This window comes from Letharia columbiana, assembly GCF_014066305.1.
Source record: "Letharia columbiana isolate WasteWater2 chromosome Unknown Sc0000065_s0, whole genome shotgun sequence".
NCBI classification, from domain to species: domain Eukaryota; kingdom Fungi; phylum Ascomycota; class Lecanoromycetes; order Lecanorales; family Parmeliaceae; genus Letharia; species Letharia columbiana.
This window is the reverse complement of record NW_023501109.1, coordinates 1-244,534: the sequence shown is the minus strand read 5'-3', so window position 1 is coordinate 244,534 and position 244,534 is coordinate 1. Positions and strand designations below refer to the sequence as shown.

General features: G+C 49.0%; 83 protein-coding genes and 1 non-coding gene across 84 annotated transcripts; 39 read left to right on the top strand and 45 right to left on the bottom strand.

The window, feature by feature from the left end:
* Positions 1-10,674: 10,674 nt before the first annotated feature.
* On the top strand, positions 10,675-11,566 carry HO173_011673 (uncharacterized protein; the record flags this gene model as incomplete). The annotated part of the gene is made up of 2 exons (XM_037313552.1): positions 10,675-10,840; positions 10,905-11,566. 2 exons carry the CDS (start codon positions 10,675-10,677, stop codon positions 11,564-11,566), a joined length of 828 nt encoding a protein of 275 aa, XP_037159640.1.
* A 305-nt stretch (positions 11,567-11,871) lies between these two features.
* Positions 11,872-12,744, bottom strand: HO173_011672 (uncharacterized protein; the record flags this gene model as incomplete). The annotated part of the gene is made up of 1 exon (XM_037313551.1): positions 11,872-12,744. One exon carries the CDS (start codon positions 12,742-12,744, stop codon positions 11,872-11,874), a length of 873 nt encoding a protein of 290 aa, XP_037159639.1.
* Positions 12,745-12,816: 72 nt separating this feature from the next.
* HO173_011671 (uncharacterized protein) lies at positions 12,817-13,282 on the bottom strand (the record flags this gene model as incomplete). The annotated part of the gene is made up of 2 exons (XM_037313550.1): positions 12,817-13,024; positions 13,092-13,282. 2 exons carry the CDS (start codon positions 13,280-13,282, stop codon positions 12,817-12,819), a joined length of 399 nt encoding a protein of 132 aa, XP_037159638.1.
* Positions 13,283-13,659: 377 nt separating this feature from the next.
* HO173_011670 (uncharacterized protein) lies at positions 13,660-15,229 on the top strand (the record flags this gene model as incomplete). The annotated part of the gene is made up of 2 exons (XM_037313549.1): positions 13,660-14,011; positions 14,088-15,229. The coding sequence occupies 2 exons, from the start codon at positions 13,660-13,662 to the stop codon at positions 15,227-15,229; spliced, it is 1,494 nt and encodes a 497-aa protein (XP_037159637.1).
* Positions 15,230-15,271: 42 nt separating this feature from the next.
* Positions 15,272-16,886, bottom strand: HO173_011669 (uncharacterized protein; the record flags this gene model as incomplete). The annotated part of the gene is made up of 2 exons (XM_037313548.1): positions 15,272-16,507; positions 16,644-16,886. 2 exons carry the CDS (start codon positions 16,884-16,886, stop codon positions 15,272-15,274), a joined length of 1,479 nt encoding a protein of 492 aa, XP_037159636.1.
* A 774-nt stretch (positions 16,887-17,660) lies between these two features.
* Positions 17,661-18,740, bottom strand: HO173_011668 (uncharacterized protein; the record flags this gene model as incomplete). The annotated part of the gene is made up of 1 exon (XM_037313547.1): positions 17,661-18,740. The coding sequence occupies one exon, from the start codon at positions 18,738-18,740 to the stop codon at positions 17,661-17,663; it is 1,080 nt and encodes a 359-aa protein (XP_037159635.1).
* A 919-nt stretch (positions 18,741-19,659) lies between these two features.
* Positions 19,660-21,281, top strand: HO173_011667 (uncharacterized protein; the record flags this gene model as incomplete). Its single annotated transcript, XM_037313546.1, has 6 exons — positions 19,660-19,848; positions 19,906-19,942; positions 20,003-20,088; positions 20,139-20,545; positions 20,603-20,670; positions 20,809-21,281. 6 exons carry the CDS (start codon positions 19,660-19,662, stop codon positions 21,279-21,281), a joined length of 1,260 nt encoding a protein of 419 aa, XP_037159634.1.
* Positions 21,282-21,565: 284 nt separating this feature from the next.
* HO173_011666 (uncharacterized protein) lies at positions 21,566-22,673 on the top strand (the record flags this gene model as incomplete). The annotated part of the gene is made up of 3 exons (XM_037313545.1): positions 21,566-21,730; positions 21,875-21,900; positions 22,004-22,673. The coding sequence occupies 3 exons, from the start codon at positions 21,566-21,568 to the stop codon at positions 22,671-22,673; spliced, it is 861 nt and encodes a 286-aa protein (XP_037159633.1).
* Positions 22,674-23,374: 701 nt separating this feature from the next.
* HO173_011665 (uncharacterized protein) lies at positions 23,375-23,884 on the top strand (the record flags this gene model as incomplete). Its single annotated transcript, XM_037313544.1, has 1 exon — positions 23,375-23,884. One exon carries the CDS (start codon positions 23,375-23,377, stop codon positions 23,882-23,884), a length of 510 nt encoding a protein of 169 aa, XP_037159632.1.
* A 2,292-nt stretch (positions 23,885-26,176) lies between these two features.
* Positions 26,177-29,994, bottom strand: HO173_011664 (uncharacterized protein; the record flags this gene model as incomplete). Its single annotated transcript, XM_037313543.1, has 4 exons — positions 26,177-27,737; positions 27,788-27,917; positions 28,079-29,049; positions 29,732-29,994. The coding sequence occupies 4 exons, from the start codon at positions 29,992-29,994 to the stop codon at positions 26,177-26,179; spliced, it is 2,925 nt and encodes a 974-aa protein (XP_037159631.1).
* Positions 29,995-30,447: 453 nt separating this feature from the next.
* HO173_011663 (uncharacterized protein) lies at positions 30,448-31,415 on the top strand (the record flags this gene model as incomplete). The annotated part of the gene is made up of 4 exons (XM_037313542.1): positions 30,448-30,672; positions 30,734-31,012; positions 31,065-31,196; positions 31,254-31,415. The coding sequence occupies 4 exons, from the start codon at positions 30,448-30,450 to the stop codon at positions 31,413-31,415; spliced, it is 798 nt and encodes a 265-aa protein (XP_037159630.1).
* A 526-nt stretch (positions 31,416-31,941) lies between these two features.
* On the bottom strand, positions 31,942-33,355 carry HO173_011662 (uncharacterized protein; the record flags this gene model as incomplete). Its single annotated transcript, XM_037313541.1, has 5 exons — positions 31,942-32,152; positions 32,229-32,514; positions 32,606-32,672; positions 32,780-32,962; positions 33,275-33,355. The coding sequence occupies 5 exons, from the start codon at positions 33,353-33,355 to the stop codon at positions 31,942-31,944; spliced, it is 828 nt and encodes a 275-aa protein (XP_037159629.1).
* Positions 33,356-35,142: 1,787 nt separating this feature from the next.
* On the top strand, positions 35,143-35,845 carry HO173_011661 (uncharacterized protein; the record flags this gene model as incomplete). Its single annotated transcript, XM_037313540.1, has 2 exons — positions 35,143-35,164; positions 35,382-35,845. 2 exons carry the CDS (start codon positions 35,143-35,145, stop codon positions 35,843-35,845), a joined length of 486 nt encoding a protein of 161 aa, XP_037159628.1.
* Positions 35,846-36,225: 380 nt separating this feature from the next.
* On the top strand, positions 36,226-37,385 carry HO173_011660 (uncharacterized protein; the record flags this gene model as incomplete). The annotated part of the gene is made up of 2 exons (XM_037313539.1): positions 36,226-36,477; positions 36,831-37,385. The coding sequence occupies 2 exons, from the start codon at positions 36,226-36,228 to the stop codon at positions 37,383-37,385; spliced, it is 807 nt and encodes a 268-aa protein (XP_037159627.1).
* A 259-nt stretch (positions 37,386-37,644) lies between these two features.
* HO173_011659 (uncharacterized protein) lies at positions 37,645-40,473 on the bottom strand (the record flags this gene model as incomplete). Its single annotated transcript, XM_037313538.1, has 3 exons — positions 37,645-40,260; positions 40,311-40,418; positions 40,465-40,473. The coding sequence occupies 3 exons, from the start codon at positions 40,471-40,473 to the stop codon at positions 37,645-37,647; spliced, it is 2,733 nt and encodes a 910-aa protein (XP_037159626.1).
* Positions 40,474-41,002: 529 nt separating this feature from the next.
* HO173_011658 (uncharacterized protein) lies at positions 41,003-41,840 on the bottom strand (the record flags this gene model as incomplete). Its single annotated transcript, XM_037313537.1, has 2 exons — positions 41,003-41,277; positions 41,354-41,840. 2 exons carry the CDS (start codon positions 41,838-41,840, stop codon positions 41,003-41,005), a joined length of 762 nt encoding a protein of 253 aa, XP_037159625.1.
* A 683-nt stretch (positions 41,841-42,523) lies between these two features.
* On the bottom strand, positions 42,524-43,669 carry HO173_011657 (uncharacterized protein; the record flags this gene model as incomplete). Its single annotated transcript, XM_037313536.1, has 2 exons — positions 42,524-42,760; positions 42,821-43,669. 2 exons carry the CDS (start codon positions 43,667-43,669, stop codon positions 42,524-42,526), a joined length of 1,086 nt encoding a protein of 361 aa, XP_037159624.1.
* Positions 43,670-44,304: 635 nt separating this feature from the next.
* On the bottom strand, positions 44,305-45,048 carry HO173_011656 (uncharacterized protein; the record flags this gene model as incomplete). The annotated part of the gene is made up of 2 exons (XM_037313535.1): positions 44,305-44,328; positions 44,386-45,048. The coding sequence occupies 2 exons, from the start codon at positions 45,046-45,048 to the stop codon at positions 44,305-44,307; spliced, it is 687 nt and encodes a 228-aa protein (XP_037159623.1).
* A 269-nt stretch (positions 45,049-45,317) lies between these two features.
* HO173_011655 (uncharacterized protein) lies at positions 45,318-50,665 on the top strand (the record flags this gene model as incomplete). The annotated part of the gene is made up of 9 exons (XM_037313534.1): positions 45,318-45,472; positions 45,521-47,509; positions 47,565-47,798; positions 47,853-48,084; positions 48,135-48,433; positions 48,490-49,004; positions 49,055-49,189; positions 49,237-49,712; positions 49,763-50,665. 9 exons carry the CDS (start codon positions 45,318-45,320, stop codon positions 50,663-50,665), a joined length of 4,938 nt encoding a protein of 1,645 aa, XP_037159622.1.
* Positions 50,666-51,158: 493 nt separating this feature from the next.
* On the top strand, positions 51,159-51,326 carry HO173_011654 (uncharacterized protein; the record flags this gene model as incomplete). The annotated part of the gene is made up of 1 exon (XM_037313533.1): positions 51,159-51,326. One exon carries the CDS (start codon positions 51,159-51,161, stop codon positions 51,324-51,326), a length of 168 nt encoding a protein of 55 aa, XP_037159621.1.
* Positions 51,327-53,050: 1,724 nt separating this feature from the next.
* On the bottom strand, positions 53,051-57,784 carry HO173_011653 (uncharacterized protein; the record flags this gene model as incomplete). The annotated part of the gene is made up of 5 exons (XM_037313532.1): positions 53,051-53,823; positions 53,875-54,504; positions 54,565-56,087; positions 56,160-56,250; positions 56,335-57,784. The coding sequence occupies 5 exons, from the start codon at positions 57,782-57,784 to the stop codon at positions 53,051-53,053; spliced, it is 4,467 nt and encodes a 1,488-aa protein (XP_037159620.1).
* A 930-nt stretch (positions 57,785-58,714) lies between these two features.
* On the bottom strand, positions 58,715-60,365 carry HO173_011652 (uncharacterized protein; the record flags this gene model as incomplete). Its single annotated transcript, XM_037313531.1, has 4 exons — positions 58,715-59,305; positions 59,374-59,823; positions 59,919-60,172; positions 60,266-60,365. 4 exons carry the CDS (start codon positions 60,363-60,365, stop codon positions 58,715-58,717), a joined length of 1,395 nt encoding a protein of 464 aa, XP_037159619.1.
* A 1,298-nt stretch (positions 60,366-61,663) lies between these two features.
* On the bottom strand, positions 61,664-63,832 carry HO173_011651 (uncharacterized protein; the record flags this gene model as incomplete). Its single annotated transcript, XM_037313530.1, has 6 exons — positions 61,664-61,759; positions 61,812-61,925; positions 61,975-63,036; positions 63,089-63,355; positions 63,404-63,663; positions 63,742-63,832. The coding sequence occupies 6 exons, from the start codon at positions 63,830-63,832 to the stop codon at positions 61,664-61,666; spliced, it is 1,890 nt and encodes a 629-aa protein (XP_037159618.1).
* Positions 63,833-64,400: 568 nt separating this feature from the next.
* HO173_011650 (uncharacterized protein) lies at positions 64,401-65,315 on the top strand (the record flags this gene model as incomplete). The annotated part of the gene is made up of 3 exons (XM_037313529.1): positions 64,401-64,490; positions 64,532-64,932; positions 64,976-65,315. The coding sequence occupies 3 exons, from the start codon at positions 64,401-64,403 to the stop codon at positions 65,313-65,315; spliced, it is 831 nt and encodes a 276-aa protein (XP_037159617.1).
* A 710-nt stretch (positions 65,316-66,025) lies between these two features.
* Positions 66,026-67,312, top strand: HO173_011649 (uncharacterized protein; the record flags this gene model as incomplete). The annotated part of the gene is made up of 1 exon (XM_037313528.1): positions 66,026-67,312. The coding sequence occupies one exon, from the start codon at positions 66,026-66,028 to the stop codon at positions 67,310-67,312; it is 1,287 nt and encodes a 428-aa protein (XP_037159616.1).
* A 510-nt stretch (positions 67,313-67,822) lies between these two features.
* On the top strand, positions 67,823-70,173 carry HO173_011648 (uncharacterized protein; the record flags this gene model as incomplete). The annotated part of the gene is made up of 3 exons (XM_037313527.1): positions 67,823-67,850; positions 67,921-69,714; positions 69,776-70,173. 3 exons carry the CDS (start codon positions 67,823-67,825, stop codon positions 70,171-70,173), a joined length of 2,220 nt encoding a protein of 739 aa, XP_037159615.1.
* A 1,414-nt stretch (positions 70,174-71,587) lies between these two features.
* Positions 71,588-72,253, bottom strand: HO173_011647 (uncharacterized protein; the record flags this gene model as incomplete). Its single annotated transcript, XM_037313526.1, has 2 exons — positions 71,588-71,859; positions 72,250-72,253. 2 exons carry the CDS (start codon positions 72,251-72,253, stop codon positions 71,588-71,590), a joined length of 276 nt encoding a protein of 91 aa, XP_037159614.1.
* Positions 72,254-75,345: 3,092 nt separating this feature from the next.
* On the top strand, positions 75,346-77,050 carry HO173_011646 (uncharacterized protein; the record flags this gene model as incomplete). Its single annotated transcript, XM_037313525.1, has 6 exons — positions 75,346-75,377; positions 75,514-75,920; positions 75,974-76,263; positions 76,309-76,608; positions 76,671-76,790; positions 76,937-77,050. 6 exons carry the CDS (start codon positions 75,346-75,348, stop codon positions 77,048-77,050), a joined length of 1,263 nt encoding a protein of 420 aa, XP_037159613.1.
* A 1,492-nt stretch (positions 77,051-78,542) lies between these two features.
* HO173_011645 (uncharacterized protein) lies at positions 78,543-78,764 on the top strand (the record flags this gene model as incomplete). The annotated part of the gene is made up of 1 exon (XM_037313524.1): positions 78,543-78,764. The coding sequence occupies one exon, from the start codon at positions 78,543-78,545 to the stop codon at positions 78,762-78,764; it is 222 nt and encodes a 73-aa protein (XP_037159612.1).
* Positions 78,765-79,100: 336 nt separating this feature from the next.
* On the bottom strand, positions 79,101-79,548 carry HO173_011644 (uncharacterized protein; the record flags this gene model as incomplete). The annotated part of the gene is made up of 2 exons (XM_037313523.1): positions 79,101-79,195; positions 79,251-79,548. 2 exons carry the CDS (start codon positions 79,546-79,548, stop codon positions 79,101-79,103), a joined length of 393 nt encoding a protein of 130 aa, XP_037159611.1.
* A 102-nt stretch (positions 79,549-79,650) lies between these two features.
* HO173_011643 (uncharacterized protein) lies at positions 79,651-80,190 on the bottom strand (the record flags this gene model as incomplete). Its single annotated transcript, XM_037313522.1, has 1 exon — positions 79,651-80,190. One exon carries the CDS (start codon positions 80,188-80,190, stop codon positions 79,651-79,653), a length of 540 nt encoding a protein of 179 aa, XP_037159610.1.
* A 4,014-nt stretch (positions 80,191-84,204) lies between these two features.
* Positions 84,205-85,786, top strand: HO173_011642 (uncharacterized protein; the record flags this gene model as incomplete). Its single annotated transcript, XM_037313521.1, has 4 exons — positions 84,205-84,707; positions 84,759-85,241; positions 85,290-85,481; positions 85,531-85,786. The coding sequence occupies 4 exons, from the start codon at positions 84,205-84,207 to the stop codon at positions 85,784-85,786; spliced, it is 1,434 nt and encodes a 477-aa protein (XP_037159609.1).
* Positions 85,787-86,411: 625 nt separating this feature from the next.
* HO173_011641 (uncharacterized protein) lies at positions 86,412-87,344 on the bottom strand (the record flags this gene model as incomplete). Its single annotated transcript, XM_037313520.1, has 1 exon — positions 86,412-87,344. The coding sequence occupies one exon, from the start codon at positions 87,342-87,344 to the stop codon at positions 86,412-86,414; it is 933 nt and encodes a 310-aa protein (XP_037159608.1).
* A 723-nt stretch (positions 87,345-88,067) lies between these two features.
* HO173_011640 lies at positions 88,068-88,153 on the bottom strand. The gene has a single exon. It is a non-coding gene; the product is annotated as a tRNA-Val (tRNA).
* Positions 88,154-89,092: 939 nt separating this feature from the next.
* HO173_011639 (uncharacterized protein) lies at positions 89,093-90,694 on the top strand (the record flags this gene model as incomplete). Its single annotated transcript, XM_037313519.1, has 1 exon — positions 89,093-90,694. One exon carries the CDS (start codon positions 89,093-89,095, stop codon positions 90,692-90,694), a length of 1,602 nt encoding a protein of 533 aa, XP_037159607.1.
* Positions 90,695-91,013: 319 nt separating this feature from the next.
* On the bottom strand, positions 91,014-93,312 carry HO173_011638 (uncharacterized protein; the record flags this gene model as incomplete). The annotated part of the gene is made up of 8 exons (XM_037313518.1): positions 91,014-92,064; positions 92,118-92,579; positions 92,633-92,733; positions 92,782-92,830; positions 92,882-93,024; positions 93,074-93,133; positions 93,191-93,219; positions 93,279-93,312. 8 exons carry the CDS (start codon positions 93,310-93,312, stop codon positions 91,014-91,016), a joined length of 1,929 nt encoding a protein of 642 aa, XP_037159606.1.
* Positions 93,313-95,826: 2,514 nt separating this feature from the next.
* On the bottom strand, positions 95,827-96,348 carry HO173_011637 (uncharacterized protein; the record flags this gene model as incomplete). Its single annotated transcript, XM_037313517.1, has 1 exon — positions 95,827-96,348. The coding sequence occupies one exon, from the start codon at positions 96,346-96,348 to the stop codon at positions 95,827-95,829; it is 522 nt and encodes a 173-aa protein (XP_037159605.1).
* A 289-nt stretch (positions 96,349-96,637) lies between these two features.
* Positions 96,638-97,181, top strand: HO173_011636 (uncharacterized protein; the record flags this gene model as incomplete). Its single annotated transcript, XM_037313516.1, has 2 exons — positions 96,638-96,829; positions 96,966-97,181. 2 exons carry the CDS (start codon positions 96,638-96,640, stop codon positions 97,179-97,181), a joined length of 408 nt encoding a protein of 135 aa, XP_037159604.1.
* A 265-nt stretch (positions 97,182-97,446) lies between these two features.
* HO173_011635 (uncharacterized protein) lies at positions 97,447-97,614 on the bottom strand (the record flags this gene model as incomplete). The annotated part of the gene is made up of 1 exon (XM_037313515.1): positions 97,447-97,614. One exon carries the CDS (start codon positions 97,612-97,614, stop codon positions 97,447-97,449), a length of 168 nt encoding a protein of 55 aa, XP_037159603.1.
* Positions 97,615-103,136: 5,522 nt separating this feature from the next.
* On the bottom strand, positions 103,137-105,011 carry HO173_011634 (uncharacterized protein; the record flags this gene model as incomplete). Its single annotated transcript, XM_037313514.1, has 2 exons — positions 103,137-104,571; positions 104,620-105,011. The coding sequence occupies 2 exons, from the start codon at positions 105,009-105,011 to the stop codon at positions 103,137-103,139; spliced, it is 1,827 nt and encodes a 608-aa protein (XP_037159602.1).
* A 474-nt stretch (positions 105,012-105,485) lies between these two features.
* Positions 105,486-109,766, bottom strand: HO173_011633 (uncharacterized protein; the record flags this gene model as incomplete). Its single annotated transcript, XM_037313513.1, has 5 exons — positions 105,486-106,193; positions 106,249-106,458; positions 106,508-107,755; positions 107,810-109,539; positions 109,598-109,766. The coding sequence occupies 5 exons, from the start codon at positions 109,764-109,766 to the stop codon at positions 105,486-105,488; spliced, it is 4,065 nt and encodes a 1,354-aa protein (XP_037159601.1).
* Positions 109,767-109,853: 87 nt separating this feature from the next.
* On the bottom strand, positions 109,854-111,173 carry HO173_011632 (uncharacterized protein; the record flags this gene model as incomplete). Its single annotated transcript, XM_037313512.1, has 4 exons — positions 109,854-109,980; positions 110,041-110,349; positions 110,405-110,876; positions 110,951-111,173. 4 exons carry the CDS (start codon positions 111,171-111,173, stop codon positions 109,854-109,856), a joined length of 1,131 nt encoding a protein of 376 aa, XP_037159600.1.
* A 1,093-nt stretch (positions 111,174-112,266) lies between these two features.
* HO173_011631 (uncharacterized protein) lies at positions 112,267-114,052 on the top strand (the record flags this gene model as incomplete). Its single annotated transcript, XM_037313511.1, has 11 exons — positions 112,267-112,385; positions 112,437-112,489; positions 112,622-112,790; positions 112,880-112,887; positions 112,953-113,126; positions 113,201-113,273; positions 113,324-113,339; positions 113,446-113,509; positions 113,585-113,641; positions 113,722-113,858; positions 113,975-114,052. 11 exons carry the CDS (start codon positions 112,267-112,269, stop codon positions 114,050-114,052), a joined length of 948 nt encoding a protein of 315 aa, XP_037159599.1.
* A 407-nt stretch (positions 114,053-114,459) lies between these two features.
* Positions 114,460-115,116, bottom strand: HO173_011630 (uncharacterized protein; the record flags this gene model as incomplete). The annotated part of the gene is made up of 2 exons (XM_037313510.1): positions 114,460-114,804; positions 114,874-115,116. The coding sequence occupies 2 exons, from the start codon at positions 115,114-115,116 to the stop codon at positions 114,460-114,462; spliced, it is 588 nt and encodes a 195-aa protein (XP_037159598.1).
* Positions 115,117-115,760: 644 nt separating this feature from the next.
* HO173_011629 (uncharacterized protein) lies at positions 115,761-116,947 on the bottom strand (the record flags this gene model as incomplete). Its single annotated transcript, XM_037313509.1, has 4 exons — positions 115,761-116,017; positions 116,154-116,433; positions 116,590-116,837; positions 116,911-116,947. The coding sequence occupies 4 exons, from the start codon at positions 116,945-116,947 to the stop codon at positions 115,761-115,763; spliced, it is 822 nt and encodes a 273-aa protein (XP_037159597.1).
* Positions 116,948-117,544: 597 nt separating this feature from the next.
* Positions 117,545-118,840, bottom strand: HO173_011628 (uncharacterized protein; the record flags this gene model as incomplete). The annotated part of the gene is made up of 2 exons (XM_037313508.1): positions 117,545-118,659; positions 118,726-118,840. 2 exons carry the CDS (start codon positions 118,838-118,840, stop codon positions 117,545-117,547), a joined length of 1,230 nt encoding a protein of 409 aa, XP_037159596.1.
* A 3,000-nt stretch (positions 118,841-121,840) lies between these two features.
* Positions 121,841-123,543, bottom strand: HO173_011627 (uncharacterized protein; the record flags this gene model as incomplete). Its single annotated transcript, XM_037313507.1, has 4 exons — positions 121,841-122,482; positions 122,549-122,937; positions 122,990-123,206; positions 123,280-123,543. 4 exons carry the CDS (start codon positions 123,541-123,543, stop codon positions 121,841-121,843), a joined length of 1,512 nt encoding a protein of 503 aa, XP_037159595.1.
* Positions 123,544-125,156: 1,613 nt separating this feature from the next.
* HO173_011626 (uncharacterized protein) lies at positions 125,157-126,967 on the bottom strand (the record flags this gene model as incomplete). Its single annotated transcript, XM_037313506.1, has 4 exons — positions 125,157-125,987; positions 126,049-126,280; positions 126,334-126,458; positions 126,548-126,967. The coding sequence occupies 4 exons, from the start codon at positions 126,965-126,967 to the stop codon at positions 125,157-125,159; spliced, it is 1,608 nt and encodes a 535-aa protein (XP_037159594.1).
* A 1,237-nt stretch (positions 126,968-128,204) lies between these two features.
* Positions 128,205-129,302, top strand: HO173_011625 (uncharacterized protein; the record flags this gene model as incomplete). The annotated part of the gene is made up of 2 exons (XM_037313505.1): positions 128,205-129,091; positions 129,143-129,302. The coding sequence occupies 2 exons, from the start codon at positions 128,205-128,207 to the stop codon at positions 129,300-129,302; spliced, it is 1,047 nt and encodes a 348-aa protein (XP_037159593.1).
* A 2,180-nt stretch (positions 129,303-131,482) lies between these two features.
* HO173_011624 (uncharacterized protein) lies at positions 131,483-132,598 on the bottom strand (the record flags this gene model as incomplete). The annotated part of the gene is made up of 3 exons (XM_037313504.1): positions 131,483-131,600; positions 131,655-131,930; positions 132,003-132,598. The coding sequence occupies 3 exons, from the start codon at positions 132,596-132,598 to the stop codon at positions 131,483-131,485; spliced, it is 990 nt and encodes a 329-aa protein (XP_037159592.1).
* Positions 132,599-133,560: 962 nt separating this feature from the next.
* HO173_011623 (uncharacterized protein) lies at positions 133,561-134,790 on the bottom strand (the record flags this gene model as incomplete). The annotated part of the gene is made up of 1 exon (XM_037313503.1): positions 133,561-134,790. One exon carries the CDS (start codon positions 134,788-134,790, stop codon positions 133,561-133,563), a length of 1,230 nt encoding a protein of 409 aa, XP_037159591.1.
* A 1,368-nt stretch (positions 134,791-136,158) lies between these two features.
* HO173_011622 (uncharacterized protein) lies at positions 136,159-138,523 on the bottom strand (the record flags this gene model as incomplete). Its single annotated transcript, XM_037313502.1, has 11 exons — positions 136,159-136,560; positions 136,640-136,741; positions 136,802-136,850; positions 136,909-137,038; positions 137,090-137,126; positions 137,185-137,552; positions 137,618-137,764; positions 137,828-137,917; positions 137,975-138,177; positions 138,262-138,297; positions 138,363-138,523. 11 exons carry the CDS (start codon positions 138,521-138,523, stop codon positions 136,159-136,161), a joined length of 1,725 nt encoding a protein of 574 aa, XP_037159590.1.
* Positions 138,524-139,442: 919 nt separating this feature from the next.
* HO173_011621 (uncharacterized protein) lies at positions 139,443-141,684 on the top strand (the record flags this gene model as incomplete). Its single annotated transcript, XM_037313501.1, has 3 exons — positions 139,443-139,685; positions 139,800-140,273; positions 140,338-141,684. 3 exons carry the CDS (start codon positions 139,443-139,445, stop codon positions 141,682-141,684), a joined length of 2,064 nt encoding a protein of 687 aa, XP_037159589.1.
* Positions 141,685-142,472: 788 nt separating this feature from the next.
* HO173_011620 (uncharacterized protein) lies at positions 142,473-143,583 on the bottom strand (the record flags this gene model as incomplete). The annotated part of the gene is made up of 3 exons (XM_037313500.1): positions 142,473-143,214; positions 143,268-143,505; positions 143,553-143,583. The coding sequence occupies 3 exons, from the start codon at positions 143,581-143,583 to the stop codon at positions 142,473-142,475; spliced, it is 1,011 nt and encodes a 336-aa protein (XP_037159588.1).
* Positions 143,584-144,000: 417 nt separating this feature from the next.
* On the top strand, positions 144,001-147,008 carry HO173_011619 (uncharacterized protein; the record flags this gene model as incomplete). Its single annotated transcript, XM_037313499.1, has 7 exons — positions 144,001-144,024; positions 144,079-144,571; positions 144,899-145,024; positions 145,080-145,200; positions 145,266-146,709; positions 146,775-146,894; positions 146,952-147,008. 7 exons carry the CDS (start codon positions 144,001-144,003, stop codon positions 147,006-147,008), a joined length of 2,385 nt encoding a protein of 794 aa, XP_037159587.1.
* A 543-nt stretch (positions 147,009-147,551) lies between these two features.
* HO173_011618 (uncharacterized protein) lies at positions 147,552-148,815 on the top strand (the record flags this gene model as incomplete). The annotated part of the gene is made up of 2 exons (XM_037313498.1): positions 147,552-148,164; positions 148,232-148,815. 2 exons carry the CDS (start codon positions 147,552-147,554, stop codon positions 148,813-148,815), a joined length of 1,197 nt encoding a protein of 398 aa, XP_037159586.1.
* A 2,621-nt stretch (positions 148,816-151,436) lies between these two features.
* HO173_011617 (uncharacterized protein) lies at positions 151,437-153,306 on the top strand (the record flags this gene model as incomplete). Its single annotated transcript, XM_037313497.1, has 4 exons — positions 151,437-152,113; positions 152,176-152,425; positions 152,476-152,698; positions 152,765-153,306. 4 exons carry the CDS (start codon positions 151,437-151,439, stop codon positions 153,304-153,306), a joined length of 1,692 nt encoding a protein of 563 aa, XP_037159585.1.
* Positions 153,307-157,964: 4,658 nt separating this feature from the next.
* Positions 157,965-159,898, top strand: HO173_011616 (uncharacterized protein; the record flags this gene model as incomplete). The annotated part of the gene is made up of 3 exons (XM_037313496.1): positions 157,965-158,035; positions 158,091-159,785; positions 159,856-159,898. 3 exons carry the CDS (start codon positions 157,965-157,967, stop codon positions 159,896-159,898), a joined length of 1,809 nt encoding a protein of 602 aa, XP_037159584.1.
* A 4,850-nt stretch (positions 159,899-164,748) lies between these two features.
* HO173_011615 (uncharacterized protein) lies at positions 164,749-165,345 on the bottom strand (the record flags this gene model as incomplete). Its single annotated transcript, XM_037313495.1, has 1 exon — positions 164,749-165,345. The coding sequence occupies one exon, from the start codon at positions 165,343-165,345 to the stop codon at positions 164,749-164,751; it is 597 nt and encodes a 198-aa protein (XP_037159583.1).
* Positions 165,346-169,177: 3,832 nt separating this feature from the next.
* Positions 169,178-176,941, top strand: HO173_011614 (uncharacterized protein; the record flags this gene model as incomplete). The annotated part of the gene is made up of 7 exons (XM_037313494.1): positions 169,178-169,537; positions 169,597-169,772; positions 169,835-170,536; positions 170,588-171,411; positions 171,599-172,038; positions 172,091-176,254; positions 176,312-176,941. The coding sequence occupies 7 exons, from the start codon at positions 169,178-169,180 to the stop codon at positions 176,939-176,941; spliced, it is 7,296 nt and encodes a 2,431-aa protein (XP_037159582.1).
* Positions 176,942-181,307: 4,366 nt separating this feature from the next.
* On the bottom strand, positions 181,308-182,108 carry HO173_011613 (uncharacterized protein; the record flags this gene model as incomplete). Its single annotated transcript, XM_037313493.1, has 1 exon — positions 181,308-182,108. One exon carries the CDS (start codon positions 182,106-182,108, stop codon positions 181,308-181,310), a length of 801 nt encoding a protein of 266 aa, XP_037159581.1.
* Positions 182,109-182,559: 451 nt separating this feature from the next.
* HO173_011612 (uncharacterized protein) lies at positions 182,560-183,999 on the bottom strand (the record flags this gene model as incomplete). Its single annotated transcript, XM_037313492.1, has 3 exons — positions 182,560-182,705; positions 182,765-183,823; positions 183,936-183,999. 3 exons carry the CDS (start codon positions 183,997-183,999, stop codon positions 182,560-182,562), a joined length of 1,269 nt encoding a protein of 422 aa, XP_037159580.1.
* A 3,307-nt stretch (positions 184,000-187,306) lies between these two features.
* HO173_011611 (uncharacterized protein) lies at positions 187,307-189,072 on the bottom strand (the record flags this gene model as incomplete). The annotated part of the gene is made up of 4 exons (XM_037313491.1): positions 187,307-188,119; positions 188,175-188,321; positions 188,389-188,961; positions 189,013-189,072. 4 exons carry the CDS (start codon positions 189,070-189,072, stop codon positions 187,307-187,309), a joined length of 1,593 nt encoding a protein of 530 aa, XP_037159579.1.
* Positions 189,073-189,771: 699 nt separating this feature from the next.
* Positions 189,772-191,033, top strand: HO173_011610 (uncharacterized protein; the record flags this gene model as incomplete). The annotated part of the gene is made up of 2 exons (XM_037313490.1): positions 189,772-190,258; positions 190,411-191,033. 2 exons carry the CDS (start codon positions 189,772-189,774, stop codon positions 191,031-191,033), a joined length of 1,110 nt encoding a protein of 369 aa, XP_037159578.1.
* Positions 191,034-191,508: 475 nt separating this feature from the next.
* Positions 191,509-192,168, top strand: HO173_011609 (uncharacterized protein; the record flags this gene model as incomplete). The annotated part of the gene is made up of 1 exon (XM_037313489.1): positions 191,509-192,168. One exon carries the CDS (start codon positions 191,509-191,511, stop codon positions 192,166-192,168), a length of 660 nt encoding a protein of 219 aa, XP_037159577.1.
* A 328-nt stretch (positions 192,169-192,496) lies between these two features.
* HO173_011608 (uncharacterized protein) lies at positions 192,497-193,214 on the bottom strand (the record flags this gene model as incomplete). The annotated part of the gene is made up of 4 exons (XM_037313488.1): positions 192,497-192,567; positions 192,619-192,771; positions 192,830-193,018; positions 193,109-193,214. 4 exons carry the CDS (start codon positions 193,212-193,214, stop codon positions 192,497-192,499), a joined length of 519 nt encoding a protein of 172 aa, XP_037159576.1.
* Positions 193,215-193,894: 680 nt separating this feature from the next.
* On the top strand, positions 193,895-195,175 carry HO173_011607 (uncharacterized protein; the record flags this gene model as incomplete). The annotated part of the gene is made up of 3 exons (XM_037313487.1): positions 193,895-194,024; positions 194,080-194,142; positions 194,265-195,175. The coding sequence occupies 3 exons, from the start codon at positions 193,895-193,897 to the stop codon at positions 195,173-195,175; spliced, it is 1,104 nt and encodes a 367-aa protein (XP_037159575.1).
* A 22-nt stretch (positions 195,176-195,197) lies between these two features.
* On the bottom strand, positions 195,198-195,688 carry HO173_011606 (uncharacterized protein; the record flags this gene model as incomplete). Its single annotated transcript, XM_037313486.1, has 2 exons — positions 195,198-195,620; positions 195,680-195,688. The coding sequence occupies 2 exons, from the start codon at positions 195,686-195,688 to the stop codon at positions 195,198-195,200; spliced, it is 432 nt and encodes a 143-aa protein (XP_037159574.1).
* Positions 195,689-196,477: 789 nt separating this feature from the next.
* Positions 196,478-198,158, bottom strand: HO173_011605 (uncharacterized protein; the record flags this gene model as incomplete). The annotated part of the gene is made up of 2 exons (XM_037313485.1): positions 196,478-197,996; positions 198,073-198,158. The coding sequence occupies 2 exons, from the start codon at positions 198,156-198,158 to the stop codon at positions 196,478-196,480; spliced, it is 1,605 nt and encodes a 534-aa protein (XP_037159573.1).
* Positions 198,159-198,902: 744 nt separating this feature from the next.
* HO173_011604 (uncharacterized protein) lies at positions 198,903-199,339 on the top strand (the record flags this gene model as incomplete). The annotated part of the gene is made up of 2 exons (XM_037313484.1): positions 198,903-198,949; positions 199,000-199,339. The coding sequence occupies 2 exons, from the start codon at positions 198,903-198,905 to the stop codon at positions 199,337-199,339; spliced, it is 387 nt and encodes a 128-aa protein (XP_037159572.1).
* Positions 199,340-199,838: 499 nt separating this feature from the next.
* On the top strand, positions 199,839-202,798 carry HO173_011603 (uncharacterized protein; the record flags this gene model as incomplete). The annotated part of the gene is made up of 3 exons (XM_037313483.1): positions 199,839-199,956; positions 200,004-202,662; positions 202,789-202,798. The coding sequence occupies 3 exons, from the start codon at positions 199,839-199,841 to the stop codon at positions 202,796-202,798; spliced, it is 2,787 nt and encodes a 928-aa protein (XP_037159571.1).
* Positions 202,799-203,530: 732 nt separating this feature from the next.
* HO173_011602 (uncharacterized protein) lies at positions 203,531-204,067 on the top strand (the record flags this gene model as incomplete). Its single annotated transcript, XM_037313482.1, has 2 exons — positions 203,531-203,777; positions 203,817-204,067. The coding sequence occupies 2 exons, from the start codon at positions 203,531-203,533 to the stop codon at positions 204,065-204,067; spliced, it is 498 nt and encodes a 165-aa protein (XP_037159570.1).
* Positions 204,068-207,032: 2,965 nt separating this feature from the next.
* Positions 207,033-209,535, top strand: HO173_011601 (uncharacterized protein; the record flags this gene model as incomplete). Its single annotated transcript, XM_037313481.1, has 2 exons — positions 207,033-207,148; positions 208,305-209,535. The coding sequence occupies 2 exons, from the start codon at positions 207,033-207,035 to the stop codon at positions 209,533-209,535; spliced, it is 1,347 nt and encodes a 448-aa protein (XP_037159569.1).
* An 11,338-nt stretch (positions 209,536-220,873) lies between these two features.
* Positions 220,874-222,395, top strand: HO173_011600 (uncharacterized protein; the record flags this gene model as incomplete). The annotated part of the gene is made up of 2 exons (XM_037313480.1): positions 220,874-221,476; positions 221,532-222,395. The coding sequence occupies 2 exons, from the start codon at positions 220,874-220,876 to the stop codon at positions 222,393-222,395; spliced, it is 1,467 nt and encodes a 488-aa protein (XP_037159568.1).
* A 466-nt stretch (positions 222,396-222,861) lies between these two features.
* On the bottom strand, positions 222,862-224,921 carry HO173_011599 (uncharacterized protein; the record flags this gene model as incomplete). Its single annotated transcript, XM_037313479.1, has 2 exons — positions 222,862-223,403; positions 223,460-224,921. 2 exons carry the CDS (start codon positions 224,919-224,921, stop codon positions 222,862-222,864), a joined length of 2,004 nt encoding a protein of 667 aa, XP_037159567.1.
* Positions 224,922-225,420: 499 nt separating this feature from the next.
* HO173_011598 (uncharacterized protein) lies at positions 225,421-226,349 on the bottom strand (the record flags this gene model as incomplete). The annotated part of the gene is made up of 3 exons (XM_037313478.1): positions 225,421-225,582; positions 225,690-226,139; positions 226,212-226,349. 3 exons carry the CDS (start codon positions 226,347-226,349, stop codon positions 225,421-225,423), a joined length of 750 nt encoding a protein of 249 aa, XP_037159566.1.
* Positions 226,350-227,735: 1,386 nt separating this feature from the next.
* HO173_011597 (uncharacterized protein) lies at positions 227,736-229,387 on the top strand (the record flags this gene model as incomplete). The annotated part of the gene is made up of 6 exons (XM_037313477.1): positions 227,736-227,758; positions 227,810-227,974; positions 228,102-228,192; positions 228,352-228,437; positions 228,775-229,022; positions 229,134-229,387. 6 exons carry the CDS (start codon positions 227,736-227,738, stop codon positions 229,385-229,387), a joined length of 867 nt encoding a protein of 288 aa, XP_037159565.1.
* A 2,189-nt stretch (positions 229,388-231,576) lies between these two features.
* HO173_011596 (uncharacterized protein) lies at positions 231,577-233,360 on the top strand (the record flags this gene model as incomplete). The annotated part of the gene is made up of 3 exons (XM_037313476.1): positions 231,577-231,756; positions 231,808-231,832; positions 231,922-233,360. The coding sequence occupies 3 exons, from the start codon at positions 231,577-231,579 to the stop codon at positions 233,358-233,360; spliced, it is 1,644 nt and encodes a 547-aa protein (XP_037159564.1).
* A 2,039-nt stretch (positions 233,361-235,399) lies between these two features.
* On the bottom strand, positions 235,400-236,059 carry HO173_011595 (uncharacterized protein; the record flags this gene model as incomplete). Its single annotated transcript, XM_037313475.1, has 2 exons — positions 235,400-235,723; positions 235,820-236,059. The coding sequence occupies 2 exons, from the start codon at positions 236,057-236,059 to the stop codon at positions 235,400-235,402; spliced, it is 564 nt and encodes a 187-aa protein (XP_037159563.1).
* Positions 236,060-236,393: 334 nt separating this feature from the next.
* Positions 236,394-238,016, top strand: HO173_011594 (uncharacterized protein; the record flags this gene model as incomplete). The annotated part of the gene is made up of 1 exon (XM_037313474.1): positions 236,394-238,016. One exon carries the CDS (start codon positions 236,394-236,396, stop codon positions 238,014-238,016), a length of 1,623 nt encoding a protein of 540 aa, XP_037159562.1.
* A 417-nt stretch (positions 238,017-238,433) lies between these two features.
* On the top strand, positions 238,434-239,208 carry HO173_011593 (uncharacterized protein; the record flags this gene model as incomplete). Its single annotated transcript, XM_037313473.1, has 3 exons — positions 238,434-238,549; positions 238,623-238,903; positions 238,991-239,208. The coding sequence occupies 3 exons, from the start codon at positions 238,434-238,436 to the stop codon at positions 239,206-239,208; spliced, it is 615 nt and encodes a 204-aa protein (XP_037159561.1).
* Positions 239,209-239,246: 38 nt separating this feature from the next.
* HO173_011592 (uncharacterized protein) lies at positions 239,247-239,495 on the bottom strand (the record flags this gene model as incomplete). The annotated part of the gene is made up of 2 exons (XM_037313472.1): positions 239,247-239,384; positions 239,448-239,495. 2 exons carry the CDS (start codon positions 239,493-239,495, stop codon positions 239,247-239,249), a joined length of 186 nt encoding a protein of 61 aa, XP_037159560.1.
* A 34-nt stretch (positions 239,496-239,529) lies between these two features.
* HO173_011591 (uncharacterized protein) lies at positions 239,530-241,919 on the bottom strand (the record flags this gene model as incomplete). Its single annotated transcript, XM_037313471.1, has 3 exons — positions 239,530-241,309; positions 241,364-241,762; positions 241,897-241,919. The coding sequence occupies 3 exons, from the start codon at positions 241,917-241,919 to the stop codon at positions 239,530-239,532; spliced, it is 2,202 nt and encodes a 733-aa protein (XP_037159559.1).
* Positions 241,920-241,958: 39 nt separating this feature from the next.
* On the top strand, positions 241,959-243,395 carry HO173_011590 (uncharacterized protein; the record flags this gene model as incomplete). The annotated part of the gene is made up of 2 exons (XM_037313470.1): positions 241,959-242,080; positions 242,207-243,395. 2 exons carry the CDS (start codon positions 241,959-241,961, stop codon positions 243,393-243,395), a joined length of 1,311 nt encoding a protein of 436 aa, XP_037159558.1.
* Positions 243,396-244,534: the final 1,139 nt, after the last annotated feature.

Sequence of the window (244,534 nt, the reverse complement as noted above, 5' to 3'; positions counted from 1 at the left end):
AATCGCTATATAGACCGTTAATTTATATAGGCCTATCGTAATAATCACCCCGTTATCGGGAAATCGCGACTTCCTCCATTTTTCTAGCTATTACTATATAATCTTTTAATATTAATTAAGAGGTTAATAGACCTTTCGAGATCTCTAAATAAGTATATAAACTTTTTATTATAATCGAATAGCTCGTTATTATCGTATAAGCTTATTCGAATATATATTCTCCGCTAACGATTATAGTATCTACCTCTAGCTAATTATCTCTCGATAATTAAATTCTAGATAATAACGTATCGTATTTAGTATTATTAAAAGATTATATAACGAGTCGGGTGTAATAATCGAATTATAAGTTTAATCGTATTATTATTTAATGAAAATCGAGTATTAAAGTTATCCCCTCTATATATATATCTATTAACTCGAAGGTATATTACTTAGAAGTTGAAGAGAGTATAAAATATATATCTTAAATGGTTTTAACGCGCTTAACGCGTTTAAAACGGACTAAAGCGAATGAGAAAACTGTAAGGGGCGCTTAGATACGCGATTTTCTCTTCGACGACGATAGCGAGGTATTTTTAAATTATATATACTAACCTCTTTATAGCTTATAAATATATCCTTTCTTCTAACGAATACGAAGTTTTAAAATATTTGGCGGACCAGTTCTAGAGAAAAGAAAAAAAGTCATATATTTAATACCCGGGCATGAAAGTAGAGAGGAGAATATTTTGACGTTCACATATAATCTCAAATCATGAATAACGATATAGGCCCTTCTTCGCTTACGGATAAGTAAAATTTTAAATATTATATAAGCGCGGAAGAGCTAAGTGATTATAATAGTTCTAATAACGACTTATATATCGTTAGTAATATTAATATCCTCTCTTATACTACTTTAAATCTTAATATTTATTATTTTATCTCTAATATAATAGTAGAGATTAGTTATATTATAGCTTACGCCTTAAAGCATATAGTTAATATAGAGGGCGAGTAGTATTATACTTTAATCGCCTTATAAAGTTAGTAATAATAAATAAATCTTAATAAGGCTAAAAATAGGCTTAAAAAGGAATAGATATATACGATTCGCTATTTATTTAACGGTAAAGACGCTATTCTAATAGCGAAAATGGGCTTTAAAAAGAGTCTTATTTTTTACTCTTTACCCCTATTAAAACCGGGTAGCACAGCGATTCTCGTATACCTACTTAATATATTAAAGTTAAATTAGTAATTAAAGATTAACATATTATTTAATACTAGCGCCTTTATCCTAAATACTTAGATTAATAAGAATAAAAACCTGTGTGATATCGCCAGCGATATCTATATATATGTTCTTATTAATTTCGAGATCTTTATGGGTAATAAGAACTTCCGCATGATTATTATAAAGAATATGAGGTTTATCTCGCAACTCAGTCTTATTGCTATTGACGAGATATATATAATATAATAATAAGACGATAGCTTTCGTTTTAACTATAGTAAACTTTATAAAATAAGAATATTAACTCTTAACGTATTATAGTTTAAAATCTCGGCTACGTTAGATTATTAGATATTAAATATCTATCGACCGCGTGCTAATTTCGCGGATAATACGCTTATCGAGGTTATAAAGATTTTTATTAATCGCGAGAATATTATACTTAATATTAAGCCTCTATAATATAAATCGAGCTCGTTTAAAGACTTTCGTTTTTTAATATAGTCATCGAGTTACGTATCTGCTAAGATAATTTTATACGTTAACTATATTATACTCGGTTATAATATTATTAACTAGTTAACTTGGTAGTATCTTAATGTAGATTAAATAAAAAGGGAGGCGAAAAGACTCTTTTATACTTATAATAGTGAAATGGATAAAGAGAAGTTAAAAATCATAGCTATCGAATTTGAGAGATCAAATTCGATAGTCAGGCTTCTTATTACTATAGACGCTTTCGGTATAGATATTAATAACCCCGATATACGCCTTATTATACAGTGATTATTACCTTAAAGATATCTATTCTCTCTTAAGTGTGTAATAGCGAGCTGGTTATACAGCCCGAGCATTAAATCTATATAGCAACTTCGTGTAGTTTATCGAGAATAATCTAATTAATTTACTATTCGAGGATTTAGCTACTTTCGTAATAGAGGCAGAAAGGATATAAGCTAGAAAGCGAGTGGATATGCTAAAAGAATAGTATACTATTCTTAATCGATCTTAGAGTAATTATATTCGAGAATTCTTTCTAAAGTATTTCGATGAGACTAAATCGACTATAGCGGTCTATCCTACCGGATACTATAATTACTGTGAGAAAATTACATTTACGAGGACCTTAAATATATAATTTAAAGACTCGATAAGCGTAAAAAACTATACGTCGAACGCGAGGATAACTGATATACGTAAGAGATTACTTAAGTGGGGCTAAGAGAAATATAAACAAAAATATAGGGGGACTGATATTGCTGATATTGCCGAGTTAAATGTTTTTCTAGACGCGAATACCGTATAGAAATGGGCTAGATAAGCCGATGCTATTATTATTATTAACGACTTCTTAGCGTTAATAACGAAATAAGATTTATACTAGATAAATAAGTATAAATTTAAGCTTTATTCTCTTATTAGACGTTAATTTAAGAGAGCGACTATAGTTAATAAGAGGCTAAATATTAAGTAAGCGAAGAAGAAGAAATAGATTAAGATCGATAAGAGAAAGGTAGAAGCCTTAATAGCTAAAGAAGTAATTAAATAAGTAAAGATTCGTATAATAAACGAGATGAAAGAGGCGAAGATAAGAGACGCGAAAATTATAGCGAAGGTAAATAGATAAAAGGCTATAAAAATAAAAGTATAAGAGAATAGAATTAAGGAGATCGACTTAATTACGAAGATTATGATAACGCTTTATAAGCGAAAGGGTTTTAATGCTAGAATCGTATTTAATATAAAGAAATAGAAGTAAGTAGATAGTAGATCTCTATTAGCCGATATATCAACAACGGCGAATGAATAGAGAGTTAGTGTAAGGGTAGGTAGGGGTAATATATATAAATAACTTCAGAAGTTAGGTAGACGGCTAGTTGAAGAAATAATATAGTCCAATGTAATTTTTTTGATATATCTCTAGGAGTGTCTTTCTTCGACGGCGATAGCGACGGCGATATTATACTCTAAGCGTCTCGCTAATATATCGTCGATAGTATATATCTATAGATATTAGAGGTTTTAAAAATAAAGAGAATTAATAAAGAAATAACTAAATAGTAATAATGTGGCTCAATTAGTGCAGTTATAAGACTAAAAAAGGGTCGAATCTAAAGTCGACAAAGAATCAAATAAAGCCCTCTAATTAGTCGAGGCCTCTCGACCCGCAAGCGCAGAAACCTTATTTCGATATTAAATGGCTTAATGTAAGGTGCGTAGTGGTTTTCTCTATAATAATATCATATAGCCAAATTTGATAGGCCTATTAACGACGATAGCGAGGTTCGCTAATAGCGCTATATAGCTTCGGACGTAGCTATAGTATAGGACGATTAGCCATATACGCTTAAAGTATTTAATTTAAGATTATTATTAAGTATTAATGCCCTGAGTAATCGATTAATAGATATTAAAAAACGAGGTCTTTGAAGTCAAATTCGAGTACTTATAGTGAGTCTTTAAACCTTCAAAGAGGCCTCGAAAAGTATTTATTCGCTATTCGTCTACTATATCCTTATAGAAATCCCGCGCATCGTCGATCTCATTTATAGTTATATCGTCTAATTCTTAATTTAGCTACCTTCTTTCCTTCGGCGAGGTTTTGTCCTTAAGAGGATCACCGGGTAACTATTTATTATACTTATTAACGGCCTTATTTATCTTATTCGCCCTATTAAAAAGTAGATATAGAGCTAGTTTAATATGTGATCGATTGGGATCTCGCTATATAGAGCTCTCTTATAACGCACTAGCGTATTTATATAAGTCTTTTACGAAATACTTAATCGAGTGATAATCGTTTTAATAGATATTAAGTAATAAGTGGAAAAGGCCTCCTTAATATCCTTAAAAAATCGAGTATTAAGAGAAATGTACCTAAAGAGGTAATTAAAGTTGAATGTAGAATTACATCGCTCCTAAAACATGATTTTCATTTCGCCATTAAGGTACTCGCCGAATAAATCAGTCTCTTTCTATTTATCTAGCCGACCAGTGGTATTAATAAGAGAGTTAAAAAGAATAGCTCGAGGCTAGCTTACTATCGACAGCACTATCTTCGCTATTAGAATTAATATAATATTTTTACTAGAGCATTAATTTCGCGTAATTATAGAAACTAGATCCGTGGAAATATAGGTATATTCGATTTAAAGCATGAGAAATCAAGTCGATATCACTCTACTTAATTCTATACTTTAAAATAAGATAAAGCTCTATATTTTATAAGAACTTTATATGATTTTAACGAGTAATATTCTCTTTATTCTCGAGTATTTTAATAAATAAATCGTTTCGTATAGAAATTACGATCTTATTTATCTTCTCGATTATATAAGTAGCGAGCTATTTCTTTATTATAATATAATTCTATTTATTATTATAAGGCGAGATATATACTTAAAGTACTATAATTATACGGGCCTAAAACGAGTATATAAAAAACTTATTAAGTACTTAAAAGTTATTCTTTTTAAACGATCTTATATTCTTACGGTCTTAGAAATCTTACGTATACCGTAGATACGAGGGATTATTAAATATATATATATCCTTTAATTTTCGGCCACGTTTATTACTCGCTATTAATTTTAAGCTAAAGTTAATATTATTAATTTTTTCTAGATTAGATAATAAAGTACTCGCTTAATACGCCTTATAAATAATCGTAAGATAGATTATTTTGGTGTGAAATAAGGCTGATATAGATATTAACCAAGTTATTCGACTGTAACTAGAAGTCTCTTACTTCGTACGACGTCGTTTAATACTCTATAGACGAGAGAATATAAGCTAATTATCGTATATAAGACGTAAATTAATACCCCAACGAGGATTATCTCATTCGAGTCTAATTTATTCAAAATGGATGTTTTTAAGTACCTCAATATTACCTTTTATAGTACTCTCGTTAGTATCGATAGGATTAAGCGAGTAACTAACGATTTCCTATAGAGCTAGTCTATTAATATAAGGTATAGAACTAACTAACGGTGGCTCGATCTTTATATAGCTATTTCTATTATATAGGAAAAGCGTTATAAATAGCGATATTTATAAGATAATCGATATATTACCGCTATTAGCCTATAACTTTTTTATTATTATAAATCGTTAAAGAGGCTAATCTATCTCCTTAGCGAACTTCGTTCTTATATAGTTTAAATATCTTTAATATATAGAGATACACGTAGGGGCTTAAAATAGTTTATTATTAAGGCTTTAAGCCTATAGAAAGATATATTGCCTCCTTAAATTATATAACCGATGACCATCGACTTTAGCTTTCTATTACTATTTATCCTCTATTTCTTAACTTCTTATATTTATTTTAGATTATTATATTAAATATAATAGTTATTAGAATAATTAATATACTTAATTACTTTATTATTTAAATCGCTACTTTTCTTAATATATCGTAGAATTTCTTAATAGCGAATAATTAGTCTAAGTTGATTATAAAGCTTAAGAATTAATCGTTTAACTTTACGCGAATATATAAGAATATTTAATTAGATAGAAATCGAATTAGTCTTAATCTTCTATTATTAAAAATATATAATACTAAAAACTATTATAATAGAATTAAGTTGAGGCCATAGAAGGGATTTTTTATTCTTCTTTATATATTAAGACTATATTATAATCGATAAAAATCGATAAATATATAATACTTCCTTTTTAATAGCCTTTAATAGCCCTTTTAGTTTTATATTATAGAGCCCCTTTAAGTTAATATCCTTATTTTATCTCTTAAAAAGATCTAAGTTATTAATAGCGAGAACCTCTTTTTATAATAACTTCGAAATCTACTCTATTTTTTCTAGCGAGGCCTTTTAACGATTTAATAAAGTACGTTCGATAGACTTATTAGTCGAACTATTCTTCAGTATAGCATTAAGTAGAAGATCGGCTTCAATATAAAGTTTTACGAGAAAGTTACGCTATAGAGATCTACTCTATAAAGGGTTTTTTTGATAATAGTCTTATATGTCTTTTACTAAGTCGTAGAGACTTAATTCTAACTCTTTTATTATACTTATCATATCCTAAACCTTTCTAATCTTTATCTTCCTTATCTTCCTCTTCTTAGTTGTACTAGTTATCTTCGACGAAGTATTACTTTTACTTCTTTTTTAAGATAAAACGTAAATGTAAAGGGCTAAGAGACTATTAGCGAATATTTAGTAATAGATAAAGTAGACTTTATAGCGATAATAGATAGATTAGATATTAATTAATAATATAGAAAATAATTAAAGGTGAGATCTACTTAATAAAATCTGGAAATTCTTATTAAGACCTCGCTAAGACCTCTTCTTAATAAGATCTCTTTCACATTTAAACTAATTATTCTTTATTAATTTATCTTCTTACCTTATCAATCTTCTAACTAATTATAGCCTCCTTTCTCTTCTTATTTAATATTATTCGAATTAAAGTTATTATATATAATAGACTTATTATACTCTATCTTATCGTATTACTCTTCTAAATAAGTCTCGCGCGTAAAGATCTATTAATAAATTGTTTAACGACGTATTTCTAATATAGTTTAATCGTCTAATACGCTATATATAAAGAGTATAATTATAAAACTCTATTATCGCCCTAATTTTTTTTATATAACTCTATATAAGAAGATTCTATTAAAAATTCTTAAAGTAAAGAGAAATATTACTTAACTTTTAACCTTCTTTAATAAAGAATATACTAACTACTAATAGACCTAGAGCCTAATATCCCTTACTATTTTCTTAAAATCATAGTATTAAGATAACTAAGCGATATTTAATTAAGTCATTTATAACGATAACATAAACCTTTCTATATTTAAAGACGTCTTTTTCTATATTCTATATACCCATTAGAGACTTCGATATCATATGAGATATTCTTATTTATCGATATCGTCGCTATTAATATCTAACTGATGATGGGAGCAGGCCTACGCCTACTGTGTTTCTGGGCGAGTACGTGTGTCCATTTCAGGTGGATGTGGTGATCGGACGCTAGAGGATAACTTCTGCTGACATGTCAACAACCAATGCTACTAATGCGGCATGTTTGTCAGTATGATATCTAAAGATGCTTCTACGGGTGTACCCCCGACTGCTTGACCCCGGCAGGTGCGAAGCGCAATGCAATCCCGTTTCCTACGAATTTCCATGGTAGAATGCCTTTTCGATCGTAGGCTTTTTTTTTGTTTATACACTTTCGCTAGGCTTGGGCCTTTGTCGCTGCCTAACCGGTATCTTTTCAGGTACTTTCGTGTTATATCCGCTGGCACGTTTTCCCTGTCCTCCCTACTTACCCTTCCCTTTTGCATCGCTCTGCCCTGCTACCTAATGCATCGGCACTATTTGACACTCTGATGGCTTCGTACCATCGTGATTGGCAATGCTGGAGGAATGCTTCGTGACAAGGATACCGCCCGCGTGCTTCCTACATCCTCATCACTGTTCTGGCGCGAGCGCAAAACCGAACGTACGTACGTACGCTTCACTCAATTCTGTATCCGGTCGTGCGTCGTTCCGGCATCTCCTCCAAAACCCCGGCAACGCTGATGATGATGCCCCATGTAGCGCAAAGCCGCCGGGATGGGAAAGCGTTGCGATTTTCGTCTTTGGTTTGAACTGCGCAATTGGCGGCAAATGCAACCCACTCGCCTCTGTCTTACGCCAGACAATCGGACGAAGGTCGTGTTATTATCCGTTTGCGTTTGATGAACCCATCCGGGGCTGGCCTGTAATGCGTTCATTCACTGCGGGTCTCGGGTGGGTCGGTCTGAACAATGTCGTCCCACCTCCCGAGGCTGCTTGGATATCGATGGTTGAGATACCGTTGCACCGTGATGCACTAGGCAGCCAGGTAAAAATTGCATTGATGTCGGGTACGGAGTATGGTAAGGCACCGGTTGCGCTACAGCTTCTCATTGCATTGGCTCATGAGCACCCTGCTCGCTCCTTCGGGCCAAGGCGACAAGGACTTGTAGGTCTTACGCATGGTTTACTACTCCGCAGAACGTCGGGCCTGGGGGGGGGTCTCTTCTTCTTCTTTATTCTTTCTTTGTATGACCAAGGATATTTACTCCCCTTGTATTCTTATACGAGTTTCATTCCTTCAAAGCAGTGAATTATCCCAAGAGCGCTTGAAAACCCTTTCCGTTCTCCTCCTCCTCCTCCTCCTCCACCACTGTGTGCAACATGGAAGCTTCAGAGTCTGCTTGCCATCAGTCTCTATTTTACGTGGGCGGCAATTTTGTGGACGATAAGAACCGTCACGAAAAGCTTCATGGAAAGCGTGTGATGCAAAGGCAGATGTATGTCGAGCGGTTGCTCCTCTTCGAAATGTTAGGCACGTGTTGCCATTGGGGTTTATTCATGGCGGTGGACAAACTGCATCGGTTCGTTTCGCACCGGGTCTCAAGTCTCCTTGCAAACGTGTGCTTTCCGGGATGGTATCCTTATCTTCCCTTCACCAGTGAAAATACATTTCATGATGAGAGTTACCATTTCCTATCCATCACCTCTGCTTTTTCAAGTCGATTGACGACTAGAATTGGCTCAACACCTCTGACGGCCGCAGAGAACGGGCTTCCTACTTGATTGATCACAGCTACGTAGGCTATCTTTTCGATCCGCCCACCCGTCGTCGTTCAGCGTGGCAGCTTTCCTCCAACCCTCTTGGCACCGTGCCAGCCGGCTTCGTTGAAAAAATATTGAGAGCTGTGATCCGAGCTGGGTCTTCGAATGAGAACAAGCATCCTCCCCGAAGACATGGACAGGAAGCACTGGACTTCCCAAAACCTCTCTTTCTCCCGGGACCTCCACGGCTGAATCCAAACTCTGACCTCAAACTCAAATCCATACGCAGTGGCTCATTTCCGGCCGAGCAGGTGATCCAATTTTCGATGCCTGCTACGCCATCACAGTACAATCCTTAGAAGACAAGGACATCGAACAAAGTGGTTTAGAAGTGGCTGATAGCGCATTGCTCGACTGTATTGGTCCGGCAATCTGCGCGGTTTCCCAAAAAGGCGGGCGCCGACGTTGAGTGGCTTCGACTGACCGATCGTGGGGATTCGGGGAAATAAGTATATGATGTTCATGGAGTTGAACAACCTAGAGATTGCACAATTGCTCGAGAGTCGGATGGCCAAAGTGGTTTGATAAGCTACTCCAGGAGTAAGATCTTCTCTTGCTTTCAAAGCTGTAATTTCAAGCAACAAATCTTAATCCAGACAGTTTTTGGTGGCCACAGAACACAAGTCAAATCTGATGTTCCACGGTAAAGCCTCATCCAGACGCAGGGACACTGCCCCTTCAGTGGGTGTTTCCCTCATACAGGTGGTGAACCAGCTTCCTTTTCCAGGCTCCCGAGAGAGGGTGCTCGGGAGGATAAGAAACAGTGTCGATATTCCGCACGCCGCCCTTTCCTTTGAAGCTCACCATCGCATACAGAGATTTCGAAGTTGAAATAGAAGAGGTGCACAAAGACACCCCATTCGATATAGCGTGAGGTCGCGACATTTGCTGCAAGCATAAAGGCGGGAAACTCAAATTCGAGGGGCAACGCCTGAGCAAATTTTCACGGATTCCAGGTACTGCAGAGCTCGCTGGAATCTACGAAGTGAGAGGAGAGCTGCTCACAGAGCCCATGATGAGCAGTGACGGTGGTTGAAGAGGCACACTATTCTCCTCACCTTGAGTTGGCAGCCATACCTACTCGTACTGTTCCAGATGGGCTCGGCATCGAACTTCTTCACGTGCTCGGCTACCATATAACCTGACTTGTGACTCCGCAAACATGGACTCAGCTCTCTTAAGATATCTCTGTTCGTAGATACTTGGATCTCAAATCGATCTGAAAAGTGGTCAGTACCTATTGATAGCTTTCAAAATCTATTGAACGATGTTGTACAGAGTAGGTTCCCAGATGCATTCTAATTCGCGACATGCGATTCGCGATTTGCGCTAGCCGAGAGGGTTGGCATCTCATCGTACCTATTTCGCCTTAAAATAGCGTGGGCGAAGGCCAAAGAAAGAGTGCTCGCCTCATCCTTGGTTCTCATGCACTGGCTCGGTTTTTGTGTGCTAGACTGCTTTAGGAAGTGAGATCAACACGACAGTTTCAGCCTGCAACATCACATCTGGAGTCTGGCTGCATCTTGGCGTCATCATCTATCTGTGGCCCAGCATCAATCGCTCCTCTCTCTGACAAAATCCTTCTCTCTGATAACACAGCAATCATGGGTCTTTGAATTGACCGGCCCCCAACCCCCCCTTCACACTCAACCAGGTTCTCAGTGTCGTTCTAAGAACGGGACTGAGAGAACACTGTCGCTACCCATCCATGGTACCTTGAACACTCATCATTTATCTCTTCGAAACAATCAATCCTTCGCCCATCACAGGCGCACATCACGCCTCCAATTCACCCAGTGATCAATCATGCAACTTAACCCATTCGTCACCCTCTCCCTCCTCCTCATCACCCTCCTCCAACCCTCCCTCGCCCAAACGCCCTCCAACTTCGCCTTCCGCACCACGAACCCGCTAATTTTGCAATTTAACACCACAATCGTTTCTCCCCAAGGGGAACTGTTGCCCGAAGCCGGTACGTCTCCGTCCTCTCCTCTGCCCTCAACCCCCCATTCCTCCCTACCGCTGACGGGCCCCAGCCGTCGCCAGCCCCCCAACCCTCGGCACCACCGCCGCCCTCCCCGGCACCTACCTGGCCGTCATGGTCGACCCCGGCGCCGGCACCGCGACCGACGTCTTCGAAGTCCTGCACTACCTGCTCCCGGGCCTGACCTCCCCCGACACCCCCACGACGCGCAACGGCACGGCCTTCTACCCCCTCACGACCGCCGCCCAGCCGCTCGCGCCCTATCTCGTCCCCGCACCCACGCCGGGCGACGCGCACTCGTACACCCTCACGCTGTGGAAGCAGCCAGATGGCTTCGCGGTTCCCGGCGCTTTTCTCCGCTACTTGCCGCTCAATGCGTCGAACCCGACGAATCGGTATCCGTTCAATCTGACGGGCTTGGTGGCGGCCACGGGGTTGGGACAGCCGCTCGCGGCGGGATATTTTGATGTGCAGAACACTACTGCTAGTGCTACGACGACGGCGGGGCATACGACTACGAGTGGGGGAGCGAGTAGTACGACATCGTCGTCGGGGCATAGTACGAGTGAGGGGAGCAGTACGGCGACGGGAAAGACGGTGGCGGAGAGTAGTTCGGCCGCCTTGATAGGTGCCGAAGGTTGTGTGAGTGTTTGGTCTGTGGGCTGTTTTGCATGGGCGCCCTTGGCGTTGGCCGGCGTTGCGGCTTGGATGTGAGCAGGCCGGAGAGGAGTATAGTGTGGGCATGGGAGGAAGGTCAGATGCTAGGCTCACTCTTTGCTTTCAATGGAATATTATGGTATGTTAATGGAAGCGGCGTTGATCTAGAGCTTAGAGCTTAGAGCTACGTGTAGCTACTGGACCAGTGTAGATCTGCTGCGGCCGCCATATAGGCGGCGAGTTCACTGCAGGTCAGCCGTCAACACCCCACCTATGATTCAGTCTGTATTTAAAGGGGTTGATCGACTTACTATTGAATTCCCTCCACCGGGCCATGTACCCCTGCGCCCTCGCAATCGCCGTCAACGGGAAGATGATCTCGGGCGGCAAACCACTAACACAAATCCATGAGTCCCTCCAATGCTAACGCCAAGTAACGATACCCCAATGCACTCGATCCACTGTAGGCGCTTCCAACGGAGGAAAGGGTGGAAGAGATGGAGTGCAACGTACAGCGCAGTATAGACAAAGCACCCAAAAAGATCAACATTCATCCTGATGTTCCTGCTCCGGAACCACTCATCCTCGCTCACGCATCGCTCAATCTCCTCCGCGACCTCCACAATCTCGAACTTGCGGCGCTCAAACCCGCCCAAGATCTCCTTCACAAAGCCGGCGCGCGGATCCACAGTCTCGTACACGCGATGGCCGAACCCATAGAGCTTCCCCCTCCCGCTCTTCACCTCCGCGATCAGTGCCGGCACCTGTGCTGTTGAGCCCACGCGCGCCAGCATGTGGTAGACCATGTCGATGGCGCCGCCATGCAGGGGCCCGTAGCCGGCGCTCAGGGCGGCGATGAGGCAGCTGACGGGGTCGGCGCGCGTGGAGGCCGTGTGCAGGAAGGCGGCTGTGGCGTTGGCGAGGCCGTGATCGGCGTATAGCAGCCAAAGTTTCTCGATGGCGGTATGCTCGTGTGTCGAGAGGGGGCGGCCGAGCATGCGGAAGACGTTGGCGGCGAAAGGGAGAGTGGGGAGAGGCGGCGTGAAGGGCGTGGAGGTGCGGTGGCAGTAGGTTACTGCGACGACGAGGGCGAGGGCGGAGAGGGTGGGGGTGATTTGGGCTTCGATTGTTAAAGGGGGGTTGGCGTATTCGTAGAGGTTGGCGCCTATGAAGGCGGGAATTGTAGTGGGGCGGGAGGAGAGGTGGGCCGATAGGCCGGCGAGGATCATGGTCATTGGGGGGGCGGTGGTGCTGGTATTGAGGAGCGTAAGTTGGACGCTTGAGCTGGGTACGGTGCAAGGGCGTGCTCACGGGAAGGCGTGGATGACGCTGAAGATTGTGTCTGCGGGCGTCGACAGTGCGGCTGCAAGCTCTGTTCGCAGCTGGGCTTTCTGCGTTTGGGACGGCAGATAGCCCCAGGTGAGGAGGTGGAGGACATCCTCATATTGTAGGTCTTTGTGGTAGAGTTCGCCGACGGAGTAGCTTCTGTAATGCAGGGTTCCAGTGCTGCCATTCCTAGATTCAACGCGTGGGTGTCAGCCCGGGCTGGGAAGCTTGCTGGTGCTTGTCAAGTTGTTCATACAGGTATGCAACTTCTGACTCGACGACGGCGGTGTTTCGAAGTCCTGGGTCAGAGATGAGCAGACCGGTATCGGCATCAGGCGCTGTTATTTGCTTGAAATGGGGTGCGTGAATTGCGTTGTGGGATATTGGGATCTCGTAAGTCTTTCTTGTACGGTTGTCAGTAATACTGAGCGAAGCCTTCTGGGTCATAGTGTTGAAGATTCAATTGAACATCGCGTCGTACGTGTTGCTCGCCGATTGTGGCTGTCGATGTCAGGTACCTCATCTGCACGTAATTTCTGAAATTAACTTGAATTTTCTATGCCGTGGCATCAGAATCGGTGGCCTTGTTCGGAGTAGCGAACGGTAAGATCGTAGCGCGGTAATTTGTCATGTCCATCAATGGGGCCATGAGGGGCACGTGCATTAGCGGTGACCTTTAGTTACAGCTTCGCAGCCACTTACCTTCGGCGTCTCCGTGATAATTGTGTAGTTGTGCAGACGGGTCAGGTAACGAATTTGAAAGCGATAGCGCAGAGAAGCCTGAAACTTCAGAGCACTTGTTTACCTGATTGATACTTATAGCAATGGCAACGAGGACGCCAAACGACAATACCCGCCAAGCTTACGATCAAATCATTATCGACATCACCACCTACGTCTATCACCACAAGCCATCGAGTCCCAAAGCATGGCTCCACGCTCGCACGGCGCTTCTGGACGCCCTTGGCTGCGCCATCGAGACCCTGACGACAAGTCCTGAATGTGTGCGCATGCTAGGCCCCGTTGTTCCGGGCACAGTAGTTCCCAATGGCTTCAGGTTGCCTGGTACCTCGTATCAATTAGATCCCGTCAAAGGAGCCTTCGATATGGCTATACTGATTCGCTATCTTGACCATAGTGATGGGTTTTATGGCGCTGAATGGGGACATCCGTCGGGTAAGTTGTCTCCCCGTGGTAGAGAACACCCCAGCGTATTCAATGGCTCGAACGTGAATTGATATTGATAATGGAGACAACCTCGGTGCCATTCTCGCCGTCAGCGACTGGCTCAATCGTACCTCCCCCAAAGTCCGCGGCAGTAATCCTATGGCTCCGCCCCTCACAGTATCAACCCTTCTCACCGCTCTCATCAAAGCCTATGAGATCCAAGGGATATTTCAAATCCTTAATTCCTTTAACGCCCTTGGTCTTGATCATGTCATTCTCGTCAAAGTATCCGCGACAGCGGTCACCTGCTGGCTCCTAGGCTTGAGCGAGCCGCAGACCCACGCAGCGTTGTCCCAGGTCTGGATGGATGGTCACCCTCTGCGAACGTACCGCCATGCGCCGAATACTGGCCCACGTAAGGGTTGGGCTGGTGGAGACGCCTGTATGCGGGCAGTACACCTATCGCTTCTCACCAAAGCTGGGCAGCCAGGAGCTCCTACTGTGCTGACGGCTCCGAGATGGGGTTTCTATGCGGCGACTTTCAAGAACCGAGTCTTCTCATTCCACCGCCCGTTTGGAACGTGGGTCATGGAAAACATCTTCTTCAAACTTATACCAGCTGAAGGCCATGCGATCTCTGCTCTCGAAGCTGTGCTGCAAATTAGTCGCACGATAGCAGACCTAGGGCTAGATGTTGATCAGGACATATCAAAAATCAGAGTCCGGACGCATGCTGGTGCCATTCTTATCATAAGCAAATCAGGCGAGTTATACAACGCAGCAGATCGAGACCATTGTATGCAATATATGATGGCGGTGACTTTTCTGAAAGGTTCGCTGGTTGAGTACAGTGATTACAGCGACACCAGTCTATGGGCAAAAGATCCCCGGGTGGACCGGCTGAGAGCGAAGATTGAGCTGGTGGAAGAGGAACGGTTTTCCAGAGAATACCTCGATGTTGATAAGAGGAGCGCCGCGAATGGAGTAAAAGTTATGCTGCGTGATGGCCGGCAGCTTGATGAGATCGTGATAGAGTACCCACTCGGTCATGCCTTGAGGCCAGAAACTGTTGGCGCTGTTGAGACGAAGATTCGGAAGAACTTAGAGCGAGCGTTCTCTCCGCGGGAGGTGGAAAAAATATTCCGATCGTCCGAGACTGAAGATATGCCTATCAAGGACTTTGTGGATCTTTTTGCTAGAGATAAAGAAGCACATGCAAAATTATAACACAGTTCATAGCAAACCCACAAGCGTCAACGATAAAGTTGCTTAGATTTTGGGTCGTACCGAGTGATCAAGCTTGAATGGCTGTGAAAGGAGACTAGTCAACGTGATAACGTTGTCGAGCTTCTCCAAATTTAACACTGTCTTCTCAATCGCAATCTGCCTATCTCTGGGTAGGAGATTAGCTGTGAGTCTCCTGTACTTCTCCACGATTTCTTCATTTGCAATGGGAGGATCTATTCCTCTCGGTTTTTCGACCACCTTCTGCAAACTTAGTCTGTCATCTTTGAACTCGATCGTAACGACCGCCCCCATCTCATAACTCAGTCGATCAAACCTCTCATTGTGCACGCATACAGTCTTCTCAACCAATTCCCATACCTCATCTCGGTCGAGCTTGCTCTCTTCGAATTGTTCCAAGAGAACCTCTTGGTCCACAAGTTGAACCGCCGCAATGTAGTTGGCGTTCATCTGCGCGCCGGTGGCAGTCATAGGTCTTGTGGCGGTCCAACCACAGTGCCCTATCAGCGGCTTCGATAGCTCGAGTCTGATTCCTTTAATAGCTTGCAAGTCTTTGAGCTCTTCCGGTTTCTCTTTCTGCATCTTCTCAATACATTCGACAAGACCATAAGCTCCGCCAACACAAGCATGAGTCTTGATCCGCACCTCAGCTGTATCCCACGTCGTGCCCAATCCCTTCGTGACCTCCTCAACCATGTACGCAGGCGTCCTACTATTTCCCTTGCTGAACATTGTCAAGAACCCACCATACGGCCTCTCAAATACCTTCCTGATTCCTTCGTAGCCGCCTTTGGCTAAGAATGCCCCGAGAAGTCCATTACGCGCCGCGAATCCATGCTGCATGCGCTTAATCATACCTTCATACTGCGCAGACATCAGCCCACACGCCTGCGTGCACGCGATGCCAACCGCATCCTCAGTTTGCCTGGCGCTCAGAGCAAACAATTTCGACGCTGCGGCCGCAGAGGCTGGGTGCCCGAATACTGTACCGCAGTGCCAGCCCATGGAAAGAAGTTCCGTACCGTAAAGGGCGCGGCCGGCGCGCGGCCCGACTTCGAAACCGACAATACTCGCAAGGAGGAACGTGCTGCCAGTTACGGGTGCTGGAGGCCGGGCATGACTTTGAGATTCTGAGGCGGCGAAAAGAGTGGGGAGGATGACGGATGCTGAATGGAGGGGGGCTTCATGGTGGTAGTCGTCCAGTTCGCAGGCTTGAATGAAGGCGCCGTTAAGGAGGGCGGCGGCCAGGGGGCCCAATTTCTAGATGGGCTGTTAAGAAATGGAGCACGAGTGAAGCAATGAGAATTTTATAAAACGCTAGCCTTCCATGCAAGTTTGTGCGATCAATATGCAGGGGAATGACTTCCGCTATACCAGTAAAGAATCGGAATCGTACATATGGATGTCCAAATATGGTAGCATTACCATTTGGCTCAAAAGCCTGCATACTACTAGCAGCGTGTTCAGACCATGGCATATACGCGCCAACTATGGCGCAGGCGAGACCGTCAAGGATGAGATGTTTGGCACGGGTCCGGATGTCTTCTGGGACGTCGTCAAATTGCAGATGATGTATCCATCTGCAAAGATGCTCAGTCGTTCCAGGAGCTTCAGGCCTCTCATCACTGATGGTGCCCATCTTGAGAAGATGTTATGCAAATCTCACAGAATGCACAGCGTAGTTGCTATGAGAAGGACTAAGTGCGTGAGGTATGGTAGATGTAGAGCAACAAGCGGAAGTTGATATGATCAGCCCTACGGCGCTAGCAATATCTACGGCTAGAGTTACCTTAGGTAGAATACTAAGGTACCTAAGAACGGCAGACAAGCCTAGGAGGGTGTTCAGAAAATGATGTCGGTTCTTGGCATGGACGGCTGTAGCACCCAATACAGAGTGGACAGTAGCCAAAGCTACTTCTGATTCATCAACCCACATCGCTACGACAATCAATGTATATCTCGAAGAGGCAAGAGCGAAGCTTGCTTACCAGCTATATACCTAGTCATCGTGGGCCGTATCATTCGTGAGGCATCGAAGGCTGAAGCTACCCGCCTTCTTCAATCTCATCGAAGCCTGCAGCTATTTGCTCAGGTCCGTTGCCATACTCGTACCGTCCAGAGGCGGGTAATGTGGGTCCGGTACTAACTTGCACCTTACCGCTCTTGTCAGAATTGGCACCTCATACTTAGTTCCCAGTGTACCTATATAGAACGGGATCCAGAGAGCTCAGGATAAAATCAAATCATCCTTTTTGAACAGTGTCAACATTTACCTGAGTAGGAGGTCCTGTGGTGCATTACCACCAATTATCCTGGTATGACCTACTGTCCATGGCTGACCAATTTCTATATACCCATAGCCTACTTGCTTGCAAATCGGCAAACATTGCTTTCCGGCCTTCAATCGACAGGATTAACACCAATTTCGAACACCACTTGCGACAGTGCTAAAGATGTCCTCCCACACGGGTAACAAGTACAATGTCATCATCCATATGTTCCAAGCCCTCCAATTATCCTTGTCTGCCTGGACATTCCGCATCGTGAGGGTTCTCCCAGCGATTGTCAATCCCACTGCCCCTGGCAACACATACCCCAAAGCATTTAGACCCCAATAAGCAGGGCATACGAAGCTCCATGCCGAGACCAGCAGCGCAATGCTATGTCTTGCCGTTACATCTCCTAGAAACAGAGGAATAGTCACCCGTCCCCTCGCGCGATCCCCTTCCTGATCTTCCATGTCTTGCACCTGGATCGTGGTGGTGACAATGGCAGCAATTATTGCCAGCCATCGGTAAGCGTCGACGTTCAGCGCGACTTGTTCGCCAATTGCAACTTGAGCTGCACCGGCGCCAAAACATGTAATGGCGGCAGCGTTCATCAGATTGCGTACGAGGAAGCTTTCGTCTGCACCACCGAGGTCATTGTACATGTAAGAGCCAATGATAGCGATGATGGTAACGGGGAGGCCTTGAGGAAGGAAGAACTTGGTGATTGCGAGAACAGATGGGATAGCGATGAGCAGTAGTCGGCGGGCTCCGAACGTTGAAATGCGACCGGAAGGAAGTGGCCGCCATGGTTTGTTGAGGCTGTCTTCAAGGACGGAGCCAGGATGGCGTTGATTGGCGATGTCAACGAGGAGGAGGGTGAGCCATGTCCAGGAGAGGACGAGGGGCAAGCGGGGATACAGGTCGGACAAAGACGGTACGGAAGAATTGGTAGTTAGGGAGGGACCAGATACGGCTGTCAGGATGGCGAAGGCCGTGGATGGAACGACGATGGTTTTAAAATCGCTGAATGTAAAGAGCCAGAGGGTTTTGAGGCAGTATTGGACCAGAGTTTCATCTTTGCTATCATCTCTGTTGTTTTTTATCTGCTGGGAAGATTCGCTGAAAATGAAACTTGTCCGTTTGAGCACGCAGGGACGGACACACACGGGATTTGGAATGTTTTTATGCTTCTCTGTCGCATCACTCATTGTCGGGTCCCCCATATTGCATCTAAAGTCTCGATGTCCTTTTGGCGAATGATTTGGACCATTCTAGACGATTTAGGAGACCAATCCGGCCCAGCATCGCTGTACAGCCTACCCTATATCAAGGAGACGGAGAGCCCACGCAACTGTCATCAAGCCCGCTAGCCTGGCCACCACAGCCCTAGGATACCCTCCAGAAGGATAAACGTAGGTACGGTAGGTACACCACCTTAGGGTACCTTAGGTACATGTATGGTGATAAGGTAGGACACGTCACGTTTGCGCAGTCGGCCAAAATATCGGCCAATCTGTTCGGCCCGCCTCGGCCGTTGATCTAGGAAGCATCCAATGGCAGAGCGGCACGGTCAGCGCTAGTAGATTAGCCTTGCTGATAGGTTCGCGACGTTGCATCAGCTCGACCCACAGTCCTACACCGACCATTCAATTTCGTCCCAAGATAACTCTTCAAAAGAACATGCATCCTCCGAAACACCTTCGGCTTTCTAGCACATGGCTGCAGCAACATGGCACATAACAATGCACAGTGACATCGTCTCTCTCACTGTACCCGACCCACCCACTCAGCTCTTTGCTGCACGATGCTGCAAGCTTTCATTCATCAGCCAAGTGGCATCCTCATCCCTCCACACCTCGCCCCTGATCAGCTCTTGCCATCGAGCCTGCCCATCAATCTCAAACTTGGAGGAACACATGGCTTTCGAAAGTGCTGCAAGGCACAGCTTAGTTGGGGTCCGCCATAGAGAGAACCCTACAAGCCTATGACGCGGCCACCACCAAGGCTTTCGGAGCTTTTTGCGACCTTTCCTTTCTTCTCAGTCTATCCTGAAGACATGCGCCTAACCTTTACCCCTTGACACCAATCCAAGCGAAATCATCGGGGAAGTGCAATCCACCTTGGAAGCTTGCGGTGTCCAACATGGCTGCCATAACTCCAGAAGTTCGATTGCAGCTGGAACACTGGGGCGATGACAGAGGACCTTCGATCATCGCCGCAGCCAGTATCTTGATGATCGCAACCACTCTTTTCGTAGCATTACGGATATGGGCACAAAAATTGGTCAAGTCGAGTTTCGATCTTGATGATTACCTCATTGTTGGGGCACTGGCAAGTCTTGCAGTCTTCGGCAATGGGATTCCCTCAATGTTGTTAATATACCTTTAGCTTCTTTGTCTTGGGCTTTGCGCAACTACAATAATATGTGAGTGGCAAGATGCTAATTGGCTACGCTATTAGTCGATCTCTCATTAATGAATAACAGGCGTTCACTACGGTATTGGGCAGCATCTGGTCCGAGCGGTCAAGACCGATTCTACTCCACCAGACAAACTGGTCAACCTATTCAAGGTAATTGCATTATTCCTCGACGATATCCTTCAAATACTGACTGTAATAAGGCTATTTGGGTTGAGGGTTTTCTCTGGGCTCTGGAGATACCACTCGTCAAAATCGCCATCCTGATATTCTATCGTCGGATATTCACAGGGAATCAACGATGGTTCAAATGGGCCTTTTGGATTATGCTGACTTACTCTATACTCTGGGGAACTGCTACTTTCATAATTGTCATTGTACAATGTGTCCCAGTGCCTTTTTTCTGGAATCGGGCATATTCGTTTTATGAATTGGATCCTCCTGACGAGGGTTCATGCTTACAGACTCGTCCAAGCCAAGTTCCATCCGCTCTTCTGAATTGTATTGGCGACTTGATGCTATTGCTTCTTCCTTTCCCGGTGCTTTGGCGACTTCAGATGAATTTGAGGCGCAAACTTGAGATAATGATCATCTTCGGACTGGGAGCATTGTAAGTCTCAGTGTTATTTCAGGAGAGGTAAAATTCGACTAACTTCAGTCCTTTTAGCGTGTTGGGGGCTAGTATCGTTCGACTCCGGTTTATTTGGCTTGACGAAAATTCCGCGGACCCTACTTGTAAGCTCTGTCTACTCCTTTTCCTCTATGTATAATCGCACGGGATATTTGTTTCCACATGGTCAACCACCCATGTGCTTAGACCTCATACGCCTGCAAGACGTGAGAATTTTGCTGACACTACTTTTCATGTGGTAGGGGACGATGCCGAAACTTTAGTCTGGACCCCAGTAGAATGCTGCGTCGGCGTAATCTGCGCCTGCATACCCTGCATGGCACCTCTTCGGCGCCTTGTTGGCGGCGGCACCGCCAAAAGCGGCTACAGAACCACTGGCAAAGCCAGAACAAAAGATATTCCCCTGACGACTTCGCATACATGGCCCGGAGAGCATTCAATTTTTCATAGCGAACATAGTAAGAACGACGAAGAGAGCGGCGAGTTCGGTGAAGAAGGCTGGGCATCTAGGATGGAGGCTGTTACAACCAAAGTTGGAGAGCCAGGATCGGAAACTCAGGTATATGCCCCTCCATACAGGAGTGTGGTTGTCAATGGGGCGTCGGCGGACCCAAGGGTGAGTGGGATCAGGGAGGAGGTGCCTAGCAATCAGATCAAAGTTAGTAAGGATCTGACGTGGTCGGAAGAAACGACGAGGGAGGGGGATTCATGTTGATGGGTGTGATGATATGTAATAATATAAAAAGTAAAACACGAGCGCGCAAAATCATGTTCAGCCTCCTCAACATGGGGAAGTCCACGCCGCCTGGTGTGTATTCTTGATTATCCCATTGGCTTCTTGCATGCATAAAGTACCTTAGTAACCTATCACGAAGTTCTCCAACCGAAGACTCTTTCGAAATACGCTCCAAAACTTCTGCCATTTCCGACTCAACCGGTTCTCCTCCCTTCACTGAACATTGTTTCTTTATTCGAACCTCAGTCCACCCAATCCTCGGTATGAACTCAAAAGAAAAATCCGACCACGACGCCTCCGGAGTCGCCAAATTTCTCACGACAGACCCGGCCGAAGTCGACAAAAAGATCAACGAACCCATCAAAAAGCTCCTACAGGAATATAGTCACATACCGCAGGAGACGACGGTGGGACATGTTCTTGAGCTGGTATGCATATATACCTGCCTTCAGAAGCATCTCCGATCCTATTGCGGGGCAGGAGAGGGGTGATGGCCCCACCTTCTACCAAGAATCTGCTCTAGACACAACCGGCATTGAAGGCGCTCCCATAGCTAATCTCCTCACCCACAGCGCGACCGTGCTTTCGCCATCTTTCCGTGAGTCGTTGCTCTCAATCGAACGAAACGAACAAACAAGAGAAGAGGGGCCATAGACGGAAACCCGCGCAAACCAAGCGCTGACCCTCCTCCCTCTCCTTAGCTACGCCTGCATCGGCCAACTACGCTTCCTCAACCTCTCCCTCCGCACCCACCCCGCCTACCCACAAATCCTCCACCGCCTCACCAGCACCCCCAACACCACCCTCCTGGACCTAGGCTGCTGTTTCGCGCAAGACCTGCGCCAGCTCGTCCTCGACGGCGTGGCCTCCGACCGCCTCTACGGCATCGACGTCGACCGCAAGTTCATCGACCTCGGCTACGACCTCTTCCTCGACCGCAGCACCCTGGACAGCCACTTCCTCACCGTCGATGCGCTCGGCCCGTCCGCGGCCCAAGACCTCGCCGGCGTGAATGCCAAAATCGACATCGTCTGGGCCGCCTCCTTCTTCCACCTCTTCCCACGGCCCCGACAGCTCGCGGTCGCCAAGACGGTCGTCGCACTGCTGAAGCCGGTGCCCGGGTCCATGCTGCTGGGCCGGCAGCTGGGCAGCGTCAAGCCGGGGGAGTATGATGTGATGAAAGACGGGCGATGGCAGTTCCGACATGATGTGCAGAGCTGGACGGAATTTTGGGAGGAGATGGGCCGCGAGACTGACACGAGGTGGAGGGTTGAGGCCAGTCTTGACGAGGTAGATTTTGGCTACGCGCAGAACAGGGAGTGGGGCGATCCCGATATGAGGCGATTGTTGTTTCAGGTTGTAAGGGAGTGAAGGGGATGAACCGATGACGATAACGATGACGATGAGGAGGAGGAGGCAGGTGCGATGGGACAGGCGAACTGTGCTGTGGTGGAGGCAGATATATATTCCTTTACCCTTGTATAACTATTTTGTCAAAAAGCAGGTTGATTGATGTGTGTGATGTGTACAGAGGTAGGCACTAAGAGCCTTGGACAGCGTTAGTAGTAGCCCTAATGCTACCTTCGGAAGGCGACCCTGTAGCAGTGTATCCTATAAATTTCTCCTTGGAGCGCATAAACTGAGCTTAGAGACCTCTTTGGGGCCTGACAGGTCCAGGCAGTCCTCCAGGAGGGGCGTTATCCGAGATCTGTCTTGGCGTATAGGACTTTGCATGCTGATTTCCTTAAGTCTTTTAACCAACCCTGATCTTCAACATGCCAGATAAGTTCAGTAGCATCTCTCCCAAATGCTCACATTCACGTCTTTGTATACCTGTTTCACCGATCAACAGTTCCTTGTTTCCGAATACATAGTCCCAAGATTGGGGCTTGCGATTGGTTTACCGGCGATGGCGAGATATATGCGCACCGTATACTGTTCTATCTTATCTGGTGCGCCCTTACGCAATAGACGTGCTCTGCCCCGTATCGAACCTCCTTCGTACAACAATAATCCGCCTAGCCGCGCTCCCACTTACACACCTGCATTCCAAACCCAACAGCTAACCGAAGATGCACATCCTCCCTCTCCTGACATTTTTCGCACTCACCATATCGTCCACTGCTCTTCCCCCTCTACTCCTTCCTTCAAACCCCCCATCGGCGAACCCGCTTCCACTCAACGCGACGACCCTATCTCGGGAACCATGGCCCGACGTGCCCTGGACCTATGTCATTGACGAATCCGTCTCCATATCCATCGAGCACTACGGCCGCCACGTCTGCGCCGGAGAGATGTACTGCGAAGAGCGCGTCCGGGTCGCCATGAATGAGATCGTGCGGATCGTGAATGCAGAATACATCGCCGGACGCGGGAAGGTCAACTCTTTCACGAGCGACGGGGTAAACTTCTGGATCAGACAGGAGACCATGGTGCCGAAGATGCTGGTCGAGGAGCTGGTCGCTACTCTGCGTTGGGTGACGCTGCGTCATGGGACGACGGAGGTGTCCCACGCGGGGCTTTTGGACCGTGGGAAGTTGGCGGCAACGTTTGAGTTGACGTTTCCGGGAATTGAAGATTGAGGGAGAGTCGCCACAGTGGGACTGGGGGTTAGTGGGTCACATGACATGCCCCTGTTTCATGGCCCTGTCGGTACCCCTGCAAGGGGTAGGAGACAGGTGTCCAGTACGAGCTATAGCCACCTGTTTTGCACCTGTCAATGGCTCTTCGTTCGATTTCGTCTCTTTCAGAGCCATTGCATACTTTTTGTCCCACCCACCCACACCTGTACATAGCTAGCTATCATTCCACTCCAGGTCTATGCCATAGGCATGGGAGTTTTCTTGCGCTGGGGTACGAGAAATATGCCTGTTCAGGCCTCTATTTGGGCCTATTCAGGCTTGCTATCCCCGGCGTGAGACGGCCCAACCACTATCTACACTCTATGTGGGCCCCTATGCGTGCATATGATGCGTGTTTTTCATGAATGGGACAACTAATGGTTTGCGTTCTTGGACACGCTGCTCGACTGGTACGGCATTCACAGGCTAGGAAAGTGCATAAGAGTCTAGCCGAGAATGCGGATCGGGATCAGAGATATATATGAGTATATGTAGTCCTAATTATAAGCATAGAGGCCGATACTTCTGCAGTCAGGATAAGGTACAGGTGTTCGTGGAGACTGTGGTATAAGTAAGAAGAGGCAATCGCCGCCGATTGGGGAGCCGCCAGAGTTCGGCCTGGAGAGAGAACTTTGCATCGTTCGTCACGTTGCAGTAGTCACACTTGATAGACGTTATCAAGTGTAGCTACAATTTGTGAGCAGAGTGATAAGTACCTCAAAAGATACATAGCTATGTCAGTCTTACGGGTATGAACCTGGGTAGGTGCATCCTGGATCATAGCCTGCCCGATGAGTGAATGAGTACCCGTATGCTGTTGGACGATGCTGTAACTGAGCGAGCAGCAGATTCGATCAAGGAGGAATGGCGCTGATTCAATTTCGGTAGTCTATGGGAATGACATTGAAGGATTGCCATGTATCATCCAAGCTCTCTGAAAGTATCTTGAGGCTCAGTAACTATGATCAGCATTCCTGAATGAGCTGTGAGCCGTTCTACTAGAAAGTACGCTGTCAAATAGTGGAAAGATAGGGAGTAAACGATTTGCGCCCAGTCTACCCTCTACCCTCTTTTATCCGGACATTCGATCACTTGCTTGCTGGAAATTGACCAAGAATCGCCTTATGCCGGCCTCCCCTCCCGCCAATCACTCCCGTGCACCTGACAACCTTTGGCTTCTGTTCAGTAGTATGTCAAACGTCGACATTCTCACAAATCTCGCTTTTGGTTTCAGTCTCACAACCAGAATCGCTGCCGTGTCGGCTCCCAGTGTGCTTGCCCTCCCCCGTCAAAGAACAGCAAAGCAACTCTTGTAAATCGACACAGCTTTCTATGCTAGGTTCTAGTCGAGAACCTGTGTCCTGGGAATTGCCCGAATTGTGGAATAAGGGCTGGGATGCTCCGTGATGGCGAGCTGAACTCCCCATCCGTCGGATTTGTGCGCCCTGTTGGGGCCAGGCGCGGACCTGCGACTCACACGCCGCTTTCTCAAGGTACAAAGACCCTCCTTCCCTTGCTACTCTTCCACTCTTCTCCCTCGTCCATTTCCATGCCAGCCGTCGTCTCGCTCGTTCATGGATCTGCAACCCCTTTCCGCCGACCACCACCCACTGCCCATCGCCAGTCGCCATGCCTCCACCCTACATGTGACGATTCTGTCAATCGCTTACGCACGGATCGCTGAAGATCGCCCCCTCGCCCTCTTCCGACCTGACTCGGAAATGGTGCACAACTGCAAGGGAAAGAGGACGTCGAAGTGTGATTGTTGAAGCAGGCGTCACACAGTCGCCTCTCTACCACCTCGTCTTCCGGCCTGTTATACGTCCTTGCTACTTCGCCGAGTCTGAGCAAGAATTTGGGTTTTGACCATCTCTAGCATTGCGGTCCCTTTCGTCAACCATGGACGTATACTTTTGATGGCACTGCCGTGTTCTAGGATCATCGGGCCCAAACGTCTTTGTAAACCCTGCCAAAGCTTTCAGATAGAGAGTTGATGCTTCATCGTACAGTTGTTCAAGGTGATATGAGTTGGCAAAGTTATACATGGTCGACAACGTAGAGGGGTGATTGTTTCCCAGCACCTTCTCAAATCCTTCCAGCGCTCGTCGACTCATCTGCTCGGCCGCCTTATAATCTTTCTTCCTAAGAAGCACTACTGATAAATTGTGGACACTGCTTAATGTGTAGGGATGCTCGACTCCCAGCACCTTCTCCCTTCCTTCCACCGCTCGTCGACTCATCTGCTCGGCCGCCTTATGATCTTTCTTTACACACAGACAAAGCAAGTAGGCCCCAAATCGTGGACAGTGGCCTTATAATGTTGCTAAAGGGACGTTCCACTCCCAGCACCTTCTGCATTCCTTCCTGCGCTCGTCGGCTCATTTCCTCGGCCATCTTATACTTTCCTTGTTGTCGAAGCACTAATGCCAAATTATTGACACTGAACAATGTGCTGGGATGCTCAACTCCCAGCACCTTCTCAAAACCTTCCAACGCTCGTCGAGTCATCTTCTCAGCCATCTCATATTGTCCTTGAATCCCAAGGATTGTTGCAAGTAAAGACAGACTATGCAGAGTCTTAGGCGCATCTTCCCCCAATCGTTTTTGATTGATATTGTGTGCTTTGGAGACTTCTTGATACGCAAAGCCAAATCTACCCTGCGCACCATGAAAGGTCGCAACATTGTATAGAAGAGCGGCGCGGTATCTCTGATCATCATCCTTTGATACGTAGTCCCAATTCAACACCGCCTGAGCATGCGCCAACAATGATTCACACGTCTCTTTGTTTTCATATTTACCCTGCGGAAACTCCTTTGCTAACAGCTCTAACGCTTGACTTACGTAGTTCGCTTTCTCGTTCCTCTGCTCGAGCCAATAGTGCACCGATGCTTGCACAAGTGGGTGTATGGCGTATATCTCTCCCCCAATCTCTGCAGTAATCAAAGCGAATCCGTTCAGCGTACCAATGGCAGTCCTGAAGTCCAACTCTCTCCCAATTGACCGTCGTACTAGCTTTTCCGGGATCCGTCGTGGATCAAGCATCGCTACGAGGGACAGCAACTTCGCCGCCTGAGGCTCTTGTGTCAGGATCTGATCGAAAGAAAACTTCCATGTTCGAAAGACGGAATTGGGAAAACCACGCTGCCTCCGATGATCTTGAAGCTCATGACTCAGAAACTCCGTTAGGTCCTGCTTATCTGTTTCAAGGGCTGTTAGATAGCTTTCGACAGTCATCCCATTGTGATTGATGAAAGCTACAGCTTGCGTGATGGCTAGTGGAATATGTCCCAAAACTTCCAGCAGCCTTTCTGTACTGGACACGTCGAAAAAGTCCGCCGCTCCTTTCACTTTCGATCGCAACAGGGCTCTCGCCTCTTGACATGAAAATGGCGGCACTTCCACACACAGTTCTCCATAGGCAAGGTCCTGACCAACACGTTTGTCTCTTGTCGTAACAAGCAATGACTTCTGAGGATTCAAAATGCTAGGAAGATAGTCGATCAAGGGTCGATGAATTTGCGTAACAGTAGCAGGTGATGCATGAAATTCAGTCGAAGCGAAAATGACATCTGCATCGTCCGCATTATCCAATATCAGGAGCCACGTACGGTCGTCCTCTTTGAGCCATCTGGAGACCAGCTCACATGGATCGGACTTCGGATCTTCGTATGTAGGAAGTTTCAGGCTACGCGCAATCTCATGACAGGCCTGCAAAATTGTACCAGAGCTGGCGGCGTACACCCAGAAGACATGACTCTGCGGTCGAGACTGCCGAAACCGGTAAGCGTACTCGATGGCGATCTGAGATTTCCTGAAACTTTTGTCAGTATCTATGAGAGCTCGTGTGAGAGAACAAAATACCCAACACCTCCAATTCCACATATTGAAGCACGGTGATGCATGTGAAGTTGCTTCTCAATCTGAAAGAAGATGTCTTTTCGCTCAATGAAGTTGGCATCTCTTTCATATGGCACGGAGAAGAGAGGTTTGACTAAAGTCGACATGGGAAAGATCAGCGCTATACACAATTTATCTGGTGACTATTGAGAAGACAATCTGGCTATTCCCATCGAGCTCTTTCCCTCTTAAAATGTGACCTCCACATCTGACCTGCTCCTCCCAAGGGCCATTGTGGTATAAATGTCTACTCACCCATCTCCGCAGTCGCCGTCTGCGTGCTGGCAATCTGATGTGCTGGGATAATTCCCAGAAGTTCCTTGGCGTACGACGCCGCCGCGACCGCCGCGTAACCTTGCCACATATCGTTTTTGTGTGAATCCGAGTAATCGCAGATACCTCGAATAACCACGCACGGGAAGTCGTTCATGAGCCCTGCCGCCTCCATCTCAAAACATAAGATATCGTGCTTTTTGATTAACCGATCGCGAGCAATCGCATCTTTCATCAGTGTGTCTGCTGATGCGATAAGGCCGTAGTGCACCACCGGCTCATCCAAGTCATGGAGCCGCTGCGATCGGTGGAGCACCGGAGGAGATGCTTGGTCACAACAGATCTCACACCTATCATCACCGCCTTGATGAGTATAGCTTGACTCATATAACCGATCGTTCTCTACCCCCGGATGTTGGTATTTCTCTCCCAATCTTTGGTTTTTGGCAACCATCTTTCGAACCGACTCAGCAATGTGATTGCCCTTTCTCTCGTGGTATGCGCTCAGCTTGGTCAGATTCGTCAACAGAACCGTCGGCGGCGAGTTCAAAGACCCAGTTGACACAAACTCCATTTCTTGAACCGCCTTGCCGAAGTTGTAGGGAATCACACCACCCTCCTTCTTCACTGGACAGCCGACCACAACATCACCAAGTCTAATATCGTGCTTATCGCTTGGCGCAGCCCCTCCGATGCCGACCATTAATCCAACGCGGATGGAATCGAAGCTGCGCAGCATGTCTTTGGCCACGCTAGCGGCGGAAGCAAGACCGTACCTTCCTTTCGGAAGGCATGCGATGACGATGTAGTGGTCGTTGATGCGACCAAAGGTGTATGCGTTGTTGTCGTGGGGTAGTGCTGTCTGTAGAGGGGGGAGTTCCTCGTCCAAGAGCTCGCAGGCTGCCACATACTCCGTCTGCAATGCACAGATCCATCCCACGGTATAGAGGTTTCTTGTGCCATTAGAGCCAACGGGGGCTCTGTAATATAGCGCAAAGAGGCCAGCAATAGGTTTTGAAGTAAGAAGAAGACGAGGACAGAGGAGAGACGGCGTGCGTAAGCAAGACACTAGAGGGTGGTTTACTTGGAGTGAAGTGTAGCCTCGCCGCTTGTTTGAATCAGGCTCTCGGAGCTTCGAAAAGGGGGTCTCTGATAGGACCGGGTCTAGAACCTTTGGAGCTGCGGCTCATGCTTGGGAGGGGTGGGACCCATCTGAGCGTTCGAGAAAATTGACCGTTCACCTACTCGCTGCACCTGCTTACGTGCGAAATTGACGATCCACTGCCTGATTTTGCCTTGTCTGAAGGACGCCTGAAGAAAACTTCGATATGCAACCACTACGAGTCCGCCATGTTGCGGGAAGCAGAATTTCAGAGATAAGGTACATGCTGACCGAGGAGACACAAGTTGAAGGTGATACTATACAGGATAAAATCAGTCTAAGCTTGCGTTACAAATGTATAGCTACCAGAGAGGCGATAAAATGCATGTCCCTATCAACCTTACGTGCAGGACTGCCTCAAGACTCTCATCTGGTGTCATTGTCGGGCACCGCCGCAGCAATGATCAAAGATGATCCCTCCCCTGCGGAGCACAAGAGCCTATAGATCCGCCACTGCAGCCTTGTAGACTTACAGGATGCATTGGACCATGTTCTTAAGAGAGCATAGATCCACAAAGCCATGGAATTTGTTCGGTCCCCTCAGCCTGACACTGACAGGCTGCTGACCGATTTTGTCGCTGGTGAACGCTTTCGTAATCTCGTCAATACAGATTGTATCAATGCAGGACTTGAGCACCACCATATTCCCAATGAGTTCCATGGATATCCTTGAACAAGGTACGACGCTGACCTTCCGCTGATTACGAATGTTGACTGGCATTAGTGGAGGGAACATGGCGCAGCACAAGTGCGACAGTAGAGGACGGTCTTCGGTCTTATCTATAAACATTACCGAGGCACTGGCGACACGTGCTAAGACATTGTTTAGACAAAGCAAGAAGCGAAGCCATGTTGTGTCCGTTACACGCCTCTTGCTAGGCCTTCGCTGATCGAAATAGCTTTGCTACCTCAGAGCCCTTCCTAGCATCGGCTATCCTTCGACAAAACCTATCCGCTCGATACACAATACCTGATTTGTTCTGGTCCAAGAGTTACCAACGTTCTAATGGATTCTTTGGTTGTGGAGATTCGTACAATGAAGAAGGTAAAGTCAAAAGTCATGGTATTGTCCTTTTCTAAGTAGTGTAAACCTCTACTAACGACCGGTGCATACACATGGTTCCGATTTATAATCAAGCAGCTAGTAGAAGCCAGAGGTATCCAATACCACAACTACGAATGGTATGAGATGGCATTCTTCACGAAATGGACTTCAGCAAATGTACATGTTGTTCTCTGCTTCGACGTCCCTCAGCATCTACGCGATGGACTTCGAAACCTTTTATTGTCGCCGTCAACAACGCTTGACCCGTCTGATCCTTATTCGCTTCATGCGATCATCCTTGGAGAAATCATCAACGCCTTCGACGCCTCCGTCTGGTCTATTCGAGACTTTGTGAGGATGATTGAAGTGGTAAAGCTGCCACCACAGCATCTTTGACACGAGGAACCAACTCAAACTGATATGTCTCTAGAATCGGCACGGCGTTGCCCAACAAGCAGCTAGTTTCCCCCTACTGCATGACTTCGCACGGCATGCGGTTCATTCCTCGGAAACACTTGACGTTGCAACAGAAACAACAAAAAGCATCCTTTGCCAACACGAGTGGTTCTGCAAAGTGCTCCCTTCGGACACGAAATCCAATGTCTCACGGCGGACAAATCAGGCACTCAGCTTTAGGGTTCAGACGTTGCGGAATTTAAGTGCACGATCTAAAGCTAACGAGGCAAGACTGCGCAACGAGATAGACTTGGTCAGTCTGCATCCGAGTATCTCTCGAATCCTACCTCAGTTGACCTCGGCAGGCCTTCAACACCATCACGCAGTATGACAGCAAGGTCATGGTAAAGATGAGCGAAGCAGTACGGAGAGATAGCGCAGCAATGAGGACGATAGCAGTCCTGACGTTGACCTTGTTGCCTGCAACTTTCGTTGCTGTGAGTGAACCATGGTCGTTCCGCACCAGACACCGACTAACTTTGGGTTGCCTGCAGGCTTTATTCAGTACAAGCTTCTTTGACTTCTCTCCAGCTACCAAGACTCAGCAGGAATCCTGGGTAGTATCCGAGAAATTTTGGGTGTACTGGGCTGTCTCTCTCCCAGTGACCATCGCCACAGTCGCGTCATGGCTTTTGTGGCAGCACAGAACCAGCTGAGTCTATGATACTTTCGGCCTGGTACAAAAGGCCTCTTCTTTACTCCTAAGGAAGAGTCAGTGGTACGACGGTTCTTCATTTCATGGGGGATAGTGGCGCATAGAGGTGCATGGGGGTGCATGGGGGAGTCAAATCTAGCGGGACAGTATGGAGAGCACCCCTGCCATGGTCATTGGAAGGTGGATCCTTGGAAGCATGCTCTTGTAATGAATTGACGGCACAATCAACTCCTGATATCGCTCGTGTTGAATGATTTACTGCATTGAAGATTTTCATTATGTCTGTATATGCTATGCAAGCAGCCAGAGACCGCCAGGCATCGCACCAGGCTCTACTTGAAGCCCCCCTAGCATCTGTCCAGTATCGACCTTCGAAAGAGTACGCAATGCAACTAAAATTATACTCCTAGACTCAGGCCCACAACCTTGCCACCGAAGAAAAAGAGGACATCAGCGAAGTGGGATCTACAGTCACCCACTCTCTGTAAGTTTCTTGCCTCAACTCTGATATCCTCCTCTTCCCTCCCCTAGGCAAAGACCTCCTCCTCAGTGCCCACAAAAGCATCCTCATTCGCATTCTCATACCCGCTGTCACAGAATCCGCCCTCGCTCTCCTCAAGTTTGACGTTGACTTTACCCTTTCCGTACTTAGCTTTCTTGCTGGGCGGTTCGTCCTCATCTTCGGAGTCAGACTCGTCGGATTTGAGTTTATCGTCCTCGGAGTCATCGGTAGCATCGCTGCAAGCATACAACGTTAGCGCCAAACGCGAGAGCGGACCAAGTCCCCCGGAAAGGAAGGTGCGGGGAGACATACTCCTCGCTCCTGCCCCGATTCCCACGCTTGCGCTTCTCACCGGCACCGCCGTTACCACGGGCAGAGACCTTTCCTCCTTTGCCAACCTGAGCTGGTGCAGTAGCCTTTTTGACCGCCGCATTGGTACGAGCGGTAGCGCGCTTGCGTGGTGTCCCAGCTGGACCGGCACCGGACTTTGCCTTCGAGACACTGAAGTGGGAAGCGGCGCCGTTGTCTTTGGAAGTTTGGCGGATCTTGACCAAGCGTTCGCTAATGGCGCGGGGACTGGGCTTTTCGAAACCCTCAGCTGCGGGTTGGGAGTGTTAGTATTCGGTATTGTTTCGGAGGAAAGAGCCAAAGCGGTAGTAGGAAGCCTGGAGAAGAGGCCGGGGACTTACGCCATACTGCGGAGATTGCTACAGGGTTGACGTTGACTTGGGAGGTTTCGAGGATCTTGAGGAGGAGCTGCAGGTATGTTAGCTTTACAGATGCTGACCCAAATGTTGGTGAAGAGGAGAATGGTATGAGAGTGGAGAGTCGGGAGGATGATGAGAAGGTGAGCGGAGACTCACGATCTGATCAATGGCTGGAGTCCACTTGATAGGCATTTTTGCTGTCGATGGTTTGGACTTTGGCTTGTTGAAATTTGCGCTTGAATTTTGGAGGTTGGGAAAGCGGAAGTGAGAGCGAGTCTGAACCTTTGGGGAGAGTTTGAGTGATGGAGAAGAAGCACGACGGTGTTTGAGATGATTAAGCTTGTATTGGCACGTCAGCTATATGGATTCGGTCCAGCTGATGTGCTCAAAAGATTTTGGTTTGGAGGATGGCCTTGGATGAAAGGGAAAGAAGAGTTGTGGGTTTGAGGAAGTGAGAGGATGGGACTGGAGGAATCACGAATGAGGAAAAGTGAATGCGCTAGAGTTGTTCCTTGGCTTTTGGATGAAGAAGATTCTATTTAGGCAAGCAGATACACTGCCCCTAGATCAAGAACGTAGATAAACCGACAGATGATATTCTCGAGAGTGGTAAGTAGAGAGACTGTTCTTTATGTAAAGGTTTCCACGCACCCTAGTTGGCTCGAACCTCAATGTCCACACTTCGACAATCTTGAAAACCCAGATAATGGTATGCTTAATGCTCTTTATCATCAGGCAATCACTCGACGCGTGTCCACGGAAATTCAGACGTGGCAGACATCTTGGGGAACACCACGCTCTATCACGTTGCATACAATCTGCAAGCGATGTCGATGAGATGTCGTTAATAGTGCCGAGAAGGGACCCTGAGATTCGACCATGAACTGAAATTTCAGCTTCAATGACATAGCAGAACACCTTCTCTGGATGTTCGCTGCTCATACGTAATTAGATTCGTCGATATTGGTCTACACTCCTGCTTCATAATGGAAGCTATGCAAACATAATATAGCATACTATAAGTTCCTATAAATAATCGTAATCATCGTGTTACTATTACAACGTTCAATGACAATCTTACTATCTCTGAAATCATAAAGGATAGTACCAAAACCTTTTGCTTTATTTCATCGCGGGCTCGCGATTTTGAGCCATTCATCTTCTATCCCCTCATGCCTTTGCCATGGAAATCTCACCTCCACAACCCCTACACCCCTCACTTCTTTTAAAGGCGCCAACATCCTCACTTCCGCCCCCTCGTTTGTCGTACACCCATCACGCTGAATCCACACCCGAATCTCTCTCAACCCCTTCAATTCTTCACGAACAACACGCCAAAAATCTTCCCAGATTGCTTCATCGTAAGGCATAAAAGGATGCAAGATCTCAGCATCCGGGCCCATGTACCCATGAACCGACCAGTTCAGATGGAGGACTCTGATCGCAGCCCGGCGTTGCGGCAGAATGGTACAAGTGAGAGCTCGCAACGCGGAGGGATTGGTGAAGGAGAAGGTATTGCAGGAATAAAGGAGGTTGACTGCTTCGATATAGCTAATCGTAGGCTTCATCAGCCATCGAAGCGCATAATACCAAACACGAACTCTTCCCTCTCTGGTATGAAACACGAACAGAGAACCGCACATGCTAGAGGTTATAGACGAAAGCAACTCACATCCTTCGACACGTCAAAAGCAACCCCAACATTCCACAATTAATGCCGAAACTCCCATAGCAAACACTGCGATATCCCATCATCTCATAGCAGCCCTTTACTTTGCAAGCATCCATGCTCGCGGACTCGCATCTCATGTGGCCCATTCTGCGCGGCCTCCACCCTACATGCAACATATAGCCACCCAATACCTCTCTGTAAATGATCTCTCGCAGCTCCAGAGGGAGTTTGAAGAGGTAACCTTCGGGCTCTTTGTTACAGAGTGCAGAAGAAGATTCACAGCTTAAAAAGCGCGGTCTATAACTTGGCGGAGAGGGTCGCTCAGCTTCAGCCTGCGTACTTTGAGACACACAGTGGGGCTTCTCCCTATGGACATAAAGGGGTGCACGGCAAAGGAGGCCAGGAAGCTGTACGAGGAATCGCAGGATTTCCTCCATGGCTGTTGCAGACAGGTGGAAGAAATAGAGGGTAGTGATACGGGCCAAATCTGAGGACAAAACTGTAAGACAATATACATGGGAGCTTATACCAACAACATCTCGTCATTCTACCATGATGATAGTTGGACTACTATGTTGTAGGATGCCTCAATATCTGCAGTATTCTCTGATGCTGCCGCCTTCCTTTAGCGTGAATGAGTGTAGAAATAGCAGGGTCTATGATATTACTACCACAATATCACGATCCGTGTTAGTATTCCCACGCCGGATGAAGCTGGAAGGTGCTTCTACACAGAAGAATGCTGGTCTGTTCCACCACATTTCTGATGATCGACAAACAGAGCTGGTATACACGGTTAAGAGACCAGGTCTATATCGCGAAATAACAAATCTTTTGTGTCGTTGAAATGGCGGTGAAGGACCTTACAGGTGGGCGCTTTGTTACACACCTCTCCGAGGAGAGCTCCAACAATATACCAATCCACAATGGCTAACGAGGAATTAACGAGTCCTTGCGCCATCTGCAGCAAAGCAGCTGAGGAAGGGAAGACGCTCCTGTAGTGCACACCAAGCAAGGGTCTGGTTCATTGAAGTGAGGTCTCCTGACAGTTTGCTTATAGCTGCCTTGTGCTAATTGGCGCAACAGGCAAACCGCCGACTGCAGCACTCACAAACCCGTTTATGCCGTCTCCAAAGGCCAGAAACACCTCCTACAATTCTATCTCGGCATCTCCGACAGCACAAAGCCCCAAGTATCCTGCACCCTCCCCTGCCCCGCCGACGAATCCTTGTACCAAGCGCCGCAAATCACACTTCAGTGCTCCACAACGCACACCCAATTTCAAAATCAAAGAGCCCATCGCCGAAGCCGCCAGAGCGGCTGAGAAATCCAACATGACTGAAAAAACCTTCCACCAAAGACTATTCGAGAGTCCCCGCAGTACAGACACTGCCGGGAGCGCCCTTCCGACGCTGCTTCGAATTGTAGAAGATGATCCTCGTCGACCTGAGGGGTACCTGCGCGGGGAGGGCGCCGACAACATGCACAACGACAAGCGGCAGCACGCCGCGGATGCCGGAGAAGAAGTGTTCAAAGTTGAAGCAGGTTGATATGCTTGAGAAGCCGGCGTGCAAAGACAAGCGCTTCGAGTGCGCGAGATTGCTGGGAGCACGCTCTTACGCCCCTAAGACGCAGGGTTAAAGGGGATTGATTTCTCCATATACACGGATGGCGAGGGGTATTATGCTGCTGAGGATGTTGAGAGCTGGAGGGGCTGAACGAGTTGAAGAAAGCGTACAGAGCGTATAGGCCGGATCAGGAGCCGAGGGGGAAGATGCGATGGTTGGAGCAGCAAGGGCGTGAGTTATCATGATCCGCAGGGCTTGAGGAATGGGAGGGAGAGGGATTAGGCGAAGCTCGATCAATAATCGCTTGTCCGAACCAGAAGGGAAGGCTTTTAGCTTTACCTGAGAGCGATTCGTCACTTTCGATGATCTTCACAACAGAATCTCTTCATACCTATTTCCGTGACCATGTCTTCGGCGCCAAGGAATCATCATTGCTGTTCCAGCAGGCGATAATAGAAGGACCCTTCCAGACCGCATCTCTCTCCACTTCTGCGCCCCCTTCTCGCTTTACCCACAGCCATGGACCCTACTCCGATAGCTCAACCGCTCCTTTTGACCAACTTCCTCGCATGGCGGCTGGATCTTCCGCTTTCACAGCGATGCAAAATATCCCTGTATTACAATTGCCTTCACTTGACCCGTAAAAGCTGTAGAAAACCCGCTGAATCCTGCAATCTTGCAACAATCATCGACGAGACCTCTAGCACGATTCCATCTCCAACATATAGCGATAGCCACCATTATCTATATATTGCACCCGCGTCTAGCCCAGTAGATGGTAGAAGCGCCATCATCTTTATCCAAGCCCATTCCGTCCCTCTGTAGAAACATCCACCAGACAGCAATCCCTTCCTCTGGCCCGCAACAATGCATACCACTTTATCTGATCAATCCAGCCTCTACCATAAAATCGCCGCCGAGCCCCCTTCTAATCCTTCTCATTCTTCTCATTCGGACAACCCCGTAGGACTCTACCCTCGCCCAACCCAATTCATGTACCGCTCTGACCTCGCCTGCAACCGTCGAACGCCAAACCATATTGGAGGAAACACCAACAAGACGCCCAGAGGCCGGCGAAGGCGACATCATCCCAATCACCGACATCATCATCATCGGTCAAGCGTCTCTCTCACAAGCACCGCATTATATGGCAGCGGCGAAGGTCACTTGGGGTCGTTGGGAAGCGAATTCTGGCTGTACCTACTACCCCGATCCCCTCATGGTCATAGGATTTAGATGTTTGAGGATGAGCGACGCAACGAGGAATGAGGTTCAAGGGAGAGACTTGGATATCGATGAAGAAAGGAAGTACAAATGGGAGAACGCTAAGCCAAAGATTGTCACAGCTGCTGCTGATCACAACGACTGGATGCTGAGGATTGAGATTGGGGGCGCTATGGTTACTAACAATGTGAGCTCTTGCAAGCAGACACGGGAAGTAAAGCTTTGGGGGAAGAGGGTCGTTGGTGATGAGGAAGTGAAGCTTGGCAGGGCAGGAAAAGACAGACTTCAGATCGATTGAAACGTTTTCCTTGCTGAGCTTAGGCCGAAGGAGTCGGGCTCACTTGGCTCGGATGGAGTTGGGCATGCAGCTGTACGATGGCTCGAAATCAAAACAGTCGACCCTCTGTAGAATTCAGTCTGAACAATGGTGCACATACATTTACTGCAAGCCTGAAGAGATGGGAAGAATTGTCAGAGACAAGGAAGAGAAAGAGATTGGTTTAGGTGTCTCTGCTGTCAGAGTGAAAATATGTGAATGAATAGATCTCGTGAGGACTTTATCCAAACTCGACCTCTCCAAATAAGCTGGCTCTAACCTGGATAATAGCTGCGAGTTCCAGTATGAATTCTTGTAGGATGATAATGTTCGTCAAAAGGTGACTAAGAGTGGTCTCTTTGAACTCTTCGGCAGTCTGCGTGTCCGGCACGACGGATCCGCTTCGTGTACTACTTGTTTCACTGCTTCCAACATCTCCCATGTGATTCCTATCAATACGGTCTTTTGTCCTGATCTTCACCTGCTGACGTAGAGCATCTGCAGGACCCATGGGCGTGATGACACGTTTTTGGGGTGTAGACGTGATAGAGTCTTTCCGCAGCGGCGATGGCGAGAACGCCCTTGACTCCATCCTAGAGGGGCTCGGTGACGGAGAGATCTTAAAATGGGTCAGCCGACCGACAAGATTGGGCGTCGAATGAACATCTAGTTGTCGGCCTCGTGGAGAGCTAGACCGTGATATGTTAGCTGAGGAATTCTCAGACAGAAGCCGCTCCGAGATAGAACCAATCTGCGCGGCATTCCCAGCCTTTGATTGGGTCGATCTAGTCGAGTCTTCTGATCTTCGCGATGGGCCACTGGAGCCACTGGCTACATCCTTATCAATGTCGTCGCCGACCTTAAAGACGTGTCGTCGCTCAGCAAGATACGTGTCGAACTCCTGGATGTCATGGCGGAAGGTTTCGACTTGCTGGACCAGAGAGTCTAGAGCAGCGAACACAGGCGAAGCAACATGATTAGCTACGTACGACTCAGGAGGAGAAGTCCTTTTGGGGGATTCGGCATTCTGCTTGGTATCACCAATGTGGTTGTTGAGCGTGATTGTATCATCGTGGTCAGACTCATCGAGCCCATCATCGGAGACCGCGCTTTGTTTGGAGGAAGCATCGTAATCAGCAGGCTCCTGAAGGAGCCAGCTTTCCAGGCGCGTATTGCCACAAGAAATCAGTGTTGCAAGAGCTTGGGTGAGATCTAGATTCGTGGCAATGTCGTTCGCAAGGAAATTTTCCAACAACGAGATCAAAGCCCGGAGTAATGGATCATCAGGTCTTATCGAATGCGAATTCAGTGCATCACCACCTTTCACTAAATGAGTAGAATTCTCGTTTCGTAGCGCCGTTTTAGAGACTGGTAACGCAAGTAGCAACGGAGAGCAGCAGTGGTTTTCAAGAAGCGTCCTCGCGTCTTCTAAATGTGTATCGTAAGCCTCTCGTAGATCGTCATGAAACATAATGTCCTCGGCCATTGAGAATAAAAGGGCGGTATCTCTGTAATGAGCGCCTATCGTGCGGACAGGTAGATTTCCAGAGTATTGAGTCTTAATTATAGTCGACACCGCAAATTGGTGTTGGCTACGTAGAATGACAGAGACGAGTCGGAGAGTTGCTGTGACCGTTTGCTGGTTGCGAGATCGAAGGCTCGTGATAACAAGGTCGACAAGAGTGAAAAGGTCGGGCATGGGCTTCTCTTGAACGTGGGTCAGGGTTGTGACGAGTGTTTGCGACTTTCGGCGACGAGCCAGCGTAGCTGGTCTCGCTGGCTTACGTTCATCTTCTGGGATGTCAGGGATCGCCAGTAAATACTGCAATGTCAAGTGTATGAGTTCAGGGTTGTCGATGGACTCTACGATGCATCGCAAATATGTTAAAACAGCCACGGATGATCCGCCATCAGCGTCTGAAGACTCCATCAAAGAAGGATAGAGTAGTTGTTGCAAGAAGAGAAATTTGAAATGATCAAGCAAGCTGCGCTTGACATCCTCAGAGCCACAATGCTCGAGGACATCCTGCCAGAAGACCAGATATGAGAGAAATGTTGATAGATGGGCTTGAAAGTCTGAAGAAGTTGTCTTTTCGGCATCAGAGGGCGTCTTCGGTCGAGGCGTGTCGGAGAATGATAGAATCGCAGGTATGGTGTCTTTAGTGAAAGACAAGACAAGTTTCCTACTGAGCTGGCTGTAGAGCGCTCCCAAACCACTTGCCATCAAGGTTGCGAGATCGCTCTCCACAATCCAACTCTCCAGTGCTTCGGAATGAGACGCCGATTCGATGATGTAAAGCAACCCCGTTCTAGCGAAGTCTCCCACTCTCCCATCGTGGTGTACATAGTCCAATGTGAAATAGAAGAGTGGGAAGACGTCCTTGTCTTTTCTTGTATGAGGTCCAAGATCTCGTTCTCCTGCCGTCGTGTTCGGTCGGAACCAGGTGGGCAGTAGGTTTGGCTGAAGGCGTAACTTGGAAGCAATCGCAAACAGCACTTCTACGATTCTTCCCTCTGTGTCTACCGAGACCATCAGAGGTCCTGTAGTAGAAACTGTACCGACAAAACCAAGTAAAGCGTCTGCGAAGGCCTTTTCCTTTAGGAAATCCACCTCCTCGCAATCGATAAGGATCTTCAAGATATCCAGCGTTACTTGGATGATGGGCTCATTGTGATACGTTGAAGCCACTTGGCTCAACGTTGAGTATATCTGGAATGTAGACACATGTCGTGCACAAAGGTGAGGTTCCGGTGTTTGTACTTCATCCTGGAGGGTCTTTTTTACGTCTTCGAAGCAGGCCAAGACTGGCTCTATTGGGACGTCTTGCTTGGTAGATATGTTGCGGCGCCATATATGCTACTATATAAGTCAGCGATAATCTAAGCAAGGCCTCATAGAGAGCATACCTGTAGCTGATCGTGCAGCTTCTTGAAGCGGATCGAGCGCTGTTGGGGAGAGTTGAATCCTACTTGCTTGGCTGGAGAGGCACCGCTGCTCCCTACAAGCTTCGACAGCTATGATCATTAGCATAGAAAAGAATCAAATGGGTGCAAGGCTTACTAGGTCCATGATCGTGAGCTCGCCCAAGCACCAACCCAAACAACCAGGGCGGTGGAGTCGCGTCTGGGTCTTCCCGAGGATTAGCCGTTGTCGAATACTTTTGTGCCCAGTCCGAGCGCGGAATTGTTCCGCCCCTAACCCGATAGGGTAGGCCCGGGCTTGGGAATAGCGTCTGAGGAACCGAGGCAAATCTCACGCCACTCTTGCACTCGACCCTACAGGCTCACAGGCTCACAGGCTCAAAAGATGGGTCGCAACCGTTACATTGACAATGTGAAGGGATACTTGTGCAGCTTGTGTGTCATTCGGGCAAGATTTTTCGTTACTGGAACCCTGGAAATCCTCCAACAAAGCGACATGTTCACGGAGAGAATTGCGGTGTCAATATTGCAGAGTGGGAAAGAGATGTTCACTGCCCTAGCATCATTCTAGCCAAAATGCTTATTGTTTATCGCTTAAGATAAAGCAAGCAAGCAAGCATGCCTGCATGGACCCCAACACACAGAATTGAAACCTCCCACGTCCTCCGAACCTTCCTTTAGAAGTCATCATCGTCCTTCTTCTTTCTCTTGATCCCACCCTTCTTCTTCCGCTTCCCTTCTCCACCCTCCTCACTTTCCTCCTCTTTCTCCTTCTTCGATGCCGTAGGTGCATCCGGCACCCTTGATATGATATCCGCCAAGAAATCCAACTGGTCGTCTTTCACCACCGCTTGCTTCAGATGGGCTGCCGTGACGCGCTTTGACTGTTTTGCTCGTGCCTCGTTGGCCGCTTTGGTAACCACCGAGATCATGAAAAGTTCGAGCGCTTTGGCTATAACACGAAAGCTGTCAGTCTTGCGTTTCGTTTGTCGGAGTGGGGTCCGGCAGTAAGGGGTGGGCGAACTTACAAACAGCGGTTGGCGTAACCTGCGCCACCTTGCCCACATCCTCATCCGCCTGCATGATGCGCTTTATCCTCGCGACCGGAAATTTTGTCTTCACCTCAATGCCTTCCTCCACCCCTGGCGCCGGCTTAGCACAAACTTCTTCCTCGACCTTCTGTTTCTTTGACTTGCGGCCTGGACCTTTCGCCTTTGCTGGTGCCTCCGGAGTGAACTCGTCTTCCTCACTTTTGGCGCGAGATTTGGCTTTTCCGTTCGTGGGGGGCATGATTGGTGGTTGATATTGGGCTGGAAATGATTGTTGTTGGTGTTGTGGTGGTGGTTGGTCGAACGAGAATGGGTCGTGGTTCGAGGGCTGCTGGAGATATGAAGGTTGGTAGGAAGTTTGCTGGGGTGGGTAGTAGGGAGCTGAAAACGGATCTGGATCGTCGAATGTTTGGAACCCGGAAAGATCTGGTGATTGCGGTGCGTAGGAACCTTCGAAATCATCCATTATGAACACTGAAGTGGGGCGGAGCGCAACGAGTCCAGGCTAATTGAAGAAAGATCTGCTATGTCTCTGTAATGTCTCAGGAATGTGCAATGTGTGTTGTCTCAATATCAGTCGAACCTTCCCAATAGAGTAAAGCTGTAACAATTCGCTTGCACAAAGATTATGCGTGCTATGCAGAAGATGCCAAGATTTGCATAATTCGAACTCGCGACCTCGGATCCGCCTTCAATTTTCGGGGGAACTTGAACCCTTTATCTGTGTCGGCCCACTTTCACTGGGTCGCGCTAGCGGCCTTAGCGGCATAAAATTGTCGATCATTCAAGCTCTTAATTTGCAGGCACCGATTTAATTGTTTTTTCTCTTTAATTGTGTTGAATGATGATAGAGCAACGCTTGACGACTACTATGGAACTGTGTTCTAATGTGGGCTTGATGAGGAAGTCTCGACAGCCTTGAATGAAGCCTCCGTTTTTGTGATGGTTTCAGCCAGGATGCCAGATCGCCTTTGTTGGGTTCGCGATACCGTCGATGATGGTGAAATTACTTGATCTAATCTGACAACACGCCCTTGTATGGTGCGGTAATATGTGCTTGTATGCTATTCTTTCAAAAAACGTTCCACGCTATCCGGGACAGCTTTTGATACACGCCCAAGCTCTGGAACTCGGTGACTCGGTGGCAATTCATCGCCAGAATCCATGAATCCCGTTTTCCTCTGTGAGATCATCCCCAATCCTCGCATACTTCTTGGACATCCTATCCATGTCCAAAGGCTCGAAGAAAGGCTTACCATCTTCGTCGAGCACCCCGAACACATTGTCATCCTCGTCCGACACTTCGAGCGCATCGCTCATGCTATGTCCCCTTGCCTTCGCCTTCGCATTAGCTCCGCTTATGTTTATAGGCCTTGCGAGACCGCCCTGATTACGTAACAATGAGCATGTACTTGCTCGAAAATTAAATAAATGACGAAGACATACCTGCGTAAGCACAGCTACAGGCGCCTCTCCATCGCCAACCCTCGACATTTGCTGCAGCATCAATTTGTAGTCGAGATCGGTCTCCAGGGGCAAAGATCTGTGCATGAGCAGTTGAGACTGAATCTGGTCGACTAGCTGATATTTCCATGCGCCTCCTCGCTCATAGGAAAGCCCTTTCTCAGACAACAAAGCCTTCACAACTTCGTCTAGCAACGCGTAGACTTCTGCCAAGAATGCCTTGAGCGGCAAATTGACCTCCAGCATATGGCTTCGTCCTTTGATGGTTGAGGCTATGTCCACCAACACGGCCGCAAAATTCTTTTTGGGTGGCGGCTCTTTAAGCTCGACTAACTGCACAATCTTTTGTCTTAGGCTCTTGTTTGGAAGCTCTTGCTCAGGTACACCAGCAGCCAGTAACTTTTGATTCACACTCATCTCCGTGCGCGCCAAGAGAGGTCCAGCTTCATCCATGAGAATCTTGCGTTGATGGAGCTGGATTATTGCTCTGTGGGTTTCTTGCATGGCTGCGACGACCGCAGCGCGATCTTCGGCTGGAAGCTCGTCTTCAGTATCAGGATTTATTGTGAAGGGTTTAAAGATCTCTGAAGGGTCCGGAAAGTTCGTCGTGAAGCCTAGTTCGCCCTGGCGTTGGGCTTGCTCTTGTTGCCATAATATAACATCGCGCATGTCTAAGACTCTACCGCCCCGCGCGCCTGGCTGGACTGGAACCGTGGCGGTGTTCATGGCTTCATGGTGGGTGGGGCTAAGGGTGCTGAGAGAAGTGTTGATGGTGACGCGTTTTATTTTGTGTTGAGATGGATCAGAGGTTGAGGCTCCGGGGGCATTCATCGTCACTTGGCGATGACGGCAGAAACACTGTCACACTTCGCAAAAGACACACTCTTGCACTCTCGATTGGTTTAATGTACGTTGTCATGATAATATGATTGTTTTCGGAGGCTCCTCCGTGGTGCGCGCTGGCTCCTTCCCTCAGATTCCTGCACTTTCTTTGGGCTCCCTACCCTTCGTCGCTATTTCCTTTTCACTGCTGCTTCACAGTATCACGCATTCTGGACTGCAGCGGGAGCCTTCTATGCAGTATCTCCGGTGCGTCATTTTTGGAGCGTAGACGCGCCTAGAGGCGGACTATCTTGAAAGGTGAACGGGAACATGAAGAAGGGAGAAGAGTTTTCGTCATAGCTCCTGCTCAACTTCCAAGCACCTCAACAAATGCATTAAGTTCTGTGTAATGAAGTCCTACAAACACAACGCCATGCTGCATAACTGTGCGTTGATACAGAGCTCTCGAAAAGAGCACATCCCTTGAGAGTGAAGAATCTGAGCCAGCAGGCCCACCTGATGACGAGGATATATCTGTCTATGCAAGAGAGAACGCTAAAAGTCAAGGGTAGAAGGATGTATGACAGATCTCCAATCGCGATTGTAGCGATATATTAGGCATTTGTGATGTCGTTTCACACAGCTCAAAAAATCGTCTTCCTTGTCAGCTGTAGCACAAATTCGTCAGCCTTGCTCGCCCAGAGATCCCACACCAGTGAACTCACCGCCCACACTCCAGCCGCTGAAGCAACCAGCCCTCCACTAATCATCATCGGCCTTACCCCTCCCGTACTCTTGAACAGCATCCCGCTCAAAGCCCCTGCCATGATACTATTGGCACTATCATGCCTCCCCCTGTAATATCCAATCGTCGAATTTATCCCGTTGTAGACCATAGCAATCACCCCCGCGCTATTTCCCAAGAAAGGCCCCCTTCTCGTCATACTATTCAATACACTATTCAGCTTCAGTTTTGGGGGTGCTGAGGCTGGAGATTTTCGAAGTCCCTCTATCATGCCCCATGTTCCGCCCAGCGTGAGAGCGGAGAGATATGTCACGCCAGTACCATAGCAGAGGTCGTCGGACCAACCGCGAGAGGGTAGTGCTGATTGGGAGCCAGGGAGGTCGGAGAGGGCGGATTCGTCGAGTGTCAGGTAGTCTAGGGTATCTTGATTCAGGCCGGCGAGAGGGTGAAGTCGAGATGGGTCTGGGAGTGCAGCAGGATCGAGAAATGAGGAGACATCCTGAGCCGAGGCGGGATCGAAAGCGGTGGGTTGGTAGGGGGCACTCGATGATGGTAATGCAGATGAGGATGGGTCGTGAGAGGATGAAGAGCTAGAGGATGAAGAGGATGACTTTTGGCCTGTGAGAGTACCCCAGAGAGACATAGTGGCGGGTTGAGGATGTGAAGGAGAGCCAAAATTATACGTGGTGGAGGACTTGGAGCTGTCGCATTTGGTTGTGAGTAGGCCAAAAATTGTTCGAGGTCGATATGATTGGCTGTGTCGGCAAAGTTGCCTTTCCGGGAATAGAACTCTAGTCACGATTTTGCGCGTGGCCATTCGCCATCACGTTTCATACATTGTGAGAGCAAAGGCGAAGTCTTACTTGGAATCTGGTAGCTGATGAATGGCGATGGCTTTTGCACATCTACGCAATGGAGCTCAACAGAGAACGCGAACCTCAAGACCTCGTCAATGGCAGCAATGAAAATAAAGCAATACTATCTGAGGATTCACTGCGTCAATTGAGCAAGTCTTTGACGGGGCTTATTCCGAATAATGTGGACGTTCTCGAGGAGGGTGTCATTGCGTATGGAATCCGCCGTCAGGCTGAAGAAGACTACTAACGGACGACAAGGCACATTCAGTCCATTCTACAAGACCTCTTGCAGACCGCTAGTTCAACGGAGCTTTCTCTTACACATGGGGCTGCCGCCCTGAATGCTCTTTGCGGGTTTCTTGAACAGTGTAGTGCCTCTTATGAACATCGAATTCGAGATCTCTCCTACAATCCGGAGATATGGACACGAGCTTTCAATGTCTACATTACAAGATCAGATAACAACAAACCCAAGCCACTGAGAAGGCTTCTACTGACACTAGCACGCCTATTATCGAAGCATCCTGTAGATACAGAAAGAGACTTCCTGCTCGGGACTGCTAGTTGTATTGCTATTCGAGCTATCCGCAAGCAACATGACTTTGCAGATATCAAGCCTGCAATACAAGTATTGGAGCACTTCCTTAGCAGAGATCTCCTTTCTGCTGTCGAAATTGTCCAAATCAAAAGGCCAGAAGAGCTGAGACTCTCTCGGACGGAGTCATTGCAAAAGGACAACAATGATCTTTATAATCAGCAGGAACGGGTCGATCAGTCTGTACAGAAATTTGCACTGAGTGCGTTGGAATGGATGCGGTATCCCGATTGCGCTCCTGCTGTGGGACGTTTCTTGCCCGTGTTTTTTAAGTCCTTTGGTAAGAGCCAGAATGGCGATACCGTTCACGTCTCGAAAGATGGTGTAATACCACTGTGGATATCCCCTGTGAAGGCAACTCTAGAGCGACACCAGGGACTTTTGGAAGTCTTCGAAATTCACATATTGCCAGGTCTGTTCCGCCTGGGCCCTGCTGATGTAAAGGCATTCCTAAGGACATTGCCATTCGAAAGCATCCAGCGTGGGAATGTAGGTTCCAGCAGTATTTCAGAGATTCAATTATGCTTATTGGTGGCAAAAACAGACGAAGACTCTAGCCTCGGGAAATGCTTTGATCAAAGGCAGAGCACCTCACTTGACTTGACGAATCTTGGGATCAGCCTCCTCGAACATTCTTCGTCAAGTGTGAGACTTGCCGCTCTTTCTCTCTTGGTCTCTTCTTCGGCTTCTGCAAGACCATTCTGCAGACGAGTACTACGTCGTGTGCAGCAGTGTATACCTTACTTTCATGTTGAAGTCAATGCAAAGCCGCGTAACGAATTCATCGCTTTGATGAAGAAGCTTTGTATGAGACTTCGAGGTGCTACCGTGTCTCTGTTGAGGCACGGTCAGGATCCAGACATTTTGACTAGAGAGCAAACTTCCATTACATCCCGATTAGTTGCAAGGATTGGTGGCGAAGGGCCAGTGAGCTCAAGAAATGTCATCAAGCAAGTGCTTGATGAGGGACCGCACATTCTGGAAGAGCACCTCGCTTTTCGAAAATGGTATATGGTGTTTCTACTTCAAGAACTGCGCCCAACAGCATCATATCAAAGCCATGTCACGGCACTGAAGATACTAGAATTCTTGACGGAGCAAACTATCGCTCTACGCAGTCTATCGTCGAAAAGCCACAATGACTACCTCGACGCCTTGAACGAACACCTGCCCAGAGGCTTGTTGCTAAGGCCCCTTACTGAGTTATTGTTTGACCCCTTTGATGATGTCCGCCAATCCGCAAGTACAGTCTTCGATCTTCATCTGTCGATAAATTCAATCCCACGAAAAAGTATATCCAGAGGGGGAACGGATGGCAAAGCAGACTCATTGGACCAGGAAGCTAGGAATCAAGCCGACAATGAAGAGGGCCATCGCAAAACCAATTATCCGATACTCATCGACTTGAACAAGGCTGAGAACAGAGCCGGAGTCACAGGTCGAGCAGATCACGCAGACGGTTTTGGAAGACTGAACAATCTCCTGTACACAACCAGTGGGACTCTTTTCAAGCCAGCTGGGTGGCACCAAAGTCATTATTTGATAGTGGACCACGTCATATCAACGCTGGAAGAGGAGGTCGATATCGCCAAAGGCGACCTGCTGTTCGCCGTCAGTAGTAGGCCTCTTCACGGCCACCTGATCGCTCTCAGGTAACCTATCCTCCTCTCTACTCAATATCTATAAAAGCTGATGGAGAATATATAGATATATAGTCAGCCGCACCGACTACGTCAGATCGCTCGACGCATCGCTGGACCAATGGGAAGTTTTCGATAGAAGAATATTTTCTGTTTGCTCTGGTGTCTGGGAGGTAGTGCAAGACGTCCTCTGCTTCGATGCTCCAGAGGGCCATGACATTAGCGAGGACGACTTCAGTGAACAGGATAGAGGAACCAAAGATATACTTTCATTCTGCTGGCGGGCTTTAAAAGAATCAAGGTCCGTCGAAACGTCACTAATACAAAACTTGGCCATTACCTGACTTGTCTCTAGTTTACTGATGCATGCAATGGTCATGAATATTGGCTACATTCCTTCATCTCTCCGCGAGAGTACCGATTACAAAGGCTATCATGAATTCGGACTCCAAGCTTTTACGCAGCTGGCTGAGCTGCGTCATCGGGGAGCTTTCTCCACAGTCTCGCTTACTTTTGCGGCGTGCTGCATAATGTGTGCTCGTTCATCCCAAGTAGCAGTTCGAGAATATCCTAAGACTTGGTATAAGGTAATCTCTCCAGCTCGAAGTATATTGTCACGAAAGCTCACCAGTGGTAGCTTGCGTTGAAAAGTATCGAGGACAATGCCTCCTCGCTTACGAGAAGGTCCGCCGGTATACCGGCTATAATCACTGGTGTACTCGCCGCCTATTCAGGAGACAAGTTCTTTGATGATGTGGTTGTAAACCTGCAAGCCATGGCAGATGCACCTATCGGGGTTGATCTGGGCTCTCTACCTCAAGTGCATGCGCTGAACTGCCTCAAAGACATCTTCACGGATGCACGATTCGGGCTCAACACAGAAATCTACGTTGCGGATACCTTGGAAATTGCCGCTTCGTGCCTTGAAAGTCAGATGTATGACTGCCTTCATTTTCTGCAGAAGCATACGATGACATCTGACAGATTATCAGATGGAACATACGCAATTGCGGCCTAATGCTTTTCAAAGCTTTGTTAAAGCGTCTCAATGGTGGGACTGATACTTCGTCCACCAAAGCCTCCAGCTCACATCGCCGATTCTCGCAATTGACATACCAAAAATATGCCAACCTACCAGAGCTTCTACTAAGACTACTTCGCCGAACACCGACCCAAACGCAAGCCAATGGCAGAGAATTATACCCGACGATGCAAGCTCACAAGGTTTTTCCTGCACTCGAGGTAATCGAAAGATCCGGTATACCATCTCAGCACGAGAGCCTGTTTCTTGATGCTTTGCGATACTACAACGAGTCGCCTGACTGGTCGATCCGGGAGAAAGCTGCAAAAGCCCTGAGCCTGATTGTTGATGAAACAAGCATCGTGGAGGAAGTCACAAGCTTGCTTGCGCCTAATTGGATATCACAAAACGCTTTGCATGGGAGACTCCTCCGTCTGCGATTCTTGCTTGCTCGTAATGAAGCTCCACTGTTTGGCGACTTACTAAGTAGGAATCAGTCATTCTGGGGCCGCCAAAGTTGCTAATCGCTTTGACAGGCACTTATGAAGCGATTCCGCCCATGTTAGAAGACTCATTCGAGGCCTTAGTTATACGCAATGCTTGCCCGGTCACTACCGCAGCATTCCTCAACATTTTAGCAGACTTGTTTGCTATCTTAAATCTGTCCAACAGTAAGTCACTTGCGTGCCATCATTGCTGCATACTGAGGACATTGCAGGCGAGAAGACCAAGTCTTTCTTATTGCCGGTATTGGCGATGGACCAAGAAAATATAGCGAAGTATTCCGCCTCGGCTCTTCAAAGTAGCCCCCTAAAGCGTTGCATAAACCTAGCCAACTACATGCATGCTTTGAAACATCGGCCACAGAGGAATGGTAGTACTGAAACTCTCCGGCATTTCTCAGGAGTCGATAAGGATGCGCTTCAGATCGTGAATATGGCACTACAGTATATGTCTGATGAGAGCGACTTGGCCGTCCTACGTTTCTGTTCCGCTCGTGAGCTTCGTTGGGCTCCAGAGATAACGCAATGCTCTGATACAACTATCAGAATGATCACGAAGAATCATCGGCAATTTGATTATACCCTGGCTTTGCAGGGATATGCTCTTGGAGAACGCTATGCATTTGATGCCACTAACACTGAAGTTCAAGCATGGATCCGTCTGCTTTCCACAGCAGGAGCTGAACGCTCCGTGAGTCCTTCACGTTGGTGCATGTATAACTTGCTGACATTGTACGCCAGGATCTTCGTACTAGGACGGCAGTAGTCTTCTCAATAAGAGCGTTTTTTGATGGCTTACTGGACCATAACTTCCAACTGGTCCCAGATCCTCAGATTCTCGGAGTCTATCTGGCACTCTATGACAGCCTGGTAGATGACGATGAAGATGTCCGAGACCAAGGAGCAAGGGTCGCCTCGACTATACTTTCCGTGATTACGTCCACGGCTGCTGACTACGGCACCAATACTCTATCGCTATCTCCACCTGCGGCTAAAAAAGGATTACTTCGGTTCTTATGCGAAGGTTATCGAACTTCGATGCAGCTCTGCGTGGAAACTATTGGACGGCTGACTGGTATGGTTTCAGCAATAGAATCTGCCTCAGCCAACATGCAGGACGGCGAAACTCAGACCAAGCCGGGCAAGTCTGTTTTGCACATCCGCTCAGTTGCCGATCTCTCTCTAGAAGCCCGAACGACATCAACCGTAGTCTTCGTCGAAGAAAAACAGAACTTGTATATCGATACAGTCAGCGAAGCCGAAGGCTGGGCGGAACTCTTGTGCCGGCTTGATCCTGACGCATGGCCCGCGAGCCTCGCATCAGATTTAGAAACCTGGACTGGCGAAGGACTCGCGTATATTCTTGAGATTCTCCAAAACGGTGTAGACGGAGCGCTGAGTACGACGTCGAAGCCAGAAGTCTTTACCCTTTTCACTCGAGTCTTCCTAGCAGCGAGGGTAAACATCAGACGCTGCGGGAACCATGTGTCTTCAAAGGGAAAGGGTAAAGAGCATGTATGTGTTGGATTGTTGGAGAAGCTTCTAGACTTGGGCAGATCAAGGCTCTTTCATGATCTTCTACTCCATCGCATTGAGACAATAGTAGAGGAAAGCTTCAATTGCCAGAGTCAAGATCAGGGGTAGTTGCCGCGGTGAAGAATTGATGTTTCGGCAGTATCAACATGACGCAGATCATCGCAAGAGACTATTTTAGTCCACTTCATGGTGACGGTGTCGATGCATTGTGACATTGATCCTCTAGATACCAAATATCTGACTCACTGTTGCTGCTCAATCCTCACAATCACCGACATTGTCCCTGTTACTTTAGACCACAACCCCACTCAACACTCGAGCTGTTGCTGCTCAATCCTCACAATCACCGACATTGTCCCTGTTACTTTAGACCACAACCCCACTCAACACTCGAGCTCAAGATGTGAGTTTCAAGCCATAGGGACCTATCTTGCCTTAGCTGACAAACTTCTCTCAGCTCCCCACGATACCATTATCCTCGCTCCCCTCAAAGCAGCCCCGCAACACTCACCACCAGCACCCGTAAGCTCTCCCTCCTTCCACCAAATCTCCTCGATCGCTCAACTAATGATGCCCCAGCCAGCTTCATACTCCATCCAGCATGCAGGGCAACGCGGCCATCGCGATAATCCTCGCCTGCATCCTCGTCGGTTCCCTCGGCCTCTACTACGCGCTGAAAGCCGCATGCCTGACACTCGCTTACATGACATGGAAAGTGGGTCGGAAGGAGACTGTGGATGTTGAATTGGTGCCGCCTTCTTCTGCTTGAGATTGGGAATGGGTAGAAATGCAAGACGGTTGATTTTCATGGTGGCGAGCGGTAAGGGGATTGCTGTCACTGTTCGGCCCGGATTGTAAAGAGGGGTTAGATGTCACATGGCGGAAGAGCTTCTGATAGGATAGGGAAGGTTTCACAACGGCGCCGTGGAGGGACTCCCCAATACGGTTTGGCGCGTGCTCTCCATAGTGAAGTGAAGCGCTGACGAGTCCTACTCGCATGATGATGTTGCATTCGCAAATCACATCAGCGTATTTCCAATCTCCTCCCTCCTCCACTCCACCTCTACCTCAATGCAATCATGACTCCAAACACAACACTCCCACAACTATTATGCCGACCATGGCTTCCACCAAAGCCAGCACAGACACACCCGCACGCACCGACACTCCAACCAGTATACCAAGAACCACAGTCGAAACCACACACTCTCTTCACCCAACCAGTACCAAAAACCCGAAGACTCAAAAACCCTCCTCCTCTCACTCCGCAACCCCCCACCATTCAACCACCACCTCCTTCCCCCCCCCTTCACCCCCCTCCTCAACCCCCCGCCAAACCCCATCCTCACAACCCCAACCTCCTTCTCCTTCTCCCCCCTCCCCCAACCCTCCACGACCCCCGTCCCTCCACCAGCACCAACAACAACAACAACAACAACAACAACCAACACCGTCCGGCCCACCGCAACCCCTTCCACCCCACCACCACCACCACCACCCCACGCCTCCACCACCCCCTGGACCCCCCCCCAACGCGCAACCCTCATCGCCACCTCCCTCCTCTCAACCCTCGCCCTCCTCTGCACCCTCATCGCCGTCATCCTCATCCACCGGGACCGAGGGCGCAAGATGGCCGAGCTGGAGCGAGGGCCCGGCCTCGGGCATCGCGGGGGGGCGTCGGCCTCGGGCATCGCGGGCGGTCCAAAAGCCGACACCGCACCCGCACCCGCACCAACACCAACGACGCCAAACCCCCCCCCCTTCACACCTGGAAATGGAAATGGAACCGGAACCGGACCCGGCGCGGCAAAAGCGCATCCGTCACCGTGGCCCCACGGCGCGGGATCGAGGGTCTGGACGGCGTCGAGCCCGGTCCCGCCATCCTGAACGGTCTGTACGGGAGCGGGCTCGGGCTGGGGTTGGGGTTGAGTTCGAGAGGGGCTGCGGCTGGGGGTGGACAGGGGATGGGGGAGCAGAGGGAAGAGGGGGGGATGAAGGGGGGGGAGTATGAGATGAGATGAGATGAGATGAGGGGGGTCATTGGCGGTGGAGGAGGGTGCGGGAGAGGTGAGGGCAGGGGAAGGAAAGGAAAGGAAAGGGTAGGGTGGCTGCTGCTGCCGCGGGAACAGATGCGGTGGTGGGGATGAGGGTTTTGAGGCGAGAATGCGTGGGATGGTACGATTGTTCAATTGGCATGGGTCATGGTTAATTGAGTGGCTAGGTAATGAGGGGATCGAGATGGTAAGCGGTGCAGACAACGAATTGCCTTGAAAGGTATTCAAGATGTAATGCATCAAATGCTGTCTGTCTAGCTTTGCTTTTGTGCTCCAATTACAATAGCCCCCCACTCATCTTCATGAGCAATCCGAATGCGATGTTCTGAAGTCACGTCACCAGCTTCGTGACACCCATAGAACCTACACTATCTCTCGACCGACCCTCTCGTCACCTCTCAGTCAGAGAGAACATTGTACCGCCTCTGGGCCGGCCCGTTCAGTCCATTTTGAACTCATCGTTCTCCGAAATCATCACCTCGGCCACCGTCTCCTCGTATTGATCCTGCATCAACGGCACATCAAGAGGTACCTCATCGTCCGGCGGTGTCGCAAATGGCCCCATAGTAGTCCCCTCATCCGTTTGGAAATCCAACATACGATCGCCATCACCATTGCTGAAGGAGCTGCCTGCCGCTTTAGTGCTGCTGTTATCCCCTGCAAACAAGTCTTCGTCGTTGTCACTGGTATGAGGTGCGGCCGTAATTTGTTCGTTTTCTCCGTAACCCAGGCGATCGAAACTCCAGTCCGATTTAGGACTGACGTAGGTTAAAGGCCCTGGCGCCATGCCGATTCCCTCGTCGTCTTCATCCATGTCTGGCTCCACGTTCAGACCCCTTGGGTCAACTGTGGAAGCGCCATTAGGATCGCTTTCTGCATAAGCAGGCAAGTCATCATCAACTCCTGTCCTCATCGGACCGATCATCACTCCTTCTGCCGCCGAGCCACCACCTCCCGCTTGGTGAGCTGCTCCTACTCCGCGTAAAGCGCTCGACGAGCCATTGCGGGAGGAGTCGTCGAGACGCTTGCCTTCCCCCGCCTGTGATGTAGCACGGGAGGTTGGCTGGGATTCGGACGAGTTGGTTTCGGGGGTCGAAAGCCACTCGAAGTTCGGGCCGCCGAGGTGGTGGACAGAGCGACGTCGGTAGAAAAGGAGGTACGCGGCGTTTGTCACCACCTTTTGGGGGTCTGTTCTGCGCGATACGGAGGAGTCTATGACGATCAGTAAGGCCCTAAATGAACAGGACTCGGCTAGTCACTCACCATTGTATTCATACCAGGTCTGATTCTCTTCCATAAAGTTGGATGCGTATGCAGTATAGTGACCGCCTCCAAGACCGCCGTAGTGATTGTCTACCGCAAAGAGATCGTAGATTGGACTCTTTCCCTCTTCCTGCATGGCCATTCTAGTAGTCAGATCCAGGCCCTTGATTGGAAAGTCGACGGAGACATCGAGCTTATCTCTGAAGCGACCTTGTGCGCTGAATCGCTTGAGGTGTATGACAAGAATGTCGGGCGATTTCCACAGTTCGAACTGCTTGCTGGCGCGACGGTGTTCTTTGCACCTTGGACAGTACCAAGCATCACTTTCAGACAAGATTTCTGGCTTTCCGAACTCATCAAGGCAGTCGCCAAGAGTGACGCCGTTCTTTCTTCGACTGTAACGAGACTGTCGCTTTTCTTCCAGCTCCGGATCTGGTAAAGTGCTGACGTTCTCCCAAGTACGTGAACCCCGCATTTCTTCATTCGCACGATGAGTAGCCCCAGAGAAGAGAGCATCATAGCCTTCTGGGGTCCAGTCGAGCAGAATAGATTCACCCAGGTGTATTAACGGTAAGCTTTCGCCCGGTAAGGCGTCTCCATCACGCCGCAGCTTCGAGGCTGACTGATTGCCTTTCCGGGAGTATGTGATTAGCCCTTTACTATTGCGCTGTGTGTTCCTGCCAAACGTACCAAAGCCCATTCTAGGCTGAGCCAATTCTGCAATCTCTGGGAGTCCATCCGAATCGTCGGCAGAATCCTGAGCTTGAGCTTGTGCCGCAGGTGGTACATCATCTGCATCTTCATCGCTGGAGGGTGGGCTCACCGCCCGGCTCTGACGTTCCGAAATTCGTTCCATTACACTCATTTTTGACCTGACAGGGGGTCCCCCTGAAGGCTCTGGTTTCCTTGAAGCAATGGTTGGGTAAGTTTTGCTCTCGTCAGACAGAGTCGTCAAGCCGGTGGGTATCATCTCGGTCCCGTTAGATGCGATGTATCTCATTTCAAAGAGGCTCCTGACGCCAGGTGTAATGAAGGCTCCAGGCCGGAGCATAGGGGCCAGTGGGTTTAGCTCAGGAAGGTTGGATTTTGGAGGGGCTGTCTCCTCGCCGTCGCGCATAGAGATATCGATCATCCCGTCTTCGCTCTCTAAAGATTTGGATTGCACGCCGGAGTCTGTGGATGAGTCTGCCTCGTCCGTGTGCATAACAACAGTGTCTGAGTCCTCTGTGGCAGAGTCAATTTCTCCTCCAGGTCCATCTTGGGATTCAGCACCCTCGCGCAGGAAATCCCGGGTCGTCATGTTTTCCACTCGGGCCAGGACCTTTTGTAAGATTCTGTCGTAGTCTTTGGCTTCCTCAGGAGTGACAACGATGAAAAAGGGAGCCCCAAAGACTTGCTTCTGCGTGTACTTCGACAAGTTTTCCTTCACTCGACGATGGAACACAGGTACCATCATCTTTTCTGCCAAGGGAGATGCACCCTCTGGGATGTCATCGTCGTCACGATTGAAGTTGTACATCTTGAAACCGGAAGTCTTCTTCTTTGGAGAAGGGTAATTAGTAGGCTTGGCCTCTACCTCGTATATCGCAATCTGGTCGGCTTCGACAATGTGCTCGTCGCTGATAGAGGTCTTATCGCCAAAGAATTTGTAGAATTTGTTTTTGTAGATTTCTGCAACAATCATCCGCTTGGCTTCGACCCCTGGAAATTTGCCGGCGACGTACTCTTTGAGGGCCATAAAGCTCGCGTTCTTGTCGATATCTACAGCAACGCTAATTGGCGTTCCGCGCATGGGAAAGAAAAATATGGGCTTTGACCAAAGGCTCTCAATCGGTAGTTGCAGGGTGAGGTTGTTGAACGGATCGAATATGATGCTGACCTTGTCGCAGACCGGGCAAATGACGGTAGACTTGTACATGCCTGCAAATAGATCTGTGATGACCGAGTCGCTCCGTGCCTTGTAGATATCCCAACACTTGTCCGCCATTTGCTGTAATGCTACAGGATCATGAACCATTTCGTCCGTAGAATCTGGTTTTTCGACGTAGGGCTTCTTTTGGACACGATTCAGATCCTCCTGGAGACCGTCGAGCAAGAATAGCAAAAATTCTTGAGAATCCTGCTGTTGCCAGCCTGAAAAAGACGGTCCATATTTGCCAATCACGTTTTTAAAACTCCTGGGAGCGAATGAGCTCAGGGAATTCGGGGCATACCTGATTGACAGTCAGCTTGCTCAGAGCGTGCGCCCCCTGAGATTGGGACATCGCTGCGGGATGAGGCCTTACATGTCTTTGAGAAGACTTGCATAAGACTTTGCCACCGCTCCATTGTGACCGAGGGGATTGTCCGTATTCAGTTCGGGCTTCCACCTGTCCTCTGTAGGCTGTTAGCATGAGGATACAAGCCTGTAGACATCGTGGGTAGATCATTTCGGGGGCCTTGGAAAAAATGCCCACTCACCGAGAAAGTAATGCGTCAACTCTTCCACGCTTCGGACACACTGCAGAGCCGAGTTCATGTAGCACGTGTTCCCCAAGTTGTTCAAGCCAACAGTGCCTCGGACACGACCATTCTTTGCCGTGCGACCACGGGTCATTATCCCGTTTGGAGCCGGACTAGTCGCTCTACTAGTATTTGCAGTTGGCTTGAGCGAGTCCTTGACCGTGGTATTGCCGCTCTTAGTGATGCTGATAGGGACATTACCATGCAACTTGATCTTCGATGCCGCATTATCGGATACCCACTCTCCTCCACCGGGCCCACCAATCATTTCCTCGAGCACGATCACCTCATTTTGCCGAAGCCCAGCGACATCCAGGCTCAAATGGCCGTTGTATTTAACATTGGCTGTCTCGTCGTTGACATCGACCAGCTCACGCTGAGTTCCGAGCTGTAAGCCTGCGAATTCGCTTGCGTCAACAACGAGCTTGGTGCCAGGGTCCACGGACAGAATAGCTCCTGGAGCAGGCGAAGTGCTTCGTGACTGGGCAGGTGTCATCATTTCTGCGCCAGACTTCCCTCCTAGACCGCCAAGAATTCTCCAAATGCGGACTCTGGTTCCCAGATCAATGCCGGAGGACGTTTTTGCTCGCTTAAGGAAAGTCTGGTAAAGCTCATGCCTACTAGCTAGGATCTTCACCGGTGTTGCATCCTTTTCTCTCAGAGTTTTCGCTGTCAACCCCTCGCTTCTGTTGGGAAGCTTCAGAATGGTGAACACAGGAGGATGTAGCTCATACTGAAGGTTCTCCTGGGTCTCACTGGTGCTGGTGTTATGACAATATCTCCTAATGATAGCAGATCCCTTGGCCAGTGTATACCATTTCATGATGAGTTCCCACGCGGCCTCCGGTAGAATTTCGAAGTCTTCACCAAGATTCAAGCCGGGAGCAAGAGGGACGAACGGTTCGCCGGCCTCATCATTGAAAGGAGATGCATCTCGATCTGTCACCAAGTTGATTCCAGTGTTATCGACAGGTCCGATTGCCCCTTCTCTTGCTTCCTTGCCATACTTGTCCGAGCCTGCGCCATCAGTTCCTCTTGCCAGTACGCGGTTGAGCCACTTGGTGGCTACAATATAGCCTTTCTGGCCTTCTCGCATAGAGCCCTGCTGAGCCAGTTGCTGGACCTGATTGATCTGATCATCGATGGTAGGGATGTCGCCAGATGTCGGCATGCTCGAAGTTGAGGATGCAGTCCCATCACCACCAGACGTGGAACTTGTAGAAGACGTGGCACTCTGGGGATCCAACTCTTGAGCAAGCATATCTACACTCGTCTCTCTCTTGTGCCTCGTTCCCTGACTCTTGCTGTTCCACCGTGCTGTATTCGCTGTGTTCGCCGTATTTTTAATTCCACTACCGGAAATCGAGCCAGCATCTTGGCTCTCCATATCCACATCATCATTCGCCATAGCTGAAGCCCTCCTCTTTGCCGGTGATGATGACCGAACAGGACTTGATGCCCCACCTCTTAACCCGCTACTTGCCAACGAGCCTCTGCGCTTGTTAGGCCCAGCAGTCTCTGTCCCGCTTGCGTAACCGTCACTATCAAGGGTCAACCCAGCATAAGCGCCACTAGGTGAGCTGGCTGCTGTGGTTGACAGCTCTGGGGTGGGCGACCGCCCCTTCCTTGCTCCTTCCAGAACTAGGTGCTTGGGTATGTATGCCGGAGGTGAGGGAGATGACGTGAGACGTATAGCGGGGTCGGTGATGACGAGGTCAAGCGGAGAAGATACTTCCTGAGTATTGGAGGTGTCCTCTGAGGATTCTGGCAGCGAAAGCTTGCGCTTCTTATTGGGAGACGTCGTGAAGGTGAAGGCCTTATTCCCTTAGGGAATAAGGCTTAGGCAGAAAAGTTTGGAAGAGCGAGGAGAAAAGATGACTCGTACCCCAAGCACACAGGAGGTATGATTGATTAAAGTATGCTGACGATGAGTTTCAGACAAAGCCCATCCATTAAAATATAGAGAAATCAAGTGTCGAGGGTGCTGGTGGTCCTTTCAGCATTTGAACTCGCTTGTGGAGGCGCGTCGATCGTGCTAAGCTATCAACACCCTCAACACCTGCACGAGGTCATTGATTTCGTCAACGGTCAGCACAACTCACTACTAATTCACTCCTCGTTTGTCCGAGCCACAGTTGTATTACTGATACTGGTAATTTTGAAGGGGCAATATACATAAGAATGTATGACCTATTCGTTGAACGATAGACACCTAGATCCCCAAACCCATGCAACATTCATGACATGCTGCCATTTCCCGAGACCCACGCCATGAAATGTCGACAATATATACTCAGCCGCACTCATATGTCGCTTTTCTCCCAACCCAAAACAACAGTCATAGAAATGTCATCCACGCCAAAGAACCCAACAAGCCTGAACATATAATCGCTGTTACAATCCCAGCGCCTGCTTTATCCCCAGCTGTCATCGTTCTTGTCAAACTGGAACCGAGCATGACTGTTGGCTGTCCACCTGAAGTCGACCCAGCGCTCGGATCTCCCTTCGAAGTCCCTCCAGAGTTTTGGGTGACAGGCGGCGCCACTTTTGAGATCAAGTTCGCCTGGACAACACTCAAAGCGCTCATCTGCTCGCCAACACCGGATTTGCCGTCCCATGTGTTCTGGTACCACATCCTGCCACATGTCTGACCATTGTTTCCTCCCGAGCACTGCCCAGCGGCGCCTTGCGCTGAGGTGTAGAGAAGGGGCTGTATGGTGTCATAGGTAAAGGGCGCGAGCTGGGTCGTGGCTGCCATCCAGCGTGCGAGGTAGGCTTTGAAAGAAGGCTGGTCATAATTGCAAGTAACTTCAGGCTCGCAGGCGACCTCAACCATGATCTTCCCACCGCCGTATTGTTGAGGAAAGAAAATATCCATGCCTTTCAGCATGCCCTGGATGCGGGTTTCCCAGGTGGAATTACCAGTTGTCTGGCAATAATGTCAGCCTTGGGGCTTGGGGAATGTCGACCCGAGGCAGTCTACCAAAGAAAACTTACGTAGTTCCACATGTTTGCGGCACCCATGAGGTAGGTGCCGATGTTGTAAGTCCATTGGAGCTCATCTGCAATAGTGCAATTGTTCGCCATTTCAGCACCGTCATAGATGACGTAGTTGCTTGTGAACAGTGGGGTCTGAATGATCCAGTCGTAGGACTTGTCGGCCCAATCCGCGTACGTTTGGTTACCGGTATATCTAGCCAGACGTGCGGCCAGTTGAAAGAAGCCCCCGTTCGATATGCTGTTTTTATAGTCATATCCATTGTTCCAAGTGAAGATCTGCCATCGAAGTCCTCCACCACATGCTGTAGTATCCCACCGGCTGGCTTGTTCGTTGAATACCGCCTGGGCGAGGGAGAGCCATGAAGGCTTGCCTGCTGGAGGGGCTGGAAAGTTGAATTCTGCGGCAGACATGACCGCGAATGCCCAGAATACTTGGTCATCGTTTCCCTGTACAGGTGTCAGTTTTGGGATCTCTGTTGGCCACAATTTCTCCCGGCGTGGTCACAGTGCCGGGGAAGTATCTTGGGCGTAGCAGTTCCTACCTCAGTCTTCGTCTGGTTTGGCGGCATATAATCGTTGTCAGGCCCAACTTGTGCTAGAAGGCCTTGTGTGATCACGTCGTTGTATGTACTGTCGCCCGTATAATACCAGTATTCAATCATCTGTCCGAACATAGCACCTGCTTCCCACCAATAATAAGGGCTCGGCAATAATCCGACCGGTTGTCCCGTCTCATTGCCTGTGTAGTAGGTCATCATGCCGTAGGCAATTGTGCTTGCTGCTTGCTTTATTGAGTCTGGAGAAGGACAGAACCAGGTCAGCGATCTAAGCGCAGGGAGTTTGTGCGGCCGAACATATTGTCGGCATGCCGGTGATGGTAAGATCTTACTGGAATCTGAAAGGTCCAACTCAATTCCCTGAACAGCCTGTCCGCCATACATCAAAGCGCCCAAAGCCCCGAGCACCTGAGGTTTCCGTAAGAATAACATAAGGACAGACGTATCCCAAATACAGATAGTAACAAGTTAAAAATTAAATAGTAAGTATATTCAAAGTGCCGTGATGCAGATTCGTTCAAGCCGTATTCAGTAGGGGCGAGGCGCAAGGCGGAGACGCTGCCATGGGCGACTGCGCCGTCAAGCAGAGAGTTGTGCAGTTATGAGAAGACTCGGTTGCGATTTCGTTACCCTCGTGATGAGTGGCGCCAGTGACGATGAGGAGGAGAAGGGAAGAGGAGTAGGAAGTGGAAAGATGGTTACGATTTGCGAAGTCCGTTGCCTTGGTGGTGATGGCGTCTCTTAGCGGCGCAGCCAAGATCTCATTGTCAATAAGTACGAGTACTTTAAGAGTACCCCTGTCCCCTGTCCCGAAATAGCGACCTCAGCCCAGTGAAAGTCTCAGTAAATATCAACGCGCGCATTCAAGGATTGCCATTTTTGCCTCTCTGCTGGTCAGGTGGGATGAGATGAGATGGGAAGAATGGACTTGTCCTTGTCTGGCGCAAGCATGCTAATACGGTGATGTACATTTGAAGAGAGGGATTTATGTTGCATCAATGCCATTCGTTGTACGAACAAAGGGAGACTGCGGCAGAATGCCAAGACGGAGAAAAGGTTGAGACTAATTTCCTTGTGCAGATGTGGGGTAGCGCTCTGCCGAATGAGCAGAAGTGGGGAGCCAGTACCTAGGGAGTTTGGGACCATCCTGTCTCAATCTCATCAATCTCTTCTATTTTCTTCTATCTTTGATGTCTGACTTGTAGCAGCACAAGACGAGCTTTGATGCCTTCCCCAGAAAAAGTTCCGGAGCGCAAAGGCTTCTCAACATATGATTTTCAAAGCAAAATCTTGTCGAACCATCGGACGCAGGTACCAAACTAGGCTCGTCGATCTCGCTACCGACGACATGTCTGTCGTCCTTGGGCTGCGTAAATCCAGCGCATTGTATTTCAACATTCCGGGACTTTATCAATCATGATTCCCTACCAACTGCTTCCAAGGGCCCAAAACTCGCCGCTCGTCCTTGCTATTTCTCTATTGCTCCGCAAGACATCATGAATCCCAATACCTAATCATTCAATCTGAGCCGCGGCTTGAGACTCACATTTAGTTTCAAATCTGTGCCAGTAAGCTTGTTCTAGCTTGAATGATACTGGGACCCTCGAAATTTCCCCAAGGTAAGGGGTCGCCAAAGAGATGAGAGTACGGATATTAGTCTTTGGGTTTTATACAGATACACATCTATGTACCTGAGGACTGATACTGATTCTCATAACGCCATACCAACACTACCTGACTTCTATTTTTTCCACCTCATCTTTAGCTTCTTTCCAAGTGTCGACGTTCTTCTTGGCCCAATCAATGTGGCACCTAGCATATGCGATCTGGAAGCGAAGGTTAGCATCATGCTTAAGTAATGCGTATGTGGATACATACCATATAGCGCTTGAGATCATCCTCCTTTTCCATTTGGAATCGCTTGAGATCCTTCAAAACACCTGCGCTTGCGTCTTTGACATCCTGATCAGACACACTGAGAGCTTGTTCAAGCTTAGTATCCGTTAGCTCGAGGTGAAAGCGCTACAGGCTGGTCTCTTACATGGACCAAGCTCTCCCTAGTCTTTCCTATCTGATCCCGTCGGGTCCGTTCAGGATCGACGTCAACAATGCCTTGGAATGTATGACTTATCCTCCCGAAGATTTTGTTAGCTACAAATCCTCCGCTTTGGCTCTTCGATCTCGAGGGCAATGCCTGGTCGTGGCCCTGGGCGCCATGCGATGCTGATGATGGTTCTCCATGCGTTGGCGGAAAATCAGAGTCTATGGATGCTCTATCTTCGCCCTCTTGTCGCTGGATCGTACCCGCCTCGGACTTAATGCTCCGCGCAGAGGCTGAGGAAGTGGAACGCTTAGGCGGAGGGCCGGTATGGCCACCACTCGCAAGATACTGTTCGATCCTATTGGCTTCTAATTCGCTCTTCTCTAAGGACTCAAGCAGATTTTGTTTCGTTGCCAGCTCATCCTTGGTCATCTCTTCCTGTATCCTTTTCATTATTCTGAACCTCAAGACTCCGCGGACTACTCCAGCAAATTGTGCGCTCTCACGCATTGGCTCTGCAAAATTGGCGCCTAGGGTAGACGACAACTCTTCAGTTGCAATGTACGAGGAGTCCACAGCCTGCCCTATCCGCTCTATTGCAGCAGCGACAGTCGGTGACTGCTCAGAAAGCGAGAAACCGTTGTATCTCGCACCGAGTTCTGCCATGTCTGTGGAGAGGGCCGAGAGATGTGTGAGGGTACGTCGATTGACTTTCTCGATGTTCCCCTGTAAAAGAAGTTCAAGGTCCCTGGTTGCGGATTCGAAATTGTTAAAGTAAGGGTCAAGATCCTGTTCGGAGAGGTTTTGAGATGCGGGAGGGAAGCGGCCGAAGACTTGAGTACCCGGGACTGTGTGGGCTGCTGAAGAAGCCATGCCAGAGTGCATAGGAGGAGACGATGGTGTACCGGTTGCGGAGGTCTTAGACGCCGTCTTCAATTTTGCTGACGAAGAGGGGACAGGAAGCCATTGATGTGCAGGGGTGGGGCTAGAGGGGTTGAGTGGTGGCGCTTTCATGATACTTTTCGGTATCGAGTTTACCGGGTGTGAATGCAGTACCTCATTCTGAAGGGGCGGCATTAGCCATGTCAAGCATCGCGTACTCAGCATTGCTTACCCAGCTAGCATTCGGGTCGAGGAATCTCCACCACACGCCGTCTTCTCGGACCTCGTTCATCTTCCGACATCGGTTCAGAAAAACGGCAAGCATTCTCTTGCGCAGATCTATAATGCTTGTGTCCTCTTTCGCTTTTGTAGGCTTAGCCGCGTAGTCCGCCATTGAATGCTTCTCTGGGATCGGTGGTATGATCAGTGTGGGATGTAGATTAACGAGTGTAGCTCTGAGAGAAGCAAATTCGGAGTATCGCCTGCGAACTTCGAGATCCTATATATTGTGAGAACAAATCAAGAACTTTCTTCGGCCATGAATTACCCCAGTCCTTATCGTGTACGCAATGTAACTTCCCCCACTCTCATGGTTCTTCCCGGCATCTGTGATAAGAATCTGCAAGTCCTGATTCTCGTAGAGTATCTGCTCGATACGACTGTCGTAGCCTCCCTTCTTGCGTGGAGCTCTTTGCTGGGCATCTTCATCCTCATCGTCACTCAGGTCCCGTTGCCTTGACACGAATTCTGGGGGCTCGTTCGGGGGCGATTCGTCTTCGGATGTAGGAGTAGATGGGCGCTCGAAACCTGAGGTGTGTGCTTCACGTAAGTAAGGAGACTTGAGTCAAGAAGGAACCTTCTTCTCTGTTTCTTAGGATCGCATACCATGGGTTTGGGGGTTCTGGCGGGGTGCTGATGAGGTAGAGTCATGGCGGTCAAAGGAGCTATAAGGATTGTTGTCCTCGTCATTCCACATATTGAGTTGTATTCAAGGCATCAAGATGTGCTAGAGCTCAGGCAATTCAAATTTGCTTTGAATGTTCGTCACTTCATCCCACATCTGCAGTCGGCTACGGCGTGTCGGCGTTTAGGCAGTCGTCTGGCTTGGCACGATCCGTACTTTAAAGTACGGCGTAAATCTCGAAAGCCCAAGTCTGCCACTTTCATCGACTTGGTCCCTGGACACGCTCTCCTGATCGAATCGTCCGAAATTTCATGGTCCTTTCCGGGTTCATGATGTGACTTCAGCCAAATTGAGACCGTGTATCGACTATACCAGCTTGGTGCGTACGCGGAGACGGAGGAACAATCTGCCTATGGATTTAACATAAACACCGCTATCGAAACATTCCCGCTGAATCATGGCCCTTTTTCAGCGTATATATCAAAGCATTCCCCCTCAATAATCTCAAATTCCCTTTGCTCTCATTCACTTTTCCTACCATCTTCTTATACTTTCGTCGCCCCAACTCCTATACAAACTCTCTTATGGTCAGAGGTAAGAGCGTGGAAGTCTAGCAGCACTTCCACTCAGACTCTCAGCTATGTCAAAATCAGTCCTTGTGACTGGTGGTACCGCAGGGATGGGCTATGAATGTGCCCTGAAAATCGCCCAGCAATGTCCCCAATATCAAGTTCTGATTGCCTCGCGCTCCAACAATAAAAAAAAAGAAAGGTCACCCAACGATATCTCACGCTTGACCTATCCAATCTGGTCAGAGTCCGTTCCTTCGCCGCGGACTACGCGAAAAAGGGCTATCCACAGATTAAAGCCCTTGTTCTCAATGCTGGTTTGCAAATCCTTGATCTCAACTACACAGAAGACAAGATCGAGTCCACTTTCGCAATCAATCACGTTGGGCATGCCCTGCTTTTCTACCTCATGAGCCCATACCTTGCTGAAGATGCACGCATTCTCATCACTTCCAGTGGAACCCACGATCCTGCTCAGAAGTCTGGACTTCCGGACGCGGTATACAATTCGGCCGAGGAATTAGCTCAACCTACCAAGGAGACCGGGAAATACTCCGGGAGACAACGCTACGCCACGAGCAAGCTCTGCAACATTATGTGGATGTACGCTTTGCACAGACGGCTGGAAAGAACTTCATGCAAGAAGTGGATTCGACCCTGGTTTGATGCCCGGGACCGGCTTGACGAGAGAAGCTCCAGCAATTCTGCAATTCATTTGGCACCAAATCATGCCCCGGACCATTTGGCTGCTGCGACTACTCGTCTCTCCGAACATCCATTCGCCTCGGGATTCTGGGGCCTCGCTTGCACGGTTGGCTGTAGGAGATGATGTGAAACAAGTCAGTGGAAAGTATTACGAGGGCCAAAGACCGATACCGTCCAGCAAGGACAGCCAAATGGTAGAGAAGCAGGAGAATCTGTGGGAGTGGACTGTAGAACGGGTCGCAAAGGATGATCAAGAGAGGCGCGATTTTGAGAATGTCTAGTGACAATTAATTGCTGTCGACTACTTTCCACTACACCTGTCATCGGCTTTGGCTAGGGTGATGTATCGCACATCGTGTATGGTGCTTGTATCAATGTCGCTCCCTTGCCAAAAATTTGATAGAACATCTCATAGCCAGCAAACAACTGATGGAAATACCTCACGTCTTCATCGATCCTGTGAGCTGGAAATGGAATGACGAAACTGACATTGGTATGGAAAAGCTTAGGGCTGTCTGTTGATCATTGCTAAGTTGGTAACGGTGGCTTGGGAGGGTGGTATATAGCCGGTTTATATCACTTTGCGTTTCTTCTGGGACATTCCAACATGAGTATTCTGAGTCCTCGAGCCTTGGAACTTAGATTCGTGAGAATGTTTCACGGTCACGATCAGAGAGAAAATGATGAATGGCGTACATTAGTTAGGGTTTCGGGGATAACTCCCCCACTATCTTAACGCCTGCCGAAGCCGACCTCGGAAGACCCCAACTTGTGACTCTCAAGACTCTCCCCAGATGATCAATGCACATGCGAATGGATACACATGTGCATTCAAACAAGAAAATGATTCTAGGGGAGGCAGGACTTTTGGCTACCTACTGATAGACATATAGTAGACCATCTGCCCATGCCCCAGTGCCCAAATTCATGCCCAGGACTTACTGAAGCAACACAAAGGAGAAGAAGGCAGTACACACTTTTGCTCCGCAGAATGGCCCGGCGAGCAAAAGAACCGGATCTTGCGGTTGACCAAAAAGAGTACCAGATAACAGAAGCATTGGAAAGGAAGAGGAGACAGCTAGATCTGGATATTGCAGAATTCAAGGCGGAGAAAGAGAATGAGTACAGGCTTTTCGAGCGACGATTGAGAGGCAAGACCAAGGAGAATGGTGTGCAAGATGCACCACAAAGCCAACGCAAGCGCGGACGATCTGAATCAAAGAATGCTGCAGCAGAAGCTGGTTCCATGCAGAGAGAGGAGGCCAATCATGTGCAGAGAGAGTCGGGTGATGAAAAAGCCAGTCGGAAGGGCTCAGACCCAGAAGCAGAAAATCTGCTTGATACAATTCGATCGAAGTCCAGTCCAGGAGGCTCTCCAGGTCGGCCAGACCGACCCACAGAAGTGTTGCATGAGCGAGAAAAAGAGGTTCAAGGACTCTTCACGCCAAGCTATCTTCCACTTGTGGACAATACACCTACTGATGAGGGGAACATATCCAAGGGAAAACCGCAATCTCTATCTTTCAATCCTGGAAACCTATGTGCAGCAAGGCACAACAGTAGCGCAATGCTCTCGTCGTCAGCGGAGACCGTTCCCCCGCCCATGACTTCTCCTCCTCTTCTACCTGCTAGGCCGCTATCATCCAGCGTTCCACCGGCGAAGCCTTCGCACCATCGGAGTGATTCTTTAAGATCGGACAATTCCTTTGCAAGCCTGCGGAGTAGTCTTCGAGATCCTAAACAGCCTCGATCTCCGAAGCGAGTCTTGTTTTCTATTGACGATACTCTCGTATCACCGAGTACTTCTCCAATTGCCCAACGCTCGAAGTCCGCGACGCCTAAGAAGCCGGCAGATTCCGTTGACGCTGTTGGTGGCTTTGAGAAATTCGAAGTCGTAAGGAACAAGAATGGTTATGGCCCTATCGTCACTGGATCCCAAAGCAATGACGTCGATTTCTTGTCATCGAGCGCGCCAGCTAAGGGTTGGACGGCTAGCCTTTCGGCGTTTGATGGTGCGGCAGTAATGAATCTCTCGAAGCCTTCGCCTTCCGCTAGTGGAGCAGACGGCTTTGAGCATCTAGAAAATGACGACCTCTTTACCTTCGATGAGGATATGGGGTTGGCGGGCAGGAACAGACCTCAAGTCAAAGATCCCGACGACGAGTATGATGAAGATGTGGAGGTGAAGAGCAAGGACCCACTCACAGCCAGCTCTCCACATGCCGGAAGTCTGCCGATCGAGATCAAGTGGCCGGGCAGACGGGAGGATAGAGGCTAAAAGTTGTCATCGTAAGGGTTCCTTTCGATACGAGCTCACTCAAACATGTTCCGTACGCGAAAAAGGGTAGTTTGTTTTGCGACTACTCTTCGAAAAGCGCTGACCTTGGAGATTCATTTTCCTAGATCACACCACCCACTTCGAGTTCTCGACAAATCAAGCCATCACATATCTCTCATCGTCTTAAGTATTTCTACCATCACGTGCAAACAGTTGAGTCGATTGGGTGAGCAGGTAAGTCTTCTTATCGACCTCACTAATCGACCTCTTGAGAACTAAGCAAGCTACGCCTACAGTTCGTCACAATTCACCTCGAGCTTTCCCATCAAGAATTTTCCATCACAAGTGGCCAAGGGGAACCGTCTTGCAATCATCCCTCGCCGAATGGTAAGGTCCTGCGATCAATGTCCTTTACCAGCCCACGCCGAAGTCTTCGGTCTTGCATTTTCTTGGCAAACATCGTCTCAACACCGACATCACAGAGTTGATTAGGGTCCTTGAGATTTAGAAATGACGGCCAGACGGGAAATCACAATAGGTAAGTACCGCACTCACCACTATCTTCCTTGCCAATATTCTGGTTCGTACGCACTCTAATACTTTCTTAGACGCATCTAACAGCTTGAAACCCAACATCTCGGCTCTAGTTGAGCATGGCCCCAGCTATCAACCCATGCATCATCAGAGGTCCGAACCGAAGAAATACTCGGGTTCTAAAGCCTGTGATCCCATCACGATTCTAGGTGATGATGAGCCAGATGCTGCGGAAATCGGTTACATTGATCTTGAAAATGGCAGCGACAACAAAGCTGCTATCAAGGGGAACTACGCCGATACAACTCAACAAGCAGCGGCAGGAACTCAGGTCTTAGGCTTCCAGTCAGTGGCTAAGAGCCACAATCCCGAGGACAAAACTCAGGGACCGTATCCTGCGAGGCACACCGAAGGGGTCACGCACCCTTTATCTCGTGCTCTTACTAAGGATGATTTCCTGGCGTCAAGTATGCAACCATTGCCAGAAAATCGTGGCATAGGCTTCAAGGCTTGGTACAGAAGCCACGATTCTTATCGTACAGCCAACGCTGCTCCCGTAATGCAACAAAAAGCAGTCAGCAGAAATCCTTCTATTACACTATTCAACGAGGAACGCACTCAAAACACGACGAAGAGGGATCGCGATGCGCCACAGTTTGACATGAGTGTACTGAGCTCCAAGCGCAAGCGAACCATCGGTGAATTGGGTTACAATGAGCTTATCTCACCTACGCAGATCGAGTCGCCCTCGGAAAAGCTAGCGCGTATGGCCAAGAAGCGTCGACAATGCCAGGAAAAGTGTGATACAAAGGCTGGAAACGCGCAAACTGCAATGGATTTCCACCCCGCGTATGGCCATGAAAGTAACAAGATTATTGGAGAAAATGTTGAGCTTGCCAGCCCTCCATGCATGCATAAATCACTTGATGAGGATGTCCTCACAGCGCAGCGTCAAGAGGATCGAGGTGATGGCTACAAGGACACTTCCGCAACGCGTACGAGACACACTATCACCCAGAATAGCGACGCCCATGAGTATAGTGAAGGCATCTGTGCCGCTGGTTCAAGAGACAACACCTTCCTAAGCCATAAGCTTAGACACAGTAAACCTCGGACTGGTGGCCCGACAAACGTTTGCGGAATCTTTTCGCCCGAGAAGAAACCTCCGGCCAAAAGATCTAATCGTGGCGCTTTCCATTGCCCAAGGTGTGATTCTCAGTTCACCACACCACAGGGAGTTAATTATCACTTTGAGAAATGCATTAACAAACATGGTAACCCAAGGAGCTTGAAATGGAACGATCATCCTAGTCTTGCAGCAGTGGGGAAGCGTAATATGATCGTTCTATCGCCAGGCTTAAAAATCCAGACATCTAGCCTTTCACGTTTGGCAGAGAAGCAATCGATAACCGAGGAACAAGCGTTATCTTTCGGTAACGAATCTAAGCTCGATTGTCGAACGTCGCCTGTCGAGCATCGTGCGATTGGCGGTAAAGGCCTGTCTGCAGAAACACTGAAGAGGTTTCGGGAGGCTGGGAACTGGGATGTTGACATGGTAGTGGATCAGAGGGCAGACGAAGCTCAAGACGAAGAGACCGAAGTCCCTAACATTGCTTACCAATACTTCGTTCGGAAGCGCGAGTGGCTAGAGACCGAAGAGGACGCTGTTGAATCGAGCATGGGGCCTTATTACACTTTGAACGAAGCCAACGCCATCGCCAAAGCGGAAGTCCAATCCCCGCAGATTGATGGATTCGAGGGTGTGCAGTCCAAGGGATGGTCATATTTCTACAAACAGGACGAGCATGGTATGCAGACGCACATGGCTACAGTCCTAGAAGTTAACATTGAGGTGGTTGTGCACCGCGGTAAGTGCCATTGTCTTCGGATCGTTCCCCGGGAACGACAGCTGATTCGAGGGATTTCCAGAGCTTGCGCCGCCCAATCAACAGGCTGCCATTCCGAAATCCGCCTTCATTTTAGCTCCGCGAGTCTACGTTGTGCACGAGTTGCAATGGCTACCTACCCCCTCTGATAAGACAAATACGGTTCCAAGCCACTGTCAATCGCTTACACATGGGGTATTCACCCTCCTGAATCAGGCAAATCGACGGGCGTCAGCCGAGTATCTGGAGACTCTGACCGGCAATGGGGGCAACAGCGAGTATGATTTACTGAAGAAGGCAGAGGCGAAGAGCGATTTGGGCAAGAAAGTACGAGCCTTGAATCGAGAAGATGACTTATTTCGTGAGGAGATCACGCTGGGCAATGAGGGTTTTGCCAAGGTCTGGGTGGAGCTGGTGGTTGTGGAGGGGCCGCGTAATTGACCACTGCAAGCAATGCATTCATCGGCTGAGCAAAGACCACGCACGTTTTCAAGGCTTGCAGCTTGTCAATCGACTCGTTTCTTTTGTCCATACCTAGTCATCGAATCAATCCACTTACTGGTACATCCCCAGTCTCCCAGCTCATGCCAGAGGCGGTGAATATGTTTCCGCTTTTATGCGAAGGAACGGTCATGGCCGCCAATGTTACATTTACAAGGGTGTGTTCCCAAGTGAGTACCTGGCATGACTCTGAGGAGATTACTCTTTGTAGCGATTATTTATAATCACTCCGACTCCGAAATGGAGAATTGCTGCTGCCTTGCCAAGAGCTGAAACATGAAACCGCTGGGCAGCTGCTAGCCGTGTAGGTAACCTTAGCCTTACCCTTAGCATTTACACTCGCGTCCGATAGCGCCCGGGGATCCCTGTTAGTGGGGCAGCCTAAGTGTACCCTATAGTACCTTACGAGCTGATCTTTCAGCCTGCGTTGTTATTGTCTATTGTCCATTCGTCCTCACTTCTTATTAGTCGCCGAGTCATGAAACATGTGCACTTCCTTCTGCATTGATTATCATCTCGGATTCTTGCATGTCCAGAGGCTCCAGCAATAATAGTGGACCTGACACAATACTACATCAGCTTACAAGATACTGTAATCCTAGGACTACTCTGATGCATGGGGGCACCAGGGGAGGATTCCCGTGTTCTCATCTCGCCAACGCATACAATTCGGCCCCATCCACACCGGTGACACCGTCCCTAGATTGGCGGTCGAGAACATCAGGCCACCCAATTATCAGTCCGAGAGGTAGTATCCGCTCTAGAGGCCTCACGGCATACAACATATACAACATGTACAACAAAATTCCCCAGTGGTCTCTCGCTTGCCAGTTGGCAGCCGATGCGGCCGCTGTTTCAACAGTAAGGTTGCTAGGTTGTGTGCTGACATGGTTACATGAAGGATGAATAGACTCCGCGCTGTGTGTTGACAGCCGTTACTGATAAGTTGGAGGTATCTACCTGGACATAATTGCGCTTTGCTGGTACCCGGATCTTTGGCTAGGGAGATATAAACTCGCATGTACTCCCGTTCCTGACTCGCTTGCTCTGCATATTCAGGCACAAGGATCACTCATCAATCTCACCCATCGGACCTGCAATTGTTTCTTAAATAAATTCCCACCCACACCACTCCAGCAAATGTTTCAATGCGGTTGTGACCCGTTGAACAATTTCTACTCCCTCAAAACTTGCGTCCACATCTACACCTCGTCGCCTTCACTGACCGCACCGCCGAAATCTCCCGCCAAATCCCACAGACGACCAAATCGCAGACCTAAACGAGCCTACATACCACTCTTTCCTCAGCCGCCAACAACGCCATACTACTGCCTTCAGCGACCACAATGCGAACTCACTCTCCTCCACCCAGCAACCCCACCAGCCTCAGAATCACCAACCTCCCCGCTTCCTCCACTACCTCGCCCTCAGACTCGCCGATCTCGACATCGTCTTCCTCCACACCATTGAGCCCACGGTTCGCACCGGTTCGCACCAGCACTTCGCCTAACTCTCCTTCAATCTCCTCTCGGCCACCTTTCCTCCGCTCCACATCCTCACCCACATCTCCTACACCAAATACCAGCCCTGCATCAAGCCACAGCTCGACAGACGACTCCCTCTGGTCTGCCTCCCTCTCACGTTACTCCTTCTGCTCTTCCAACTCCCAAAAGAGTACATCGCAAGCATCTTCGAGATCTACATCTCGCGCTCGAACAAAGAAGGAGAAGACAAGGAAGAGACAGTCAGGCACGGTCACTCGATGCGGCCGACATGGAGATGAATGGCTGTTTCGGGGCTGGACCGATATGATGAAGGCGCTATGGAAATGATGGGAAACAGGCGGTGGTAGTGGCGAGATGACAGAATAACTAAGCTGCATCTCGGCAAAAAGGATAAACGGAGGAATAGATGGACGGAGTCTGGGATCTGAGTGCGGGTTGCAAGCCTTTGCATTTGCATGCGGTTGGGGAGTCTTTTACACTGGGGATTACTTTGCAAAAAAAATGAATATACCCATTGATAATCACTACTCTGGCGGCGCATATGAAGCAGTACATGCGAAATCCTTTCGTCAGGATCTACTTAATCCACAAAACACCATGGCCCTGATCCACATTGTCCACCTCTTCCACCCCCGTCTCCCCAACCTCGCGCCCTCGCGCCTGATACCCGTACGAGTACTCTACGTAAACCACCCATCCTGATCCCCTCATCCCTCGAACCCCCAAAACCTCGCCACGCTCCTCGTACATCCACACCCCTTCCATCCACACCCTTACCACCCAATCTCCAGCTTCCCGCTCGCGGCGCAGCAACGTTGGTCCGAAATCCCTCAGTGCCGTGGCGGACGTGTGCTCCGAGAGCCTGGACATTCAGGCATCGGGACCGTTGGTTGGGGTCTGTTGGATGGATGGATGGATGGATGGGTGGAGGATGGCGCGGCGGGCTGTGTGCGATAGGCAACGCGGGGGGGGATACGGACGGTGAGGAGGCTGGGGCTGGGGTTGGGGTTGGGGTTTTCGGTGCGTGGTCGTGTGGATATGTCACCAATTTGCACGCACTCACTTGCTTGCGGTCGCGTGTTTTTCGGTCGATATTCGCGAGGTCTGGGGACCTGGTTTGGTTTGGTAAGGTAGTTCGGAAAATCCCTGCGGATATTTTCATCGTGTTTGCAGATACGTTCTTCTTTACTTCGAGGACCTTTTCGGGAACGAATCATCGAAGCTGGGTGATCGAGGCATTAATGTATTTTACGAGGTTGTGAGGGTAGCTTGCTTGATCGGATCAGGGAACCGTAGGCTTGCGTTGTTGATGAGGATGGGTTGCTGATTTCCTATAGTTATAAAGATTTTGGACGATTTCAATCATCGCTTGTGTATATTGTTTGGAGTCATTTGTGTGTGTTTACATGTCGGTTCGAGGCCAGGTCTGTGAATTGTTTTGCTGGTATGAGACTGGAGTGCGAAGGCAAGAGGTCTGTTGCTCGGGGAAGATGATGGAGAAGGATATACGATTTTACATTTCGGCAGTTGTGAATCGAAGATTTGGTAATTCGCGTAAAGGTTAGGAGGGATCTTTCCCTGTTCCTTTATTGAAGATTATCTCGTCTACGCTGGATGCGCCCTGGGAATAGAGCCATCTGATTTGGGAAGATCCTTCAACTCCGCCGGTTACGGACCGAGAACAAAGCACGTTACAGTGCTGGAATGAAGTACTTGGTGAAATCTTTGCGGGTCACTCGATGGCCACCAGCAAAGACAGGGACTCTCCGAATACTGCACTTGGCAACACGCACGCACAAGAATCCAACAAAAGACATCTGCTACAAACCCTGTCATCTTCTTACCTTCCCTCGCGATTCCCGCCCACAGACCTTCCAGTCCCCAAACCTCTACCCACCATCCAACCCATGGACACCTCCCAGTGGCCAGAAGACGCAACGCCACCGCCGTCTCCAAACCCCCCTCGAAGCAAAACCCATCCACCGAAGTAACCAAAATCGCAAACGCCATCACCGGCGTCGCCATCTCCAAACCCCCACCGAAACCCCCGCCAAAAACCCATCCACCGAAGTAACCTGCGCATCAATTCACGATGCACTGACGGATTCTCTGTAGATCCACTGAACGCGAGATATTTGTTTCGATCCCGTTCGAGATAACTGTCCAATTATCGACCTGCTCGAGCTCGTTCAAGCTGATAGAAAGGATCAAATTTTGCAATACAAATTGCGTGGTTAGTTTCAGAGAACGCAATTTAGTGGATATGGGAAAGAATACTGGATGGTGAAGTGAGCTTTATTGGAGACAGGACTTGAAGTGACCATAGATTGTGTGGTGGCTTTCTTCTGGCTGTACTTTCCAGGTACTGAAATGTTCGGATGGTGTAAGTCCCAACCTGGGCTCTCACTTCTACCACAGCCATCATTTCCTGAGGGAGGTACGTTACGTACGTACTTTTCGGCGTAGATCATTCGTGTTTGGTAGCGAATTGGAGCCACGATCCAGATTCCGCGAGCAGAAAGCTCCTTCAATTCTCCAGAACTGTCTTGCTACTTAGGTGAATCGGCTGCGGGTGACTATTCCTGCTCTTCACATAAGTCTGATTTCTCGGTCTATTACCAATGAGAACCACACTGACTCCGAAATCTGCGGCCACGTCGAAAATAGTTAGCTTGGTCGAAGCCTGCTCTATCAAATCTACAAACAACGCGAATCATCCCTTCACTTTTGAAGACCATAAAAAGCCTGAATCCATGTTTGAGATTGGCGAACGTGTTTCTGCACATGCCATTTTGTGCAATCGCGAAAGGCTGATAGGGATGGATTTTTCTTACATGGTGCAAGCAGCTGCCTAATTACCTTAGATAACGCCTCAGCCTTGCATCGACACGGCTGACAAGCTGACCACCTTCAGTTTCTCTCGACATCTGTCGAACTTACGATCTATCGCTTGTGAACAAGTTTTGGAACAAGTAACCTTGATAGGTCGCGACTTACTACTTGATACATGATTACGCTCTGATTATGATGTATGGCGAGCTCAAAGACGTCCGTTAGCGCGCCTTGCCGGAACCCTAACCACGAGGACATAGTCCCTCTGGAGAGCGTTGTCACAGGCGAGCCTTCGAGATCTTTTGTTCGTGCAGCCAGTGGTTCGGTGGACCCGGAACGTCTCACGCGACGCCATTCAACACATGCTCTCCCTCCTTCCGACCGTGAAATTGAATGGAATGTTCTACTGAATTCTCAGCGTGCTGTGCTTAGGAAGCTTAAAGCATGGCATAAATGGGACACTGATCGTTATAAGTCTTTGAGTAAATTCCTAATGAGCAAGGCTGGGTTCCCAAAGCGGCCAATCTGCCCGGCCCCTTGTCAGCTCTTCTCGCTCGCCACATACTTCTTCCCGCCTCGTTGGTCACTCAAAGCGACTGTATGCGGTTTTGGCGAAGGTCACTTTGAGCGATCCAAGTTCATCTTGAAGATTTACAGCAATGTAAGTCTCGATTTTGGTCCTGGTGTGATGATCTAACGCTTGGATATCGTACTAGACTGGGAGGACAAACCAACGTGGGCGACTGTCAGGTGGATGTCTGTTTCCCCAATCCAAATGTGCTCGACGCGACTGACGTTCGAAGACATGTACCAGTAGGCTCAGGCTTAGTGGAAACGGTGAGAGGATAGTTCATCTACGATAGTTCATCCCACCTCTGAATTACCGTCTTGGATGTCTTAAATAACTCTTGCCCCATTCCCAGAGCCTCGAGGATCTCTTCAGTCACGGTGAGGTCAAAGAAGGTCCGTACAATGGCTTCGAAATCTTGAATTTCAGAGGCCGGCAAAAGCTACAGGATCAATCTGACGTATTCAACATTCTCCACGACTCTCCACATCTCAGCTCTGAGCTTGACGAGCTCACTTTCAAGTACCATGAGAACGGCCCTTTGGGGCGCAACTTACAGTGGAGAGCAGATCTCCTCGGGATCAAGCGCGGATTCTGCAACGATGTCCAGTCAGACTTGCCGTGGCAGCTTGATGAAGGTATCCGCAGCAACTTCTCCAAAATCGAAGTCACAAAAGGTTCGCTGGCACCAGAAATAGGCCAGCAAATGTTGTCTCGGCACCCTTTCTACAGCAATGCAGTTCTTGTGCGAGACTACTTCCGATGCTTTCCACGAGATGATGGTTGTCACAGAATCCAGTGGATTTTTGCCGTAGTTCTGTTCTGATGTTGCTAGGTTTTCTTCTCACAACGTCGCCTACCGTAGGCCTTAACTACCTGGACCGATATTTCGCGAGATATGTAGAGGTGCCGTCCCATGCTGAAACCGTGCACCAAGATCACTCTGCTCTGGAAAACATTCGGCGAGGATGGGAGCTTGATGGAACAGCCTCGTGGGAAATCAAGTTGGTGCATTGGCTTATGGTGTTACTGGTCAACGAATTGGAGGTCGCACCCCATAACCATCGTTTATGGAAGAATGTCCCCGATATACAAAACGCATATCTTCCCATCGTGCGAGATCTGGTAAGTAAGAACCAACCAGTAAGAGTCGTTGCTCATTGGGGCTAGAAACATCGTCGAGCTTCTCGGTTCAGACGGCACGAATCCGTGAACCTGGTCCGTGAATATGTTTCTTGCATGGACGAGATCTCTCAAATTAATGAGATCTCAATGCAGAAAATCGAATTCCTCGGGAAGCTTCGAGAACACTGCAAGTCTCTTAAATTGGCACGACTCCACCACATTTTAGGATCCATCAATGAAAAAAGTCTTCTGGTTCAGCGGGTCGATGAGGCTGTAAAACAGATAGAGAAAGACAACGAGAATCTCCCTCGACTTATCAACGACTTGAAAACCTCATTAGACGTAGTAACTCTACCACTACTACCAAGTCCATACATACAAACTGTCTCCTGATCTTTTACGTACAGCTTTTTCAACTACGGACAATCGAACAGAATGAACTTGCTATCATCGCAGAGTCGAACAACAAAGCCATCCTCGTCTTTACCGTCGTGATTTTCATCTTTTTACCTCTATCTTTCTTCACAGTGAGTCTACTTTTTGGATTGAGTTCCTCCTGATCTATCTCGAGATGTGGACCGTAAGGCATGCTTCGAGAAGATCCAACTCTCCAACCATGTCTTGTACATCAAAATCGTCCCAAGGAATTCAGGCTGACTCCGAAATCCTAAAGTCGTACTTCGGGATGAATCTTCAAGGGATCGCCAATACGGATAAGACGCAAGGCTACTTCTGGGCCGTTTGTGGGAGTGTTACCCTCTTCGTCGTGAGCTTCACAGTTGTCTGAGCGCCTCTATGGCTGGGTTTGGGCCAACAGAGATTATTTTCGTCCACGAGAACTCATACAGTAGCATCAAGCAGCTGCATGCGAGCTATCGATAGAGTCCAATCAAAAAATAAAGGCGCGTAGAATTTAAATCTCCGGACAGATCATCAAACAAACTTTGAGCGATATCTTCCCAAAAACAGTACGTACGGGAGAATCTTCGATGGCAAAGTTTTAATCCCGACTTGTTTTCTTTTTCTTTTTCTCATGTCCTCGGTTGCTTATCAGATGAACGCGGCTCGCACGAAGGGTGTGTTTGATGAGCGTGCGATGACCAAAGTCTTCCAGGAGTATGGCATTTTTCTAGCTGCATATATCGAAGCACATGATTGAAGACGCCAAGGCAAGACTCCTGACCCCTCATCTCCCAGGACTACGGCACGAGGACCTTGTTCCGATAATTTGGGGTCCATCTCTTCTGAACGGTGGTAGTAATTGACGTTCCCATCGCAATCCTGTACTCATTGTGTAGAACTTTGGCGTGAACTGTTACCGAACCTCCCTATTATCCAAAAAAAAACCCCCCACACCAACTCCGAAATCTGCGTAGGGACGCGCGGCTACGCCCCGCCTCTTTCACTTTTGGAAGACCATAAAGCCTGAAATCATGGTTGAGACTGGCGAACGCGCGTTCGTGCGCAAGTCATTTGAGCCAACGAAGTCACCCCAAAACCCTGCTCCGGGCCCGGGGTCGGGGCGGCGATCTCGGAAAGGGTTGAAAACCCGCCCCAACCCCAGCCCCGGGTGGGCTCCCCCGCCCCGTTGCGCAGCGTAGCCGCCTCTGCTCGAATGAGCGCAGTGAGTGGGGGTGATGATACGATCGGTAGGGCTGAGAGGCTCCTTTTCCCATCTGATGCGAGCCTGTCCTTGGGCTTTGGTGGTTGCTGCACTGCTTATCAGGCCGGCGGGGATGGATCGGGTGCAATGCATAAAGGGTCTTGATGGCTCGGGTGGTTGTCATGGCTGATTGGCGGCTTCGATCGGCTCTGAAGCCGTCGGAGTCTGGATGTGTACTTTGTGGATTAGTGACCTGCCGGCTCGGTAGCCTCTGAGATACCCTGTCCATTGTAACAGCGCGTATACGTCCTATCGTATAGGGATCCAACTCCTGCCCCTCGGCCTTGCTTCGGCTTCTGACTCGACGTGTGAAGTATTGGCATGCACAGCGTATGCAATGCGACAGTACAGAACAATACGCTGCACCTTCAATGCGTCTCATGAAGCGTGGCACCAACGGCTTCTTTGCGGAAGGTGGTATGCTGATCAGACCCTATCCCTCCCCCCACACCCACCCTTTTATGGAACGCAATGCCCACTCTTGTTTGACAGACTCCGGAACTTTCCCACGAAGCCTGTTCACCACCCAAAAGATATCGAAGCAACTACGAAGTATAATGCTGTTTGTGCCTCGGAGAGACCGAAAACTGACCGCCTCCAGTCACTCGAGCATACCATGTCGGTCCCCAACGCTTCGACTTCGGACAGTGTCCCAGCCCAGCGCGATACCGAAACCCAGCCTCGCGAGCCGGCCGACCGCAAAGCTCAGCCGTGGAAGCTCAACTGGCCTCCTCGGTCCGCGGTTGAAGTCGGAGAGGCTCATGGCTTCGAGAGCGGGTCTGTGATGATGTCGGACGGAAGCAGCGGGGCGGCCGCTGAGTACCCAAGGGTCGACTGAGCGAGGCTCCTGCTTCGATTTCATGGAAGGCGCTGGGATGTGCTTGGATGAGACTATGGATATGGATGCTGAGATGTGGAGCCGGGATACCATATTGAGTCTGGATACTTGTAATGCCAGGCTGGGGATAGAGCATGCGGTTATTGAGGGAATCGATGTCAATACCATCTTCTGACGTGGTTCATTAATTCTATACACTCTTTCTGGACTCCAGTATCCTGATAATCTCTCATGCTGACCAGGGGACAACTGAGTGCTTCGTTACGAACATCTTTATGATTGCCCCTGATTGAAGGATCGAGTCAGAAAACGTCCATCATGCAAACTTGACTCCTATCATTCGTAGTAGATGAATGCTCTCGCTTCGATGCTTTCTCTCGGCTTCGCCTGAGAAGCGGAATGCGGGGCTTCGAACCCGGCGTGGGGTACGCCTGGATATATGTCATCACAAGAAGCGCAGCACGAATGAATCTGGATTGCGCTTACCGATGAAGGAGTCTGACTGATTATCTGTTTGGCCGAAGAGCACCAGTTCAGATGCTGTCTGGTTTCTCAGATAGTACCATCGGTGTTCAGGGTTGTAGTAGACCAGATAGTTCTCGGTGTATCCGGTTCGAGAGACCACATCTGAAGCAACAAAGTCTCTTTCCTTGTTGACCGACTTGACATCGCAAAGGCCCAAGGGCCAGTCTATGACGGGGCCATGCAAGGGTTTCCACACACTGCCGCTGATCAGCAAGACTTTCAGATGTTTGCCCGTGCTCGAGACATACTTGACGCACATGATGCGGGAGTAGGCCTCGTTGTCCACTTTGAGGACATCCCTACTGGCTTCTAGAGCCGACTTTTCTGTGAAGTCTACCCTAGTTCGTACTGCGTACTGGCTTTAGACGACAAGCTTACCTGTGTGCACCACCGAAGTTGGCTGAAGGAACTCGTAGTCCTCGCCTGTCGAGACTGGAAATTGGGGGTGGCGTTTCCGGATCTTTGAATCATGAGCCATCACTGCTAGCATCAATGTAAAACGCTTCGGATGGCGTACCGAGTGCTCTAGGATCTCGACCCGTGAAGAATCAAAGAATTGGCAAAGAAGGTCTTTGAGTTCCATGTAGTATACATCTTTGACGCGGGCTTCGTCGTAGAATTCGCTGGACTTCAATTTAGATTCCATGTCTAGGACCGTAAACCCATTCACATCGAAGGAGAGGGACTCTCTGCAGGCACGCAAATCTCGGACGATGATGGAATCGTATATCTGATTTGTGCAATTTGAGCGTGGAATCCCATTCCCTGGATCGTACTGGAGTTTGTATGGTTTCTCTCTTTCGTGCAAATCGGTGCGCACCAAATGAATCAGTTCCACTGCAATATCTTCGACGGTATCAGATGCCGCCTTTATTTTGGGAGTTTCTGGATTTTCAGGCATAATGTAACCCCTAAGAGCGGCCGAATACTGTAGCGTCCAACAGTTTGACCAGAGATTCGATTACTGTTCTTTGAGGGCTTTGACGTCAGGCCTCAAGATGCAAAGATTGTTAGGTGGAAAAGACCGAGGCGATGTGAAATTGTGCTATCTTAAGCGAGTCTAGTCAGGTGAGAGCACTGGACCCGACCGGTCTTTGCGCCGGGGTCTTTTAACGACTGCTTGGTGTGATCGTAACGTGGGCAGATTTCATTGCAAAGCATATTTTAGCTCAATGTATCATTCAAAAGCGCTGCCGATTAAGCTTTGGAATGACAGCATCTACATAACTTTTCAGAGACCATCTGAATGCGTATCTCTAGCAACGATCACAGAGACGAGGGTGCTCAAAGAAGGGGTGGACAAGAGCTAGATCAGGGGTCATACGTACCGCTGGAACATACTTCATGAGATTCTGCAGGATTATGTAGACAAACAAGTCACTTTGTCATTGGTTCCTCATTGGAGATTTAAGTACCAGGAGGAATCTCGGAATGTGGAGGCCGCTTGACCCGCGCCGGATGTCACATGCTCGTAATGAAAGGGACTAATAATAGATGGGAGAATTTTGTCCAGTTGCACGTTTCCGCGTACCGTCGGCCTCAGATTGAACCTCGCGGTCCTGCCAGGCCAGCCACTTGTCCCCAGGGGGCTTCCACAGCATTGCCACCATTTCTTTGAGGACATCGGTTTTTGTGTTAAGATTCATCCTACCCGGAAAAAGTGCCGAGTATGGTGCAGTTCAGCGCCCATTTATTACTGGCGGGAGTGAATCGATTCCTGTAGAGTACCTCTGGCGCTGAGAATTAAGCCGGTGTTCTCATGCTTGATGGCGACATCCCAAGGTGAAAGTCTTGACAGAAATCGAGGACTAAAATTTGTTGATAAACCACCGCTTCCGAAAGTGGAAAGATCGGGCCTTCTGACACAGTACATGGGCACTGTGTCCGTTAAGGCTCCCATGTCAAGTCCATGGACCTTGTTCTTGCTAGACTATTTAAGGCACTTATGCAAGCTTTCGCAACCAAGCATCGGATTTGGCCAAGTGTGTAAGAATGTTGGAAGTGCAAAGACCTTCATCACTGTGAGTGGCTAGTGAGAATTGACAAGCGGTCTGAGCCATAGTCCTAGACATCCGTGAGCGATCACGCAAGCATTGAGGTATCTGAGAGCCTCGAAAGCTACAAAGAGATGACTGGTGCCCACTCTTTAGCATTGCCGTCGTCTGGACGATCCAAAAGTCGCCCTGCAACCCTGGTCACATAGCATCGATCCGTTGGACCCTCATAGTCAGACAACAATATTGTCCAGGAGCTTCATAACGAAATGTCTTTCTTCGCTATCGGCCTGGGTCTGATATTCTGCCAAATAGCGAAGTACTTTCAGTTCGTTCTCTTTCCTGGTGCATCGATTTAATACATGATCCGGCTAATGATCAATGCCTCACGCGTAGGGAGGTTCATAAAGTGCGAATACTAATTCATACCCCAAAATAGGATCCTTACCGAATCATACCCTAATTACCGAATCATACCCCTACACCAAATTTCACCCAAATTAGGGTATGATTCAGTATTTACATTGTAGGGGTATTCGAAAAATAATATTGATAGAGAGGGTTTAATGAAGGAAGATAGCGGTAAGCTTACGTTGACTTGATTATTGATAATGGTGGTATTTACGCTGCGCAAGGGGCGGGGTTTGAAACAGGAGCCAGCGTACCAGGCAATATTCCTGAGGGGTGTCTGCAGCTGAAGTGCGGACACCCCGACCACTGGCTTTCGTCTGATGTTTTTAGGCTGATAGAAGTCTCATCAAATGCGGTCGGAGAAACTCCCTTATTTCTATGATCGAATAAGCCAGATCGCGGATTATCTCCTTTGTAGTTGAGGCCACTTTGATAACTTAAAATCAACCAAAATTACCGAATCAACCCCATATTTGGGGGATTTGGTGTAGGGGTATGATTCGGTGGGGTATGATTCGGTAAGGATTTGTACTTTCGGGGTATGATTCGGTAATTTGCCCGGTTCATAAAGTGGCAGTAACCAAAAGAGACAGAAATCAAGCAGACAGTAGAGCACATAGGGGTACCTTTCGAGATTCCCCAAATGATGTTAAACAGGAGCCACCACCAGGCAATAATTGAGCTTGATAGACGCCACACAAGCATGCAGGACAACGTTTAGCGGGGATAAATATTTAGCGTATGCAAAATTGATTGCGCTGCTTGGCACTGGAGATTACGAGTACTACGCGCATCGCACCTAAATTTGTACTGTTGCATAATCTAGACGTTTCTTCAATATCCTCAACCAATATCGCTGCTATTGTCGAAAAAAGTCTTCTATGATGAAAATGGAGCCGAACTGAAGTTTCAACAGGTTAACTGGCCTCTTACCCGTTACATCTCTTATCATCGGTACTGCTGCTTAAGCCAAACGAGTATCGTCTTAATTCTTATTGGGGGCCTTCTGCGATTGCCACTGAGCTACACTGTAGCACTCGTACTGTTCAGACTAATTTGTATAGCCTCAAGTTCGACGATTTGAAGTATTTAATATATGTGCTACAGTACAAATTTGGGTGTCATGCGCGGAATATCCCCAACGCTAAGCAACGCAACCGATTTTGCATACGCTAAATTCAGCCGAATATAAACCGAAGCTCAACAAAACTCTTCTGCAAAGCCGCGAATATTAAATTAGAAAGGCATGGCTGCACAGTAGCCTCCAGGTAATTCGCCATTTATATATCTTGGTCCTGGCTGAGTTGTTACTCACTGTGTTCATCTTTATCAAGGTTCCCTTCGAATCACAAGTAAGTCCTGACCCCAGGTTTACGAGATCTACCATCGCGCATATCACACCTATTTTTCTTCAAATGACTCGGCCGATATGAACCGAGGTCCGCTCTTCTGTGAACAGCGCAAACAGCCCTTAAGCACGCTCAAGGTCGGCTTCAACTATCTGGAAAGGTCTTCTTTCGAGCTCTGAATGAGCGCGAAAGCTGGCACGTCGGCGAGGTCGAGGATGACGGGGATTCTGTATGTTTGGCCATCGAAAGCAAGGGCAGCCAGGCTCTCTAAAGTCGCAACAAATATGAGCTGGAGTTTACGCTGTAATATAAATAGCTCAGCAACAAGACGAGGACCATCAGCATATCGGCACGGCCTAGTAGATCGGCCTTTTCAGTTGGTGACAACAGCATGGAATGCCTGTACATCCATGCCCGTTCGTGAAATCTAGCGTCACCATGACACCTTAACTTCTCTTTCCCACGCTGGCTTAGGGGTAAGTACCCGCTGTAAGAGCTGGTGCCTGATTTACACGAGGCTCAGCGTCGTCAGAATCGTTGAGGTTCCCTTAGTTGTGGGTGGAAGTATGCTGCCTCCAGAGCTCTGTATTAATGCTGGGCATGAGTGGTCCTCAATGCAATAGATGCCAATGAAAAGGAGAAAGGAAAAAGGTCCCGGGTTTTGTTGCAGCTAGAAGTTAGACCTAGGTATGTGCTGCATTGTCTTCGTCAAATGGGGAAGCTCGATCAGAAGTAGGTCTGACCCCTTCCGTGTCGAGTGACACAGATCATCGCCACCACTCCCCACTCCCAAACTTCGTAACTCCACACAAATCCCAACAATATCACTGAACTCAGAGCCACGCTCACTGCACACCCATGTTGGGGAATTTGAGAGAAACTTCAAAGCCTAAAGAAGTTAGGCGGAAGACTCTGGGCTCCTGCTTCATGCAATTTACGCTCGGAACCGAGTCTTTTCATTTCCGTCGCCACGACTCCCAATTTCCCACTCTCCAGTTCCCAAATTCCCAACTCTCCAATAATACACGATACCACACCAGGCTACTGAGGACAATCAAGCCCATCTCAAACCCTGATCTTAACAGCGAGCCAGGTTTTCCACTATCAGCCCTGGTGGGAGAGGAAACCTGCCCAGAGTCGGCAGGCACGTACTGAGATACAATGTCACCTCTCTGGCGGTGTGAAAGCCTGTTGAGGATTTTGGCATTCTTAGAACCCAGCTGTATCGAAGAAGCGATTTTCGAAGAGTGGGTATTGCCTCTCCCAGCTCAAGATCTTCTCGGAGAGTCAAGCGAGTACAAATCAGCCCGTACAACGCTCCTCCAGGCATCCCTCATTGAGCACAATGAAGAGGACAACACAATAACCGTCAATTCCCTGGTCCAAACTGCAGTCAAAGCACAACTGAGTGCCGAAGACACTGCAAATATCTTCTGGAATACCGTCTGTAATCTCGCAATACAATGGCCGTCAGCAAGAGAAGCCCCCTCCAAGAAGACGATACAGAGCACACCGCCAAAGACGCATTCCGTTTGCGAATGGCCCAAACGTGAAATGTTGTACCACCACGTTTTACAACTAAAGGAGACGTGGGAGAACAGGTTCAAAGACGAGTCGACAACCTATGATATACAATGGGCAGGGCTTCTCGCTGACGCAGCATGGTCTTAATCCCGAATGATCTTAGTCTACACAGTACGCTAATGTTCGGATAGGTGGCGATTCGAGCGTGGATATGCATGCAAATTTGATGATCTCTACGGTGCAGCTGTCAAGATCTGTGACAGAAGCGATGATCCAGACAAGGAACCTCTGATGGTCGACATGTGTCTCGGTATCGCTGCTATTGCAGCGGAAACCAACGCCCACCCCTCCAGCAGAAAGCTCAAATCACAGGCGCTAGATCTTCAGCTAAAATACCTCGACGGTACTAAGATCGAAGATTCCCGCCTTTCTCGATGCTATGTCGAGCTAGCAATCGCTTTGATACAGGATCGAGAGTATGACAACGCGATCCCAATGTTGTGGCGAGGGGTGGACATCAAGACTCATCTAGGATTATTCAGCGCACTTGCTTATGCAAATCTAGGACTTGTCCACATATTTCAAGGTAAGTACGACGCTGCGGAGGATATCCTGAGCTTCGCTCTATCCATGCAGGAAAAGTCTTTTGGCAAGATGGACAGTGTTTCCTTTCGGTAAAGGCACTCTCATCAGCTTCATCAACGTGGCTGAATTGAACGTAGAACGGGTCGAGTACTCTACGCTTACGGGAATCTTCGAGCTGCTCAAGGACGTTTCGTGGAAAGTCTTACGTATCATCAATGGGCCCTCAAACAATTCCGCTCTACTATTGGTGATAGTCACCATCGTACCGCAGATATATGTCACAAGGTGGCGGAAGATCTCATCCGATTTGAATGCTACAAGGATGCTATGTAAGGCGAACTGAATATGCTGTTTATGGAGTACGCTGATCTAGCACAGGTCGATGATTGACCAAGCACTTGAGACCTGGGGCCTCGATCCTGGCGTATACCAGCCAGAAATCGCGCGTACGACCTATCTCAAGGGCCAGCTACTAAAGGTCTTGAAGGAAGACGAGGAGGCAGACAGACTGATTGAGAAAGCGACTGCTATTCTGACAGCTACAGCTTCGTACCATGGCACGAGCGGATCTCAAGCAGACGCACTACCTAGCTCAAAAGACTTTGATAGCCTCGTTACATTTTGGTCACGATAAGGCAAGAGAATTGGGCAGAAGTCACGGTATGTATGGGGCAATTGTGGAGCGAAGTAACCAAGCAGGGCTCGCGATTGTTACATTTCCTGTTAACTTTGCCGGAGTAGGTGTTGAGTTCTGTAGACAGGGACTCTTCATGTTGACATAATCGGGACGGGATAGAAGGATCTTACGTGTTGAATATTTTTGGGGAGACCCCTCCTCCAAGACTGCAAAAATTCCAAGCTCGACCTAGCTTGTCTGAGCTTCTCGATCGTAAAAACATTTTCCCACGCACCTAACCACGGATACAAGACTTGTGAAGTTTTGTATGTTCCCTGATTTAGTTATTGTTGTGCTGGGTATGGGCCAGCAGATATCATGCTCGTGCACGGTGCTCTAGACGATAGCAGCAAGCGGCTGCACGCGAGCTGTTGATAAGATTTAGGTCTTGTGGGTATGGTGCGGAGTTGAACGTGTGCAGTAATCGAATATTGCGGCCGATATGCTTCTCCGCGAGGGCGTCTTCGGAAATTCTGGATGTAGCCACCATTCTATCCTGTCTACTCTATCTCGGTACAGACACACACTTTCCCAACTACAACATATACACACTGCCATATCGCGTCCGCTGAAACCGTACGCCTCACGCCCAATCCTGCTCACCCTGACCCAAAAGCTCACGGCCACTCTCCAACACCCCCTCTCGCAATTTCTTCTTTAACATGAACATACCCGAGACCGTCTCCCGCCCGCCTACTACGAATCTGTACCCTTTGTCAAGAAACAGAGCACCGACAATAGAAGCCAGCAAAGTCCAATTCATGACCGCCATCGTCGCCAAAGCAAGATTCGAACAAATCTCACCCTCACATTTCCCCCGAACCGTCAACACGATGTCCCAACCAAGCGGGATGACCGCCATCGCAACCCCGACATGATTCCCAACCCTTGTATACTCGTACAAACGCGTGTAAGAGGCCGCATCGGCTTGGTACAGTGCCTTGCTCGATGTTGCCAAATGCACCACCGCCATCAGTGCAGCTGACCTCGAGACGATATCGACAGCGACCGCGGTCCAGTATACGATGGAGAATGTCGAACCGTCCGTAAGGCGCGGCATCAAATCGCAAGTCGTGTTGCCGCCAAGCTGACCTCCGTTGCTGTCTCGGATGTCGGTTGTGAAAAGGATCAGGTACAGCAATCCGCTCACGATTAGCCCGAAGAACGAAACCGACCACATGCGCTCGTAGCACGCTGGGGCGGAGGTCTGTTCAGCCATATCTTTCTCGTAGTCAATTTGAGGTTTCTCCTGAGCGTTCGGTTGTTGGCGCCAGATGGGCAGGTATCCTGCTCGATCCTGTGCTTTCTCCACTTCGATCCGACGTTGTTGGCGTTGCTGGATGATGCGAACGAGAGTCCGCGACCACTCCGTGTTTTCTTGGATCCAGGCCGCGCGCTGGCTTTTGGTGTTTAGGTGAACGAGACGGAAGACTGTGGCGGTGGGAATGGGCACCAAGTGGACCGTTTTGAGGGTGGAGGCGGGTCGGCATCGCCAGATGGGGAGGCCACCTCCCATGTTGAAGTTGCTTTGGTCGGTTTCGTCGTGGTGCGGTTTGACGGTGTGATTAGCTGCGTGGGTGCTTTGGAGGATGGATGGAAGATGGGAGCAGGCTCTGCCATTTTCTCACTCTCGCGGAATAATCCCATAAAGTATTGATTTCGATAATGCAATATATCTCTCCCCATTCCATCCGTAACTTTGATTTGGGCTCATCGGCTTGGCGTACAGCCCCATACTCGTATTCACTAGGATTTGCGATCTCCAAAATTTGATCGTTACATTTTATCGTTCCACAACATTATCATAGAAAACCCGGAAGGAACCCTGGGAGAGCATAGAATGCGATTTTGAAAGTCTCAAGAATTCCCAAGATCGGGGTAATATTGATAAGAATATACAATTGTGTGATAAATGTCGACAGTTGTATTTTAACACACTATCATATAACTCTATTGATTTAAGCCCAATTATAAGATTTCTTAAAAATTCTATAAATACACTCTACGTGCCCTTAATTGTTTGTTCTAGTTTTTAATTATATTGCGGTGGAATGATAACTAATAAGAATTAGATTTTGGAGGTTGCAAAACCTATCCTAGTGAATACGAGTATCGGTAAGCCTAGCCTTCGCACCCACAAATATCACCAACTTCCAGAACCCACAATACGATCTGTCCAAACAGTTGGCAGAAAGTCAAAAAGGGTAACACGCAACCATGATCAATAACAGTGGCAAAATAGTCGCGCGGAGGATCGAACTCCGAACCTTCTCGGAAAACATTCATTTTGTGAACGAGAAATCATAACCATTAGACCACGCGACTCTCAAGCAAAAATTTCCTAGCTGTCCATATATCGTAAACAGCAAAGAAGGGATTACCATGTGGAAGACTGAAGCCAAGCTAGTTTAGTCTGCCTCGCGGGTGAAAAAAAAGCCTGCACACCCTCAAAATCTGCAAATCTAACACAATTTGCCAACGAAAGGTCCTATCAAGAAGATTTTGCTCTGGAATATACAGATATTAGTATCAAGAACAGCTCTTATGGCAAGTATTAGCTTGTGAAGAGGGTATTGAAGGTATTATTTCAGTTAGTAAAGGTAGAAGGATTGCTTGGCGTGTGCAGGCTTTTTGTTCACCCGCTAGTCTGCCATCTGGCTCTCAAACGTGCGATATTTTCTCCGGTGTCACAGCAAGTTTAAATACCGCGACAACAGAAACCTCAGTAGGGCGAGGCAGTTCTCCGCAGAACTTATCAGATTGGAGGGTATGGCTCACATATCTTGTCATTCTTTCGATGAAAGGCGTCCCAATTCTATTGCCTAGGATATCAACGCTCGCTCTTATGTCATTCTTCTCCTAGACCTGATGTAGATAGCTTTCTTACGTCAAAATTTGGATTCGGTGGTACTCTTAGAGGTTTGGCAAAGCTTGAGAATTGAGTATCGACACCAGGTAACCCTCTGCGGTGAAGTGTGGTGTAGTCCTTTAGCAATCGAGAAGGATGAAGTGCATACTTCACCAGCAAAATTCAACATCTACAATTATCCAGACGGTGAGTGATCGAACATGACCGGAGTGTTTTGCAAACAACTCTCTCTATACAGTCAAAGAAGCGAGTAGTTCGTGAAAGCCCCCTCGAAAAGTGGATTTCTAAGAGAGCGGACTAAGTACAAATCATTGACATCCTCTACGCTCCCAGGATTTCCCCTTCTTCCACCATCGTCTTCTATCCATTGACAACAAGAATCTTTGCCAGCATAAATGCCATCAATATATCTTCAATACCTTCTGTTACTGCGCATCTTCACGCATCTACATCTTCTGAATAGTGACACTCAGCAAACAAAGCACAAGATTTCGACTACATACCTCACTCCACCTCACTCACTTGCACCCTCACCAAAGTCACTTCAATTCCCCTCACCTCAGACCAAGGCCAAGTCACACCGCATGGACATGTCGAACCCCTCCTTAGCCCTACAACAACACCTAGCCAACATGCCCTCCTCCGACTCCCCCATCATGTCCACCGCTCTCGTCTCAGACCGCCTCGGCGTCGACAACATGGACGGCCAGGGCATCCTGGCCGGGCGGGCGAAATCCTACGCTCGGCCCTGGATGGGCTGCATACCCTCCGAAGAACTGTCCAAAGACAACCTCCCACCCTTCCACGTCCGTCTGCAAGATGACCAAGTGGGTCACCTCGCCTTTTGGGTCGGCACGTCCCGGGGGTCCATCACCCGTCTCAAGCTCGGCCACGTCTGGCCCTGGGATTTCGACGTGCAGGGGAAGATCTCCTCGCGGAGGGACAACTGGGGCGCGGGGTACGGCGGGTGCGGGAAGGAGAGGGGGAAGGGGCTGGGCGGGGGGAAGAAAGTGCCGACGTGGACGGACCCGGGCTTGCATCTCACGTATACGAGCAGCCACAAGGTCATGGCGGGGGAACTGGATGCGCTCAAGAGGGGCGCCGCCTTGAAGCGGCAAGCCGAAGAGGAGGCCGGGAGGAACGTGTGCGTGCCGGTCAAGAAGCCCAGGCTCAGTAGCGTGAGCACGGAGTTGAAGAGGATGAAAGAGACTGCGGCGAAGAAGCGCCAGAAAGACAAGGCCACGGAAAACGAGAAGGACCGCTATGTCGGGGCGAAGCCTGAGCTTCGTGACGCGATGCAGGTTGTCGATACCCTGATGAGAAGCGCCACGGAGACCGGGAATCAAAATGCCACGCTCGAGAACATGTTATTGAAAAACGAAGCCCAATACATCAAAGACACCGATGACATGTTCGATGAATGGCTAGCCTACAACGAAGTAAAACGGATGGAGGTGGGTAGAATCCATGAGGATCACGCCGTCGAGATCAAGAGTCGTGATGCTAAGATTGAGGCCTTGGAGACGGAAGCGAAAGGGTCCATAGCTCGCCTGAAGAAGGAGAAGCAAAAGGTCAGAGTCCGCGATGGGCGTTTGGCACGCGTCAAAAGCCACTGGGTGCAGGAGCGAAACCTTATGGGGAAGAAATTCCGGGAACTCGAAGAGATAGCGATAGATCTGGACGAGCTGTCGGAACTCAACGGTGGAATTGATGGACCGGACGCTGAGGAGTCGGACTCCGAAGCTGAGCCGGAAGAGGAGGGTAAGGAGGAGGGGAAGCGAGAGCCCAAGGAGCCCAAGGAGCCGGAGGCGAAGGGGTCAACAGATCGAGAGCTGAGGAAGTCCGCTGTTCGGGAGAGAATGAAGGGCATGGATGCGAAGGAGACTGTCAATCTCGATGAAGACGAAGACGAGGAGGACGAAGGAGGTCCAATCTCTAGCCAACGGAAGGGAAGATTGAGGAACTCCATTCGGAGCAGACCAGCTTCGTCGGGGTGATCTATAGCAGAAGGTAGGCAACTGGGTTTGAAGGAAATTTGATCTCGGACCGAGCTGGGACGAGAAAAGGAGACTGAATTCGACAACATCAAGACGACAGGACATCAGTAGGGATCGTATCGAGCAGTTTTTAGGATATGAGCAGCTCCAATTCCCAGTGTCAACAATCACACTGAACAATTCCTCCAAAATCGCAATTGTCACAGGTGAACGAACTGTAGCAGCAAACTTGCCCATGTTCATCTTCGTACAACGCATGACCAAGAGCAGAAAGTCCTGCCTTGCGAACAGACACAGTACTACTCACAAAACTATTCCTCTACTCCCCCAACTTCGTCCTTAACCGATCCACTTCAGCTGTCAACTTACTAATCTCCTGACAGTGCGCACTCATAGTCATAGTCTGCTGCTCCAACAAGCTCTTGATCTCTGCCAACGATCTTTGAATAGGTTGATCCGAAACGCTTCCAGCGTGCGGTCGTGAGTTAGCATTCGCAAGAGGTTCCTGTGTAGATTTGCTGGAGAGTGGCTCTTGAGTAGATTTGCTGGAGAGCGGCTCTTGAGTAGAATTGCTTGTTAGTGGCTTCTCTGTAGATTTCGATGGTGGCGCTCGCTCTTTCTTGATCAATGTCGGAGTATCTTGACTGGCTGCTACCTGACTTGCTTGCTCAAAATCGTCTGGTTTGTCGACTGGCGAGAGAGGGTCTCCTAAACCTCTTGAGATAGCCGCCGGCTCCGACCTTTCAGTTGGGGCTGTAGCGGGTACATGCCTCTCAGAGCGATCGATGGGTTTGGCGATCTCTTCGAACGAAGAGCTGTCTTCCTCAGACTCATCCTCTTCTTTGTCATCGGTGAATTTGGAGGCCAAGTCTTTGATGGCAGAAGTCTGTTCTTTTATTGATGGCGGTGGGCCGCGGAGAGCGGATGCGGGAGCTGCTGGCTCCGATACTGGTTCAGGTGCTTTCTTTGTTGGGGAGGGCGCTGGAGGCGAATTTGCATGGACAGCGGGCTTGTAGTCCGCTGCTACCTCCGCTGGCTCTTCGCCTGCATATACACTGGCCAAATCGATCTTAGGCGGCAGACCCTCTTTGCCGTCGAACCACTGACCAGCTGACATGGCAGGTTTCGAGCCAACCACGGGGGGGAAGATATCATCCTGGAAGACCTCGGCTCGTCGCGGCACGATGAATGATATTGGTTCAATGTATGAGTCGTTGACGGTCTTGAAGGCACACATAACCTCGTTCTCGTGAGTATTGACGCCGCGCTTCGGAAGGAAGGCCATGCCTCGTTGCGGGTCGGCGGATTTGTATTCAGACAAGAACTCGAATTTGCCGTTCTCGTATTCGAAGTAGCGGATGTTGCCATCACTGCAAATTATCAGTATGTTTAAGAGTCTTACAGCAAGAGGTGGACGGCGTACCCTTTTCCTGCAAGGTAGAGACACTGTGTTCCATCATCCCAGAAAGGCATGCAGACCCCAGATATCGCATCCAGCATCTGAAAGCCTCCCACAGGTTCTTTAGGGTCTCTGATATCCCACAGACCTAATTGCCTGTCACTCATCTTTGAGAAACCCGTTGTAGCTACCCTGTCATGTTCGCCCATCCAGGTCACGCGACTGTTCTTTGCTCCTTGGTGACCGGGCACAACGTGTGCTGGCTTCTCTTGCCGTACATCCCATATTCGCAGCTTCTTGTCCCGAGACGTTGTAACCATTAGAGAGCCGTTCGCGCTCCATGACAGGGATTGTACGATATCTGTGTGCTTGAGTGTCAGGCGGGGAGTGCCGGCCTCGATATCCCAAATCTTGATGGTATAGTCGCCTGATGAAGTTGCGAGGACATTTTCGGCAGCTGGGTTGAAGAGGACGTGGCCTACCTTTCTATACAAGATGTCAGTACGGAAATCTTTGTACCGGATCTGTAGCCGTGGTACCTTGAATGCCCGGAGAGCTTCTGGACTGGCGCAACATCCTTGACCGTTTCGCCTTCTTCTGTCCGTAGTGTGAAACCTTCAGGAACTTTGTATATGAATGCCTGCCACAGTGAGCTTCAGACCCAAGACTGCTATAGCCTTCGTCATACCTTGCCATCGTCGGATCCTGATGCTATCAGAGAATCGTTGAATGGAGACCTGTGAGCTGCCTCAGCACCGGCATGATCGTGCATTGTAGAAGCCCTCTACCAGTCCGTGTCCAGAACCACAGCAGTGTGTCCCCTGAAAAGAGGTAATTGCTCAGGCAATCGCCCCTTCTCATTAATTGGTATGACCGCGAACGCGCCTCCTCCACTGGCTTCCCAGTTGACTGAAATGTACTGCGGGTTGGCCTGTGCTACCGTCAGACCAGGTCGCAAGCTCCAATGCGTTGTGCATTACCTTTACAAGGTTCGTATCCCAAGCATTTCTCGAGATCCGTATGTTATCGTAGCATTGTTCCTAAAGACCTGCTCAGCCCCACGCCGCAAACCCTTCTCTGGGTTCTGACAATCGCACCTTCCTCGTCGGCCGGCCGAAGACATGCCCTGAATCAGTGCTTAGCATGTGGTAGCCCGTGGGGCAGGTAGCTGCACGGGATGCCTACGGTACTTGGACGAGCGCACGAAACGGCCTGACATTTGCGCGCATGCACTGGCGGATCGAGGATGGCGGAGTGAATTATACTAGCTACAACCACTCAATAATCTCATATTCTGTACAGGATAGCAAGCTTATGCAAAAGGATAAGTAGGATTGTGGTGTCTGCTTCAGAATTGCGGGTGTCTCGGACGCCAAGGAAGTCTTGGCGGTAAAAGAGGATATGTGCCGCACTAAGCGCCCCACGCTAGGTGAGTCCCATGCCCAAATCCCTTTCCAATCCGATGCCTTTTCTGTTGATTAGAAAGTACTTGGGTAGTCGCCAGCAAGTACATATCATTGGAGTCTTCAGGCTTCCCAGCAGCTGTGGTTTTGAGAAGGAGAAACAGAGTTGGAGCCGCTAGGGTCCATCCGAGGTTGCACACCATTATATGTACTTCCCTACCACGACGAGGCGGGCATATCATGGCTTACCTTTCCAATTCTATCAATCCTGGCATAACAGTAATCAGTTTGCTGACTTCTTTGCTGTGGGTGCGGGCTGGCCTCGATTTCTTTATTGAGCATTGCCCCCGGGGTGTCACCTTTCTTTCGCAGCTGTTTTTCCTTCCTCATATGTACAAGAAACTCGTCGATCGTTTCTAACAGTTCTATTTAAGATTATCATCTTTTTGTCGTCGTTGTCGTTGCTTAGTGTTGTAATTCTCATTCCCATCTAAATATGCAAGACGAAGCATCAGCGAATGACTCTAACCGACCTCTAGACCCCAGCACGTCTCTGGTCGGAGTTTGACGAGCCGAATGACTACATTACATTAGTCAGGAGATAGACCAGAGTTCTTTGGACAAGTTCGAGAGTCGACCCTTAATGACTCTGTACGCACGAGGTCGAGAAGAGACTAAAGGCTTACCAGTATACGGACTTGCTAGCAACGAGAACTATTCGACTTCTATGGATACTTTCCCGTACTGATCTTAGATCTGTACTAATTGAAGAGTCCCTCACAGTCTTGCAACAAGAGTAAGATGCTGCATGAGGACTGTGAACCTTGACGACAAAGATGTTTCACTACACTCTCCTAATCGTGGGGCGACCCCTTCTGGCGCGGATTCAATCCTCCAGCCGCTGAGTACAGAACCTGTAGCTAGAAGATTGAATGCGACGGCCGTGCTTTCAAATTTCATAAGAATCTACATGATGGGCTCATCCAGCTACGTCAAAGAATGTCGGCTCTCGACTCCAACTTCAAGGTCAGCAAGGACAGGGACAACCCTCGTCAGATATGTACCCTGCTACATTGGCTCAGATTGATTGGAGTAGGATGTGCCATACAAGATATTGGGAAGTCAACAACATATGGGTCGATACAATCTGCACGAGTCAACAGGAACGCCGTGGGCAGGTCTCTATCATTGGTGACATCTAACGTGGCGCAAAACCTCGTTGTGTGGCTAGGAGGCCACGACAAGCAGGCTGATGAAGCCGTCCGGGTCTGCTCTTTGTTAGCATCTATCCCAGTTAACACGTGGCACACTGCTGGAGCGATCCTGGAACCCAAAAGATATCACGCGCTTGGCATACAACTCATTTCTCAAGAACGGTGGGAGACTCACGCTGCTGTTGCCCCAAAAAGCTGGTTTTCACGAGCGTGGATACCGTTCTGGCTCTCCACCTTGTGGTAAGAGGATCGATCAAAAGTTGTGCATAGGAGTGGAGGATAAGCAGGCAAAGATTTCTAAAAATTGTCGACCCTCACTACGATTCCGGAGTCCTGTAATTACACCAGGTCTCAAGAAGAAGGTGGCAACGCTAAGAGCTCAGGTTTCTCCATTTTCCGCACACTTCCATGGGTCTCAACCATAATAAGTCGGCTATTCATCTTCCCTTCACTTACGTGGATAATATTTTGAGGTTCGTTTTGTTGCAACTGTTCCACTTTCTGGCGGTGCACCTCTTGAGGCTTAGAACCTTTGGGATCGCCTTAATGCATGACTTCTGCTACATTCTCTTATTGTATGGTCCGCATGAGTCATCCTAGGGTAATCTAACACTGAGCTTTTTATTAACGAACAGGAACATATGGGAAATCCGAGGCTAGGAGTGATCAGGTCTTCATTGCGCTCAAGACTGACGGTCGAAAAGAGTAACGAACGGACGCATGAACAACAAACAGGATCAAGAGGGCGTCCGGTCTCCTCCTGCTCTTTGAGATCTTGAAAGGAGTGACAGAGCTGAATAAGCCCCTCCTTCTCATGGATGCAATTTTTCCATTTTACTCTCCCTCCATCTTTCATTCACTCACTCAAATCACATTCCCTCTTATTATACTCGTGCAGTAGCGAACCATACATAGACTTACCCCATCTATAGTCTATATATCTATTTCTATGGATTTAGTATATATGTAAAGTACATTGGATCTCCCAGTCAAGCAAGATCTGGGGTATCACGCTGTAGGCTATATCGACGATTTCAAAGGAACAGGAAGAATTCCATCAATCCTTCTAATTTTCCTCCTTGAGTGATATTTTCACACGTTCTCGACGTTACTACCTCAACGCTGATCGCTCTCTCGCTCTCTGAGCGCCTGCTCCGTCTCCATCTCCGCATTTAAACTTAGCCCCTTTGTTCCGAGAGCCAGCAGAAGTGCGACAAACGCCAGCCCGGCCATGACCGCCCATACGACCTTCAACGCGTCCGCGTATGCATTCACGACCGCGGTCCTCTCCGCCGCGTCCTCGGGCATCGCCTTGATGACCTGCACCAACCCACTGGCATTTTGCGCTAGCGCGGTCGCATTCCTGGCTAGGTCCGGGTACCCACGGAGTTCAACGGCAAATTCGCTCTGAAATATGACACCGCCGACGGCAACACCGACGCTTTGGCCGAGCGAGCGCATGAAGATATATATGGCCGCCGCATACCCAACATTCCTCTCTGTCGCCGCTGCCTGTATGGCCAGGTTCATGCTCGCAAACAGCAAGCCTAATCCCAAGCCGGGTATGAGGTTCAAAAACACAAATGCCGGCACGCTCGTCTCCGGGGCTAGCAAGTACAGCAGTTCCATGCCTAGCATTGTTAGCAACCATTCGGACCAGATGGCCCAGCGGAAGCGGCCCGTGATACTGACTGCGATGCCGACGAGGATAGACGCGGGCGCGACAGTGAAAGTCTCGGGAAAGACGGCGACGCCGACGATGATGGGACTGTAGCCCTTGACGGCCTCGTAATAGAGTGGAAGGTAGTAGAGTTAACACCAAAGGAGCATGCCGTGGAAAAGTGTGCCAAAGCAGTTGACTGCTGCAGTACGGTTATTAAAAATGCGTAGAGGGATCAATGGCATTTTTGCGACATAGATCTCGTACATGACGAAGACCACGAGGCCGCAGATCCCAAGTATAAGTGGTATCAGAGTGCGAAAGGAGGACCATGCGAACATGACGCCGCCCCAAGAGACCGGCATGAGGAACGAGGTAGTGGACGCAATTAGGAAATGGCGCCGACCCAGTCAAAGCGCAGAATCTTGCTTGCAAGACGACCTGGAGGGTGATGTAGTCGTAGGCAGTAAGGGAGCGTGAGGAAGCCCAGGCCGCAGAAGGGCAGATTTATCCAGAAGATCCAGCGCCAAGTGGTTTCCTGGGCGAAGGCGCCGCCGATTAAGGGACCGGTGACTGACCCAAGTGCCCATGTTAGGCTCTGAAAGCCGAACCACTTACCGCGCTCACGCAGAGGGACGAGGTCGGTGATGAGGATTTCAGTCAGAGAAATAATGCCGCCGCCACCGACGCCCTGGATGCTGCGGCCAACCAAGAGGGAAGTGAAATTCTGGGCGAGTGCACCGACTATTGCACCTACCGTGAAGAAAAGGAGGGCGACGAGAAGGAGAGGTTTCCGGCCGAGTATATATGAAAGCGAAGCGAAAGAGGGTTGGAAAGCAGTGGAGGATAGGAGGAACGATGTCCCGCACCAGAAGGCGGCGATGGCACTGCCGTGGAGAGATTCAGAAATAATCTAGTTTTGAGCGTCAGCGTAGTCTCTTTTTTCTCCAACCCAGCCGATAGGTCTCAGAAGAGTACCCATGAATGGCTTTAAAAACCTATCGATGGAAGTGAGGGGGCAATTACGGGAAGAGCGACGGAAAGCGAAGTGGCATCCAAGGCCACCGCGAGGGTAATCATGCAGAGACTGATGAATGAAGCATAGAAGCGCCATCCTGAGTTGAAGATGCGAGGTCCAATACAGTCACACTTCCCGTCCTCAGCTGGGACTGTAGCTCGGACTTCTCGTCATTCTCGAAGTTGCTGTTGTCTGTAGGCTGTCCCATGTCTCGAGACGCATGCATTGCGGGAGACATTGCCTGGATTGTTTCCCAACGCAAGGCCAGGTGATTTTTGGCAGAAAATTCCCACACCAATTCCCACACCAATCTCAAGAATGCGGAAGCTGTGGAAAAGCGATACGCAAGAGAATGCACTGACTTGTTATGATAAATCTGGCAAGCTTACTGCATCCATGCAGTCCATGAATAAACATATCATCCATGGGAGTCGGTATCCAGGTGCACCAACTACCAGTACTCTACAGCTAGTGCTGTCTCGCGTCCCATGAAAACTACACGCACAAATGAGTTCTAAATGATGATTGGCTGAGTCCTAAGGCCCAGCCGCACGCAGACAGCGGTCCACTATACAACTCAGCCCTAGGAAAACTCCCTCTACGTAAGATAGAAGACCTAAAGTCTAAGTACAAGAAAACGCTAAAAAACAAGGCGCGGGTGGGTGGGAAAAGACCAAAAAACCTCTTCTTACGACGAGAGGAACAAGAATGAGAAGTAAGAAACGGGGGGACACCGCCTATTCAAGGCTCTTCCAACATAACAATCTCGACTGTCCTACCATAAGCGTGTGCTATACCTCTCCCTTACTAGCCCCTAGTCAAGCTATAGCGACTAGTACTATCTCGCATCCCATAAAAACTACACGCACAAATGAGTTCTAAATGATGATTGGCTAGGTCCTAAGGCCCAGCCGTACGCAGATAGCGGTCCACTATACAGCTTAGCCCTAGAAAAACTCCTAAAATAGACTCACACCTGACGGGAACCTATTAGCTCTAAGCTATATAAGGACGCTAAAAACGACGTAATACGGCGAGAATATAGGCCGGGTGCGTTTCGATATATAGGCGGTACGAATCAGACTTCCAACGACCAAGTAGTTAAATCTCATTATCGATTAGACCGGCGTCCCTCGCGGAGATAGCGACCCCCCTACGAAAAGAGTATCCTAAGTAGTAACCCGGGTAACCGAGTATATATAGAGTGCTACGTAGTGTAGCGGTGACGTACTATCTCGTAAAGGCCTTACCCGGATTAAATAGCGGCGATGACCCACTGGTGGGGAAGCGAGTAAATAAGTTTCGTAGCGAACGAATAGGGTAGGCGTTATTATTTACAGCGGTAATAAATAGAGTAATCCCTCTTCTAAATAGATCCGTCTTTAAGGCCGGTAGAAATAGCTTTATATAATGGCTATAAAGCGTAACTAAACGTCTTATAATATACCATCGTCCGAAGTCGCTATCCTCGAATTCAGCCTAAGACTATATAAACTCGCCCACACGAAGGAAATATAGCAAATGCGAGATAAAAGAAAGTATATAAGGTGACTCCCTCTAGAGAAGTTTTATCGAATTAGGTAAGGATATAAAGCAGTAGATCTCGTATAATTGAACGGCGTTCTTTAATATCGGCCTCGCCACGTAGTCTGCGAATACCGGCGATCACCCGCTGCAATAGTGGGTGGTGGAAGACCTCGAGGTCCTCGAATCCTATATCCACATAGACTAACCGGACGCCTATAAGATAGGCCTTAATGGATTTAACCTAGACGTGACGGTCGGCTAGACGTGCTATTCAGCCGGTAAGTGATTGAACGGTAGCGGGAAAAGCGGTAGTCCTCGATAGGGTATAAAACTCGGTGTAGGAGGCCTTCGCCGTTTAATAATTACTTCTCGTTTTATTAGCAAGACCCTATTAGAGATATCTCGCGGTATTACGGTTTAGAGGAGTTTTCTTATATTATAATTTAGGTAAATCGCGGCTTAATGAATCCTGCGTAGGCTGAGAGCGCTTAGCTGTAGATGTAAGTTAGTAATTCTATTAAATTTGAAGCGAGAGAGTAAATCGGCTAAAGTATTCCACTTGGTAGGGATTTAAATTATATTGCAAACGATGTCGTACTGAGCGAATAGCATAACTATTTATCTGAGCGGTGCTATGGCCGGCCCACGCATAGAACTGCTGCGGATATTCTCGACGACGGCGCCGTTATTATAGTAGAGCGTAAGATATAATTGGTGTAAGCGGGGTAGCCATCTGCGGATGGCTATAAGAACGGTAAGCATCTCTTTGAATTAAATATCCTTCTTGCGGTAGCGGGTAGCGAAGTGTATACTAAACGTATCGTCTAGTTTAGGACGAGTGGCGATATTCTCGAGGATATACCCCCCCATTCCGTGCTTACTAGAAGCGTCTGTCTATATGGAATAGTAACGGCGTGCGGCTGTACGCCGGAGCAGACGTATCCCATTCCACCTGGATAGGAAGGTATCCCACCAGCGTAGGTCCGCTGCGATTGCGGCGGTGATATGGTAATATCCTCGTTTCTTGGATAGTGCGGAGTAGAGCCTTCTCAGAAAAGCCTTATCAGGGACTATCACTTTGGCGGAGAAGGATAGCAGATCTACCGCTGACTCAAGCTCGTTATGGGGGATGCTCCGCCTATTTAGAAGGGCTTTCACCGACTTTCTCGCCCGTTCCAGCTTGTCAAGAGGGAGCCTAACCTTCATCTTCTCGCTATCGAACTGAATTCCCAAAAATTCGACGGAAGTACCTTTCTCGTCCTTGATATAATTCACCTTTAAGCCACAGTCATTGCAAACGATATCAAAGTCCTCGCTAAATCGGGTTGCGTCGCCGTTAGGCGGAAGGATAGCGAAGAAGTCGTCTAGGTAGTGAAATACGATGCTCTAGAATAGAACGATAACGAGTATTTAATGAAGGGCCTTAGCGAATAGATCGAAAATGAAGGGCGCGATACGTAGGCCGAATGGTAAGAATCTATCGATATAATAAAAGCCGTTCCAAAAGAAACCCAGTAGCCAAAAGTCCGACTCGGCTATAGGGATATGTCTAAATACGTCGGCAAGGTCTCGTTTAATCATAATTACACCCTCGCCCTGAGTGAGTAGGACATCGATAGTATCGTCTAGTATGGTGTACTCGAGTACTTCGTAGGCCTCGTGAATATAGTGATTGACGGAGTGTAGCCGTGGGAAAGAAAGATCGTAAATCCTTCTCTAGCTATCGTTATGCTTCGGGATAAGGCCTAATGGGGACGAAATGAAGTATTCCGAGGGTTCCACGTTTAACCTTGTTAGACGGTCGCTATTCTCCTACTTTTGAAGATCTTTGGATAATATTTCGGGTGTTATAGCGGCACTGGGGTGGGGTTTACTTAACAATAACTAACTGAGGCCTTAGTAGTCTATTTTAACGCCGCGGGCGATGATTGCGAGTAAGATATTGGCGAATACCTAGTCGGGGTGATTCTTAAGTTATTTCTTCTAGTCGTCTTTCTTTAGTAGGCTACGTCTCTTTAGTAGAGGCTTATTTAGCGAGATAAGCATGTACGGGAATAACTCGGCTATCGACTTAAGGCCCCTCGATACCAATCATAGCCGAGGGTGGGAGGGAGCCTTACACCCAGCGGGGTAGTGTTGGCGGAGGCTCCGTTGATACAGCTGATGACAGGATATAATAGGCCACATACGTTACACATGTGTAGGTAGCGATAGCCCCGAGCGTTGCAGGGTTCATTGCGATTAAATTGATTGCAGTAGAACGATTAAGGGTTTTAGATATTTTGGTGAGAAGGTATAGAAGTAACACCACGGTATACCTAGGGCAAAGCTTAACTTAAGCGTGAATTATACGGTGGGTACGCTCCCGGTTAAGTCTGCGGGGGTCGCTATCTTAGAATTCGATTTTCAAGATAATTATCGGGTGTTCGTTACATATGGGTATCGTCTTAACAAAGCTGAATCCTATTATAAACGAAGATCTCGTAAAAATAGCGTATCGATTAAAAGATGTAGATAGTTGATAGGTTAGAAATATAGCAGCGGTAGTTAGATAGGGCTTCTTGAAGGGGTAGGGTAACTATTTTATAGGCAAAGAAATATATAATTTAGCTATAGACCTCGAAGCATCGAAGAAGCTCTTTAAGTTCCTTAATCTTCTTATCGCCGTTAATAAGGCGGTTAATAAAGCTATTAGATAGTTTGTTGAGGTGTTTAATATCGAACGTCCCATAGTAGATTTGTTTAATATATTTGAGGTCCACCGCTTTAAAACGAAGAAGAAGGGGGGTTATTATAGGGTTATTACCTTGATATAAGAAGGAGCGACGTGGCACTACTTCCGTCTTAGATAATGTTGGCGTTCTCTACTACGGCAGGGTTAAAGTTGATTATAAGGCCTAAAGAGGTATAGGTGACGGCTAAGGAGGTGGAGCGAATAGGAACGGCTGATAGGCCAATGGCATGGGGGCTTGGGGTGTGGGCTGATATATAATAGGGGTAGTCGACTGGCGACGGGTACGGATCTTATTAACCTCGCTTTATATACGGGCGAGTTCATCACGGTCCTAAAGTATATTATTTTCGTCGGCCTATTTCCGTTCGAGTTCCTGATAAGCGAATTATAACTAAATAATATAGGGATTAAGGACCGGGTCTAACGAGGTGGGAGGTCTTACTAAAGGACCTGGCTGGTGGACAGAAGATATAGCGAGGATAGGGGGTAAGGGTCCATCAGAGGGCCCTCCCATAGGTTTAGTGGGCGGTTCTGGAAGTGGTGATCTGGCGGCAGCAGCCTACGTGTGGCTATGGCCTTTGCGGTAGGCTTACGAGGACGCTTAGGGGCCATTAATAGTGGCTAAATAGCAATAATAAAGTAGAAGAATAATGTATTTTTGAAATGAAAAATTGCTTTCATCTGATACAGGAAATAAAAAAAGTCCAAAAAACCTCTTCTTACGACGAGAGGAATAAGAATAAAGAGTAAAAAACAGGAGGGACACGGCCTATTCAAGGCTCTTCCAATATAACAATCTCGGCTATCCTGCCATAAGTGTGCTGTGCCTCTCCCTCACTAGCCCCCAGTCAAGCTGTGGCGAGAAGTGCAGCTGTCTGCGAATATGCCAGCACGCTAGGAACAGCCCTCCAACCAACCTCCGAGCCTCCCCACCACCAACAGGGGCCTATTATCTTGTCAAATAACCCGCAGGAGAAGCTTTGTTGAAACACATAGATTGAGCTGTGAGTGTGAGTCTTTGTTTGAGTATACGACCCCGCGACCAGCCCATACGAGGAAACGCGCCCAACGCGTCGCACGCACTCAATCATCCCCCTCTTGACGGCCGAATGCTACAATTTTCTATCTTCGTGCCTCCATTCAATGATCAACCCTATTAGTTGTGCAGAGGTCGCTTCGAGTCTGGTATTGCTGAACGTCGCCGATCATCGCTGTCCATTTAAAATGCTGTGGCCCATTGCCAACAAAGCCGTTCAAATGTCCAATCGATAGTCTACCCTCCGAATCCCTACAAATGGTCTGCACCCAATTCGAGTCGACAGAAGTCACAAAGTCAAGTTTGGCACAGCAGTGCATGAGATGTATACGAAGTCAAGAAAATCTATCTAACGCAGGTATTTTAAGCACTTCCCAATGCAAGCATGTCGAACAACCTGTCTCATAATCACCACCATCACCATCATCGTCCATCCCACAGTGTAATCATCTCATCCGTCCTTGTTCTCCACAAGATCTTTCTCTACCATCCCCGCCAACGTCTGCAGATGATTCGTCGAACTCAGGATATCCAAGAACGGAATATCCACCTTGAAAACGCTCCAGAACCACGACCTATACTCCGCCGCGATCATGCTGTCCATTCCATACGACGCCAGTGGCTTCCTGCTGTCCACCTTATCCAGCGGCATGAGCAGCAAATTTGAAAACCTCCTGGACACAAGCAGTAAGATAGCCTCGTTCAGGGATGCAGCTCCCGCTGCTTCCGCCGCGAGAGCTTTAATGACGGGTGCGGGCAGGCCTTTGGACCAGGAAGCGTCGATGGATGCGACGGCCCCACCATCTTCTGCCGAGCCGGCGTCGAGGGAGGCGGAGAGGAGGATTGTGCGAGGGTCTTGCATAGTTCCGTTGTTGACGTCGAAGCCTTGCTCCATCATCTTGCGAATACCGTGGGGCTCCAGGCCGGTCAGGATGTGGGACTGAGCGAGCTTATCGTACTCCATGCCTCCTGCCGATGGCGTGCCAGATAGTGAAAGGTCAAGCACCTGCAAGAATTCCTTTTCATTGAGAGGCTGGATGCCTTTGCGAAGGAGTAGCGCTTCGATCTCTGGGTTTTCGTGGAGATAGCCGACTTCGGAAATCATGCCAAAGCCGATGGAGCTGACTGGCTTGCCTAGACTGTGGCGGTATCGAGCGAAGGCATCCAGGAATCCGTTGGCGGAGCAGTAATTGCTTTCCGTGGCAGTGCCGACACTCCCGGAGACAGAGGAGGTCAGCAGGAAGAAGTCTAGCTTGTCGTCTATACCTTCGAGGGCCTCGTGGATGTTCCAGGTCCCACGCCACTTCGGTTGGATACCCGTGTGCCATGCTGCGTTGGTCATGGTGGAGAAAAGAGCCTCGTGCAGACCCATAGCGGCTTGAACTACGCCACCAATTGGCTTTGGAGAGACAGTCATGCAAGCAACGACATCGTCTTTGTTGCTCACATCACCACGAACGACCTGGACAGTGGCGCCGGCTTTCTCAAGGTTGTGGACTACTTCACGGGCCGCTTGTTTGTCGGTAGCGGAGCGCCCAAGGAATGTGAAATTGCGGGCACCTCGTTGGAACATCCACTTGCTTAGACTACGTCCGAGTCCTCCCAGACAGCCGATCAGGACGTATGATTTGTTGGCGTCAAACTTCGCTGTATATTGTGCGGGAACGGCCTGTGGGCTCATTAACATAATTTTCGCTTGACAAGAGAGACAGCGTCGTACCTGAACAATACTCTGAGGATTCTGCATTGAAATGACAACTTTGCCTACTCTGTTCTTCTGAGAGAAGAAACGGTACGCTTGCGTGATCTCTGAGACGTCAAAGGTTTTGATGGGAACTGGCTTGACAGCGCCGGAACGATACAGCTCTAGAGCTTCCTTGGATTTACTGCAATTCATTAGCAGGCTCCGCGTGAGGAGAGGGTACGAGACATACTTGATCCAAATGTCCCTGTAGAACTGGTCCTCGTGGTAGAAGAGCTCGGTCAGATCGAACGCAGTAAAGGTCACATTGCGGAAGAACACATCCATATCGAGCTTTCCTGCATCGACAATGTCACGTTTTCCAACTTCAACGAACCTTCCGAAGTTGGCGCAGCATCTCCAACTGGCATGGAGAAGATCACCAGTCAACGAGTTGAGCACAACGTCCACACCTTTTCCATTCGTGGCCGCAAAGACGCTCTCCATAAACGAAGTATCTCTGGACTGGAAAATGTTCTCTCGTGGCATACCCAACTCGCTCACAAGGAAATCTTTCTTATCTTCCGTGCTTACAGTTGCGTAGACTGTGGCGCCTCGCATTTGCGCAATGGCTATCGAGGCCATGCCAAAGGCGCCAGCGCCAGAGTGAATGAGAATAGTCTAAGATCGAATCGTCAGTTTTGATGTGGTACTAGGAGAACGCTTGTTACCTCTCCAGCCCTCAAGTGTGCGCGATCATCCAACGCGTAGAGCGCTGTGCCGTAAATGACAGGAAGCGTGGGCATAATCTGTATTCAGTTTGTCAGCTATTTAACGAGATCGTTAATGAGAGAGTATCAGTACCTCGAAGCTCTCTTCGGGGAGCATCTTGTGACAAGCCCATCCTGGTACTCTCTCGGTGGTTCTGAATGTGTTCGGTGCCAGCACACAAACTCGGTCACCAGGCTGCAGGTCTGTGACATTCTTCGCGACAGCTTTCACGATGCCACTGAACTCAATGGCAGCAGTTCCCTTCCTGGTCTCGACTTTACCAGAGAGAACGTAGATGTCCTGGATCACGGTTCAGCCTTTGCGCATTCGATCACTTCGGACTTTGATTCATACCTTTGCATTGAGACTGACAGCTTTCACGTCTATGTCAACCAGGTCGTCTGGAAGCTCTATCTCGGTCTCTGACTCTTGTTGAAAGTATATGGTGTCCATTATACCAACTTTCTTGATCTCAAGCTTAGCTGGGGACGCCGCTTCGAGCGTCATCTCGCTCGGTTGCTGGTTCCGTCTTTGGCTGAAACGAGTGTTTAAACCAGCATCGGGCACAAAGCGACTGATGTGTAGAAGACCACTCTTCAAAACGAACTCCTTGTCATCCGGGACGTCATCTGCGAAAAGTGCTCTATCGATGTTGCTGCAAATACCGGTCTGGTCTGACTTGCACATGTGTGCAGAGACTCCGATGTCCAGGATAACGAACCGAAGAGATGGCTGTTCCAGCATCAAGGCTCGAGACAACCCACTAGCCAACGACAAACTCGGCGCAGATCCATCCATGTAAGAGGCTCCAGTCAACCAGACGAGGTCGGTGGTCGTGTCGGTTATCTTCCTCACCAGATCCATCTCCTTTGGCGTCATTACGGCCAACAGTGGCTTCTCCAATTCCAGGAGTGAGATGGTAACAGACTTTGGAGGCAACTCTAGATTTTCCAGGTCCTTTAGCGAATAAGATTTGACATTTTCAGCTCCAACAATGCCATCGAAATGGGCTCTGATCTCTTTCGAGAGATCTGATGGGGACGAAGACTGCTCGACCTGGACCGTGTCAGATATTTCAGTGCACTTCGTGCAGATTTTGAAAACAACATACAAGGATGATCTGTTTCCCCTCCAGTTTCCGAGGCTTTTGAGGCGTTATAGCGAGCATGACGCCGCCTACCAGGTTGAAGACCTTGCATCCAGACTCTTTCAGACACTTGCCTGCGACAGCAGAACTTCTGCCGATCAAGATACTCTGTGGGCTAAGGACCTTTGAGAGATTGTCCGCTATGTTTTGCCATAGTTCGCCCGTAGTCGACTTCTGTATTTTATTAGGCATGCCATGGTGGTTGCAGCATCAGGAGACTCACATTAGGCATCACGACCATATCGTAGGTAGGGATTTTGTCACCGTCGAGCTTGGTCTTCTCAACTTTGTCAGGGATATGGGCTGGATGAGTGACTAATTCACCATCTGAGAAGCTGCCAATGTGCCACTCCCGCGAACGCGGGAAATCTGATTTGTTGTCCAAGATGTCAAGGAATCCTTTAGTCTTGCAATCGCAGTCTCTCCCCACTTCCAAAACGCGAAGTCGTGGATTTTTATGCCCGGCAAGATCCACCAAGCCAGCCATCACACCCGAACTCACATTTTCGCGAAGGGTGTGGTGGGAAGATAGGAACTGCTCCAGGTAGGCATCCAAATCTGTTCTGCAACTTTCATCCAGACGAGTAATATCTGGCTTCCAGACCACTCGCAAGGTCGGATGCCTATTAGCCTCGGATGGATCAATCTCTTCATCCATCTTGCCGACGTATAATGACAGTCTGGTGTTTGACATGTCAATAAGTACCTCATCTTTGTCATCTCTGAGTGTGACATTGATCTTCTTGGTGCTAAACCCCGTGGTCTGGGACTGAGAGTGAATAGAGACTTCGGACCCCAATCGGTCAGCATCTGGTGTGGAAATTTGCAGGTGACCGAAGAATACGGGCAAGAAGGCCTTGAGATTGCCGACATCACCAGCGGTTCCCCCCATGATTGCAGCTTGGAGACAAGCATCAACGACTAGTGGGTGAACACCATAATAAGTCCCGGGGAACTTTGTCGATTTTGGGACTCTCTGGAACAACTTGGTAGTTGAAAGGGCTTCAGGCTTCACCCTCGCCTTGTCAGTCTTCATGGAAGTTAGAGTCTGAAAAGCAGGGCCAAAGCATAGTCCTTCATGGGCCAACTTTTCATACCATCTGCCCATGGCCCATTTGTCATAGTTGGTGGCGTCGACAGTCGTAGCGCCGGTCTTCTCAGATGGTACAATGCTCACACTGATGCTTCCAACGCAGTGCGAGATCGAGGCACCGCTTTGGAACGAAGATATTGAGAAGTCGTACCAGATGCTGGATGTGGACGCTTTGGAAATCTTCTCTTCGTACATCGTGGTGAAAAGCTCAGTTTCCTGATCACCATCTGTGACCACCAGCGCCGACGAAATATTGACGTTGCGGAAGGTGAACGATGGTCTGATATCCTGATCAGGATGCCGAAGCTTGATTTGCGAAAGCGCTTCCATTGCCATTGCAAGATAACCCGCTGCGGGAAAGACTACCTGGACCTCCAGCTAAAGGGGCTCCTGTCAGTAAGAAACGCTGAGGTTGACATTTGCTCTGCTTACCCGGTGATCATCTATCCAAGGGACCTCTGATGGCTTGAAGATGTTTCTCCAACAGCGCTCAATGCCATTTGCTGCTGCAGTTTCGGATCCCAGGAGTTCATGTCGAACATACTTTCGATTGCGTAAGTCTACACTTGACCTTGGTTCGTTCCACAAGAGCTGAGTATAGCTCCAATGGTAGGGTGGTAAGTCATTGATTACAGCAGCGTTGTGCTTGTCACCATCGAATTGAGTGTTGTTGACTTCGAGGAAATCAATCTCATGCCCGCTCAAGAACAATTCTCCTGCGAGAGTCTTCATGCAGATATCAGCGTCTTTGCCTCGCGCCAAGGTAGAGGTGTACGGCAGGTCGTCCTCCGGGAGTCCTAGGAAGGTTCGAATTTGCTTGATGGGAAGCTGAAGAGCCCCATGAGGACCAATCTCAAGCAAATGGTACTTTCCAGTCGCGACAATGTTCTTGATGGCTGTGCTGAACTGCACTGGATTTTCCAGATTTGCTCTCCAATAAGCTGGTCGTATGAAGTTGTTGGTCTCACGAGAGAATGAGGCAAGTGCATCACTGCCTTTGCCAACACTCGAAAAAAACCTGACGGCGTCCTTGCCATCTTCCTGACTAGTGTTCATCGGCAATCCTGTCATAGCTTTGCTGACAAGGCTCTCATACTCTTCACCGACTTCTTTCATCAGGAACGAATGGTATGCCCTGCCTCCAGTGGCCAACTTTCTTGCAAAAATGCTCTTACCTTGAAGTTCGCTCGCCAAGATGTCGATACCCTTTGCGCTTCCGCTAATCGTGACGCTTTCCGGAGAATTCACGCAAGCCACACATATCTCATCTCGAAGGGACATCTCGTCTATCTTGGCCTCTGCGTCATCAGCACCCATACCGACCGCGAGCATGCAGCCTTTTGAGGTAATTTTCGTTACAACGTAGCCACGGTAGAACGCAATGATGATGGCATGAGCTTCAGTAAGTAGACCGGCAGAATAAGCGGCAGCAATCTCTCCAGACGAGTGACCGGCAACTATGCTGGGCTCCACGTTCCAGCTTTGCAAAAGCTTAACTATGCCGACCTGGACAGCGGTGCAAAGCGGTTGCGAAAAGCTCGCGTCGCCAACTTTGCTCGTGGCAGCCGGCTCGAGCAAGGCGTTCTTGATGGTCCATACTGGTGCTTCTGGAAGGGCCTGAAGGACGCTATCCAGGTAATCGATTGTTTGAGAGAACAATGGGTACTTCTCCAGAAGCTCTTTCCCCATCTGAGGCCATTGTGCGCCTTGACCGGTAAATATGAAGCCGAAGTCTAGCTTTGGCGTAACCTTTTTAGGTGTGACCAAGTTGTCAAGCCTAAAGTCGTTCTTGGCTGTGGCTGCGCTTGTGATAAGAAAGCCCTTCTTGCTCAGTTTTGAGCGTCGATCGGCCAGAGTGTGACACAGGTTACAAAAGTTGTAGGTCTCGCCAAGACTGAAGCGCTTGGAAAGGTCAAGGATCCTAGCCTCGAGAGATTGAGTTGTTGAACCGGAAAATGGTAGCACATAAAGCCTTGTTGGATCTCCCATAGGTTGCTCATTTCTTGATTCGTTGTATCCAGGCAAGAAATTATTAACCGAGTCAAGGATGGCGTGAGCGTTTGCTCCACCATACCCGAAAGAGTTGATACTAGCCCGGTGCAATGGAGTTGGCCAGTCTGTAAGTTGTGTCACAACCTTCATGTTCCATTCGTCCAGATGCACTATATCAAGGTCAGACTTTGAAAACTCAGAATCATTACCGGGCTCGGAGTTCCTTACGCTTGGGGTTGAGTTTTTCGAGTCCAATTGTTGCTGGGATCTTTTTGTGTTCCAGAGCTAGTACAGCTTTGATGACTGCTGATATCCCACTTGCTGCTTCACTATGACCGAGATTCGTCTTGTTCTGTTGTAGAAACTGAGTTAGATAGTCTGCAAGAGGAAAAGACATGAGATCTGCTTACTGCACCAAGAAGAAGCGGTGTTGGGCGATCGCGTGGGAAGAAGTTGCTTAGAGCTTCGACTTCCATAGGATCGCCTACCCCGGTTCCAGTTCCGTGGCATTCGACGTAGGCTGTGTCCTTCGGGTCAAGTCCGGCTTTCCTATATGCTTTCCGGATGACCTCTTCTTGACCAAGGATACTGGGCTGTGTGATTCCGGATGTCTTTCCATTGCTGAAGGGATGTAAGTCCACGAAGCAGTAAAGCAAAGTTTCGCAACTTACGCATTGATCGCAGTTCCACGAACCACTGCCCGAATAGGGTCGCCGTCTCTGAGTGCAGTCGATAATCTCTTCACGTAAAGAGCGTTGACACCCTCGGCTCTTCCGTAGCCGTCAGCACTGGCGTCGAATGTGTGGCACGTTGATGTGGGGGATATAACCCCGCCCTTCATCGTTCCGAGATGCTGCTCTGGAGCGGTGATGAGATTCGCGCCTGCTACTATGGCCGCATCGCACTCGCCACCCTGCAGTGCGACAACGGCATTGTGCAGGCAATAGATGGTGGATGAGCAGGCTGTGTCAAGTGCAAAACTGGTAAGGGTCAGCATGTTTGATTGTGCATACGTCTTTAACTTGAAAGCTTTACCTAGGTCCTCGAAGGTCGAAAATATAGCTCAGACGGTTCGCCAAGATGGCGGTACCTGAACCGGTGGCGCTATATCGGTGGAGGTATTCTGGGTCCCGGGTTTGCATTGTCTGAAAGTCGACGGTGAAATTGCCAACGTAGACGCCAACGTTGGATCCAGCAACATCTTCCAGCGAGGTTCCTGAGTTTTCGAAGCACTCATAGACCACCTCGAGTAGCTTTCGCTGTTGGGGATCCATGTAGGTTGCCTCGAGATTGTTGATGCCAAAGAATGTGTTCTCGAACTGTCGGACATCTTCGTTAATGAAGTATCCGCCTTTGGAAATCATGGCCCCTGCTCGATCGCCTTCCGGATGGTAATAACCGTCAATGTTAAAGCGCTCCTTGGGGACTTTGCATTGACCTGATTTCTGCTGAATAAGCAGATTCCAGAGATCGTGAGGCGATGAGACTCCTCCTGGAAGTCGGCAGGCTGAGGACATAGTCAGCCCGAAGCACGTGATAGAGCCTACCAAAGTAATCGATAACAGGAAAGGAGTCACTCACCCATGCCGACTATGACCACCGGATCATCTGAGTCAAGCGAATCGATTGTCTCTGGAGTACGGAAGCCATTTACCTGACCATTGGTCCTAACGGTCTGAGGCATCCGCTCTAGCTTTGGTAAATCATGATCATCCTCGGTCGAAGGAGAAGGCGAAACGCTCTTCACAACCACGGTCTCAATCTTCTTGAGCTCGTGTTGCGAAGGCTCGACAACGTTGATCATTACTGATGGCGCCATTACACTGAAAAAATTTAGAAATTCAATGTATAATGCTTGACAGAAAAGCCATAAAGACAGAATGGTGAGGGGTTTGAGGCTTCGTCAAGACTTCGAAAAGTCTTTGAAGCTAAGGTGCTGAACTTCTGATGCTGATGCTGAAGGGCAATCTTGAAGTAATGCAAGTGGCTTTTGTTTATCGCCGTTGCAATCAGGAACACGTTCACTCCAGCACTGATTCCTGTAGGCCGCTATCCGAGTCGGCGTTCCAGTTAAAGGTAGCGTTGAAAAGTATAGCATACCACCGACTGACCAGTCTAGCTTACCAACTCAGGTCCCCACCCCGTAGTGCCGCCGACATATGGAGGTAAGAAATTGAGGCATATGACATGCATCCGAGTGGAGTTGCCGTTCTGGTGGCTTGCATAGCAAATCCAGTCCCGACATCCTGGCTTTGCCACTTCGGAGTCCAACATTCTCGCTTGCGACCATAAATTTCGGGGCGCTGCGTTCTGTACAGGATCCTAGAGCCTCAGAAACATGGCCTGACATTAGTTGTGACCACCAGGAAGGCTTGTGTGCCGTGGAAGGCTGGCTGGGGGTTCGGATCACGCGAGGGACTAACGACATTACAACCGGGGACACTACTGCTGCAAGTATAATCTCCGAGTCTGCAATCTGTGTCAGGACGGAGTTCGATAGAAACGTGGTAGCAGTAAAGTGACAAGCTAGGGCTGTCAGAATGCTGCAGGTACGAAGGATGGCAATATAACACTAACCCCAAAAGACTCTAGTGGTGTCAAGTCACCTCACTTGACAGGGTTACAAGGCTGCTGACAGTCATAACGCTATTTGGCTGGTTTGTTCCACAAATGCATGGGTGTCAGGGCCGATAGTACAGCTGATTGATAGACTTTCAGTGGATCATCCTCTGGTGCCAATGAGCGGCAATCTTTTTTCTCTTGCAGTAGAACGCCCCAGAAAGGTGAAGAAGCTTACCGATGGCAAAGCAACAAGTCCTTGGGCTTCACCCTCGTGTATTGGAAGTCAAGGACGCTGTTTTGCGCGCTGGTGCAGATCGGAATAATATTTCCTTGACATGAGCGCTTTGCAGCCTTTCCCGGTGCCATTGCCTGCTGGGGTCAAATTTCCAGTCAAGACGTTCGCCAAAAGACAGCGGGCGGTTGTTATGGCGCAAAGATATGTCCTCATAACGGGGTAAAACTACTTCCATATCAAAGTGGACTACTCCTGACTTCTGTCGTCCAGTTGCGGCGAAGGCGGCATTGGTGAAGCGCTGGCGAGAGAATATCAAAAGAAAGGTAGCGCTGTCTCCATCTTCCCGTATTGAAGTAGGATTTCTGCAAGCAGCAGTCGCGTTCATTGGAGTGCTGTACTTATCGCGAGAGAATGCGTTGGACGCAAATAATGACTTCTGATTTCTACTGCGACAGCCTGTACTGTTATCACAACCGTGTTACCATGGGAATCGAAAGATCACCTGATCTCTGCCGGAATCCAATGCTATGAACTCGACGTGACCGACGATGCTTCTGTGCAAGCGCTCGAAAGGATCGTGGACAAAGTCACCGAAGGCCGCCTTCATGTACTCGTGAACAATGCGTAAGTAAGACCACATATCCTACCCAAGACCTATCCGATATCATGACCTTTTACCCAGTCACTGACCATGCTTTTTTTTTAAATATCAGGGGCATCTGTCAGTACAACATTACCCACGTCTTCCCAAGCTGCAGTGGCCCAAAGGCTGAATTCCGCCATCAGGCTACACAATGACAGGCATCGACACGGACGTGCAAGAAGTCCAGAAGATGTTCAACGTCAACGTCTTCGGCCCCATGCGAATGGTGCACCATTTCCATCCCATGTTGATCAAAGCGCGAGGTACCATTGTCAACATCGGCTCCGTCGGAGGCATCGTACCGTACATGTATGGATGTAGGTCATTCATGCCCGGTCGCACGGAAGCGACGCAAGACGGTCGGCCAACAACAGCTGACGGTAGTATACAGCATCCTACAACGCGACAAAAGCAGCCCTAGCCCACTGGGCGAATACACTCAGGGTGGAGATGGCGCCACTCGGGTATGCCACATCCTGATTTCCCTGCCCGTTCCCGCTGACGCGGTGCCCAGAGTCAAAGTCACCACCGTAAGTCCCTGTCCCCAACACCGCCCGCAGCGACAACGACCTCCAGCTTTCCATACCGGAAAAAAAAAACCCCCCTTTCCCCTTTTTTTAACCGCGAAAGCGTCAGATCATCTCCGGCAACATCGGGACCAACATCCTCAAAAGCGACACCGCCAGGACCCTCCCCGAAGGTACCCACATGGAAACCCCCCCCCCAAGTCCGCCCCACAGATCCCATACTTACCCTCCCCTTTCCCCCCCGACAGGATCCTTCTACGCCCCACTCGCGCGCGAGTTCCAAGAGCACGTCCAGCGGGTTCCAGGTAAGCCCGAGCCCGATCTATCCGCCCGCACGCGTACTTTTACGCCCCCCAAAGCACCCACGGGACTGAACCCGCCGCAGACACGACCCCCCGCGCCGTCTACGCCAGCCACGTCGTGCCCCAGACCCTGAAGGCGAACCCGCCGGCGTGGTACTGGGTCGGCGCCACCACGGGCATCGTTCGCTTCATGGACATTTTCGGCTTCCGGACCGTTTGGGTATGTTTTTTTTTTTCCTTTTTCTTCTTTTTCTTCTTTTTTTCCTTCTTTTTGGGCTGTCCGCGGCCCCGGGGCGTGTGGGTCGGTCGGTCGGGCTGATGCCGTTTGCCTTCTAGGATTACATCCTCTGGCCCGTGTTCAACCTTGGGAAGTTGAGGCAGGAGACGGAGGTGTGGAGGCGGGGGAACGAGTAGGGTGGGTGGGTGGCTCGGAAATGGGCTGTGGGGTTTTCCCGTTCGGTGGTGTAGTTGGTCTTGTCGGGCGTAGAAAAAATTTGCGATACCGTATCACGTCTCCCTATCCTCGGTTTCGCGTTTCGCTCCGTATGTGTAGGAAGCTAGAGTTTTAGAAAAGTTTCCGTCGGTTGTGTCAGTAGCGATTCGGGAGAGCTTTTCGCGGCCTTGTTGTTTTGAGACACGGGCGGTTCCCTATCGCGAAAAGGTCTGCGGGCGTCCAAAAAAACTCCTCTCCGTGACGAGATTTCAAACGGAGCGAGTCCTGCGCGGGTCGAAGGAGGGAGAAAAAGTTCATATATTCTCTAAATCCACACCCCTCATCCCCCTCCCCGCATTTTCTCCCTCGCCCGCCCAAAAATCCCCCCCTAATGCCCCCGCCCCTCATACTCCTTCTCCAAGTCGCCCAAGAACCCCTCCACCTTCTCCCCCGCCACCCACAGCGGCTGCTTGCAGTCGAGCAGCACGTAGAGCATGCGGCCGGCCTCGGTGCCGCCGGCGGTGATGTTGCGCCACTTGTGGGCCGTGGCGCGCTGGACGCTGACGTCGCCGCGGCGCATGATGCGGGACTCGCCGCTGTCGAGGGAGAGTTCGAACTCGCCCTCGAGGACGATGCCGTAGTCGATGGACATGGCGCGGTGGAGGGGGGACTCGAGGCCGGGGCCGAAGTCGATGAGGCGGACGACGGTGCCGTTGGCGATGTGGAGGCCGGGCTGGAAACCGGGGAGGTCAGTGGGAGGGAGGGAGGGAGGGGCAAAAGGGGACGCGGGGAAAAAACTCACCTCGTTCTCCCGCGCGTATTCGACGTCCTTGTCCCCGTTCAGCTCCACCGGCGTCTCCTTCGTCGAATACGATATCACCGCCACGGCCTGCTTTTCGCCCATGACGCGGTGGTGGTCCCCGGCGTCCGTGACGAGGAAGTGCCCCTTGCCGTCGGCGCCGTGGCCCGTGATGAGGCGTTGGGTCTTGCGGAGGCCGGGGGCCGGGTAGCCCGAGGTGATGAAGTCGTGGGCTGCGGTGGCCATTTTTTTTGCGGTGGGTTGGGGAGGTGGGGTGATCTGTGTGGGTGTTTGGGGGTGGGGAAGGATGCGGGGTTTCTTTTTTTTTCTTGGTTCTTTCTTTTCTTGATTGATTGAACAAGAGAAGGGGGAAGGAAGAGGAGGAGTAAAGTTGAGAAAAAGGAAAAGGAAGCTTCGCAATCGCAAAATGTCCAATCTACCAAAAGTGAAAAATGCAAGACCAGCCTTTCAAACCTCGGTTGGAAACAGTCACATCCCAAGTCACCGCCAGGAAGGTAAGAAGCCTCATTGACTCGCCAACCCGGCACATCTCGTCTCTCGGCGCGTACACGCTCAGTCAGTTCCGTTTGGTGAGTTCGCATAGCTTACCAGTTCCTTCTTAGACATGACCTGTCCTGCATGTGCCGCGGCTGACGTGCATGATGCAGGGTAGTGGAGGATGTTTGAGGCTAGGAATCTTAAGACTGTTGCATTGGACCCTGAAGTGCTAGTTCACTTTAGGAATTACGATAGTGAGGAGCAAGCATGACGAGGGATTATGTAATGACGGAACAGCAAAGGTCAATCACGTGACTACAGCCGGCCTCTCCCCTACACTCGAAGCTGACTAACCCCCTTCTCACTCCTCACCCACCCCTCCCCTCTAACCCCTAAACGTGCCCACTCAGCGTAGTCCCACCGTCGACGATCCAGCTCGCCCCCGTAACGTAGCTCGCCCGCCCGCTGCTCAGGAACATGACCACGTCCGCGATCTCGTCCACCTGCGCGATCCGGCCCATCGGCACCGCGCCCTCCATGAGCGTCTGCAGGGCCGGGTTCGCGGCGACGGCTTGGGAGACCATGGGGGTGTCGACCCAGGAGGGGCAGAGGCAGTTGGTGCGGATTTGGTAGCGGGCGTTGTCGAGGGCTGGGGGGATGGGGAGGGACGGGATTAGCTTCATGTATATATGTATATAGATTATGAGAGGGTAGAAAAGAAAAACAAACAATAGTAATGAAAGTGAACGGAAAAGAAAGCAAAGGGAAAAGAACGCAACACGCACCCGCATTCTTCGTCAGCCCCAAAACCGCATGTTTGCTCGTCGTATACTGCCCCAGCATCGGCGTGGCCACGAAACTCGAACAGCTGGCCATGTTGACGATGACGCCCCTCGTCGAGCCCCGCTTCGCGTTCTTCCCGCTCACCGGCCGCGGGTCCTGCTTCTTCATCGCGGCCGACTGCGCGCGCGTGGCGAGGAACATGCCGAAGACGTTGACGTCGAGGAAGCGTTGAAACTCGCTCACGGACGCTTCGGCGATTTCGGCGGGGGCTTGGACGCCGATCTGTCCGCGGCGCCGGTGGTCAGCGACCGATGCATTCGATTGTATCCTCACTGTATTCAATCATCCATTGTCGATCGATCGATCGATGGCAATGGAAGACAATCGCGCCCGCGGAATGAAGTCCAGACGATAGGGAAACGATCTTTCCGAACCCACCCCGGCGCTGTTGAAAGCGTAATCGATCCTCCCAAACTCCCTCACCGTCTCCTCCACCATGCAATCCACCTCCGCCTCCTTCGTCACATCCACCTGCACCACCAGCGTCTTGTACCCGGCATTCGTGGCCATCTCCCGGCTCTCGAGCGCGGCGGCTTCGGCGGCCGCCCGGTTCATGTCGGCGAAGACGACACCGGCGGCGCCTTCGGCCGCGTAGGCGAGCGCGCAGCCTTTGCCGAGACCGGAACCTGTGGGTTGGGGTGGGAGGTCAGGGGGTTGGGGGGAGGACGGGGGGGGGCAGGGGGAGGGGAGGGGAGGTACCGGCGCCGGTCACGAGAGCGTAGCCGTTGATTTCCATGACGAGGGAGGTTTGAGAGGCCGAGATGGGATAGAGTGGAGTGTGTGGTTGATGTCGCTTTCGATGGTGTTGGCTTCGCTGTACTCTCGTCGTGATGCTAGAAAATTTCGGATTGGAAGTGTTTTCCCGAGATCAGTTTCGAGCAGTGCGCTCGCACGGCGTCGAGTTGGCAGGTTTGAAGTATGCCTTACGAATCAAAAGGCTAGAATCCAACGGCAGTCATGAGACTTATGCAGGTCAGGTCCAAATCGGGAGTTAGAGTCAGATTCCGACATGTGGGAATTGAAGCTAGTGGCCTTGAGGTGCTCTCCTCTCCAGAAATGCCTTGAGCCATCTAGATCGAGATGGAGACGCATGGAGGGGCTCACGAGGTCATGGCTAACGATGTTGCTGTCAAAGTGTGTATTCGCAAAGATGTAGTGACCAAGCAGGTCAGGTGCAGAATCAAATGATGACTAGGAGATCGTCTATTTCAGATATGACCCATTTATCGATGTGTCTAAAAGTAATATATATGAAGGAACTGTCACTGCTTCAGATACTTTTGATAGAAATCGTGAAGGGTCACTCGTCCCGGGGTGGCCACTGCCACGAACATCACTTCCCTTTGGTCTTCCTCCCGTTCTTCACACACAGAATCACAACCTTCCCAATCACATTGTGGCGGTGGTGACCATCTCCATAATCATCCTCCTGTAAGGTTCTATTGACGTCCACGAAATAACCATCTTGGTTGGTTTTGCTGCGCTTACTGCTCCTAGGCCTCTCCTCAGGTTCGTTCTCATCACGGTAGTCTGATTGCCGCGCCAGGTTGGCGAGTACCTTGCTGCAGTTCGCCAGGATTTCAAGATGATCTGGGGAATTCGTCCCAGACGAATCCCGCGATGGCGTTGACGTTGGAGTCTTTGGGGAGGCCTGTCCTGGCTTTTGGTCGTCGAAGGAACTTGGAGCCCGGCAGGTGCGACAGTGCGAGCATGCATCGTTGTTTTTTCTGGTGCTTTCCGACTCAGTGTTGGCATTTTCAAGATGACTGCCGGATCTGGGAAAGGCTTGATTTGCAATATTCCTCTGCAGAACAGGAGACGAGTGCGAGTCTGAGGCTCGAGCGGTTGGTAGAATGTTCGTCTGCTGGTTGGAAGAAGCGACGCGTCTAGGCATCGGCCGGACCATGGGTCTAGGCATATGGCTGGACGTATGCCTGGGATTGTTCGTGCTGGCTGGTAGATTGGAAGCCGGAACTGAGTTTTGGTGGAAGCTTGGGATAGCCCATTGTGGGTCAGACAAAGATTGACTATCCCAATACTCATTTCTCGAAACAGCGGGGAGTGTTGGCGGCCCGGACGCAAGCGATCCGAGTGGTTGCATGTTAGTAGGCTGGTATGAATTGTTCATGGCAGGACGTCCCATGTGAGGAGTCATAGACCGGTTCATTCCCACAGAGCCAGCCTGTGCAGGCTGTGCCATCGTGGTAGAGACTGTGTGATCCGGAGGCAGCATGTCCTGGGCGTTGAAAGCATCAAAGGCGTCGTATCCCTCTTGAGGCTGGTTGGGTCGGGATAAATTGTGCCGATCCTCCTGCCCGTTGAAGGAGAGCGAAGGACTCGGATAGTCGCTGGTCCCCGGAGCCCCTTCCATTGTATAGGAAGATGTAAACGATGGTGGAATAATGATCTCATGGGATACAGGTTCACGTTGTTGGCGAAGTTTGTCTCCTTGGGTGGAGTATTCAGCAACTGCATGGAGTCTGGGACTAGACCTAGAGACAGTGGGATACTCACTGTGTCTCCGCTGTGACAGTCTGTTCTGAACTCGCTTGCGGACTTCTGGTTGATTGATCCGCTCCCATTCCTCATTCCCAACGGCGTCTTCCATTTCCGCATATGATGACAACATGATGGGCGTTGTCAATAAAGCAGTACGCGCAGCAGCCTCTCGACGGAGGAGCAGTCAGCAATAAAGGTACCTGAGATAGAGGACCATGCTCGACCTGTGACATGGCGAAACACTAAGGCAAGTCGTTCCGGGCAAGGGAGCTACTCACCGCCATTTCTTCAACGGCTGGCCTGAAACCTGAATCCCACGGGCGGCTAAGTGTACGTATAATACGACGGGCTACGGGACGGTCCAAGGGAATCGACTCACGTATCATGGTCGGATCGAATACTGTAATAGGTAGGGACATTGCCTGGGGAAAGCTGGTACCATACGAAGACCGACGTCGAAGAGTGAGTGTTGGCTTCACATCCATCGGAGTTCGGGGAAGCCTTTGATGGTCAATGGATTACGTGCATTAACGATACGGAGTAAGCTGGGCGGGATTGGCTAAGGGAAAGCTGAAAGCTGAAAGCTGTGGTCGACGAAGGCCAAATTTACAAGATGGTATATTCCTTTCAACGGTTGGCTGTTTTAATTTATAATACCATCGTATTGTACCTTAATTAGTACTTTACAGTGAGGCTGGCCTTGCCGATTACCGACCATCCCTGTTCCCTGTTTTTTCATGATCCATAAACCTACAGTACCATCTTACCTACGTACCGCTAAGACGTAAGCGAAAGTTATCTACTTTGTACAGATCGAGAAATTGTGCTGGGTCATCAGCGGCGTGGATACATCAATATGACAGACTAGGCCGCCAGGGTTCAATAATACGATCCGTCCCCTGTCCCCGCTACCGTTGACGTGGGTGCCGCAGTAAGCTTATAAACTTGAAAGGACAGTATGATTACTGTGAACAACGGCAGTCTATGTTGTACTCGCTTAGCTCAACCAATGACCAACAGCTGAAAGCGAGGGATTGAGCGGGAAGGTAGACCCTGCGCAAGCGTTCATTGGTGATTGCTTGATGCAGCTGCATGTTACGCTGTTGGTACTAGCACCAGAACCGGGAACACCACGATACCCACCCACCCATAAAACCACCAGCAAGGTTTGCGGGTAATGAAGTACCAATCGGAAGACCCGATCCACAAGGGCAATGACAGTTTACACGTGTTAGACCCCCCACCGCTACCACCCTGCTGCCTGCACAGTTCGCATTCTATCGACATCTGACGAATCGCCATGGCCGAACAATGTTGGAGACCGTGTGGGAGGAGTCGTCGAAGGAATGAAGGCATTGTGTCGGAGGCTAGCACCTGATCATGCAGTGCATGTACGCCCCAGTCCTACATTGCGCGTAATTCCTACGGCTGCTGGATTGGCTGATAGCTACACCGTGGTATTCCAAATTTGGTGCCTGCTGCCGAGGCGATCGGACCCGTGCTCAACGTGGGACGCTGTCTGATAGAATCCTCCCTTACCAAAAGGTCCAGTCACGAGACTGGGCATCGAATTACTGATCAAGGACCTATGGGTCCAGTTGCAGAGTTGAGAATCTGGAATCCTCCCTGACTAAAAGGTCCAGTCACGAGATGGGCATCGATACTGATCAAGGACCTATGGGTCCAGTTGCAGAGTTGAGAATATAGAATCCTCCCTTACCAAAAGGTCCAGTCACGAGACTGGGCATCGAATTACTGATCAAGGACCTATGGGTCCAGTTGCAGAGTTGAGAATCTCGCAATGAGCACCCTTGACCGATGAATGCCGGACCAATCGCATCACTAGCGTAGCATAGGACTCAGCCTCTTTCGATTTGTGGCCCAGCAAGATTCTCTCCTCTCCGGTAGATAGTACCTAGTTCAAGTAATTGCGTAACGGAAAGAATCCTGGACACGCAGTCTGCATAGATATGGGACAGCTTACTAGCAACAGGCTATGGGGGATTAAGGACGCTCAGAGAGCAGATCAACAAGAAACCAAACGAACCGACCTGTAACGATAGCTGCCTCAGGCACTCAGCAACCCTCTCATATCCGAACCGACAGCACACGCGGCACAAGTGGACATGCCAATCACACAGCAAGAAACAGGCCCGAATGGAGGCCCGAACAAGCGTGTCCTCGTACCCCAGCGCTAAAAATACTCCCACGTCTACGCGGCATAGATAGACCTGGAATGAAAAAAAAATTAGCTGCACACACGGGAGTGGATGGGTGGGTGGGTGGGGGAGAAGAATGCTACGGCGTGGATAAGAGACGAGATTGGGATCGAGAGCCAGCTGCTGGTTTTAGACAGGGTTGTTGGGTACCGTATGTAGGTAGGTAGCTCGTACTGGACACTACCTACCCAGTTCTCCCGCCGTTGACACGGACTCCGAACCATCATATGCGAACACCAACCAACCCCCAGTCCTTTGACGGTGGCGATCCCACGCGGTTCGAAAAAGACCAATGTGCGCGGAAAGTTTTTATTGGAAATGGTGTGCATTCAATGGTCTCACATCGTGTAGAATAGTTGTTCATATTGTCATGTTCTATGAAGAAGTAGGTATGTAGGAAGGATGGAGGTGACTGGGTACCTATCTACTCTATGGTGGGAAGCCACGCTAAGGCTATTTGCCATTATGAGAAGTAGTCACAACACCTATTTGGAACTTGGTACTGTGTGGACATGCTGGCCTCCTATTGGCTGATTCCAACAGTTTTGGTCCCGTATCCCATCGCCTTATCCTTATCACAGGACAAGGTTCGAAACGGCAAGATTGATTTTCTATTACAGGATTTTAAAGATCTGCTCATGAAGGATAATGGCGACATGGAGTATTTCGTTGCGAAAAGCAGGCGATATGAAGGAACACTAAAATACAACGAGGGTCTTTTTCGATGTTCGGTCGGAAGCCCTGAATCTGAACCCCCCCTGCCAGACGATGGGATAGCGTAAGAATACAAACGAGTGACCTTGTGGCTAACAAGCCATGCTACCATGCATCAACATCTCCCCACAACATCCATCATCAACCCCTCCCCTCCCCTCCCCCTTTCCCCACCCCATCTCCTGCCCCCCCCCCCCTCAAGGCCACTTCTGCGGGATCGGCTTGTCATGGCTAAACACATCCTTCGGATCCCACAGATTCTTCAACGCGACCAGCCTCGGCAACTTCTCCGCCCCGAACGTGTAGATCGGATCCTCGTCCCCGTGCGCATAGCTGACGTAGATTTCCATCTGGGGGAGCCCGTTCGTCTTGACGAATTCGCTCCGCAGGTCCACCGCCAGCGCGTTCGCGTACGCGCCCGCGGGGCTCGTCGCGCTGCCCGGGAAGGCCATTTCGAACATGACCTGCGCGTTGACGGCCCTCCAGGGATAAGCGGTGGCGTCGTCCGGGACGGCGAGGACGGCTTGGGTGGGGAAGAATTCGATCTCCAAAACGGAACCTTGCGTTTCCGGGTACTTGGCGTACATGGCGCCGTATTTGTCGAAGGCGTCAATGAAGGTGGGTGCGGAGAGGTTTTTGACTCCGGTCGCGAAGCCGGAGTGCGGTTTTCCTTTGGCGCAGACGCTGGCGTCGAGGGCGAAACCGGCGGTTTCGAGGAGACTGCTCCAGGTGAGGGTGTGGACAACTTGGACGACGGGTTTGAGGTCGAGGAATGGTTTGATGAGGGTCATAAAGGTAGCCATGGGGCCCGGGTAGACGGCATTAAGGATGATTTCCTGCTGTTAAACGGTTAGCAGATGGATTTTGAAAATCTAAACAAGGGAAAGGTGAGGGGAATGACTTACAACGCCAGCAGTGGAATTGTAAGCAACGTAACTGATAAGGGAGAGCTCCGGCGGAAGCGTTCCTGAAAGAGATGCTAAAGTATTGAAATATGACACATTTTGAGGAGCCAAGAAGATCATATCCGCATCCTGGACTACACCACCGTTGGTAAGGTCGTGAACCTGGTAAGTAGCGCTCGTGACAACACCGAAATTCATGCCGGCTCCGCGGAAACCCCAGAAAAGGTCGGAGTTTTGGGTCGCGGATGCCGTGACGAGATTGCCAGCAGCCGTGACCAAATCAACACTGAGCAAGCTGTCAATGATCAAGCCGTGGATACCTTGGTAGCGGCCCACGCCAGCTCCCATGGTTCCACCGACGAAGCCAACACACCCGCATGAGCCAGTTGCTTTGTTTTATTCAGTACGGTATCCAGTATAAAGAGGATGCAGAGCTCTTACGGATTTCTTTACCCGCAGCGTACAGTGGGGCAACGACTTCGATGAATGTGATGGCACCAGTGATTGTCATGGTACTTGCGGCTTTGTCTACATTGACAGACTTGAGCCCTCCCATGTCGAGCTCAAGACCATTCTGGATTTTGTTGAGGTTGATACTGAACGAGTGGCCCCCACCGGTCGTGAGAAACGGAATATTGTTGGCAGTGGCAATTTTGACCTAGAGGCCAGCAAATATTAGCGAACACATGCCCGAAGCAGCACCAGGTGATATGGGACGGAGCGGTACTTACGACGGTGATCACGTCTTTAACACATGCAGGCTTGACTGATGCAAAGTAGGTCGGTTCCTCGTATGTGCTCCATCTTTGTGTGGTGAGGTTGGCATAATTTGCTTGGCCCGGGAAGAATACTTGAGTACCGGAGCACCATGCATGCTGTGGCTGTGATAGCAACGATTTGAGATCTGGCGTTGCCCTCTCAGCCAAAGCATAGGAAACACTTCCAGCTAGAGCAGAAGTGCCGAGGCTGATGAGCACAGCTAAGTTGGCCAACATATTTCTGGAATTGAAATTAAGATAGGAGACGTTTGATAATATGAATGACCTGAAAGGGTCTTCAAAGAAAGACGAAGCCGCAGTTGCCGAAAGAGTGCTGACAAGTAGGCAATGCTGATAGAAAAACGAACTCAAGATATTCGGATTCCTTACTCAGATTTATATCCCGAGCCTTTTGAGATCTCCGCTTGGCACCGCGTGGCATCACGTGTAAGGCAGGGAGCGCGGGAATTGAGATCTCCATTCTTGTACCGTATTCGTCTTCCACTGCTCATCTTCGGGATTCCAGAATGGGCCATGATAGCCTGATTAGAGAGGGGAGCTGGACAGCTGACAAGCTGAGAGAAGCAAGCGGCACAGGCAGTGTGACAGCAAAAACAAACAACGCCAAACAAAACACATCGGTATTGAAATGGTTGGAACTATGGAAGGCCAATTTGCCACTAATCGCAAACGCAGGCGTGGACAAGCGAATGGGTGTGTAGTAGATGAGACGAAACTGAGGATGATGGAATAAATAAGCAGGACTTAGAACTGAGCCGCAATGAGGCGGATGGCTAAGCTGATTTTGGGGATGATATTCCAACGAGATCCACTTCCATTGTTTGATCAGGGCTACGTGGGAATCTAGCGAGCCGCCAGGCAGCCGTGGTCTCGGGGTGAGGGAGATTTGGGTGGCCAAGTAGTGACCCAACCGCAGGAATTGTCGGTGACCGAGAATTCGAGGAGTTTCAAGTGGCGAGAAGAGCTTTGTGGATGAGGAAAAGTTAGCGAGGGCAGCTACAGCAGGAGACGAGGCTTTGCTTTTAACATCTAAATTCACAAATCGTCGAATTCACACGGAACTTTTTCGGGTACCTACCTACACGCACGTTAATGCAGGGTCCACGTGGACATCCATGGAAATCGAATTCGTTAGCTCGCTTGCTCTTACTTTGCCTGAACTTGCTTAAGCGTGGTATGCCATTTTCCCCGTAAGCAATGAATGCCACGTTCCGTCTTCTTTGCGCGTGTACATGAAGCACAGTCACCCATTGACTTATCCTCGGCATACATTGCAAGATGCAAAGAAAGGCGTGAGGATCGGGGATTGGTTGGCAAGCGTTCCCGAATGTGATCGTGGTCCAACTAGGTAGCTAGGATTCTCTGGCTGCTGCTGAAGGACCTTCCTATTTGAAAGTTGACGTTGCAGTGATAGTAAGGTGCTTGTATTCAGTAGAGGGTAGGGTGAAGTACCGTAGGTAGTATCGAGGTATCTACTACCTTACCGAGCTTACCTAGCCAAGGAGTGCAGGAAGCCACGCGGGTTCCAGAACTCGTCGTACACCCTAGCGCCTAATTTGGACTAGGGTGTACGACGAATTCTGGAACCCGCGTGGAAGCTAACAAGACGCACTAATCTAGCGTGATGCTAAGCTAAGCCCCCCACAGCTGCGCCAGGGCTGAGCATAGAGTAGGAGTGGGGACACGTCCGGAGTAGGTATGCAAAGCGGCGTCGATAAGGTCACATGGCATGCGTATCTTTGTGCCTTTGCCAACAATTAGGTAACATCTTAGCAACTCTCTAGATAGCGTTCTACAAAAATCATCTTCAGGCAACGCCCATAGCTATTCTAACTCGCTATCTTCTCCTCAACCTTGGATTCTCGCGCTTGGATATTGATCCACATGTCCCAATGGACCAGTAGAGCCAGGTTATCCGCCCTCCACACATTGTTGTTGTCGTAGATGCTCGGTTTGAAGACTCGGAAAAACTGTCGGGATGGATTAGCCAACGCCACGGAAGGAGCAGGGTAGACAATGTTTACTTGACTCATGAGCTTGTACGTCTCCATCAGCGCGATGTTCTTGCCAAGACAGATTCTCGTCCCGTAGCCCCAGGTAAGGATATGCTTCTCCATATGCACGGCTCTCGCCTCATCCTCCAGCCATCGCTCAGGGCGAAACACATCAGCGTCTTCGCCGAACATTTTCTTGTCTCGCTGGATCACGTATGGGTTGGCACCGATCTCAGCCCCGGCAGGTGCATGCACGCCATATAAGTCCATCCCGCCTTCGGACACATATCTGGGGATGATCATTGGGGTGGAAGGGTAGAATCGAGTAACCTCCAAATGGCATGCTTTGAAGTAAGGCATCTGTTTGACCTGCTCGAAGAGTGGAACTGGTTGGTTGAGCAAGCCACGTCGGTCGAAATCGTCGATTTCAGCAACGAGCTTCTCGTAGACTCCTGGTGTTTGCACGACGTATCGGACGAAGCCACAGAAGAAAGCAGCTGTGGTGTCAGATGCAGCAACCATGAGCACAAAGCATTCTGTCTTCACTTCATCGACCGTGATTGGGGTACCATCGGCATTCTTGGAGGCGAGTATGTTGTCAAGAAAGTCACCTCTTTGAGAGGCTTTGGGGTCTTCAAGTCGCTGTTCGAGAAGCTTGTCTCTAAACTACGTTGGCTCAGCCTTCGGAACCAAAAATTAGCTGACAGGATAGAAAGCTTGGTCTCACCGCCATAATTTTCCCCGTCCCACTACCATCTCCAGGTTTGGGCATGGCAAAGCGGCGGGTGAGTGGATTCTCGAGGAGTGGTCTTGCAAGCCATGGCAGCGCGCCAACGACAGCGGCGAACGGCGCCATGTCATGGAAGTTGCCGATCAGGTCCTCAATGTCACGCCCCTCTTTCACGAAGCCCAAAGGTTCGCCAAATGAGAGCTGGCAAATAGTGTCATACGCAAACCATCTTCATTTATCAGTAGACTGCTGCCTGAGGGATTTGGAGAACGCTAGACATACTGGGACCACTGCGCGAAATCCATCTTCTCGCCTGTCTGGGCAAATTTTTCGTTCAACACAGAGGTCCACTGGACGACTCGAGCATCAATCTGCCCCTCAAGAGGCTTCAGATTGGTAAGTGTGAACTTGATGTATTTAGCCATTAATATAGCCCATGATATCGAAGGATGAAGAAGCAAGCATCTGTGGTAGGATACCAATTGATGAAACCTACCGAGTTCGCAACACGCTTTCTCTTTGCAGCATGGTCTTCATGCTTGATGGTCTGGAATGGAGGAGCCAGTTCGCCCAACACGCCCGTTGTATAGACGTCAGTCTTGTCCACCCGCCGGTGATAGATTTGGGGTAGAAGCAGCGGATCGTTCACGGCCAGCAAGTTGGGCGCGGCTCTCACCACCGGCCCATATTTTTCATGGTATTTGAGACCCAGAGTGTGAGCTTGCTTTGTATGCAGTATCCACAACTTGAAAAAGTCGGAGACGGAGCCCCAAAAGGGGCCTGGAAAATGCCGTAGAGGATGGAAATATCTGTTGTAGATGCCACGATATAGACCATAAAAGACAGCGAGGCCAAGGCATAGCCATAAACCTCGAAGAAAAAGCATCATATTGGTTTCGGGCATAGTCAGAGCCATGTTCAACAGCACAGTATACGGAGAGCAAGGTATTCAGACACGGCACCTTTCTCGACCCAATGCTGGATACAATATGATCCTGCATGGGCTTCGCTGTACCTGTTCGCCCGCCATTGGATACCAATGATCTAGATTACTAAGGCTCATAGCATGCTCTGCCCATGGCACCATCTCTCTTTCCCGGCTACTCAACCATGGTCAGGTTGTAAAATCAGCGCTCTGAGCGCTGATGCATGTTGGGTCAGAATCACCGATTTAGCTTTCTCTCAGGGAGACTTGGCCAAGCCGACGACTACGGTCAAACATAGCACCAGTGACTGCATGAACTACTCGTAAAAGATAGACTGATGTTGGAGCACCCATTGTTGCTCGGTTTACCGGATTCCGATGGTAATTTGGCGCAGCAGTCAGCACGATAGCTGCTTTGGAGCTTGTCACGATGCGAAATTTACTAGGTTCGAGCCTTGAACACGCCAGTACCTAGAATAGTGATTCCGCGCCTCTGACTAGCGGTCAGCTTTGCAGGACTACTCGTAGGGTGGAGTACCTTAGTGCTGCAACCTAGAGAATCTGGATCACTGGCTTAGCGGTGAAAATCCTGATGGAGCTGAAGGAGCGTGGGATGCATTATTGCAGGCGATCCTAGCAGTTTCGGAAAGGAAATTAAGGTAAGTCTTAGAGCGGTATTTCAAACCCGAAGCTAAGATCGGTTCTCGGTATCTTACCATTCAATCAGCTCTAAAATTAAGCTTCATTTTCAACTTATGCAATCCTTTTCACACCAAAGGACTGTTTCTTACCAACTCCGCTGCCGCTGCTAAGCATTCCCTTTTCATGCACTCTTCTGACATCTAACCTTTGCACTCGCGTTTGACTGTCTTCGTTGTTCATCTTTTCGTCCTGTGGTTTGTCCACGATAGCAGCATGCCGGCAAGGGCCAGCAGGATGTTGGTTGGTCACATCAATCTATCCGTGCATCCGAGTCGGCCTTCAAGTCATCCAGGCATCCTCTGCAGCAGTGATTGGATAAAAGAGTACTCCTAGACCACCCTACTAGCGTGTTGCAACGGGAGCCTAGGAATACTTGCAGGCTTCTCTTCTTTACCTTTGGTTTGATCTTATGCAGGGTCTCGGAGGAGCAATGACGAACGAGATGTCCTCTTCTGCTCAATATACTCACTTCATTCTCCATCCCCACCCATTCCGCTGAACATTCACCCCCAATTCTGCCGCCAAGATGAGCGAGACACTCAAATTCCTGTACCGCCAGTTCTTCCTCACTCCCCCCAAAGCCAACGTGGAGAAAAGCAATCTACGCGGCCAAACCGGCATCGTCACCGGCGCCAACATCGGTCTCGGTTTCGAAGCTTCCCGCCAACTCCTCGAACTTGGCCTGAGCCACCTGATCCTCGCAGTCCGGAGCAAGGAAAAAGGTAACAATGCCCGCATCGAACTCGCCCGCGAGGCTCCTGGGGCCAAGATCGAAGTCTGGGACCTCAACATGAGCAACTATGAGAGTATCAGCCAATTCACACAGAGGTGCGCTACGCTTCCGAGACTTGATTTTGCCATTTTGAACGCCGGAATCTTCAAACCGGAGCTGGAAATCAACAAGGTGACCGGCCACGAAGAAGTCGTGCAAGTCAACTATCTCTCGACCGCTCTCCTCGCCATCCAACTCCTCCCCGTCATGGACAAGAAAAATAGCACCCGCTCCAGGCCTGGCACCATCACCATCGTCGGTTCCGAAACCGCCGAATGGGCCATGTTCAAAGAGCAGAAGCAAGACCCCATCTTCCCTGCCTTCAACAATCCCAAGAACTTCGACATGCAAGATCGATACTACACCTCCAAGTTGTTGCAAGAGATCCTCCTGATCGAAATGTGCCGTACCCTTCCGAGTTCCCGGGGAATTGTCAACGTCGTCAACCCGGGCTTTTGCTACGGTTCGGGACTGCACGCAGAGGTTACGACGCGATACCGAGCTCTCGGTATCGTCTTTACGGCCATCAAGCGTATGATCGGCCGATCGACGTCCGTTGGGGCGCGGACGCTCGTGGATGCGGCAGTTGCGCAGGGACCGGCGTCTCATGGGCAGTATCTCAGCGATTGTGCTCGTTACCAGTAAATCCCCACGCCTTACTGATCATAGACATTGCTGATTTGATGACTCAGCTTTCCCCCACAGCTCTCGGGACAGAAAGGGGACGCCTTGTCCAAGAGGGTGTGGAATGAGACTTTGAAGGAACTCTCATTTGCCAATGTCGAGGGTATCCTAGGTAGCATGAAGGAGAAGGAGATGACGGGGAAGAGCAAGGGAGACTACCTGAGATGAGGCCATGCGCACAGGTTGGTTTCCACTTGGCGAAAAGCGTCATCATATCTCAAATACTTGCCATGCCAATACACAGCCAACCATGTCTTTTGCTTTCCGCTGCCTTTCTTGTGATTGCCGTGCTTCCAAACTTGATTTATCTTCTCCAACGAGCGAATTCGAATGACACTCGAGCAGAATATCACGTGAGTATTCCAAAGTCGTATGCAGCTTCCGGGCGCACAACCGAGCTCCGAGTTGGTAAGAAAACCCGCAGCAAAAAATGCTCAGAGATTTCCACTCCGACGCATCCCCGTCCACGATCCCACATTCTCATCCAAAATGCACCTCCCCACTCCCATCATCAACTCCCAACCCTTCCCCAACCCCGTGCGCCCCATCCCCGACCCCGCCAAGCGTAAGTAATTCCAATCACGCATGCCACATCGCGACGCCATACACCATACTCCGCTCACCCTCATCCATCCATACACAAACTCCCCATCCGCTCAGAGATCCCCCGCAGCACCATCTCCGCTTTCCCTCCTTTCCGACCGCGATCGCGACAGCCGGACAAAAACCGTCAGGACCGTATCTACAAACGACGCCTATCTTTCCTTCTTCCTTCTTCCTTCTTCCCTCTCCCATCCCCCCCCCATCTCCAGCACCTCCACCCCCCCCTCTCCCATCCCCTCCCCCCCCCCCCCAAAACCCCCCCCCCCAATCACCCATCCCAAACCCCCCTTCCGCTAAACCCCCACACGAGCCCCAAATACAGCACCGCCACGCAGCGCGGCCCCGCCAGCCGCGCGTGCAGCAGATATGCGGCCGCGAGGAGGAGGACGGAAAAGGCCAGGGCGTGGGCGAGGAGGAGGGCGCGGTGGGTTGGGGTTGGGGATGGGGTCCTCGTCCCCCCGCCTCTGCCTCTTCCTCTTCCTCTGCTGCTGCGGCTTCTTGTCCGATAACGGTGGGGTTTGCGCGGGGGAGGGGGTCGGTCTGCTGGATCTGGGGGTGGGCGGCGGCGAGGGCGAAGCGGACGGTTTTGGGTTTGGGGGTTTTTTGGAGCCTTTCGGCGACGGTGGTGTTTTTGTTGGCCATCGTCGTCGTCGTCGTCGTCGTCGTGGTGGGTTGTCGGTGGCGGAGTCGATGATGCGCATACGTGTACGTATACGTATACGTGGGAATAGGTAGTAACACTTTGACAAACCTACCACACGACAACGTACGGTACATTCTCGCTCGCGTTACCCATTCGCCACGGCTGCCTGTCCGAAGTATGATGAGTCATTCGATTGATCGATCGCGGCGGTGTAAATCGACCACCCCCCCCCCCCCCCCCCAGATTCTCAAAGCTGACCCGGCCCCAAAATGACCGTAGACGTTTCGAAGTAGGTAGGATGTATGTACGTCTGACATCCGCGTGTCAAGTGGAACGATGCAGGAGGGTGACTACCTTACCCGCCTCGGATGCGTCTCACTAATGCATCTTACGTGCACACTTTTTCGTCTCACTAATGCATCTGACGTGCACAGTTTTGCGTCTCACTAATGCATCTTACGTGCACACTTTTTGCCTCTGACATGCCCCGCATTTTGTGGCCCGGCTGACTGCATCTCTGCTCCTGCCGGAACGTTGCATGCGTTATCTTGCAGGCTGCGGATGCGACTGGGAAATGACTGATATGTTGTCAAGCGATGCAGTCGGAACTGTTGGGATGGCGGCGGCCATCCTACAGGATTCGGCACCGCCCTCCCATCTTACGCCTGTTAATCCCACATGAAGGTTTTTCTCGACACGGTGACACGTGGGGCCACGACTCCTGCCCATGTGGCGTTACCATTAACAGGCTTCACTTCCTTACGCGGTCATTACAATGGTCACGTGATATTAATCTTTTCAGATTTGCAAAGGAAGACATTTTCAGCCGGTGCTAACAGCACAATAAATATCATTAAAATGATAAGATACACGCCAATAAATGTTTCTGTATCTCAGTACCTGGATCAAAGCGCGTGTAATACTGAATAGCTGGATCCTTGCAAGTGTTTCATGCGCTCGTGGGGAATCTTTGGATTGTCCATGCTCAAGCCATTCTGCGCTTGCCGTGGATGTGTTCATTGGGATCACTCGCCTGGGCAAATATCGAGCAGATTTGTCGATCGTAAGAGAAAATGGTGTCGTCCTGCCAGCCCACTAAAGCCTAAAGCTCAGTCGTAATGCCTGGTTGAATCTTCTCGAGCTTCTCCGAGATCTCGGCCCAGAGTTTCTTTTGTGTGGATATACCTTCGGGGCTGGTGACGAACTTTGATTGGCCGTTACTGTAGAGCAATTAGCCTTTTGCATCCCAAGTGACTCTCTACATATATAATTACTTAGGAATCTTGCTGCCGCTGATAAACACCCCATGTGACTCAGGTCCTACAGTCGTTGCATGGACAAGTGTCCGGCTACCTTCCTCAGCTGACCACGCCATAGCAGCTCTCATGACTTTCATTGCGTTGCCGGTGCTGCCTGTCAGACTACGCGTTAAGTCCGTGTAGCAGAGCCCAGGATTAACGGTGTTGATGATGACATAAGGTTTGGCGTTGGCAGTCTTCTCTGCCATCGATCGGACCGCGAAAAGAGACATGAGCTTGGTGACTTGATACCTGCGTTGTGAACCCATAATTAGCCCACATAAATTGTCCAACGACAGCAACAGAGCAAGGGGACATTCTTACCGATCTGACATGCGAGCCTTTTTCGGATCGTTGCAGGCCGCGAGAATTCCGGGTTCCTTTCGCTCAGGAAATTTGGTGTAGGCATGTACACCCGAGCCAACAATGCTGATGATAGGTGTAGTACCCCGGTTGTTTGCGGCGGACGTACGTAGCGCTGGCAATACGAGTAATGCGAGAAGCACGGTGCTGATGACATTGACCGTAACCTGACTCTCGTTGTCCTCGAAGAGCTCGAACTTCTCGGTAGTGATTCCCGCATTCAAGACCACAGCATCAACGCGGTCCAACGTTGCGACTTTGGCGGCGAATTGTTTGCACGAGGCATAGTTGGAGTAGTCGAGCGGCCAGACATCAATGACATTGGTAGCAACCTTGGAATCCCGCTCGATTTCTGCTTTGGCGGCTTCGCCTTTTGAAGTGGATCGCACGGCGATGATGACTTTTGCGGCATGTAGCTTCACAAAATGCTTGACAGCCTCCTTTCCAAGACCGACATTGGCACCGGTGACGATAATGGTCTTGCCTGAGAAGTCGGCGGTGGGGACCGGAGGCCTGGTGAAGAATTGGTTGTGAAGTTCGTCGAGAAGGGGTCCCATGGCGAGAAGGTGTTGAGAGACGGGCAAGGAGATTAGTGTGATTTACTTTGGATTCTATGTGGTGATCAGTATGTGAGGCCAGTGGTGAAGTGAATACACTTACATGGTAGATAACACTCTCATTGAAAGGCAATGAATAATATGATGGAGAGGTGGTTGTCAGTATGTCAAGTAAAGGAGGTTGGAGCAAAATGGATGTGAGAGTGAGAGTGAGAATGAGAATGAGTGCAGCTTGAGAAACAAGAGCAAAAAAAGGTGGGTTGATAGCCTTGGCAAAGCGGCAGCTTGCGAGAAGTGCAAGTTGAAAGAAGCCAATGACAATGTTGACAGAAGTCCCTGCATGGGAAGCTACGGCCGGACATTACCCCGACTTCTAGGTAGCCGTATCATGCATTCCGCGTAATCTTTAGACATCTGTAGAGAGTACTGACTTTGATATGGACATGATTACATTTGAATTTGAGGCCCATCATCATCATCATCATCATCATCATCATCAGAAGAAGAAGAATTTACGTGGTGGATTTATGTTGTTGTACTTGGGATGGCCCTACCTTACCGTTAGGAAGCCTTATTCTTACTCTAGATTGTGGTGTCGTAACATCGGTCGCGCTAAACAAGCGTTTCTCATAACCATCTGTATCAATACAGAGCCTGTTTGGAATTTTTATCCGAAGCTCGGCTGGAAGAACATCGCCTCTACGAGTAAAGGTCAATGCACAGCACCTGCGCGCGTAGACTCTACGAGCATCGCCGAGAAGACCAGGAGAAGCTCCGAGTCACATGCTCATCCATGCGACACTGCACCGTCTAAGCACTCTGGCCCAATTGGTTCATGGAATCATGAACTCGATGTACAAATGATTTCTGTAGCCAATCAACATTTTCACCTACACCCAAACATGCTCGCCTCTCATACAAGTTTTTGCAGCCGTTTCTATCGTAATGTATATTTACCGCCATCAAGCTTTATCCCGGCAGGCACTCCAGTCTCTCTTCACCGCCTGGGCTTTCTGCTCCAGCAAAAACACGAGCTTTCCCCACGCCGCTACCTGAGAATTGTCCTGGTATACTTGTTGCAGCGTCATCTTCGCCACCATCTCCTTGAATCCTGCAACAAGTGACTCTACCTTCCGGATCTGCATCCACCACACCTCCCGCTTTAGATTGCATTCATCTTCTCCTTCGATCTCATATATACCAACGCTGAATTTGGGCGACCGGATTGGGGTCATCGCACCTGTCATGATGAGTGACGGGGCATTTTGATCGTTGTCGCGTCCTGCTTGAGCGCCGTTGCGCTCGAAAAAGGAGATGATGCGGGCGATAAGCATGCTGATGGTCAAGATGGACGTGTAATCTTTGCCGGGACAGGTACAAGCTAGGACGCCAGTGCAGAGTTTAATCGCTTTCTGGAACTGTACAAGCTCGACATCGAATGTGGAACATTCGTTGTCGAGAAGCAGTACCGGCAGTAAGGAGAGCTGCGTGATAATAATCTCGTTGCAGCGGCAGGTGTCTACCATTGAGGAGCTATCATTTTGGAGGTTCGACGTGCTGCAGGAAACGCACTGGGTGTTCGATTGCGTGTAGGAGGGAGGTTGTTCGGCTATGCTGTCGTCGCGGCTACAGGATCCGAGCTCTGCATCGGAGGCGTTGTCAAAAAGACCGGGTCCGTGGTGTTGGACACTCGACATGTGACCTTCATCTCTTCCGAACATGAATTGGTAATGATCATAATTGGCGGGCGACCCTTGCGACGTTGCGGATTGGTTGGGCATGAAAAGATTGTTGTCAAATGTCCAATCTTTCTGCAATTGCTGCCCGTTGAGTAAGTCGGAAGAATCCGCGCTAGACGGTGGGAACAATTGGAGAAATTCTCTCGGATCTATGGTGCTCGAGGAGCTTGAAGGTGTCTCGATACCCGTCGTCGAGGTAGGCGTTGCCGGCGGCCTGGCCACGGTGGCGTTCTTGCCACCTCCGTCTGCCTTGGTGGACCCCTCTCCGCTATGCTTGCCGGATCTCTTCGATACGCCATAGACGCAGCGGCGGTTTTGTCCCTTCAAACATCGAGCACAACTCGGTCTCGTCTGGGAGCAGCGAACCTTTGCTTCGTTGCAGGAGTCACACGATGCCCGGTACTTTGGTACTTTTTCTCCCCCGTTAATCTGCATGCGAGAAGCGTCCGCCATGGTCCAGACGGTATGTATCTCCCACCTGAACTCCGTCGTACTGAGGGCCAGAGAAAGCCAAGTCTACATTGGGTCGCAAGGTCAACCAAGCTGCGGGAAATTGATCAATCCGTGCATGAGTGATAGGCATCATGTATAACGCCACCCTTTCATTTCTGCCTTCGGGTACGTTTCGTATTCAAGTACGGTGGTCGATCATTCGCTTTGTTTACGATTTCCAGAGCAGGGTAAGAGACTAGACTCCTAGTGGATAAGGGTTCATGCCTAGTGAGCACGTTCGCTTATCCGTATAGCTGGGTCGAGAGAGCTGACATCCATGATCCTGAAGTAATGCCACCGACGATGGCCTTGAAGGAAGCGTGCAGAATCACCAGGCTACAAAACGCGTACGGCGTTGTTGACCAACATTAGCCGGGCCGTTTTCTATTAATTAGCGGGAGGCCGGACGGCCGGTATCAGATCCCCCACGCTAAATAAGCATGCTTGATTGCTTGGGCGGTACGAGTAAGGTAGTGCAAGCTCCGGAGGTCCCCGAGGTCCTTAAGGTAATATGTTAAAAACTAAAAATACAGCTGAAAGCCAATTAGTGAGCTAAAGATCAATAACCCTGCATAAGGCCATGTCCCTGCATAATAATATTAATGTAGTCTCCGGGGGCTGGGTGACCCTGGAATTTGCTTCTCTGATTCGTCCAAGGTCGAACTGTCACCTCTCCGACTGCAACCCTGACCATTCTCAGCCCGCCTTACTACTCCTGCGTCGATCAAATCTTCATACAAATCCAATAACTCCTGTGATTGCAGGCCTGCAGTAGCTCTCTCTCTCTCTGATTCTGCCTAGTCTGTTCCTTATCGACCGATGTAACATACAGTATTTGGGGGGTAAAAGGGTAACTCCCAGTGCCGAGGGTAGTGTGCTCCAGGCTAAAATGAGAGGTGCCGATCCACCCTCACCCGAGAAGACCTTTTCGCCTCGGTTCTGGGAATACGGATACGCCATCCAGGGCTGAGATGTTGCTGCCTGGCCCAGCAAAATCTGATACAGGGCACTCGCGAACAACAGGCTCGCCCAGCCCTAAAGAGCAAGTACTAAGCAATCGTCGTCGTTGCCTACGCTGCCGCCGCGGTGACTTCGGAAACTCATTGCTAACATCTAGATACATGGTCTAAATGTTTCTTCTCTCAATGTTTGTCTAGGTATGATCATGTCTTGTTCAGAGGTGTATCAGTAGCCAGTCCACGCTTGCTCTCCTGGACCAGCCCGACCTTCGGCGTACAATGTTTCCACTCAAATCTTCTCCCTTCCTCAGCAGCCTCACCGCTGCACCCACCGTGAACCAAACATCCATAGGCACCATGCGTTCACTTCTCACAAGTCTAAACTCCACGGCACATCAGCATTCCTGATATACGGCGCCCAATCGACCTCCTTCCCTTTCTCTCCCTCCACCTCCAACTCAATCCTTCCATTCCCCAAGAAAGTCCACATGTTCGCATCCCTCCGCTTGATCCGATAGTCCTCCCATCGCGGCGTCCGCAGCGTCTTGAGCAAATGCATCATGCTGCCGCACCACAGCTGGATGCGCCCGTTGGGTTTGTTGTCTTTGTACCAAGAGCGGCAGTCCTCGGCCCAGACGGATTTGGCGTTGTGCCAAGTGTAGCTGTGCAGGAGGTACTGAGTCGTGGGCGATTGACAGACTTCGAGTGAGTGCAGGTTTTCTTCCGCGATTTTAACGCAGCATTGCATGGCGTATTCAACCTGGACTTCATGCTGCGGAGGTGTCAGTGGTTCGTTGTTGATGAGTGGAGGCTTTTGGGTTGTTTGGAAATGGATATCGTGGGAGACCTACTGATACTAGTACGCAACCTTGGCCCCAGTTGCCGGTTGGACCGCCGACGGTAAAATAGTTGGGGAACTTGGGACTTGCTACGCTAAGGTAGATATTGGGGTACTGCCTCGGTGTCAGAATGTTCTGCAGGTTCGATTTACCATTCCATCAAGGGCGACGTACTTCAGCCCACTCTTCCTGCAACACTACGCCGTCGACGCCAACCATCTTGCTGTATGATAGATCAGTAGTCACCCACAGATTCACATTGAGGAAAGAGCACTACTAACAAGTGTGGAGCGAACGCAACGTTAAAGCCAGTGGCACAAGCAATGATGTCGAATTCAAAGTCTTTACCGTCGGCAGTCACCAAACCGTTCTCTGTGAACCTCACGATTTCGTCGGATATGACAGACACATCTAGAGGAGCTCAGTAATGAAAAATGAACCATGAGGACGATGATAGCTTACGGTCTTTTGTCAGTGCTTCAAGGTATCCTTCACCAGGCTAGATTGATAGAGCTGTCAGCTCAGTAGAGCAGGGAATCTAAAGGCAGTTTGCCTACCGTCATCCTTCGGCAGCCAGGCGACCATTTTGGAATGAATTTTTCCTTCAGATCCTCATGACCGGGACCGATGCGAGCACGTATCATCTCAGCCATACCTTTCTTCGCCATAACGTTGAGATCACTTCCACGGAGAAAGACCGAAAATCCCTTCTGCAGGGCACCGTCAACCTCCTTCCGATACTTGAGGAACGCTTCCGGGTCCGTGCGCATCTTCTCTTTTTCTTCTTCGGTGTACTGATGCTTTCCGGCTGCCGCGGGCTTCGAGGTCTGTTCGGAGTCTGGGGGCAGGATCTTGACGTCCTGAGAGCCCATTTGGGGCGCAATCCATGTTGAGTTTCGCGCAAATACAGTAAGGGACTCGCAACCTGAGTGGCCCAGATATTAGTAAAAGACTAGGCTAGACTCCCAGTACCGCGATCAATTCTCTTACCTTCAGCTAGCTGCGGTACCACTTGGACCGAACTCGAGCCGCTGCCAATTACAGCCACACGCTTTCCTTTCCAGTCGATGTTGGAAGACCAGTTGGCAGTGTGAGCGAGAGTTCCCTTGTATGTTTCGATTCCTTCTATGACGGGCCCTAGGAAAAGGTAAGCATCACTCTTGGCTACAAGAGTCTGCTAAAACAACTCTCTATTCTTACACTTCCACTTGTTAATGGGTCCGGAACCATTGATCAGGACATTACACCAGTCGGTGAACTTCTCGCCACCCTTTTCCAGCTCCACCTTCCCTTGAGAGTTTATCAGTCTTTGCTCCAAATGTTATTTCGGCGACCCCAATCACATACACTCTCCTTTGTCTTCATGCCATACAGCCGACAAAACCTTTGTGTCGAATTTCATATAAGGTTGCAATTCATATTTCTCATAGAATTTCTGAAAATACGCCTGGATTTCACTTCCAAAAGCATAGAAGCCGCTCCATTCTGGATTTGGCTCGAATGTGAGTGTGTACGAGTGACTGGGTACGTCGCAGGCGCATCCTGGGTATCTGGCAGATATTGTGAGTCAAGGTCGTATCCATTTGATGCCGCGGCGGGCTGCTATTGAGTGGTGAACGGATGAAGCTATTTACCTATTCTCCCACCATGTCCCTCCAATAGTCGGATTTCTAGAGATACATTCAGCGCGAATTCGAGACGCAGGAAGCGTCAAGGAGGAAGGTAAGTAGCCTACTTCTCGTAACAGACCAGCTCATAATCTTTGAGATACTTCCTCGCTTTGTACGCTGTCAAAAGACCAGATACGCCAGCACCAACGTGAATGATTTTGACATGGTTTTGCTCCGAGTGGAACTGTTCGCGAACTTCATAGTCGGGAGGAATGCGGGTAAGCATGATGGCTCGTCGTCTTCGATTTCTTGCTTGATTCTGGATGCCAATTCTACAATGTGTATGCCGAACAATAAACGCAGAAATTATACAGAGGTATAGCGCAGAGAGTTCCTAAGTTGCAGAACAATATTCTTGAGTCGCCAGCGAAAGATCATCAGACCCAGGAAACGCGATAGGAGGAATGTTCACCCGACTGCATGAACCTAATGCCAGATGCTGTCATGTCATCCGCAATGCATAGCTGGGCTTCCAACAAGAAAAAAATAAGAAATAAGTGAAAAATTGATTAGCAGTGCAGCAAAGGCAGTGGGTGAAACGATCTGACTTGCATTGCACGCTATGGAGTGGCCAACCAGAAGAATCGCCAGCTGCCTGTGCCTAAGATCGACACATTGAAACGCGTCGACATGTCTCGGAGATTATTGTCGTGTCTGGCTGTCTAACTTTTGATTTGATCGTTGGTAGCAAAGCTAATGCTGTCAGGGTCAGACATCTACCTCAACCTTCACCCTAGCGGCTCTAGCGCGGCCTATGCTAGGGTTGTCAGATTCTGACTCTAGTGCGGCTGAGGATGCATGCAGTGCCAAGGGAAACCGTTACACTAGGGTCTCCACTGCTCGCATGGTCGGCGGCGGGTGGGCCAAAGCTTTCTTTGGTGCCGATGGAGGGTCTGACGCGCAGGACTGCCCAGTGCGCAAGGCTATCAATTGAGATTGGTATGGAACGGAGATGGAGGAACACAGTTTCGCCGGAAAATGCTATTCCTTCTTTGCCTCCATAGTGAGATAGCAGTCGAAAAGTACCGACAGGAGCGTCATCCCTTTCAAGAATCATAGTACGGATATCGACCCACCACCGGTTATCTTTCCAGACAGCAAGGGACATCATCACCTACGCCAACATCTCGAGCGATTCTTCAAAAATGGCGACGGGAGCGATCGATACCATCACAAAGGGCTACCCAGCCCCTGGTCTTCGAAATACCGAACGCTTCATCACTGCCCACGGCGCCGACGGCAAGGGCTACTTTCAAACCTCGGATCATGGAGACCATCACCGTGTCATGGGCGAGAAGCAAGCGGTTATGAACATCTTGTATTCGACTCAAGACACTCCAGTCGATTTGAACGACGATGTTGATATCAAATTTGCGAAGGAGAACGAGGTACGCAGTCCTTGATCTTCCACCTTCCCCATCATCATTTCTCAGCTTTCCTGGCCGTGTCTCATCCATCCACGACCGATGACCCTTTCTAACATTTTCCTGTCACCTCCACAGCCAGGCCTCAACATCCCCAACGGCTCCGTCGTCCGAATGATGGATTTCGGCCCCGGGCTCGAATCCATCCCCCACGGCGTCATCACCATAGACTACGGCGTCGTCCTGGAAGGAGAGTTCAGACTGACCTTGGATTCCGGGGAGTCTAGGATCCTGAGACGCGGGGATGTGCTCGTCCAGCGGGCCACGTCGCACAAATGGGAGAATATCTCCGGTGGCGGCACCGAGTGCGGGCGTATGTTGTTTGTGCTGCTGGGGTGTAAGGATGTGGTGGTCGGGGGGAAGAAGATAGATGCGGATCTCGGCGCGTTGGAGAAGGAGTATGCGAGGGAGGAGAAGGCGGTGGGTGTGAATGGGGGTTCCGAGAAGGCGTTGCAACCGAACGGACACTCTGCGGTGAATGGAGATTCCGCGGTGAACGGCAACTCTGCTCCTAACGGTGCGGGCAAGACATCTGGAGTAGGCTTTGAAGAGGTAAGTTCTCGGATACACAAAGATACCATTCGTGCTTCAAGCTAATCTCAATATCCATTCTCAGACATCACGAGCAGTAAACGGCAACACCGCAAACGGAAACGCAGCTCCCAACATCGCCAATTCCCTCTCGACCAAAACAACATCACTCTGGACCATGACATCCCGCTGGCTCCCCTCTCGCAGCGCCGATCTCGACTACTGGTGGCAGCTCACGGGTCCGCACATGGCCAGCCTCTTCTCCGAAGCCGGCTACAGCATCCACGAATCCTACGAAGCCATGGTCTTCTACTACCACGTCATCGTGCCCCGCCTCGGCCCCCGTCTGCCCCCCGGGGGGACCCCGAAGTGGAAGTCCCTCCTCACCGTCGACGGCACCCCGATCGAATACAGCTGGAAGTGGAACACCAAGGACGGGGCGCCGGACGTGCGCTACACGATGGAGCCCATCGGACCCTTCGCCGGCACGATCCTCGACCCCCTGAACCAGGAATCGACAAAGGAGCTGCTCTACCAACTCGGCCAAGTGATGCCGAGCCTGGACCTGAAATGGTTCCGCCACTTCGCCGACGTCTTCTTCTCCCCCGACAAGGAAGCCTACGCCACGCAGACGGAAGGCCAGCTCGTCTCGACCATGTCCCTGGCCTTCGAATTCCTCAAACAGGGCCTCTCCGTCAAGGCGTACTTCGGGCCCAAGAAGATCGGCCAGATGAACGGCCCGCCCCCCATGGACGTCTGGGCCGGCGCCATCAAGGGCGCCGCGCCCGAGAGCGCCACCATGGACGGCGTGGTGCGCTTCTGCCAGACGGACCCCGAAGGCGCGCTGCTGCAGCCCTTCATGCTGGCGATCGACTGCGTCGAGCCGAGCCGGTCCCGCCTGAAGCTGTACGTGCAGACGCCGCACACGTCCTTCGACAGCGTGCGGCGCATCATGACCATGGGCGGGCAGATCCAGGGCGTCGACCGCGGCCTCGCGGAGCTCGAGGAGCTGATCCGCCTCGTGCTGGACCTGCCCCCCGACTTCCCGCCGGGGCAGCCCCTCCCGGCCACGCAGGGCTACTCGGTCAACCATTTCGAAGAGGACCAGCACCTCGTGGAGGGGTACATGTATTACTTCGACATCGCGCCGGGGTCGCCCCTGCCGGACATCAAATTCTACCTCCCGACGCGGCGGTACGGGAAGGATGATCGGAGTATCGCGAGGGGATTGACCAAGTGGATGGAGGATCGGGGGAGGGGCCGGTTCTCGGAGGGGTACATGCGCGTGCTGGAGGGGTTGGCGGGCCATCGGTCGTTGGAGGAGAGGGTCGGGTTGCAGACGTATGTCAGTTGCTGCTTTCAGAAGGGGACGTTGAGTATGACTACGTATATGAGTCCGGAGGTCTTTGATCCGCAGCGGGCGGGGAAGTAGAGAAGGGGGGGGGCGTGAGGTGGGTGCGGAGGGGTATCTTGCCGTGAGGTGTTTCGCTTCGTTTGAGGACAAGAGGGCAGGAGATCTCGGAGGCTCTGGGGACGCTGGTCGAGGGGCAGCAAGCTGTGGGTTAGCTTTCAGTACGACATCGTCTAAGGCGTGATGTACTTACTTTAGATGAGACGTCAGTAGAAGGCGCTTCGGATAACTGTCACATCGTATTTCGCTATAGCATCATTGACAAAGGCATAGGCAATAACGACAGGGCTCTTCCTCGACACCCTCCCGCAGAGCCAGCGGTCTTGCAACGGGTCACATTTTCATCTACCCGATTGATACTTGCTAAGATTCCTATATTTCCAATATTATTGTCAATCCATCTGCGATTGAAATTCGTCCGGATCTGTCCCATGATTCCAACCCTCTCTACACTGCGCGACGAGCACCCCACTTTCGCGCCCACAATATCAAAACGCGTTCACAAATGGATGTGTCTGGGTTGGTCTTTGCACGGAATGTGCCCCACTGAATGCTGAATAGCTCCACCAACTTCTGGCATTGATTTCCACTTCGGCAAAGTCGGGCAACTTCAACGGTTCAAATGAAGCGGCAGTCTCGAGCTGGGCTATGAACCCAAGCCGTCCATTTTTGGAAGGAATGGAGCCAAGTCCGTCTTCGACAGAGTCTCGATGGGCATTCTTCTGCAGCCGATGTGAGGAGTCTACTCTCGTCAGACAGCATTTCGCATTGTGCACACAGGACATTCCTCCTACGATTGCTGCTCGTTGTCACCGCCGCTGCTTGGTCCAAACCTTGACGAATTCATCCTTATCCTTGAGGCCAAGGCCTACTCGTTTCACCCTCCCCAATCTCGCCAATGCCTCAGCGACCTTGTCCAAAACTCGCTTTTCCGCTGCGTTCATACTCTCGGCGTCTTCCGAGTTGAGCAATGTATCCGAACTGCTCGCTCTGTCGTCATACAGCATCTCTCTTTCGGTTTGACTGGTCGAGTTTCTAGTCGCTGGCGACTGGGAAGTGTTGTGGGCACTTTCAGCAATCCTCACGCGTATGCAATGAGTTGGTTTACTCAAGAGGTTCCAAACAAACGAGACGTATGAGCCCGGGACAGGCGTCGTGATGTCTCCTGCAGTGTATCGAAGGCTTATTGGGAAGATCTTGGCTTCAGGAGGTGCCGTGAGAAGTGATGGGCTGAATGGAAGGATGCCTCGCCCATTGGTCGTCGTGCACTCAGGGTAGACCACAATAGCCTGGCCTGGGTACTGCTTTATGAGGGTCTGCAAATCTGTAAGTTTTTCATTCTTCGGCGGTTCAAGTCCTGGATATTGGAAGGCGCGAAACATAGCATGGAACAATGAAATGCGATGCACAAGACGGGTTGATGGGTATGAGGCCGTAAAGACAGGATCGAAGATGGCGGCGAGGTACAGAGAGTCAAGCGGGGAGGTATAGGAACAGGCAATAATGGAGCCTGGTTGCGGCAGTCGTGCCTCGTGGTGTTTGGCGAGAGAGCTGGGGGCACATGATCAGCGATGTATCCAGAATATCTGATGTAGAGCACGCACCCCTTCTTGACACCGTCAATTTGAAGATCGATCCACCAGACTCCCGGTGCACCAAGTATGAGCCACAGCGACGCTTTCTTCCCCAAAGATCCAATCGGCAGCCATTGTAGCACGAAGAAGTAACTCAAGGTAGCCGTGAGAAGTATTGGCAGCCGGATGAGGAGTAAGAAGAGGTGGAAGGGCAGATAGATCCCGGAGGATTGTGTAGGTATGGGGAAGAATGGTGCAATCCCCGAGCCTGGACAGTTTGAGTACATGAATCCCAATAGTTTGACTGTGAGGTACCTCGATCTCTGAACTGCGAGTATTTCTCCATGTTTCCGCGTGAAGGTCTGCGAAAAGGCTCACGGCACAGCAATGTCAGAAGCAATGTATGAATGATCTATTAAGCAGGCCATTTATATGCGCAGAAAGAAGTCAAAGAGAGGGGTAACAAAACAAAGTATTTGTCCAGAGTGGTGACATTGGTGACATGCCAATCTTTGAAGACCGAGAATGTGCCTTTCAGCCAATCATCGGTAGATTGATAGATTCTGCGGCTAATCTTCCGCTAGCTCGAATACATCCTAGCGGCAAGTTCGCCGTTGCTCTGTTTACATTTACACCTTTTCTGTCATCGTCTGGCATCCTCGAGGCCTTCACATGTGATCGTGGTATTCCGCGACTCAAACGTACCGGGAATGTCCTCATACAGCCGCTCACTGCTCTAAGCTACTAGGCACAATTTGCTGCAATGGATAACCACAATGAGAGCTCGGTAGGCTTTTAGGCCCTTTCAGCTACCCCGGGGCATAGCTGATGGGAATGGTAGTTTACCTCGCATTTGCGACCTCCTAGTAGAATCGTGTCCCCTAACAGGCTTTTCGAGATGTCCGCCTCAGCAACGAATGCTCGCACAATTGATATGCCGCCGCCGCAGAACATGAATACCCTCAAGCGAAAGACGTTAGCTGAACGCGCCGGAGAGCCTACCGGAAGAACTGCGCCTGCCCCTCCAAGTTCTCGCCCGGTCAATGCCCATGTCAGGGCAACATCGATTGCTGGCATTCCTCGAGACTCCTCGCTCTCATCTTCCGTGTCATCGCGCCAAACGTCGGGAGCAGCAATGCGGAATTCTTCAAACAGCTCTTACTCAAGCAGTGTCGGTACCCGCCCGCCATCTGCACAATTCTACAGGCCACAATCCGCCATGGCGGCACACTCCCGAATACAGAAACCGGTCTCTACTGTCGGTCGGCCAGCTACATCGCTACAAGTACACGAGGAAGAGCCTGGAATAGCCCGGGCACTTAGCAACAGAAAGGGTAGGATCCCACTTTTCTCATACCCAAACCCCCCGGATTACCCTGATACGTTGCAATCCCCCAAACTTAGAGGACGTTCAATGCGCGGTTCCTCATTGACCTCATTGAACACTAAGTTCAACACGCTTTCTTTGAAATGTGGCCCGACACAGTCTGCTCCCATAGTAGATATGGAAGTCCTTGCCACTCCATCCCACATCCCAAAACTTGTTCCCCAAGTTGCGTTGCCTGCAGAGACCCCAAGTCCTAGCAAATCCCCCAAGAAAACTCCTAGGACTCTACCACCTCTACCACTTTATTTGAACCGCACATCTAACGAAGTCATAGCATGGGACCACGATAGTCGCCTCGAAGAAGTCGAGAATATGTGCTCGCAGTTCAAGGAGAAGATGGATGGTGCGACAACGGAGAGCAAGAGCTTGAAGGAGATCATAGGGGTGTACAAGATCAGAAGTGGGTCATGCTCAAGCATTCTCGTCTCAATGCCACCCAAGTCTAACGACTTTAGTCACGGAGTTGGAATCTATCAGAACTTCATTGAGCACGAGCAACACCGCTCTTCAGACTGATCTTGATGCCATCAAAGCTCGAGTTGCGGAAACTTCAGAGGCCTTGGATGATGCGAAGAGGTACGACTCTACGGCCCTACCTTTTCGACAATAGAGTTGGTAGTAGATGGCTAAAAGCAAAGCAGGTACCACAACATTCGACTTGATGACATGCAGAGGCAACACAATCGCGACCTTGATGATGTACGACACAATGCTGAGACGGAGCGACGGTCGTTGGTCAGAGATCATACAGAGAAGCTGGAGGACGTTCGACGGACCTTGGAGAATGCATTGGAAGAGGAGAAGATCAGTCATCAAAGAGAAGTGCAAGCACTCAGCACGGAAGGCGCGTCAACTGAGCGGGAAAAGGAGAAGGAATTGGAGAATCAAAGAAGCGCCTTCATTGCTCTTGAAAAGGAACTCGACGTTTTGAAGACCGATGTTGCTCATGGACGAGAGGTCAACGAACAATTGCGTGCGAAGCTTGCCGAGTCAGCGACCAGGGAAACAGAACTTGAGACATCAGTCCGGAGACTAGAGGGTCATATCCATTTTCTGGAATCGGATAACAAAAGCCAATCGCAAGCTTTTGCGGATTTGGAGATGAGGATGCAGAACGCCATTCAAACCGCTGCAGAGGCTATGGACAAACTGAGAACTGAAGAGACTTTGCGAAGGAAATTACACAACCAGGTGCAGGAGTTGAAAGGTAACATCAGGGTCTTTTGCCGCGTCAGGCCTCCCCTCGAATCGGATCCAATCGATGCAACTTCACGAATTGCATATCCGGACGATCAGACGGATTCGAAAGAGGTTGAGGTGATAGGCGCCGAGGAGAAGAGCAGCCTCGGAACCATTACGACCAAGAAGCATCCGTTTGCTTTTGACCGAGTTTTTGGGCCCAAGTCACGAAATCAGGACGTTTTTGGTGAGATCAGCCAGCTCGTGCAAAGTGCGTTGGATGGCTACAACGTGTGCATCTTCTGCTATGGTCAGACTGGCTCGGGAAAGACCTTCACAATGTCAGCAAGCGATGGCATGATCCCTCTCGCCGTCAACCAGATCTATGAGACTGCCAAATCACTAGAGGAGAAGGGCTGGCAATACAAGATGGAAGGATCTTTCATCGAAGTCTATAACGAGGAGCTTAACGACCTTCTCGGCAAAGCCAACGACATGGACAAGAAGAAGCATGAGATCAAGCACGATATGGCGAAAGGCAAGACAACCATCACCAACATTACAACAGTCGATCTGGACGCTCCTTCGAAGGTTGATGACATTCTGCAGCGCGCATCGAGCAATCGGTCTGTAGCATCCACCAAGGCTAATGAAAGATCGTCGCGCAGTCACTCGGTCTTCATCCTGAAGCTTATTGGCGAGAACAGCATCACAGGCGAAAAAAGTGAAGGCACGCTGAATCTTGTCGATCTAGCTGGTAGCGAGCGATTGAATCACAGCGGTGCTGTTGGTGAGCGATTGAAGGAGACACAGAACATCAACAAGAGCTTGAGCTGTCTGGGCGACGTCATCGGTGCCCTTGGTCAGGGCAAGGAGGGAGGGCACGTGCCCTACAGGAACAGCAAGGTACGCAATTGGTTCTGGAACCAAGGCTTCCTTGAGTTCTTCAGATGTATTGACACCTCATCTAGCTCACGTATCTGCTACAAACCTCTCTTGGTGGTAATTCGAAGACCTTGATGTTTGTCATGATCAGTCCGCTTCAGGCCCATCTCAGCGAGACTTTGACAAGCCTAAAATTTGCAACAAAGGTAAGCTCCCTACGCGTACCCTCCTTCAAAGCACATCGTTGACGTAGTATACCTCAGGTCCACAACACGCATATTGGGACAGCGAGGAAACAGACGAAAACGCGGGACGCTTGATTAGAATCTGCAGCATGACTGCCTTTATCTTACTTCGTTTACGACTTTCAGGGTTTGGCTTCCACCATCTTATCGGGTTGGTCGGGCGTATTCAGCGGCATTGTCTCAAGACTCCTCGACCGAGGCCAGGGAACCCCTCAATGTACATCTTTGAGTTATGTCAATCACTGTATCTCTGAGTACAGTGCGCTTTCTCTGTGTTGTCTTCGGTATTTTGCGAGCGTGCAAGTGCAGATGCCTAAGCTGTCCTCTGGAAGAACTCACCATTGTTATCATACGACTCATGAACTTGTCTTCAGCAGCTGCACCTCCTTAGATCCTTTCGCTCCATCCAAAGGATCACTTGTTGATGCTGGAATTACGCCCTAGTACTAAGCCAGACTGGGAGTTTCAGCTCCGAGCTAAAATTCCAAGCTTCGAACGTTGCATCCAACGTCACGCCAACCAGCCCCAACTCCGTTCCTGTCCACCTTAGTGCAGCGCTCCTTCGACCATGAGTGCCGCTGAGGCTCTCCGTCTTGGCCATCACCACCTCATCCTGTCATGACCAGCGGCGTTTCCTTGCGCTCACCTGCTCACACGACTCCAGCCCCAAGAATGCCCCAAACAATCGCTCCAGCAATTGCCCACGCGACATCGATACCTACCAACCCCTCTTATACAATAGCTATAGCTCTCTCACAAGATATACCCTACCTCACCACAATCCAGTGGGCCGCTCTGACCTCAAACCCTTTGATCAAAACCCTCTACCCGCATGGCCCAACTCCCGCCCTCACAGCCTTCACACGGAACTCCTATACAAAAGCCCTGCAATTTCCCTCTGTCCGCATAATCAAAGCTACGGATACCAGTAGAGGCGAGATTGTGGCGTTTGCGAAATGGATCAAGTATCCCGAAGAGATACCAGAACCTCTGGAAGGCGAAGGGGGTAGGATCCAAAGTGTAGGACAAGCGGGCGCGGGAGGGTGGAGCAAGGGAAATATTCCAAGTCAGAAACCTGATGATGTGAATAAGAGAGCGCTGGGTGACTGGAATGGGGTCATAACACAGATGAGGAAGGGGATTATGAAGAATAGACGGCACACATGTCGCGCGAAGCCGGATCCGTGCAATTTGGAGTGCTACTTTGGGAGCATTGCGCCTGCCCTATGGGGTGAGTCATCTCACAAAGCGGAAAACGCGATCAATTACAAGGAAGCTAATCAATGGCAATCGCACAGTGCTCGATATCCTCCACACGCATCCTTCCCACCAAGGCCGAGGCGCCGGCGCCCAATTGGTGAAATGGGGCACCGACCTCGCCGACAAAGAGGGCTTACAATGCTACCTCGAGTCTTCCCCAACCGGGTATTCGCTCTTCAAGAAATGCGACTTCGAAGACGTCACTGAGATGGAGATTGAGCTCAACAAATACAAAAATGACGGCTACGGACAAAACAAATACAAGCACATAGTCATGATACGACCTCCCAACGTCCCGCCAAAGGTTCCGCCGAAGGATCTGGTTATCGAAAAACACCCTATTGGATATTGGGATTTTGGGCTGCCTACCACAGCGGAGAGTTCGGAGAATGATAATGATAGTAGTAGGGACGAGGGTTCTGGCGCATTATCGGAGAAGAATAGACATTATGGCATCGTGGGTGCTGTGGGAGGGACGAGTCAGGAACCGTTCAGGCCGACGAGCCATTTTGGGATTTTGGATACGGTCAGTGAGGGTGGGGAGGGCGTGAGTCGGCCTACGAGTCATTTCATGTCTGGGAATGCTGGGGAGGAACCTTCGAGGCCGGTCTCGTTGATATAGGAAAGCGAACGCTGTTGCTGTGGCCATGTCCTATGGATAAGTCTCCTTGCTATGAAGACGATCCGAGATCAAGGAGCGCTCCATTGCTGAGATGGGCAGACCACACCGGAAAAATCTATTAGGCCAGCAGATACGCCCATCTACTTAGAGCAGAGGGCTCGGCCGGAGTCGCTGAAAGCTACTTCGGCTCTTTGTTGTCGCCAGAGCAAGTTGAGGCCACTGGCTCGATTTCGGTTGAACGATAGCTAGGTGAGCCAACAGAAGGCACCCTCTACGACTCGGACTGCAGACAACATCCTTTATCGCTTGTCATGGCTCCGGCGGAGATGAGAGCCGTCCAGTAGGAAGCTTGAGCAAGGCGCCGACTGCAACTCGTTGGCTAGGCTGCTTGACTTCATGGGTGCAGCGACCGGCAGGAATAGTGCCGACATGCAGCGATCCGTACGAGCCGTGCTGCGAACAGTGCAGGACTGGGTCTGTCAGCTTCCGGCAATTCCCAACAGCCTCAATAAATCGAAGGGACATTTTTCATGTCCACAACCCCAGAGTCTCTGCCAAATTTCGAATTCCATTGCCACGACAGAATACATATGTTCCAGCTTAGTTTCGGAAGCGGCTCTCCAAGCTCAGACTTCTTGGACTTTTGTAGCCTCCGTATCGCTATGTCACCCCAAAGAGTATCTGCCAAGCATTGTCCTACTCAAAACACCCTCAACCCATCCCCACCCACAACCCCACAATCCCGCACCATACCCATCGCTGCCAAATCTAATTTGAGGTTTCCTCACGGTGGTTCACCGACCATAGACGGCGCAGCAAGCTGTTTCCCAGCCGGCGCCCCTCCCACAGCCCGGTAACAAGTAACGCTTCCCTTCTGGCCTTCAGGCTGGACAGGCCGCCTCGATCGATTTTACGTACGTTACTTTTAGCCCCAGTTTGCTACTATGATCTAGGTAGGACGCTTTGGGCGAATGATACCTTCGTTCCAGCAAAGATGCGTCTGATCTCCTAGCTCGTCGCCGCAGTCGTGGATTATTGGCAGGCGGTGGTGAATCTCCTTCGTTTGGAGCCATCAGTGGCGTGGTGGCTGTGTCTGGTGATTGGGGGGTCCAGCTGCTTGTTGGTAATCGGTTTGTGTGCAAGCTGGAGAGGAACTGCCGGGGGGGGGGGGGCGACGTTGTGTCATCATTGCTATAGGCCCCCGCGATTAAGAGAGAGTAGAGTAGGAGGCTTAGGGGTTGGAAGGGATACATTGGGTATGGACACGATAAGAGATATAATATTGTTTTAGCATGATAGTAGATATTGGGCTGGCTTGGGGGAAGAAGATCTTTTGTTTGTTTTTTCGCGTCAACCTTTACTCAAGGAAAGGAAGAAAAAGAAAAGTACATCACCACTGAAGTCAAGGGCTTAGGTCGCAGGCTCAATCCACGGGCTTAACATACGATGAATTGTGGCTATATCCTCGGTAGTGCAAATGAGACATGGAAGAAAATATGAAGGAAGCCTTTGGCTAATGCTCCACATGAATTTTCAAGATTCAGGAAGAAACCGTGTCTCATAGCCATCCGTTGCAATTTCCAAGCATGGATGAACAATCGAATTGAAGCACAGATGAATCAGACAGCATATGATTGGGCTAAAACCTACCTGCTCACGTTTGACGTCTATCCCATATCTTACCCGAATAAATGAGAAAACGTCCTTCAGCATCGAGAAGGAAGTAAGCGCAGCAGCATACCCAATCCTGTCTGATCTGTTGAAATATTGGTTGTTCTTCTTTAAGAGAGCAACGCTTCTTTGTCATGATGCCGACTAATCGGTTGAAACTATCACCGTTTGACCAGCCTGTGTCTCAAAAGATGCTTTTCCCGCTTTCTTGAGTCTTATAACGCTTCGACGAATTGCATACTGATGTGTCGATGGAAGTATTTAAGAACAGTGTACCGCGATGTGTTCTCCAAAATCCGTTCGTCACGATTGTCTTTTTGGACCCCTCACTATCAATGATGTGTTGACGTTTTGGGTAGAGCCTTGACTCTAACTGATCCTGAACAATAGCCATTAAAGTCAATGGAAAATGCATACTCGCACTGCCGTTATTTTCTGTTGAGCTGCACCGGAAGGTAGACAGTTGTACAGCATGAGCGGCCATCAGTTGCAAATACACGGGCCGCGGAGAGACCATTTCAGCCGTCCAGGTAGCCAATTGGTAGCTGCAAGACTGAATCACGTCAATGGTGGGCTCATCGAAAATACAGCGTTAATGCAGACTCTGCATTTATGAACATCGCAGTCTCTTAACGTTTGCACCCGCGCGACACGGAAACAGTCAGACATGGCCTGCTCTTAGAGAAGAAATGGTGGAGGGAGAAGGCCATGATTAATTGGATGACTACTGTTAGACTCATGTATGATGTCGATAGCTTGCGACTTGCTGTGGCCTGTGAAGAGTCAACGAATGGCGCAGCACAGGCTGTGTGCTAGACTCGCATGCATCATGCATGCACCGCCTAAGTTGAGCTGTCTTGATCGGCATTGAAACAGCCGTACATTCAGGGTCCTGTGGTTTAAGAGTCTTGTATTCTTCAGGTGGAGCTGGATCAGTGAAATGAGCAAAGATGACTGAGACGGCGAGGAAGAAGAAACCTGCAGTGCCAGCGAGAAAGCCGAAACGGACAGGACGGAAACAGCTCGCCAAGACATCCCCACCAACGACATCCACATCTCTGGTGCCTCCAAGCAACCCACCGTTGCCGTTACGGACACGATCAGAACCCCACCTTGACCAACCTCCTCGATATTCCCTTCTCTTCCCTCCGGAGCAGACAAATCTGCCCCAACGACCCCGTCAACTCTTCCACCCACCTTCGCATACCTTGAGAACTCCACCCCCACAACCAGCGACAGGCGATCGCTTCCAGGCTGCCTCATTGAATGCGGTTCAATTCAGACCAGCTAACAATTCAGAGCGCTCCGTCAACAATACCTTTATCCAGCAGCATCAGCCAAGTCCGGAGGCTGTAGCCCATGAAGCTCTGCGTGATCTCATCTCCACCAAGTTCGATGCTGTGATAACCTCGATTGATGGCGAGCGATTTGGTGGAGATGAGCAAGAGCTAGTAATCGAGGATGAATCGCAGTCAGGTATCAGAGGAGGATGGGGATATGGAAGTCGACAGGTGTCTCGGGGCGCCAACACAGCCATATCTACAGCAGTCGCTGGTACAAACTACTTCGCCAAGGCCAACCTATACGCAAATTCAAGGCTGCCACCGAATCTGCCTCCACTGCAACTGTAGGGCCTCCCGCTCTGCTAGACTCATGTCGCTAGTCTGGCTGCTGACGGCGAGATCCTAGCTACCTACCGTCCTACCCTCTGCTATGCCTCGCAGCCCAGTACTCACAACGAGCCTACAACAAGCCAATAGGGAACGAGAGGGAAGCTTTCGTCAACGCTGATTGGCGGATGGGCACTAAAGCCATGGTCATCAAATCCATGCCAATCGATGATATGAACTGCGTGGTATTTGCCATACGCGGAAGCCAGACCTTCATGGATTGGGCCGTAAATCTTAATTCGTCACCAGTGTCACCCAATGACTTTCTGGTAACACCATACGCACATGTTCCAAATTTGCAAAGCTTACAATTCTAAAGGATGATCCCGGTAACCTCTGCCACTCAGGCTTTTTATCGGTAGCCCGCAAGATGATAAAGCCGGTAGCTGCCCGTCTTCGATCTCTACTGGCGGAGAATCCTGCCCGCAGTACCTGCTCCCTACTCATGACAGGTCACTCCGCAGGCGGAGCAGTGGCAAGTCTACTCTACGCCCATATGCTCGCGGAGCAAGTAAAATCAGAGCTCAATACATTGGCTGGCTGTGCGTTCTCGTTCTTGTGCCCCACCAAATGGTGGCCCATGCAGACTATGGCTTACGATTTCATAGGCTTCAAGCGCATCCATTGCCTCACTTTCGGCACGCCGCCAATTTCGCTCCTCCCACTTACGAAGCCTCCTACCTTCCGCTACAAGAAGTCCCTCTTCATGTCATTTATAAATGAAGGCGACCCAGTTCCTCGAGCAGATAAAGCCTACGTTCGCTCTTTGCTGAATCTGTATGCCTCACCTTCTCCAGGCACCACGTGCATCGCATCTCTACCTGCCCTGAAGCCTTGCAAGCGGAAGGCGAAGCCCACGAAGGCAACAGAGCAGCGAAATAACGCTCTAAGCGCACTTACCACACCCGTCCAAGCTCCGGCGTGGAGGGTGCCAGCTGGCGCGCTGTCGAATGCTGGCCGTTTGGTTGTGCTAAGAGAGAACAGGAATTCCACCGCTGGAGTGGAGGATGATGTCAAAGCAGAGATCACTTGTGATCAAGAGTTGAGGGGTGTAATTTTTGGAGATCCCGTAATGCATATGATGAAGGTTTATGCGAGAAGGGTGGAGATCCTGGCGACCAAAGCTGTCACGGCTAAGATATGGGGCTGAGTACCCGCGAATGAAGCAGACTACTAAACTATTTGGCGTCGACGGTGTTGACAGGGAGCCATGCAAAATTATGAAATTGCGAGTATATTCCGAATCATGATTTTACGACGTCCGCGAAGGATGATGTGTTCACGATTCAAATTCGACAGGATTCTTGTGGGGTTGACGCTGGTTGAAGAAGTAAGAGCCGGGGTTTGGTACCGCTGTTATTCGAGCGCTGGATGGGACACTGCACTGGAGTCGGGAGGGAAGCCTTTGATAATCTTTCTTTCTTCCTTTCTTCTACTTATTCAATAAAACAAACTTACCAAACTGGGCTAGTACCTGTGTTGCTCCCACCATGGACTTCAAAACGTCCATCAGACCTAGCATCGAGATAACATCCACCCTTTATTTGGACAACATCACGGGCTTTTCTCCAGCTCGCAGGGAAAGTTCATATGCTCGATCGTTTCGACCATGCTTAAAATCCTCATCGTGATCTCTGCGAACAAATCACTTCCCAATATCAACGAGATTCCACATGCCGTCCATTGGTAAATCAGCCCTTCCCGTCAGGCCGTCAGCAGCAACGACACCGTCCTGATCCCCCTTCCTCCCGGATCCATATTCCACATCAGCCTCCCAAAACCCCCATAGTCCCTCCTTCCCCACGGTCAGCACTTCCGCCAACGGATCTGCTATCGGCTTCGTCTTTAACTTTCAATATCGTGCCCACAAGGCATAAATAGTGTCAGGGAACGTGATAGTCCAATCGGAGAACGCTGTCAATACTCAAATTTCCGACAACAGCAATAGCAACAAGGGGCTCTTGCGCCATTCAATGTACTCCATAAAGGAATCCAGTCCGAACAACGGATTTTTCCGGGTCGATGCCTTTCCAAGATGTTGATAACTAGAACCGAAGCCGATAGATAGATAGTACTTTATGCAGGAGACCATCATAACCGAGGTAGGCATATGGATACTATGACCTCAATTTTGACTCCACGACAGCAGAGACATTCTGCGCTATCCCAATCCGTACTGCACCCAGCGTGATGGTAATCCGTTCATCATCACCTGAGCAGGCCAGTCAGCCCACCATTCCTTGGACGTTACGAGTATGAGTATGCGAGCGCAAAATCAGCACCGGAAAGCTCTTTGCACGAATCGACTTACCCAGCCAGACCCCCGTGTCTGTGAAGCCCTGTTGAACGTACATGGTGTTCGCAGCTACCCCGGCTGCCCAGATGTCAAACCACGAAGCCTTCGTCGGTGGCAAATGGCGCGGCATGGACACCAGGATGTGACAGGATTCGGGCGTGGTTGGATCTGAAGGGGGGTCAGGCGGCGGTTGATATACAGGCTTGGGCGAAGGATTGAGAGGAGGATGTTTAGGCTACGCAAGTAAAAGCAGGGGCAAGAGAATAGAAAAAAGCGTGTCCAGTCAAATCACTTGTGTGCTTCGATACATTGAGAATTCCTGCATCATAAATGCACACAGCTACGAATGAGGAAAATACAACTCCCCCCGAAATAGATCCTTCGGAAGCCTACTAGGAAGGGTACGCTCATCACCCGTTATCCCAGAGAGAATGGTTCCGTAGGACGCAGGCATCATTGTAAGCACTGCCTCGGGATTCTCTTCTGACGGGGCCACTTGTTGTCCGGATTCGCAGTCGACTGAGGGTTCGTAGCTCCTGATGGTAATTCGAAGGTCATCGCCATGAGCTAGTATGAATGAGTGGTCAGTCCTGTTGAGCTTGGAGAGCAGAGCAGAGACAGTGGGTCAAGTTCAAGGCTGAATGGAAGGTTTGTAATTTGTATATTGAGAGACAGAGTAAGGGAGGACCCAGTGAAGTGTATAGCAATCCCGCCTTTTCCTTGTTCGATTACGCACTGTTCAAGAACCCTTTCCGCGTTCCATGAAACCGTAACGCCGGGAGACATGTCGCCCTCAGAGCCTGTTGCCAAGGTGACATATTGAAGGGGGATGGGTTCGCGGTCAGCTTCTGTTCTCCAATGTACATTCTAGGCCACGAAATGCGGTACAGATCATACGTGCACTGTATCTTCTGCCCCGTTCACATGCCTTGCAGCTTATAGATCGCTACAGGACGTGAATAGATGAAGGGAGATTAGGGCCAACGCACGATAGCGCAGATCCCATCGTCGCTCAGGTAGCGAACGGGTATCAGCACGTCATTATAAGAAGCTTCGCCGGGCTCCCTAGATCGAGGGATGAACCATTGAGTGTGAGAAGTGCAGCGGATCTTTTGCCAGGCGTTGCGGCAGCTGCCAGCATTCAGGTCTTCGCCATGAATCTTCTTGCAAAGTACACCCGACCGGGAGGCAACATTGGGCGACGTCGAATTCGAGTCGTTATTGATGGCGGTGGAGTTTGGCGCTGTCAACGAGAGCGCCACGCTGAGATTGTCCGAATATGGCGCTGTTAGCGAAAGCGACGAGGGAAGGGGAAGCGTAGATGTGAAGGTCATGAAGAGAAAGGGCAAGATACGAATGGATGAGGACCGCATTTGGACGAGGGAAAGGTGGAAGTCCTCCAAGAGATCCTCGCAGAAGGCTGTTCCCTAGGAGGCTGGGGAAAGGTGGCCAAATGCTAGACATTTGCAACGAAGACTTAAACCGTGGTGGAAAATTCAGCGCACACGCGACATGGGTTTCTCTGAACATGGCGTACGAATGCTGGAGTACGGAATAGTTGGACCTTCCGGGTCCGCAAGAGTGGCATGGCACATTATGCTTCTGATATTTGTACCATCAGCGTCGATGACTGAAATCTGCATCGCTAATCAGCAGGCCACGCCGTTCTATCAATCGTTCACGTCCATCCCATAGCGCATGGTTCCACAACGATTGGTGTTTTTATAATGGTTTAGCAGTACTATATCCAAACTCGGAAACCAGAATCAGGATAAAAAAAAAGCATGCCAGAAAGGCAGCAGCCTCTTTCCTCCCAGGGTGTAAACAAGGCCCGTATCGCATGAGCAAGTGCGCCGGATTTCCCAATATGAGTGTCGACCTTCATTCCGTACAACAATGTTCTAACCGCAATGTCATATTCGCAATCCTGGATCAGAGCGATTGCTCGCTCGCTATAGCATCGGGACAGACGTGCATCTTCTATGTTAGTGCCTTCTAGATTTCGGATTTGAAGATCTAGCGTCTATGACCTGTACATTCGGCTGGTGGAGTGATCGTTGGTTTCCGCCGCAAGGGTCGCTATATTGAGACGTGTTGATATGTAGAGATTCCTTCTATGGATCATCGCTTCTCTCACAGATATTCTATTGAGAGCCGTTGTGTAGAAATCCCCATGGTCGCGCCTGAGCCCACGCTCGAAGTGGAGCCAAGGACTCAGGACCATGCTTCGTCTGTGAGAAGACCTGCCCATTGTATGTCATAGGCTGTAAGTTTATTCTTGAACAATTCCTCGGAGCCAAATGGGGACAGTAAGAACATGTGACAAAGTTCATGCATACAGGGAATCTCAAAGTTTCTAGGTCTCAACAGGCGCTCTCCCAGGAAGGGAAGGGTGACAGTCTTGACCAAACGAACCCTAAGTTGTCGTCCTTGTTAGTGAAGAGATATCAAAATTCCAGCTTCAAGTAAGAGTAGCCGTTTTTCTGAGTTGCTTGAGTTGAATAGTCAACTAACTCTGACTGAGACCCACAAAGGTGTGATAAGATGAAATGACGAAGCCTTTTTGATTTAGATTCTCCCCTTAAAGAACCTACTTGATTGTAGAGCTTTGACATCTTCAGCTTCCATCTCACTGAATCTTCGGAATCTTCGCACACCAGAGTATTCTCCCCCTCTATGCATGACTTTTGCTCGACCCTCTCACATTTTCCTCTTCGTCGTGCCTGATCAGGCATGTCTGAAGGAGCTCTGTACGAGCTGCTCTATATCATGTGGGAAGAGGCAATGCCCACCCTTCGAGAATCATCTCCTCCTCCAACCCCGAGGAAGCTTCGAGGACCTTTCCCGGCCGAACGTTGGTGATTAGCGTGTACAAGAGTAGATATCTGGAATGCTTGGCACAGAGAAAAATGCGCGCGCACCACCAAGATAGTAGTAAAAAGTCGATTCTTCTCGCATTCATTCATACTGTAACTCATAGAACGTAGTTGTAGTTCATCTAGTCCTTAGAATCCTCTACACCCTCCTCATTAAGCCTCCGTTCCAACTCTTGAATATCAGCCTCAAATATATATCCTCCTTGAGCACTATGCTCGCTCGCAAACCTGATACAGCGACTCCTCCTTACTGCATACCGTAGAAAAGTACCTAAATCGCCCTAGGACTGGGGCAATATCTCATGAAACTGATATACAAAGGCTTCAAGCATCACCTCTATGCAACTGCGATGTAATCTGAGAGAAGAATAGACGTTTCTGCTGGTATTTTGGTGGTGGACGCGCATTTTCTACCTTCTACTCGGTACCTGCCAAGAATTGTAGATACACTTGCACACGCTAAAAACTTGTTCGCTTTGCGGAAACTTTGCCGAGCTGGCAATTTTTTGGAGAGAGAGAGAAAGAGATGAATGCAGTGCAAGTCTTTTGCCATCTACCCACTCTTCCTTGGATCTCTGAGGGCTTTGATTTGCATGGATTTGATGCCATAGACAAGATATCTCAAAAGGTCTCCCAATGCTGCTTCCTGCTCTCCGAGCCCGGGCAGCTCACTCACATATAATCCTGCCAAGATGTTTAGAACGACAGTCAGTATATGGACCGTCACCCATTTCTGGTGGGCGTGTATTGATGCATTGCTAGATTACAAAGTTTTACTACCACCGCCAAGCGAAAAGCAGACTCTTCTGCGCCCCAGCTCAATAAAGTCAGCCAGCATGTTACACAGCCAAAGTCGCAAGGCGCCTCACAGGCAATGCTGTACGCTACAGGCCTCGAGCCTTCAGACATGTCAAAAGCGCAGGTTGGGATATCATCAGTCTGGTACTCTGGCAACCCTTGCAACATGCATCTCTTGGACCTCAACAACAGGGTGAAGGAGGGAGTCGAGCGAACCGGGCTCATAGGATACCAATTCAATACCATAGGAGTTAGCGATGCTATCTCGATGGGTACGAAGGGAATGCGGTACTCTCTACAGTCGAGGGACTTGATCGCTGACTCGATTGAGACCGTCATGAATGGCCAATGGTACGACGCAAACATATCAATACCGGGCTGCGACAAGAACATGCCAGGCGTTATCATGGCCATGGGACGTGTCAATCGACCTTCGTTGATGGTCTACGGTGGTACAATCAAGCCCGGGTGTGCTGCTACACAAGACAACGCCGACATTGATATTGTCTCTGCTTTCCAAGCTTACGGACAGTTCATCACTGGCGAGATCAACGAGGAACAGCGCTTCGACATCATAAGACATGCTTGCCCTGGTGGAGGAGCCTGCGGAGGGATGTACACGGCCAATACGATGGCTACGGCTATCGAAGTCATGGGCATGACTCTCCCCGGTTCCTCATCCAATCCTGCGGAATCTAGAGCCAAACAGCTCGAATGTCTCGCAGCTGGTGGCGCCATTAAGAAGCTGTTGACCGAAGACATACGACCATCCGATATTCTTACCCGAGAAGCCTTCGAGAATGCCATGATAATCGTCAACATCACCGGTGGCTCTACCAACGCCGTTCTTCATCTGATAGCGATCGCTCACTCCGTCGGTATCAACCTTACCATTGACGACTTCCAAAGCGTTAGTGATTGCACTCCGTTTCTCGCAGATCTCAAACCCTCAGGCAAATATGTAATGGCTGATCTTCACACCATTGGTGGCACACCGGCCCTTCTCAAGTTCCTACTGAAAGAGGGCGTCATCACGGGTAAAGGCATGACAGTGACAGGTCAGACACTGGCCGAGAACCTCAAAACCGCTCCCGACTTTCCCTCGGATCAGACCATCATCCGTCCCTTCAGTAATCCCATCAAGGAAACCGGCCATATCCAGATCTTGCGCGGTAGCCTCGCGCCCGGTGGTTGCGTTGGCAAAATAACAGGCAAAGAAGGTATGCGTTTTGTCGGCAGGGCCAAGGTATTCGACTCAGAGGACGACATGGTACTTGCTCTCGAAAAAGGTGCAATCAGGAAGGGTGAGAAGACTGTAGTTGTGATTCGCTATGAAGGACCTAAGGGTGGCCCAGGTATGCCTGAGATGTTGAAGCCGAGCTCCGCAATTATGGGCGCAGGGCTAGGCAAGGATGTGGCTTTGATCACAGACGGTAGGTTCAGCGGTGGCAGTCATGGCTTCCTGATTGGGCACATAGTGCCAGAAGCGCAGGAAGGAGGGCCGATCGCGCTGATAAGAGATGGTGATGAGGTGGTCATTGATGCTGAGACGAGGAAGCTCGATTTACTTGTGGATGAGAACGAGGTGGAGAGGAGAAGAGGAGAGTGGATTCAGCCAGGACCGAAGTACCAGAAGGGAACGCTGAAGAAGTATGCTAGGTATGTTACTCTACTTCCCCTTCCCTTTCGCGATATGAGAAGGAGAATCATGAGCTGACGCATGACACAGCATTGTCACGGACGCAAGCCATGGATGCATAACGGACGCTTAGGCTTTGCCATTATTGAATTGTACATATCACTCGCATACCAAGAGAAAAATCCTTGGAAACTTTTCCCCATTCTGCTTCTGCTGTGACTGGCCAAGGGTCAACGACCCTCTCTAATAACATAGTTTCTGCATGGCTGAGTGACCGTGTTGGTTCCAACCCCAACGGCTCGTATACCGCGGGCGGCGTCCTCTTGGATTCTCGGTACGCTATCTTAACCTTCTCACGGAACCTTGAGTCAACTTCATGATTCGCCAGCTTGCTCTTGATATCTCATTCCGAACCAAGTGACTCCTCGATGACTGTCTAACCGACTTGTGATGTAGAAAGAACGCAGACGCCAGGCACGCCATTATTCGTTGAAGCATCAGCACCTCCTATCACACTACCACCCCACTCACATCACGCCATCAAAGCATCCCCACTGACGTCTCAGCGACCTTCTCCCCCCAACCTCAAAATCCAATCTTCTTCGCCCCAGCCACCCCATCACCCCGAACCCGAACCCGACCCCGCATCCAAAACAACAACATCCTCCAAATCGTCCTCCCCAAACACCTCCCCGCCCCCCAAACTCTGCTCGAACAACACATCCATCCTCTCCGCCGCCCGCTCCGACCGCGACGGCTCCCCGCCCCCCGCCCGCCTGTGCCACGACATGTTTCCGCGCGACCTCGATGTTCCGGCACGCGGTCCGGGTTATCGCGTGGCGTGCGCGGGGGATGATGGCGCTGGCGCTGTTGGATGGTGGTTGCAGGGTTGAGGCGGAGGCGAGGGCGAGGGCGAGGAGGAGGGGAGGAGGGGGGTGTGCATGGTTGTTGAGCGCGGGGTGAGGGAGATGGGGGGGGGGTGGTTGGTGTGGAGAGGTGGATGGATGGGAGGGAGGGGAAAGGAGGGGGGGGTTTTCTATGTTTACGTTTACATTGATGTTTGTAGAGCTTTCCGGCTGCAGCCGGGTTCGACTTTTGTGGACGTCTTTTTGCCTGGTCCACTTGACGCAAGCCTACCGAGATTATTCAAGTCCGAACGCCCCAAACCCGACGGGTGTTGCTAACGTCAAGGTCCTAACTTGGTCCGCACCCTCTTCCAATCCAGCGTCCATCGTGCGACACTGTCGCGTAGAATGTCAGCTTGTGAAGATCCATGTTCCCTGCATCCATTTCTTTGAGGGTCTGAGCTGCTGCTGCGGATCTATCAATGAGGACATGTCGTGAAAGCGAGGAAACAGGTGGAAACAGAATCGATGCTGACAGTATGTATATAAGTGGGAACGACAGAATAGGCGGAAAGCGGAGATCCCCCTCTCTATCGTTTCGTTCACAGCATCGCCAGGCTTTTATAATCACAAGACGGAGTCGGGAAATGCAAGATACAAAAGATGCCGATTCCGTGGGCCAGCTTCCCCCATTCCGCACCCCTCGACAGATATCGAAATTTAGCCCCCCCCTCCTTTGGTCTGTGTTTCCATAAGGCACAAATGCGACAAACGAGCTCAGAGCTCATTGTCCGCATGCCTCCAAACCTCTGCAAACCTCTTACCCATCGCAAGTATCGCCACCGCCATCTTCCTGCTCAGCACCCAACACATCGCAAACGACGCGCAGGGCAGCCCACACGTCTATCTATCGTCCCGATCGATCGACCGTGTCGCTTAAAAACAACCTCATCGATATCTGTCGAGCTTTCCGAAGAAGAGAAGAGGACAACCACGATATGTCGTGGCGGAGATCGTCGCGCTGCGAGGTTTTAGAATCATCGCCGTCGCTTCTGCGGGGATAAGCTCCGTGTCCGAAAGCGATGGTGCCGATCAGGGTGGTTGGGAGGGTTTTGGAGCCTGGTTGTGTCATCATGGGCGTTTACTGTTGTCGTCTTGTCCTCCCACCTTTGGAGCCAGTAGCGTTAATTCGCCTCTTAGTATGTGCATGCAGATGGGTTGCATTGTCATAAAACCAGCAGTCTGACATCCGGCCTATGTCTCGAGGGAGTATACATCCCTAGGCGGCGATATGGCAAGAGGCTGTTCGGCGGAGTGTTGGCTCGAGGTATATCGCAGGTGCTGCGCCGGGATAATGTCCAGGTGGGTCATGATCAGAGCGGTTTTGCCGTCGGACTGGTAGTGTGCATGCTGCGGCAAGGTTTTCAATCCCATCTATCCTAGCCACCGGGAAGGGAGTCTGGCAAGTGAAGTGACGGTTTATCGAAGTGAAGGAGCAGGGTCTGTGCCCGTGGAAGAGCTCTCTGGGTTCGATGGGGATGGGGTGGCGTTGGCCGCTGATGTTGATGTTGATGCTGAGAAACGGAACGCGCAGTCCGCTGCTGTGTTGATCGGTAAGGGCGACGATCAAGCCGGGAGCCATTTCTTTAGATATGCGTACGTGGATGAACAAGATCTCGGCTCCACATGTCGATCTTTCCTCTCATCTCCTCTCCTGTCCTCTAAAGTTGGCCTTTACCAGCCCCCAGTCTCAGAACAAAAGCATCTCGCTCTCGCTCTCTCTATCGCTCTCTCGCGCGCTCTCTCTCTCTCTAGCCCTACACCACCTCATCAACAGCTCAAGCCACAATCCCTCTCCTCAAGCGTCAGCCCACGGACTGTGCTCTATCGAGATCCGAACGCGGCATAAAACGCATCCTTAGATAGTCGAGAAAAAGTCATGTATAGGAGGGAGTGATACTAGACGGGCGCGGATCCCGAAGATCGAGGTCCCTCATTGAGATGGAAATCGACCAAATATCCATCCACAGTCGAGCGAACTGCCAGAGGGGAGGAAAACAGTTCCAAAGGAAGGAAGGCTTCTTCCATTCTCATTTGACACTGGCACTTTTATGGGTATCAACCGGAATAATAAATCGACGTCTTCATCATCTCGGGAAAGGTGGAAATTTTCTAAAAAAGAAAGGACGGAGAAGAAACATATAGACGCGCCTTCACTGTCAAGGACCATCGATGATGTGGAATTCGTTTGCGTTACAACTGCCATTCTCTCTCTGGGAGGGTACGTAAGGGTGAGACCTAGGGGGAAAGGAGTGGCTTATGTGCATGACTTTTGTTACATTCTCTGAGCAAGAGTCATACACAGAATTAATGCCAATTCCCAACGATAGGAGAAAGCTCTCTTTTTTTCCGACTGCGTATGTCTTTGCGGGTATCGAGTGGAACAGATCGGCTCATTTCTGATCAAAGGACATATAAGGTAGATGAAGAGGATTAAGTGGATAACCCAAAACTATTCCCTTGCAGATCGAAGACGATTTTTAGGTACACTTCGTAAACAGGGTCGTTTCTTCCTGCCACCGCGCCTGGACTGTCGGACTTTAATTCGGGAAATTTTCGCCCCAATGCATGAATTTTGCTACATTCTCTTACGTTGCGCATGGCGCCAGTTGCTCTCGGTCGAATTTAGGATGCTTCACAGTAAACGATGGCGTTGCCCAGGTCGTGGTCTGTGATTCGTGGGAGGGAAGCGGGTAGGCGCTATGCTAGTCCGACGGCGGCCACGGCTACTATCGAAACGGTGATGCATAGCACGTGAGGAGGGTCATGATGGCGGAGCAGATGGGTCTGCGGAGGGGAGAGATTGGAGGTGGAATGGTAATGGTGACTGACTTGTCAGCAGCCACGAGCAGGGTCTGGTCTTTGACGAAGAGTGCGCGTCGTGAATCGGTTCGGGAACGTGGAGTTGAGGTGTGTAGTGTTGTTGTCGGAAACAAAAACACAGTGTGTCGACGCGTGGCAATAGATACGCGTTGGTGATGAAGAGCCCCAGATCATGGACTCGCCGAGGGGGTGGGAATGTACGGTGCTGATGGAGATCGCACGCCGTGGCGATTTGCGATGGGAGGGGTTGGCGGAGTATGTATGATCTTAGAGGCTGTGGGTGGTGGTAACGGATGGAGGAAGATAATATAAATCAAAATAGGCCCGATTACCCCATCGAGGGAAACAGGCGAAATGGTCTAGCTGATTTGACACCGTCACCACAGTCTTGCGGATGTTAGCGTGAAGATGAGGCTAGCGTATGTTGCTCCTTGACCTTGATTCGGAAGTAAACTCCTTCGAGTTTCTGTAGCCTAAGACCCTCTTTCGAGGCTCTTAGGGTGAGTCTTTTGCCATTTGCATCCTTCTTCGACTTTTTGTGTTTTTATGGGAAGGTCTCATAAGCACCTTGGGTCATTGGCAAGCTGGGGAATCTTGATGTCTTCCTCTGTGTATCTTTTTGCAGGGTTAGTCTCGGCCGAAGGTCGTCACCACGTCGCGACGACGAGGCGGAGGCCAGCTTCTGGCCCTGCAGCTGTTGCCAAGGAATTGGCCCTGGATTCTTCTGAAAATATAGACCGCTGTTGTGGCTTCGTGCCCGTCTTATGTGCGGAGTCGAGTTTCGAGCTAGAAGTATCGGGTTGACTTGCTCGTTGCAGTAGGTGCGATCTGGTTCCGATCAAATAGTAAAGGCGTCCAAAACGAAAATCATCATCAGCTACATCAACCCATTTCAATCATTGTGAGACTAGGCTTTCACTGCAAGGGCATTCGGTCAAAACGCGAATCCTTTTCAGCGGACAATGCAAAGGATACAATAGACAAGTCCTTTCCTGTCATTGGTATCAGTCAGACTTGAGTATCTTTAAGCACAGCATGCGAGGTATGATTGATCTGGAACATAATCTCTGCAAGACTGAACTGTTACGTCTTAGCTCTTCGACTCGAAATCCTTCAAAACGCCAATGTACTTTGCGTCGGTCAAAGCCACGTTCTGGAGAACTCTGGGAACGCAAAGAGACAGAACCCTGACAGCCGACTCCAGGCTAGGCAGTCAGTACTTGTCGGAACGGCCCCTTTGCAAATGACTTTCGGCTCAATGCCCATGAGGCAAACCCTTGACTCTCACAATCTTCCCATCCCCAAAATCACAGCCATACTCGCGCCCACCCGGACGGAACCGCTGCACCTCAACCCATGCAGGATCACTGATGAACATCCCCATCAGCATATTCGGAAGCACATACGCATGGAGCACGATTCGAAAAGGCTTGTCAGTATCCGCATTCTTGAGTATGATTGGTATGAAGGCAGTGCCCAATGCGGTCTGGTCCTCGCCAACCATCAAACCCACACGATGAGGGCAGGTATCCAGTTCAGGACGGTGCTCCTGTGGGATGGACTCGTAGAGTTTCTTGTTGATGAAGTTGCCGGAGCCACCAGCAACGCATACTGCGAAGCTGCCGTCAGTCGTAGGACCATGGTGTTCAAGGTGGGCGATGAGGGATGGGGAGTTGCCGAAGCTTGCGATGTGAGGGTTTATGTGCCAGATGCCGCGGTGAGTCTCATCGTAAAGAGTAGAAAGGGAGTCAGCGTTAGAAGGCAACTTGGTGCTTGACATGTCTGGAGCTTGAGTCTCGTCGTAGAGAGTAGGAACGGATGCCTCGGTGGAGGGCGACTTGGTTCTGGGCATGTTATAGGCTTGAGTGGAACGTTCGAGGACGGATGCGTTGGATTATCTTGCGGATGATGTGAGGTGGGATGTTCTAGCAAGGCAGGCTGTGTTGCACCAAGAAATGGGCGCTAAGCTCGTCTGTATTACAGCAGACAGCTCTGATGCAATTTACGGACGCGACGCAGCAGCCCGAGGTTCAGGACGACAACGTCCATCATGCAGAAACTCACGTTTCGCCTTTTATCACTAGGGAGGATTGTTCGGCATGTTTTCTGGTGACTGAGGTCTTGGCTTTGCTGGCACCGAGCAATGAACAGCTTGTGAAACTGTAAATGCACTATGAATTGAGCTCACAACAACAGTATGATGGCAGCTCTGATATGACTTGACAAAAGGATCGAGCAAATGTCATGCATAGGAATCGGATGATAGGCGGGCGAGAAGTCCGAAGACTCAAGGTCCCTCACTCAGGTAGAAGTCGGAGGTTTCAACGCTCTACGGTCGAGCAAGTTGTTTGAAGGCTTCCTCAATTCTATTTTGGCACCCTTTAATGAGTATGGACCGAAATCAGTTGACTGTTCATGTCAAGGATTCTAGGATAGGCTGTTGGGAGCAGGAAAGACTTCACTAACCAGGACAATCATTTACTGTTACCTTTTCTGGGAAAGTGGCCATTGAGACACAGAAAAGCTGGCGTTCCTTCTATGCATGACTTTTGCTACATCCTCTTACTATTCGATCGTAATTGCTTGGGGAGATTTCCACTACCACTGGCTCGCATGGGGTTAAGCATCTCAAACATTGCCCGCACGTTGTCAGCCTGAGTCAACAGTCTGCGGCCTCCCTGGGTCGAGAAGTGGGCAAGATCCGTAGATGCTAGAGGTATGGCAAAGATTGTGAGTAAATTTTGATTCTTCATCTTGTAGAGAGAGGTTCTATGTAAGATTGGTAATAGCTCGATGCTACTTCCAAGTATTTCGTGTGAATCGGAATGTTCTACGCACCTGGAAGTTGCAAATACCTAGGTGATCCTGCTCCGCGTTGTTACATGTATTCGTTGACGAAGACTCGTTGACGAAGACTCCGCACGACCAAATGACGCCTGGGTTAAAAGGTTTAAGATAGGCATTCTTGAGTACAGTGTCGTCCATAATACTTTTTCATCTGTAATTTACAAAGTGTGGGAAACGCTGTTACATGCTATCATGGCATATCAAAGAAGGCCCACTTTTCGTCAGAAGTACTTGCCAAGCTTCAAGATGACCAAAGGATCGGCCCGTCGGTCATCGGCGCTTTGATTCACCGATGCGATGTTAGTCAGCGATGAAAACAGGGATTTTCTTGCATCACATTCCCCACCGTAAGTCAACGGCCCTTCTCCTGGGCTAGAAAACACATCGAGGAAGCTCAAAGTCAACGAAATAGAAGCGTCGTATGCTGTTTCGCCGTCTCGCGACGGTTCCATGGTACTGGTGGTCCATCAGACGTGCCAGTCGAAAAGCCAGCAAACCTTGTGGCAGCCATATGTACTATTTATACTCGGCACATTTTGAGACCAACTCGCCGACAGAAAAGTGAGCAGTCGGCGCCTGCATGATTGGAAATAGACTCCGGACTCGGCATATGAGGATCAACGCCAAATTTAAGCGAGCAGCACTTCTTGTGATACCTAGGTCAGTGGCTCACGCGAACGCTGATGCAGTAAGTGGCCGTTGATATGCCACGCTAGAAAAGTTGGGGGCACAATCCGGTTTTTCCAGCTCGCGTCACGGCACACGGTTATTCTGAAGACTTTGGAGCGCCCACGAATTTGAGAAGGGGCTCGAGAGCTTTTTAAGCAAACCCTGGTTACTTGTTATCACGGGCAGTGGCCAATGACCAATGATTCCGAGGCTCATTATTGCCACGCGGGTGAGCGCAAGTGTGTCGGCGATAAGGGAAGCGAAGGTGGTAGGGTAATGTACATGTAGGATTGACATAATCTAAAATTAGAAAGGGTTGAAATTAGGCATGTTGACTTTCCCATTCATCCCCGTCAGCCCTGTCTCAGGGGCGGTTACCAGTAAAGTAGCTAAAGTATAGTGTGTACTTTAGGTCTGATTACCACGATAGCCAAGAGACTAGCGAATAGCCGATGAAACGAGGGCCAGTAGTCTTGAAGCAGTTTTAGGCTTTTAGCAGAGAACGTGCCGCTAGTACCGCCACTTTGCCGTTGCCCGGCAGTTTGAGTTTTACACTAACAAATCAAAGCCACACTCCTTTGCAAGGAAAATAAAATAAAATCAAAATGAAAGATAAAGGCAAAAAGGAATAAAGGAATAAAGGAAAAAAGGAGAAAAAGAGGATAGGCTCATAAGGTATGGCATATGGGCGGCACTGCACTCCGGTAGACCCTCTACTCCCTACCTACTACTGTCCTTCATACAACATCGGCTTTTGATTCCGATCTCGCTTAACTCCTGACTCTCGCATACGTAGTGCAACATCCGTTCGCTTGCCGGTGGCCACCACTTGAACCTGGGACTGGGCAGAATAGCACACCACTTCGTCGGACGGTCGGAGCCATTTCGAGACCCTGGGCTGCTTGGTAAGCCATGGTCCATGGACTCCACACGAGAGACGCGTGAGGGAGGGCACCATAGCCTCGAGGGCGGTGACTCGTCTCATGGCGGTGTGAGCCCTGAGCCTTTCAAAAGTATCTTGAAACCCATCGGAGGATTTGTATCCCAGTCCGTCATTCATCCTGAAGATCCTAACGGCCCCCGAAAGGATAAGATAGCCCGCTTCCTAAAGGACTTTATTATAGCCGCCATTAGCTTGCTGTGCTAGTGCTGATTGAGACTGTATCTGCTTGACAAAGCAGGGGGCAAACGGACGCTATGGCTCCTTCAAGCTTCCCAGCACAGCCTCTTGAACGAGCCTTTCCTTATCTGCCACATCTCCTATCTCACACCATTACCCCTTTGAGACTCAGTCACAGCGCATGATCCGACGTCACTGCCAAGCCCTGGATCCCGGCCACTGTGACTGAAATCGGCGGGTTCCTGCTTCTGATGCCATCTGGGTGCCACCAGTGCCATAGCATTCTGGCCACTTTCCCCCACCATCCTTTCTTTCGCCTTTCCACTTTCCACTTTCCACTTTCCACTGCCAACCATGTCATGCACTTGATCGACAAGTCGGAAAAGTCCGTTGAACAATAAATAAACCAAAGTTCAGGGGCTGACCAGACTTGATTACCTCGTACTCTATGCTGCAGCACGCGTCTTTGATCCGGCCTCGCAAACAAGAAATAGGTACCGTATTCACATTATAGCCAGGCCTATCGCCTCTGACCCTGCATAACATGGGTCATCCATCGTGTTTCGGCCCCCTCGGACCCACAATTAAAAATAAATCCATCCTTCCTGATGGCTGCCAGTCCGCAGATAACGAAAGACTTGGCTACGTCAAAGGGGTTACTCTACCCTGCCACTCCGCAGCCTGAATCATGCTGGTGCCTCAAGCGCCGCTCTTGGTGTGACTTGCAGATTTCTTCCTCTCCACTCTGCAGCCTCTACACCATCCTCTCTCCACATCTCCTTAGTACTACTCTTCTTGCCCACTCTCCTCTCCTTGGGGCCAAAGATAGTGAGCAATATTACCACATCTCTTGTTATCAGAGACTCACATTCGTTTGGTATTCTTTCGCAAGTATCCTTCTAGTCTCACACTTGTATTCATTGACAGCACAACGCTAAGCGTCCGCTCTGTGCCCTGTGTCAGCCGACTAAGCAGATGTTACGACGAGTACAGATGACTGGTATTTGAACCTCTGCTTCCAGCAGCAGTCCCTCTGGGTAGCTTCACCATGGCTGCTCGCGGGTCCATGTATCGAGGCGTGTGGCTGTTCCTCTTGAGCTCTGCAGCCCTCGCCCTTCGCTACGATCCACAGCAAGTGCTGTATAATCTTAATACTAATGAAACCGCCACGGATCCCCTCGACTATTGGGGGATATGGGAGAACCATACCTTCAACCCGTCGCCCTCCAACTGGCGAATGCCCATGTACACCCTCATGCTAGATCGCTTTGCCAACGGAGATCCCACCAATGACGACGCCAACGGCACACAGTACGAGCACGATCTTACCCAGACTCAGTTGCGCCATGGAGGAGATATATCCGGGCTGAAGGATAGTCTTGATTATCTACAAGGAATGGGTATAAGGGTCAGTGGTTCTGGTCGATTTCCATGGCTCCAACGTAACTGCTGATCCACGAGCTACAGTCTCTGTACATTGCCGGCAGTCCACATATCAATCAGCCATGGGAATCCGATGGCTACAGTCCCCTAGACTTGACAGTTCTCGATCATCATTTCGGCACCATCCAGCAGTGGCAAGACGCTATTGCCGAAATCCATTCGCGCGGCATGTACGTGGTTATGGACAACACCATGTCTACGTAAGTCACCCCTATGGCTTGCCTCGGACTCTAAAACAGTTACTCACGGTCCCGTACTATAGTTTGGGCGATCTCATCGGCTTCGAAGGCTACCTCAATATTTCCACCCCCTTCGATCGATTCGAACACAACGCGCTATGGAAGTCGGAGCGAAGGTACAACGATTTCGATTTTGGGAACAATGAGTTAAATACCTGCGAATACCCAAGGTTCTATGGGGACGATGGCCATGAAGTCTTGAACTTGACGCAAGAGCTGGTGGGATGCCGCGACAGTGAATTCGACCAGTACGGCGAGATTGGAGCCTTCGGCAATTATCCGGAATGGCAACGCCAAATATCAAAGTTCGCCTACGTTCAGGACCGCTTGCGCGAGTGGCGACCGGACGTACGGGCGAAGATTGAGCACTTTGCATGTATCACTCTGGGCATGTTGGATCTAGACGGTTATCGTATGGACAAAGGCCTCATGCTAACGCTTGATGCCGTGGGCAACTGGTCAAGCGCAATGCGAACGTGTGCGAAAGCACTCGGAAAAGAGAATTTCTACATATCCGGCGAAGTTGTTGCAGGGAACGCCTTTGGGGCGGACTACATTGGTCGAGGCAGGACGCCTGATAATTACGTGCACAATGTCACCCAAGCTGTGACAATGACCAATGCTTCTGAGAACGACAAATACTTTATTCGTGATGTAGGTCAGAACGCCTTTGATGGCGCAGCTTTCCATTATACGGTCTACCGCTTCTTGAGTCGAATATTAGGGTACGTCGACCCTTCTGCCAGGTAACGATTAGTCGCTAACATCATCCCAAGTATGGATGGTAGCTTTGAAGCCCAAGGGGACCCACCTGTGGATTGGGCCTCTTTTTGGAAATCCCTTTTACAGACAAACGATATGCAGAATGCATACACTGGGGAATTTGACCCAAGGCACATGTTCGGAGTCACTAATCAGGATGTGTTCCGCTGGCCAGGCATCGGGGGCGGTACACAGAAACAGTTGCTGGGCTTCTACATGACCACGTTACTCCTGCCTGGAATTCCGACTTTGTACTGGGGCGAAGAGCAAAATTTCTACGTCCTGGACAGCACGGCATCCAACTATGTCTTTGGAAGGTCTCCAATGACTTCAGCACAAGCATGGATGATGCACGGTTGTTACAAAGTTGGAAACTCGAAGTATTATGACTTCCCCTCGGATGCCATTATCTACGGATGCGAAGATAATACTATCCCCTTAGACCATCGAGATCCTTCCGCTGCGATTCGAAATATTATCAAGGCTACCTATCAGATGCGGGAGAATTATCCCATACTCAATGATGGTTTCTATCTCGCTCAGCTCTCGAAGCAGACTCATGACGTTTATCTACCAGGAAGCCAAGGACCTGGGCCCAAGAGAACTCCGACGGAGATAGGTTTATGGAGCTTCGAACGAGGGAACTTTAAAGGTCTTCAAAATATGACTCAAACGGCCTGGCTAGTGTACATGAACGAGCAAATCAATACAACCTACACCTTCAACTGCGTCGATCCGAGCTCCGCCCTGCTGGCACCTTTTGAGATGGGGACGACCGTCAAAAATCTGTATTACCCTTATGAGGAATACACACTGGAGAATTCTACCGCCCATATTGGTAAGTGCAGATCCGTACGTATAGAGTCGGACAAGTCACCTATGTAGCATATTTTCCTTATGAGGAGTACGTTCGTCGCTGGCTTGCAATGACCTCAATCAATTCTTTTGTCAACGACTTGACTTCTTGCTGCACCGGTTAGTGTCTTGGCAGATTATCTGCTTTGGCTAACAATGCGTCCTCATAGGCAACGATACCACTCAACCATTCGCCGGCTGCCTTTCCCAGGTCAGCTTGACACCCTGGGGCTTCAAAGCATTGATCCCAAAGGATGAGTTCATAGTTCCTGGACCTGTCATCACCAGGTTTCTTCCAGGGCACGACTATCGTATGACCTCTGCGGACACCGTCCCATTCGAGATTCATTTCTCGCAGCCAATGGATTGCGATCAAATCACCAACACCATTCAGATCAACTCCACCACTGAGAATGGTGACGTGCCACAAGTAGACACGAGCAAAGTGCAGTGCCGCAATATATCCGCCGTGGAGGCAGATCATTCTCCATGGTGTGGGGGTGTAGATACGACTTTTATTTACGCTGCCAGCCTGGTCAATGTGTCTGACGGAATACATCAAATCAGTGTCAATAACGTCACTAACGCTAATGGAACCGTGTCTACAGGGGTAAGTCATCCTGCTTCAGCTCTGATATGCATTCACTAACCCTCGACTCAAGAGTTTCGATCATTTCTTGCTACGTATTGGTCAGGAGGACAATCCAATGGTCTTCGTTGGTTCCGCGAATTACAGTTCGAGCTTGCTCTCGGCGAATAGCAAGAACAATTACACCATTTCGCACAAAGCTGCTGGCGCGGATCAATTCCGTTACTCTCTGAACTTTGGTACGACATATAGCGACTGGCAGCCGTATGGAAACGGCGGAAACACCACTATCGGCCCAAAAGTCTGGTCAGGGACGAAGCTCCAGGAGTGGATCGGGGAGCATGTCATTGTCCAGTACTGGAGTCGTTTGGCTGGTAGCAGTGATCATTGGCAAGAGGGCGATACCGACCAACCCTCAAATACCACGCGGCGCTTCCCTCACTTGTTCGTGCACGGCACATTCAATCAGTATGGCTATGACGCAGGCCTTCCTAATGAAATGACGCAAGACAAAGATGGTCTCTGGAGATTCAACTTCATGGCTGAATGGCCTTCAAATGTATCACTCAACGCATGGGGAATGAATCCAGACGGCCAGCCAGACCAAACTAGGAACTACGGTGATATTGATGGAGACTTTATACTGGATCGAATCCCTCCACTCTCGCTCATTCAAAACCAAATCAACATAACTGAGGCTCCACCATCACCGTATCTAGTCAACCAAATCGTACTCAACGACGGCAGTATGCGATATGAACTTGTGGGTGTAGGTAATCGGTGGTCACAGCTGGCTCTCTACATCTTGCTTTGGATCATTCCAATTCTCACCGGAGCGACTGGTGTCTATGTTTTCATCAAGTCCTTCTACCGCGTCAAGTTCAACGAGATAGGTGTTATGGAAGAAAAGAGTATGGTTCCGTTGGCCGTTCGACGCAAGTTCAAACCCTTGGTAAATTTGAAACTCGGAAGATCGAATCAATATGTCGAGCAGCCTCAATCCGCTTCCGCCATGGTCTCAAGAGAAATCCTTCCCATGCCCAGCACACCCGGCCAGGTTCAGGCTCCGCCAGTGTTCCCCACCGATGAAAATAGGCGAACCGTTCTCATCGCGACCATGGAGTATGACATCGAAGACTGGGGTCTCAAGGTCAAAATTGGAGGCCTCGGTGTCATGGCGCAGTTGATGGGGAAGAACCTCGCTCATCAAAATCTCATATGGGTTGTGCCGTGCGTTGGTGGTCTTGAGTTTCCAGTTGACACCGTGGGAGATCCTATCATCATTCACATTCTAGGAACCGCATACGAAGTTCAGGTCCAATACCACGTTCTCCGCAACATCACATACGTCCTCCTTGATGCCCCCATTTTCCGACAACAGACGAAATCAGAGCCGTATCCACCTCGTATGGACGATTTAGACAGCGCTGTTTACTACTCGGCTTGGAATTCTTGCATTGCTGAAACGATTCGACGGTTTCCGATCGATCTGTATCATATTAACGACTACCACGGAGCAGTAGCGCCGTTACATTTATTGCCTGAGGTCATTCCTTGTGTGCTTTCATTACACAACGCAGAATTCCAAGGGTTGTGGCCCATGCGGAACCAAGCTGAACGCGAAGAGGTGTGCGCAGTGTACGATCTTGATCCGGCTGTCGTGCAAAAATACGTCCAATTCGGAGAAGTATTCAACCTATTACATGCGGCAGCCAGTTACCTTCGTGTTCATCAAAATGGTTTCGGAGCAGTGGGAGTTTCGGCCAAGTACGGGAAGCGCTCTTTTGCCCGGTACCCTATCCTCTGGGGTATTAAGGAAGTTGGGTCTCTTCCTAATCCTGACCCTACGGATACTGCCCCATGGAATAAGGAACAGGTCAAGACTGACACCATTGTGATCGACCAAGAACTTGAGAATGCCAAGCCAGATTTGAAACGGCAGGCTCAAGAATGGGCTGGGCTGAAGCAGGACCCGAGTGCAGATCTCTTCGTCTTCGTTGGTCGATGGTCCCAACAGAAAGGTGTCGACTTGATCGCTGATTGTTTTCCTTCCGTAATGGAGAACAACCCCCAAGTGCAACTGATCTGTGTAGGGCCGGTCATCGATTTGTACGGCAAATTTGCCGCGATCAAGCTGGCTCGAATGATGGAGGTCTACCCAGGACGAGTATTCTCGAAACCTGAATTCACGGCTCTACCACCATACATTTTCAGTGGGGCTGATTTCGCGTTGATGCCATCTCGAGATGAACCCTTTGGACTGGTAGCCGTGGAATTTGGCCGCAAAGGTGCATTGTGTGTGGGAGCAAGAGTTGGAGGATTAGGACAGATGCCTGGCTGGTGGTTTACCATTGAGTCGACAACGACAAAACATCTCATACAGCAATTCAAGATCGCTATCCAAGGTGCTTTGTCATCAAAACCAGATGTCCGTGCTATCATGAGGGCTCGCGCTGCAAAGCAACGATTTCCAGTTGCGCAGTGGGTCGAGGATCTCGAGAAACTCCAATCTACCGCTATCGACATTGTCCACAAGAAAGAAGCGAAGAATGCTCGACAGAGCCGCTTCAATACCCCAGGCAACACCACACCGACAATATCACGAAAAGCAACACCTGCGCAGTCCCGAAATCCTTCCAGAGCTCCAAGTCCAACTGGAGGCCGGTCGAGGACCCCAGCGCAGTCTCAAAACGCTAGCCGAAACGTCAGTAGAGCTGGCAGTCCAGTCAGGGCCGAATCACCTCCTCCATTGCCTAATGGGGGTCTTGGCCACAAATATGGACCAGGCCACCGGAAAAAGCTGCGTAGGAAGCGCGGTAGCGGTGCTCCGAGCATCGCCCCTGTGTCTGAATTTGAAGACGATTCTAGCGCTGACGAAGAGGTTTCGAGGACACCTCGGCGGTTGTCAAGGAACCGCATGTCTGAATACAACCCCCTTCAGATGATAACATCTCAGGTGCCTCTTCCGAATGCACCTTTTGCTCCCTCTGGTCTCTCTACACCTCAAAGACACTCCATGATAGGCACTCCACTGGCCGAAGATTGGCTTGCCGACTCACCGCGCCTGACCAAGAATCCTAACATCTCGTTGTTGAGCTTGCCCGGTGTGAAGGGTGAGGACACTGGCAAAAAGTCCGACTACAACCTGGAGCACGTTAGCCCTTTCTTCACGGATCCAAAGAAGGAATACACAGAAGCGTTCGAGGTGAAGCTTGCAAAGCTCAGTGGCAAAACATCCGAGGACCAGCTGTGTATTGAAGAATACCTCGTCAAGAGCGAAAAAGCCTGGTATGGGAGAATGCGCATGGCAGAGATGGGCAAGTCTCGACAAGGTAGTCCAGCACCCTCGGTGTTCAAAATGGACCGCCATCTCTCTGTTTCACCAACTCCCTTCCAACAGTCTCCCGCGGGCTCAATTTTCGAGGGGAGCAATTTGGGACCAAAAGATGATTTCAGGAGTGAATCCCGACTGGATAACCGGGATTCAAGAGCAGACACCATAGATGAGTTTCTTTTGGGAGAGAACTACACCCCGCCTACTGGCCTGAGGCATTATCTGCGAGTCCGTTTCCCCTTCTCTGAGTGGCCAATGTACTCCGTCCTCCTCGCCTTCGGCCAGATCATCGCGGCCAACTCTTACCAAATTACACTTCTTACTGGCACTGTTGGTGAAGCCGCTTCCAAACTCTACGTCATCGCTTCGATATACCTCGTGGCATCCATAATGTGGTGGTTCCTCTACAGGCGATTGCAAACCGTCTACGTCCTCTCCATCCCCTTTATCTTCTATGGTTTCGCGTTCCTCTTCATCGGCCTCGCACCATTCGGCCCCACTGTTGCCGGGAGAGGATGGATCCAAAACGTCGCTACGGGCCTTTATGCCGTTGGATCCGCTTCTGGCTCTGTCTATTTCGCTGTCAATTTCGGAGACGAGGGTGGTGCGCCTGTTACTAGATGGGTTTACAGGGCATGCATCATTCAGGGCACGCAGCAGATTTACGTTGTGGCGCTGTGGTACTGGGGCTCCGCTTTGACCAAGTCATCTGCGCATGGGGCCACGGGCAGCTCCGCCGCGATGGCACCTACGAGAGTCATCATACCAATTGGTATCGTCCTCGCGTTTGTGATGTGGAGTGTCGGCTACGTACTCTTCTATGGTTTACCAAAGTATTACAGACAAGCACCGGGCAAGATTCCTTCCTTCTACACTTCCCTGTTCAGAAGGAAGATCATCATCGTATGTCTCCCCGTCCTTTCCCTCCTCAAAAAGAAACCCTTGCTGATCACCTTCCAGTGGTTCTTCGTCGTAATCATAATCCAAAACTACTGGCTCTCGGCGCCATACGGTCGCAACTGGCTCTACCTCTGGTCCTCCCAGCACGTCCCGGCCTGGTCCATCGCCATCCTGGTGGTCTTCTTCTTCATCGGCGTCTGGGCCGCCCTCCTATACGTCTTTGCCATCCTCTCCACGTCTCACTCATGGGTCTTGCCAATCTTCGCCATGGGTCTAGGCGCCCCGCGCTGGGCCCAGATGCTTTGGGGAACATCAAACATCGGTCTCTACCTCCCCTGGGCCGGTGGCCCGGCTGCGTCGGCGATCGCGGGCAGGAGTCTGTGGCTTTGGCTTGGTGTCCTGGACTCCGTGCAGGGAGTTGGGTTCGGCATGATACTCCTGCAGACCTTGACGCGCTTCCACGTCTTCTTCACGCTCATCGCGGCACAAGTTCTCGGTTCCCTTGCTACTATCCTAGCAAGAGCTACCGCACCCGATAAGATCGGCCCTGGCGACGTCTTTCCCGATTTTTCGGCCGGCGCGATGCCGGGACTCGGCAAAGCGTGGTTCTGGGTGGCACTGCTGATGAACTTGGCGGTGCCGGTTGGATTTTTCATGTTTTTTAGGAAAGAGCAGTTGAGTAAGCCCTGATCGAGGAGCTGCTCCTCTCCGAACCGACCGTTCATTTCTCTGTTGGAATACTTGATCTGGTGGGAGTTGTATGATACCACCTAGATCTGTCAAATTGTTATCATGTTTTATTGCGTTGGCGCGTTCTAGCGGCATCCGTTTTGGAAAGATGTATCCAGAGGCGAAATTTTGGTGTCTCGATAATGTTTACATATGTCCATAGATTCTCTTCGGCTGCAGAAGCATAGAAACGATTGGAACACGCTTTTCCGAAAGGACACGTTCCCTCTAATCCAGTGTAACTCTGCGTCACTATGATCTCAGACTAGCTGTTCGGCCGTACTCTGGAACCAGACTAGATGCACATTATGGCCCACACTGCGGTCCTCGTGAGTTGCATATCGCTTTCCCTACGACCGTCCATGCGTAGACGGGCTCAACATGCACCCCATTCGCCACGCAGACGCGTCGACACACGCTCCGTGCTTGGAAGCAAAATCCTCGTCTTCCTTACCGACGTTAGCGCTCAGATCGTGGGGAACGGAGACCATCGAAGCCAGGCCGTCAAAGGAGACCATCGAAGCTAGGCCGTCGTCATAAGGGCAAAGGAAAAATTCGCCATCCACGATCTCTACACGACGGCTACGAGCAAAGCCGTCAACCGCCCGACCGCCAAGTCCGAAACCACCCCTTCCGACGGAGACGAACCGGCGCTGTAGGAACGGGAAGAGTACGGCCGAAGTAGTGTCCAGAAAGGGCAAGTTTCGGTGCCCGATGAAATCCACTACGCTTTTCAAGATGCGACCCGAGCTCGCACCTGGATCATAATCCTTTCCCAGTCCATTGAATCCGCAGAGAACGAGAACACTCGCTCTCAGCACCGTTCCAACACAGTGTCGGGACCTGAATCACACTTACAAGCTGCCCATCGCTGACCCGATCAGCCCCCGTCGCATCCGCAGGACTCGTTGCGGCTCCTGCGGACTGTCCCGAACGCGAGACCAGACGCCGTCCCCGCCGCTGCATTACCCCATCGGTTCCTCAACCCGCTTCGGGTCGCTCGAGGGCATCGAACCGGAACCCGTGCCGTCCCCCAGATCTCGGCCCACCGGCCCTCGAAAGCCAGCCGGGTGGCGAAAAGACGACGGTGAGCAAAAGCGCTGGGGTCGAAGATGATCCGATGGAGGGTGGTTTCGTGGCGCGAGGTCTCTCATACAAGTGAGCTTCCACATACGGCCAACAGCGGACTGTCGTTGTGGCTGGCGGATTGTTGTTGGGGAAATGGTTTCCAGAGTTGAAGGTATCGGGGGAACGGGCTGCTGTATGCTCCATCGCTTTCTTGCCGGCAGCTTGGCTCACAAGATACTGCAGACCGGCACATACGCCATAACTTTGGCGTTGGGACCTTTTCGACCGTGCTGGATATGGATAATTTAGCCACGCGGAGCTTGTCTGCTATTCGATCATCTTCCGGATCTAGCGTACGATGATGAGATCAGCGTCTGAAGATAATCAGATCTTCAAATCCGGACACGGGCTCCAGGCGTGCGATCCTTGATTTTCCATTCCGGACGGCTGTCGGTAAACAAGGGACAAAAATCCCAAGCTTCGAAAAGGCGACGGACTGCTCCACCGTTCAGCGTGGAGCTTCAGACGGGACAGTCGCGAAACAATGTGTTAATCGAATTGCTTACACAACGTACGGCGTCTTGACAGCCCTGGAGGGACGATACGATCGTCCTTAAACTCGGACATGAACACTAGTTGCTGAAGGCAGAGCACACCTGTCACGACCGATGTTACATTCGACCTCCAGGTCATGCATGGTCGAGTCGTCCAAGGGTCACATGTTTCCCACAGACGCCGCCGTAAAGACTGCCACTTGCCGAATCGAAGCACTATGGTGTAGGATTCGCCGTAGACGTCAAGAAAAGCGTGTCTGATACCGTAAATAATCGACCACCACTGTATCTGGACGCATGCCTGCCCAACCGCAATTGCTTCGAGGCTGAGCTCGCCATGGGATTGAAACCACTTGAAGACAACCTTGCAGCTTCCACAGCGCACAAGAGCTTTGTTTGACCTCTACAGCCAAGTGCCGTGGGTAGCAGGGTCACAGATGCTGTCCCGGGCCAACAATGACGGCATGGTACTATTGCAACCGGGTTTCGCAAGCCGGGCGCCGTCTCGTACCTCTACGGTTGCTTATGGCGGCTGGGTGTTATCGGCATAGATTCGGTGTTGCTGGAAGAGGGGGGCGAGATGCTGGGAATTTAGGCTTTCCAGGTTGCACCGCCAGAGCGTGACTGCTTCGACAGATGGGTCAGCCATGTGGGAAATCGACTGGGGTTTGGAGAATTCGGGTAGGGTTAAACAAAATTCGTCGGACAGTATTCGAACGGGGGCAACAGGTATATGTAATGATGTATGTCTGTTTAATGGATCTTGGGTATGCGGTTTGTGAACGGGGATGGAGTCCTGATGGAAATCGATCGGGCAAAACCGGGTTTGGAGGGGGGTTCATATCATGCAACAGCGCACATGATGGTACTTCTGGATCCGGAGGAGAAGAGAGATGGTTGGAGAATGCAAAAGGGGAGGAAAAGGTTCTTACCTTAGGGATGTAGGTAAAACCGCCGCTATATTTCGATCCGCGATGGAAGGGAAGGTGCCGCTCCCGGGGCCTGATCCGAGACCGAATCCCGCCTCGTCCCCCCGAGCCTGAGAGGCCCCAACGGCTTCCTGCTCTTTCTCGTCTGATTTGTGGAACTTGCGCTGCGCAAGATATCTCGAGGGCAAATCACTGGCGAATGATTAAACTTCTTCCACATGGTCTACGTACCGGCTAAAACGCTAAATCTCCCGACTCGGAGACGGACGGGGTGGATTATGCACAGCTAATGGCAACCACTTGACATTCTTTGCAAAAAGATCCGTCACAAAAATTCTCTGTCACACCCCGACAAGACTTCTCCAAAGCCTCCAATCGATCGTGCAAGCGACATCCAATGCTAGTGGGTTCGCGGCTGGCATAGGGGTGGCGAGGGCGAAGGTGGTGCTGGCTAGGAGGGTGGAAGTGAGGGTGAGGCGGGTGATGGAGAACATGGTGGATGGAAGGAAGGGAGGGAGGGTTGTTTGTAGGTAGGTAGGTAGGTAAAGACTATATGTGGTAAGGGGTCGAAGGAGGGCCGGGAGGGTTAGGTAAAGACTGGGCTGAGAGCGCTAATTATCTCCTTGAGGAGTGACTATTGAGGATGAAGAGGAAGAGAGGGAAAGGGAGAGGCTTTTGTATTCGGAGTGAGGGAATTGTGCAAAGGTCATCGCAGGGTTTGAACAGCAATGATCATCATGTTTAACATACTCGCTTCGCTCATATAGGGTAAGGTTGATTAAGACTTCTCAATAGGATTGGCGCTTCAGGCGTGCTTTGTTCTTCTCGAACCTCCCTGATTGACCCTGATGCTGACATATTTCTGGGCAGATTCTAGGTTGCACTATCGACCACCTTTTGTAATCTCCAAGGAAATGAAGAGATCAACATCCCAACATCTGGTCCTTGCTAATCATGTGCTCCAAGCGACGACAAGGTACGGGTGACATTATCTCATTACACTTTTTCATTTTCGTTTTTCGAGGGGTTGGTTCTTTCACTTTGATTCGCATTGTATCCCTGTTGAATTCTTTTTCTTCGCCGCCTGTATCTGGCAGAAATGCATCTAGCGTCAGGAAGGGAGTGCTTACCTGTATCTAGCTGCACGGCGAGATAATTTATTCGTCTTCCGTCACACGCTTGGAAGAACCTTGACGGCTATGGTTGCGCTTTGTCCGAAACTAAATCGGATATTAGAACATTATGTGTCTTGGATGGATTGCAGCGAAATATTGGAGCTTGCCCGGTGTTCGAGTCGCTCTGCCGCACAGATACCTGAAGAAGGGGCATCTAGCCAGCTATGAGGACAGGAGTGGCAGGGTTGCATACCTTACTGAGTGGAGTTGAAAAGTTATTAAATCTAGCAGGGAAGGGGGAAAGAAATGAAATCTGCTCAATGAGAAGTGAAACTTCGAGAAACGTAGCTCATTCGAGACTTCATACAGACTTGCAAGGACAGATGGAAGAGTACTGCCCCATTGAACGCCGTGCAACAGTGAGCGTGGATACACAAAGCATCGGGTCTCTCTTAAGTCCACGACTGGCCGCTTGAAACATTATCGAAATTTGCCCTTGTGAAAATGGTCCAATTACCAAACCTTTGACCAAGCTCAAACGAAAGCGAAAGCGAAAATCTTTCAGAAAACAGCCAACGGGCCAGCAGCTTCCCATAAAGAAATGAAGAAGAGTCGATCTGAACTTACAGTGTCCCTGCACCCGCATACCACCATACATCATTCACAGAGGCAACGTCAGGCAGTGTTGAACAGCACAACAACCCAAACACATCTCCATCACCTCGGCAGCGGTATAACTCATCCACGGCTTCCCTCCACACTCCGGGATCGGACACGCGGGATCCTGCCTCGCCTTCCGAAAATAATCCACATACACCCTCCGCCCATTCACTCTGCTGACATGAGTGAAGAACAGATCATTCTTCCACGGCACAGCCCTGCAATGTAAAGTCATCAACGTCTCCCGCCGACAACCCACACACGACCATCCCCCATCGAGCCTCTCATAGCACTCGCAATCCTTCCGCGCCGCCGCGTCACGGAAGAACGCCAGACTGTGCGTCTTGCACAACACGGCGGCGGCCGACGCGATCCGGCTCGTCTCGTCCTGGCATTCCTGGATGCGGTAATCGTCCCTGCATTCTTCGCACACATGGTGGGGCCCGTCGTGCGGATCGCAGAGGGTGAGTGGAGGCCAATACCCGTCGGCTTGACGCAGGGGAGGTAGTAGTCCCTCCGGTCGAGGGGGATGGTCGCGCCAGTAGCCCTCGCACTCGTTCATTCGGAGAGGGTCGAGGGAGGTGTTGGGGCATGTGCGTGCACTGGTTGTCGGCGGCAGGAGATCTTCGCTGCATTGGGATCTTTGGAGGTTCCGTCTCTGGACGTTGGCGCTGATGGGGGTGGGGATGCCGGCGTCGTACATGGCGGTTAGGTCGCCGCGGTTGATGTTTGACATTATGCTGTTCTGGATGGGGACGACGTGGGCCATTACGTACTCTATGTTAGCGTAGGGGTTAGTCATATTGGATGATGAATATTGATAAGCTGTCAGATGGGAGTTTGGGGGGAACCGAAGGTGTGGATGTGGCAGGTTTTTGCGAGATATGGACAGGCTGGTGCATCTGATAGGAGGGCCCACGCATTTCGAACGCCATTGACGGCCATGGAGAAAAAGGTTGCTTTGTCGTCCGTCGCTCGCCTCTTTTGACAGGACCTCAATGGACGTTGTTCTGGTCCTTGGAGAAACAAGCCCAACTCCTTTCGCGCTTTATCTTATTGACGTTATTTTTGAGTAACGCACAAACACCCTTTGTTCTGTTAAAAAAGGTCCGACCTTCTTTCAGCCATGAACTCTTGACAAGACCATACCGACCAAGACCACATCTCATTGTCTTCGCGAGCGTATGCCGTGACAAGCTCTGTCTCCTAACAACCACTACCATATTTGCATCGAGGCCTTGTCGCACGACTCCCTATCCGCCCTTCCCCTCAAGTCGCTCCCAGCTACCTTCATCGCTAGCCCCACTCCCGGCCGCCGAACACGCAGGCACAAAGTCCTTCGTATGCGCCCGGCCGGCTACAGCGCCGGCTTTGGGAGGGAGAAGTGTGAACACTTTGCCTATCAAACCGTAAGCACGACCTGAGACAGGGTCACCCACTCACAACAGATGCACCTACCGTCACCATCCCGATGCACCACCCTCATCACATCATCCCTCTCATAACTCAAAAACGTCCCGGAAAGGATCGCCTCGTACCCCCTCACCGCCCTGACCAACTCCCCACGCCGCCCCGCCGTCTCCGACTCTCCCCGGACCGAAAACGACGACCGCGGCACCTTCAACGCCACCACCCGCCTCTCCTGCTTCGCCGCCCGCCCAGCCGCCGTCTCCCACGCAGCTTCGTCATAGACTTCCCACCCGGCCTCCTCCCGCTCCGCCTGCGCCGACTGTGACGGGAACGCATCATCGTCGTCATCACCCCCCCACCCCTCCTTCTCCACCTTCTCCCGCGTCATAGTCTCCTGCCACGCAAAGCCCCACCCCTCTCCCTGCCCTCGACCGCCATCCCCTCGCTGCTGCTGCTGCCGCTGCCGCAGGGTTTCCAACTTGCCCCTCAACTTCGCCGAGTCGAACGATCCGGTCGGACCGTTGCAGGGTCCTGGGGCGGTGTTTTCGGTGTTGGGGGAGAGGGGGACTGAGGAGAGGGTGTCGTTCATGGCGGCGTCGGCGTCGGCGAAGTGCGTCCCGCGGCCGTGGGCGGTTTCGAGGGCTTTGTGGGTCTCGAGGGCCCGGTAGGTGTCCATGTCCGTGTGGGTGTCGGAGTTTAATGCTGCTGTTGGGGGAGATGGGTTGGGGGTGGGTCTGGCGACGCGGGGGGGTTGGTCTTTGTTGTTGTTGTTGTCGTCGTCGTTGTCGTCGGGTGGTGGTGGGGAGGCTTTGGCTTTCCCTTTGGCTTTGCGGCGGGCTCCTTTCTCTTCTTTGGTTTTTTCTTCATCTTCATCTTCTTCTTCTTCTTCTTCTTCGGCCTCGTCATGGTCAGTCTTCACTTTGTCCTCTTTCTCCGTCCAATCCGTAAGTCCTGAAGGGCTGCCGAGAGCAGTGTAAGCGGGTGGTGCGTCCTCAGGCTTGTCAAGATCCATGGGATCATCTCTCTTGCGGTCTTCTTCCATAACGTGGTTAGGGTAGTACACAGCAAACTCAGTCGGGACAGCCGATTCGGTATCCTCGCTCGCACCTTAAAGTTGTGAACACCGAAACAGTAATGTCTGAGGGACAAAGACAGAGTTGAAACACACATGTTGCAGCCTAGACTTCTGTGTTATCGAATAGGCGTAGAGTTCACGTACATGCACCCGGCGGGAGACATGTTCCGCCTGAGGTGACATTGAGCCTCGGTTGTTTGACAATCATCTTCGCTGGTGGTGCTCAGGTGACCATGAACTTTCCCAAGGTTCTCCGAGAGTTGGGTGCCAAGGTCTCACTTTTAAATATATTGTCTCAAGACTTGAGTATTGGTGGAAGATGGGAGCTTGTTTAGAGTGTCAAGGGGCCGGAGAGGTGGTGTTCTTGTAGATTGCGAGATGCGTCCTTGTAATCCTCGCCTTGCTGACTCAAAGCCTGGTCGGGTTTGAAATAGTCAAATGTCCGCTGCTACAGTACATCTTACCCATAGGGCGAAAGCACTCTACTTGTGAGTTCACGACAGGAATAGATTAGTCCTCCTATGGAGGTGAGAAAGTCTCTGTGCAAAAGTCACTAGATCTCACATGCCATGCCCGAGCGAACCCAAAAAGCAACAGAGATCGATCACCAACAACAAGAAGAAACGACGGAAAGGTGGTAAAACCTCTCCTAGGACGATATGTCGTTCGATAGTTCTGTTGTCGCTGCGAATGAGTTCGAGTGCCCAGAAGTCAGAGAAGTCATTGCAACCAGAAGTTGGACGTCCTGAAGGAATCAATGCGTCATTCGATCCCAAAATGGATAGACGCGCTCTCGACCGGAGTATCGAATGCCCGGCGACGAGACACAAGGAAGCGGGGTCGAATTTCTCAACGAAAATCAGACCTCAGGTTTTCTTCTTCTTCTTTGTCGTCTCTCGTCGCATCGCTAACGAAGCAAAGGAAGACCACCACATACCATACCACGGAGGAGTTTGATATCACCGACGGTGTAGGCCTCCAGAACCACAAATGCTTGTACGCGCTGTGGGCGACTTGAGTGTTGACCTTAGCCGAGATTCAAAAGGTGCGCTTTAGAGGGAATTGTGACAGGTAACATCCGTGTACCCGACACATCAATGACGGCACTGGATGATCAATGCGAGCATGGGTCGCTAGAACAACACAGCGACAGCGAGAAATTGTTCTGTCGCGTCACGAATCTGTTATCCACAACAAATCTGGCCAGACACAGCGGTCTGAACGCTGGTGTACGTCATGCGCCTATTACCATTGCACCCAGGTACTTGCCGTTGAAGCAGAGATCAGAGTCGACGTGCTAGCGTGGCAAAGTCACACCCAAGACTATCAACTTCCATGGAGACACGACGATCAACAGTAATGGAGGAACTGTCATCACAACTCCGAGCGTTGAACGGCGTCGTCTACCAATTATTCTCGGTAAGCCAAGGGTGTTCTCGCTGTTGGTACAAGGTTGACAGATCTGAGATAGAAGTTCCAGCGCACGATCTGCCAACGACCACAACTGTCGCCATTATCCTGCCAAAGGGCATACTGCTCCGAGCAACGAACCTTTGGGCCTAGCCGGGCTCCTATCTCAAACCCTTCCCGACGGCTTCCATACCCTACACGCGCTAGCGGAAGCGCCGAGACGCTTTCCTCTCGATTCTTCGCAGGAGGCTGTCCTCTTTGAAGCATTAACCTTTCTTCACAACACTTCAATGCCGCCCAGGAGTTTCATCACGGTGCCATGAGCACGTGCGTCGATCATGACGAAATTTGGGCGGCCATTAAAGCATGAGAACACCGTCTTGCGATACCCCGACTGCTCGTGTATCTGAGGACAGCCAGCCAGGTCACATCGAAAATGACGGTAACGGCGGAAATGGTACGGTAACACGCGGTCAAGGATGGGGAATTGGCAGTGAGGGGTGGCTTCCGGAGCTGACGGCGAGGTTGCCTGCGGCTCCTCGTTGAGGAAAAACCGGCGTAGCAGAAGGTGACCCAAGAGCTTAGAGTTCGGGAGTTGTTGGCTCTCGAGCTGACGGCGTGGTGCGTGTAGCTCTTCCCTGATGAAATAGTCGTGCATCCAGCCTCCTATTCATCTGACATATTCGTCCCTGTACCAAAACAAAAAGCAAGTACTCTTTGTGAATCTCTTTGCCAGCACAACTCTTCGGTGCTGGTTCATGTGTCTCGTGGGTCCCATCACCGATGTTCCTAACAAGTCCTGCCAAGTGATCAATATGCTGCCGGACAAGGACGGCAACCACCCCGAGTGGCGTGACGCATTCTCTTTATAACCAGCTCTCGACGAGCCCGATTGCGGCATCAATTTCAGTCTTTACATCCAGTAGCCGTTTCTTTTCAACACAAGTAGGCATATGACAGGCGTCTCACAAGCTTCTTAATCTCTTCCTCCAACCTCCCAACATCATTTGCGATTGCTGCCTCTCCAGAGTTCGGCACGGGCATGTTGTGGATTGATTCTATATGAGTAAGCCAGGTAATCGCTCTCTGGACGTAATATGAGAGAATTGAAGAAGGATCCACCTGTCCACGTAGCAGCTTTTCACATAGTTCAGACACAGCAGGTAGGTTGGAAGCTTTGTTTCCTCATAAGCGCAGTCATAAAGCGATTAATGCTCCCTATTTCCCCGGCTAGCATTAGGTCCTGTGCGGACATTAACGGCACGACAATGTAACGAGAACTCAGTGATAATTGAAAAGGGAGAAAATAGGCGTAGAGTGCATACTGTACGGTAAGTCAATGGATTGGCTGTTTTTAAAGGAAAGTGGTGCAGTTGAAGATGGGAATATATCTCTTGTCTCTTGCTGAGTAAGCTCGTCACCAAACTTTTCACAAAGCGTCCTAATCCAATCATAACCATAGGTAGCTTGAAAAAATAAGTATGTACTACGTCAAAATATGAAAATCGATCTTTTGCTGCATCCTCGTAATCTCTTCGGGCCAGCGTTGCCTGTTGGTACGGTCGCTATCCCTGCGCACGGCCGTTGGGAGCTATTGAATTGTCACCAATGTCCCATGCTTGCCCTGAGTATATCCTCACGTGGTGGAAGGTCAATTGGCGCCTCAGCCTCCTGCACTCCTGCTTCTGGTGTTTCCGCCTTATCTCCAAAATATATGTCCAAGCCACGTCGCATGTCAAACCCTGCCTAGCAGGCTTCGGTGATAATGGTGGCCACAGTGGATTACAGCCAGCTGCGGGTTTGAGAACTAATCAATCAATTCTTAAGATCCAGGCATTGCAAGTGCTTTTAGCGCCGAAAGCACGGGGTATGTGAGGTATGCGACTGAAGTTGCAACAGTAATGGATGCTCCTAGGCCGGCACAGCTCTGGAAGGTACAACCGAAGGGGAGAACCGCTGTTACGACGCTATTGAAGAGGATGGCTACTCACGAAGAGGTCTAAATCTTCGTGGAAAGGTAAGCCTTTATTGGCTCGGCTTCACGGTCCTCAATCCAAGACTCGGCCGTGGACGGGGTCGTACCATCAGTGTGGCAGGTTGGTGAGTTACGAGTCCCTCATATCCGCAAGACCCAAGGAAGTATGGATGGAGCTGCATCGCTCCAGGAGGGTTGACTTGGTTTCCATCCTCGCAATAGCTGCCCGGCCCCACTCCATTTCTGGGCCCGGACTGCGTCGAATCGTAGCCATTGCTGTGCGTAAAGCGAAGAAGGCTCTCCTAGGGCCTAGCAGGCCCGTGGTTCGGTTGAGGCAGTAAGGCAACGAGCGTGCGATATCGCTTGCTAGAGTCATACGTTGTTCTTCGCTGTGTTGGGCCTCTGTGCGCTGGGCCATTGAGGTCAGCATGAGAGACGCAGTAGGATCTGTAGCGGTAGAGTCGGCACGAGCTTTGCGATTGGTTAATAAGATGATTTGGCATATAGTAGCGATCTCACTGCTGAGAACAAGCTTCAGGGCCCAGAGAGTGACGGTATTGCTTGCCACCATGAGGTTTGGATAACAAAGCAACGGAAGCCCTCCTGGGCCCGAGTCCGCGACTTGTCGTTGAGCTATGGTAAAGGTAGATGGTGGTGTCGGCCAATACGAAGGCGATGGTGAACTGGTAAGGAATTCCTCATACCATTTTTCTAGATCGGTATGCATATCGAGGGCGAGTTGTAGGCAATGTGACAGTGTCGAGATGCTGGTACCGACGCTAGCAAGGTTTGCATTATCAAATTCTTGCAGTAGTCTCGCCAAAGCAAAGCCTTTATCGAATAATCGAGAATGTGTACTATTTGAAGTCTCATCCCAGGGTCCGACTAGCCATCTCCCATCTGCAAGGACTGACGTCCTGCGGTGTTCTAGGCATGATAGCATCTGTGAAAGCTAGTCAGTCCTGGCCTATTAGAATGGAAATGACATTTGCATTTACCATTGAAGAGCGAATGTCTTCCAACATCTCCTGCCCAAAGGGGAAATGCGAAGGTTGAGGTCCCCGCATAGAGATCAGCTCTTCTAAGCCAGACATGTGTCTATCCCATGCCTGCATTGAAGCTAGGGCTGACTCTGTTCCGAAGAGCTTTTAGAGGTTAGCATGAGTCACGCTATTATCTGGAAGAGGAAGAGCAGGTCTGAAATAAACTCGCCTCATAAAGTGCCAAGACGAAGCTGGCTGCAAGTGTCTCATCGTGCCATACTGTAACTTCAGATTGGAGAGCTTTTCGAAGTTGTTGTAAAGCACTCCCATAGAAATTTGCACCTTGAAAAGCCAGTCTGTCATCCTTACACAAGCGTCCTATTGTGGTCATAGATATGGCTTTGAGGGATAGGTGCAGTGCCTCTCCAGGGTCCTGGAGTCCTATTGCTTGCTGAAGCCAATCACTCTTTGCGTAGCCAACTTGAACACAATCATCCGCTGGCAAGTATCTCTGGAAAAAGAGGGCTACGATTTGGCTCTCAAAGGCTGGCGTAGCAGAGAGTTGGAAAAGCATGCGATCGTCTTCTGAATTTGCTAAGGCTCCGGGGAACAGGCCCCAATCGTTGATGGAGACAACAGCTTGCTCCGAACTTGGAAAGGTAACATATTTCGCTTCATCTAGCCTATGCCGCTTTTCAGGGCCTCGTGCAGTGCGGTTGAGGAAGACCGGGTAGCGTTCGTATCCCTCGCATGTTCTTCCGCCCTTGGTACACCGAGCGCAAGACGGCACCTCTTGATCACACTGACTTATACTTTAGTCATCAATATTGGCAAACAGTTTCTGGTTACTAACGAGAACTTTGCGCCTCCTGCAGGTGGTGCAGCCTTTGGACCTGCCGGGAATTCCAGGCATCACTAACGGCTAATCGATTGCACGAGTTCCCTTTACTCTCGTAATCTTTGCAACCTTCTTTGTGCTCCAAACGGCTAATGCCAATGTGAATCCAGTTGCCGGTCGGGTGCACGCTGCGTCAACTACTTTTGCTTTTTGCTAGGACTTGATAGGGATAGAGATAACGATAGCGATGTCGGATGGAGAAAGGTGTATAGAGATCCTGCAAAACTTTGGAAAGTCATTGTAAATTCTCACGCGGTCGACATTTTCCAATTTATCCGCGGCTAAAGAAGATACTTTCCGAGGCCGCTATACCCGTTCAGGGTGCCAAGCTGCGAGATAAACGAGTACGGTACGGACTACGGAGGTCGAAAAGCAAAAGTCCTGGATCCTGTATCAAGGACTCAATGCCCCGTATCCTACCCGCAAACAAAAAGTCCGAAGTTCACTAAAGCTCATTTCATGCGCCCTCAGAAAATAATCATAAAGTAAGATCCACCACCACAGGCTTGCTGTCCGACGGCAGAACTATGGCTGGTTCCAGGACTCTTGGTGCCGACCTCTACACTTCGAGTCTTGGTAACTCCTACCTAAGGTATAAAGTGCATAGGAAACGCTCCTAGACACTCCTGATCGGAACTCCAATCCACCAACTTTCTCCTTTCACATCATACCATGCTATTTCCTGCCGACACCCATTCAACGAAAACAGAGAGAATGGCCCCCCTCAACATCATCATCGTCGGCGCAGGCATCGCCGGCCCCGCCGCAGCCATCGGGCTCGCAGGCAACGGCCACCGCGTCACCATCTACGAGCGCTCAACGACCGGCCAAGAAGTCGGCTACGCTTTCAGGATCACGCCAAACTCCGATCGCTGTCTGAAGCACCTCGGCATCGACACCGTCGTCGGTGGCGCCGTGGCGGCCAACAGGGCCCGCATATTCAACTCACACGGCGAGCTGATCAGAGAGGCGAACGAGAATACAGATCCGGAGATGGCAAAGAAGGCCACTTCGGTCTTCGCTTATCGTCCCCAGCTCGTGAAACAATTGATGGACGCTGCGCGCTCAAGCGGCGTCCAAATCGAGACCGGCGTCAAAGTCACCTCGGTGGATGTCGACAACACAAGTCTCACGCTCGATAGCGGGGCGACGGTCTCCGCAGATCTCATCATCGGCGCAGACGGCGTCCACTCCGCGATTCGTCCAGCCATCATCGATTGCACCAAACACTTCCCGAAACGCACCGCCAATCAAAATGCAATCCGCTTCATGCTCCCCAGATCTGTTGTCCAGAACGACCAACCATGTCCTCCTTGGTCAGTGACGAACTGACCATGTTCTCCTGGATCGAAGGCTCCATCATCAACATCGTCTACCCCGTGGACCACGGCAAGCTCTTCAACGTGACTATATGCCACCCGGCCCATTTATCCGATAAGGAAGCCGACCAAGAGCAAGACAATGCGACTGCGACCTCGTACAACCACAAAGTTTCTTTTGAGACCGTTCGCGACGTCCACAAGGGATGGGACCCGCGCGCTATCCGGTTGCTGGAACTGGCAGACCCGGAAGGGTTCCGCATCTGGCAGCTGATGGATATGGATGAGCTTCCGCGGTGCAGCAGGAATTATACCGCGTTGCTGGGGGATGCGTGTCACCCGGTCCTGCCGCATAGTTTCTCGGGCGCGTCGATGGCGATTGAAGACGCCATCACGCTTTCTGAGTTTCTCGAGAGGGACGTGGAGAGGAAGGAGATTCCGGGACTGTTGAAGTTGTGTGAGGACGTGAGAAAGCCGAGAGTGGCGAGGCTGAGGGAGAGGGCGAGGCAGACTGCGGAGGGGACTGGGGTTGAGGGGAGGGCGGAGTACATGCAGTTCTTGGCCGGGCATGATGCGGTGCAATTTGCGAAGGAGAGGCTGGCGGAGTATAAGAGGGAGCGGTCGCAGATGAGGACTGGGAAACAGACGCAGCTTTGATAGGAGTTGAGAGCAAAACTCGATCAACAGATACAATAATAGAAAACATTGCGAAATTGCACGTCTGAGCCAGAACAACAATCGGCTCTTCACTTCAATCTTGATCGAGCACAACTCATCTTCCTCGGTTCCGACCAGCGACACAATCTCAACACCCGCCTGCGGAGCTTTACTGCCGCTGTAAAAGGAAATCTCCTACTTCAAAATATCACTACCTTTCAAACGTGCCATCATACAACGTTGCAGACCTCACGGTACGCCAAAGCTCGTCGTTCTAAAGACCAGTCAACGTCCACCGCCCTCCTCCCCATAGGCTTGCAGACCCGCTCCGCTCGTCTTTCCGAAATCTATCCTCGCAGAAGGCGAAACCCCAACCCCACCTCAACGCTCTCCGATCTCAAGAAAACCCCAAGCGTCTTCGAGGCTCGCTCACCGTTTTAGCGGCGTGCTCCACTCGGCCTATATAGCGGGAGCGATGACTGCAGCGGCTTTCTATATTCCGCTTTGGTTTCAGGTCGCACGTGGGGTTTCTGCCGAAAAATCCAGGGTCCGCACGCTGCCGATGGTTCTCGCAACAACAGTATCGGCCGGCCTCACTGGTGTGTGCGTCGAAAAGCTAGGGTACTACACCCCCTTCATGTTTTGGGGGGCTTTGATAGAAGCAGTAGGCGCAGGCTTTCTTAGTACAACATCCACCAACACTTCCTTTCGCACATTCGCAGGTTTCCAGATTCTCTTCGGCATCGGCGCTGGCATCAGTTTGCAGCAACCACTCGTGGCGGTACAGACCGTCTTGCCAAAGGAAGACATCCCAAAAGGCTCAGCACCCGTCTTGCTAGGCCAGACCTTGGGATGTTCAATTTTCGTATGTGTCGCGCAGGCTGTCCTTACAAACGGCTCACAGCACCAGCTCGCCGCAATCCAGGATCTCTCTCCTCAAACACGAAAGATTGCAAAAACAGGTCCAGCTGCGTTCTGCTCGGAAGTGCCGGAGGATCTGCTGCCAGCGGTGCTGAAAGCTTATAATGGAGCCATTGCTGGAACCTTTTGGGTTCCTATGGGGCTTTCGATCCTTGGATTTGTGCTTGCGGTAGGTATGGAGTGGAGGAGCGTCAAGAAGGAAACAAGTTCTTGATAGATGACTTAGGACGTCATTACTATTGCCCTGTAAATGTATGATCTTGAGAAGATCTGATGCAGCGTTCGTTCGAAGCGACATCGATCAAAATTACCTCGATTTGCACGACAGGACACTCGCATTACAAGTATTTCTCTAAGCTGCTTCGACCACTTCAGCCTGGTGGAGCCTGTTGGCGTTTCTTTGTCGCCTAGACTTTTCCAACCGTAAAAATGGCCGGTTGCCGATCCTTCCGCATTACAAATGTGGTCTTTTCACGATCGCTTAGGCTGGTGACCTACCCGGTAGACGACAGCAACCCCCTCTCTGGGATTTGATAACTCACTCAACTCAACTTCGTTTTCCCTTTCAAGGCTGTTTTTACGCGCGAGAACATGTCCACCCACAAGACGGACGCTAGGCCAAGATTATCATGAGTCACTGGCTGCCGGCAAAGGTGGGACACACCAACGGCGAAGAAAATCACATATCCAGGGAGGTTCTTGTTGATGTCTTCCTTCGGCCAGTCCTTTGTAGCCAACACTTCCACGAAACAAACGAGGGTGGATGTTACCAGATGCGTCGCAAAGACGAGTAGATACACCGGAACCATGTTGTTATCTTTCAGCGCCGTTAGTTGCCCGACTCTCGAGGCGCCGTCCCGTGAGCCGCGAAGTACCTTGGATAAGACCTCTAATTGCCCATATGCACGTCGGAACCGAGTATATTGCTTCGATAAAGACGTACAGCCGAAAGAACGGCGGGTCTTTCGCGTAGAGAGGATCGTTGTAATTCATACGATAGTAGTCGTGTAGCGCCGTCGCCCACGAAGGTAATTCTACTGGGTACAATGGCACGAAGTCGATTGCTGTGTGGGCCTCAATGGATCAGAAAACCATTGACCTTCGAGCTTAAGCCAGCTAAGGTGAGATTGATGGGTTTCAAGAGGACGACATACTCAATGCGAGGAAGACCACCAGAAAGAGGAAGACGATGTAGAACATGTCTTTCTTTCGACCCCATACTGGCCGGCGGTGACCAGGCTGAGATGACGCGCCGGACATGATGCGTCCAGGATTAAGACTGAGCTTGGAAAGGCTGAAGTATTATTGTCGGTGATTGATTTAACCCAAAGACCGTTGAAAGATGTCACCGTCAACACGAAGCCTCTAGGCAGAGTATTTGGGATACGAGTAGGTATTCATCGTATCCCATCGGCTGGCAAATTTCGTGTAAAATACCGGGGCTTAGCCCTAGCTGCCAAGACATTTTACACTCACTCTCCCGTCCGCAGCTTACATGAGTATTGATTGCGAGCGAGGTTATGGAGGAACCACTACTCACTGCTGTGCGCCCGCTCAATCCCGCGGCACGTGCACCAACGCCCAGTCCCACGATTTGGAAATTAGAGAAAGGGATATGTTTGAGGCTTTTGCAGGGTCTGAGAGGTGGATACCCTAAGCTTCGATAGCCACTCAATCTTCAGTCATGGGAGTCGGAGACAACGTGACATATGAAGAGCATTGACGTATCGCCTGCCTTGACTATCCATGCAACATCTCACCTACTAGACCAATGCTTATCATCGCCTGAAAGGCAGGAAGGTCGGATATCGATTTATTTAATCTGTCTATACCTTATCTTCCCTCGACGAGAGATCCAAGTACGTCTGCTCGTTTTCCACCACGAACAAGACACTGAGTATCCGGGGTTGCGAGCTCGCCTTGAGCTTTTGCCTCTGAAGATGAGCACATCTATCTACAACGGGCTATCCCAGCTAAACACATCCATTCACAATGGGCTGTCCCAGCTGAACACATCTGTCAGCAACGGGCAGCTCCAGAAGTTCCTGCGCACATCGAACCTCGAGAAATGTAACTGACCCCAGGCAACGTGTACTTTGTTTCTTTCGTCTAATTTGGCTTTCAGTCGGTTCCTCGCCTGCCAAGATGGCAACGTACCTGTTGATTTTCGCGGTTGCGGTTGCCAGTCGTATCGATTTTATAAGACCGAAACAAATTCATTCGCAAGTAACTCAGCAGCGAGAACCCCCGTTGGTGCATGCAGCGTCTGGAAATTCTTGCGACATGGAACTCATATCCTTGACACTTTAGCCGCCGAGAACATGCATAAGGTGCCCCATGGAATCTTCACCGTCGCCGTTCTCGACTGGCATATTGTTGTCAATTCTCCCGAAATGACTCAAGTCATACAATCAAGGTCAAAGTATATGGGCTTGGGATGGATTGCAGTTCTCGTCATGGCGAATATGGGCGGTCAGCCCAAGAAAGCCACCGAGCTTTTATTCAAGGGTGTCGATCATGCCGACGTGGGGAATGGCCTTGGCTTCGTTCACGATTATCATAAAATTGAATTGAGGGCCATGTCACTTGGAACTAGTCTAGACGCCATGCAGGAAGACTTCGTCGCAGCATCGGATCCGTTCATTGAGTCACTCATGGCGTCCGTCAAGAGTGGTCATGGAAAAGTGGATCTTTGGGAGTGGCTGCGCATGTCGATCACAGACTCCGTGTCGCGAGGCGCCCGGGGTCCAAAGAGTCCATACTGCAACAATCCTATCTTATGGGAACAATTCTGGACATTCAACCGAAGTTACAATTTTTTGAAGTACAACTTCCCTCGTATCTTCGCCCGTCGTGGAGCCGAAGCGCGCGAGAAAGTTGTTGATGCTTTTGTCGAGTATGATGAGAATGGCGGGTTCGAGACCGCAAGCCGCCTCGCACGAGACCGCGCAAAAGTCTTCGAGAAGACTGGGCTGGACCGGCGCGAACTGGCTCGCATGGCGGTGTCCCAAAGTGTTGGACAATTCGATAACTCGGCCACTGTTACCTTTGCCGTCCTATCCTTCATCCTTCACGACCCTGAACCCCTGGCACGCATTCGAAGCGAACTTGATGAACATATAACGAAGCACGACGATCAAGGCCGAAGGTCTGTTGACACTCTACGAATAGGCAAAGATTGCCACCCCTCGAAGTACTGCGATGGATTGCCGTGGGCGTGACAATCCGTCGGATCGAGCAGGGCTATCCCCTGACAATTAAGGAGGACAACACCGAGTACTTCCTCCGCAAGGGCAACTTCATCTGGGGTTTAGGCGTCGCCATCCACACCTCCAGCTTGAAAAGGATGCCGACAAATTCATCCCGGACCGGTTCCTGGGCGTGCGTTATCCCGAGACTCAGATGCCCGACATCTTTCAAGCGTTCGGAGGCGGCGGCAACGTCTGTCTGGGACGCCATTTTGCTCGCACGATAGTGCCCGGAGCCGTCGGAACCCTCTTGATGGCGTTCGATTTCGAGCCCTTTGATGGTAAGCCGCTGTGTGTGCCGAATCGCAAAGATCTCATGCTGGGTCATGCTACTCCAAATCCGTTCGGAAACACCATTGCCACAGTCAAAGCCAGAGTTGCATAGTTGCAGCTTCCGGATGAGACGTTTTCCGGTTACCTGTGGTTATCAGTCTTATGTAGTCATAGGTATCTAGGATTAGAGGGAGATTCAATTACCGCTCTCATGATCGCCCTTTTGCCTGCCTCAAACAGGCATCATAGTGTGTTCCTTGAGATGAACACTCAACCTGTTCTGGTCGATACCAATACAAGTGTGTCCAAAATGGAGAGGAAGCCTTTCAGAATTGTCCCCCTCTACGCAAGTTGCTTAATTATAACAATGGCAGTGCTTTGAGCCGGTGAGAATGCCCAAATACAAGCACAATCTCATCAGGTTTCGAATACTTCCCTGGTAGGCAAACCCGTCCTGACAAAAAAGAAGGTAAACGCGCAACTCAGAATCGCGAAAGTGACGAATCCAAACCGATAGCATGGATACAGCGGTTGGCACAGCCTGCGGGACATTTTATTGGTTCGTGCTTTTATATATCAGTACCTCTTGAATATTTATTTGACAGTGGAACTTAGTCGCTGTTGTTATGCGTGAGCCGTACCCTCGAAAGGCCTCTAGATTTTTTAAGCGGACTAGACCAAAGAATCTTCCAACGCTGTCTGGCACGAGATTCTAACGGCTGAATATAAATTAAAGAAATTCGCTGCGGATGTTTGCATCATTGCATCAAAACCCAGCGCTGAGACGGCCAAACCTAGGACTGCTAGCCGCCTAATGTTGACGTTGAAATGTAGTCGTAAACGTAGAGCTCGTAAGAATCGTAGGGCTCGTAAGAAAGATCATTCCTAATCCGTCAGATTTGAATTCGCCAAGCAGTCTATACATGAGTCGCATAGGAACACTCCGGGGACGACAGTTAGGTTCGATAACATGATGACATAGATCTACGTGCGGCCTCCGGCCTAAGAGATGATTTGGCCCATGAAAGGAGTGTGGCTCTGGCTCAGGCTGGGGACCCTCTGGCGTATGCTTTCTGCCAGCTCGTGCTCTCCTCGGTCAACAGCAAGATCTATCGCGTGCTTGTTGTCCGCGTGTCTTCGAAGATAGGCCTCGGCACCGGACTCTAGTAGTCTGTGGATGATCCTAAGCTGCAAGTTGCTGCTCAAATCGCTGCTCTCGATGGCGGCGTGCAATGGCAGAGACGAGCAACCTGTGATATCAGGATTCACAAGCGCCTTGTAATAGATTAAGAGGTCCACAATGTTGAGATAGCCTCTTCTGACTGCCACCTCGAGAGCAGTGTGCCCATGGTCATCACGAATGTTGGCGTCGGCCCCGTGATAAAGTAGAGCAGAGCAACAAGGCTCGTCTCCATTGGCGACTGCCGCAAACAGAGCAGTCCGACTGTTAAGATCCCTTTCGTCTATGTCGGCTCTCACTTGGCCCACCCTCGATGGCATAGTCAGGGGCGGGGCTAGCGGCGTGGAGCTACAGTCATTGGGGTTTGACAAGAGTGCCAGGATGATGCTCGGGTTTCGATGTTGTACGGCGGCATGTAGAGGTGGCACATTCAGGTTCGAGTCAACATGAATACCACCAACTGTCTCATTCCAACGATTTACGAGGACACGCCTGATAGACATTGAAGAGGTGGGGAATGATTCGGCCAACAGGTGGGAAGATTCGGCCAACAGGTGGAAAGGGCCTTCCTGAGTAGGCAACGCTGGCCCTCTGTACATGCCGGCGATCTTCAAGAGGACATGTGCATAATGCCATGGATGACGCAGCTCTTGGAACATACGTGCTATCTTCAACAAAATATTTCGTTTCCGTGTGTCGAACAACCGGTACTGGTCCAAAGCGAATACAAGGTCGAAGAGTATCCATCGGGCCAGGTGAGATTCATTTCGGTCTCTAGCTTCGACAGCGATGTCATATATGTTTATAGAAAGCTCATGTAGTTTTTCTTCGATCGACAAGTCTTGATACGGTTGTTGAGCTCGATGAGAGGGACAGTAGACAAACGCGGGCTGAGTCACGTATGCTAAAGTGGTTCCTAGAGCGTGGAAATCGTCAACCCTGAGAACAGATGCACGAATCAGTATATTCCAATGGGTACTTTCAACGCTGGCGAGGTCGTACTTTGAGAAAGCCTTCTCCTCAAGGTCCGCGATGGACTCAGTGCCAAACGGCTCTCTCCCATCTTCGGCGCTACCAGCATCCGGCGGGCCCACGTTTCTTCCTCTTCTAGAACGCGTGGCAGGAGCAGGAACGTTTAGCGCTGACCGCGCTGTTGGTCCTTCTGAGTGTCTTTCTCCTGCTTGACTGCTGCGGCCCGCATTTGCATTCCCAAACACCACCTCACGCCGCCGGATGACTGCAAGGTCCTCGCTATACCTCACATTTGGTCCACACGGAAGGCGATGGGTCTCGCAGAAGTCGCACCTCTGCTGACTGTTCTCCCAGTCGCGGTCATGTGGGCTGCACTGCGAGAACAGCAGAGAATTAGTCACCGATTATTACTGTCTCGGATAAATCCCGGCCCGGCTCTTCTCACCTTTTTCCTTCGATGTCGGCAGACGCTACACTTCTGCGTGTCCCGCGTATTTGTCGCTGGTCCAAGGCTGTTATACATGGCCACATATTGGTTGTGATGTGGAGAAGGATAAAGATGAAGAAAAGGAGAAGGCTGGGAATTTGGGAGAGAATGCAGCCTGAGTCTTGAAGGGAAGGCTGCGGTTTTGTGAAGTACTACCCTCTAAAATGAGGCTCTTACACATACATGAGCTGCCTAAGACATGTCAGGCTTGTAGAGGCAGCGAGCGCTCGGTCAAATCTTGCGAGATGTCTATCCATTGGATCAAGTCTCGTAGGTCGTTGCTCCGAGTCGCTCTAGTGCTCGAACCTGTCATTGTCATTACATGAGGCACTTACTTGATGCACGCGTCGATCTCAAGCACTTTCTCTCATCCTAGCTAGACGTTGCTATGAAAGCCCGCTGCTCCTTTCGCTTCGCATGTGCATCGCCTATCTCCTACCGATCTCCTGCAGGGCCGCGTATTTTCGCTTCCTCGCTTGCTTATTGCGCTTCAGATTGACCACTGGGACATAGAGCATGGCGTATTTTTGCGCACGCAAAATGAGGCGTTGGTGTGTACAGGCTTACATCGTGCGCAAGGCTACACTCATCAGTGCAAGGCTGCAGAAGGTGCCGGTTCCGCGTACGTCTTTTATGGGGCGCTTACCATAGCTAAGAACTCGATTCAAGACTAAGGTACTTTCATCACTATCCAATCCCTTGCCGAGCAGTGTATCATCCTTACACCACTGTGGATATATGTCTCGGCCTCCATCCAGTTTTTCTACAACCTTGTGGCAATCGTCCTTATGGCTGAGTTTGTGGAAATGCAGAGCAATGAAGATGTTGTTGTCGAGTATGTTGTTATCTCCGTCTCAACCTTTGTCATACTCACCACTCAAATAGCATCATTTTTGTTGAGAATCCGATAGAGCAGAATCTCCGAGATTGGGAAGAATCTTTTGGCCATTTGGAATGGTTCAAGGAGGCTTTCCCAAGACATTCCATAAAGACGCGATCTTTGTACTACAGATATCATGGTCAAAGCTCTCGGGACTCTCCAGTCGAGGTTGTAAACCATGCAGCGCATGGTTTGTTGTCCGAGTGGGCAAAGCTCGAAACACATTCGCTGGTCAAGCCGTTGATAGATTCATCTGGGAACGCTGTAGACGAAGGCGATGGTCTCCCTCGACCCGTGCTCTTTGTCTGCCAGGGTCTCGGCGGTCTTGTGGTAGAGGAAGTATGACGCAGAGTTCTCCTGAAGCTGAGCATCATTGACTTCCTTACAGGCTTTGCTTTTGAGTGAGTCAGAGGAAGAATTGCATGCGTTATCTAGGGAAACATACGGAATAGTCTGACCCCAAACATGCCGAACACAGGAAGCCAAAAAATGGAGCTAAGACTGCCATAGATTTTCCTCGGCTTTCCTCACGCCAGCCCTGTACAAAGCTCGATTGCAAGCCTGCTAGAGACATTAGATGGCTCGAACCGCACGCACTCGACACCTCAAATGCGACAGATCGCAGACGTCGATGGGCAATCAGCCCGATTCGCCCGAGAAAGCTGTAGGCCTGATCGGCCATACATACGTGTTTTTTTTTGTCAGGAGACATCAACTCCATGTCCTGGAGCCAAGGTTCGTATTTGCTCTGCTGATATTGTAGTGATATCTTTGCGAGCCTCGGTTTGCTTTCCGTTCAAGCTTACGGTCATGTCAGGTACTCCATCACCATTGCTTGTGGTCTATGGTCCCTCAATCTTGGCTTTCAGAGAGTGCCGAAAAACATTACTTCATTCCCAAGACGCTACCGCAAGATGTTATAAGAGCCAATGTCGAGCGCTCGATATATCGTTTGAGCGAAGGTACGGACATCTCAAAATGCGGGTAAGCAAAGGCTCAATCTTTATAGAAGCAGCGGGAAGTCAAGACGATCATCGCGGATTCCTCCAGACCGAACAGTCACTTCTGCAGATGTGGTTAAGGCAACGATCCGCGACCAGCTGCGAGTGGTTGTTCAATCTTCAAGCATACCGAAAATGGGCGAATGAAGCCGAGAACCCTCTGCTGTGGCTCAAAGGTCGGCCTGGGGCAGGCAAATCCATGCTTTGCTCGGCAATAATTGAAAACCTACAGCAACGACAGGAGCAGAGATGCGCAGTGGCTTTCTGCTTCTTTGACTCACGCCAAGGCCAAGTCAGCTCGGCGCGATACATGTTGAAGGCATTCGCTTATCAACTAAGAGGATGTATGCGATCCATCGTGCTAGAACGCCTGCTGCGTTCGGTCATCAGAGAAAGCGAGAAGCTTACGGATCCAATGTCGCTGGAACAATTTCAGCGCAAACTTAGGGGACTTATAGTAAGTGTAAACACTCATGTACAAGTGTTCTTGATACTTGATGGTCTCGACGATGATGAATCGATCGAAAAAGTCATCATGCACGAGATCCTCCGAGCCAACAGGTCAAGGGAGAAATCACACATTTTCAGATGTCTTATATCAAGTCGGTCTAGGTGCGAGGCTAGGATCGGCCCTGAGGATATTATCCAGATTGACTTGAGCGCTGAGCCAGGACTTCAGCAGGACATGTTGAGTTTTGCCAGAATTCGATTGGCGAATATCTTCAGGACTTCCACGAAAAAAACCGTGCATACCTTGGCTCTCGCGAAGCAGCTGTGCTCGCGCGCCAACGGAACTTTTTTGTGGCTGGCATTGGCCATTGAGCAAATCCAACGGACGAAATCTCACCTAAATCTGCCACAATTGGTCAACTCATTACCAGCTAGCATTGATGCATTCTACCAAAGGGCGCTGCAACAAATCCCATTGCAGGATGTTGAGACGGCCCAGAAAATTTTCTCCTGGCTAACAGTTGCTAGTCGGCCTCTGTGTCTCCCGGAACTTCTAGAGGCTTTGTCGATAAAAGCTGATCAATCTCAACTTCCTGAGCAGCCGCCATTAGCTGGCAACGAGCTAAGCCTACCCAACTCACAAGCTGAAATCTACCGCATTTGCGGATGGCTTGTGACCATTACCGAGGAACGCATTGTTAGACTGAGACACCCAACTTTGCGAGACTACCTTCTTTTTGCAGATGAGTCGTCGAACCATCCTCGTCATCTGGTACTCGCAGCCCATGAACGTCTTGCGCGGGCTTGTTTGGTACTGCTGAGCTCACTCTTAAGGGCGGAATCATCTTCAGCTTTGACCAACATAGAAACCGCACAGCAGCTGTGTGGAGGGATGACCTCGACCTTGACTAGATATGCAGCTGCCAATTGGTCTGTCCATTATCGTCTGTCCGAGACTTACAGCAGGGTTCTTGCCGGCACACTGCAGCGCTGTCTAATCATCAGGCTTGACTACGATTGCCAGTGTTTCTCAATACCCAACAGTGGACGTTCCATCCAGATTGCTCATACCACCCTTCGAATTTCCGCTTCGTATGGTCTGATGTCTCTAACTCAACTGTGCCTGGAGATGGGTGTGGACCCAAAGGGTGGTTCTTGCGTTCTTTGTGAAACGCCGCTCGCTATTGCAGTAGGAGGTGGACACTCGGAGGCTGCAAACATCATTTTGCGAGGGGCCGCGCATTCTGCATCTAGAGCGAGCTATAATTCAGAGGAAATGATTCACCTCGCTGTAGCTCGGGGACTTACAGACGCGGTCCAATCACTTCTGGAGTGCGGCTCTAGTGTAGACGTTGTTGAAATCGATTCGGGGAAAACTTTGCTACACGTTGCTGCGGAGTCTGGCAGATTGGATCTGGTGAAATTGTTGATGGGCTACAACACGAACGTGAATGCAGTCATACCAAAAACCCATGAGACACCTCTACATATAGCAGCAGTTCATGGATATATACATGTTGTCAAGTACCTGGTTGATGGCCGCGATCCTTCCATGAGGGAGTTGGAGCTATATGACTCGATTGTGCAACAACCATACTATCAGTCTTGGACGAAAGACTTAGTAACGAACGAGGGGAAAACAGATAGCATGGTTTGGGATATCGACACGCGGGACTCAGTAGAGGCGCACATAGGACGCTTATGGTCTTGCTCGACCAGATACTCGGACATCAATTTGCGTACTTCTGAGGGGATCACAGCACTTGATCTTGCAGCCTCTAACGGCTACAGTGATATTGTTCGATTTCTTCTTGAAAGAGGAGCAGACTTTAAGAGCGAGGGGAGTACTCGATGTATTGCACTGCAAGCAGCACTAGAGAATGGACATCTCGAAACTGTCAAGCTTCTACTTGCGGCAGGGGCCAACATGCATGAACAAACCGATGGACTGGCACCGACACTGCAACACGTATATAAGAAAGGTCATGATGACGTTGCAGACTTTGTGGCATGGTACTGTTTCATCGCAGAGATCTCCGCAAAACAATTCCCCTGGCCAGTGCTGTGTCTTCCAACTAAGACGACCAATACAGTCGTGCGCGATGCTATACAAAAGGCGAAGCTTCACACGAAATTCTCAAAGCTTGGAACGCATACTCAATTCGCGCAACGCTTGGGCAAGCTAGCGGAGAGACCGAAAGGCCCATTCGGTGCGAGGTGAGGAGCGTCTTCATTTGCCCCCATGCTGTTTCGTTGAGCCTGTAACGTCATGTATTGTATTAACCGTTTTGCCCGGCATGATGTTACATTGTACGTTTGTACCTGATTTTGCTAAGTCTGCAGCTTCGCGTGAATGCGCCTTTACACTATGTGTGGCATGTATACCAACAAAATGGCCTAAGACAGATCGTTGCTTTCTATTGTCTCAAATTCCATCTTAACCTCGTATTTTGTATTTTCACAAACTTTTCTGGACTTCACTAAATCATTTTGGCCCAGGCGCGAATAACACGAACGCAAGTATCGGGATGTGGATTACGGGTGGGAAGGTTTGGCTCTAAGGTTCCGCTTTATAATTTTGCTCGCCCAATGGGTGACCGAAGTGATAGAAACGGACAGGATACCTTTGAGCGCTGCCCTTACGACAGCTTACGAGTAACGATGATATGCAAATTCGAGAGGTACTGCGTTGCATTTGACGTACATCGAATACGCTCCGAACGTGTCCTATTCTTTTGCAATTACGCGCTCTCTGTCATTGTCATTGTCAGGCGACGCGAGCCCGGTAAGCGTGACAAGCGACAGACCCTGCGACATATCTCATCCGTAGCTTGCCAACGCGACTTCGCTCGCGACTTGCACTCAGAAATTCGGTCTCTGAGCGTACGCGACGCTGGCGTGTATCTGCCACCAGCTGGTCCCTATGCGCCCACTTAGAATACAAGAAGGTAGCCTTGCCTCCCGAGCCCCAGTCTTCTGCGAATCCTCCTAGCTGCTCTCCCACTCCTACCGCTCCCCTACCTACACCCAAACCCTCCCGCAAACCGCTGACAGAGGCCTCCTTGACACTCCGAAGAAAGCCACGATGGCCTCTCATCCGGTCCTGAACGCCTCGTCCACAGTGACCCCAAGTTTGAAACCCTCACACCTGCCGCAGCCCACAGCCTTCCATTTCGGTGGCTTCAATCAGAATCAATGGGGGCCTGACTCCATCGGCACGATCCTTTTCGGGGTAGTCATGTTCTTCATCGGCATCACTGCGCTTTGGCAAGGCAGAGTGAGGAGGCTGAGGCATGAAGAGGGCACGTCGGGCTCCGTCCTTCCTTCCTTCCGTCCGTTCCTTCATTGATGAGCCTGCTGACACATACTAGATGAAGAGCAAGGCCGATGCACTCACGTTAGAGGCCGCCCGGTTGCTGTAGCAGATGAGCTCGCCATGGCAGATCTTTCCGAGGTATTCGGAAGCGAAAGGGTAGCTGTGGGGACGGATGAGCAAGCTCGAGAGGATGAAACGATGAAGCAGGGGTTTGTGAAGATTGAAACGGGCATACGGACGGGTACGGAGGGGACATTGGTAGGGCATGATGACGACGAGAGTGAGGGGAAGGAACTGGAGGATTGATGTTGCAAGTAGGTTCCCTATAAATATCGTCTCATCACATCAACGCGGGGACTACTCAAGTGGTTCGTGAGGAGCTGGCCGTTTTAATGCATTGGGTCGCTTTCGACCCGCGTAGAGGTTATGCTCTGGTCAATTAGACTGCACTGCCATGTCTCTTCCTTATTCACAGCATGCTTCTCATCCAAACCCACTTAGAGGCGTTTAACCACCTTCATCTGCAACTCGATCAAGGTTCAATACCCTTCAATCACCATCCTTCGCCCAGGAACACCCCCAAGATACGCTGTCCAGCCCGAGCTGAAACGCCTAGAGTTTGGGAGTCCCCGGCGGCTTCGGAGCCGGTCTCGTGGGACGCGGCACCGGTTGCGAGGGTTCGGCGGATGTACTTTCAACCTTGGTGTCCATGTCTTTGGCTCGGAGACTCTCGATGGGGCACGATACGGTTCAGAAATAATGGAGTGAGTGAATTATGAAGAAAGGCGTTGCTTTGGATGGAGAATAATGGCGAAAGAGAAACCCTGCGAAAGCAGTGCAGGTGCTCTTAATATAGGGCTCTGGTTATGGGAAGTAGCAGGTGCACAGCACGTGAACATTTGCCTCGAGAAGAACGACGAGATCCTCACCAGTAGTACACGATAATGGAAGGGGGAAGCCCGAGAGACGACAATGGACGAGAAGTACTGAGAACGAATTTGTTCTAGAGGTGCCTGAGAGAACTATTCACGGGTGTTTATCGGATCCAAAGGTGACAGGCCTTTAGTGGTAGTTATTCAAAGGTGTGGCAGGATATTTGGTAAAGATGTATGGGCCTTTTCCCTGCCGCAATTTACATTTTGAAGTCAATAGCACTTTGATAGATTTGAGAATATGGATTCGTCAGCGTGATTTATGGCAATATTTACCCAAGCAGCACGAATATGAGCAAGTACTTCGGGAGCTCGGCCTCGAAGTCTCACCTTTTCTTAGGTTGTCAAGTCAGAGATGCCATGAACCGAAGAGCCGATGCCCGAATTGTGGGATCCACAGGTGACAGTGGGATCCACAGGTGACAGATTGAACCTTCAGTGGTCATTGTCCAAAGGTGTGGCAAAACAGTTGGTAGAGATGTATGGACCTTTTCCCTGCCATAGACTACACTTTGAAGGCAACAGGTCCTTGATGAAACAGAGAATATGGGTTCACCATCGCGGTCTATGGTATCATTCTTTAAGCTAGACAAATATGAGTAAGCACTTCTGGCACTCGCCCCCAAAATGTTGACAATTTCGCAAATTGTCAAGTTAGAGATGCCACAAAGAGAATTTCCTGTGTCTTAAGCTTAGGAATCGTATTACCGTGGACTTCATCTCTCAGTTATAACAAAGGTGCGGATCCTTTGTCGGAAACTATTTGGTAGGCAATGTCCAAGAGCTCCAGAGAACCATCGAGTCTGCCAACCTCGCACAAGTACCTGGGTTCCTTCACTAGTCGTATGTGACCTGACCTGCTAGATGACTTACCAAACACAATTTTTGAGCAGTTCGCCAAGCTCGGGCAGAGTCTGTAGTGGGTGAGGATCTTTGCTGTGTTCCTGGAAATCTTTCACAAGCGTCCATGCTTGCTCAATGCCCTTTCGACATTCTTCCCCACGATCGAACAGAGATCTGCCACTGATCTGCTTCGGGAAGTCCGAGTTGAGACGTCGGATAGTGGCCTCGAAACTTATTGGAATTGAAGAGAGGTTGAAGGATTGATTAGCTATGGAGTGGTATGTAGGCTACTTATATACCATGTGAAGCTCATGCTGATTTGCCACCTGGTTGCCACCATGAGGAGTAGCTACAACACATTATGGTGCTGCAGCATGATTTCCAACAAAACTCTTCTGCCTTTCAAGATATTCCATGTTAGAGAAGAAAGCCTATTTCCAAGTTGCTGTTGATGGAGCGAGTGCAAGGTGTTCACATCTGACGAGGTTGGAGATTATGGAAGTGACTCATCTGCTCGCTTACTAGGTAACTCAATGACGCCAAGCGATGTCTCATAATGTACCTGGCGTTGGGCGGTAACAAACCCTGCCTGCGGTGCGATTGGCTCTTTTGGAGCGAGGCTATCGGGACCCTGCATGATGTCTGGAATCAAGGAGCGCCTAGCATCGGTCTGCTCACGGTGGTTTCATCTCTGCGGAAATGGTAGCCTTGTAAGAGAATGTAGCAAAAGTCATGCATAGAGGGTGGAAATCTCAAGGATGTTGTTGACAATTCTACAATTGAGGCTTGGTGCCACAGAAAAACAACAGGTCATCACGAGCTTTTGCGAAAGAATGTGGAACTTGTCCCGGAGTCCCACAAAATATAACACAAATGATATAAGAAAGGACAGCCGTAAGCGCTTAGATCTTTTCATTTTAACCAACTTTTGTGATTATCAACCAGAATGGAGTGATGATCATCTCGGAAAGGTCTCGAGTAGAACGTACTCGAGGAAGAAAACTCAGAAAATTCTCGTTCAAACTGACAACCATCTAAGGCTCCTGTTTCGACGTAAAGACGATTAGCTTCTTGAAGCGATTTCGGAGAGACTGAAGAAGTTTAAGGGGTATTAGAAGGGTGAATCATTGAGGATGTGGGATATGAGGATAACCGAAAGGGAAGGCGCATATGATCGTGCTGGGATGGGAGAGCGTGGAGGCCGAAGATGGTTTTTGGGGAGACACAGGTGTTCAAGGATAATATACATTTGATCAGAGAAGGACCCTTTAGGTTTGGAGCTGCATCAGACGGAGATTTGGTGGAAACATATGAAGAGCATGTAACATGAAGTCGGGAAGGTGAGTACTATAGAAGCTGGTGGTACTGGCGATAATTCACCCTCAGTGTCTCGGAATGATTTCTTGTTAGCTGAGACCTACCGAGATCTTGAATGCTCGGCCGCGGAGATCAGGGATAGCAAGACAACTATATCTAGTCTACAAACATACAATATAATGGTAAGGCATGACATCGCTGAGAAAGAGCCCGATGCTGACCCACGGTTGACAATCTCGTACTTCGACTTGGCTTTGGGTTATACAACGACCGGACCGTGTGAAGAAGCTGTCAGGTGCAAATTTATGTTGCACAGTACTGAAGGAGGTTCAGCGACTTGAATTCTCAGGCCAGGCCCAAGCCCCGAGCTCCTTGCCGTTCACTAATCTTGCTTGTATTTATTGGCTCGTGGGTCGATCGGATGGTAAGAAACCCCATAAAATGCTGACCAGTAAGGATATGGATCATCTGATTCACTTTGGGTCGCTTTAATTGCTACAAGTGGTACGCATTAAACACCTTCCAAGGACCTTAGTGATCTTGTACCACAGCGACTGGCAATCATCTTGTCTTTTTGCATTGGACCGCACGTTCGTATTGGGGGGAGAGAGTTGATAAAACCGGTCCTGCGGGAGGGCTCGGATTTATAGGGATCTGATGCTAGCTGGACTCTAATATGCGTTCGAGCCGCCCGACGGCCCCGACCATCCTTCCTGGCCACAGATATACGCGAGAGATATTGAATTTGCCATCGTCACCATGTTCTCAGGAATGCATCTGTGTTTCACCAGCCTGTTTACATGGAGCACGCTCAGATTGCGAGCTGATTAAACAAAAATTGCATGAAGATCGGCTAGTCAACCAAATAGCGTTTCGAAAAAGTGTATAGAACACTCATATGTGATGCAAGAAAGCACAATCCGTCACACGGATGGCCAGGCTTTCCCCGACAGCAACTAGTGACACTTATAATGGGTCTCCCGTCAGCTCTGTTATTGTGTCAACCACTGCATTTGTATTACAAAAATGTCCATTTCGGTGATAAGGCCGTGCAAAGCGTGCTCTCTCCCCTCACCAAGTCCACTACTCTTCATCGCTAGTATCTCTGATTAGCTTGAGGCAGTGTTATAGAATAGGGGGGAGGCTTTGCATACCCAAAGTCCACCTGTGCCCCTTTCGTTCTGCTAGGACCTAATCGATAGTACTATCCGCAGAGTTGAAAGGGAATTGTTAAGACATGGCCAACACAGGCCCGATTAGACATAGCGTCAAATCGGCGTCACTCGCGACTATTTCAAGCGTTTAGGAATTTAGATAACTACACAAATCAACCACCTCCATTTCATTCATTCAACCACGTCTAGGACCGATCAAGCCTATTGATAATGTCCTATACCCTACCTTGCCTCTAATCTCCCCAACCTCATTACCTTGATCATGGCTTCTATAAGTCAGTCGGCAGGCTCATCCCAGCCAACCGAAGAGCATTGTGCGGGAAAACAATTTCAAGTGAGAGAGCAAACCCATGACTCGTCCAATTCGAATCAAGAGCAACCAGTGACCAATTTCACACCAATCCAAGAGCAATTCATTGCTTCATCTTCTCCAGGCAAAGACCTTTTTACTCGCACCTCCCTTCTCAAACCACAAGGGTCTACTTTTACGACCATCGCGCCCGAGCTCCGTCTCATAGTCTACAAACACCTTTTCCAAACTCCAGCCACGTACCTTCTCCGCCGCCGAGCCGGTATCGATGACGACAAGGTGATCAAGAGGCTTACACACACGTTCGACAGCAGCATTTTGTTCACCTGCCAAAAAATTTACCAGGAAGCACTTCCTATCTTCTATGCCAGCCAGACCTTCCATTGTTCATCGACTACTGGAGGGCTCTCTAAGATCAAAATTTCCAATCCTGAGTTTCCGGCGGACAGCGACACGCCTGTACGGGACGGGGCCATGCCTCCTTTCAGCGACAACTTACATCTCATGGTGAATCTGAGCATGGATTTGGAGGTAATTAACCCTGGAAATACCGACGCGGTGCTTTCCAAACAAATCACGGCATTTGCGCGGCATTGCCCGCGGCTTCGCACCCTCATTATCCACCTTTTGACCGGCAATGGGCGCATCCAGGACTTCCCAGCCGACAGTGCCACAGCGAGTGTGCTTCGTCAACTGCGACCGCGCTTGGACAACCTCAGCATTCTCGTCCTTGCTTCTCGTCCGCATGAAGATCTACCTAATCTGAGGCTTAGCATTGCTGACAACAAGTATTGGTCCGGCAAATGTTGGTCCGGCAGATGTTGGTCCGACCAGTGTTGGCGGGGCCAGCTCCTTCTCAACGTCAATCCTAGCACATTGCAGTGGCCGTATCTGACCCTTCCTTCGTTGATTCAAGGCCATGTTGGCAGTGAATGTTCAAGGACTTCCAATATCGCCTCCTACTACTACTTCGTCTCGCCTCAGCTACAGGACGATTACATCTACAAGTGGACTTGTCAGAAAGAGGTTGAGGAGGATGTTGGCGTCGATTCCCTACCCTTTTCGACTTTGGTTGGAGCTCGAGAAGCAGCGGCAATGACAGGGTGGGTGGTGGAAGGCTCAGTGGATTGGCAAATAGACTTGATAGAAGAAGAGATACGAGCGTTGTATCGGTATGCTCTCGGCTTGTGTGCGTGAAGGTAGGGAGAAAGGCAACGGATGCAATAAGTAGATGAGGACACATAATTCCATGTCTAGCCCATTCTGATATGTGCATTTTCTTTTTCTCAACATCCCTATGCATATCCCCCCTCTCTAGTCCTATCTCCCGATAAGTCTTCGAACGACCGAGGACGCTAATTCGAAGAGACGTTGCAGCTCATATGAACGAGGGATCGATGTAGAGAAAATGGCAACAGTCAATCAATGTGAGTTTTCATTTCTGATCTGTATTTTGATAGAGCAAGGAGAAGACCTTAAAATGAAGAGTGCGAGTCTGATTACACAGCAAGATTTGTAGAGAAGGAAAATGCGTCCCTTCCCTTTGAACCCTATCTTCTTGATCATCGCTGGACCACCTAAGTCAGGCCGAGCGACTTAGGTGTGGGTCCAGTGAGTGAAGTGTGTTATAGTCTCACTCGCTAAAGTGACCACGCCCGCTTGAGTTCTGAGTGAGTAGGGGCAACGTTCAGTATTATGTATTCCTCATGCATTTATGCAGTCTTGCCAAGCCGCTACGAATACGCGCGCGACGCGCCAAATATACTAGACTTTTATGAATTGTAAATTAAATAAGAATACTTGATAAAGCTAACCCAGCTCCGCCTCCGACTTTTTATTAGCGTTATTTATAGAAAATTATAGAGAACGTATTTATTACTCTTATATCAGCTTACTTTATATTTTTAAAGCTTCTATATAGCTTAAATACGAATACTATAATATTATAATATCTCGAAATATCGTTAATTCTTATTAGACGATTAAGACGGCTATTAATAATTAAAGATTCTTTAAATCTTATTATTATCTCTTCTTTAAGCGAGTCTCTTTCGCGAATAAGTAAAGCGATACTATTACTATTATAGTCTAATAGAAGAAGAAATAAGAGAAAATTCGAGTTACTTAAATAAAGATTAAAGCTATAGTTAATAGAGTAATCTTAAAAAAGTAGAAAGAGGTTATTAAACGTTATAAAAAGAAGAAGACTATTATAAGAGTATAGTTTACTAACGATTAGCTAGCGGATATAGACTATAAAAGACGTAGTATCGTTATAGAATTTAATAGTATATTTAATAGTAGAACTAATCTCTAAGAAATACTAAAACTTCGAGATATACGAAGTAAATCTATATTCGCTAAGCTTCTAAATATATAAGATATATTATTAAAATTAAACTCTAAAAGGGACTTTAATATAGTATATACGATATCGGCGTCTTAACGTAAGTAGCGTTAAGGCCTATAACGCATTAAGTCTAATAATTATCTCCCCTTTTAAGTCTTAATTCTTAGACGTCTAAGTAAAAATAGAATACTTATTAAAAAACCTTTAAACTCTAATAGAGAAATAAGAGAAAAGAGTTAATTTATTAAGATTACGATATCGTTTTAATAACGCGATAAAATTAATTCTTACGCGCCGTAGGCGCGTAATTAATATATTATATAATAATATTAATACTATCTTCGAGAATAATATCGCTTCTATAGTACTAGTTAATAATAATCTATAGTAAGCTAATATACTTAGTATTAACGTTTTTATAGCGCTAGTTAATAACCCCTATAGCGAATAATATTAGATTTAGAAATTTATAATAAACTCTTAAAAATCTAGTAAGTAAAAGAAGAGAGAAGAGTTTTTCTATAAGCAACGTTATTTCTATAATATATTATATTCATAGCGAAGTAACGTAATAATAATCTTTATTATAGAGATTCGAAGAAAGTAATTAATAGAGCGACGCGTTCGCGATAACGCTCTTAATTATTAATTAATAATAATAGTAGAAATAATAACGATAGCTAGGCGATACGGCTCTATAGGTAATAGCGAAATATTATCGCGTCGCTACTATTTATATTATTAAGTACTACTCGCTAATATTAACACTACGATAGAGAATATAAAAACCCCTTTTAAATTATTTATTTTTATTCTTTATAACTTCTAATATCTCTCTTATAAGTACTTACTCTAGCGTTATAACGTTAATATTAATACTAATATAAGTATAGTATATCTTATTATATTAATAATCTACTTCTCTTTATTATAAATATCTTATTATTATTAATCGCGTCGATACGTAAACTAATAATTTTATAATACTCTTTTTTAATAATAATAATAACTTTAATAGTAAGTATATAGTCGCTTTATAGGCGCGACTACTAACCCTTAACTATTTCTATTATTATCACTTCGTATACGTAATTATTAATAAGTTCTAGTATCTAATTTACTATATAGAACTTACTTTTATTAAGATAACGATTTATATATTCGAGATAAGTCTTTCTTCTATAATAATTATAAAGTCGAAAGACGCGGTATTAATCGCTATATTAAAATCCCCTTACACCTTTAAGCGTAAATAAGAAAATTAATACGGCGCTATCGTCGCGTTAGATAATCTCGAAAGCTATCTTATCGACGGGCTAAGCTCGATAAAAAGATTATCTAATAATATAAGTTATAAGAATATACGATAGCGATAACTTCGGTCGCCTTTATTATAATTATAGATCTCTAAAATTAACTTATAATAATATATAAGCGTATCGAGAAATTAAAGAAAATAAACGAGTTGCTAGAGAAGAAGCTCGAGAGCCTTCGTCGATATATGACGAACGTCGATAGATATTAATACGAAGATTATACTTTAATTACCTCCTCATTAAAGAATTAAATTAATAGATTTAACTCGATCTCTAACGCTAAGATAATGAAGAATACTTAAGTAATAATCTTTTTTTTTAATAATAGCGCTAACGTAGAGTTTTTAAATAGTTCTTTAATAGCTACTCTAGATAAAAATACGTTTATATTAATAGTATATACTCTAATATAATAAATTTTCTCTATAGTAGAGTTTAGTAGATAGTTAAATAATATAATTATTTTATTAATTTATATTTTAATAATAGTAAGTGTAGAGAAATGCGCGCGTAGTATAAGTATTATCTAGAAATATATCTAACTTAATCGATAATTATATCTTATTTTATCGCCTTCGCTTACTCGCCATTAATTTATATAATTAATCGAGCTCTTTAATAATAAAAGACTTATTATTTATTACTTAGTACTTTCACTTATTATTCGCTTATTTATAAACTTAAATTAGCTCGCTAATATTAATAAGTTCGTTATCTAATAATTATTAATTATACTCTTCGCTTTAACTAGTTTATTTAACTTTATATTAAATATCTTTCTTATATTTAATCTTATTAATAATTTCTTTAATCTTTTAAAGCTTATCGTTATTAATAAGATTAAGAGTTTATATAAAGGCTTTCGCTATATTATCGTAATCGCGAAGATAATAAAGCTTAAATAACGATATATAAAAGATATTATAGATTCTATACGTCGGGGATAGAAGTAGATAATACGCTTATACCCCTATCTTATCTATAATTTAAAATAATCTTATAAATTTATAAAATAACTTCTTACTTAGACGTTTTTACTTTAGATTCTTAGTCGCTAATATTATCAAATCACCTATCTTATAGCTTTAGAATTAATACGTTTTATTATAATACTTAGACTAAGCCGCAATCGCGCTATAAAAGCGCTCTACTATTTTATCCCTTAATATATATAACTTCTTTACTCTATTATTTATAGCGAATACCTTCCCCTTAACGAAGTTATTCTTAATCTCTTAACGGATTTTAGAATAATATCTATATATTAGAAAGAACAATATCGTTTCGATAGAGGAATATTAATTATTTATATAAGCGAACTCTATTATTAATAGTTATTTCGCTTAAATATTTTACTTATTATTAGTAAATACGCGTAAAAAATATTCTAGCACTTAATTTTACCGCTCGATTTACTTATTAATTTATAAATAAAAGACGATACTTAGATATCGCTTAATTTTAAAATAAAAGTAAATAGCGAACTAGAAGCTATTAATAAATATAGAGCCTCTATTATTAATAATATCGTTTAATATATTATAGCGATATACTATTTCGAAATAAAATACTTTCGCTAATTAAGCGATATCGATTATAATAGATATAAAAATATATCTTATTATTTTTATAAATCGATTTACTATAACTAGAATAATATTATAAATAATATCTTTATATTTACTCGCTAATAAGTCGATAATAAAGTTTATAGAAATTTTCTTTTATAGCTTAATAGCGATAAGAAGCGAGCTTAATTTACTATATAAGCGATATTATAGAGCTTTAATTCGCTAATAAATATTATATATCTTAATATAATCGATAACTTACTTTAGATTTTTATTTTAATAATATTTATAAATAAGTAGCTTATACGTCTTCGCAGCGTTAAAGTATTTTAATAATAAATTATTATAATATTTGCTAATAAGCTTTTTTCTTAAAATCTTATCTCTAGAGATATAAAGGCGATTATTATATCTTAATAATCTCTCGAAGTTTAAAATTTATACTTAACTACGTATATAACGCTTAATTATTAATTTATTAATATTAATTCGAAAAGAGCTTATCTAATTATTATAAACTTATAAATCTTAAATTAATATTTTTATTAACCTTTAGAGTACGTTATAAGTAATCTCTTATATAATCTTAGACTCTCTTTTAGAAATAATTATCTAGATACTAATAATACGAAATACGAGCGTTATCATCGCTATAAGCTTCTTATTTCTTTATAACTACTTATCGCTAGTTTAAAATACGAGTTTATTTTATAATATTAATAGTAGTTTAATATTTAATAGCGAAGTTCTCTTATAGTTAGAACGCCGCGATAGCGAGTCGATAGAGTTTAATTTATCTATTTAATAAAAAATTTTAAAGTTATAAATAACTAACTTTAGCGTCTAACGGGCTTATCTAAAGTTTAATTCCTTCTACTTTATAAAGCCTTTAAAATTATTATAATTCGTTAGAATCTTAATATAAAACGTATTATCTTTTAGATAGTAATGCTATTACTTTATAAATATTATAATAACGAGTAACTCTTAATTATAGATCTTATAATTTTACTTTATAGAAATTATTTTTCTAAATTAGAATATTATTAATCGTTAGTAATTATTCTTATTCGATTATAAAAGTATAGTCTCTATATCGAAGTTAAAAGTATTAGTCTTAAGACGTAGCTTTAAATTTAAGTCGTAATAGCGTAGAAATAGCGCGGTTATAAAAGTATTTCGAAGCTACTAGAACGTCTACTTAGCGTTATCTATCCACTCTAGCGATTTAAATTTCTTATTATCTTTACTTTCTTTAAGCAAATTAATAAATAGCGCTATTATATTAAAATAGTTATAAATAAATCATTAATAGAAATTAGTAAAGTCTAAAAAGACTTATATATTTCGATAACTTTTTAGTTTTAGCCACTTCTTAATAGTAGCGATATATTTCTAATCTATTATAATACCTTCGATAAATACGATAAATCTTAGAAACTTAACTTATTCGATATAGAATTAATACTTCTTTAAATTAATATATAGTTAAAATTAATATAAACGCTTAAATACTTATTTAATATATTATTAATACTTCGCTAGATTAATATTATAAATTAGAATATTATTTAAATATATTACGTATATTATATCTACTAGATCTATAAGAGCTTTATTAATATATACTTAAAAAGTTATTAATATATTAGCGAGTCTAAAAGATATAATTAAATATTTAAAATAATTATAACGATTACGAAACGCTATTTTCTACTTATCGCCTTCTTTAATCTAAATTTAATAATAAATATTCTTAAAGTTTAGCTTTATAAAGACTTTAATCTTATATAAGCGATCTAGAGTCTTAATAATTAGAGATAGCAAATATCAATTTTTAATAGTTATCGCATTTAAGCCTCGATAATCAACGCAAAACAGAAGTCCTCTATTCTTTTTAAAAATAAAAAGAATTAATACTTCGACTAAGAAAGTCGAATAACGAATTTAATCTTTTTGAAGGGAATTCTTTAAATAGCGCTATAGCTCCGTTAACTCCGTTTAAGATAGATTATATAAAAGACTATATAACGACTTCTTATCGCTCTTAATCTTAATAATATAATCCCCCTATTTAAGCGTAGATAAGATTCCTATTTTTTTATTAGAAAAAACGTTATTAAACTCTAATAACTTCTAAGAAAGCTCTAAGCTACGCCTATTTTCCGATTCGCTATATATTACCGCGACGTATACGATTACGAATATATTTAACTTTTATTCGATAATTTAAATAAATTTAGTTAATTCTTTAATCTATAATTTATTAGCGTTAATCTTAAATTATTATTACTTCGCCGCTAGATCTAATAATACTTATAATTAATTTAATTTAAATATATTTAATATAATATTAAAGTCTTTTTAGTTAATAATATAGAAGAATATATTATACTTTCTATTCTAATTTTAACTATCTACTAATTAGTAATCTAGCTAATATACGCTATAATAATATATACTTTAATCGCTTAGCGCTTTTAATTATAATAAAATAGCGTTATAAGATTTTAAGTTTTATTAAACTACGAATTTTTACGAAATTAAATTAATATACGCTCTAGTATCGAGTAGAGTAACGAGTTACCTCTATTTATTCTAAAGCTTTATTTACCCCTTTATAAGAATAGAAGAAATTACCTCTATTAATTATTATTCTTATCTTACTTCTAAGACGATTATAAGATCGAATCTTTTTTTATTAATACTACGTCGATATAGGCTATAGACGATTTATCGAGATCTAGATATTTAGATATTTAATAACCCTATTTTTTATAATAAAAATAACTATTCTTTTTATAATTAAGATTAAAGGATTTAACTTTACGCTTTATATTATTATCTTAAATACGCGCTACGTAAACGCCGCCGTTTAAAGCTAATTTAGACTTCGAAATTCGATTCTTTAAAGACTTATCCTTAGTAAACCCTCTCGAAGATTTTAAATAAAAACCGCCGCCGAAGCGTATACGTTCTAAAATCTTTTCTTATATAATAGCCTAGATAAGAATTTCTTTTTATTATTTCGATATACTATTAATACTTAAAATCTTATTCTTAAGCTCTAATCTAAGCTTAATTAAGAAGAAATTAACTTAATATTTCTTAGAAAATAAGATTATATAGATCTCTAGCTTTTTTAAATAAGTTTTAAAAATAGATATCTTCTAATTAAAGCGTTATTTAACCTCCTCCCACTTTTTATATACGAGAAAATAACGATTTATTAAATCCGCTACTAAATTAAGTAAAAACTACTTAAAGAATTTGAAAGTTATATTCTTTAGACTATAGACTTAGTAATATCTATATTATTAAATATTAAAATCGCCTTCTAAGAATTATATATAATAAATAATTCTTAATTAATTAATAGTAAAATACTTAGAACTTATAAGAAACTTAATTTCGACTTCGCGGAATTAGCGTAGATACTCTCTCTTACTAATACTCTTATAAGAACGTATTCTTTTAAAGCGAAGTATTTTCGCTTTAATTAATATATTCGCTAGAGGCGCGATAGTAATTAATATAGATAAGTCTTCGCTAATTATAAACGATAAGCTAGTATTATAAAGCTCGCGATTATAAACCTTTAACGTAATTAATTTATATTCTTATTTTAGACGACGATTTTCGACTTTAGCGATTATAAGACATTTCTCTATAATAAGATCTTCTACTAATAAGAAATTCTCGAACTCATTATCGACGCTATAGCGGCTTTCGATATCACCTTCATTTTCTATTATATAATCTAGAGATAAACTTAATATCGTAATAATAATAAACCTTTTCCTTTAAAAAATAGAGAGATTAAAATTATAAAAGTATAATTTATTAGCGATTAGCTAGCGAGTATAGACTATAAAAGATATAATATCGTTATAAGATTTAATAATATATTTAATAGTAGAACTAATTTCTAAGAAATATTAAAACTTCGAGATATACGAAGTAGATCTATATCCGTTAAGCCCCTAGATATATAGAGTATATTATTAAAATTAAACTCTGAAAGAAACTCTAACGTAGTATATATAATATCGACGCCTTAGTATAAGTAGCGCTAAGGTCTATAACGTATTAGATCTAACAACTATACGTTATAAAGAGTAGAAAAAATATATAACTCGTCTAGAGATTGAGGTAGAGACTTTATAATATAAGAAAGAGCTTAAAGAATAACGTACTACTATCGTCCGCTATAAATAAAAGATTTATACTATTATTATTTATCGCGAGAAGAAAGAATAGATAATTATATAAAGAGGTGCTAGAATAATAATTAAAGAGCTTCTAAATAAGATAGAGCTATTAGAATCGATATAGATGTAATATTAATATAGGTATATTTAATAAGATAACTAAGATATCGAATTATATAGATAGAAGAGAGGCATTAAGTAGTAGATAAATGCCTCTATTAAGATACGCTAGGCCCGAATAGGTAAGAGGGCTAAGTAATATATTAAGGATATAGAATACGCTCGTAATAAGAGCTTAGAGAGTCTTATTCGTCTTAAATTCTTACGATAATAAAGAGGGATAAGAATATAAAAAATAAATTCTATAAGTACTCTATAAGGATCGTATTAAGAGTATAAAATGGATCGTAAATATCTATTAAATAATTTAATAAGATTAAAGACCTATACGTTAAAGAAAGCTTCGATATTTATATTTTAAATATCGATCTTAATATAGCTATAGAGTAATACGATATTAATAATCTTAGTAAGATTTGAGAATAAACGAAATTTATTTATTTTAAGAGAACTTATTAGAACTTTATTCTAAATATTATATTTATCGAATAATAAAAATAGCGAGTTAAGTCTATTACTATAGTCGAGTAATAAAAGCGTTCTAAGTATATTCTTAATATAAAGCTTATCTATATTAATCGCATCGATTTTAAAAAAGATATTTAAGCCGTAGACGAGCTTATATAATCTTCTTTTTATCGTTAAATAAGAATTAATAATCTTAAAGATTAATATACTATTATTCGCGATCGATAGAAAGCTTTTAATAATTATTTAGAGTAATTAATTACTAGATAAAAATATTAGACTACGAGTTATAAATATAAAAATATCTATTAAATCGATAAGAATAATAAGTATTATAAGATAAACGCTATAATAAGAGAGAGATAAACTATTACTATTTAAAACGATTAGATTATTTAATATTAGCCTTCTCTACTTATATATAAAGTCTTTATAAATATAAACTCTAGCGTTAATAATAATAGTTAGAAGAAGAAGAAGATAATTTTAATAAAATAAATAAAGGCTATAATAAAATAATAAATAAAGCTCGATTTATTAAAGAGTATAAAGTTTATAGTAAGTATAGCTAGTAAAGAAAGTTAGTCGTTATACTTATAGTAATTCTATTAATCTTTTTCTTATTAGCTTTCTTCTTATTAGCCTCCTCTTCCGTCTATATATTCTTTTACGCCGTCTTAATATTTTAATAACTATTTATAGTAGTAGTTAATTAATATTTCTTTTTCTTCTTCTTCTTTTACTACTATAGAGGTTTCGCGAATAAAAATATCGTCTTTATAATAATTAAGTTTTATTAATACGCGCACTAAGGAGGAGAATATTATTAAGCGCTTCTAATAGTAAAAGAAGAAGAATATAAATAAAGCGGCGAGGAAGCTTTAGATCTATTAGATTTAGACGTTTATTAAATAGTAAATATAGAATATAAATAATATAAAAGCTCTATCTAACGCGTTCATCGATATCTATAAATATATAATAAGTAAAGATCTATTATATAATCTTCTTCGAAATCTAAAAGAAGATTTATTAGTCTTTAAGATCTTATAAAGAAAAATTTATTAATATATCTATACTCTAAAACGATTAGAATAAAAATAGAGATAAAGTAAAGGATTTAATTAATATTATATAGTATTTTATCGTAATTACTCCGCGATCTCTATAGTTAAATACTTTAAATCTTATTTAAATATCTTAATTTTATTATTAAATATATAGTCTATAGTACTATACTTAAAATACTTTATCGTAAATCTATTATAATTATTAATATCGATTATATACTTTAGAAATTCTTTAAAGTTATTCTAAAAGATATATCAAAAGATCTTAAAATAATATCGTATTTACGTCTTAAGAATACTAAATATTAATTTAATAGAATTATAATTAAGCGAGTATAAAGGGAGGTACTTAATAAGATAGTCTTTAATTTATATAGTCTTAATAATATAAGAATCGATATAAACGCTAACGTTATTTAGAATAATAATATTATATTTTCTAGAATACTTATTATAAAGGGGTAGTAATTAATCGATTAGTTAGTTAAGAATATCTTTCTTATTATAATAATTCTTTTTAATTTTAATATAGAGTAGATAGCTAGTAGTAATATATATAGATAGAATATTAAAAGTATTATCTTATTTTATATTACTATAATATTAAGTAGAGTTATCGATAGAAGTATAGGCTATAGATCGTTATATCGTTTATAGCTTAAATAATAACTCGTCGATAAAGATTAGCTACTTCGTCTTAATCTAATTCATAAACGCTTATTATATAATACGAAGTATATTACTTTAAGAATCGATTCTTTAATCCTTCTTATATATAACTCTAATCTATTTTAGAGTCTTATAGATAATAGACTTATAAACCTCGATATTTTACTTCTCTTTTAAGAATCGCGCTAATTCGTCTTAATATAATTATAGCTTTTAACGTTAATAATTAAAAAGAGCGTTTAAAGTAGTAGATAAGAGGCTACGATATCGCTCTTATATATAAATATATCTATTATAAAAGATTACGATATTACTATAGATAGCAAGATTTCGCTTTTATCGATACGCTATCGATACACTAAAACAGGTATCCTTAGCTACGACTTCAGGTCACTAATAGAATTCGAGTAAGAGTTAAGTACGCTGGCGTATAGAGGGATTCTTTCTAAATAATAATATCGCGTTTAAAGTAAGGGCTAAGGCAAAATACCAGAAAAAGCGTATATACCCACTAGCTTCAGTATCGCGAATATTTAATTGAGGTAGTAGACGACAGTGGCTATTGCAAGAGTAGCAAGTATATTCTCTACAATTTTCTATGAATAACGCTAACAAAAAGTCGGAGGCGGAGCTGGGTCAGCTTTGCCAAGCATTCTTATTTAATTTGCAATTCATAATTCCCCCACATTGGAACAGCTATTTATGTTTGATAGTCTCACATCAATCTTCGAATCTCCTGGCAGACTCTTCACTCAAAATCATGGCGAAAAACAATACACGACATGCAGCAACCGATTTGCGGCGCCCTAAAGCTGTCCGCAAACCTGCTCGACCATCAGCCCCAAAATCCATCGACTTTCCCATCAATAAGCTCCCCGCCGAACTCGTACACATGATATGTGTCTACCTCAAGCCGACAGAAATCGCCAACCTCCGTCTCGTCTCCCGCCTCGCTGCTCCTATTGGTCTACAGTACATGGTTCCAGAAGTCCACCTAATTCTCGCAAAAGACAGCTTCGAACAGCTCAAGACACTTGCTGAGCACCCGATAGCCAGCAAATATGTCACTTCTTTCTTCTTCGAAGCCGACAAACTTGGCTTACTCCTCCGTAAACGCTGGGAGCACGTCGTTGCTGGTCCACAATTCATCGCACAAGTCGAAGAACTGCACATGCGGGGCCATCCATGCCCCCACGCCTCTGAGAGAAGCGTGCGGACCTTCAATCGTGAGGTTAGCAAAATGAGCGCAGCACCTCGCCATCACTATACCGAAGAGCAGATGGACCATGCTTTTGAAAATTACTGCGACTTCACCTACTTTCAACAGGGTTCTGAAGAAGCAGCTGTGCAAGAGAAGGAAGTGGTAGAGGCTATGAAACATTTTCCCCCATGTGAAAGAACTCACAATGTCTACTCAGTGCTGCGCTCGGATTCGTACCTCAAGGCTGAGAAAGACGTTCGAGCCAGCCTTCTGCACTTGCTACGAAATTGACAACCCGCGAAACACCAAGTTGGAACCTTTGGGCCTCCGGCAAATGCGTTCCCTTTTGCTTGGAGCCTATCATGCCGGATTGAAAGTGGAAGCCCTGCACTGTGGGGTAGTCAGTTGGCGGATCCTCAAGCAAGACACCGAGACTTTTGCCCGCATGAGGAACAGTGTGTCGAACGTCAAGAATCTGAGACTCGAATTCACTACGGGCCTTGGAAAAGATGATGATTATTCATTTGAAGAGCTCGAGATTGAATCATGTGCCTCATACCTCGAAGCAGGACGACTCCGGGATTTCGTCACCGCAGCGCCCAACCTCGAGCACCTACGAATCGGCTTCCAATTTAACGAACCCATCTGGCCTACCCAACTCGAGTACATAGTCGGCGAGCACCACTGGCCCTCCCTCAAGACCGTCGAACTCATAAAGATCGCCACCAGCGAAGACGAGCTCGTCTCCTTCTGCTCCCGACACGCCAGCACCCTCAAGTCCCTCTACCTCTCCAGCATTGGTTTGTTGGAAGGAGACTGGTTCTCCGCGTTCAACAAGATGCGCAAGATCCTGACGCTAGACTCGATGGTGGTGTTAGGACGTTTGGAGGGGCTGGACGAAGGCTTGGATTTCGAAATGGGTTCTGAGGAGTATTGCCCCGAGCTCAAGGAGGGCATCGAGGCGTATTTCATGGGGCCGTGTTCGAGTGATGAATCGAGCCTGGATGAATTCTTGGATTTCTATTTGCCGAATTCGGATGATACGTGGTCGGAGTGGGATTCGAGTGATGGCTGGTGGTAAATATGCATGAAGATGTTTTGCAAGGCGCTGGCCGCCCACGGAGGAAAATTGTCATGACGCTGGTGCCCAGCTCGATGGATCTTGATTCATTTCTTGAGAGTTCGGAACGTAGTCGAAGGCTTTTGCAATGTTTTGCTCAAACGGTATCAATAGCGATATCGTTGAATAGAGTAACCCCGTTTACAACACAAATTTCGTTCTTCTACAGACTTTTTGGGATCGAAATCCTTATATCAGAACATAACAAAACACAGGGCCGTTTAAAGATCAGGCTTTTTGATTAGTGAACGCCGAAAGAGCATCGAAAAAGATGGAACGTCACTAGATCTATCCCAAATCAAGCAGTATAGAAGCTCTCGCCCCAAAAATCCCGTTCGAAGATATCCCAAAACTCCCTGCGGGTACTCGTACAGCGGCGTAAAAGTCATATATGGTATCATCGAACGACGCATCAAAAGTTCCCGCCCTACTCGTAGCTCTCGTCCTCCTCTTCCATCCTCAGGCCCCCTTGAACCTGCACCCCACCCTTGACCCACTCCTTCTCCTGCACCTTCTCCAAAGTCCAGCGACTCCTCGCCCTCGCCAAAAGGCCCTCCACAACATCCCTCGCGCCCTCCAGCTCCTTCCCTTTCATCCCATCCCACTCCCCTTCCGCATCCGCGTATCTTACCCACTGCCACTCACATCTCGCGATCCTGTGACTGGTTGGGCTCTTCCTCCTGGCTCCCGGGATAGGATCGAATGGTAACCTTCCTTCCATAATAGCGTACAGTAGAACGCCAAGGGCCCAAGCATCCGTAGCACGGCCATCGTATTCTTGACCGATTAACACTTCGGGAGCGGCGTAGTCTTCGCTGCCGCATCGGGTGTCGAGGAGAGGTGATTCTGGGGGGCGCGGGATCCATCGGCCTAGGCCGAGGTCAGTGAGGGTGACGATTGGGGCCGGGTAGGTTTGCCAATTGTCAGTTGTGGTGGTGAGGGTGGCGGTAGGGATATTGACAAGGACGTCTAGGTGATCGCGTTAGCGTACGGATACACCTCTTTGGTGCGCTTTGGATATATACTTTCGAGCTTGATGTCGCGGTGTACAATATATTGCAAATGCAGATACCGCACAGCCGCAACCAATTCCGAGAACATACGGCGGATTAGGCTCGGCATCAGGATTTCTAGCTTCAGGCTTGCCAATTCAAAAAGATCTCCACCGGCGCAGAAACCGAGGATGAGGAAGGTTTGCTGTTCACACATTTTGACGGCTTTGAGGTGTACTAATGATGGATGATGTATTGACTTCATGATTTCCAATTCACGTTTAATCGAGATCTTCATCTTTTTCTCATCTGCACCTCCGGCTGGCCCTTGCTCACAGATTTTGACAGCTACTAAAGACTTGGGTCTGACTTGGTTTTCCTCCAACGTGGTTGACTTATTCATGCCCTCGCTAGTGGCAAGCATCACTGTGCTAAAGGTTCCTTTCCCAAGCTGGTGCAGTCCTCTCCACCTTCTCAACTTGCCTCCACGAACCATATAAGCCTCGTACAGTAGTGGCAGTGGGCCTTGGGATAATTTTGGACTTGATGGTGGACTTTCATGATCAGCACTCTCGGCTCCCCGGTTACTGTCCGGTGGGGTTGGCGGTTTCGGTATAGATATGGCCAGGCCTCGTTGGATTGCCAGATATTGCTCGCGGTGCATATGATCGTCGAAGGGAGAGAGTGAGGTAGTGACGGGTGGACCGCCAGAAGTTGATACAACGATATTCCGAGACCTCGGTATCTGCATTCCCTCCGGCACATACTCGCTGACGCTTCGATTCTTCACATAGGCGGCTGCATTCGCATTGTAGATCTGCGCTTGTTCACTGGTCATGTCTCTTGCCACGAGAGGTATCTTTCGCTTTTTAGACGACGCTCGCGGAAAGTCCATAGGCTCTGAAAATACTTCACCGTCTTCTTCGGCCGTTATTGCAATCGGTGTAGCGTCGCCCATTTCCTCGTCTATTGACCTTCTCCCATAGCCTGGAGATCCCCATCCCGAAATGGGCGAAGGCAATGGAGTCATATCGGCCAGTGGCCCCACCCCTGGCGACGATAGCGCAGAGCTAGGTGTGAGCGAATCGGCCCTGTGCCTCGAGGAGAAGGCGGATCGAATGCTAGAACTGCGGACAGGTAGACCAGCATTGAAGACGGTTTGTGAGGTCTCGGAGATAGGATTGCTGCTCACGGAGGACGCTGACTCTTCGCGCTTCCTCTCACTCAGGTGCTCCGTTTGTAGTCGTAGGCCTGCACTCTGCGGAGTCGCGACGTGGGGCGATGTTATTGTTGGAGGCGATGGGGACGTGGTATCGAGAGGGTGGAGGGAGGCATTGTACTGGAACGATGGCGGAGATAAATTGGGAAATAGTTCGAGAGAGGGATTGTCGTCTGTGGCCTTTTCTTCTTCATATGGGCCGCTGGGAGAGTGGGCGCATCCAAGGGAGTGGGATCCTGGCGCTGCCGGTGGCTGGCTGGATTTTGTGGAAGACATTTGCTCTAAAATACCTCCCTCTTGCAAGGACCAACAGCAATGAGAGTCAGTGCGGACACATCGAGCCGGCAATTGAAGGGTGATGCGACTGAAGCGCGTCGACGTGCAACGAGGTCGAGGTCGACTCTCGGGATGTCGTGCCCATATGAAAGCCCCTTTCCTTGTAGGTATGACGGCTTGTCGACTATCTTGCGATTTAGTTCGAAGAGCTTGGTAATCCAGGTCTATATATTGTGTCGACGACCCCTCTATACCATTGTCACCTGTAATCGTCTGTTCCGAGTATTGCCCAATTGCTCGAATGTCCTACTTATAGTGACTATATAGGAGCCCACCAACAAAAATGCAAGGTTGGCACAGCGGTCTAAGGCGCTGGACTCAGGCTGGAGTATCGAAAGATGTATCAGTCCAAATGTTATACATTGGAGCCTCCATTTCAGGTGTCCACCCAGCCGCTGCGAATGGACTCCCTTCTTCGTCTGCTTCGTCTGTTGTGGCATCATGTTGATAATCCAGCTTTGAATCCACTCCCTTTCTCCTTCACATTGGTATTATCCTTCAATCTTGCAGTCTCCCCTTTGGTCTTAAGACGAAATAGGATAACCTCCCTTTCCGCTTCCCGTTCAATATTTCCAACAGCCAGTTTGGTCGCATCTTTCGACTGTCAAACGAGATGCTTGCAAAAATGTTAGTCTTCCCTCATCACTCTTCAAACAAGCTCTAGGAAAAGCCAATCATCCTCTGATTCCCCGCTAAAATGCCTCCTACGTTGCTCTGCACGCCACTGAACTTGATGAATCCGCAACTCTCACTCTCCAAGTGATTGAACATGCCAGCCAAGGTCTTGAACTGCGACCCGCATCGCACCTTATTCGGACAATGGTATATCTCTTGCATATGCGCAGGGCTCTTCAGATGACGATCGAGGTCGCCCGTAGCAGTGAATCCGCGGCGGCAAAGGTAGCACTGGTATGCGTGGCCGTTCCAGGCGTTTTCAGTAGTCCAGGTCTCTCCGTGCCATTCCAAGAGGTTGTTCGTAATGATGCCGTTTCGATCGCGCTGTCGCAGGGTATGGAAGATACTCTCACGGTTGACGCAGCGTGCGTTTGGGCAAGAGCCGGCTTCGAGGTGATGTGAGACGCCACTGGCGGAAGTGAAGGCTCGTTGGCAGAAGGGGCACGAGACATTGGCGCCGCGATGGGTGCGGGAATTGAGGTGCTGGGAGGACTTTTTGTCAGCTAGGATATGATATAGGAAGGATAGAGAATAGAGGGGTAAGGGAAGGAATACCATGCGGAGATTGTTCCCGTTATCGAACATCCGCCGGCATGGCGTACAGTAATGTTCCCAGTGACCACGGGCGTTCATATGCTGCTCGGATGCCTTCAGGCTGTTGAAAGTACGGGTGCATGTGTCACATTCCCACATGATGGGTGGACTCTTTAGTATTTGCCTTAGAGGATTTTGAATCCAACACGACTTTGGGAAAGAGAACTCGGGGCGAACAGCTACCCACTTAGATATTTGTTTACCCCTTGCTCAGATAGGTACATAATCAGAAAGACCGCATTGATAAGAAGGGAGGCTCGGCTATCGGCTCTATGCACCAGTATGCACGCTCATTGATGAATTTGATGACGGCTTGTTGTTTTTCTATGGAGTTTGTGTGCTACTTATAGTTGTTGCCAAGCACAATAGGCCTGAGATGCTGAATTCCAACACTCATCCTGTCTCGTTGATAATCCGGTTCCTGCATATGATAGGGTAGCGACGACGGACTATCCATAAGTCGACTAGTGTAATGCTTGCTGGAAGTTGGTAATAATTTCGCTTCGGCGAGTTCTGACCTACGGTTCGACCCGAATATTAATCTTTTGCCTCCCAAATGAGGTGATATCAGGGGGAGTTTTCCAGGCGATTTCATGTACATGAAGCGGTCGATGCCTACCTGCATATTAATTATTGATTCCTTATGTTCTTCCTACATGGTCGTTCCACCTACCTACCTACCTATAGCCATTCAACTACTACCGTGTCTCAATCTTCGGGCCAACTCGCACCGAGTTGCCTTTCCTGCGAGCTCGCCAAGAGCCTTATCGAGCTCGTCACGTGTAGATAAAACACGTAGTAGTGCATATAAAAGACGGTCAATCCTGCTGGAATTGCACTGGTTGAGTCAGGGTGCTAGCACTCGATCCCCTCATTGCACGAAATTGGATTGCCTGATCCTTATGTGACGTCTTGGATCTCTAATCAAGGCTCTTGCTTGTCTATAAATATTTAAGTATCTAAAAAAACATACCTCAAGAATAGAAGCTCTGAAGACACCACCGAATCATATCCGCTTACCGAGCCCTTATGTGAAGGTGCAGATCGACACAGGCGCCCATGTATCGTCTCTTCCATCACAGCTTTGTCTCCCGCTCGTATCCTTCACGCAAGTCCCAACCACTCCGCCGCACGCCATGCTCCCAACATCCGTAGATGAAAGCTGACTGTACACGCAGCCGGTCAAGCCGCCACCATTGAATGGGCCTTCTGACACGGGATACTTAATCTCATTACCGTCAAAGGCCTTTGTGTCGTCCCAGATGGCTTTGTCGTTGCAAGGATTGTAGGTTACTCTTTGAGGGTTGGTGAAGACTGATGCTCCTCCTCCCTCTTTCCTAGTTCTCGGCCTTTGCTATCTATTAGCACAATATAGTCTTTGTGTCCTGATCAATCTGCACTGATCCTCCAACCTGCATATACCACACAAGCTACAATGGCGCGTCTCACTTTGGGACGTCTCTCAATATTTGCTGCCGGAGCAGCATGCCTCTTTCTACTCCTCGTGAGTGATTTCACGAACAGTGATGTCTCCATCAGTTATAAGCTGCGTCCGGTAGCAAAGCTGCTGTCCCAGCGGCCTTGGTCAAGCCTGAAGTGGAAGTTTTCATCACCAAGATTGCAGTTCCGTTTGGGAACAAAGCTGCCCCGCAACGAAGCTACCCTAATGGCAACCCTCTATCGCCGTTCTCCTGTGTGAAGAGGGACGATATGACTCTTACCTGGTGAGCTCCCCCAAGTCTTTGTCCGTCTCCCGAATGACTTAGTAGCAACAACATACACTTCTACGTTTCTTGACTTCAGATCCGGTCTTGATTAAGGATCTAGCCAATGACCTACTAAACTCTCTAGGGACGCCGCCAAAGCGCATGGCCTCATTCAACTGGGGAGACTCAATGGATCCAGAACGGAATCCCCGTACCTTAGCTTGTCCGATATGCAGGTACGCCTACTTTTAAGAAAGTTCCGCAAACGACCTCTTTAGTTTCCATTTGCAAGCTCTTTTCCCAAGAAACTAACCTCTGGAAATCCTGCCTCGCGATTGGTGTCGTGGTTCAAGAATCGCGCGGGAGGAATATGCGCTGACTTCAGGATGGTCTAGAGTTCCGAAGGCACCCCTGAAGGTTCTGGCAATGGATGGAGCGTCTATGAGTTCACCGACCTATTAGCCGGACTAGATGACTACAAGTCGGTATTCGAGGACTTAGAGATCTCTCAAGGCAACCAGAACCACTACAGATATGCTAAAAAAAAGTTACAATAGACAGTGACTTTCGGCTTTCTTGTAATCCCGAACTTGAGAAATTTTGACGTCCGCTTAGTAAGCGCCAAGACTTTATCTCTTACCAAACCCAAATTCTCTTTGCCGCGCTGACTCGAGAATCATGGACCAATCCTCCCATATCATGATATCTCTCAACATGCCCGGATCCGTTCAGCACGCTTCCAGCGCCTCTGCCTCTCATGATCTTTGAGGGCATCGAAGACCTGTCTACGCTCAACTACCTACTACAATCCTCACCAGCCGCAAACATCATCGTAGAAAGATACTAGAGATTATAGAGGCCGTGCTGTCCAACTACGTACCCCAGCTACAGCAGCTACTACGTACAATTGTAACCACACGTTCCGATCACTCGACTATAGGTGGTGAACTTGATTCTCTTGAGGCCCTTGACAACCTCCTAGCCACCTATGCGCTCGACAAAAACGCCGGTGCCAACCCAATTTCCAACGCAACGTATCATTATCAGCGGCCAGAAGCTTTACCAAGTCCGCCAGCCATATGCAACAGATCTCCACATCCTTCTTCGAGGAGTTCCTGGGCAGGGCGAACAGTATCAACCCATCCTACCTCGTTGATGAGCTGTGCGACATTTTAAGGACTACTGCGGGAAGCTTCCCGAAGGCCGCCCCTACGACCGCTTAAGTGCGGCCATCCTTCGTGGATTGAAGAACAACGGGTCTACCGGGCCTTGTGGCGTCTACAATTCTACTTCGACCTGGTGACGATCACCAGACCAAGCCTAGCCATTCCTAATCAAGTATGGGACCTGCTCAAGAACGAAGGACCGCACCGCGTCTGGGGTGGGTTCAAATGCTTATGGGAGCTTGACGAGATGGACCAGTGTCTATGAATTTCTGTGTGAATCCTCGAATGCAACAACAACAACGCTATCAGCTCGCCCACCGCACTTATCTAGGCTTCCCGATCTTGAGCCGAAATTTGTGACTAGACAGGTTTAGCAATGTGATACCTATTCCCTACCACGACTACGTGTCAACCAAATGGCGCCAAACTACAATGCATCTCAGTTGCAGCAGTCCAGGAGTCAGCGCGTTTCAATCAATTCACCAATCATTCGATAGGACACTTCATCGTTCCGGCTTCGAGCGGTTTCAGCGTGCTGACTTCGAGCCGTTTTGGGGTCTTGGCTTCAGCGTATGGCTGAGTAATGTGCCGCACTTCGCCAAGCAGCGTGAGCCTCGCTGGGTAGGGCTGGTAAGAAATGGGTCGGGCGCGTTTGAGTTCTACTTCAGGTGGAAAAGCCTCATGGTCGAAAAAGACAAGAACGACACGGGGGCGTAACTAGATAGATCCGTCATTGCCAATTTCATGCATCTCTAATTCTTTCGCAGGATACGCGGAAAATGATAAGCATGCGATTCCAGGGAGATTCAACAGCCACTTGCATCTCACTTCAAGCTCCAGACTGACTACACATTGATCGCAAGACAGTAGCGAGTCCGGGAAGTAATCTCGACATCCATACCAGTCTTAGTCGAGCCGCCTGCTCAATCTACTTGGTTTTTCTTCCCATGTCACCGGGCGACGAAACACAGAGACGCTCGACACAGTGAAATCTTTGGAAGCTGTCAACCCAACGATCTTATTGTACGTGAGACTGTGTCTCCGCCAATCCTAGGCGCCTGATTATGCTCATCTCTCACCGCCGCAGTTTGCCACACAAGCCAGCTGCAGGTACCGGATCCTGGCCGGTTCTCGGTTTGTACAAGCGTGTGGCCCGTGGTGAGATCAAACAAGACAAACCTTTGACTCTGGAGAAAACGGAAGACTAGTTTGAGTATGTCACCCGTTCGGACATCCAATTCACAGGCGTGTGAGCACCCGGGGGAGAAACATTGGGATCATTCCCATCAGATCGGTTACCATATCAAACATTTTTTCTGGCGAGGAACTTCTTTAAGGCACTAGCCTTTGGACACTCGTAAAGGTATGGGGCCATTTTTTGATGCATTTTGATGCTGCATTTTCTTGGATTGATTCTGCAGAAACCGGGTCCCAGTACTTGAATATCAAAGGTTGCAGTGCAGATCAAAGTTGCCGTGTTCTAAGACCACTCTGCAGAAACGGGTCCGACTATTCCAATAGTCACGAGTGCGAGGGATTGCTAAGGATATGTACATGCATCAAAAAGGGTTTTCTATTATGTATGAGATTCTGTGAATGCAGTGCATATCAAAGTTGCTGTGTGTTGAGACAGTCCTATAGGACACGGGTCCGACTTCTTCAACGGTCAAGGGTGCGAGGGATTACTGAGGTAGTGTACATGTATCGAAACGGGGTGTACGTGTGTGAGATCCCTTGACATATGCGGAAAAGCCCATGGAGGCGAAACAATGGGAGCCAGCTCGCCGCTCATGCGGTCCATCTGGGGGTTTACAGAACTGGTTGGAATCTCAGGGTGGGTATCAGCTCTATTCGAAAGGTCATTCCAACCCTCATTGGCTGACAAAGCGCGAACATCTAGGTCTGCATCCATAGGTGGAACCGCTCTACGGAGTAGCAATACGTCATCACTGCTACCATTGATGGGCTCCCACCTTAACCCACTAACTTACATAGACCCTACGGGCTGTTGGAAATCCCGCCTCTTCATGTAGGTGAGTGAGAGGCTGAAAGACTTGGAGGATGTTCAGCAATAGTGTACAAGTATCTACCCAGGCCAGGTTTTTCACGCTTACAGACTGATACAACTTGCTACGCCGCCGATCCCAATGTTCAAGCTTTCGAGTCACGTCGTCATTACCGCCATGAACATCTTGTAGTGATGTGCTAATCATGCGTCATGGAAACGAGCGGCAAATTCGTTGGGGCGCCCAAGTCCAGCCTAACCACGAGTAGCTGATGGTGTAATATGCACGGTAATCTGACCAAGCGAGATCGCACAAGCGCACCACACATTCGCTTGATTAGGTGAAGCTCTTAAGCGTTTACAATGGCAGCTCCAAATCCGAGCATTCGCTCTTTTGATAACCCGTGATATCCCCGTCCATTTCTGAACATGCCATCGTCAACTCATCAATGTCGCTGTCGAAGCCCAGCGAGCGAAGTCCCCTTCTCAGACAAGCGAATGATGCTCAAAACGTGCCTGCCGAGGGCAAACCTCATGACGATGGCGAATGGGGAGTTTCAAATTCCTTGCCTTCACGACATGAGCAGCTATCCAACGCCAGGTTAGCTTTGATTATGGGCAGTATATGGGTAGCTTGTGCCCTGAATACCCATCTGGGAGCTTGAGGCTGATTTGCTTAGGTTGGTGTGGTTTTGATAGCTGTTGGTCAGTACTTCAATACCCTTTTCTTTCATCGATACTTGGATTCTTGCATTTTCTCGTGGAAAAGATGACTCAAGCAGATACTTACACAGATTCAACAATCGTTGCAACCCTCTTGGTTCCAATTTCAAGCTCCTTCTCCTCACTCAAGACGCTTTCTTGGATCGGTTCAGCCTACCTGATTGGCCAATCCGTCACTCAACCCCTCAGTGGCCGCCTCACAGACATCTTTGGCCGCCGCCAAGGTCTTCTGGTCTGCAATTTCGTTTTCGGTCTGGGAACTCTACTCTGTGGCGTGGCTCCGAGCGAATGGGTCCTCATCACAGGCCGCACCATTGCTGGCTTAGGAGGCGGAGCAACGGTCACGATCTGCATGTTCGTCGCTGGTGACCTGGTGCCCCTGAGGAAACGAGGCGTGCTGCAAGGTATCGGAAACATCATCATCGGTGCCGGGTCTGGGATTGGAGGCTTGTTGGGTGGCTGGATCAACGAGTTAGCAGGATGGAGGGTTGCCTTTTTGGTGCAAGTACCCTTTGTGATAGTTGGTGCCGTGATGGTGTTCTTCACCGTCAAAGTCCCTGTCAAGATAAGCGAGAGGTCAGCGCTGAAACGTGTCGACTACCTGGGATCGTTCACTCTGACCTGTGCTCTGGTGCTCTTCCTCCTGGGTCTGAATACGGGAGGCAATGTCCTGCCCTGGACTCACCCTCTAGTCTTGACCGCGCTACCACTATCTATAGTATTTCTCTCCATCTTTGTCTACGTTGAAGAAAACAGGGCAGTCGAACCCATTATCCCGATCCGACTCCTCCTTAACCGTACCGTCGCCTCTGCCTGTCTCAGCTACTGGTTCGTATTCATGGCGTACTTCGGCCTCACATACTTCATGCCCGTCTATCTACAACTTCTCGGCAAATCGCCCACCGAAGCTGGCCTGCGATTCATTCCGTTTAGCGCTGGCGCAGCGGTTGGGGCATTTGCTGCAGGCCTCATCATGAAAGCGACGGGCAACTACTACTACCTCGACAAATGTTCTCACGCACTACTTGTACTTTCCACCGCGCTCACAGTGACGATGAACGCGAATACACCAACCGTGTATCCCTTCATCTACCTAGCCGTGTTCGGCCTAGGAGTCGGCGGCATCCTGGTAACTACCCTCATCGCTCTCGTCAGTGCTGTGGAGCAAGAACACCAAGCAGTGGTCACATCAGCCGGATTCGCCTTCAGGTCGACTGGCTCTGTCATCGGCCTCACGATAGCATCCGCTACTTTTCAGAATCTGCTGCGCGTCAAGTTGCATAGAAGTATCGGTAGCGTGGCAGATGCCGAGGGGATCATTGATAAGATCAGGGAGGATTTCGACGAGATTGGCCGGCTACCGGCTGAGTTGAGGGGACTGGTGCAGCAGGATTACATGGAAGCTGTTCAAGGTGTTTTTATTGTTGTCTGTGGGTTTAGTGTCCTGGCGTCTGTCTCGAGCTTGTTCATGAGGCAGCACAAACTGCACGCGAATCTTGAGAGACGGTGAGAGGGGCCCGAGAGAGTGTGGGATGTTGATATTCTATTGTTCATCATAACGAGCTTCTTCGGCTGTTTCCACGAGGGAGATAAGTCAAAGGAGATCTTAAGCCGTCAAACCGCTCATGCTCACTGCAGACCACTCACATCACACTCTTCTTGATCCTCAAGAGTACCCTGAAGCTTTGGCCATAAATTTCAAGGCTTGTATTGGCCCTAGCGCTTGTTTCTTTTCCTAATGCCCAACCCCAAATCAGACAACCGCATTCAAACATTCCCACACCTTGACTTAATCCCAAGCAAGCAATCCTTGAACATACAAAAAGGATCGAGACTCACTGACTACAATATCCACTGCATTAATCCTCCTCGTCAAACCCAGACCATGATGCGAAGAGAAAAGATGGCATAGATGCCGTATCAGCTTTTGACATTCTCCCTCGTCGAAAGCCGCAGGACTCCGCCCTGTGGCCTCTAGAGGCGGAAGTACGAGAATGTCTTGATACACGAAGTCAGAGTATGTGCTCTTGGTTGGAAGACTACAAGCCGGTGAATATCATTCGAACAGAGAACACCGAGGGGTACCAGTCCACCGAGAACGAGAGTGAGGAAATGGGCGTTGTGGGAGAGTTTACCATCACGTACAACGCATACCAGAACGGGATGTCTGAGAGTTGTAACAGGACGGCGAGCACCATAGCCGGGGCGATGTTGGTGCCGTGTAATTTTTGATTTGTTGTATGGATGGATGGACATTGGGCGGAGGCAACGCGGGAGGCCATGGGAGAGCATTGAAAACCATCGCCGTTGATCGAAACGATCGTGCCACGCACTAGGAACGAGCTGATTGCGTGGCACGATTACTGAGACCCCTTGGTTCATTGCGTCCGCTACACGCTCTGCAGTCATTTTGACCACATGTTGCTGTTGAAGAACCTGCTTAGCAATGCCATTATCGAGTTCTTCGACTGTCTTGTGGAGTGACATTAAGTTGTCGTAGTCCTCACAGGTGTCAGTGCCGTCAAGTGCTGCCTCGTCGTTAGGCATGTAGCCATTATTGAGGTGGAATCCATCTCCTAACATACATCACAAGACATACAATAATTTTCTCCCACTACACCATTCTTGCAAGCTTATTCCGAGAAACGCTTTACGTTAACTTGTTAACCTGTCGTCTGAAGACCAGTCATCGAATGATAATTGCTTTCCAAACTCCTCCACCTGCGTGCTACCCCTCTTTCACGCAAGCTCGATGTGCAGCTCGCTGCATTGGCAACCCTCGAGAATTCCTATGCCGGCTGCTTACAGATACCGAAGGGCATTCAGCATCTTTTGTCGATCCACCACACGACCCTCAGCTGAGCTCCAGCCATTTCTGTTCCCTGTCCTGGAACAAGTCTCCGGTCAAGGTGAAGCGGTGCGAACTCCGCGCTCCAGTGAAAGTCGAACCCTTACTACCATCGTTGGAAGCCCGGCGGTTTTGTTCTAGGATCTGGTTAAGCCAAGCTAGGTTGCAGCCAAGATAGTTACTTCATGAACGCCTCGGACCAGAAGGCCCAGCTTCTTGGTCGCTCGACCTGTGGCAACTGCAGTAGCCTGTCAGTTTAACTACTCCTATTTCAAAGCTTGGGTGCTTTTCAGCTATAATAGCCATCAGAGGCTACATGAAGCCTTTCCAAGCTTTACAGCCATACTGAAAAGCAAGGAAGCCCCAATAATCAGTGTCGCCGGCAGAAGGATTTCACCTGTCGATTTTTCTCTGTCATCCAGAGTCCAAAAAACTCGATGATTGATAGCGCAAAGACCGAGAGTTGCGGTTTACCAGCAACGGACCACGGCGAAAGATCAACAAGGCGTTGCTGAAGCTTGATGAAAGCGCTCACTTTGAGAAAAGGAAGAGATGATGAAAAGGTCAACTGCCGGGAAGAGGAGTCTGAAGGGATGCTCCAGAACAATGCCTTTAATGCTTGCCGTACATGTACATGGCTCAAACTCCGCGCAATGATGCATCTTCGCCATCTCCTACACCGTAGCACCTACAAATCCCTCTCAATCCATAGTAACCACAGCCCCGAGGCCTTTCATCGTCTCAATGATCTTCTCCGACTCGTCCTTCGGTACTCCCTCCTTCATCTGCTTCGGCGCACTCTCCACAAATTTCTTACTGTCCACCAAACTCAGGCCCAGCATGCTCTTGATCTCTTTGATAACTTTCGGCTTTGCCGCCGCATCGAACGACTTGAGTGTGAGGGCGAACAGGGTCTTTTCTTGCGCGGCTGGGGCGGCTTCTTCTTCTTCGACGGGTGCAGCGGCTGCAGGCGCTGCAGCGGCGGAGAACCCACCCATGGGCATGTCGGGGATGTTGAGGCGAGACTGAGAACAGCGAGACAGCGTTAGCTTTCGGATTGTGGGAGCTCGGAGGAGGAGTAGGTGCGTGCAAATCTCCGGCTAAAATGCGAGGTAACTGACCTTGAGGTTGGAAACGAGATCTGCAGTCTCCAGTAAAGTCAATTGACTTATTTGGTCGACTATGGAAGACACCTTAGGATTCGTAGATGCTGCTGCTGCTGTGGATTCCCATCGCCGCGATGGCACTCTTCGTTGGCGTTGTGAGGCCACTGAAGAGGCGGGACATGGTGGTCTTGGTCTTGAAGAGTTGCGTAGTGCCCGCACGCAGCAGCGTGCAGTAGATGTAGAGGAGAGGGACATCGTCAATCAGTGCAATGGTTAGATGTCGCGGAGATTTTGTCAAAGCTTTTTGTCCACTGATTCTTTACATTTCACTAGCGCGATCTCGGTTGAACATCGGTCAATGAACTAACAGTTCACCTTGAAAATACTTCTTTGCGGTTCAAGCAGTGGTACGTAATGGAGCTCTATCTATCAAAGCAGGAGTATGAGATCATACAGCTTGCAGTCATTGCATGGGGTACGTTCCACTGTTGGACAAGTTTGGCCAACTTTTCCCATAAGTATCCAAATGCCAGAGCCCTCATCCGTGATTTCCTGAACGGAGAACGAGAGGAGCCCCCTCCTGAGCATAATGCTCAGCCTGCAGACCAAAACGCCCAGAGACGGCACCCTTGAATCCTCACAGCAGCATCCTATCAAAGAAAATATGGCGCAAAAATCCGAAAAAACCCAACCACCAGCCATCAATGCCCCCACCAAAGAGCTCGAAAAGGCATTGGATTTACTCAGAGCAAAGGATGATACCTCCCGTTTTGTTGGGCTGGCCCTATTGAAGCCTGTTCTTGAACAGGAACTCAGCCGAAAAGGTGGCACAGAAGAGGAGGGCACACGTACAGTGATAGAACAATGTTGGCGTGCACTACCCGTAAAGTTCCTGGATCGACTCTTGAAAACCAAGCTGGAAAGCAAGAGAACAAGAGAAGAAGTCGGCAGCATGGTTGGGTTGGCGGTGGCAGTACTACACGCCTTCATGACGATTATGGACGCTCCAGAGAAGGACGACCGGTTTGTTGGCCGAGTGCCACTGCTGATGTCTGTTTTGCGCTCCACTCCTCCAGAAACTGCCACCCAGATCATGGAAATACTCGCTACGCTGGCAACTACAAGGGAAGGATCGCAAGCCGTCTTCGGTGCCAGAGACAAAGACGAGAAGACGGACCAGAAGCCAAAGTCCTACATATTCGTCACAGTGCTACTGATCGATATTCGCTCCACCATCCCATCTCTGCAAGAAAGGCTACATTCTGCCAAGTACCCTGATATCTCAGAGCGTATAGCTAGAGCCTACGACATAATCTCCGCCTTTATCGGCTTCCTAGTGCAGAGTCTTGAGGCTTTAGACAATGACGATGAAGATGGGGGATCTGGTACCGGATTCCCAGCCCCAATTCCCGGCGACCTCCTCATGAAGCTTCGAGCGAACATCTCAGAAGTAATGTCTCTGACTATCGAACATCTCCGCGACCGCTATGACTCCTCCACGGCGGGCGCGGCTGGCCTGCATCCCTCCGCTCGCACTCTTGTTGAAGGATCAGCCAGTCCCCTTCCAATAGCTTGGGATACATCAAGTGGAATATCGGAAGACCCGTTAACCCTCTCACAGCTTCGTGCATTGTCTCTGTGGCTCCGCGAGGAAGAGAACGACGCCCTTCGCCAAGAAGCTTCCGGTATAATGAATGTCTTCCTTGCCCTGTACCAAGATATATCTGGTCAAGACTTCCGCTATCCTGTCTTGTTATCTCTCGAAGGCATTAGCGAAATCGCCGAAGGCGTCGAAGCTTTTCTCCGCGAAGAAGGCTGGGCCATCCTCACTGCTGACCTAGAAAACAACATACTCCCCATTCCCTCGGAGCACCCACGCGGCATCGAGATTATTCGCGTACTGTTGGCAGTCGTTGAAGCCGATGTCACTGGCCCCGCGAAGGAGGAATGGATGCCTATTGTCGAAGTAGCTCGCCAATCCGTCGTACACGCAGCCGACACGACGAACCTTGAGCTGGGTGTAGCGATCTGTCAGCTCGCGGTAGAGCTCATGGTCCGGGCACCTCGGGGCATCAGGAATCGGAGAAGGAGTGCCGTCGTGGAGTTGCAGAAATATGCGGAAGCACTATTAGCGAAGGTGGATGGTGCGAGCGGCGGGGTCAGGGATGGTCTAGAGGAAGTGGTGCAGGGGTTGAACAGTCTGAGCCTTTGATGCTCGAGAGCGATATTCCCGCCTGTCGCTTCAAGCGGGTCTCCCGCCAGGTTTTTCCAGCTAGCTATCAGAAGCGTGGGTTGAACGGTCTTGCTTTTTAGGCGAGCGTTTCGTTCATTGACGACGCTGTCAGCTAATCTTAATGCATCGAAGAGCGAGAGATACCGAGCTCCTTCCGAGGAACCATGTTCATGAAAATGGGAGAAGATGCTTGAAGTTGAATGAATGGAATTATGGGCCAACTCGCATGTTTTGATTGGAGAGCCGGCTGTAGCCCTGTGTACCCGCTTTCGCGCCTACTTTAAAGTCACGTGTCTAGGCGATGAGACATGAACCTGCGACACGCGTTTTTCACTACTTACTTATCAAAATCACCAACACCAAATCAGATTTTATCGAGTCTATACTCTCATCGCCATGTCCAATCCAGAAACCAGAGGTGGGCTCACCAAGGTCATGATAGAGAAAGCGTTATGGAACTGCTGCGTCTCCCTTTCATTGAACGAAATAATGCCAAATCTCTATCTCGGCGGGTAAGCATCCTTCACACTGTTCCAGGCAGCTATATGCGAAAAGCCATGGTTCAAGTGCCTTACATGTTCCCAGCTATCTGGCAGCCTCAAACATCGACTCCCTCCGCTCCACCGACATAACCTTCGTGCTCACAATAATGAGCTCCGACCTGTCAGCCCCAACTCTCCAAGAGCATTTAGAGCTGGGCATCGTGACGGCGCGATTCAACAAAGATGACAAACCGGCCGAAGATCTTCTCTCCATTTTTGGCTCAACGTGCGATCTGATTGAGGAGAAGAGGGCGGAGGGAAAGAAGGTACTCGTACATTGCAGGATGGGGATTAGTCGAAGTGTAACTTTGGTGATGGCTTATAGTATGTCTCCATCTCCCTGTTCACTTCGAAGTACGCGAATGTATGCGCCGCGGTCGATAACGCTGACTGGCTTGATCCCCATCGTAGTAATGCGGGCGTGGGGCGTGGGATTCCCTGAAGCGCAGCTCTTCGTAAAAGGGAAGAGACCGATGGCGAGCCCAAATCGCGGCTTTTGTGAACAGCTTAGGGTGTGGCACGCGTGCGAGTATGGTGTTGAACAGATCGTAGAGGGAGAGAGGCGAGACAAGGAGCCGTATGCAGAGTGGAAGAGAAGCAAGGGTATTGTAGCCGCGGAGGGATCATAAAATAATTGACGTTTGCTCATCGGCGATGGGTCCAAGCATCACGCCATCATTTGATGTTGCTGATCATACGGCTCCATACCCTTCCTGATCTCCTCCACGATTTCTGCAGCATCGACGGTGCTCTGCGCCTCGAAATCATAACGTTTCGTATCGTCTTTTTCTCTTATGATAATCACCTGGAGAGTTATGGAACGTCAGCAAGTCGGATTTCGCATCGTCAGAGTGAGGCGCTGACCTACCCGGAATGTCTTCGGATGCCTTCTGCTGACTTTACACCCTACAATCATACTGAATGGCACCCGACTTGTCTTTACGCTGCTATCAAACAAAGTCTTCCCCGTCTCTCCGGGTAAGATATGCATGTAATCTTCGTCCATCAGCAGCACTCGCTTGATGCGAAGGCGCGAAAGACATAGGTTGTTTCCTAATGACGTTGTACTTCTTGTACTTAGCGGTACTGTTCAGCATTTCAGAGTTTTGGGCCAGCGGATGCATTAGTTTCCCCTTCCTTTGGCCCTTCGTTGCACTTTCCTCTGCCAGAATCAAGGGTGCATTAGGCGAGCTACTGCCCGGCGACCCTCCGAGACCGAGAGCGCCATCGTTTGCGAAACGTCTGCGTACGAGATCGAGATCTGTGCGAGCGCCGAGAGATTCAACTGTTCGATCTACGGGGGCGATAGTATTGGTGCCGGATACTTTCAAGATTTGGTAGGACTTGTCGAGTTTCCATCTCTTACAGACGATATCTAAGACCTCGGCGAGGTATGTGTCTGTGGTCACCTCGATGGTACTGATTTGGCTGAAGGCTTCGAGACTTGTGAAGTGGATCTTGAGCATCTTTGGTGGACCCATCCGTGGTGTTGAGTGAATTGCAGGAAGGGCTGGCTTGTCTGCTGGCGCTGGCGCTGGTTTCCGAGGTGCTGTCGCAGCAAGGGCTGCTTCTTTTCTCTCGGTCTGACTCTGGCGCTGCGAACCCGCTTCGGGTGCATCCACTTTCGTTGCTTCTAGCAATTTGTCGAATTTGGGAGTGAGCTTCTTGTTTTCCTGTATCTGAGCTTGAGTAGCCTCTACCAAAGCAAACTCATCATATGGCTTCTCTCTAGACCTTCCTCGAGGACCACGGTTGTTGTTCGAGGTGAAAGCGACAATGGGCTGCGTTCGGTTCAAAGGAGGGAAGTCATATTCGACTTCTCCATCTTCGACCATTCGTAATACCCAAAGATTAACGCTGAGCCTAGATTCGTCGATAGGGGGTTTCAGGCCTTCTTCGCGATATCTCCATAAGCTCAATCCAATCGCATCTGCCACGGTGACTAATGGGATTTCACCGGAGTCCGTAGCTTGCACATTCTTCAGCAAGGGCATTTCAAATGGTTTGTCCGGTAATTCTGAGAAAGGTGCATATATTCGGATATTGAGAGGGTCCAAAGCTCCTTTTCCAGATAGCCTGGCAAATGCCTCCACAGGGTTCTTGGGCTTGGATTTCCCGGCTCTCAAGGCTTGTCCCAGAAGACTAACGGGTTGGAGGGTACTGATGGGCCGCGCTGGAGGTAGCGGATGAAGAAGAGACGATGGCGCACTCTTCAGCTTGCTTGGAGACTCCTTGTTAACGTTCAATGGTGGCGGCATATCAGTCAATGAGGAAGCAGCAATGTCATCTAAGAGCGACTCTGAGTCGGCCGTTTCTGCAAATTCCGAAGAGAGATCGCTTCTATCTGACTCTGCTTCCGAATCTTCATTGATCGTGGTGGTCAAGTTGCGCATTTGCTGCCGCTCATCCTCCTTGTGCTTCTCAGTCAGAAGGCTACCGGCTTTGGCTGCCTTGACAGGATTAGTCTGTTTGCGCCTTGCTCCGAAAATTGAAGGATCGAGCTCGTTCTCGGACGACATCTCACTGCTTGTGGTCGTGTCCCTCCTAGCCCTTTGCTTCACGGCCTCAACGCATGTTAGAGACCCGCTCCGTAACCTACCCTCGTTTGATCGCCTGGATGGTGATGTGATGAGGACCTCAACTCCATCTGTCGCAAAAGAGCTGCGGATGGGCGACGACCCTGATCGATTCCTCACAGGCATCTTTGCAAACTTGATTTGCTGTGCGGCCCTTCAGATTGTAATTAGTCCTGAAGCGTTGAGAGTAAGAAGACAAATTCTTTACCGTCTACTGCCTTCAGTGTCTTCGTCGCTCTCGTCGCTCAGATCACTGCTATCATCTTCGTCATGTTGTTCACGAAGCCGTCTTCTCTTGACGTTTGGGCCTGGGCCAACTGTTTCAGTACTCCCTCGTCCCGTCACCATACCGCCTTCCTCTTCCTCATCGTCGAACCCCGCGGGAGCAATGCCGGCAGATCTGGGAGGAGCAGCGAAATAGTCAGATGAAATGGTAGTTGGGATTGGCGGAGAATACGTCCGCTTGATGTCCGCGATGTTGGCAGTCCACCCTGCCGCACGGAAGCTGGGATCATTAAGAACACTAGAGTCGACATTGATGAGACGCTCGCCAATGCCATCCTTGTTATGGGTCAAGTATGATGTTCGGAGCTGCCAAATAAGGAAGCTATTCTATAGTCAGAATTAAGAGCTTTCCAAACGCAGTCCATTGCTCATGGGACCGATTCTAGAGTAGGTACGACTCGACCGGAGACTTGTTTCCCCGCTTCATCATGCAATCATAGTACAGGACATACATACTCTTCGTTCTGTAGCAGAGCCATCTGAATAAATATTACACTTCTGGCTACTTGACTCTAGAGATGTCCATCTCCCACTCCTGGAAGGGAGTTCGCATCACTTTGGCGCAAATTGATGATCCTGTCTACTTTATGCAATGCAGGTACTTTATGCCTTTATGGATGAGACAAAGCGCGGCAAGCGGGTAATTTACCGCCTTCGCGCGGGATGCCAAAACATCTACTTATCGAGATCACAACCACCGAGAAGGACATCGAAGAAAGGCTGACAATGGCTCTCGTTGACTACTCCGGGTCCGAATCCGACTCAGAAAAGGAAGAAAAGGCACAATTCCAGAACCTGCCAAACCTAAGCCGACCTCCAACAAGCCTGCCTTCCAAAAGGTCGTCAACCGCTCGAACCCTCACAAGATCAAAGTCAGCCTCCCGGAACCAGCAAAAGCGACGACAGAGGATGGAAATCTGGAATCAGGACCCCCCGCAAAGCGAGCCAAGATTAGCTCAGGGGGAATGAGCGGATTCAACTCCTTCCTTCCTGCGCCCAAGCGCACGGCAGCACCAAGTGAAACATCTGGAATCGGGGGTATAAGAAGAGGTGGACTAGGTAGTGGTGTCAGTCTTAAGACAGGAGCTGCACCAGGTTTCAGCAGAGAACCTGCACCAAGCGTGGAGGAAGGCTCAGACTGGAATGGAGGTACCGAAGGCCGATCAGAGGAAGAGAGCCAAGGGCATAGCAGGCATGCGGAAACGATCATATCACCGGCAGTAAATCTACCAGATATACCGATTCCAGGAAATGGTGTGGAACTGAAGAAGAAGTCCACGATGTTCAAGCCGTTATCCGTTGCCAACAAGAAGCCTCAGAGGAAGAAAGCTCCGCCTGTGGCTAGCCGAGGTGCAGCGGGGTCTACAGAGGGAGGATTGACAAAGCAAGTAAAAGCAACCCCCAAAGTGTCATTATTTTCAGCTGGAGACGAGGTACATGAAACCTCGAGTAATGGGTTGGCAACCAAAGGAACATATCAGCCCATGGTATACCACGCGGACAGCCCAACAATCACGCCCGCTACAAATCCATACACTGAAGAACCCACCATTGCACAAAACTACACTGCCGCCGAAACAACATACTTACCCGACCAACCCACGCGACCGCAACCCCAATCCCTCTCTGCAATAGCCACCGACCTGAACCTCTCGGCCTCCGCCAAACGCCAACTCCTCGGCCGGCACCACAATACCAACAAAACCCATCCCTCCCAGCCCTCCAACATACCCAACATTGTGAACTTCAACACCGACGAAGAATACGCGGCCAACGAATTGCTCCGGCAAGCAGGCGAGACTGTCCAACACAACCCCGTGCGAGGCATCGCTCCGGGCAAACATAGTTTGAAGCAGTTGGTGAATGCGGCTAGCAACCAGAAGGATGCGCTGGAGGAGCAGTTTGCGAGTGGGAGGAGGAATAAGAAGGAGGCGGGGAGCAAATATGGTTGGTGACGAGGAGGAGAAGGAGGAGAAGGAGGGATCTTAAAGGGTGAAGGTCTTTGCATGAGGAGAGCAAGAGCATAGGAAGACGGATAGGGGTGATGTACATATCCTTACGATTTTACGGGTGACGAAAGCGTAGATACCATCCATATAATCGCGATGACTCATTCAAAAAATTTGCCAGGTCCCAGAGACGAGCGCACATAGACAGTATACTACTACTGCCATTCCAAACGCCCATCCCACACATCTTGAGCATACAGACCACCCGGCAGCCTTGTAGACATCCGAACTTCTCCTTCAATTAAGATCAAGACCAAAAGCAAATGTCAAAGAGGTCGCCTATCTCGCCTGTGAGCCGATCTACTCTACCCTCTTGGGCAATGTGCGGCCTCGACCAGAACAGCATCAAGAGAACCAATGATGACAGCAAAGATGTATTGATGAAAACAATGTCATTGGATCTATCTATAGTAGTGTATCCCAACACTGGTGGAGTCAGTCCATCAAAATAACCAATTCCACCAATTCCAATGCAAACCCATAGTGCGATGCAATTCCAACGTCGATCCATAATCCAATCCATGCTGTGATCCAACTCCAACGCTGATCCGTAAATCAATCCAATCGCCAATGCAATACCAATGCGAATGCCGATGTTAATCTCGAACCTGTCAATGCTGATCAATGACCGCTGATACCCAAACCTTCGCTCGTACCATCCACCACATCCACCACTGCCACTGCCCTAATCGTTTCCCTGTCGCTGGAGCTGTCTGAAGTCAGACGTTAGCAACAGTAAGCACAAAATCGACAGCGGTGACAAGTACTTTACCCTCGCCCATCCCATACGCTGTTGCCATCAATGCCACCACCCTAATCAATTCTCTGTCGCTAGAGATTCTGAATTAGACGTTACGCAATGGTAAGTAAAGAGTCGACATCCTGAAAAGCATACCGTCTGCCATCCCACCATTCTCCTAGTTCAAGTCATTCCAGTCCCTCAAATTCATCAGCTTGTCGAAGATGTTCTCGGTCTCGGTGACCGAGCTGGTGGTGTTGTCCTCGAACGGTCTCAAAGTCGCTGGCCTGGGGACTGGGCCTGAGCCCCAGTACCCAGATTTCGGTTGATGGTCGAGTATGGTCGT